At 37.0% G+C, this 288,358-nt stretch overlaps 1 protein-coding gene across 4 annotated transcripts; it reads right to left on the bottom strand.

Annotated features, from left to right (window-relative positions):
• Positions 1–92,957: 92,957 nt before the first annotated feature.
• LOC108713119 (dedicator of cytokinesis protein 4) lies at positions 92,958–247,943 on the bottom strand. 4 transcript variants are annotated; one of them, XM_041588552.1, is made up of 53 exons: positions 247,103–247,943; positions 201,393–201,476; positions 197,730–197,770; positions 195,462–195,517; positions 193,390–193,486; positions 191,458–191,606; positions 185,194–185,278; positions 183,874–184,025; positions 175,574–175,655; positions 174,224–174,284; positions 173,406–173,538; positions 173,057–173,145; positions 168,313–168,438; positions 164,684–164,808; positions 163,922–164,084; positions 163,080–163,186; positions 162,256–162,412; positions 161,771–161,868; positions 161,519–161,602; positions 160,186–160,286; positions 159,696–159,777; positions 159,360–159,530; positions 157,692–157,884; positions 156,463–156,590; positions 154,961–155,095; positions 153,864–153,962; positions 152,302–152,396; positions 149,266–149,341; positions 148,904–149,004; positions 147,565–147,623; positions 144,484–144,632; positions 141,659–141,744; positions 138,126–138,152; positions 136,620–136,715; positions 134,771–134,831; positions 133,224–133,317; positions 132,900–133,048; positions 132,182–132,268; positions 131,379–131,483; positions 129,277–129,418; positions 127,984–128,150; positions 127,138–127,224; positions 125,003–125,179; positions 123,650–123,733; positions 121,941–122,060; positions 121,549–121,670; positions 121,108–121,228; positions 118,682–118,763; positions 115,965–116,074; positions 114,495–114,567; positions 110,726–110,839; positions 99,417–99,478; positions 92,958–98,349 (listed from the first exon to the last, which is right to left on the bottom strand). In XM_041588552.1, exons 1-53 carry the CDS (start codon positions 247,137–247,139, stop codon positions 97,945–97,947), a joined length of 5,886 nt encoding a protein of 1,961 aa, XP_041444486.1. In that variant the 5' UTR covers positions 247,140–247,943; the 3' UTR covers positions 92,958–97,944. The 4 variants fall into 4 exon arrangements, with proteins under 4 accessions (XP_041444486.1, XP_018111381.1, XP_041444484.1 ...); XM_018255892.2 differs by lacking the exon at positions 138,126–138,152; XM_041588550.1 differs by lacking the exons at positions 201,393–201,476; positions 247,103–247,943 and adding an exon at positions 200,203–200,395.
• Between the last annotated feature and the right edge of the window lie 40,415 nt (positions 247,944–288,358).

Genomic DNA, 288,358 nt, shown 5'->3' with positions numbered 1-288,358 from the left:
TCCTTGAGTGGAGGGAAGAAGCAGTGCTGGTGAGCACCTGGGAAAGTGTATGATTCCTCTGAGTTGGAAAGAGCTCCATAGGACTGGAGAGGATGAGAGAAACCCTCCCAGGAGACAAGAGTGTCTCAAGTGTGTCCCAGAGAGGATTCTGATGAACATTTCAGGGGGTTCTGAACAACGTTTTGGGGCAGTTTAATCCTCCCTTTCTGACGAAGGGAGGGTTAAACCCCCCGAAATATTGATGCACAGGTGGTCACAATAAAAGGGGTAAGCTTCCCACCTGCAACAATATGGTTTTTGTGTGACTCTCTTAAACGCTACATCCTTCTGCTAACCCAACCATTGTGTATTTTATATCTATGTCATTCATCTTTTCTCTATGAGAACAAAGAGGAGAAATGGAGAGAAGAGATTAGTAGAATAAGGAAGCTGAGCAAGGAGTAGAGGAAAAATATTGTAATAAAATTACCTGCACGGCGGGTTCGGCCGCCGCTCCACTGACGGGGACACCCGCCGCATTTCTTCTAGGCGCCATCTTTGTTATTAGGGCGCGCGGCGCGCCTGCGCGCCTCTTAAAGGCGTAGGTGCGCTGACGTGTTTGCGCCAACACGTTTTTGCGCACGTTTTGCCGCGAATTTTGAATACTATTTAAGGCCCATTCAGTGTACTGTTCCTTGCCCGTGATAGAACTTGTTTCTTGTGGTTTCCTGAGCCTAGTGCATCTGATCTGAATCTTGTCTGTCTGATAACCTGTGTTTGACCCTGCCTGTATCCTGACTACTCTGAACTCTGTATCCTGACCTTGGCCTGCCTACGACATCTCTCCTGCTTAACCCCTTGATTGACAACCTGGTTTGACCCTTGCCTGCCTGACGATTCTGATATCCGCCTACCTCGACCCAGCCTGTCTGACTAATCCTTTTGTACCGTGACCTTCGGCCAAAAGACTTTGCTAACAGCTGTGCCCCTTCGCCAGCCAGAACATCTCACCTTGCACCCCTCGTTAGGTCCAGGTGGCACCCAAGTAAGCTGAGGGCTCCTCCCGAAGCCCAATGGTGGTCACACTACTGGTGAAGCCGAGCCGAGACCAGGGTGCTTGGCATTTGTTCTGGTATTGGGTGCCGGCCGTGACAAATATGCAGAGGGTGGGTCCATGGCATCCCAGACCAACACTGCCTAAATCATACAAAGGGGCATATTTATTATGTTGTGTAAATTGAAATTCGCAGAAAAAAAACGTGTAAAGTGAATGGCGAATTTATCAAGGTGTGTATAATTTTATGCCATGTGAACCCCAGATTTGAGGCCATTATTTTACATGGCCGAATGTGGCAAAAAAATTTGCTCATCACTAGTTGACAGTCTGCCTGACAGTCTGCCTGTTTTTTTTGATCAAAACTCACAAATTCTAAAATGTTGTTTTTAATCATGATTTTAATATTTATTTTTTACAGATTAAATTATACACAATTATACGAGCAGTGTGGAAGAGGAACAGATAAGTGCCAGTGGCAATAAGATACAATGTCTATACACAAATTGTTACACTGTATAAAATTAGTTAAATTGTATGCTATTTGTTTTAAATATATTGTGACCTGTATTAGTTAAAGAACACTAGAGGGTGCTTTATTGAGTGCCTTAAAAGGAAGTTGGATAAATGTATCAGTTAGTTTGATAAAGAGCCAGGATGTGGCTTGAAACGTAACTGTATCTTTTGGTCGTAGCCAAGTTACAATAAAGGCTTTTTATTCATAAAAACGGTGCTGTCCATTATCGAAACTTTGCTGTATCAGGTGGATTGTGGCCACTATCAGAACTTGCACCAGAAAACCTAAAGGAGAGTGTGCTGACTCAAACACTTTGCTGCATCACATAGACAAGGGAATTTTCTTTTGATGGACAGACTAGATTTCTTGTAGACAGTTGCGTAATGTCTACCACTTATAATTATATTAACCCTAACTGTATTAGGAGATTACTGTGCAATTGAAAGATACTCTATGTTCTGTCAGAAAGCCGAACTCAGCACATAAATCAAATGTAACATGTAATTAGATTAAATAGTTTGAAAGGTTTTTGTCTATATTCTTAATCTTTAGCTTAGGGTCTCTCTCTCTCTTTATTTATATATATATATATATATAAACGACGGTATATATTATATATATATATATAAACGACGGTTCTGAGGGAACCGAAACGCGTTGATGTGGGGTAGTTTGTAACACTCCAATAAAAGACTTTTCTTTATCACCATACCCGTGAGTGCTCCTATCTGTACACATGTGTTTCCCCCTGAGAAGCACCCGGGATGTGATCAACTGAGGGTGAGTGCCGGAGAATCGTTTGACTATATATATATATATATATATATATATATATATATATATATATATATATATATATATATATATATATATATATATATATATATATATATATATATATATAGTGGAGATCAATATTTTGGCCTTCGTCACCGTGCAAATACAGAGAATGTCATGGTAAACAAACAGTGAAAGGAATGATGGTAAGACAAATATGATGTTGTCATTATATAATTGGGTTCAGAATAATAAGTGTGTTAAAAAAGATTTATAAAGTGAAGAAAAGGACTATTCGGTTGTTCAAAAAAATAGCAGTGTCTGCATTCGTCTTTACAATCTCAAACATTCACTGTATAAACTGAAAAATGTTTCAAGATTTTGCTTTCCTTTGAATCAGTGAACTAATATTTAGTTGTATAAACACTGTTTCTGCGAACTGCTGCACATCTGTGTTGCATGGAGTCAAACAACTTCTGGCACCTGTTACATTCTACAATTATTCTGTATTTCTTGGTTTTGCCTCAGAAACAGCATTTTGGATTGGCCACTCCATAACGTCAATCTTGTTGGTCTGGAACAAAGATGTTGCTTGTTTACTGGTGTGTTTTGGGTCATTGTCTTGTTGAAACATCCATTTTAAGGGCATGTCCTCAGGTGGGCCCGAAAACGTTGCCTAATTGTATGATGTGCACTTTTGCAACTTAAACACAGTGTGCTGCTGGTTCCTTTTTACTCATTGGGTTAAGTCAACATGACCTCTTTAAGTATTTTGATGTACTGAAACTGATCCATGATCCCTGGTATACAATAAATAGGCCCAACACCATCCTATGAGAAACATCCCCATATCATGATGCTTGCATCACCATGCTTCATTGTCTTTATAGTGTACTGTGGCTTGACTTCAGTGTTTGGGAATCTTTTGATAAACTGTCTGCAGCCCCTAGACCCAAAAAGAACACTGTCTGCAGCCCCTAGACCCACAAAAGAAAAAGAACAATCTTGTTTTCATCAGTACACAAAATGCTGCATAATTTCTCTTTAGGCCAGTCAATGTGTTCTTAGTCAAATTGTAACCTCTTTGCAGGGGCGTCTTGCCGATAGCTTGGCTTCTAATTGTAACTGTACTCACATGTAACTTTAGACCTTCTTTGATCTTCCTGGAGCTGATCACTGGCTGCCATTTTGGCTATTCTTCTATCCATTCGAATGGTAGTTTTCCATTTTCATCCACATGTTTCAAGTTTTGGTTGCCATTTTAAAGTATTTGAGAACATTTTAGCTGAGTAGCCTATCATTTTCTGCACTTCTTTATATGGTTTCCCCTCTCCAATCAACTTTTTAATCAAAGTGTGCTGTTCTTCTGAACAATGTCTGGAATGAAACATTTTACTCATGTTTTCAGAGTGAAATGCACTATAATCAGCATGCACAACATTTGCTGCCTTCCTTCCTTCCTTAAATAAGGGCTGTAATTGATACTGGTTTTTCACAGAATGAATGACCACACTGCTATTATTTTAAATAAGCATCAATAAATGATTCAATCACACAGAATTAGCTGCATACATGTCATAACTGTTCAATCCGTTGGTTTTCTATTACTCTACTACATCTACTAGTAAACTATTTGCCGTGTAGAAATTTAATTTCTAGCAAAAACAGTGATGGATCAGTTTGGTGATGTTGGACTGCTATTATTCTGAACACAACTGTGTTTGCTCCAAATATTACCAACTTTCTTTATCACTGACCAAACAGAAGACACAGGTTGTTCTGGCAAATGATCCAGTATACTTTACCTTCAGAGGCCCCGTTAGATTAAATTGTATATAAAAAAAGGTATATGCAATCAATAGAAAGACTGGGGACCATAAACATCGCTTGAAGAAATTTACCTGGCCTCCCAGTCTCTAGTTATACAGTGGTGGATGTTGAAAAATAACATGGGTTGAAGTGAAACTTTTACACCAAGCAAATACTACCTCACTTGTATGTATGTATAATTATAAGATACAAGAACCCAAGGGGCTATTTTCTAAAACTAGATCAGTACTCATATAAGGCAAATTTCAACACATTTTCTTAAATCGTATTTATTTACAATACATTTTTAAATCAAACCCTAACCCTTAAACTAATGGCACACAAGGCACAACCTTGGTTTCTCTATTCCTGCCTTTTCTCTGCAAGCGGAGAGAAACTGATGGCCATCCAATCGTCTATGTGTTTCTTCACTGCCAGGCAAGGTGTCTGCCCATGACTAGCACTTGTCACTAGTCCCCTGTTTGCGATTGCCTTTTGAACCTTCTCTCAGACTGCTGTGCTCTGAGTGTTAGGGGTATATATATTCTGCAGTGGAAAAGAAATTCAACTAAAAAAGTTGTAAAAAGACGTGTAAAATATATGGCAAATTTATCAAGGTGTGTAATTTTACCCCCATGCAAATGCTAGATTTGATGCCGTTATTTTACATTGCTTCCGGCGTGAAAAATTTATGCTATTTTTACACAGTGAAGCCTGGCGATGTGTGTTGTATTATCCCACTGTTATTTACACAGCATAATAAACACCCCCCTTAAAGTTTCTGACACTGATCTAGTTAAGGAAATATCCCAGTTGTGGTTTTGTGCTTATATTACTGATGTTGCTTTATAAATGTCTATATAATGTAAATCTTAATGTATATATGTATGTTATATATGTATGTATAGTTGTATTTATATAGCTCTACTAGTATATGCAGGGCTGTAAATATAGGGCTCTTCCCCAAAAATTCAATATGCTTCTCACAAATTTTTTTGAAATGTCATGGCTGACATTCCTCTGAATATCCATATGTATAGACTATACTTTTTATATTCAACCAAACTCCCCAAACCCAAATAATTTTTCTCAAAAAAATTGATGCAAAAAAATGTAATTCCAATCATGCAACTTTTTCAAACTGACGCTCCAAAAACTGGACTTTGAGTGGGCGCCTGAAAAACTTGGATAATTCTGATTATCGAATGAAAACCAGTGCAAACAGCCCAGAACGATCGAGAAACCTGAAGGTAAAAAACATTTTGTTAAAGGGACTATCTGCCATTGAATACATGATTTCGACAAGTTATAGCTGGGGTATTTTAGGATTCAGATTTTTAGCAGCTGTATGATAACAATTAGTGGAAATATTGTGCTAGCCTTGTTTCTATTTGCAACTTTTAGGAAAGAAAGGCGTGTCATGTTCTATAGCCAGAACAACTTCATACTTACTACATGAACTCAAATAGTCTTAGCTGAAGCATTAGGATAGGTATATATCACTGCCACAGGACAATTCTCGAGCCCTAGCAGCCTTTATCTGGAGAAGGTAAACAGAACAAAGAAAATAATATTAAAACGATCCAAGAAAATATAAACTGAAAAGATTCTTAAATTGTTTCAGTAAAATTATCAAGCTAGTGCCAGCATCTGTCCACAAATGGTTATGCAGAAAAAAAAATCAATAGCGCATGGTCAGAAAATCATTAGGCGTCCTAATAAAGTTCATGATGAAACTTTATGCAAGCTATCGGAAAGGTCATGCATTGGTTGTATTACAACTGATGGCATATTCCTCAGAAACATGCAGACACCTTTAAAAATATATAATTTCTGCATCCATGGAGAAGCAACAATACATTTTCTTATTCCAAGTATAACAAAAGATTACATTTCATATGCTGTAATTGCAGAATTATTAAATAAGAAGAAGTAATGTTTCAATTATATAATGAGTAATCAGTAGTATTGTCATATGAGCAATTATAACCCATTAATTGAAATCTGCACTTTGGTCCAAAGGAAAGAAGTAGTCTTGCGCATGCCAAAGGATTACTTAGATGCCTAATTAGTAAAAACAGCTTTGTTATGTAGCATGCACTGACAACATGCAATGACAAATAAAGCAATTGTGTAAAGGTGGCCATACACGGGCCGATAAAAGCTGCCGACAGACCAAGTCGGCAGCTTATTGGCTCGTGTATGGGGCCCTCCAATATTGATTGGGCAGGGCTAAAAATCCTGTCAGATAACGGACCACATCTGTTCATTGATGCGGTCCTGCAATCCGACAGCCCGTACTCCTGCATTATGATCAGATCACTCCGATATCACCCACCTCGTGGGCATAATGGGGAGAGATCCACCTGTTTGGCAACATCGCCAAACGAGTGGATCTCTCTGTGTATGGCCAGCTTAAAAGGCTCTGCCCTATGAGCATCGTTGGATTAGCTCACTGGGGCATGTTGGAGGGCAGTACACTCGAAAGTGTTGTGTGAGGAAGGGAGGGAATTTTCGCCAGCGTTAGCCACATCGCACTTTAGTAAATTTCCCCCATGGGCTGATCCATATTTCTCGGTGTGTCTGTCAGCACACATATCAGCTTTTCACCTATGTGCCAATAGCCTTGTATTGTACAAAGTTATACGCACCTATAGATAGTGAACAACCTTATAAAATGAATGTGCATAGGCTAGCCAAGTATATACTGCCATGAGGCAACAAATAATGTCTATTCTAATTACTCTACTTATACTTTACTGCAGACATTAGTCTAAGGCTACCCTAAAAATGCAGGTCACTATGATAGAAAAAGTGTTACGGCTGAATATAAAATATTTCAGGGCCCAGTAATATTCTCACAGTTTCTACTTTCTTCTATTTCCCTCGCAGACCATCTAGATTAAAGCTTTTCAAATCATATGTACACATACGCACACTGACACACACACTATATTTTCTACTTCTACTAGTTAAAGGAAACATATAGCATAACAAAAAACATCTCCTAATCTTATAGGCAATCTCCAGGTCAAATACGAGAACGTTTTCTATAGGCTCCTGTAAAGGGCTCATTTGCTAACTCAAGTTCAATGCACAAAATGTAGGCAAATTGCCTTGTTTTTTAAACAGCCCACCAAGATTTCAAGTTTAAGGGCGAGGTCATATGGGCCGGTTTTATTTTGCATTTTTAAAAATGCTCGGTCAAGCATAAATACTCCAAAGAATGTGAATTATAATGTGCGTTTTTCAGCCTGTAGTTATCTTTTCCCAAAATGCATTTCAGTTTTTTCTCGTTCCCCACAATTCAGTTCGGAGGAGTTTTATTAAACTTTTGTGAAAAAAAGACATGCAGAAAAGTCAAGAAAAAGGTAGCCAGACTAATTGTCAATACTCAAAGTAATTACCAGCACCAGCAGACTACTCTGCAAATACGCAATTCTCTTATGAGAGTTTGTCCGCTATATTGAAAATAAGCGGAATATTTCAGCAAAGTGTATTTTGAAACCTGCGGATCCCATAGAGCTTATATGGCGATTTCTTGGCATTCCTGCTGAAAAACGCAAATACTGACGGCTCATGGTGGATGTTGAATCTCAAACGCCCAGTAAGAATTTCTATAGTGCGTATTCCATTGTTTTCGGTAGGGCATAATTTCGTGAGTTTGACCGTGCATTTTTTAAGATGCCATGTATAAACTCCCTGTGTGACCTCACCCTAATAATGAGCTGTAACAAAATAGGGTATGGGTAACTTGGTAATGGTTTAACAAAACAAATTCAAATGAATGTCTGATTTGGTAAATCCTGCAAGTTGGCACAAAATTCTTTTATAAACACTGTATTTATGAATTGCATCACTTCAGCACAGAGATGCATACTCCACAAATAGTATTAGTACATTATTTACTAGGTGCAAGTTTGTTGTGTGTAAAAAATGGGACCCTGAAACACATCCTCAAGGCAGGTGTTAATTCCAGAACAGTGGTGTTAGAGATAAGTTACAAGTAGTGTGTCTTTGAAAATAATGTTTTTGGTAAAGGCTCATGGGTGTGCCTTTATGTTTCTCCCACCCCCACCCCCCTCAAAAAGACAACAACAGAACTCCAAAGTTTATGAATAGGCAGAAATGTTTAAAATTTAATCCACAAACAATTTTCATTGTAAGACTATCTTGGCTCTCATCCCTCAACACAGAAGCAAAAATTGGCACAGCATATAGATATTCAGGTAATAAAGTCATGTACGCATACAACAAAACAATGAATGTTTTATTACATTTACCGCATATTACATTTATTGAAGCTTCATAAGCATGAACCATAGAGATTTGTAACCTCAAAGATTAAGACACTATCATTTCAAAACGTGACAAAATAGTGATCATTCCACATGATTAAGCTTTTGCATGAAATTAATCTTAGCTTGATGTAACTAGTAATTTATCATAATGATAACTCCGAGACTGAGCTGGCATCTTTTCAGGTTTTTAAAAGCAGCACTGGTTAACATCTACAACTGCTGGCCTATCTGCAATGTACACAAATATTTTGTAAAAAAAATAAGGTTTGTTAAATGTCATTTCTTGTTACTGAAGTTTCTAGTTTAGAAAAAAACCTTATCAAAGCATAAGTAGTGCTAAGAAAATGCTACAATAAAGATAAGCTTAAATGCACAAGATTTGGGTTTTTATTTTGGTGTGCCAGCAAATCGTTTCCTTTGAAAAGTTAGTTCTTGATAGGAAGTCAGAAATGAATTGGCTTAACCGTAAGGGCTCTTACTCACTGGCGTTCTGACCTGCGCTCCCCTGCGTTCCGTTTTTTGGCGTTCAGCCGCAGGGGAGCGCAGGAATAGATGCATGTCATTATTTCAAATGGGGCTGTACTCACTCAGGCGCGTGTAGGCGCCGAACACAGGAAAAATGCAGCATGTTGCGTCTCAACCTGCGTTCGGCGCCTACACGCGCCTGAGTGAGTACAGCCCCATTTGAAATAATGACATGTGTCTATTCCTGCGCTCCCCTGCGGCTGAACGCCAAAAAACGGAACGCAGGGGAGCGCAGGTCAGAACGCCAGTGAGTAAGAGCCCTTAAAGATTACAATCTACAATTTACACACCTATGAGTGTTCTAAGATATGGATGCTGGACGATAGTTCAGAAATTAATATTTAAACAAAGTACAGTGTGTGTGTGCTCTTACTTTTTATCGACAGTGTAAAGCATAACAAAAAAAAAGCTTTTTTAGAACTTGAAAGTTGAATACGTAAGAACAGTAATTAGAGGTGTTTTTTTAAATCTAGTAAATCTAATAACTGCATTAGCAAAACTGAGTGCAAACTTGCACTGCAATTTCTAAGGTTGTGTATAATATTTTCTTCCAAGAAAATGGTATGAAATACATGGCATATATATAAAGCTTCATTGTAATTCATAGGTATTAATAAGCCTCATGCAATTCAATTACATATTTAGTCCATTACATATCTGATTTTACACAGATTACACAAACATCTCATTGGTTGCCATCAGTAACTGCCCAGGCATCGGTGTCTGCAGAAGGGGGCGAGAGGGAGCAGTTGCCCCACACTGACCTCTCCAGCTAGTTCCAAGAAACTGTAAATTTAATTCCCAAAAAGTTTTTTTTATAATTCCCACCCCAAGGCATGCGGTAATCTTCGGCATTGTCAAGAATAGGTTCATCTTCAGTGGGATGCTACCCTATGTGATATGAGCTTACTTGTCCCCCCCCCTGTTAAATTTTCTGTGGACACCCATGTGCCGAGGTGCAAATTTTTCCAGTCTTTATAATTGAGCCACACTGTTACCTGCTACTTCTTAAACTACATCACACTTTCCAGGAATGTTGGATCTGTAGGATGGCAGCCAGGGCAACTTCTTGTAGGGTGAAATAGTGATTTGCAAAATGTCACAGTTCTAACCTAAACGTGACCAACAGATCCAATGCTTCTAAAAAGCATATCAGTGTGTCCAAAGGAGCAGGCAACACTGGAATTAGGGATAGTGGTTATGATGCAATTAAAAAAATAAACAAATAAAGCTATAATTCAAGAGAGCACTTGGTTATTGTGTTTGATCCTGTGCTTTCAGAAAGAGCTAGCACAACAGAACTGCTTTCAGATAAACTATTGTTTCTCCTACTCAATGTAACTGGAGGAGTCTGCTATTGAGTGCTTGTCTCATATCTACCAGGGAGCTGTTACCTTGTGTCAGGGAGCTGTTATTTGGTTACCTTCCCATTGTTGTGTTAATAGGCTGCAAGAGGGGAAAGGTGCGGGGGGGGGCAGATATCACTCCAAGTTGCAGTGCAAGAATGACTGAAGTCACATGGCTGACGGCACCTGGGAAACTAACGACATGCAGCTAAACTTTCCACTTCCCATAACTGTAAGGGCTACAGTCTTAAATAGCCTTCATCTGCAATTGCTGCTAGAATATGCACTGGGTCTAAGGCTAGTCAACTAGAACCAATGAAAAGTATTTATAAGGCTAGTATTTTTTTGTGCAACAGTGATAGAAAATAGGTCCAAATACGTGGTACAATACATAACCAACTAATTGAAGACAAAGGAAATCGCCTCAACATTCCAGTCCAATAGTGTAATCAGCTTAATCTCCTACAAAACACCTATTGCTCTTACAGGTTCCCCCTGCTTATCCTTTAGTTCGCATTAAAACCACTAGTCTGGTTAAGGTTCAGAGTCAAATAAGACATCAGATGAAATGCCTGGCTGGACATATGCAGAAGAATATAAAGCTAACTAAACAGATAAACTAAGAACATTTACACAGTATGTTAAATTAGCAATGTCTATGGCACAATATTTAGTTAAAATAATCATTAACCGTTATGATTCATGTATTATGCCTGGGAGTAATAAGAAGCTGTCTAACTCTATCTATACATTGTTCATAAAGAGAGTTTTCAAAATGCAGTCTCTAATTGCCTTGAAGAACAAAAGGTTCAATGTATCTTCAACTGAGCAAGCAATGCTGACATATTTCCTCAGACCAGTTTAAAGATATGACAGTTATCTCTGAATATCCAAGAAGGTTACAGAAATGAACAGTGACTGTAAAGGTTCCACCCAGTAGGTTTACTCTTCTGTAATAAATTGATTAAAATATTTTACAAATATTGTGACTGTGTACTTGTACATTAAAACTATTACTTTATCATGTCAGGAAGATTAAGAGGCATTTTAGTTTTATTAGACAATAAAAACAGGACATTTGTCACTACATATAATGATTTTTGCCAGATATCAGAGCCCAGATTTACAACTCTATGTTGTGATTAACAATGGAAGCTTTAAAAAGCACTCATATTCATCGAGCTATAAAAGGAGATAACAGCATCATATTCTAACAAAGACATACATATTCACTTGACAATCATCTGTCACCCTTCTCTTCTTATAAATCCATGCTAAATGAATTGCTGGCTGGTGGTTTATAAAGGAATATGGATATAAATAACGTATAATGCCAAATCAGAGAAGAAAATGAAAGTCCTAAAAGTGTAAAAATCTCTTTTTTGCATATGTAACAGTGTCTGCAAAATGTATTTATATTTCTTTTTAAAATAGTGGACTTATTTTGCAGTGCTTTTACAAAGATTATACATCACTCACGTCAGCCCCTGTAGAGCTCATAATCTAAAGTTCCTTTGTGTTCCTAATGTCACAAAGAATGCGTAGGAGGGGAGAGTTTAAAACATTAACCAGAACCATTTAACATGGAAAATTGATATAGTCAAATATATTTTATGCATACAGGGTACTTTACCCGTAAGGAAAGTCTAATATCTACACTAAAGCTGCTGTTTACCAGTTTTGTCTAAAATTTTAAATATTAATTAGAATATATTGTATATAATACAATAAGAAGATCATGGTTTGGAAATATTCAAGTCATGTGAACCCATCTAAAATCTTATTACCTAGACCAAAACAGCACAATATTTGCGGCTCAATTATGGAAATATTATTCAATATTGAACAAACTGTTTCTTTGAAAAAAAAAAAGCGGGGGGGGGGCTCCAGAAGACTCAATTGAATACAATCGTGAGTTTACAAGTTCAAAAAAACGTGAAAATCGTGAATTAAAAAAACAGCTTGAACTTTGCATAGGACAATTCCCATTGACTTCTACATGAACTCACAAGCTTTTAGATGTAAGTTTTACATTCAAACTTTTTTGTGCCTAATAAATACTAATCATTCAAGATTCTGAAAATATCATTTAAATTTATGAGTTTTTGTGCAAAAAAATTTTGAATTGTGTAAAAAATTCTAATTCGAAGGTTGATAAATCACCCCCTAAATAAACCGAATTAGGCTGTTTTGCCTTCAATAAGGATCTTAGTTGAAATGAATTACAATGTACTGTTTTATAATTACAGAGCAGGAAATCATTTTTACAAATTTGAATTATTTGATTAAAATTGAGTCTACATGGCCTTCATGTAATTTGGAGTTTCCTGTATAATGGGATAAGTGATCCCATAACTGTATTTGAACTTGACATCTTTATTATTTGTTTAATATTATTATTGGATTTAGTTATTTGTTAGATTACAGGTAAGCCTACACATTCTTTAATTTTCAGAGGTTAATTGTCTTATTGTAAACTTTGGGCTTTAAATTCCCCAACAATTTAAATAAAAAAAAACTGAAAAACCTTTTAGATATTCATAGTGAATATTAATAACTAAACATTCAAAATTGACATTAAGGGGGTTATTTATCAAAGGTTGAATTTTTAAGTTATGTGAATTTTTTTAACTCTAATAAATGTGCTCACAACTCGCATGGGAGGTTATTTATGGAAAAACTTGAACGTCTGACATTAGATCGAATAGAAACCACCTGAAAATTCAAATCGAATTCAAATCAAGTTTTCCTCTGAAAAAAACCTCAAATGTCAGGAAGGCAATTAACATCTTGAAATGGTTCAACCGACCAATGAGCCAATGAGTTCTACATGACCTCGGCAGGTTTTAGGTAGCGAATAGTCTTTTCCAGGGTTGGGGTGTGATAAATCTCACATTAAATTTGAATTTGTGCGTTTAGACCACATTTTTTTTTCAAAAATCAAATTCTAATTTACCATTCGAACCTTAGTAAATCTGTCCCTAAATCTAATATAAAATATTATTCTGCAAATGCAGTTTCACATGAGAGCATCATTACAAATTTGTATACAATATTTAAAGATTTGAAAGAAGCTCACAAAATACTGTATATTGAGAAAGTCAAAGAAATCACTTTTAAAAAAATTTTTTTTACATTTCAAGAGTTTCTTACAAGATTAAAATTTCTAAATACGCATTTCAACAATAGTGAACAGATTTTTAATAAGCAGCATTTTATTAGTCTATGTAATTAATAATTTACTTGTATTTTGTCTAAGATGTAAAGCCAAATGATGAGACAGCCAAATGTATTTAACCAATAGGCATTGTTATTGAATTTGGTTCTGTTTAGTTAGTCTGTTTTTGACACGGAAAAAAGGCTCTTCAAATGCAAAAAATGTTTCCTCCAGACTATACCCAAGACCAGTTTTCTGTCTGCAAGGTAGGATTTCTAACCACATTGGCAGCATTGCTTCAGATAGTTAGTACCTATAAAACTGAGTAAGAAGAAACACCAACCAGCGAGTACTTAAACCATGAATGATATGGAAATAAAGATCCTAGCTACAGTACAACAGCAGTATCATCTTCTATAACGAATACTTCATTTTTAGGTGTAATATATTTTATAGAACACTTGCTGAAAGCTAGTTTATATTAAGTAGTTCATGTAATCAAATCTATGAAACTAGGAGTGATATTAGGAGTGGAACACTAAAAGAAACAAATAATACTGTATAAAACATTGAAGAATAATACTTCTTTTCTAAAAAAAACACTGTATTCAACTTTTCATATAGTATTTATCATTCACTGTTAGCAATGAAGATTTTTGGACTCATTGATTGTCTTTCTTTTGACAGCCTACCATAATTGTATGAGCCGTTACAGACTTCACTTGTCCCACATTGGTTACTTTGGGACACTCATTCTGCTGTGCTAGCAGGTAGACAATTTTTCTCAGGCTCTGCAAAAGTAACAATTTAAAGCCACTAAAATCTCTAAATCTCATATTAGTCAACAACTATTGTTCTGGAAAAAATGTAAGTTCAGATGCAAGTGTTAGCACATTTACAAAAGGGGAACCACTGAAATGCAGTATAAAGTATTTTCTTCCTGTAATAAAGTTGGAAAAGCACATGTAGACAAAGTATAATTTATTTTGCCTTTTTTATTTGTTACAAATAGCACCCTTTTTTACTTATGGTAGATGGTAGATCATAAGGATTGCTAATTTTCATTCAGGATTTTTAAAAGTGTCTTAAATATTCAAGTCTTCCCTTAAGAGTCGCTGAAGTGAATATAGAAGTGAATCTAGAGGCTACACCTGGCTAACACTTGGGGGCAAATTCACTAACCTTCGGAAATTCGCTAGCAACTGTTTCGCTCATAGCCAGGCGAAAATTCACCAAGACAACGCTTATTCACTAAAATGCGAAGTTGTGTCCAGGGCGACGAACAATGGCGAAGTTTCGCTAGCGTTAATTCGGCAAGCAAATTGAAGTTGCATTAGCGTTGGCTAATTTGCATACAGCTGGAAGTTAAATTTCAATGGACGAATATGTTGCAGCAAATACATTACGCTACACAAGCCTGGGGAACATTAATAAAATAAAATAGAGTTATATTGCCCTACACATGAGCCCAGTGTATAGTTTATGTGCCATATGTAAGGAAATGTGGGGGGAATCCGGGTACAATCTTTTGCAGCCTATCACCCTGAAAAGTCATCAGCATTTTTTGGGACTTAGAAAAATGTAAAAATTTTTTGAGGAACTCTTATCTACATATTGCACTTCACCTGATCTGAGGTGGTGAAGGCAAGTCTGGCGCAAGAGATAACGTTCATTAAAATCCGCATCTTAGTGAATTTGCGTAGTTACCTCCACAAAAATTCACCTGGCATTAGAGTGCAACCTAGCACTACAGTCTATCTCCTTCGCTAGCGAATTTATGCCAGCGCCCTTTAGTAAATCGGCGAAGTCGCAAAATTACGTCACGCTGGCAAATTTTCACCAGTGTTAGTCACTTCGCCCTTTAGTAAATTTGCCCCATAGTGTTGACCCAAATTGCTGGGTCTGAGGGCTTTACATAAGAATCTCAGGTTAAGTAGACTAGTAGTATTCAGTCCTAATTTAACTGTGCAAGATAATCTTAGAATTACTTAAAATGCATAAAGGCAATTTGATTTACACATTGAGTATGTTAACTGGAATTTGTATTAGTTTTTCTCCTCTGTTGTAAATGTCAATATTGAAAACAACAAATTGTTAAATTAAACTGCCCTTTGTCGCATAAAAGCATTCATATTTCAAGTGCTTAGGTTCAGCTCTATCTGGGCAGTGCTTTGAGGACTTTGTTTTTCAAGAATGACCATGTTCATTAAAAAAAGGAACTTTACATTTGCAAAATAAGTATTGTGTGGCCAATGTTATAATTAGTGATGGGCGAATTTGGAGCGTTTCACTTCGCCGAAAAATTTCCCGTGAAATTCGCGAAACGGCGAAAAATTTGTGAAACATCGCCGTTTTTGATGCCGGCGTCCCTTCTTTTGATGCCGGTGAATTTTCGCTGCAGTTTCGCAAATTTATTCACCAGCAGCGAATCACAGGAATTTGCTGCGAATTCGGCCTGGCGAATAAATTCGCCCATCACTAGTTATAATATCCTCTTAATATAATTCAAGGTTTTATTTGAAACCCTATCTAGTTGCCTTATATCCTTATTGACCATACATGCGTGGTATGCCTCGGGCCTGCTGGGCAAAAAATTATTAAATGTTCATTCACTAATGCAGGAATGAAATAAAAGGTGCAAGCCCACAAATAGTAACCCATAGCAATTAATCGGCTGCTTGCTCTGAAAACTGTTATCAGCAAATTATACCTACACACGGTAGATGGATCTGGTAACTATAACTGTAGCAAACTTTGTGAAATGTATTATATTACCCCATAGAGCACAGAACAGCTGCAATACTATCAATTTAAGATGCAAAACTTTGCAGGTTGGTGACTGTAGTGATGACTGTGAATCACTATTGGGCAAGCCATTGCTCAAAAGGTAAGCAGCAATGTAATTTACCTTATTACCCAATTTGATGGAGCATCATAAAACATTGAATAGCTTGGTGTACAAGCCACAGATTACAGATAATATGCCTTTGATGAGTAAACGGTGCAGGTACAGAATGTCAGACTTATTAGAAAAAAGGATAGGTAGGTTGAGTTGAGTTGCACGAGCTGTTCACCTTATATAAAATAAATATAAGCCAAAGTTTTCTTGTCACACAAAGATGCCAAAGCAAGTGTTTGGGCATGGTGCCACCTTATGTTTTTCCTTCCTGAAGCACCCTTTATTGTAGTTAGATTTTTAGATTAATGCATAATATATAAAAGCCATAACTCTACAGCTTTAGCTTCCCGACCCGGAATACTCAGCGGAACAGCTATGATATTAATGGATTATTAGTGGATGCACAGAGTATTTTCACAACACAGCAAAATAATTGGAGAAATTGAAAATCATGGAAAACAAAACAAAAGAACATTTTCAACTGATTCCTAAAATTCTGTTCTCTTGGCAGCCACCTCTGCAGCTCTGCATATGAAACAGCTTAACAAAAGCAGACACGGTCAGTGTAACTTGCTCCAGTCATATTATTATCTCAACCTGTGCTGAAGTGGAAATCAAGAGGGACCTCAAACACTCACTATGGAAACTTGGGAAGCAGGTAATTCCTCTTGTAACTTGAAGTGGATTCAGAGCACGTCTCGAACCACATATAAGAATCAAGTGCAATAACAAATTCTAACATATGTTCGCCCCCAGAGCCAAACTAACCTTGACCAAATTGCAAATCACTGAATAATATCGATATATTATTTTACGATATATTATATGTGCATTAAAAATGGAAAGGGAAATTTGTCAAAGCAAAAACTGATTTGACATTCAGCGTAGAACCAAACTTGTATAAGCAACGAGAAAAAAAGATAATACCATTGGTCTTAGCTCTGGTTAGGCAGCTGTCAGTTCAGTATATTTGTACATTAAGGAGCCTATTTATCATGCTGTGTAAAACAGTGAAAATAAACATTAATGGTGATAGTGATGGGTGAATTTATTCGCCAGGCGCAAATTCGTGCCGAATTTCCGCATTTCGATGCCGGCAAATAAATACGCAAAATTGCCGTGACAATTCTAACGCCGGTGACAATTCGGCCGCCAGTGACAATTCTAGGTGCCCATTGACTTTATAGGGCATCAGAATTGTCACCTGCGTCATGAATATTTCGCTGGAAATTCGCTAATTTTTCGGCGAAGAGTAACGGGAGAAATTCTCCCATCACTACCAATCAGCAACGAGATTTCAACAGCAAGGAGTAGATCACCTTTAAGTTAACTTTTAGTATGCTATAGAATGGGCAATTCTAAGCAACTTTTTAACTGATCATTATTTATTTTTTTATAGTTTTTAAATAATTTGCCTTCTTCTACTAACTTTCTTCAGCTTTTAAATAGGGGGTCACTTAGCCTATCTAAAAACAGATGTTCTGTAAGGCTACACATTTATTGTTATTGCTACTTTCTATTATTCATCTTTCGAGTCAAGTCCTCTCCTATTCATATTCCAGTCTCTTATTCAAATCAATGCATGGTTGCTAGGATTTGGACCCTAGCAACCAGATTGCTGATACTGCAAACTGGAGAGCTGTTGAATAAAAAGCAATATCAAATCAAATCAAATCACATTTATTGTCATCTCTTCTGCATACAGAAGAAAGCATATATAATAAGACAGAATTGCCTAAGTCCTTTTTCCTGCCCCTAATCCATGTGATACATATTATACACATACTTCAGTGTACACTTGGAGCAACAAAAAGTAAGTGATATACAAAAGAAGAAAGAAAGCTTCCACTCCTTCTTGCGACATACAGTAACAGACTGTGTCTAAAATCTTCTGCCAACCACACTATAAGGTGCGATTAATTGTGCCTAATTATACTTCAATTTAAACCCGTGTTTTTTGGTTTTTTTCCCTTCCATATACCTCCGTAAACTATTACTATCAGTATATTGTTCTATAAAGTGCATATCTATTTTCTCCTTCTCACAACCAATTGATTAAAGTTCATATATTGTGCAAATATTGTGCATAACCTCTAATTGTGCAAAACAAGCACACCCATCCATAACCATTCCAAATATAACAATTGTTAATTGTCTCAGAATATCGCTCTCTGCACAATACTAACTATGCAACAGAGCTAACAATATTCAAAGAGGCTGTATCTATGATATCAAACCAGCTATTATTTTATAGATGCATAGTTGGCCACAGGGTTAAAGGAGTGATTTGTATGTCTCTGCCGGATTGCTTTATGTGACAGTTAAAATCTAATTTTTGGTATTTAAGCAGTCCTGTGGTTGTAGCATGAGACATGTAAATTGCTTCTGAAGGCTTTACACTGAATGTTTTGCATTATGAATGGCTTTTTGGCTCCATTTAGCCCATACTGGGTTAGAGATAAATGCACATCTTACATACCCTAAGTTCTTCTCTTGGTGCTCGGTGATATAGGAATCAGCCACCTCACATGCGGAGTATAGAGAAATCACTGGCACACAAGAAGTTGCGTTACAACTGCATTAATAAAATTGCAAGGCCTTGCCCTGCTAACCCACATCTTGTGTGCCGGTGAATTCCTTTATTCGTTTAGCCCATCTCACCCTTACCAGGTCAGTTTCTTTGCTACAAAACTAAGTGCAATGACTTTCATGGTTTGCTACGAGCGTGCTTTATTTTTCTTTCACCAAAAGCCAATTTCCTTTGGAAAAAAACTACTCACTGCTTCCTACAGTGAGGTTGAAGTTTTGAGCTTAAAAATATTTACACTGTTCTTAAGCACAGAAAAGTTCAAATGTGTCAGAGCAAATCTTTTAGGATCCAATGAATTCTAATGCTAAATTACTATTAAGAAGCCCTGAAGTTATACCCTATAGCCCTGATGTTTTAACCAACAACTACACAAACAAGTGACACTGGAGACATTTTCTAAAAAAACACTGCAGGCAACAATATTTACTATGCACAGTACTATGACCAGTGTTGAACATACTTATGTTATGTGCTCTATATGAGATATACATTGTATGTAAAGTTATTTTAATTATAAAATACATATAACATGCAGCTAACAAAATTTTCAATTTATTTTCAACATTATTTCAAATCTACCCTATTTAGTATATAGGACAATTTATATTCCTGAAATAATTGCGTCCCATCTTGCACCCTTATCTATAACAGGATTCCTTGTCAGTTGTTTTATAGTGCCATCATTCACCGCTGAGGAGTAAAGGGAATAGACAGTAGATATCAAGCCTAGTGAGAAAGGTTTCTTAAAGGAGATCTAAACCCCCAAAATGAATTAGTGTAATTTTATTCAGTGTGGTCCTCTGAGCACTTTTGCAATTTACATACATTTTCTATTTTAAGTGGTTTCTGAGATATTAGCATAGTCTTACATGTTTTTTTTATTGCTAGGCAGACATTAGCACAAATGCTTTTTGAATGCCCAGAGTGTCAGGGACTCCATCTATCTATGTACTGCCAGGATTCAGTTAACCCTTGGGTTGCTGACCAATAATTGGTCTTAAAGTCTACTGGTAGCAATCGAAAAATGCAAATATAATAGAACCCCCATTTTACATTTTTCAGGGGACCCGGAAAAAAACAGGAAAATATAAAACCAGAGAAATGTGTTAAAGTAACTTATTCTTCAAGTACTGAAAGGCTATAAGCACAGAAGTCTGTTTTACTTTGAGATACAATATTTACTGTGTTAATAATAAGGGTTTAACATTGCAGTGTTAATGTTACACTATGGGGGGCATGTGCAAGACTCTCTGTCAGTCACATACACAAGCTAAAGCAATAAGTGATTGGTGCAGGACTTTATAAGGGGCCGACTATTTGTAATTGACCATTTACAGGCAGAACCATGACAAAATACACATCTGGTTAGTATTTTAAACCTCTGTATTTCACAAATATATATAAATTTATGGTGGAAAAAAAGCAGTTTTTGGGTACATCAGTAAAATCCAGGAAAACATTACTTAAAATCAGGTAAATGCACCCATTAAAATGCATTATAAATTGGTGGGACCACAAATAAAAAATGTAAAATGCGGGAAAACTTTAAATCAGGAGACTTAAAATTGAGGTTTCACTGTATCTCAGAAACAACTAAAAATAGAAAATAAAGTGAAACAGCAAAAATGTTTAGAGAGGCACCCGAGTATATTTGCATCAGTTCCTTTTTGGGTTTTGTTCAACTTTAAAGGACAAGGAATTCTAGTTTTGCTGGGCCAATGTGCCAGGGAAGTTTGTATAGTGCCAATATGTTAGGGCTTTTTTTCAGTTCCCAAGCAACAGCCAAAATGTTGAAATTTATTAAATAAATTTAAAAAAAGAACTTGAAGAGACACAGATTGTATTGAGCATACAGGATGTTCTTTTGCAAATACTGGAAGTATAAAAAAACACAACAAAAAAACAAAATTCAAGTCAAAGGGCATCGACAAGATGCAAGATAAACATTTTAAGAAGTGGCGCAATGCACTTTACAGCCTGAACAGGAGACAGAAATGAAATGCCCTTAAAAGTATAACCCAATATTAAGGTCTTGTGCATCACTGACACTGACCATGTTTTGACATTGTCTTTCTACAGCTTTTCTATTCTGTTCTATTCTGTTCTATTGTGAAACAGTGCCATCTTTTGGTGCTGACCTTAGACCACATAATGCAATAGGGCATTTGCTACAAGCTAACAGCAAAAGCACAGTCTGGTTTAATTTGCTTCAGAACAAATATTAAATTAAGCTTTAAATTCACAGGGAATGCAGAACAATGCTTTTTGGAAAATTCCCTACAAACCAATAGAATGAATTCTAACCATGTGTACAGTATAGCTAAGGTATGAAAAATATCACAAGCAGTATAAAAAAAACTATTCTTTTTTCAGTTCAGACAGGAAAAGATACACGCATACCTCAACAAAATCAAGAGTAAATATAAAAAAAGGTTGGTTAAAAATACAATGTTAATGAAAAAGAATACAAAATGCAATATGTATGCAAGAAAACTTTAAAATGTATCCTTTTATCTTATCTTCAAAATAACACTGACAATTTAACATTTACAAATGTAAACTGCAAAAACAGCACTTTTTTGTAATGCATTACTGCTATGCCAAGGGTCTTATCAGGCTTCGTTTGCCATATTTAATTCTAACGTATACCTACAGTGGCAGAGCCAAATGAGGATTGGGATTTAATGCAGGCATGTCCAGGTAGTGCTGCAAGGATTTATGTGTATAAGATACCATATAGACGAGCTGTATTTTCAATAGATCCTCTTACTGTACATCGCCCAAAGTCCAACCAACTCTGCTTAACAGTGTTTTGCAGCTGGCAGAGTAGGATCAATCTATCCAACAGCACAGGAAGTTTTAAGAATATACATTTTATAGCCATTAAGTACATTGTAGTGATGTGCAGGTCAAAGAAAAAATTCAACACAAATTCAACTCTGGACCAACCTTCCTTTTTGCTTAGATTTACAGTTTGGTAGTTTGAAGAAAGACATATAAAATACAGGCATTTTGCAGGCATCTCTTATACAAAAAGGGTCATTTATGACCACAAGTGCAGTGTGCAAAGTGTGATTTCAAATGCAGGTCTTTTTTACCCATAATGCAACATTTTCATCTAGCATAATTGTGACCAAGGTGGGGAAGTACATCTGATACAACTGCATCTTAAGTGTTGCTTCGGGTACCCTTTCCTGAGTATCGAAAGCAATCATGCTGAAAATCTTTGGAGTCAGGATTGTGTAATTTTTCATCACCAGGATGTACTGTACACAGAATACCCAAAGCAACTGTTGACAAATTTAGGGGGAAAAACCACGACTTTTGCCTGGATTTATAATGCTGACAAAATTGTGAGAATTCCAAGTACAAAAATACTCCAGCTAAATCACTTAGAAGTAACTGGCAGATGTTCCTTTTACAACTTTTCTTTGATTCGTGGTTTTTGAGGTTTTTGGGTGATTTGATGCTGGCTCTGTGCAACAAAATAAAAAAGTAGTCGTTATTGTGTGACAAGTCGAAAAAGTTGCAGTTCTCTGGCTTTTCCCATGTACCGATCTCGTTAATAGGAACGTCGTAAAGTGAACAGTACCTTTGGATGCACAGGTGAACCTTTTTGGGGCCCTGGGCTTTCTGCTACGGAAGCCAACAAGGAAGTGCGGAGCCAAAAGGCGTAAATGAGGTACCGGTAGGGATCAAGAGAAGGCGTAGTCGGAGTCAGGCAAAGAGTTCAAGGCAGGCGGCAGAAGTTGTAGTCAGAAGATCAGGCAAAGGTCAAAACCAGAACGTCAAAATACAAAATAGCGCTTGAGCAGGAACAGGTAGGGCATTTTAAAAATGGAGATTGAGCTTCTTCTCAAAACGTGACCTCCTGACGCTCGGCTTTAGACACCAGCGATGTGACGCTGGCATCCACTAACTCTGGGTGACATTAGCGCTAGACACTTGCGTGCCCTCAAATGAGCAGAGACCCGCCGGAAGGTAAGACCAGGAAAGAATCTCCCGGCCCGTCTTACATCCCATTTTTGCTATTTAATTTTGAATCTTTTTGATAAATGACTAATATTCATGGATATAAGTTTATTTGCGTATTCAAAAACCTCTAAAAGCACTAAAATGTGAATAATAAATAGGCCTCCAGATGTACAGATGCACTATTGCTGTAAAATGGCTTTAATCTATCCTTTAAACCACTGCAGTGTTTCTGAGTTTGTGTAAAAGTAGCCAATGAGCAGTTACTCAGTGGGACTATGCTCTATGAAAAAGCTTGTTAACAATTATTTATAAAGTGCCAACATATTCCACAGAGCTGTTATTTGAAAGGATTTGCATATCACATTTAAAGGCACTGCATATTAATGGAGTTAATTTACAAAGAAAAATGCTAAATTGCACCAGTGTCATGACCCAGTGTAGTGTAGCACCAGTGTAGTCAACCAATCAGCAATTTTTTTGATTGGCCTACAACCATTAAAAAAAATTAAAGATCTAATAGGTTGCTATGGGAAACTGAACTGGTGCAATTTATCACCTCTGTTAATAAATTAGCCTCAAGAAAACAAATGTTTTAATGATGAGTTAAAATGCAAAGTGCAAAACACAGGAGGAAAATGTTCTGTTTAAGCACTTTGCATGTGAACCCCACTTCTTGCTCCCTAACACTAAATTATTTTGTAATAAAGTACAAAAAGCTGCTCCTCTGTTTAATGTAGAACTGCCACCCTTGGTAGTGCTGCATCCAGAGCTGATGTGTGGTGGGATGTGTGTGGGTATCCATGGAAACCCCTACCCCTCACTTGGACTTCAGATGTGCAAGCTATAAATCACCAGGGAAATGAGCTCCTGGAGAGTCTTGTACTAACTGCCTGTCTATGAAAAGAGATATTTTACAATCCAGTGTAAAATGCGGAGTTCAGTTTGTAGCACAAATCCAGTGACTCAGGTGCTCCATAGATGGGTCATAAAGGATGTGATGTTGTGTCCCTTATGGCCCCAGCACATAGGCCCATGGGATTTATAAATAATAAATATACCAAGCCACACTATACACAGGTTCAGCATTTTCACAGGCAGGCTATTGAAAAAGCCATTTTTTTGCAGCACAAAATACCTGCAATATTTTTTATACTGTGGATATTGTATTATATCACTTTTTGTTTTGTCTTATCACATTAAAGCAAAACAAACCCCCACCCTCAGTTTTTAACTATCCAGGACCACCCCTACAGAGGCCAGCTGCGCCCTCTGAACTGCATGGGTGCCTGTCCTAAATAGTCCTTGCCCCCCACCCCCAAAGAACTCTTGAACTGCAATGCTAAGTTGGATATCGGTCACAAGCCATCACCAGCCAGTAGCATGCGCAGTGGAAGTCAATTTAGTTATGGTTCTCTTGTTCATGCTTCTGGTCAGCAATATCTGCCAAGGCCAGAAACCAGATCCAATGCGTTCAATATGGTAGTCACCAACCTTGCAGGGCAGCTCTGCAGTTATAGCACCAATACACGGGGGGGGGGGGGGTGGGAAACTGCCACAATAACATGTAGGGACCTATAGGATATCCTATCCCTATAGAGTTAATCCCCTACTTTTGTATGTAGTTCTCTTTTCCCTTGTTATTGGGCCAAGCCCTTGTAACTGGTAAAGTGTAACACCCACACCTATTGGACAAAGAGTGTAATGACACTCGCCTGCCACACTGCTATATAGTGCTGTGCAGGGAGTGTCCTCTTCCTCTTTGGCTCCTGGTGCTGCTGCTAGGTGAATCTCCACTGAGCCTGGGATCACCATAGGCCCCAGTAAGCATTTACCCTAGAGGGACCTGACACCTCTGGTGCTAAGTTGGGGACCAGGTAACCCCGTGAACGAGGACCAGCTAAGATAGTAAGATACTGTTATAGTTCTCTCTAGGAGAGAAAGACAGAGAGGTGTAGCAGAAAGAGCAGCTGTCGCTCCAACGAGGATTGTAGTAGGAAGTAGCTTTCCACAAGGCCTGTTTGCCTTTAGAGCAGGGAACTCAGTTGATAGGCATCTAGGTGAGCAAAGGACTACCTGTACCCTACCTGATAGATCCCGATCCCCTCACTGGCAACGTCGGTTGAACTGGGAATTGATGTACAGTACACCTATCTGCAATATCTTTTGGGAGTCGCACCTGTTTGACTGTGAACCTTGTACTGTCCAAAGTGATTCCACCTGCTGTGTCCTCAGTATATTTGTAAGTAAACCTGTGGTCATTTGCCTCTGGCATAATAAATCTGTAGCCCCTGTTTTACCTTTTTAAAGAACCTCCTGGCGTCCATTATTCTATTTGCACTTATATGCCTGTGAGTTGTAGTTCAACTACAGTTTAAAGGGGAAGCTTCCATTTGGCGAAGGCTCTGCCCTGGGTGAAGATTCGCAATGTAACCCATGCTCACTACCTAGCTGGTCACCCTTAACTTCTAATTGGCAGATTAGGCCAAGAAAGCGTTACAAACAGGTAAAAAAAAGGACATGATTAAGGTTTCCAATCATCTAAATAACAATATAAAAACAAGTACTGTTTAATGTTCTTTTAAAAATCTAAAATGTTAGTCACTGTCAGTACTAATCAAGCTCCCATGAACCTTTGGCACCAACACGCCTGCAAAGCAAAAGTGACATTCTTAAACGCTAACTTAAAAAAACTCCCCTGAAACTTTCTCTCATTGCTTAAGTTACAGTCTCTAATTACTTTTGAAGTACTAGAATAAGATGTCGCTACATATTTAAAAATGTCCTCTTCTTTTTGACAGAACTTTTAATTTCAAACACAGCAAGAGGCAAGATAATGAGAGCACAACACTGCGAAGAGGTTTATTAGAAATCAAACTTTCAGGGATCACACAGAGCAAGTTTGAACTTAAAACTATTGAGTGCCCTGTGGTAAAATGCAGCCTATCAATAAAAGGCAACACACTGACTGTACTTCTCCATCCTTCACACCCTCGTTCTTTCAAGTGTTCAACATAAATCATGCCAATATACAATTGAGTATTTTGGATAATCTGCTAGGTTTGTGTCTTACAGCTAGAATAACATTAATCTGTTCTGCAAGGAAGAATTATCTAGACTTTTCTGCCAATTGACATTTCTTTCATCCTTATCTTTCCTTTCCTTTAAGGTAATACAATTTAAATTCTGACAAATGCAACCTTCATTTCCTCAGTTTTGCTGGTCTGGGCCATCTGAAATCTTCTTTTTACCTTATCTTTCAAAATAATGATTAAATGTCTGCTATTTGCTTGCTGTTCCCACCTATAATATTTACAGTCACCCTCTGTGCATTCATTATCTAAAAAGAACTGTGATACAGATACATTTCCGACAATTAAGGTATCAGGCAAAAAAACAAATGTGTTGTACTATGATACATTTTGATGCATATATTTTGGATGGCAAAAAAGGACGCTAGCTTCAACTACGTCATTACCTGCATCCATACTTGAAGCAACTGGACTAACTGTCTCCCCTTCCATTTGAATCACTAGCCATAGCGGGTTTACCTCAAAAGGGCCTAATATCCAAAATTTATAAACTGCTCACGGAACCTCAAGCAGACACCTTAATCAAACATACATATATGTCTGAATGGGACAGGACTCTGGCTCAACGACTTACAGACGAGGACTGGACCTCGATTTGGGCTAATACAAAGAGAATGGTAACATGCACTAGACAAAAAGAGAATGCTTACAAAATACTTACGTTCTGGTATCACACGCTAGACAAGCTACATACAATGTTCCCGGACAGGGTCGGACTGGGGGGCCCGGGGTCCACCGGGACTGCTGTCCAGGGGCCCCCCGCCCCCCTACTAAAACCCGTCGGCCCAGCCGTTCGGCGCGCATGTGCATCAACGGCGTTTGACGCGCATGCGCAACAACGCCACTCGGCGCTGCGCATCGCCGAAAAGAAAAAAAATTTTTTTCCAAAAAAAGGTTCTGGCCCGGCGGGGGCCCACGAGGGTCGGGGCCCACCGGGTTTTTTCCCGGTATCCCGCCGGGCCAGTCCGACACTGTTCCCGGATCATCCTAATACCTGTTGGAGAGACTGTGGAGAAGTGGGATCTTTATTCCATATTTTTTGGAGCTGCACAAAAATACAGAACTTTTGGGATGAAATAGCTCAATTACTAGCTACAGTAACGACTCGAATTAAAAATCTGCTTACATTTCTGTTGAGTAGACCATTCCCTGAGCTCTCCAAACAATCCCAATCCTTAGCCAATCAGTCTCCATAATCAATTTGCATCCATTAGTCGCTCTTTTACTGTAGAAAAGCGTAGTGTTTCCCTGGAAGCTCCGTCCCTGGCTTCCTCGTATAAGTCAAATTTTTATCAGAGTATGGGAATCACACGCTATAGGCAAAGTACCTGCATTAAATATTTATTATATTTCCACACACAACATGTTTCGGGCACCAAGGCCCTTTATCAAGTGTAACAAAATGTGTTAAAACCACAGCTTTATACTACCACACAAAAACACCGCCCACCAATTGAGTTGATTAACCCCTTAGATCCAAGGCCATTGTAGCGGAATTCACTCAAATCCTTTAAAAAGTTCTCTTAAGTGCATCAATCCATGTGTTAAACAGGTGTGTATAATCCAAAAATCATGGTGTAGATGAGTGCTTCCTTTAAAAAATTCACTGAATAAGAAACAGTTTAAAAGAGTACACATAGTTACAAATGTATCAATCATTATAACAAGTAGCAAAATCGTTAAAACCAACAATGTATCCTTATATAAACCAATAACAGGAACTGCTAAAAGCCTACCTGCAAAAAGTACAACAATAAAACATATTAACACCGAGTTCTTACCATTAACTGGTTGCTATGGGTAACCTTGCATAGCAACCTATCATTCTAAAGTGAGAATTCTTCAATATCTGTAAAAAAACGACAGACATAGGTTGTAAATATAATTACAGAAAGGGAATAAGGCTCCAATGATCATTCATTCCCTTCGGGAGCATTGTATCCAACTTTCTTATCCAATAAGCTTCCCTTTGTGACAGAATTTGACGCATGTCCCCACCCCTTTTGGGCATGTTGATTTTCTCCAGTATCATCCACTTTAGTTGGCTTAAGTTATGTCTCTCATTAAAAAAATGTCTCGAAACTGTAGTGTCCGTAGCAGTTCCCACTTTAAAGTTCCTGATGTTGTTTCTATGCTCCTTTATCCGTTCTTTTGCTGCTCTAGTCGTCTGTCCAATATATGCCAAACCACAGCCAATCCTTAGCCAATCAGGTCCTGACAGCTGCAAAACTAGCTATAGCTAGTAAATGGAAAACTATCAACCCTCCTACACTATCTGAAGTCATTGACAGGGTTAATAGTAACAAAGCATTTGAAGAACTGATAGTCTTTGTAGAAAACAAAATGAGTAGGTATCTAGCGGTTTGGTCTATTTGGGAGCTCAGGGACTTGTCCACTTAGGTACTGCATTGGTATATATGTTTTACGGTTGAACGCCAAATAAGTGCGAGCAGGCATACGTATCAACAGATTTTATTGGCACTAACAGCTGAATCTGGTACATGGTACATTTCTTTATTCTTTCTCTCTCTTTCTTCGTCTGCACCCTTTTTTTCTCTTCCCTCCTCTTTTTCTTCTTTATTTCCAAACGTGTCCATAATAACATGTGACTATGTAAGCGTTATTTGCTGATGGTCATGTATTTGCTTTAATTGTTTAAACTGCTTAATAAAATTATAAGTGACAAAAAAAAAAGGACGCTAGCTTATAAATGATGTAAGGGTTTAGTAAATTTTCACAAAAAGTAAGTAATTTATTTAAAAAAAAATGTTTTTGTGCAAAGTGAATAGTTGGCTAAACAAAATAATTTTTCAAACTTATTTTAAACCCAAGACATATTTGGCATAGTGTTAGGAAATGTATGACGGGTGATTAAATATCAGCAGCAGGAAATGTTTTTCGTGGTTTGCCAATTCAAGGGGGGCATTTTATGAAATTCACAAAATTCACCCCTTGTGCCATTGACCTTTTATAGGGAAGTTTATTTTCTATTACTTTTTGTGACAGACAGGGGTTACAGTAGCACTTTAAGCTTCTTTTGTACTTCGACTAAGGAATAGTCCCAATTTGATTTGAAAGTCGAAATTTATCATGTATTGTCTCTTTAAAAATTCGACTTTGACCATTCGCCATCTAAAATCTGCCGAATTGCTGTTTTAGCCTAAGGGGTACCTCCTAGAACCCATTGTCAGTTGGGGGACTCTGAACAATTTAAAAAAATTGGGTTTTTTTGGGAAAAACTTTGAATTGTACAATTCGAATTCAATCGAAAACTGACCTATTCGATCGAAAACTGACCTATTCGGACAAAAAAACCTTTGATTTCATTTTGGTTGGTCTTTTTGAATTTTAATTTCAACATTTTTCAATCGAAATTCGACCCTTGATAAATCTGCCCCAAATATGTGTTAATATCTTTGAAGGTTTGCAAGGTTCAGTCAATCATCTTAAAGACATACAAATTAAGTTGGAAAGGAAGGGCAAGGGCAGTAGCAGTAAAAATACAATGGGGCAAATTCACTAAGCCGCGAAGCGCCGTACGCTAGCATTAATTCGCTAGTGTTTGGCATTTTCGGTACTGCGCAAATTCACTAACGAACGCTGGCGTAGTTTCGCTAGTGTTACTTCGCAACCTTACGCCAGGCGAATTTTCGCTAGCGACGAAACTACGCAAATTCACTAACTTGCGCAGTGTACTGAACGCTACCTTTTACGCTAGACTTCCTTCGCCACCGCAGACCTATCGAAGCGCAATAGAGTAGATAGGGATTGTTTAAAAAAAAGTTAATTTTTTTTCTAAGTCCCAAAAAAACGCTGGCGTGTTTTCTACATGATGGCTGATAGGCTGAAAAAGATCGAAAAATTTTTGGGGCTCCCCTTCCTCCCCCCTACATTTCCTGACTCATGGCAACTTACCTAGACAGTGGGCACATGTGTAGGGCAAAATATAATTTTTATTTGCTGATTTGAAGGTTTTCTAGGCATTTGTAGTGCAGATACGTGTTCCTCCATTAAAATTTGAATTTCGCGCCGTATGCAAATTAGCCTTCGCTAGCGTAACTTTGCTTTATATAGCGAATCAACGCTAGCGCAACTTCGCAACCTTACGCTACCCCTGTGCGCAACTTCGGATTTTAGTGAATTCGCGGAGCCCTGGCGAAACTACGCCTGGCGAAGTGCGGCGAAGTGCGGGGAAGTTGCGCCTGGCACAACTTTGCATCTTAGTGAATTTGCCCCAATATGTTTGCTTCAGAAATGCAAATTCTGTTTTGTTAAATGAGCAATATACAGTCAGAGAAGCTGACTCTGAGTGTGTCAGATTGCTGCACTCCTGATAATCTAAGCTGTATCAGTAGTCTACGCTTGTTAACAAAAACTGAATCATAGGTAAATCCTTGGTGATCTTAAAACACAAATAAATCTACAGAACTGTCATGTTCCTCATCCTACTATATACTTCTGAAGAAAAATAAAGATATACAAATATAAAAGCTAGAAAATGTTTCCTTTCGAGTAGAACTGTCCTAAGTAGCCAATGTTTTTCATGGTCACAGCTGCTCATTTTCGTTCCTTATGAGAAAAGAGCTGAATTAAAACTATAGCTGATATAATATTTAGGAGCTTATTACCAAACTATTTACTTATTGATTCATAAAATATTTGAGATTCCAAATCTCATGCCAATTGCATTAGATCCGTTTAGAAAATGTTGTTCTGCATCAGTATAATTGTGACTGATCTCCCCAGAAAATACGGGGAGATCCATATTCAATAAAAAACTCAATCAGTATGAATCACATTAACAGGAAAATAATTAGTGCCTGAAGATTAAAAACATTTTTAGAAATACATTTAACAAAAATTGTCCTACAGGAAATTTCCCAGATAAAACTATGATAACATGAGTTGGATAAATAATCATCTAAAATAAATCTAAAAAATGGTAGTAAATGTAGGTCTTAAAGGGGTTGCTCACCTTCCAAACACTTTTTTCAGTTCAGTTGTTTTCAGATTGTTCAATGGAAATTAAGAGTTTTTTCCAATTGCTTTCCATTTTCTATTTTCTACCGGTTTTCCAGACATTTAAAGGAAATTATCCAAATCCTATTTTATCATGTTAGTCAAGCAAAATGAACTTTAATTACTCTGTATAAATTATTTGAATCTTGTTTCCATCAGTCTGGGAACTCATAATTATAGCAACCAGGAAGGAGCCATTTTGTGGATACTGTTATTAAGGCAAGCCTTGTATCATCTCAGAATCTTGTTTGTGCACCAGGGGACAGGGACCCAATGTCCATCCCCATGCCCTGGTTACACAATTAAATCGTTAAGAAAGCTGGGGGAATGTAGGGAGTGCAGTGACATCTAGGAAGTGCTGAATGGAAAGTGAAAGTAATTGCTTGCCCCGTCTCTATGCCTAGGCATAGAGGCGTGGTAGGCAATACTTGATTGACAGCTGATATTTTTAAATGAGTTTACAACAGCTATGAATGCTTTAATAAAAAAAAAGAAATTGTATTTCATATTTAATTTAAGAAGGACTTTTATTATACAGATTTTTATGTCTGGGTGACGGGTCCACTTTAAAGTGTAATGTTCCTGTCTTTATTGTTTCAATCTGGCAACTCAGTAATCCATGTGCGGAATCTAACCCGTTACAATTTTGCTACATTTAGTTGATACATTTCTCAGCACTAGTGATGGATGAATAAATTTGGCTGGCACGAATTTACGGCGAATTTCCGAGTTTCGCCACCAGAGAAAAAAATCACGATCTCCCCCAAAAACACGATTTGTTTGTGAAAACGTGCAAATTTCAATAATTTGTTGTGAAAACTTTAGAATTTCATGATTTTTTCATGAACTTCCCAATTTCACGATTTTTCCCGGAATTTTCGCCTTTTAACGAATTTAGCGGGAAATTCACGAATTTTCCGGTGAAGCGAAACGGGGGAAATTCGTCCATCACTACTCAGCACCATATGTGCAATATTAGCAACTATTGTATAAATTAGAACAGTTGCGGGATTCTGCTCAGAAGACCAAGATAAGAAATGTATAAACTATGTGCATTAATTTGGAACAGTTACAGAGTCGGTGACCCCTCCTCCCAAAATTGCTTTAGAAAGACATAAGAAGGTGAAAAATAAAACTTTAAACTTGAATTAGAAAAATGGCCACAAATAGAAAATGGAAAGTAACTGAAAAAAAGTTTTCTTTTCTGGTGTACTATCTGAAACCAACTGAACTGAATATTGTTGGAAAGTGAACAACCCATTTAAAGGCAGGTCAGATTTTTGATGTACATGTTTTCTTTAGCTCGCTCTACTTTTATTCATTTTTTCTAAATTGTGATGGCTTTGTGCAGTTTTAGTTAAGTCAGTCTTTAGTAATATGGCAAAGAGAAGAAAATGAACAAATCAGACGCACAATAGACCTTGTGCTCAATATACTGTACCTGCATTGATACACCATCCACTCTGTCAAGAAAAGTCACAGTGACTGGAACAGCCACAAAAAAGCAACTTATGAAGGCCAGAATATATCTTCTGGAGGATAAAAGCATTGGAGAGAGACCAATTTCATTTAGGAACACATAATAACAAAATTAATATTTTATATCAGGGTATTAAAGATTTGTTTGGTGATTAAAATACTTTGAATATATAAATGTAGAAAGGGTAGCAGTCGGTAGAATATGGTATTAGATCCCTTATCCAGAAACATATCCAGACAGCTCTGAATTATGGATAAACCAGTTTTTTTCTGTTTTTGCAGTTTAAGGATGGCTTGTTTCACCTGCATGGAGAGCTCTTTTGACCGCATGTTGTCTGTTCACAGCAAAATCTCCCCCCCCCTCAAATCAACTGCAGGGCTTTTATCTGCTTCATTGATAATGACATAACAAAGGAATTGCCCACCCCTGCCCATGAAATAGCCTTTGAGTCAATTGTCCAATTGCTTTTGAGCCCCTGGTCCAATTACTTTTGAGCACCTGAAATGAAGTGACGAAGTGTTTTTTTTAAAAAAAAAAAGGCTTTAGTTCCTCACATTTTTATGCAATCTTTTTGTTCAACCCACTGAATTAAAGCTGAAAGTCTGCAGTTCAGTTGTAATATAAACTGATGCTACAAGGCTGATTATTAAATTCTGATGCAAATTGCACTGGTTTCTGTACTGCCATGTAGTAATTATCTGTATCAATTACTAATCAACCTTATATTATGTATTGTTTATATATATATTCTATATGTACTGAATATTTTGAGTGGGTCCCTAAGCTCAGTAAGTGACAGCAGCACAGGAGCATGTGCAGTGAATCAGCAGAAAAGAAAATGGGGAGTTACCAGGGCACCTTTGGAGTTACAGATATTGTGGTTGCCTTGGACTGGTACAGAAGCCCAAAACATAATGTACAACATTTCTAGCTACTTCTTTAGTTAAACTAAATGAAAAAAAAAAATTAAATTTACATACATGAAATTTTGTGTATTTTTCTCTGCCAGGAACCTTTTTTTTTGTCTGTCCTCTATTTTTTTTTCCTAATGAATGCATGAAGAAATCATCAAAACCTATGGGAAGCTTTGAGAGAAAATCAGTTTTGCAAATAAAAGCAATTGCCTTAAATACATATACAGTATTTGTGTGTTGAAAAAATAGAAGAACTGGGGGATTTGTTTTGGCAAGAAATAGTGAAAGTTTTTTTTTTCAGATTTTAAGGATGTCTGACTTTATACTGTAAAACAAAATGTCAATTCACTGAAGAATGAATATCCATATTCTCTACATGCCTATGCTATCTGTATTATCTCATGTGATAGAATCAAATAACTATAGTTGTCTTTATTCATTGCACATCTTCCATTATTTCCCTTCAATCCAGGGACAGTGTCAGTGATACCTATTATACTTCATGCATAAAATGTTTTCTTTCTGTGCCTGTTGTTAACTCATAATCTTTAGGACAAAGCTTGTGCTTTTCAAACCTCATCATGTCTCATGTTTTGACACTTGCTTTACATGAAATGTTTCATTGTTGGAAGGTCTGTGGATTAAAGATTACTTTAAAGGGGAATTTATCACAAGATAAATGCTATATGCTTTTTATTTAATAAAGAAAGGTGTTCTGTTTGTTTTGATGATAATAGATAATATTCACTATTCACCTGCAGTTACTAACAAAATGCATAAAAAGTTGTATACCGACAGCTATGTTTGAATTATGTACAACTGCAGTTAAAGAAGGGCGATGAAGCAATGATTTGTGTATTATATAAACATTTATATTAAAAGGAAAATGTATATTTTCGGAAAAAAGTTAATTGTAACACATTTAAGTTGCATGTTGCATGTATATATTATTTGGAGATTGCCTTGATAAACTAATAAATTGTATGTGATGTGTTGCTTCTTTTAATTCCAAACATTTTGTGTATTTGATTTGCATTCCATATTGATGCGTTTAAACTTAGTTGTGGTTTATTTTCTGGTAATTAGGGACACACTTGTATGTTTTCAGTTTTCTGCTCAATTGCAATAGAATTTTTATAAGGATTCATAGTACAGTGTTTGTTTAATGGCCTAGCTTTGTGAACTTTTTATTACGATCCTCACTGTCTGATTCTAGCTGATGATCCAAATTGTTTTTAAGTTCACCTATGTCCTCCTGATTAGTGATGGGTGAATCTGACACTTTTCACTTTCACTTCATCAAAAAAATCTATGTGTGACAAATTTCTTTTGAAGCTCGACATTTTTTTTCACCCACTGGAGTCTATGGGTGTCTTTCTCACGGCAAAACCTGGTGAAAAATGTTGCTCATCACTACTCCTGACCCATATTACTCTTAGTTACTTTCAACTACAATCAAGTCTTCTGTGAACCCTGACTTTAACTAGCACTTTATAAATAGTTTCTCTATCACATCTGTCCCACTTCGAATAGAGGCTGCAATCTAAGATCACTAACACAATTTGTTTTAGGGTTTAAAAGAGAATTGTATAAGAGGAAAAACAGAAGTGTGCGTACCAAGGAAATCCTTAAAAATAATACATATGCAATAATTGTTGCCACTTTCCAATCTTTATGTTTTTATTTTATATACTTTATTATACTTTAGTAAAGGCTGTGATTGGCTATTTGGTGTCGCCTATGTGGACTGGCCTCCTACAGGAAGCTCTGTTCGGCAATACTCCTGGTTTTATGCAACAAAAACTTAGATAGATAGATAGATAGATAGATAGATAGATAGATAGATAGATAGATAGATAGATAGATGATAGATAGATGATAGATAGATAGATAGATAGATAGATAGATAGATAGATAGATAGATAGATAGATAGATGGACAGATGATAGACAGATGATAGATAGATAGATGGATAGATGGATAGATGATAGATAGATAGATAGATAGATAGATAGATAGATAGATAGATAGATAGATAGATAGATAGATAGATGATAGAAGATAAATAAAAACTTTATTAATCCCAAAGGAAATTATTATGCCAGAGATTACTTGTTTAACATATAAAACACACATATTATACATAATTACATTATGATACACTACACATCATAAATAACTAAAACTAACACAATTACCTGCTTGATAGAGAAAAATTAAAACAGCAATAGCTGCAGGTATAAAAGATTTCTTATAATGATCAGTAGTACATCTAGGTAAAATCAATTGATTACTAAACGAGCTACAACTTGCCTCTAAGCCTGGAATTCAAAACAAAGCACCTGCTTTTAAGGTCACTGAGAGCAACATCCAAGGGGTTGGTGAGCAAGTATGTTCAGTTGTAGCATGCAAGAAGGAAAGGTAAAGCTTTCATGTAATGTACACTCCCTGACAACTGTTTGCATTGTTGAAACCAAAGGACTGAGATAAATGCGTCTAAGCATTTTTTTATAGCACCAACAGTAGAAATAAACAGGGGGAGTTGCCTTGGAAATTGTACCTTTGCTCTATTGGCAGGGATATTGTTGAAGGTGGGTAGTCACCTATACCACATGATCTTCATGTCATTGATAAAGCTTAAGGTGGCCATACGTAACGTAACAATTACAATTGTTTTCTTTACAAATGTCAAGGGCTGAATTGTCAAATATGCAGGTAGAAATAATAGAATTCTACCAATTCAGCTTTAATGTTTGATCAATGTTTGGCCACCTTTATAGGTGCCCAATACAAATTTTCCATTCTGTCTGATCAACAAGGCGACTGATATCCAAGGCCTTTACCTTGTCTCCCACATACATGCACTGAATATCGTACTATGTTTCTTACAATAATATTGTTGCATGTATGGTCACCTTTAAGAAGCATCATGTACTGGGTGTAAGTCTGACTTCAGCAGTGCTCAGATTAGCTGGATCTTACATCAGCCAACTCTCATAAAAAAAGGGCTTGGTAGGTAGATATGCACCCCCATTTGCTGCACCCTAATAAGATAGTAGTAATTCAGTAAGTGTTGCTGAAAAAAAGACATCCATCAGGTTCAACCTTTTAAGTCTATATATATAACCTGCCTAACAGCTAGTTGGGTTCCAGAGGAAGGCAAAAGAAAAAACAGATGGCCAGCATTCAAGTGGAGGGTTTATATTTTAAAATATTCGAAAGAGATGGTTAAGGTTACTAGGTACTGTAAATGTTTTAAACAAAGAATAATCTTTTGTATATAATGAAGAACAAAATGTGAATGTCATTGTACTTAACTTACTAATTGCATGTTTGGGGTGTCACATGGTAAGACAGGAAACCAGTATTTGAGGTTGTGTAGAACAGATTTTCGTCAAAATACTCAAACTTTGTTTTATAAAATATAATACAAAATATAATACCACCAATACCACCAATATAATCTAAGTTTCTAAACAAAAATACATTGTAAGAGAATGATTTGGTAAGCTAATGTATATCATTTTACACTCAAAAACAAAACATCTTTGCTGGATGTTATCGCTATAGTCAAAATTGGATGGCACAGGTTGTTGAAGATGGATTGTGATGGCATTAAATCCATTTCACCCATACAATATAACAGCATGAAGTATAAATTGCTTTCCAACTTAATCTTGTACATCACAACCATCCTTTTCCATGTGAATAGTTTTGATTGCCTATTTCATAGCTAACACCTTAAACATTCTGACAAGGTGACTGCCTTTCTTTTACAAACTGTATCTTTGAATAGCTTTTTAGGAAACAGATAATGAATCTTCTTTGGAAAAAAATATTGAGCACAGGAAATGGTGACACCTCTGTAGTAATAAGTCTAATCACCTGAACTTGCTTTGTTTTTCTTGAAGAAGTTTCACCAGTCATCTGACTGGCTTTCTGAATTGAGAAAGCCAGTCCTGGTCCAGATGATTTGACTTATTACTACAGATATACCATGACCTGGATAATTGAGAATGTTCACCATCCTGCAAGCAAGTCTATGAAACAAACCTAAGATATGCCTCAGAAAAACTTAATGCCATCAAATGATCAACCAAACGAAAAGAAATAGACTTACCAGCAATGAGCTGACCAATGTCAAATCTAACAGAGGAATTAAATATGGCCCAGTACCTACTTAACAACAAAAATTGTCCTCCCAACATTGCTACACATGATGTGATCAGTATTACAAGAGAAGAGAACTCAGATATCCAAGCAAGATCACACGCTGATGTCAGTGTCAAGTGCTGATCCAGAAGCCCACTCTTCCACATAGTGGTCAAACAGTCAATGTAAAAAAATCCAGTAACACACCAATTAAAGTTGCAAAAGTGCAGAATGTGTTTATTTAGCCCATATACACATGTAAAAAAGGCAACCTTTCGGGGGCCCCTTGGGCCCTTTATCAAGCCTAGTGAATTACACCAAGAACACAAATATAGTCTAAGTGAAGGGATGTGTTGCAAAGCACACCCCTTCCTGAGTGATATTCACAAAAGTCTCAAGCGCAAGATCACTAGCGTATTTTCGCTAGGTACAAACAAATGCTAGCGCATCTTCGCTATGAAATAATCGCACTGCCGAAGTAATGCTAGTGAAAAGTCTCCAGCATTTGGCACCCAGGGCACAACTTTGCATATTAGTGAATTAACATAGTGGTAGCGAATTTGCGCCTTGCAAAGTGGTGCGTTGTGTGCAAAGCAGTCACTGCCAACAATTTGCCCTTTAGTGAATCTGCCCTGATTTGTAAGAATGTACTTTGATAAGTCAAACACTATTCTCCTTTATGGGGTATTACTGCTGATCTCTAAAACATCTCTGAATTGTTAAACCCAATTTAAAGGAACCTGTTAGTCATGCAAAATAAACTTAACTTACACTAAATAAATTTAAAAAGTTAAATAAAAATTCAAGTCTTGTTTCTTTTAGTCTTGGAATTTACACTCACATAAAGCAGAGAGGTGCCAATTTGTGGAGTTAGTTATAAAGATATGCATTTTCCAAATATAATGCTTTTACTCAGTCTGAAAACATACTGCCTATTTACTAACAGTTAAATTGCAATTTTTTTCAGAAACCTTGAAAAATATTTTTTTCCTATGTTCCTGTGATTTACAACAGACAATTAGGGGCACATTTACTAAGTGAATTTTCAAATTTAAAAACTTTGAATTTCGAACTAATTTTTGGGTACTTCGACCATCCAATAGGCCTAAATTTGACTTCGCCACCTTAAACCTGCCGGATTGCTATGTTAGCCTATGGGGACCTCCTAGAACCTATAGCCAACATTTGGCTAAGTTTTTAGAAGTTAAAGTAAAATTGTTCGATCGTTCGATTAAATCTTTCGAATTGTTAGATTCAAAGGATTTCATCGTACGATCAATCGGTTTTACTTCGACCGAATATGGCCAAATTCGATAAAAAAAAACTTTGACTTCGAATATCGAAGTAATGCAATTCGATGGTCGAATTTCGAAGTTTTTTGCACTTCGAAATTCGACCCTTGATAAATCTGCCCCTAAATGTATAGTAGCTACAGTATCTCTCTTATATTGCATAGAAATGTCTGAGTAAAAATAGTAAACATATTTCAATAGAAAACATATCCCATATGCCATCAAAGTGTAACATTCAATTAAAAACCTACCAAAGTGATTATAAGCATTTGTTATTTGTTATTTATAACACTATTATTCAACCTACACAATGTCAGTTTTTAGAAAATGTTTAGTATTATTGGAGCGGCGCCGTGCATTAGGAGAATTACCAACACTATAAATTCAGTACACAGACCTAAGACAGTAATGAAAAATATATAAACTGTCCTTTTTGGAAAGGACTGTGAAAGTCAAGTAGTACAACAACCAAATGTTCAATTTAGAGACGTTCAAGGTTTTTCAATATTTAATTAGATTTTGGAACAGCCTTTCTCCATTGTCACTATAACCTTCTTTCGCTGCAATCCACTTTTAGGAGATTATTTTTAGTAACAGATTTGCATTATCTGCTACTGACTAACAAATGTTTCTTAATATTCTAGTACCCTAAAAATCTGCTTGTGTGTAAACATTTGGAGGCACATTTATACCCTCGGCGGGGATGCCTTGTCCTTTTCCTCCAACATCTGGCTGATTATGAGCCGCATTTCCGGGTTCATGACTTCAGCTAGTTTCAGCTTTTTCCAGAGAGTGTCGAATGTGACGTCACCATCTGGCGCGAAATTCAAATATTTAAATAATTGTCTATGGGGAAATCATTGCCTAACGTAAAGGTCTTTTCCTAAAGTTCCAGGGTGCATTTCTGTTGTCCCTGGTTCTCCTCCTGTCTGCTGCCTGTCCTGATTATTGCTCGTTTTGACTACTCTTTTGGATTCTGATTTTATACTACATTTCTGGTGTTTGACCTGGCCTGTGACCCCGACTATTCCTATGTCTTCTGTATCTGTACCGTATTGACTGATTGTTACCGACTCGGTCTGGCTTTTGGCTGCATTCCTTGTTTCCCATTCTACAACACCATGCTTGGTTCCCTTGCTTGCTCAGAACTCTCTCCTCAGTTCTCCCACATTAAGACCTGGTGGCATCTGAGTAGCGGAGGGCTCCACCCGAGCCAATGTCGGCTGCTACAGGCAGAAGATGGGTCGAGACCGGAACCTTGGGGTTTGTTCTGGTTTTGGGATACACTGCGTTAGTTGTTACATGAACTGATAAAAATAAATTCCAAATTCATTTCACAGGACTTTTTTTGTAACCAAAATAGCTAAATCAGGCGCTAAATTTAAATTTACATTAAGGGAGTTATTTATCAAAATCCAAATTTTTCTGATTATTTTATTTCAAAAAGTTAGACCAAACTAGAATCCACGACCTTATTTATTATTTAAAAAGCACGATTTAATCAGATTAGGGAATAACTCGATACAATTTAGTGAAAATCCAAATTGTACAGGGTTTTTTGGATTTTTTTCCCGAATTGCTTATATTTTATGGCTAATTCCAGCGAAGACTAGAGAAACTTCCAAATAGGATAGGGAAGGTTGAATTATATACAACCTTGGCATGTCTGAGATGGCGGATTTTCTGATTCTGACTTTTTGCCTTGGGGTATTATAAATCTCGAAAAATTTGAGTTTTTTTCCACAAAAAAATTGGATGTTATAGTAAAAAAAAAAACTCATATTTTTTGAGTTTTTGCCATTCAGAATTGAATAAATAACCCCTAAATGCTATAAAAAAATTTCTGCTTCAGCTTATCCTTAATATGAGATTGTAAGATCTCTTTGAACTGCACATTTGAAAATCAAGTCAGTATCCCAGCAACCCTAGGTGAATGCACGTTCCCTTGCGAATGAATATTAGAAGGATGACAGCAAACTCGGCAAAATGTATTGCACTCATGAATATCATCAGTGTAAACATAATACAACTCAGCCCCTACCTTTAAATGCAGCTTTAAACACAGATTTCACTTTGGAAGTCCATAGTATTTCAGCATCATTCCAATGGTGTATAATAAATGGCCAGTGTTATGACCTTTGCTGCATTTATCATCAGGAAAGTTTGGCAATTTTAGATGATGTGTGGCTTATGCTGGAACTGTAAACCTTGCAACTTTCTGTGCTGCTGCCTCCATTAATCTTGTTTTGTAGCCCACTTGAAATGATAATATACTTTGGAATAACTTGTACAAAAAAGTGCCTGCACATAACAGGTCAGAGTACAAACAAGCTTCTATTATGTAGCACTGAGATAAAGGCACATGGAGGACAGAGTTATCTGGTCTGAAGAACACTCCATACAAAAGGTCTAGGGATTATAATGAGTCTCTGTGGATGATTGAGAATAGGACAGATCTCTCTCTTCCACCACATGTATGCTTACTCTGAATAGTGGTACTTGCTTACACAGCCTTCTGCTTATATATATATATATATATATATATATATATATATATATATATATATATATATATATATATATATATATATATATATAAATATATATATATATATATATATATATATATATATATATATATATATATATAGTCAAATACAAGAATCCAGCTTAAATATATTGCAATATATGGACAAACAATCCCTGTTTTGTTTAAAGGGTAAGGCATTTTTAGTAGCAGTATGCACAAAATGTCTCTGTCTTAAATATATTAATAATGGGTTGAGTGCAGAGGACTCTTGTATTTGTCTATATGTATTTTGTGGTCACAGCCTCATTGCACCCCTGCCTAATGGTTTTAAAAAATAGTGGTGAGCACAACTTTCCCTTGTTTGTTATAGTTATACAGGAGCAGTGACCAGCTCCATGTTGTAGTTCCCACCCTTCGCAGCTATAGTCAGGTGATCCCACTGGTGTCTAATAAAAGGGCAGCCAAGTTTGGGGGTTTACTTTGAAAGCAGCAAGTAAGTTGCAGGTAAAACCTAGTCCCTTTGTAAAATGTATAATGAAGCAATAGAATTCTTAATGAATCAGATAAAATTGAGCATAGGACTGGCCAGATATGGGATGACTTTGACGTAGTTGGCCAGCTTAACTATATTGCAATATATGGACAAACAATCCCTGTTTTGTTTAAAGGGTAAGGCATTTTTTAGTAGCAGTATGCACAAAATGTCTCTGTCTTAAATATATTGATAATGGGTTGAGTGCAGAGGACTATATGACTATATGTATTTTGTGGTCACAGCCTCATTGCACCCCCCGCCTAATGGTTTTAAAAAATAGTGGTGAGCACAACTTTCCCTTGTTATATATATATAAGAGAGAGAGAGAGATTACCTTTTTTTCATACATCCCTCAAGCAATATTATTGTCACTAAACGTTTTTAGTAAATCTCAAACAATTAATGAGAAAGAAACTATGTAGTTTGAATACGCTGGCACATATTGTAGAGATTATAAATTGCAGAGAAATAAATAACATAATCAAGAATTAAAAGTCACTATGCATCATGTATTTCTTAACCAATGTTAACCCATGAGCACCACCATCATCACCAGAGTAATTCCCAGTTACAGTTGACATTGTTAGCACTAGCAGACAATAGTAAGGTCCTGCTTGTTAGCGCTTGCAATCGAATATACAGTAATTATACATTTTGTACATACCATACAATGGGTTTACTTAAATGGAAACTACATCCAAACATAAAGGTGTCCCACTGAGCCCATAGTTCTCTATAGAAGTTGAGAAAAAATGTAATTGCACATGGAAACCAATTCACCATTGAAAATTCGACTAAACAAACACTAAATTACACATGCAAGAGCACTATGTTATACATCTAGCTCTTATCTCACATACAGACATTGTGTCATTATTTTATCTCATTATATTACACTGAAATGAGACATAGGGAGGAAAGACAGACTTGTTCAAGGCTGGGAAACTGTGCTTGATGCATTTTCACAGGGTGGTCCCATATCCCTTTTACTTCTTTCGTTACTAGTCACTAGTTCAAAAGCAGTTAAGGCATCATTATCAATTACAGGCATATATGTACTTTTCTTTTTAAATATGGGTTACCAGGGAAACACATTTTTGATTTAAAATTCCGGATAAATCTTTGGAAATCAATTTCGCACTCTACAAATTCTACTTGGTAAGTAGGTATAAAGCCTACCCTATTTCGGTTAATATCTAGCCCGAGCAGGCCCAGGAGGGCAGTACTGAGGTTTAAGGGATTCACGAATCTTATGGAACTTTATTTGATTTTATTGGATTTTAATAGCACAAGCACAGAAAATACTTGGAAAATTATTATTGTTGCACTACAACTCTGCACCTCATCCTCGTTGTTGCATAGGAAGAAAAACTGGAGAATGTAGTTTTCACTGAGGACATTTAGTACTTGGTTTTATTAACCGATTAGGCTGCAAATCCTCTCAGCAGTGATTGGTTGACCAATCGAAATGCAGTTAATGGTTTTATATGTTTGCTTCACTGTGGTGTTGTTCACACTTGATAAAGAGCTGATCATAAAAGATCAATTTTTCTCATTAGTTTAAAAAATTGGATTTTTTGGCTTAATTTACTAAGAAATCTGAATGAAAATTGTCAGTGCAGGAAAAATCGTGGAAAATTGTGAGACAATTCAAATCGTGCAACTTTTTAGAATTGTTTCCCAAATTTTTCAGATTTTTGAACGAAAACCAGCTTCAAACAGCCCAAAACCCTCAAAAATTACAAAGGCAAAAAACATCTTCCAATTGTCAAAGGGACCATCTGCCACTGACTTTTACACGACTTTTGACAGGTTTTAGCTGGAGTATTGAAAAAGATTTTTGCAGCTTTGGAGCATAATAAATCAAGAAAATTTTTAGTTTTTTTCCCTTAAAATTAAAAATCGGAGGCTTACTAAATAGGCCCCTAAGTGTTGCATACTATATTAGTATAAAAAATAACTTTCAGATATTTGGCAACTATAATTACAATATTTATACTACAGCTCTAAAATAAAATCCAATTTGGTTTGTAACTAATTTCAAATAATGGTTTATGCTGTGGGGCAGTCATTTTATAAGGCAACTCACTTTGTTCTATTCCCGAATACTGATTACTGTGGTAACAGGAGCATCTGTACATCACTGTTCAGAGGCAGTAAAAACGTCTGCAGCTTCACAAAATCTGAAAGGTTTTACTTTTATCCACAACTGAAAGTGTTTTGTTGAATGGACCAAAGACTTGTGCTGCATGGTTCATTTGAAAAACACTTATCTGACATCCAAAATTACAGGTGCATTTTTATATCACAGATAGCGAGAAGAGAGAATTTGTCAAAATACTAAATCTTTGGCTTGGATGGCTTCTAAAGTGTTTCCTGGAAGCTGTTACCATGGTTATTCTCATCCAGTTATTTGGACAGCTGCAGAAATATCACATTTATCTTTTTCCATTTGAAATATTTGTGAAGTCTTACATATAAATGGCACAGCCAGGGGAATAAAATATTCAGTTATGAGAACATGAATATACTATGCATGCACACTCTCAGCACCATATAAATACAACCACCAATACTGTATTTTGTATTTTATTGGTTTTGGAGACATTTCGTAAACAATGCACTTCATAGCAGCACAGATGCAGTGAACAAATACAGTACATGTTTAATAGGTAAACAATGAAATATTTTCTCACACAAATGGTTAGCATTCAAATAAAATAATGTTTTCAGCCAACAATAAATCATTAAAATGAAAAGAAATTAAAAAAAAATTAACAGTAAAGATGAGAAAACATTTTACAACGAAAATAATACAGTGTTTGTGCTGAAGGAACAACAATATTGAAAAGGTGAAGAGGAAATATCAGGTTAGCATGGTCCATGGGAGAGATGGGCTTTATATGCTTTGAATTCTGATTTATATGTGTGTCTTCGCTCATTTAAACTCCAAAAGGGCATTTCCTAAGGAACCTTGCAACACTGATTGGATAAACTTGGTGCCAGAAGCATACAACAGAGGTACATTAAAGGAGTTGTAAAAAAAAAATATATGTGAAAAATATAGACTTTTGGATAAAGAAAGTAAAATTAAATCAAACTTGCAATATACATTAATTCCAAATTGTATATGGTTGTTAATGTTTTTTAATTTTTTTTTTAAAGTAATCACTACTGATTAGTGCCATATCCTGCACTGCTGATTCTGACTACCTGCAACAGGCAGCTCTTCTTCACAGAATATGCAAGGAATTTTGGTATCGGAGCCTTGAATTGATGGTATAGGACTACAGCAACATTATTTAAATGGTATAGAACCAGCAGTGTATGCAATAAGGACAGACAGATATCGCTTTCAATAGCAATTACATTTACAAAGAAATTTAAAATAACTGAAAATTTTAATTAATGAACTGGCTACACTAATTTTTGATATATTAATTCACGAGATGTCTTCCTAATTATTATTTATATAATGCCATCATCTTCTACAGCACTTTACAGAGTACATAATACAAATACAAGACCTAATAGTTATACTATATATACAGACAATCATTTCACCAGAATAGGTGCACAGGTACAACTGTATATTGTTAGGAGACAATAGGGGAGGCTGTGGCTCTTGAGAGCTTACAACCTAAAAGAGAGGAAGACATATGGGTAACCAAAGTTCTTGTTGTCAAGGATAGTAATGGTAAGCGCATAGTGAAAGATGGAATTTTAGAAGTGTGTGTGAGAGAGTAAGGGGGTTAGGATCTCTGTCAAGTTTCTAAGGGCTTAGATTATAGGCTTGAATACAAACGTGTTTTTAAGTGATTGTTTAAATGTTTGCAGTTTCTTACAGTGTCTAATTGGACTAGATCAAGAGTTCCAGACAGGGCCAGAACTAGGGTTAGGCAGAAGAGGCACATGACTAGGGTGCAATGGTGTGGGTGCACTGGGCACGTACCTTGTCGACCTGCGCTCCCCTAGAGCGAACCTTGCAGGATCTCAAATGCCACCAGTTTTAACAGTTATTGGGGCCCTCAGGTCTTCCTACAGGCGACTGTCGGCATGCACATGCACGTGTATGTTAAGGGGCAGGGGTTTGTACACCAGTTGCCTAGGGCGCCTATGTAAGTTGGCCCGGCACTGGTTCCAGAGCATGGATTTGTAACAGAAAAATTCCAGGATGCAGAAGTGAAAAGAAGTAAGGAGAGAAGAAGTCATGGGCAAACCAAGGTTGTGTCTGGGGGTGTACTTGATAATCAGAAAGGTGATATATGGTGGTGTGCATTGTTGAGTGCTTTGTGAATACATAAGTGAATTCTGTGTATGAAAGGTAGCCAGTGTAGGAATTTGCAGGGAGTTACAGTAGGTTATAGGGATCTGATAAGGACATGGATGAAAATGTTGTCCATGCAAGAAATGTTCCTTAGGTGAACACAGCATGATTTAGTAGGTATTTTAATGTGGGGAATGAGAGTGAGCGCAAAGTCAAAGGTGACTACCAAGAAGCAAACTTATAGAACTGGGATAATACAGTTGTTTTTGACACTGACTGCTGTGTCAGACAGGGAAACAAAAGAATAAAGGGGAGGATAACAACTAAGCTTTGTTCATGTTGATTTTAGACAACAAAGGAACATAAATTGAGATTGCTGTTAGAAAGTTTGTGACATGAGCTACAAAGTAGAACTTTAGGAACTGAAGAGGTGTTTTTTGTTTTATATTTTTGTTAACTCACAATTGTTTACTTCTGTTGATATTCATGGCCTATCATTTTTCCAGTAGAGAATATGCCAAGATGATTAACAGCTAACTGTATTGTGATCAAGCACCATTCAAGAAAGGTGGTAAATAATTGGATCTAAATAACTCTGTAGAAGAACCGGATATGAGGAGGAAGTTAAATGTTGCTCTTTCAGAAGGGACATTTTGAAAAGATTCTCAAGGACAGTTGTTATGCTTCTGTTCTAGGCATAGACTGTGGAATAATGGTATGTACAAACCGAATTTTCAAAGTGCAAGACTGGAATAAATAACTTTTAATTAACTGAAATATAGACAGCTCCTATGTCTTATCATCACAAATATTTTGGTGCAAAATGTTATATAATTATATTTTAAAAATTAGATAAAATTAATTCAAAGGCTAAAATTAATCATAACCCCTATGTAGGATGATCTTGGCCAAGATTGTAACTTTTAAGAATAGTGTGCTAGTAATTTAAACATGAAGGGGAAGATTAATTAAGGGTCAAATGGTCAATTCGAATTTGAACTTTCACATTTTTTTTGGTGTCAAAATCCACACATTCAAATTTTAATCCCCCAATTCAAATGTAAGTTTAAATGTGAGATTTATCACTCCTCGACCATGGAAACAGTTCTAATTCAAATATTCGACACCTAAAACCTGCCAAATTAATTTACAAGTCAATGGCACAAGTCCATTGACCCATTTGAATATATTAATAGCCTCCCTCACATTCAAGTTTTTTTTTCGGAGCAAAATTCGATTCCAGTTTAGTTCATATTCGATTTGAATACAAAAAAATATTGTATCGTTCCCATTCGATCAAATTTTAGACGTTCTAATTTTTTAATAAATAAACTCCGATTGCAGTTGTGAGTACATTTGAATTCATTAGAGTAAAAATAAATTCACATAACTGCGAAATTCGACCTTTCATAAATCTACCCATAAGTAATTTTTTAACATTTTGTGATCTTTCCATTTAGACCTTGGAAAAAATATACTTCTATTCCAAACTGCACATTTACAAATAATATATGAATTTTCATAGCTGACGTGTCAGCGTGTGTGGAAAGAATGCAATCCCTAGATTCTATCTTTCTTAACAGCCCTTTAATAGTTAGGAGTTAGGCTATGAAAATGGCTACCAAGTGACTCTTATTTTTCTCAACACATGGGCCCTTGCAAGTACTCCAGTTTATCACTGCCAATGACTATTCCTATTCCAGTCTATTAAGGGGGGGTAAAATATTGAAACGGTATGCCAGAGTGCAGAAGGAAAAATATCCTTAGTTAATATGAATGAAATAATATCACATATTCATAATAAAATGTCATGTATTTTGCTACATAATTTATTTTTAAATCTGAAAAACTTGAACTTTTAAAATTAAAATATTCATCTTTTTCATATTCATCTTATTCTATATTCATATTATTTTATTCAAAATTTTGATAACCTATAAGACTCTTTCCTTGTTGGCCATTTTTGGCCTGAGACAACATTGCCTTAGTCTCCTTCATGTGTAATATAAATATAACATTTCAAATATATAGTGGCATATTCAGGAGTTCCACAGTCCCTAACATGACAGCTACAGTAGGTAAGATTTAAAGATTTAAAATTTGTTTGACCATAACCGTTTTTTGTTAAAACCCTTTGCATTTATTATTTCAGCTTGCTGATTCTGTTCTTTTTTTGTCGGTAATGTTTTGCTATGATAATAAGTTTATTTAAATTATTAGCTAATTAGCTTAGTTCATATAATCATTGCAAAGGCTTGGCAATATTTGCCATTACTTTATTTTTGGAGGTGGCCAGTTAGAAATTAGATGAATTTCATGCAGCTGTTATACTTGACAATATGGGGAAAATTCTTAAATGTAAAAGTAAACTGATCTTACCATCTGCTGTCATTTATGATGTATTTAAAGGCATTGTATGTTAATCTGTCCCTTTTCTAAAAATTAAAAGCTTATGTTTATGTCTAGACTGATTACAAACAGTCATTTCAATCACCACAGGAGGCATGCGATGACTCAAACTACTGGATATAGTTAATAAAAAATGTAGTGTGAAATGATCTATTGGACATGCCAAGCAGAAGAATTCCAAGATGATTTATACTATCAAGCCTGCAGTTCAAGGATAACAATGCATGCCGGTGCTAGTAGGGAGGACTATATAACAATGTAAAGTCAAGTTAATTATTTTTCCAAAACTTCACAATAAGATCAAATGACTTTATAAAACACTCAAAATCATTATAAAAGAGCCCTATACTATAATCTTTACAATAGCTTCTTACTATCTACTGATCCCCATAGTACTAAATTGTAACATGGCAAACTAGTATGTATATACATTAATCACAACAACAATCAGTACACAAAAGCATTAATGATGTTCCACTGACTAGAACATTTTAATTGTAATATTGTGTGCTGGTGTCATTTGTTTGACTAAATACATATCATAATTATTCATGTTCAGATTGTAATAAACAAACATCCTCTTCATTGGGGAACAGGCATGAAATAGCACAGTTATTTTTAATGATTTATGGAGTAAACACAAAATTATTCACAGGCTTCTAATATCGTAGAACACTAAAATTAGGACTTAGATTAAATTTTATAAAACAGAGCAATGGCTTTAAACACTACTAAAAGTTGCAGTACCTTGAGCAAAATGTGCCCTAGTCCAGTTAACTTGCAATCAATCATTTGTTTTTTTTAATAGACTAGTGCAGTTAAAAAGAGAAAAGTTGCAAATGAATGGCCCTGTGAAATATATTCTATGTGTGTACATGTTATTCTAGTTGAATACTGTTGTAAAAGGCTTTATAAAAGTATTTGGACTGGTTTGGGGTGTTTAAATTGTATGTCTGGAAACTAATAAAAGGACTTTAGAAGGATATTGCTTGAGCCCCTTCCCTGGAAGACTCAAGCTTCAAAAACGTATCACGACTACACGTTGTGCTTGTGTTTTTCATTATTGGATATTTATTATTCGTAGCTAAAATAGCAGTGACAGAAACATGCGCTAAGATATTTTTCAGCATACACATTCCCTAGTTTTAAGGACAAATTTAAGAGTATGCCTGAAGGTTTTACAAGATACAGCTGCTGACAAGGAATGCAAGAAACCAAAAACATTTATTCAGAGTGAATTTCAGAAGGCAGGAAGCAAGGAAAACACATATAGGGGCCTATAATAGCACACTTCAATAACAAAAAAACAGTGTAAAGAGGTATGTGTAATATAAATGGTGGATTTATATCAAGGTATGTGTTTCATTTTACTCTTCCGAACCCTGGATCTGACGCTATTATTTTACAACACTTCAAATTCAAGTACAGTACGTTGTTTGATGCTTGTTTGGTGGGAGACGAGTCGATATCAGTTAGCTGAATTGTCAGATATAAGTAGAATGCTATTATTCTACCTGTTGTTTCTACCTTATTTTGTATATCTGATGATTCAGCTCTCAGTTCATTTCTGTATTGAAAAAAAAACTATCTTTCTTGCGACCAAAGATCACAATTGTCATGTCCTATAATTGAGGAGTAATGGAAAGAAGTGACTGATTTTGTCTGTATCTGATATCAAATAAAGATAGATTCATTGAGTTCAAGTTTTTTCCATCAAGTATCCATTACACTCCTCAACATTAAAACAGAGGACTCATTCCTGAAACTAGATGTGCTAGATGTAGATATAACATGTTCTCATTTCCTTTTATAATACCTGGAACTGCCTACAATTGAATAAATACCAGGAAAGGTATCGAAGAACTTGGCCAGCAATAGGACCTTCCCTGGACTTTGCGCCAAAAAGTTTGTCGATTGGGCTTGATGTAAGAATTCCTGCAACCAAACCATCCAAACACCAATACACACATTACTGTTCTATGGTATAAAACTATTGTTAAAAATCAGGACCACTAACTGTCTTAAGGTTTGGTCAGTTTGGGAGTTCAGGGGCCTCTCAGCCTCTACCTAGATTGCGCATCTCAGCCATGCAATGCCACCACACTTATGGTATGTGGTGTTATGATGACTTTAATGGGGCCATTTGCTAACAACCAAATTGTGATTTTTTTTCCACACATCATGAAACATAAATGGTTTTGTGATGTTTCTAAAATGTTCAAAACATGCATCAAGTGAAAAAACAAGAAAGCCTTACATGCCAAACTTTGCTAAGTAAAAGTTATTGAGGTGCTATAGAAGTCAATGGGAGGAGCACTGATCTCATTGGGCCATTTTTAAACCATACTTGTTAGGTCACATGAGCCAATTAACAGACAGAGTTGTGTCTTTTGCTTCAACACTTCTTCCTGTTACAGTTAGAGTTGAAGTATTTCTGGTCAGGTGATCTCTGAGGCAGCACACAGACCATCATGAAATGGTGGCTCATGGCAAGAGATGTATAAGGGCAAGATTTACTTAAATATATAGACCAGTTTGGTAAGATTCTTTAATATGCCACATAGGGGCAGATTTATCAAAGCTCGAGGTGAATTTTTGAATGAAAAAAAATCGAATTTCAAGTTATTTTTGTGTACTTCGACTAGGGAATAGTCCAAATTTGATTTGAATTTATTTAAAAATTTGAATTCAACCATTCACCATCTAAAACCTGCCGAATTGCTGTTTTAGCCTATGGGGGACCGCCTAGAACCTATTTGGAGTCAATTGGTGGACTTTGAAAAATGAAAGTTTTTTTGGGGGAAAAACTTTGAATCTAATTCAATCAAATGCGCTATTAATTAGATTCATACGATTCGAATTCGCCCGAATACAGACCTATTTGATTGAAAACTGACATATTCAGTCCAAAAAAAACTTAAACTTTATTTTGGTTTGTCTTTTTGAATTCGAATTTCAAAGTTTTTCCAATTCAAAATTCGACCCTTGATAAATTTGCCCCTTAATATTATGTAAACTATCTGTTGCTTAAGTGTTCATTTTGGGGGTATAGTTTTCCTTTAACTTCTTTTTCTTTTTAAAACAATTGATTTAAAATAGTTTTAGAACAGGCCTATTAAAATCCATTTAATACCAGGTTCACCTAGAATCTTGCTCTGGAAAGAACCTGGAAATGGCATATTGGAAAACTTTATATTTTGCTGACTTTCTGATATGAACGGAATTGTGCCCTTTGTATCTTTTAAAATGTTTTAAATGTCATTGCGATTGGGAATAATCTTGACAGGATTACATGTGAATGGATTTTTAAACCTATATTTTAAGAGCTTCCATTATTTTCTGAAGTTTTAATCACATTATAGCTATTGTAAACTACTGGAGCCTATTACAACACACCCTTTATCTTTTGAATCCTATTTTGTTCATAATCTAGATTTTTATTGGCAATATACATCTCACAATAACGATTGCTATGACTGTCTGGTCCTTCTACTTTTATTTTAGAAAATGTTATGGAGACACTTTTATTTTATTCAGGGAATGAAAATGAACATTTAAATTAAAATAAAGAAATAACTGCTTAAAGGTTAAGGTAGAAAGTAAACTTTTTAAAAGTTGATGCTGAAGTTTGAATGACAATTACAAATGTAAAGGAGCACTAAAACTCCTGTAGCAGTGAAGGGGCAGTTAACCTTTAAGCTAAGTTTTATTATTAGAATGGGCAATCCTATGCACCTTTTCAATCAGTGTTCATCATCTCTTTTATAGTTTTTTTGATTATCTGCCTTTTTCTTCCTACTGTTACAGCGTTTAAATGGGAGTCACTGACCCCATGTAAAAACAAATGCTCTGTAAGGGTAGAACTCCATGGACGACTTGATCAATACAATACCGTCCGTTCCGACGCAATGAGACTAATCGCAGGTGTCATGTCGGATGTGCCGAATCTAAGGTAAGTAATAGGAATGTCGGATGTTGTTGCTGAGTGCATCCGACGCGACTATCGGATGCGAACGGCATGTTGTGTCTTCATTCGACAGTCGTGTTGTGTCTGATGCACACAGCAACAACATTCAACATTCCTATAACTTACCTTAGATTCGGCACATCCGACATGACGCCTGTGATTAGTCTCAGCACGTCGGAACAGACGGTAACGCATTGAAAGTCGCCCGTGGAATTCTACCCTAAAGTTCCAAATGTATTGTTATCGCTACTTGATATTACTCATCTTTCTATTCAGGTCCTCTCTTATTCATTTTCTAGTCTCTTATTTAAATCAAGGCATGTTTGCTAGGGTAATTTGGACCTTAGGAACTAAATTGTTGGAAGTGCCAACTTGACAGCTGCTGAATAAAAAGCCAAATAACTCAAAAACCACAAACAATAAAAAATGAGAACCAATAGCAAATTGTCTCAGAATATCACTCTCTACATCATATTAAAAGTTAACTCAAAGCTGAACAAGTCAAAGGTGAACAATTGGAGATCTGTGTTTCCAGAGAAGCATCCGAGAGTCCCCTTATTCTTTTGTTAATTCACAGCACATGATCTACCTGCTGTTTGATTTGACTTGGGGGCATATTTATTAATTCACCACACATCGGCAGGCATGGCTGTGTAAAAATGGTGTAAAAATTACATCATTTTTTTTTTACACGCTTTTTCTTTGAGCAACTTATGAAGGTCTGAAGCAGTGTAAAATGAAGCCAGAAATCTGGTGTTTGCATGGCATAATATATCACACATCTTGATAAGTTTGCCATTTGGTCTTCACAGATTTTTACACTGTTTTTCTGCTGAAAATTTGTTGTACACAGTGTAATATAATAGGCCACTTATTAATTTGTAGAGTCTTACTTTGCCACATTGCCATTCAAAGCAAGACTATGAGCATGACTATGACAGTATGAAGGAGGAGCTGCAAGATTTCAAGATATGTTGCTAGCTATGAGGACTGACTCATTGAGACTTTTCAGAATAAGTTTATTGCTAATCAAAAGCTACATTTACTTATATACAGACTAAAACACAATATTAACTGACTTAAAGCTCCAGCTTCAGGATCAAGAAAACAGGGGGAGGTATAATAATATTATCAACAAGGTAACAAAAAAAATCCAGAAGGAGGCGATACATACAGTAATCCATACAGTACCAAATATTCAGTGCATCCTGAATCTGGACCATTTGACTGAAATTGCAATACAGCTGGCCCATCTGGTACAGAAACCAGGCCCGGATTTGTGGAGAGGCCTGAGCCTAGAGCGGCAGGATTTTAGGGGATGGCTTGCTGCCCAACCACACCTACATTGGTTCAGAAACACTGGGGAATGCGCAGGAGAAACAGTTTTTAAATTTCCTGTGCACCAATCCCCATTACTCTGGTCCCGATAATGAAAATTTAAATGAATAAAAGTGAGGGGAGGGGGGTGATGAATGACAGCGGGTCTAGGGGTGCCCACTATGTAAATCCGGCTCTGACAGAAACACACTCTATGCTACTGTGTCTCCACACATTCAAGGAAGAAATATTTTCCAAAGTTTTACGTAAACGATCATATAAAGAGTGCACCATTAAACAGGACATTTCACAAACCATTCTGATGAAATGCAAACTGCTCAAGCCTCTCATTCATTCACCAGGAGTTAATATTATCCAATACAGATGCCCTTTCTCACTGACTGCATTCAAATGGAACCCAATCTATCCTTCAGGCCCCAACTGACACAGATTAGCACTGGCAACTCTCTCGAAATTAATAACCTAGCATATGACCATTTTCAATTTAGTAAATGAGACCTTATCCTGTTAATATGATAGATTGATCTAAACAAAGGGATAAACATATGTGGGATACAAAGGATAAGGTGTCATTTACTAAGGTGAAGCTATTTAATCATTTTGATCATCTTAACTCAGTTATTTGATGTTAATACCTGTTGCACATTGTATTTATCTTTGGATATTATTGTTATGCTCTTTTTCTTATAAGAATTACCATAAACCTTTTATTAGATTTAATTGCTAGGTCTTTAATCGCATTAATTGCAGGTCAATTTATATCACTTAATACTCTGAAATAACTGTTCCCCACCTCACAGTCAGTTGCTCTTAATATCCAGATAAGGGGCTTTTAACCCTTATAAGACTGAAGCGGCATGTTGTAACCTACAGTTGCAGTGGGGCATGGATTTATACTAATGAGTACTATTCTCATATGGACCAAGGAGCTGTTATCTTGTGTCAAGGAGCTGTTATCTGGTTACTTTCCCATTGTTCTGCTGATGGGCTGCTGGGGGGGGGAGAGAGAGGAGTGATATCACTCCAACTTGCAGTGCAGCAGTAAAGAGTTACTGAAGTTTATCAGTTTATCATAAGTCACATTACTGGGGGCACCTGGGAAACTGACAATATCTCTAGCCCATGTTAGATTTCAAAATTAAATATAAAATAATCTGTTTGCTTTTTTGAAAAACGTATTCAGTGCAGATTTCTGCTGGACCAGCACTATTAACTGATGCGTTTTGAGAGAAACATGTTTTCCCATGACAGTATCCCTTGCTTTATATGAATAATAGCCCCTTCAAAAAAGGAAAGGGGTGATGACATTAATACATATCTCCTGTTTCAACTTATAGATACCATGAAAGGATATACCTGCTCATTAAGGGTAAAATTGCAGATACGCCATTGACAACAGCTGATATCTATTGCCAAACAAATGCAACATGTTATGCTTTTATTATAATCAGCAAAGCTTTGATTGCATTTGCTGAAGGCCTGATTATACAGTACATTAAATCCTTAATATATTCTTCAAACAAGAGGAGTACTATTTCATACAGGGGTCTAAAGAATCTTAAAACAATTCCTATCAGAAATGAGATTGGTTGACTTATGGAGGTGTTTACACCCACATACACTTGACTATACACATTTCTATAAAACTCATCCCTGTTATTCTAGAATATATTCTATTTTTGTCTTGCAAAACTGGTTACATTTGTTTTCTCAAACAACTATAGGATTCGGTACACTTTTTGATCACACTCCTGTTATGGCTAGCTTTTCTATACCCAATGATCCAAATCAAAATATGTGTATATATATATATATATATATATATATATATATATATATATATATATATATATATATATATATATATATATATATATATATATATATATATATATATATATATATATGGAGAATAAATGACTTACTCCTTCACCAACCTATAACAAGAAATCATATCAAGAACTTGTTAAAAAGTGCCCAATAACAAAGTAAAAATATTTTTGTAAATTAAAGTAAAATATTTACTTCTAGTTAAGGTCTTTTGTGATATAAGATTTTCATCCTACTGGTTATGGCAATAGATGACATTAGACACTATATTAGTGCTTCTGATTTACACCCATATTTTAGCATTACATAATAACAGTATGTTATATTTAAATGTGTAAAAACCCTTTCAGTTTTTTTAGCGTTAATGGTACTTTAAATCATACACAAATGCCTAAGAGTTTGCTGCTTGTGTTTTTATGTATTTTTCAAAATTGCAAAATACCAACGACACATACAGTCTTTTAAACATTTTATTGAAAGTGAGATAATAAAATGAAAGCTTTTATACAATCCACAAACATTCTAATGTTACCACAGCAGCTTTTAGATAGAATTTCATTTCATCTTAATGCTTTGGCTCTTTATTCTACTTTTGAAAGTTTGTATTTCTATATTTATGAGTTTTATGGTTTGTTTATAGATTTATTACCACGGTTTAGTATATAAGTGTACTCAATGGAAAAATCATATGTAAATTTAAAGATTAGCAATATCTGTTATAATACATTTAGTGACTTTCTGACACCTTATAATGAAAAATGACTGTACTGTTACTGGAAGGCTTCCTTTCAACATTACCATCCTTTTTACTTGTAGATTTAGCCATACCATATGTAGCAAATTTTTATTCTTGTTTGCGCAAATTATTTTTCTCTTTGCAACTTTATTACATTTCCCCCTTTGTTGCATGGATATACAGGTGGAAAAAACTTATACAAGACATATAGGGGCAGATTCCCTAGGGTGAAGTGACTAATGCTAGAGAAAAATCGCCAGCGTGACTTGATTTTGGTACCCTAACGGGCGCAGGCATCACTTTGATAGCGAGGGAGATATAGAATATAGATATAAAAGTTTTCCTTTATTCTGAGTGATAGCTTGCAAAAGACCATGATTTTTTTTTTTTGGGTAACCCGGTTTTCCCCTACATTTCCTAACATATGGCACATAAAATATACACTGATCTCTATTTTATTTGATTAAGGTTCCCTGGGCTTGTGTAATGTAATGTATTTCCATGTAACTAATTTCCCACCATATGCAAATTAGGCAACGCTAGCGCATCTTCACTTTTCTTGTCAAAGTAACACTAGGGCAACTTCACCAGCGTTCGGTGTCCTGGATGCAACTTCGCATTTTAGGTAACTAGCTCTGTCCTAGTGAATTTACGCCTGACGAAGTGCAAAGTGGGTGAAACAGTCGCTATCGAATTGTGCTGCTCAGGGAATTTGGCCCATATTGTATAAAAGACAATATAGGACCAAAAAAGTAGAAAACAAAAAGAGACTGTCAAAGAATGCTGATCAGTTATGCAAAATAATTGTAAACTGTTTAAGAGGCTACACCTGATTAACAAGAGCAGTTGTGTACAGTAATAAAAAGACCAAGGAGAACCATTTTAGAATTAGACAATAATATTGCAGTATACATACTGAAGTGTCTATGTGCATTAGCTTATGTTGGGCAAAACTCTTGAGGATAACAAAGAAGAGTCGGCAGCATAAAGCATACATATAGTGCTTTAATTCAGGAAACAATGATTCATTGTACTGTGGTTGAGTAATCTATAGTCAACACTAACAGGGTTTTTTTTTTCTACAAACCACTTAGACCAAAGCTTCCGTGCACATTTGGATCAATAAATTTACTCAAAGAAATCTGGTGCGGGCAAAGACTCAATAAAATCATCAAAAAGTCCAAATTGTACGATTTTTTCTGATTTGATGCACGAAAACAATGTTTTTTTCTGATTATTGCCCGAAAACCACTAATTCTTTGGAAACCCAGGGCAGATCATGATATCTTCCAATTGTAAACAAAAATCTTTTTTTAAATTCTGGTCTCCAAAGTCTCTAAACTTACCTAATATCTCTCTCTTTGTCTTCCTTCTATATCTGAGCTCCTTCACAGAACCTTTCTAGAAACTTTCCAACAAATCCCTATAAAGTTGTCCACTTTTACACGCTTCTCACATAAATAGTTAAAAAGTTAAGTTTGGTTGAAAAAAAGCCAAAGTCAATCGAGTTCAGCTGCTCAAAATGAAATACTGCAAGCCAAATACATATTTAAACATAAAAGCTTCACCAATGAAGTCACTCTCCGAGTTACATAGGTGCCCCAGGTGCTCCTACTCCTGACCCTCAACCCAAGGGAGCGGACATTCCTTAACTAGATAAACAAAAAAGTTGGAGCAAGGCACTCTGATAGGTCATGCACCAGAAAATAAAAATATGAAAATTTTATTTACATAAGCATCTCTCGTCTAACTCTTTTCATGTCCTCAATCCTCCCTCAATGTTTTTAAAACAAAACTCAAAGACTACCTCTGTGAGCACCTGGATAACACCTGAACTGGCAATTCTATAACAGTGTAAAAAACTGTAACCCACAGCACCTTAATACCCCTCTGAATTGTGTCTGTATGTTACCCTCCCATTTAGACTGTAAGCCCTACGGGGTAGGGTCCTCTAGCCTTTTGTTTCCTTGACGCTGAGCACTTATCTGCATTGTAATTATATTTTATATTTTTGTGAATTGTATTTCTAATAATGCACTTTGTTACTTTTTATTCCAATGACCCCTTGTTTGTTACTACTAATTTATTGTTTTGTTGTACAATGCTTTGCCCTCAAGGAGCGCTTTACAAATAAAAATATACATACATACATACATACATACATGTCACTGGGACACTGAGAGGCCCATTTACTTAGTTCGAGTGAAGGAATAGAGGAAAAAAAGTTTGAATTTTGAATAATTGAATATGGCTACTTCGACGATCGAATGGGCTTCTTAGACCTTCGACTACGACCTTCAACTTCGAATCGAATGATTCAAACTAAATCATTCCACTATTCGACCATTCGATAGTCGAAGTACTGTCTCTTTAAAAAATTCTTCGACCCCCTAGTTCGCCACCTAAAACCTACCGAGGCCAATGTTAGTCTATGGCTTCCTAACAATTTCCTGATCGAAGGAATATCCTTCGATCGATGGATTAAAATCCTTCAAAATGTTAGATTCAAAGGATTTAATTGTTCGATCGAATGATTATTCCTTCAATCGAATGATTATTCCTTCGATCGTTCGATCGTAGGAATAGTGCAAAATCCTTTGACTTCGATATTCGAAGTCGAAGGATTTTACTTTGACGGTCGAATATCGAGGGTTAATTAACCCTCGTTATTCGACCCTAGGTAAATGTGCCCCTGAATCATAGGGGTATATTTATCAAAGAGTGAAGTTAATAGTGAAGTTCCGCCACTAGAGTGAAATTCCACCACTCTCCATTCATTTCTATGCGATTTTTATAGGCGTATTTATAAAAGGGTGAACATTCACTTTCCCCCATTGATAAATACGCCTTTCAAAATCCCATAGAAATGAATTGAGAGCTGTGGAATTTCACTCTTTAATAAATTTACCCCATAGGCTCCAAATGAAACCCAGCTCACATACCTACACACTCACACCAACACCTCTAAACAGTCACAAACTATAAATACCAATATCTATACAAATGTTAGATTTATTTATCACAATAGCCTATTATATTATGCTTGTCCATGAAATCATCCAAGTCCCTTTGGGTAAGTCCACTAAGCATTTATTCAGAATAACTAATTTAATGATTCATAGTTTTTATTTCAAGTTTGTAATTGTCATTCGCTTGTATTCCATTATTAGCTATCATTTTTGTTGATGTTGACACTAAGGGGCATATTTATCAAGGGTCGAATGTCGAACTGAAAAAACGTTGAAATTCAAAAAGACCAACTGAAATGAATTCAAAGTTTCTTTTTGGTCAAATATGGGAGTTTTTGATCGAATCGGTCCGTATTCGGGCGAATTCGAATTGTACGAATCGAAGGAATAGTGCATTAGATCGAATTTGATTTGAAGTTTTTCACAAAAAAAACCTTCAATTTTTCAAAGTCCACCAATTGACTCCAAGTAGGTTCTAGGAGGTCCCACATAGGCTAAAACAGCAATTTAGCAGGTTTTAGACAGCGAATGGTTGAAGTTGAATTTTTAATGAGACAGTACATGATACATTTCGATATTCACATTTTTTAATTTCTTTTCAAATTCGAATTTGGACTATCTCCTAGTCGAAGTACACAAATAATAGCTCAAAATTCGCATTTTGTTCATTCAAAAATTCACCTCGACCTTTGATAAATCTGCCCCTAAGAGATACAAATTTAAAGGTCCAAAGATCAATAATTTAGCTTAAAGGCAAATATTCTGAAAGGTGCCTTTATGATATATGTGCAGTTTATATTGGGAAATTAATCAATTTAATACATTGGCAACAATATTTAGCATACTGTAGAATTTAAACCAAATTAGGGTTTTCTGCATCAGAGAGAATGGAGTGATGTAATTTACATGCTGTGTGCATTTCTATATAATTTTTTAGTTCTTTTTATATGCCTCCTCTCCTTTTAATGCTACTTTCCTTGAAGGGAACAGCTAATTAGCGTTCCATAGAATGAGGCTACTTACATGATGAATAGCAGTGCACCTGCTTGAGGCTGAAAGAAGCACTCTTACTCTGCCAGGGCTTATAATGCAGAAGATATTTAGTGCCTTTTCTTAGATCATCTTGCACTATTAGTTTTCTCTCAGACAAGGCAAGAGACAATTCTATAACCTTTTATGGAGATGTAAATGGACTTATTTCTTTATAACTGCATTGTTATTTATAACTAGCACTTTAGAGCATAATTTGCAGTACTTTAAGGGATTTCTATAAGTATCCTTAAAAAACCTAATTCTTGTTATCATAAGCCAGTTGTATTTTTTCTACCACATCCACACTGTGCACACTAAGGGGCAGTTTTATCAAAGGTCGAAGTGAAAATTCTAATTGAAAAAATTTGAATTTCGAGCTTATTTTTGTGTACTTTGACTACGGAATACCGTATATACTCGAGTATAAGCCGAGTTTTTCAGCCCCCAAAATATGCTGAAAAACTCTACCTCGGCTTATACTCGGGTCAAGCGCAAAAACGGTCCCCGGCGTCTAAGAATAGTCGCATGCGCCTAAGAATAGTCGCCGGCATCCAAGAATAGTCACCAGCGTCCAAGAATAGTCTCCAAGAATATTCGCCAGGGTCCAAGAATGGTCGCCGGCACCTCCAATGGGAGCAGAAACCCTCAATTTTTTGATTGAAACTTACCAGAAGCTGCTGCATTTCTCACCCTAGGCTTATACTCGAGTCAATAAGCTTTCCCAGTTTTTGGAGGTAAAATTAGGTACCTCGGCTTATACTCGGGACGGCTTATACTCGAGTATATACGGTAGTCCAAATTTGATTTGAATTTGAAAAAAAAATGTAAAACTCTAAATTTATTATGTTCTGTCTCTTTAAAAATTCAACTTTGACAATTCGCCATCTAAAACCTGCCGAATTGCTGTTCTAGCCTATGGGGGACCTCATAGAACCTATTTGGAGTCAATTGGCTTCAAAAACTCAATTGTACGATTCAAATTCTCTATGAATTTGATTTGTACGATTCAAATTCAATCGAAAACGGAAATATTCGGCCAAAAAAACCTTCTATTTCATTTCGGTTGGTCTTTTTGAATTCGAATTTCAAAGTTTTTCAAATTCGAAATTCGACCCTGGATAAATCTGCCCCTAAATGGCTATTAAACATATTACAGCTTTTTTCAAATTGCCTCTTAATCCTTGTGTGTTTTGGATCAGTGAATAATCACATTATACAGGTATGGGACTTGTTATCCAGAATTCTCGGGACCTGGGGTTTTCCAGATACGGAGCTTTCTGTAACTTGGATTTTGTTGCTTTTAATCTACTAGAAAATCAATGAAACATTAAATAAACACTAGTTTTGCTTTCAGTAAGGTTTAATTATATCTTAGTTGGGATCAAGTAAAATGTATTGCTTTGTTATTACAGAAAAAAAGGAATTCTTTTTTTTTACATTTTGCTTTGGATAAAATGGAGTCTATGGGAGATGACCTTTCTGTAATTCGGAACATTCTGGATAACGGGTTTCAGATAACAGATCCCATACCTGTATTATTATGTTGCAGTCTGTTAGTGTATATATATATATATATATATATATATATATATATATATATATATATATATATATATATATATATATATATATATATATATATATACACATACAGGCCTGGACTGGGAGTCAACATAGGACCTGCCATTCCAAGTACACAGAGGCCCAAACAGCCCCTGACCAGCCCACTATATGGTAACTTTCTATGGAACCATACAGCAGCCCCTCTGGCATTTGCCAGAACCCACAGATTGCCAGTCCGTGCCTGTATATATACACACATCTACATTCATTTTAAAATATGTCTTAAACCTCTATTTCAACATAAAGTAATGACATCTAATTTTATTCCTGGCATATGTGTCTGAAAAGTCAGACGTTCACAGGCTTAACACTCTGGGCATTCTGGATCTTATGTCTGACTCTGACTTTGACAACTGGAATAACAAAAGGAGCATATAAATCAAATTTCAAAGTTATGTGATTATTTTTACTCTATTTATGAAAAAACTTGAATCTAATATTCGATCGAATAGAAATGACCCGAAAATTTGAATAGAATTTGAATCAAATTCAAATCGAATTTTCCTACAAAAAAAGCTCAAATGTGAAGAAGGCAATTAACATCTTCAAGTGGTTCAATGGACTTCTACATGAACTTGGCAGTTTTTAGGTGGCTAATTGTCGAATTAGAACTGTTTCCATGTCTCACATTTAAATTCCTATTTCAGTTGATTTAAATTCAAATTTATGAGTTTTTACCTAAAAAAAAATTAGAATTAGAATTTATCATTGAACTTTAGTAAATCTGCCCCAGCTGGCTTATACCAAACTCAAAGTCATAATCAGTCCATTTAGTTCCATTACTCAGTTTCACCCAAACTATTCTAGAAAATAAAAGTGTTCTAACCAGGTTTCTATACATACAAGTTTGAATGTTTATTATATGCATTTTTAAATTATTTACAATAAAGTTTTAAGAAAGATTAGATTATTTTTTTAACTGAACCAAAATGTCAAGTCGGATATTGGGCAAAATTTGTAATTTCTAGCCTGAAAGCGATTTGATTCTTCCTAGTCATGCATACACTGCCAAATAAACATACAAATCTGCCTGGTTACCTGCTTTTAACCACACAGCGTAGAAATTGCATACCTATAAAACTGCAAAAGCATTTCCTAAGACAAATACACATCACAGAAAGCACATATTTATAAATAAAGTGTAAATCATCTACTATCGAAACCATCTACGCTTTAATCTCAGATGCCGACATCAGGGACTCACCCCTTGTAGCCTACACCTGGGTTCCACAGTAAAAAGTCACAGAGCCAACAAGATTTTACAAAAAGTCCAAAAACATCTACTAAATGAATGGGTCAAACAGATCAACTTTACCATTGATGCCCTTAAGCAGAATGTTGAACATCTGAAACTGAGACTGGCAAAAGAAATGCCTGATGGAACTCTGGAAAGGGTGGTTGTTTTTGTGAACATGCACAGATTGCCCAACACATTAAGGGGCACATTTACTAAAGGGTCGATTATCGAGGGTTAATAAACCCTCAAATTCGACCCTTGAGGTAAAATCCTACGAATTCGAATATCGAATTTGTAGGATTTACCGCAAATCCTACGATCGAACGATCGAAGGAAAAATCGTTGAAAACGATTCGAAGGATTTTAATCCATCGATCGAAAGATTTTCCCTCGATCAAAAAAGCTTTAGAAAAGTAATGGGAAAGGTCCCCATAGGCTAACATTGTACCTCGGTAGGTTTAAACTACCGAAGTATGTAGTCTAAGTTTTTTTAAAGAGACAGTACTTCGACTATCGAATGGTCGAATAGTCGAACGATTTTTAGTTTGAATCATTCAAATCGAAGTCATAGTTGAAGGTCATAATAGCCTATTCAATGGTTGAAGTACCCCAAAAAAATTCGAAATTTTTTAGAGTAAGGAGCGACAAATAAGCAAATTCACCACGTTACTGTCACAAAGTAGCTGTTGGAAAAGGACTGAAGAACTAACCTGGAGGCAGAAAGTTGAGACACCAAAGACACGTAGGTTAGGAACCTATCAGACAGGGTACTAACTCAGTCAGAAAAGGACTTACTAGCCAAGGGGTTAAACTATGCAGTGACACCACACGACATCCCAGTAGTTGAACTCATCACAGCCACAGAATCTGCTATCAATAATAATCACATGAAAAAGGAAGAAGCGGAACAAATCCAGCTAAAAGTGTCAGTTGCCTTGTCAAGTGCCAGAACACCTCCCTCTAACCTTACTACACAAGAGAGGAGAGCGCACAGTTCTCTGAGTAAGGACCCAAACATCACTATCCTGACAGCAGATAAAGGGCGATGCACAGTTGTGCTCAACACAACTGACGATGATTGCAAGATAACCACACTACTCAGTGATAGCAATACATATGAACCCTTAAGGAAAGACCCAACCAGCGATTACAAGAAAAAGGTGATAGGTTGCCTACAACAACTTGAAAAGGAAAAAGCCATTGATCGAGTTTTATACCACCGACTGTACCCCAGAGAAGCCACACCATGCTTATACGGACTCCCCAAGATACACAAAGAAGGAGCCCAACAAAGACCCATTGTCAGCAGCATAAATTTAGTGACATACAGCATTGCAAAATTCTTGGCTGACATCTTACCCCCCATTGGTAGGCAATACAGTGCATCATATACGGAATGCCAAAGAGTTTGTAACCAAGATTCACAGCGTTACACTAGAGGCAGAAGAAACAATGGTATCATAGGATGTCACTTCATTGTTCACATGTATACCTACGACAGAGGCAATTGAGACTGTAAGAAATCGACTGCAACAAGATAACACCCTCAGCCGCAGAACGAAGCTCAGTCCCAGCCAACTATGTTTGTTGCTAGATTTGTGCCTTAAAACCACGTACAAAAACATTTTTTATAGACAGAAACATGGCTGTGCAATGGGTTCTCCAGTCCCTCCCATTGTAGCTAACTTGTACATGGAGGAAGTGGAAAGGAGGGCCTTACTTACTTTCCAGGGAACTACACCGAGTCACTGGTTCAGGTATGTGGATGACACTTGGGCTAAAATAAGATCCACTTGGGCCTTTACAGAACACATTAACTTGGTGGACAATAACATCAAGTTCACAAGGGAAGATGTTCATGAGAACCTTTTTGGACTGTTTGATATGCATCCAAGAGGGGGGTAACTTTAAAACAGAAGTATACATGAAACCCACTCATACGGATCAATATCTGTTGTTTGACTCCCACCATCCGCTGGAACACAAACTGGGGGTCATTAAAACTCTGCACCACAGGCCGGAATGTGTGGCAACTGATACAGAGTCCAAAGACAAAGAGCAAAAACATCTCAGAGGAGCTTTGAAAGCGTGTGGCTACCCAGACTGGGCCTTTGTCAAAACAGCAGCAACCAAGCCCAATAGGAACACCAATAGATATAACCACCCTGAGACACATAGTAGGCGAAACATAGTCATCCCATATGTAGCTGGAGTGTCAGAGAAACTCAGGAGGATTTTCAACAAACACCACGTCCCTGTGTTTTTCAAACCTAGCAACACACTGAAACAAAAACTAGTACACCCAAAGGACCCAACACCAAAAGAAAAACAAAGCAATGTGCTATACACAGTCCAGTGTAATGAGGAGTACACAGATCTATAGATTGGTCAGATAAAACAACTGCTCACCAAGCAAATGGCTCAGCATAGGAGGGTGAACTCTACAGGGCAAGACTCAGCTGTCGTTCTACACCTAAAAGACAAGGGACACTCCTTTAAAGATAACAAGGTCCAAATCTTGGATAAAGAAGACTGCTGGTTTGAACGAGGCATGAAAGAGGTGATTCATGTCAAGGTGGAGAAACCATCCCTGATCAGAGGCGGGGGCCTTCAACACCACCTGTCTGCTACATACAATGCTGTTCTAACATCTGTATCCCGGCAGTTTCAGAACACTTGACACATCCATTCATGCAACTCTCACAAGTAACACCTCTTTCTAGGAGTTGCATGACACATTGGATAATCCTATCACAGTAACTACACAGAATCAACACCTCTGTGAATTTCAGATGTCACCTCTTTCAAGAGTTACAATGGGCCATTGTGATTGGATTAGTGGAAGAGTTTATATGCCGAGGACTTCCCACACCAGTCAGTTGAACTGAAGAAGCTGCTCGGATGAGTAGTGCAACGTCTTCAATGATTACTCAGCAAGTCCAGTTGTTTTTAGATTTACCTATACTAGATATTCCCAACCATTTGTAAATTTCTCTCTGAAGTATGGAGGCCTTATATCTAGCATGGGAACATGCTGTTATCCAGAGGAGAATAGGAGGGATACTTCACCTTTAATATTATCACGAGTTAGAGTATAACTCTATGTCAAAGTGATTGTGTCATATTGTACGTATCAACTCGAATATAGTGTTTCTTTACAAAGACGGCTTGAATGTGTTTGCAGCCCACCCTAATGGAATACAATGGTGGTCAAAGACTGTAGAATTTGTGGTCAAGAGTGACCCTGTGTGGTGTTTTAAATGTACATCATGTATGCCTTGCCTCTGTATGTCTCCAAGTGTTAACTGTGTTCTTCCCCAGATGGGTCAAAGCATTAAAATGAGACACCTTTCGTACATGTGATTTTGCAATTTAGGATGGATAGCCAAATATTGTCTATTATTACAGCTTGCAGAGATTAAAAGATTTAACAAAGCAGTTGCCAAGCATTATCTTTGGTTGGGTCACAGGTTGCAGACCTTCAAGTAAATTGGAATTGACCATGTCAAGTTTGGGGAAAGATCAAAGTTGTTGCTCCAGAGAGAAATTTACTGGGACAAAAGGTTGAAAACTTTGTCCCCAATGGGTCTCAAAGAGAATTGTGTTATGAAGTGTTATCTTGATGTTTGCTAATGGTTTTACAACATCATCCCGAAATCACTTTGTTGTTAAACTGTATATAAATGTACCATGCTTATTTCCCTTACTACCAAATTAGGGGAAAAAAACTACAACTAGCAAATAAAATGGATGGTTTTTATAGGTTGATTTTGGCAACTGGGTTGAGGAACTCGGAGGTTACGTAGAAGATGAAATATGCATCACTTTTATCTATCTCTGTTATGTTTTCTATGATTGTGAATTTTTTTCGAGGTTTTACCAAATTGCCAAAATGTTCACCAAAGCATTTTTTAAGACATATATGCGCTCTTCCATGTTTTGAATGTATATATATTCATTTCAACTTCTCCCTATTCTATGTCTATACACAAAAATATAAAATGACTGGTCACATTTAGTAAATAAGTGCATTTTGTGACTTGATGAAATTTAGAGACGGGCAGCTTCTTTTAAGAAGAGATTAGGTGACTTTATATATGAACTAACAGGAGATCTTTTCAAGGAGAACTTGATTTATCTGTAAAGCATATTCAAGGTCACTATGGTTTTTCAATAGCATATTTAATATCAAGAACATGCAAATGACATAAGACCGTCCTTGAGAATGAAATGAAGGTGATTTAAGCAGCCGTTAAATGGATGGCTCTGGAAGCATGAATACTGTGATTGTGGAGCTCCAGTTTGAACAGCATGCAGCCATTTAACTAGGAAGGTGCCTGATTGCAGATTTAGGATCACGATATAGCTGATATTTTACGTCTTTTTATTTCCTTGTCTTTTCCTACTGAACCTGTTCCCAGCCAGGCCATGCTTAAAGCCAGAATGCTTAGTTGACACCCCAAATACTGCAAAAACTACAATATCGCAAAGTAACTTAAGATAAAGATTTTCTGTATCCCTGCCAAATTTATGAATAAATGGGACTTTGAACCAAAAGACCCCTGGGGGGGGGGGTTTATTGATGTTCAAATTCAATTTTTTTGCACAAAAACTGACAAATTCTACTTATACTTGTAAAAACTTGAATTTTTGGTATTTATTAAGCACAAAAAACTCGAATGTAAAACTTTGGCTTTGAAACATTTATGAGTTAATGTAGATGTCAATGGCAGTTGTCCTAGGCAAATTCATGCCATTTTTTTTAATTCAAGATTTTAGAGGTTTTTTTTTAATTGTCAACTCTAAGGTTTTTGAGTTTGTAAACTCACAAATTTGAGTTTTTTGAGCTTATAGCTCACAAATTAAAGGTTTTCCACAATTATAATCAATCAAGGTTTTTACATTTGGATTTTTTAATAAATAAGCAACCATTCAAGTTTTTTTAAAATTGTGAAGTGTTATTCTAAGTAGCAAAAAAACTCTAAAACTTCACAAATTAGATTTTTGATAAATAAGTTCATTAGAATCAATAGAAGAGGAAGTTGTGGCTCCCTTTTATCTCTTCATCTGCCAATGCACAATGACAGCCAGTTAATGCTGCATTGACAGATGAGAAAATTAAGAAGAGCCACAGCTTCTGCGGTTCCGGTAATTTATGCACTTTCCATGTTTGGCCCATAAATCACAGGCTGTTTTTTAAAAAACTTTAAAAATCTAGAAGTTTAAAGGTCTTTATCATCAGAATGTTTTGTACTCTGTAACAATAGGAATGTCTCCTGCTGAAGTCTAGTCTTATGTAAAAGCTGAAGGAAAACATATTAGGGCTAATTTACAAAAAAAAAGGCATTGGGATATTTTGCTAAAATACAATTTAAATGCCATACACATAGCGACTGCACCTACTTACTCTTATCTTTACAAGCAATGTGCATTGGCTTCACTTGTCTTTAGGACAATTGCACATGGGACATTTTGTCACCAGTGGTAAATCTGTGATGTCAAAGTCAGCAAAACATCCTTTGTTTTCTTTTCACTGCCAGTGATCACTTGTGGCAAAACATATGCATCTTTCTGCTTTCCAATATAGACCAAAGTGCGACACTTTGGCGATTCACATTACTGAGAATTTAGGACATTTTGTAGTTTGCCTTCGATTTATTGCTTTATATTTCTTTATAAAGCAGAGCTGCCATGTGTTCTGCATCTTTTCCATTTTCACTCCAGGAGGTAGTGAATTGCATGGACTTGAGCAAAGATGTAAAGGCCTGAGGGATGGTGTGACCCTTGGAGGACTTGGGGTATGGGACTCCAAGCATTGTGGAGCTCGACCCTGGAGCTGCCTGTGGATGGATTCCAGTAACAAGGGCTTTGCTTGGGATGCTGTGGATATCTTGCCCAGCATGAGTTCCCCTGTGTGAGAACAGGTTTTGCTTAATAGCTTGCTACATGGGAGCTACTCTGCCTCTATCCTAAGGAGAGGTATTGGGGCAAGTAACGCTACCTGGGGAAAGTATAAGAACTCTTGGGGTAAGGGACCATGACTGACTTCATCCACCCGAGTAAAGTGTGGGACTGAGTACTAGTAAAGATTGTGCCAGGGCTGGACTTACCACATGGGTTCCCTAGGGCAAGGTTGTTACTGATATTATTGTTATTGCACTTTTGTCTTTATTCAATTTATAAAAAGTTATATCTGTTTGCTTCATCTTGGGTGTTTTATTATTTGTTCCTAGAGGATTTACCCTGAGGTGTAAATACTCAATCTCCACTTGGTGGAGGCACTGCATTATATTCCCAGTATCTTTCATATAGCAAAGAGCATTCAGGGCCCTGGATTGCAAACATTTAATTGTTATATGAGAGATTGTGATTTGATTCTACAAGAAGTGTGGTAAGAAAAGGGTTACAATTATTACTAAAAACCCATAGTCAAACTTTGTGAAAATACTTTACTCCCAATTGTCATCAATAATCAAATACCTTTCTGACCTTGGTTGGCCCTCTGAAGCTGTTGGTGTCCCTGTATATTCTTAGTGTGCCACTCCAGTGGGTAACTAGGAATGAATGAGTGCATAGTCCTAGAATTTCATTAGTGGGAGGCCATAAATAGAAGCATAGACAGTTATTGTCAGAGTTCCTCTGCACCTCTGGGCTAGAAATCCAACTCTTAGCATAAGGTATTTGTAGTCTAATTATGTACTAGGCTTTAACTGTATGCCACAAGGGTGATTTCTGTATAAGACTCAAAGGAGAGGCGTATATTGTAAAAATTCTTTTGAAACTGCATAATATTGTGGGAAGGAATAATCAGTTAAAATGCTGAGCACGGTGTTTATATATTTATGCCTAACTGTGTATTGCAGAGTGAAAATGAACATTTGCAGAGTTTTAATTCATCACAGTAGAAGCACTTCTATAAATAAAAAAAAAAAATACATTTCAGTGTCTTGACTGTTTCCTTTTAGGATATGCATTTTGTTGGCACCTTTTTCAATTAAGGGTAGAATACATAAGTATTTGGATGTTCATAAATCAATATATTTTTTAGAGGATGATTAATTTTCTTAGTTAAATTGAACCACATTATAGTGTTTTAATTTGCCAATTGCCCATTAACAAAATTTAAAAGTACTGATTGCTAAGTATGGCATTTCCCATATAGACTACATTGGCACTGTAACTACATTCAACAGATCTTTCATTGGCATAATCTGCACTGAAACCCATCTGCCATTCATTAATGAACTTCATATGTCATGCAGAGCAAATCCATCCAAATTTCACAAGTTGGGGTGGCAGTTTAAATTGAATGGTTTATAAAGACTGCTAATATAATCAAGGGCCAATCCAGAAACGAATTAAACCAAATGGGTCATGAGTTGATTCCTTCCACTCAGCCTTGTTTTGCATTGTGAAATGTTTTAATTTTTCAACGTTTGAAATGAATAGGCTTAACATGATATATTTAACTATCTATTAATATAAAGGTATGGGACCTGTTATGCAGAGTGCTCAGAACCCAGGGGTTTGCCAGATAAGGGACCTTTCTATAATTTTGCTAACTTTAAGGGGCAGATTTAGCAAAGGTCGAGGTGAATTTTCAAATGAAAAAAATTAGAATTTCAAGATATTTTTTGTGTACTTCGACTAAGGAATAGTCCAAATTCGATTCTAATTTGAAAAAAAATTGTACTGTCTTTTTAAAAATTTGACTTAGACCATTACACTGAACTGAGCGATCTTTGACTCCGGAGTGCACTGTAACACCCAGTTTCTCTTTATGGAAGACTTGTGAGTGTTGTTCACTTGTTTGGCTGTTGTGAAGGGGTTTCTCTTCACCATGGAAATGATTCTGTGATATTCCACCACTGTTCTCTTCCGTGGACGTCCAGGTCTTTTTGCAGTGCTGAGTTCACCAGTGCTTTCTTTCTTTTCTCAGGATGTACAAAACTGTAGATATTGCCACTCCTAATATTAGCAATAGTAGCTAATAGTAGCAATTTCTCAGATGGGATTTTTTCTGTTTTTTTAGCTTAAAGGGCATGTAAAGGCAAAAAAAATAATAAAATCCCATTTTTACTTTCTTTAATGAAAAAGAAACCTGTCTACAATATACTTTAATTAAAAAATGTGTACCAATTTTATAAGAAACCTGACTGTATGCAGTGAAATTCTCCCTTCATTTACTGCTTTGGATAGGAATTGTCAGATGGTCCCTAACTGCTGAGCAGGGAAACAATCATACTTATGAACAGTAGGGGGAGCCCCGTCTTAATTCCCAGCCATGCAGAACTCAAGCTGTTTTGTTTGTTTACCCGTAGAGCAGCCTGCGACTGTGTAGAGATTTGTATTGGATTTTATTTTTGCCTTTACATTTTACCTTTACTGTTTCCAACTCCAGCTGCAGAGACGAAGATCATGGAGCCAGATTTAAACATATAAACTGGGATTCTATTTGGAGGATTATTTTGCTGTAGCCACTGGTTCTGCAGAGTTGGAGAAAGTTTGTATTAAACAATACAAAAACTTTAAAATCTACATTAGATTAAATGATAACACAGGACCCAGTGCAGTCTGCCTATTCTGATTATTAATCAGTCTTGCTGTATTGGCTTCTGGCAGATATTATTTGACTTGTGCTGTTTTGATAATTTATGGTGATCCCTAAGCAGCCCAGACCACACTGAGCATGTGCGTAGTCTTGGTCTTGCAAAGATGTTTAACAAAGTTATAAGATGGTCACCTCCAACTTTGAAAGCATAAATCATTTGTTTGATTAGGCTTGTGGTGCAGTAAGTTCATGTTTATGTTTATTATAGAAAAAACAGCATTTCTAGCCTTATTCTATTTTAGACTTTACTTCCCCTTAAAGGATGGCTTGTGTCACCCGCATGGAGAGCTCCTTTGACCGCATGTTGTCTGTTCACAGCAAAATCTTCCACATACATGCAACCCCCCCCCCCTCAAATCAACTCCAGGGCTTTTATCTGCTTCATTGATAATGACATAAATGAATTGCCCACACCTGCCCATTAAATAGCCTTTGAGTCAATTGTCCAATTGCTTTTGAACCCCTGAAATGAAATTATTGTGTTAAAAAAAGGCTTTAGTTCCTCACATTTTTATGCAATCTTTTTGTTCAAGCCACTGAAATAAAGCTGAAAGTCTGCGGTTCAACTGCATCTGAGTTGTTTGATTTAAAATCCATTGTGGTAATGTACAGAACCAAAATTATTAAAAAGTTGTCTCTGTCCAAATATTTATGGACCTAACTGTATATCTTAGTTGGGATCAGGTACAAGGTACTGTTTTATTATTACAGAGAATAAGGAAATGTGTTTTCAAATGTTGGATTACTTGTTGTCTGGGAGGCAACCTTCCCATAATTCAGATCTTTCTGGTTTATGGGTTTCCAGTTAATGGATTCTGATGGATCCAGTTAATGGATCCTATTGCACCTGTCCAGTTTTGACCCGGACAGCCCGTTGTTTTTGAAGGGTTTCCCAGGTCAAAACTGCCTGGCTGGTTTTCCAGATTAGGAAAACCGTCAGAATTCCCTATAATTGACTCGGCAATCGGTCAATCGCTGATCATCACATCAAAGCCCCACCCCTGACATCATGACCCGCCCCCCTGTGCATCACAGCTCCACCCCGTTACATCGAGTCCCCCACCCCGAGTAAAGGCAACCCTACCTGTACCTAAAAATAGCCATATATTATACCAGATTTCCTGTACCAGCTGTATGACGCTATTATCATCTCAATGCAGCAGACAATGGGGTGCAGTTTTGTAAATAGATACATACATAAATATGCTGAATGGCATTTGTCTAAGGTTTGTGTCGTTGAAGAGCATGTAAGTCTTGTGTTCTAGAGGGATGCATGGCCCTACTCTTTCCAGCTAAGCTTTTCACCACAGAAGAGTATACAGAATGATGAAAGCCAATGCACACCCGGTTACTTTCTTCCTGATGCTGTTTATTTTGGAATTTAGCCAACACACATACTGTATAATATATGCTTCATGTGGAAGTATTTTAGAGAAAAAGTGAAGCAAAACATTTTAAATTGGCTATAATATAGAACTTCAGAGATGTTTTATTAATTTCTTTAGCTTTTTAAGCTTCATTAATGCATGACTTTAACACAGATAATGTTCAGCATAGTAATATCCTACTAGTAAACACCTAACTAACAGCCTATAAATTATTCAGTTCAAATCACTTGTGGCTCAGGGCTTGATTTTTTTAACATTCGCTGTTCAAAAGAAATTCTGCATTCATCACATCTGGAGGCTCCATTGAATACAGGGTATGTGTATCTGTAAACAAACATGGGTTCTGATACAAGATGCTGTGTTTGTACCTTCTGGTGACTATTGCAGTGGTCCTTTTTTAAAATTGTATTACAGGTATGGAATCTATTCTCTGGAAACCTGTTATTACTAATTCCTGAATTACACACAGCAGTCTCCCATAGACTGAATATTAATCAAAAAATCCAATTTTTACAAATTATGTTTCTATTATGTAATAATAAAAAAAACAGTAGCCTGTACTTTATCCCAACTAAGATATGATTAATCGTTACCAGTAGTGATGGGCGAATCTGTCAGGAAAAATTTGCGAATCAGTGAAAAAATTTGCAAAACGGTGAAAACGTGCAAAACACATTGAAATGTAAAATTGTAATACTGGTATGGAATCTATTATCTGGAAACCTGTTATTATGAATTCCTGAATTATGCGCAGCTGTCTCTCATAAACTCAATATTAATCAAAAAATACTAATAAGGAATTCGTAAAGCAGTGAAAAAACTTGCAAAAAATTTGCCAAACAAATTGAAGTCAATGGGTGTTAATTTTGCATTAAAGTCAATCATTTTGATCCTAGTCAATTTCTATTTGCGCGTCAATTTTGACACCCCGTTTTATTTTTTCGTCGTAGCTGATTTTTCGCCGGTGAATTTGCGGGCGGCGAAACGCGGAAATTCGTCACTAATCCATGCCTGCCAAATTTGTTTGCCCATCAATAGTTACCAGAGACAGAACAATCCTATTGGCTTTTTTTAATGTTCAAATTATTTTTTAATACACTTAGGGGCACATTTACAAAGCTCGAGTGAAGGATTCGAATTAAAAAAACTTCGTATTTCGAAGTGTTTTTTTGGCTACTTCGACCATCGAATGGGCTACTTCGACCTTTGACTACGACTTCGACTACGAATCGAACGATTCGAACTAAAAATCGTTCGACTATTCGACCATTCGATAATCGAAGTACTGTCTCTTTAAGAAAATCTTTCGACCCCCTAGTTCGGCAGCTAAAAGCTACCGAACTCAATGTTAGCCTATGGGGAAGGTCCCCATAGGCTTGCCTGCATTTTTTTGATCGAAGGATATTCCTTCGATCGTTGGATTAAAATCCTTCGAATCGTTCGATTCGAAGGATTTAATCGTTCGATCGAACGAATAATCCTTCGATCGCAGGATTTGCGCTAAATCGTTCGACTTCGATATTCGAAGTCGAACGATTTTAGTTCCTGGTCGAATTTCGAGGGTTAATTAACCCTCGATATTCGACCCTTAGTAAATCTGCCCCTAAAGGTATGGAGTTGCAAATTACAGAAAGGTCCATTATCTGGAAAACCCCAGATCTTGAGCATTCTATATAACATGTCCCATGCCTGCAATTGTTTTAAATCTGCTAAAAAATTCTAATTTAAAATAGTAATTTGTCTCAAAAGTAGGGTCCTGGTTTTAAAATTTAAAAATGTATTTGTCATTGTTTTTCTTGAGTACATTTGGACAAAGGTAGGTTCAAACCATTTTTGAATAACAACGTTTTGGTATTTTTCTATGCATAGCAAAAGGTAAGTAGTGAATTGACATTAAAAAGTCATGATAAGTGAATATACAAATAGAAGACACAACTTAACTAACGTGATGAGCACACAAGCTGAGGTCAGTTCAAATACTTACCTCTAAAATTAATTTGCTTTGGTGCCCGTGGATTACACTAATTACTCTAAACCCCAAGCATATATAATTAATTAAATGGGAAAAAAAACCACTAAACCAGCAATACAAAACTTTGCCATCTAAAAGCTGCCATGGCCATGTAGAAGTCAATGGGGATCTGCCCGTATGCAACTGTAACAATTTTCTTATTCAAGCTTTTCTGGGGTTTTTTTGTTTGTTTGTTTTTAGTTTGAGGGTTTTGAGGTTTTTTTGTATTAGTATTTGGATTAGTTCAGCATTTGTATTTGTTCTTGCTTTTTATATTAGCCTGCTTTAATAAATGATTTAGCATTCATGGTTTTAGAGAAAATGAGTTAAATCATGGTTTCTAAAACCTCAAAAACCACTAAAATGAGATTGTTGGAAAATGGTCCTTAAAGTGTTAGAATAAAAGACCTTTACAAATACAGGTATAGGATCCCTTATCCGGAAACACGATATCCAGAAAGCTCCGAATTACGGAATGGCTGTCTCCCATAGACTCCATTTTATACAAATAATCCAAATTTTGAAAAATGATTTCCTTTTTCTCTGTAATAATAAAACAGTAGCTTGTACTTGATCCCAACTAATATATAATTCATCCTTATTGGAAGCAAACCCAGCCTATTGGGTTTGTTTAATGTTTAAATTAATTTTGAGTAGACATAAGGCATGAAGACCCAAATTACGTAAAGATCCATTATCTGGAAAACCCCAGGTTCCGAGCATTCTGGATAACAGGTCCCATACCTGTACTGTAGTTATCCAACCCAACAAAAGTGCATCCTGCAACAATCCCATAGGGCTGTTCTATTTTACTGTGTGCAGATCCCATTGTGCTGAGGATGATCTACTCTAGTTAACTAGTAACTGACTTGGAAGCATGCTGCCTGAGAAATGTATTTCTTACACTTTAAGGAATTAATAGCTTACAGTAAAATCAGCACAAATTTAGGTTATTATTAAAAACGAATTGTAAAAGATCATTTAACTGAATGTTTTAGAAAACAACTTGTAAAAGTAATTTCAGAAGACAAATGTATTTGAAAATTGCCTGCTGTTTTCAATTTGTTCTCTATGTGGTTCCTCATTAGAGTTATTTTGAATAACTGAGAGATTGTGACGCAAAGCTTCATGTTTATGTTCTTTGGAAGCATTAAAGTGTGTTTTTATTCTTTATCTTTCTGTTGAAACTCATGTGGCACTTTTATTTTTAATGTGATCAATAAACGTTTCTACAATTAATTTAGAATTTGCAGGGAATGTTTCATGCAGGTTTACATATAAGTATGTGTAATAAATGGCAAAGTACTGCTGTAATTACAGTATGTGCAATAGTGTCAGCGCAACACTGTCTGTAAGTTTTCAGCCAGAAAATGTTGTGCTGAAGAGATGGAGACCAGAAATTGTGGATGGAGCTCAGTCTCCATGCAATATGCTTCTAATTCCTTTTTTGGCAATGTGTGCAAAAACATCTGTTGTATACATTTATGTGTACATAAACTTGTGTGTGCATTTTTAAAAACGTTGTGCTCAGATCAGAATAAATACAGCATTTTGTGTTTTTGTGTGTACTTTGAATTTTCATGGTTTTTCACTTTTATAAAATGTAACCATTCTAGTTTAACAAAAATCCCAATATTGTCAATTTGCATAAATTGTGGTGGTTTTCACAAATTGCAAGACTCTATGCTATTACAGTGTTTGGAGCTAAAAATAAGCTCCCTAGCACCAGTTCCCTCTCTAACAATACACAGCTTTTTGACCTCACCCAGTCCAGACACACCATTATAGAGCACTGACAATAATATAGGTGTCAAATTTAAATTAGGTTCCTACTCACCATTGGTTACCCCCTGCAGATAATTATAAAAGTTAATGATTTCAGAATATTTTGCAGTGGGATGAGTAGAGTCTTGGAAATTGTACTCATTGGGGCTAAAATTTGCTCCTGGGTAGTAACACATTACAACCTGTCAAATGCTTTTATTGTTTAGCTAAAAGGAGACAATAATATAATTTACTGCCTACGTGTAAATTGTCCCAGTGTGTCTATTGACACAGGAGAACCCTGCAGCTACCACCATTTTTAAGAGTACACTGCCAGGCTGTGTCAATATACACAGTGCACTTGTGTCTAAAGAACTGGGCAGAGGAATCAGTTGACACAGAGCACCAGAAGTGATGAAATCTGAACACCAAAGTTTTTAGCACAACTTCATCTGTTTTGCCTTATAAATGGGCTTTAATGCTTTGGCTGCAGTTGTGCCTCAGAACCTCTATTATGCTGGAATTATGGGGAAATCTCTGCATTGTGTAAAAACATGGTGAAATTGCACCTTCCACGTGGGCACAATTTGCTCCAAATAGCTTGTAAATTAGCCATTTTGTGCCTGAACCAAACAGACATAAGTGGAAAACCTGATTGAAGAGGTCAGACCCAATACAAAAACACTGTGGAGTTTTCCATGGAGTCCTCCTAGGATGGGAGAATGTGTATTAGTAATGCTGGCGATGCCCAAAAAGTAGATTAAAGTCAAGTGTGTGTTGATAAAATAATTACATTTAGCTATTTTCACATCACTTCAGTAATATTGCACCTACCTGTATCATCCTACACCAATTATAACCTCTGCCAAGGACATCACAAATGTGCAGATTTCCTGACAGATTTTAAAGTCATTTTTATCTTCTCTTTAACTTTTTTCCTTTAAGTAGAGACAGCTTTGCACATAGGTTGCATTAAATGACAACTGAATTTTGCTCTTGCGCTTCAGGGCTTTTCCTGGGGGAACCTAGTCTATATATATATATATATATATATATATATATATATATATATATATATATATATATATATATATATATTGCTTTTTTTAGGACAAACTGAGCCTAATTTCACTTTTTAAACAAAATATATGACTCCAAATACATACCACTGAAAATTAAAACTCAATTATAAAGAGAAATTAAAACAGATTTGGAAAGCTCCTTATGTCTTGAGCATGTTAATACAGAATATATAGTTTTAGGGAGATTGATTGTTTTGTTACTCATGGCAGTATGGTATTGAATTTTCAATACTCACAATGCTGTAGACTGTGAAGTGCGTAAAAGGCCACCTTAAAGCAACTGGACTGGCTAAGTAATCTTAAAAACCTTTGACTATTCATCTGAGCAGCTCCTTCAGCTCAACTGTGTGGAAGAGAATTCTCCTGTGTTTAACCCCTTAAGGGCAATACAGTCACCAACATCCAATCACAGTGGTTCCAGTGAACTTATTCAACAAGGTATTGGCTAAAACTCACTCAGAAGTGTGAACGTGGAATATAATCACAATGGTACCATGAATCTGGATTGATAACACTTTCACACCTCCTCACTGGATTCATCTCTGGTCTCAAATCCTTATATAACAAAGTAAAAAGCATATACCCGTTTGCAGTTAAAACAAATGTCAGTTTTTTCATTGGTTCAGTATTTCATGTGGTTCAGCTAGAGACCATTTCACATCATATACAATGTTTCAGGGAGGTGTGTAACACAATCCCTTCCTTAGATGTAAATGACCCAAAACTATATACCAGGCAACATTGCCCCCTAGTGTATTTTCTAATAAAATCCAGGAATAAAAATCCAAATGTAAGTCCATACATCACATTACACCATAATCCAAGGTGATTCCTTGCTGGTGCAGGTAAATCCTAAATCTTGCAAAAACAATAATCAAAATAATATGAACGAAAACATTTCCTTACGACTAACGATCTAGCTCTCTAAAACAAACTGGGATATTCTCTTTCTTTTCTTTATCTGTAAGAATATAAACCTGGGGAAGAGCCTTGTATCTACTGAAATAAGAGCCTCTGCTACCCACAAAGGACTCTGGGAAACCACAGTATGGCACATTTCTGTGTTTATCATGTCAGAACTGATGAAGTGACATACTAGTCACAAAACGCATTAAGCAAGCTTTTATCTCCCTGGCCGTGCTCTATATTTTAAATGGATTAATAAAGTTATACTTGTTTTATCAAGTTTGGTTTCACCATGGATTTTGGTAGCATAATCCCTATTACTGTGAATTGACGTTGCATGTCAGAATTGATATAAAAGTTATTAAATATTACTCACCCATCACAAGCCTTTAATGTTTGAAGCAAAGGGCTATTTCCCGTCTCTCCATGAATGTTTTTTATCTCTTGAAGTGCCCCTGTGGGCTGGCCTATGTTGGGCAAACTTGTAGGCAAATACGGTTGCGTCTTAATCAACCGAGGAGCAAAATTAAAAATGCAACAAGATGTAACACTAGTGTCAGTAGACATTTCTCTGAGTTCAGACATAATGTGAACCAATTAAGGTGGCAGATTCAGGAACAAGTATCTGTATCCGAAGGGGCTAATACACGTAAGTTACCAAAAAGTGTTGTTTTGCATAATGGAATTAAACACAGCTAATAAAGGGTTAAACAAAGATGTAAACTTTAAATGCTTTCTGTGAGCTTGTATTGCATTACTTGTTATTTGTTGTATTCTTTCAGATAAAGAAAAGAAAGATAGAATATCCCTGTTTGTTTTAGAGAGTTAGAGAGTTAAAGTGTAAGACTTAAGGTAATGTTTTGGTTTATAATATTTTGATTATTGTGTTTGCAAGCTTTAAGATTTACCTGCACCAACAAGGAAACACTTTGGCATGGTGTGATGTGATGGATGGACTTATAAATGTGATACATTGTGTGTTATAAATGCGAAAAGACACCAGCAGGGGTCACTATGCTACAATGTAGAAATAATTGTGCACAGGTTCTGCTTAAGTGGCTTGATAAAAGACCAATGTCGGTCTGAAACGTTGTGTTTTTCTGGGTCGGTGCCCATGTCTAAATAAAGGCGTTTTAAAGAAAACTTTTCTGTGAATGGTTCTGTCCATGACGAAAAGTAAAACTTAAATTTGGACTTTTATCCACATACTTTATTAGAAAGGACACTAGGAGGCAATGTTGCCTGTTATATATATAAGTGTGGGATCATTTACACCTGAGGAAGAGATTGGGTTACACACCTCCCCGTTGTATATGGTGTGAAATGGGGTCTACATGGAATAAACACAAACATCTTTTTGTTTCTTTCTTTGTTCTGTGTTTCACGTGCCAGTTATAACCATGTGTGCCCCATTTTTGCTTCTCATGCTAATATATAAGACTTTGAATAGTTGGTGTCCACAGTAACATAACTAACCTTGGCCGGGTCCGGGTCCTGAAAGTACAACCAGGCCCCCCATACCCCCTCCAAACACATAATTTTTAAACAGCTGCTCGCTTGCATGACAAAAATACCTTTAGTTGTCTATTCCGGCAGGCCCAGAGGGGGTTTGGGCCCAGTTTCAATCACACCATCTGCACCCCTGGCAGTTATGCCACTGAGTGTCCACCTACTGCTTGTTATTTTTCTACCACAATCATAAAATAAACATAAAATTATATTGCTTTGTTTATAAAATGAATTAAATTATTTATTCAATGAAATACATAGCAGGCATTGCCCGGATTATTTATTGCATAAATAAAAGATGAGCACAAACACTCCCTGGGATGTTCTGTACATCTGGAGGATTTCATTCCTGCTTGTGCAGTTTTAGTGAATGTTGTTTAAAAGTGCAGCTATACTGTGACCGTATGCTCGGAAAATGTGGCTGTGTAGTCTGGAAAACTTCCGTGCTGTGTAGATTTAGGGTCCAAATTGTGATCTACAGAAGTGAAGCTGGTGGAGAACGAAGTAACAAAGTGAGCTAAGTAACAAAGTGACTGCTGGGCTGCTACTGCAGCTAAAAGGGCTGCGCTCACACCTCAGGGTTTCATCATCCTTGTGTGTCATGCGAGATTCTACTCCTCATATGGTTGGCTGGTGTTACCTGAAGAATTGAGTCTTGGCTTAGCATTAATGAAATAGAAACAGGAGGATTTAAGTGTTCAGTGTGTGCTACAGTGTGCTTCTGAACTGTGAAAGATATAGTGTCTCTGTCTATTCACTTCTTAAAAATATTTCCTGCTTTTACAGTATATGGATAATGTCATCACAATATGACCACATTTTTTGACAATACCATTTTTTGTTACACAAGCCATAATAATGTTCTCTTGTGTTTTGTTATAAACAAAGACCTTAGTTAAAAATAGAAAAAATAAATATGCACACACTTGTGGCTACATTGATTAATTAAAAAAAACGGAATATGTGATTGTGTGTAGAGTTAACAGCATAATCAGCTCATTTACTTGGAAGAAGTCAGTTTAGTTATTGATGCAAATCCACTGAAGGGAAGGCTGCAATTACCACCAGGTCTCAAGCAAATGCCAATTTCAAGGTTCCCTTGCGTACTTTACCGAGTAGCATCAATACATGCTCCATTCTGAGTCCATTTTAGCTCTATGTAAATGATCTCTTGAGGATGTTCACCTTCCAAACACTTTTTTTTTCAGTTTAGTTGGTTTCAGATTGTTCACAAATAGAAAAAAAAGTAGAAAAAAAAAGTAATTGCTTTATTTCTGGTGAAAACAACTGAACAAAAAAGCGTTTGAAGGTGAACAACCTCTTTATCAGCAAACTAATCCTAACTAATCCGAATTAGAATAATGTTTAGATGCAGAAGATTGACTTGAACAGAACAATTACTTTATAATTTCAGAATTTCCTATCTGATAAACTTGGAGCAGTCAGTCATTTTGTGTTGGTGTTACAGATAGCTTGCAGTGTGATAACGAGTCATTAATCGGCCTAAAATAATAACTTTCTAATTATGTGTGGCTCTGAAAGCAGAACCATTTCTCTATCTGCCACCAACTAAAGCACGAATGCAGATTCTATTCTTTCAGGTCACGCCATTTTCTCTCTGTCACTGATTTCAGGAGAGGCTCCAGATTTCCCCGTTTTCTAGCCAAGTTTCACATAATTATTTTTAGGCTCTTTGCCTTTCCATGTGTTTTTAATGGCAGATGATCAAAATACACTGGACCATGCAGTATATACAGGAGTTGTACGGATTTATTCATCTCTGACCAACATGTTCACTTGGTTGTGTTGAAAACAAAAGCAGGAATGTTTTATGCTCAGTTGGCATTACATTAGTGACACTACAAACTTTCCTTTCATTAAAGGGTTATATGATACACCCTCCTCAGAACATGTTTTTTTTGCTCTACAATTTTTTTTAACATTGAATGTGGCTCACGGGTAAAAATGGTTGGGGATCCCTGCCCCAGAGGCTGAAAATGCTTATTAGAACTACATTCCCACAACACTGCAAGAAATAATATTAACCAGCCCCTGTTGCTTGCTTGGGATTATAGCTGGATACAGAACTATAACTCACAACAATGCCAGGAATTGTATTAGCAAGCCCCAGCTGCTTGTTTGCAAGTGTGAATGGATGCAGAAATATAACTCCCAACAGTGTCAGAGTGGCAGGGAGTGAGCAGCATTACTGAATAACACAGGGAGTAAAGGAATGGTTGGACAGGCTGCTTCATATACAGGGGACGAGGTGCACTTCTAAGGAGTGAAACAGGAGTGTAGGCAGGAGGCTAGCAGATTATACACAAAGGGGTGACCTATAGTAGATACCTGGTATTAAACAGAGGTACAAACTAGAACAGCACTGGGTTGTAGCCAATAAACTAGACAACACAGTACCCAAGAATCAACACCAATTAAAATTGGACAGACAAAGGTCAAACAGTAACTGATAGCTAGAACTCACTGACTAATTGAAATAAACCTTCCACTTCAACACACAAAACAGTTTGCTCAGGCAGCAAGTCATCAGAGACAAAGTCTCTAAAAAGCCTCCCCCAGCAGTTGATTGGTGGAAGGCGTCAGGTAGGTTTAACCCCCTCCTTGCCAGAATGCCCCTGACACTGCCCCCACGATAAACATTGTGAATTATATGGATGACATGGACAGATAAGAGATACGGGCAATTTATTACAATGTCTTAAATTAATTATTTATTTGTATCGACTTATGTATGTAAATTATTTCCAATGACCAGGCTTGATACGTGCTTGTAAACAATAGATGGTGCTGTTTTAATGGTCTTTAAAAATAAATCCAGTGACTGTGTCAGTTTGTTTGAAAAAGAGTCAGAGTAGAGCACTGAACATCAGTGTGATTTTGGTCTAAGCTGTGGTACAATAAAGGCTTTTTAATATCTGACAAGCTGCTGTTCTTTACTGAATTAAACCTGACAGTGCAAGAGTCAACCTAATAACTATTTGCACAACAGTTCAGCTCTACCCATTCTAAAGCTTAAATTAGCCTAATGTTGATTAGGGCACTATTGTTAAAACTAGAATATGACTCCATGTATTTCCTCACCTGCTACAGCTTTGTATCCAGGTTTGTCATTTTAGCTAGAGCCTCTTAATTGTTTAGTCTAGCACTTTAAAAGCAATACTGCATCCTCTAGGCTACAGTTTGGGACATTAGAGTATCACCGCACTTAGAATAAGTGAGATAAAAACATTTGTTCTATACAGTAAAGCAAATTTTGAGGTCCCATGCCAATAAAAATGTTTTGCACACAGAGAATGTTGCAGGCAGCACAATGCTCTGCGCACAGGGGCTCATTTGTGAACATTGTGCAAATTTGCACCCTTGTAGTAACCCATGACAACCAATCAAAGGTTTACTTTAATTGTTCTATCTGCTGTTCGCTGAAAAAAGCTAATCACTTATTTGTTTCCATTGGCTACTGGCTAGGTAATATTTGCCCAATGTTGATAAATGAGGCCCATATTTTTAAAACAGCACAAAAAAAAGCTAATTGTTTGCTCATGTTGTATAAGAACTGCACACGAAAGATATTTTGAGAACAAGTAAAAAAAAAAAAAAAAGAAATAGGTACATTGGTTCTATATGTTACTGAGCAGTAGGGAAGAGTAAGTGGTTAGTCCTTGCATAGCAACATTTGCGTAATGAATTTGGTAGTTGGTAGTCGGCCATGTTGGTAGTCGGCCATTTTAATTAAAGTATTATTCAGTAGAAGTCACAGTCATGTGACTTTAATGCTCTGGACAACTGAACGTGACCATTGTTTTGTGCAGGGATGATGCACTTACTTGATTTCTCTCAAATGGGAAAACGCAAATGAAGGTTTCGATTCAGTTCAGTATTTGGGCTTGTCTTGTCTGGGGGACTTGGTGTTTGGCTGAATACAAACATGAAGGATTCCGTGCATCTGTACAGTTATTATTGTAATGCTCAGACCCATCATCTCTGGCCTGAGAGAATAAATTGAGATGTCTGTTAGAACCAGAAGAAACCTTTTTTTCAAATAGGAAAAATTACATTTTGCACATTTGTCATTGGATAAATGACTTTTCCCAGCACAGAGCAGCGTTTATATTTTATCCTCCCTAAGGGGTGTCAGCCGGCAGCTGTTTGCCCTTGGCTCTGGCCTTGCTTTGCTCCAGGAGTAGTGCATATTACCCTGCTGCACTTATAAGAATACTGTTCATCTCTCTAGGACTAATTGGAAACATCTTTAGCCGCTCTCGCACACACCTTTTCTGTTTGATATCTGACAAACTACAGTACTTTCTGTAAGTTCTATAGAAAACCGATTCTATTCTGCAAATGTAATGCCATGTTTATAACAAAGTGCCCTATAAATAATCTCCAGATAATACACAACTGAATGTACACAAGAGAGAAAGAAGCACACAAGCAAATAAACGGTGAACTATATACCATATCCACAAAATACACGAAAACCAGAACACTAACTGCAGTTTAAGTGCTGTTTAGAGAGGATCATAAGGAGATAAATCGCTGCCTCAGATACTCAGCAACAAAAGGAAACAATGTAAGTTCTAAAGCAAGGAAAATTCATTGTGGAAGAATGTTCAACAGTCATCAGCCATGTTCCCAACTGGGTTGATGTGATATTTACTTAAAGGTGGCGATACACGGGCAGATAAAGCTGCCAATATCTGTCCTTTAGACCAATTCGGCAATTTATCTGTCCTTGTATGAGGGCTTCCGATGGGTCTTCCTGATCAATATCTGGCCACGATATCGATCGGGAAGGTTTAATTTTTCCACTGGCCGACCCGTTGGAGCCCATTCCTCCTTTTTGTAATCCAATCATTCAGCCCTAGGACCGAATGTTTGGATTACCCAGATATAACACTGCCGTTGGTGGGCATATTGGGAAAAGATCCACTTGTCGCGATGTCGCCAGACGAGCGGATTTCTTCATGTATGGCCAGTTTAAGGAACATGGCAGCAACCTAACAGCTCTGTATGTCATATATCATTATTTCTAATATCATAGAAAGACACTCTCTTTAATGTTACCTTTGTTGTGATCTGAACTGTAAGATTTTAATACTATGAAGTTGTGGCATGACTTGTTGTATAAAGAATAATATTCCCCCAGTGAAACTGTAGACAGACATAAGAAATCATTCCCTGTAAGAAGTTTTTCTTTTATAGGAATATTATTTTAGGAATTGAATGAATTAATCAATATTGCTTTGCTTGAAAGAAGAAAAAAACATAGAAAATTGATATCCCAGAAAAGGTGCTGCTTAGCTAATACAGGAGTTAGGACTGTTTACATTAGACAAAAGAACCTTAACAAGAATCTGATCCCAATTTATAAACCTATAAAGTCTGATGCCTCATGTAACAGTACATATTTACATAAGGAATACAAGGATTCAAGGAAATCCCTTTAGATCAAAAGAAAAGCGGTTTCATCTCAAGGTGCAAAAAATTATTTTTATAGTAAGAATTTATTTTCTGAAGTGGTTTGCTGGCAGACACATTATATAAATGGATTGCAAATGAGAAAATTCCAGGCTACTGACATTATTGGAGTCATTTAAGAAGGAGGCAAGTGCAAAATCAAGCCCCAAGTGTATAAAATACACATCTGAGGAGATGCTAAAATTACTACTCCACTCCCCCCACCCCCATTAATACAGCATTGCCTGCTTTTTAGGGCAGGACTTTGCACCTCAAGCAAATGATGCTACAGGGCTGCGAGCTGGGCAGGGTGCAAATATGCAAAAACCTGTGCCTGCCCTGCTGTCAGTAAATGAGCCCTTGGTGATCCAATGTTTGTTGGAACCATGAAGGATTTTTCCCCCCAATGAAGCAAATTATGATAATTCAGATAATTTATTTTTCATATTCCTCTGGACAAGTTTGGGAGGATTTATTTGAGCAACAGTTGACATTTGATGGTCCTGTATATGTTTTTAGCCTCTTGACTACTATGCAGATATGTAATATAGGTATTGCACTTTCAGTACATACAGTTGTGTTCAGAATAATAGCAGTTCGAAATCACCACCCTGATCAGAAATTATATTTCTACATGGCAAATAATTTGCTAGTAGGTTTTTTAGAAACATAGAAAACCAACAGATCCAAAAGTCATGTCGTGTATAATTGAATCATTAATTGAGGCTTGTTCCAAATAATAGCAGGATGGAGTTCATTAAGTTCGGTCATTCATTCTGTGAAAAAACTGGTGTCAATCGCAGCCCTTATTTAAGGAAGGAAGGCAGCTACTGTTGTGCATGTTGGTTATTGTTCATTTTTTCTCTGAAAATCTGAGTAAAATGGATCATTTCAGACATTGATCAGAAGAACAGTGTACTTTGATTTAAATTAAATTAGGTGGAAAGAGGTGGAAGAAGGGTCGGACTGGGCTGTTGGGACACCGGGAAAAAACCTGGTGGGCCCCAGCTCTGGTGGACCCTGCTGGCCCAGACCCGCACCCTGCAAAAAATTTCTTCGGGTCACTGCAAAAAAACCAGTACGCACACAGACATAACGTTGAAAAAAATCCCAGATATAAGAATAGCCAAAATGGCAAAGACAATGATCAGCTCGAGGAAGATCAAAGAAGGTCTAAAATTACTGTTACAATTAGAAGACACCTATGTATAGCCAAGCAATCAACAAGAAGCCCCCAATAGTCCCATTGTTTAAAAAATTACATGTGCTGAAGAGGTTACAATTTTCCAAAAAACACATTGACTGGCCTAAAGAGAAATGGTGTAACATTTTGCAGATTGATGAAAGCAAGATTGTTCTTTTTGGGTCTAAGGGGCGCAGACAGTTTGTCAGACAACCCCCAAACACTTAATTCAAGCCACAGTACACTGTGAAGTCAATAAAGCATGCTGGCACAAGCATCATGATATAGAGATGTTTCTCATACTATGGTGTTAGGTCTATTTATCGCATACCAGGGATCATGGATCAGTTTCAATACATCAAAATTCTTGAAGAGGTCATGTTGCCTTATGCTGAAGAGGAAATGCCCTTGAAATGGGTGTTTCAACAAGACAACAACCTCAAACACACCAGTAAATAAGCAACATCTTGGTTCCAGACTGACAACATTGATGTTATGGGGTGGCCAGCCCAGTCCCTGGACCTTAATCCAATAGAAAACTTGTGGGGTGACATCAAAAATGCTGTTTCTGAGGCAAAGCCAAGAAATGCAGAAGAATTGTGTAATGTAACAGGTGCCAGAAGTTGATGGACTCCATGCAACACAGATGTGCAGCACTTCTCAGAAACACTGATTATACAACTAAATATTAGTTCAGTGATTCAAAGGAAAACAAAATCTTGAAACATTTTTCAGTTTATACAGTGAATGTTTGAGTTTGTAAAGAAGAATGCAGACACTGCTATTTTTTTGGAACAGCCTAATATTCTCTTTTCTTCACTTTCTGTAAAAGAATAACAAACATTTTTCTTCATGTTTTGATTTGGAATAGAATGTGCAGTGTTCCCAATGTATTTGTGTGTATGGAAATAAGAGCTACTATAAGGATTTTGAGCTTTTTTCACTTTTTTAAACACACTGCTATTATTCTGAACACAACTGTCTTCTCCATAAAAGATTTACCACGTGCAAAGCCTAGTTCATAGTGAACTTCTTGCCTATGTTTGTTCATAACCTTGCAGGTTGTCATACTAGATTTAATGTGTAATTTACACCACCTGCCCTGATCTGTACAGAGTTGAAAACCCCATGCTTTGGCTTTGCTGACAAGCACTGAAAGACACCATTACTTACTTCAAGGTTATTAAGAACACAAACCCAGATGTGAAGTTCAAGAAATACCACTTATAGTTTCTCAAAATCTAGTTTCAGGCTTTCCAGGTCAGTTCAATGTGAATTCTATTCATCCATTTCTCTTGGAATGCCATATAACTGGTCATCTTTCAGACAGTATCTCAAATACAGCATTACAGCATGTGCTAAGAAAGCCAAAATAAAATCATTATTTATGTAATATAGTGGTATTTGATACAGATATGTGGTTTTTTTTTTGTTTCACCTCTGATTCGAATATGCCAGTAGTCAATTAATGGCGGAAAAATAATTTTGTAAACATAGCCCTAAGCCTAATATTAGTGCTCAAGGTTGATGAGTATGGGAAATGCATGACATTTGGAAAATCTATAGCATAAAATTAAAGAATGTTACTATCTCAGTAGATAACAGAAAACACTCACTGATTTGAAGCAGATTTCTATCTCTAATTGAAATTGTATTGTATTGTTTAGAAAGAATCTGCTGTGTTAGAGCCTTCTAAGTCTATTTTTATAGAATTGTGTTTAATTTTCCTATTTTTATCTTCTGCTTCTTCTGCTCATTATGCATTTGCTTTTAACTTTCCCCAGTTGGGGTCGCCCATATTCTCCTCATTAACTTTTCTCTTCTGCGCTTGAAGCCACTTTTGTAAACATGGCTGCAATATTACAGACACGGAGAGCCTGGGGTCAAAGCTGAACATGACTTAGATGTGACTGGAATTATTAAAGGAAATGCTATCACTATAAGCACCACACTGATCAGCTCACTTGTGGCATTTACCAGAATTATTTCAAAATGCTGTCTAAGGGTATTTATAAGAAACTTAAAACTCATAAAGCTCCTTATAAACATCTTATATGTACATCGATAAGATATTTCACTATGACATTCAAAACCAGATTGTATATCCCGCAAACAGTTTAATCTCTATCGCAGCAGAAAATACTGGTTTCAGTGTATTATTAAAAGAAAAATACCTAGTACATCAGATGAGTAGTTATCAGATAATCCCTGGCATAATTTTTCACAGTAGGGAAAATGGCTGTTGGGAACAAAGAAGTAAGAAACCAGCTCTGCATTTACTCATAGCAAATCAGCAGAAAAGTGTCTGATGGTGGGGTTCCTAGTCTTCTTTTGTCAGCACGATCCAAAGCCACATCACCTTCTTGACTGAGGGCAAGTGACAGCTCACAGGACCTTTATCCCTATGGGTAGTCTGTTTCACAGCCTTATTATCAGAGAATGTTTTATCTTATTTTGATGCAGCAAGGACATTGCCTATAGCCTGTGCGATAAATCAAATAATAGAACAAAAACAGGGTTGGAAAAGGCACAGAACAATATTCTCAGCAAGTAGCAAAAAAAAAGTAAAATATTATATTTAGAATACACTTATAATACAAAACGAGGGGTTATCCTTCTCTGTAAATTAGGGATGCATTTAATCTATATTTTTTGAATTTGGTTGAATATAGGTATAGCATGTATTATCCAGAATGCTTGGGACCTAGAGTTTCCAGATAAAGGGGTGTTTCTGCAATTTGGATCACCATACCGTCAGTCTGCTAAAAAACATTTAAACATTAAATAAACCCAATTGGATAGATTTGCCATTTTATCACCAATATAAACCAATATGTCATCAGTATGGATTAACTCAGCTTAGTTACCATTAAGTACAGTTGTTGTTTTGCTTATTACACAAAAAAGGAAATCCTTTTTAGAAATCAGAATTATTTGCTTAAAATGGACTCTATATGGGAGAAGGCTTGCTAGTCATCCTCAATTCAGAAGTCATCTCATGGGAAAAAACATTCTGAATTCTGAATTGAGAAAGTCAGTTGGATGGCAACACATCTTCAAGAGGAAAAATATACAGCAAGTCCAGTTGATTTGATTTATTACTAGAGATATAACATGACCTGGATGAATGAGAACCTTCCCAGACATATGGTGAGATGGCCTTTTGATTGGGAACCAGTTCTTTCCTAATGTAAGCATCTAGTCTGGGTAAAACCAAGCAACTCTATTCACAGAGGTGTTGCCTAACATTTTGGAAAACTTAAGATCATTTCTTACATTACCCCCAAAGAATGTGTGAGGAATTAACCCTTTTTATAAAATATATCTGATTAAAAACATGTTCAGGTGAGCCCAGGCCTTCTCCTTCACTATGGGATTTGAGTTTTGTGTTTTACAGGTTTAAAACACAAACCCCCTGATTATATTTAGAATGCTAATCATGTTTGTATAAGAAACATTACACTGAAGAGTGTAATGTTTCTTTTACAAGGAAGAGTGGGTAAAAAACCTAAAGCAACAATACAGTCATGTTATTTTGAAACAGCTCGAATACTCTCTAGGCCAGTAATCCCCAACCAGTAGCTCGTGAGCAACATGTTGCTCTCCAACCCCTTGGATGTTGCTCCCAGTGGCCTCAGAGCAGGAGCTTATTTTTGAGTTCCAGGCTTGGAGGCAAGTTTTGGTTGTATAAAACCAGGTGCACTGCCAAACAAGCATCAGTGTAGGTTGACAATCCACATAGAGGCTACTAAATGGCCAATCACAGCCCTTATTTGGCATCCCAAGAACATTTTTCATGCTTGTGTTGCTCCCCAACGCCTTTTACTTCTGAATGTTGCTCATGGGTTTAAAAGGTTGGGGATCCCTGCTCTAGGCAAAGGGAGCAAACGCCAATGTATTTGATATGTCTGTCAATCAAAATCTGACTCTGACTCTTGCATGTAGAGTGACAGAGGGCTTAGAGGGTGATACTGAAGAGTAAATTGAGTTTTAAGTAATAAGACAACATTTTTAACTGATTATATTTAGAAAGTTATTTTACTCATGAGATGACCTACAGCCACTGCTCATTACATTAATTAAGTCAGCAGTTATTGGCACACAAATGAGGCCAAAGTGAAGTCATTTCAACGAGTGTCTGGTCTTCCTGTGTGTGAGCAGCTTTACTTCCAGTGAAAAGAAAAGTTAGATCTACTAAACTGGCAACTTAATATATTAAATGACGGTGTATAATTTAAATTCTACATTAAAACCTCAAACAAAATTACATTGATAAGGGGGACATGGAGGTGCTGCACTTGCTTCCTGATGGCAGCCCTTAACCCATGTACTAAAGGGAAGGTTGGCTGGAGAGCAGAGAAGAAGATTTGATAACATATACCTCTGTTGCAATAAAATAATCATGTTATGAAGAGGTGGCAGGTTCTGAAGATTAGTCTGGGGTATTTTGAATGCTCTAAATTTTCCCAGGGAAAAATGGTAGTAGGAACAGGGTTGTATTTATAATATAGGCACTCAAGAGCATGTACTTAGAGTGGCAGCTTTATGGGGGGCAAAGCTGTAATGAGAGAAATTTTATCAATAGTGGCTCAGGGTTATACTTCGATAGAAATGTCTTGTATAAGACAGCTTTGTAGAAAAGAACTGTTGAACCCAATATTTTACATAAGACAGCTTTGTAACCCAACATCTTACTGTATGTAAGACAGCTTTGTGAGGCAAGAACTATTGAACTCAAATATTCAATGAGCTAATATGTTTTTATGACTTCTGGAAATTACCATGGGAACTTCCTTTATTATAGCCAGGGGCAGAATATGTACTTGAATACTACTAACTGATAAGATCTCTGCTTCGGATGTACTTGGGAGTCTGGCCAGATACTGATGAGTGCATGGGAAGCAAGATCTGTTCTTGACCAAGAGCATTTATTATGATATGAGCTTGTTGTTTATTAGAGCATATAAAACTGGGGGTCTCCATTGAGTTAGCAGAGAACTCTCCTATGGAGTAAACACCCGTACTGCCCAGGGCCATTGTTTAAGGCTTCTCTGCAGAGTGAATCGGGATCCTCCAGTCTTGGCCACAGAAGAAGGTGCTCGCTTCATTTGCTCAAACAGTGGAGAACAGGTAGAGGATCCGTTAGGAGGGAAGATCTGTGTCTCCAAAGATGCCTCAGTAGCTCTCCATTTTCTTTTCTGCTGATTTACTGCACATGCTCTGTGCTGCTGTTAGTTACTGAGCTTAGGGACCCACTCACAATATACAGTACACATAGAATATAAATGTCACAATATGAGGATAATTATTAATTAATACAGATAATTGCTAAATGGCAGCACAATTAATAACCAGCCTTGTAGCATCAGCTTCTATTACAGGTCAACATAATTTTTTTTATAATTTGTGATGACCCCTAAGCTTAGCTTCTCAACAGCTGCTCAGAACCCACTAAGCATGTGACACTTTCCAAGATGGTGACAATTATGAAGTCCTGGATCATTGCTGCTATTGAGAAGCTGAAACTTTAGGCTGGTGAAAGTTCAGTATTTAAAATATGGCATTTCTATATTATGGTTTAGTTCTCCTTTAAAAGAGCAAAGGAAAGGGCCTTGTTTATAAAATGCAGAAAACAGATGGAGAAACAAGCTAAAAAAAACAGGACCGACACCACAAATAGTAATGAATGAACTTTATTTCAGTTTGTTGCATTGCGGCAGCAACTAATATGAACATGTTGTCTGAATGTTATCATAGTAGTTCAGCTGCAGAAAATGAGTCAAGTAATAAACGCATACACTACATAAAACCGTTCTACTGGCTGCTGGGCGCCAATAAGAGAACAGGCTGCCAAAGCTAAGAATAATAGGAAAATCATAACTGTTAGAAAACACACAATTTAATGCCTTGATCAGCCACTGTACAAGTCATCTAAGCTAGACTGTAACATTAGTGGATTAAAATTTTGTAATGCTAAATCTGAAACAGGAGGCAGTGCTACAGAACAGCAGTACATGTAAATGCATTCATACACAGCCATATAGTTTTGTTGCTTACTACAGCTGAGAAAAGTATGTTACAAATACAATATGTTATACAGTATCCCAAAGCCACAAACAGTTCATTAAAATTGAAACTACAAAATTGCCAGATACAAAGCTAAAGTTATTCTTCTTCTTAAATCTGAATATTATTTTTATTTACCAAACATAAATATTTCTTTACCATATATTCTCTTCTGACATTCAAAATTGTAAAGTCAATATGGCTGAATTATTGTTTAAAAAGCACATATGTACAAATCATTTTCAATACATAAATTATTTGGCATAATTATCACAATCTTACTGCATATGCTTTTTTTTTTTTTAGAGAATGGAATATTTTATTAAAATTAACCAGTTATGTACAAAAATACTCAAACATTTACTGTAGAAAACGGCAATAACCACTTAGCAGCAAACACCTGCTTACAGTTCTCTTGGGCAAAAATATAAAAAGTGGTTATTCTTTGTCAATCAAACGGTCTGTAAAAGCAGAATATGCAATTTACAAAAAGTAAATTCCCGGCAAAAAAGGGACAATTTCTATTTCATTAATTCCTTCAAACAACAGGGAGGTATAAATAATACAATTAAGTGAGGTGGGTTTTTATATCTATGTGTGTAGGAGCTGCACTATATACAAGATGCATGTCGGTACGGCTGAGCATGGACTTTTATGATAAATAGGATGCACATTTTCCCAGGAGAATAAGATTCTAGCCAGAGTTAAAAAAAAGTAAAGGCACTACATTACATTTATGGACATTACTGCAGTGGCAAAATGAAAACCGGTGCAGAAGCTTTAGTGATTCTATTATTGGTATTGTACATTTTGTGTACATCAATATTTAAGGTGGTTGTATTGCACTTTAATGATAACATATATATACTGTAGATTGTGGAACTCTACAAAATTACTTTAGTTAGCGTAGAGTTTTCTGGGAGATGCTTTGTTCAAAATTGTATTTCTGCTCCACTAATCAGGCTTCGGCACTATTCTGTTCCACAATGAAGTGATGGATAGGGGAACTTGAAATCCTTCGTTATTCATGTCAAACAGCACACAGATTCTCTGGCAGCCAGAGAGACATGAAGTCCCAGAATTCATCAGTTCAATATGGAACAAGGTGAGAGAGGGGTTACAAGATGATGCCATCCTAAAGCTGGCTATACAAGTATTAATAATATTGGAGTGTATGGGCAGGTTAAAAAATGATTGCAAATTTGCTGATGCGCCATGTTGGCTGCTCATTGTACATTGGTGGATGAGGATATGAAGAGGAGCCACATCTCCTTGACACTTCCTACGGTTCTGTTATAGTATATTGTGTTGCTGACCTCAGTCTGAAGAATCAGCTTGTCTGTATAAAAGAAATTATAACGTTATATATTTTTGGCAGATAAATTAGATATAAACATAACTCAACTCAAGCTCTTGTAGTAAATGGATGCATATTTTCCCTTTTTAATGCAGAAATAAATCATATTTAGAAAACATATTTAGAGGCAATATATATATATATATATATATATATATATATATATATATATATATATATTTTTTTTTATTTTTTTTTAAGAGGCAATACAAGCCCTTCATTTTTACTTCCAAAGAGGTCTCATAAAAACTGTACTGCAAATGGAAAATAAGTCTTTCTTCTAAAAAAAAATAGTAACATTGGCATCAAGAATCATTTGTACCAGCCAGGCCAGTAAAATACTAGCCAGATGGCAACCCTAAACACAACTCCTGTGTGTTTTATTAAATGGTCAGTATTTGTGTTCCTTATTATATGATGCTTGCCCGATTTATGGTACATACAGTAGCAAACTGATCCAAGGAAGCGGCTGTTTTTTATTTCAGAAGTGAGCATGTTCCTTTCTTTGTGTTAGTAGTCTGTCAGATCTGATAGCTCACATATACCGTCACACAGAAATCTGATCATTTGCCGTATGCAGGAATAGCTGTGTGGAATGGAACGACTAGGAAATTTCACCTCTGTACAAACAAAGCTGTTGCTTTTTCATTTGCTGTGTGTTGGAAGGGCCTCTGAGCAATGTGATCTGTATACATAGAGACAAGATGATTTGCAACGACACGTTTAGCACTTTGCTAAAAGCAAATATGGACTCTGACTGAAGCCAACTACATTGTAGCCGTGTTTTTTTCCCCATTAGCACTAAAGGCTGCACTAAATACAGATGCATAGAATTACATGCTCATAAATAAACTACAACATATAATTTGGGGCTCTTACAAATGCCAAGGCTGAGTATTTGTTTAGGTATCACAAAAGAAGATGCTCATTTTGCCTTTAGTTGTAATCATGAAAGCAGACCTACATATACTGAATATCATGTGAGATATGCTGTACATGACCATCAGAGCTGTTCTCCATGGAAACTGTGTATAGTTAGTGACTGCTTCTGATCTCTTCCTACGCACTAACCATGTACAATATTTGACATCCACAATCAATGTGACATACTGAGCACCATATTTCATTCATCAAATGGTTGTGAAAAGAAAATACACTTTTCTTTTTCCTTTAAGACAGGTCTGTTTGGCCACAGCACAGAAATTGCCCATTCTTCACAGTATATCATTGTCCTCAAATCATCAAGACTATGGGAATGTTCAGGTGCTTCAGTCAAGATTTTTTTAAATAGGTACATAAAATGCTGTATATCAATACATAAATTGCTTGGCGGGTTGCATAACACGTGTACAAAGGATTCGGCTAGGAGTTCAACATCCTTGGATACCATAAAATTGGTAACTATGCAATTACAACGTTGATGGGGCTGCAATAATTAGTAAACACAAGGCACTTTCAACAACGGATCAGCTTTAGAGCTCCTTATGTGGCTTTCAAATAGTGGTGGTGTATTTTTATTGTATCTGTGTGATTTCAGTATTCACAATAATTCAAAATGATCATTGTAGCTTTTCATTTTAAAACAATATCCGATCATATATTAATTGCATTTCCTGTACACAATAGACAGATGCAGATAGGTACATCAAGAGATATTCCTCAGCAAATAACGGCTGCAAAACACAACTAAAATGATATGAGTCGGAACACCTTTCTTTTGCATCCATTAACTAGTATGGTATCCTAACTCTCGTTTAGGGTTATTTTGTTCTGTTTCTAGTTAAAAAGTCGCTTTCACTTTGTTTTCAAAATTGGCAAAACTAAATCAGCCCCATGATCACAACATCACTTCTTTTAAGGATACAAATTCAGTACAAAATCTTTGTAAATCACCAAAGCAATAAAACATCAATCTTCAAATGTGGGTGATTTTCTGATACTTCTGAAATGTTCACGTAGGGAGTGCAACTCCTTGTCAGTACTTTTCCCAAGCTCTCACTTTCTAACCCTCTTCTGATCTACCAAAGTTTATTGCATGCAACTGCGAAGAGAAAAGTTACTGATAAACACCATTAAAATGTGTCTGCAAATATTAAATACTCAAAACATGTCTGCTAAAATGATCATGGTCCAGCAGACATTTATTTACAATATATTATATATTTAAAAATGCCTCCTCTGTATAGGAAAATAAAGGGGCAATACATTATTTTAGTGGAATTGCATATGATTATTACATGTGCAACATTTGGAATTATTGGTTTAAATTAGTTAGAGCTTCTCACATGCAATTCATGATTCAAAAAAAATAAATAAAACTTATCAAGAACTTTAAAATTAAAACATATAATCTGATTTTGTAAATTAAACATTTTACACATATAAAAAAGTAAAACAACACAAAAATCAATAGAACAGAGATAGACGAGCTTCTTGCTTACACTGGAGTGCTCAAGGCTGCCTATCTGTGCTACAGAATATTGGATTGGCAGTCCAGAAACCATAACCATACATGATAGCTGATTTTATGTGCTTCTGTTTCTCTTTAAAGGACCAGAAACACCATGAATGCATTTTTTTATTTACATCTGTTATATCTGTTTATCCAGCACCTGCTCATAAAGGTTAAATCTGTTTGTCCAGCGCCTGCAAATAAATGTTATATTAGTTTGTCCAGCAATTAAAATGCAAATAAAATATTTATTGGCATCAACAATCTTATTTCATCCTATGAGTGTAAAATGTCATGTGACCCATCTAAATACTAAAAAAAAACATTGTATGCCAAACAGGTTATTTGAATAAAACAGCTCATTTATATAAACTATACTACAGCATCTAAAGCAACAACTTTTTTCCAGTACAGGGTAACAGTATATCTGGGTTTTCATTTGGAGGGGTTGAACTTGATGGACTTTGTCTTTTATTGCCCGATTTAACTATGTAACTATCCAACAACACAAAACCCTTTGACTGCTTGGTGTTTCTGGCCCTTTAAGTCTTTAAAAGTGCCTCATGTCAAGTTAATCCTGAATAATATCTAAAACAATGTGCAAAACAATACGAATAAAAAGTTCACTTCAGTAATTAGGGAACAATATTGTAAACAATTAAAGTGCCCACACTTTCATTAAGTGTATATACCCCTTCTGCAGTGTTTAATCATAACCCCTAAGGGTTCATTTGTTACTTGCTATAATTATATTGTTTGTTTCAGACACAAACATAAAACACACATTCTTTACAGCTGGGAGACTTTCCGTGGGAAAGGTCTAGGCCGTGGTAGTGGCTCAGTCCTTTTGCCATTTTCCAGACTGGTGGGCCGCACTGGGCCAGGTTTGGGTGGCAAAGCTGGAGGGTCAATAGGGGCAGGAATAGAGAGGCATTGAGGTATAGGTACAGGGCGTCGTAAAGTCCGTTCATAAACACTATATGGGGGTGGCGTTTTGTTTTCCTTCCTCGTTGGCTCCTCGGAGATACAGTAACTGCTTTGATCGAATATCTGGCTCTCAAAACCAGACATTTCTGAAACACTGCAACGACTTAGTGAAGAAATTCCACTGCTGCAGCTTCCCGACAAGACAGGAGAGTTAGACATTGATGGATGGCAATCTACAGGAGATGGTGTGAAAGACTGCACTGAGCCCTGTACAAAAAATACATCACATGAGTTAAGTAACTGACAGACACTCCCAAAACAACTATTAGATGAGAAAACAAAACTCTGCATCATGAATGAGGTCACATCAGGTAAAATTGACTATATGTATAATATAACACTTGGGCAGTTATGACTAAATAACCATGACTAGGTTTGATGCTTACTGTATGTGCAAAACTATTGGATTCCACTTGGTTATCCAGGAACAGAAAAACCACAGAGGCCTATCCCTGCCATTTGGAATACTTACCCATTATAAATGCAATTTCACATTTAGTCAATTATTTTAAGGAAATGGAAATTTGCTGATATTTGCTATTAAGTAGACATTTCTCTGTCTTATCTATCATTCCATGCACAGGGGTTAAACATAGTGAACACTAAATACATCTGGCAGTTAGTGGATAAACAAGAAGGATGGAAGCAGCACATACACTTATCCTGTTTAGCCACCAACAAGCTAGATGTCTTAAGTGACAGCATTTACTACTCCGGAGAAAGCACTTTTTTATTTTTAGCATGGTGACACATATATACATTGGGATTTCAAGATAAGGAAAGCATCTAACAGTAAAAAGGCTAAAGGCAATGTATTTCTATTTAGCTCCATTTACTGAGGCACAGAATTACAGTTTCCATGGCATAGCAGATAATATATTTATGGTATGTTTGCCATCTCTCACAGCCTTCACAATTCTGTTTTTATATGTGACAACGATCAGAAAGCAGACTTATTAATTACCCTCAAAATAAATGCAGAGCAGGTTTTCATGCTATTTATTTTTCTGCAAATAAAAAAAAATGCCAGATTTTGCAACCAAGATCACTGTGCTCATTTGTAATGAAGTTCTGCCCTCTTCTGGCTCTACAATGTCTGACGTTTGGGCAAGGTTTACTATTCAGGAGTAGATACCGAGCACAGTTGGGATTATTAAACTCAAACTTAACTCTTACTTAACACACACAGTGAACACCTTCATTTTGATTTTTATTCAGTGTCTACATTTTCAGAGAGAATTATGGGCATATTATAAACTGAAAACTGGATTTACCTTCATTTGAGATCTTCCCATGGGAGAAGGAGAGACTGCTGCTATATTCCTGGCAGGAGAAGCTGAGTAAGAGAAGAAATACATTATGCTATAAAATCTTTGAATGTAACAAATAAGCAAATACAGGGAGGGGGCACCAGAGCAGTGAAAGAAATACCTTGGTTTGAGTACTTAAAATCCTTGTGCTTTCATTCACCAAAAATAATAATTGGTTGGTGTATTCTATACAGGGCCTATGGTACACGCTCCATTTCCACTGAACAAATGCTAGTTTTTTTTTGTTTATCTTGTAAATGTGTTCAATAATCATGGGTGCGAGTTTCTTGCAATGCTATTTTTTTAAAAAGACTCTAATGTTCACCTTATTGTGTGGATTAGGTGTATTAGGACAACTAGGAAGGCATTTTAATAACTTGTTTTTTTCAAAAAAAAAAAAATTGGTATGCAATGTACAAATGGAATGTCATCTCTTTTTGTAACTGATTGAACTGCTGGTGATTCCCTCTGCGTAAGTGAACATCTGTTATCTGCTTAAAATCAGAAAAATGGTTACTTTATAATGTAAATGGATGCATTGTGGTAAACCAATAAAAATGTTTTGAAAAGAAGAGTACTTTTCTTGCTGGGACTCATAAAATAAGAACAGTGCATTGTGAGCAATACATACCACACTAAACATGTTTGTGCAGTATTAAACACTGTTATGTCATGTCGATCAAGCTATCATCTCAAAAACATGTGGGCAGGAAATAATGTATCAGTCCTAATATTGAATTCAATGGCGTTATCCTTTGCCAGCTTATAGCCAGGAGCAAGAGAAAGCGCATCTGTTTCTCAATTTAAGCCTTGTTCTGTAATGTGGCTTACATTTAGGGGGTTATTTACTAAACACAGATTTTTTTTCTGGTCATAGTTTTAAAGGGAAAAAACACCATTTTTTGTAGGAAAAAAAACTTGAATTTTCATTAAACCCAGAGGCTGTTTTAAGTCTGAATAAAAAAGTACTCCATCTCAAACCTGCTGAGGTAATGTAGAAGTCAATGGTAGATGTCCTGTTTACAATTGGAAGATATCAAGATCTGCTCTGGAATCCGAAATAATCCGAAATAATCATAAAAAAATCTGAATTTTCAGGCATCAAATCTGAAAAAATTTGATTTTTTCACAATTTTATTGAGATTTTTTTCAAGTAAATGTATTGAGAAATACGGTAAAAATGTGCATGTGAGTTTGGTCAAAATGGTTTTAAGCAAATAGTTAGACATTATCGATTTTAGTAAATAACTCCCTAAGTATTTATGTATGTATGTTATGATGTGATCAAATCTTTTCACTGCAAAGTGCAGTGCCTCTGTCAGTCCCAATACCGCCCCCTCCTCTTCTGCTCTGCGCTTAAAACTTTAGCATCAGAGCAGGTCAATGGGGGCCACATAGTTAATGCAGTGCAATGGCTCTAGCAGAGATGAATTTCTGGTATACAGTTACAGGAGGCGGCTTTTTGCCACACCAGTAACTAGCCGCTTGCTGCCACTTGAGGCAAGGTTCTCAGTCCTGACGAAGGGAATATATCTGAGCATAACAATACAAAAGTTAAGACAAAATGTAAATATTTTCTCATTTGTGCAATTATCGATGTATTGCTTACAAACAGAAATGGTTGCCAGCCCACAGTTGCTGTTTTTATAAAAAACTGTGACACAAAAATAAGGTGTTAGTACCACTCTGTATAAATGTTTGGACAGATTTTACTGTGAAAAGAAGACATGTTACAATGTGAAGCGATGAAGCAAGGCACAGACAGACTTAGCAGATTTCATAGAGATGGTATAAATAAACGGAAGCCTAACACTTCAATATACAGGAAACACTAATAAACTCTTCTCCTTCTCACACACATCTATCACACATGTGTTACCTCTCACAAAGAATCCAGTGCCAGCTATACCATGGAAGGGACACTAGCAGAATGCCAATAGCCATTGAGGAGGCCTCCATGCCACTTCCCCGGTGTATACAGATCTACACTACATAAACGTCTCACTCACTGCACTACAAGGTTTAGTCTCTAAGTGGCACACAGTAATTTGGGGTCCTTCCCCTAAACACCAACTCCCCATCAAAGTCACAGACTGCACTTGCTGACTAAATACAGCCTCCCACCTGGTCTGGCTCTGAAGTATTTCCTTCATCTTTATGTTACTAGACCAAAGAGAAAAGTTCCTGGCTCTTGTACAGACTCCCAATAGTTCAGTCTTTCCCAGTCTAGAAGATGCTTAGGGGAAATTCCTAATTCCTAATCCTGCTGGTTAAACTAAATATTGCCTTAACTATTTACATTGTATTATATTTATATTTCACCTCCTTAAAATTAACTAATCAATATGTTTTGACAGGCCTGCTGCAGTCATAATAGTATTATGTGTGACTGTTTCTATTATTTTCAATATATTCACTTGGACTAAATGGATTAGGACTAAAGTATCCAATGTAGAGCGAGTGTCGAACTCTCACTCTGTATCACTCTCATATACATATAGATACAGTACATATACACATTGCTAAGAAATGGTCATTTTAATATTTAATATAAATGGAAACAATGATACAATAATAATATAAATAGAACACTTTGATTGTACTTGATCCATCTACACCCTTGTGTAAATGGCAACATATTACACTATAAAACTGTAGTTTATGTATATGATTCTGGGTATACTGTAGATATGTTAGCTATAATTCATCCTATAATCAATAAAAGGTTTAATGAATAAAACCCTTAATCATATATGCTATTTCTCATATATTTGTAAACTATATACCAGAAGATGGCACCTGAAGGCAGCCATTCAGATTGACTGGCCCATGGGGTGAACATGGGGTGTATGAGAGGCAACAAGTGAAAACCTTTCTATTGTCCTGATCATTTGTGTAGACTGCACAAACAATTTGAACAATGGGAAGTGAAGAGGATCTGCAGTCCCTCTTAACTTCCCAATTGTAATGGAAAAAGAAGAACTTACCTGGGACGTCCAAGATGGCGACCTCCTGCCCCACCATGCGGCTCTTCCTGGTTGCAGTGTGATGACGTCAGACACGCGTCGCCCTAGGATTGGTCGCCGGCGACGGAATGGACGCCAGCGTCAGAACGTGCGTCAACGTCTGGACGCCAACGTGAGGACGCCGGCGTCGGCGTCATGACGTCAGTGCGTCAAAGTTTTGGCGCCAAACATTGGACTATTTAAAGCTAATTGCCCATCTTTTCATTGCCCAATTATAGGTCTATCTTGTATAGTTCCTGGGTGTGATTTACTGCTTTTTGGATATTCCGTGTACCGATTCATTGCCTGTCTTACGATTCTGTTTCCTTGCTGCCTGTACCGACCATTTGCCTGCTTTTGACCATTCTTCTGATAAACCCTCTTGTACTGCGAACTTGGTGTTGTTTCCTCTTTGGTCCACATTACGCCGGAGCCTTCGGGCCCTGACAGTATAATTGGGCCATGGACCCTTCGGAGGAGCCTCAAGTTCCTACTGATGTCGGCCGATCTGTTCGTGGATTGGCTTCTCGTATGCAGACCTACGAAGCCCAACAATCCCTCTTCGGCCAGGCACTAGAAGCTATCCTGGAGAAGTTGTCTGCCTTGTCTCCAGCAGTTCCAGTTCCTCTGCCAGTTCCTGCTACTCCGCTCCAGGTTTCCGAGCCTCGCATCCCTGCACCTGCTCTTTACAGCGGTGATCCGGAATCATGCCGTGGTTTCATCAACCAGTGTGAGATCCAATTCACCCTGCTTCCAGGTCAGTTTGTATCGGAGCGAGCGAAGGTGGGCTATATTATCACCCGCCTGCAAGGGAAAGCGCTGGAGTGGGCTTCTCCTCTCTGGGAGAAGGAGGATCCGGTTATTAACGATGCCAAGGCCTTCATCCACGACCTTCGCACAGTATTCGATGCTCCTGGTCGGGCTACCTCTGCCTCGGCTCATTTATTTCAGCTGCAGCAAGGGACTCGTTCTGTTCCGGAATACGCCATTGAATTCCGCACTCTTGTGGCTGAAACGTCTTGGAATAACGATGGTTATCATGCAGCCTTCTACAACGGCCTGGCAATGCGAATCAAGAATGATCTTGTATCACGGGAGATCCTGCCTCGCTGGGAAGATCTTGTTGCATTGGCCGTGAAAGTAGACACCAGACAAAGGGAGTTCCATGTCGAACTTGACAGAGAACGCACTAGGAAGTTTTCCAGGTTCCAACCCACCCTGGCTCCACGCTTCCAAAGACCCTTACTCCCCAGCTCGGCTTCTAATCTTCTTCCTCCGCCTCCTGCGGCATCTGCTACTTCTTCCTTACCTCCCGAGGAACCAATGCAGATTGGACGGGCACGGCTTTCCGAACAAGAGAAACTCCGGAGAAGAACCGCTGGGTTATGTCTCTACTGTGGGGGAAAAGCTCACTTCGCCCACGAGTGCCCAGTGAAGCCGGGAAACTCCAGAACCTAGGTAAGTTTGGGGAGACTTACCTGGGTGGAATTTTTCATTCTCCCCACTCCTCTGCTCAACGTTTCCTCCTTCCCATACAAATCCAGTTCGGCTCCAAGAAGATCCGTTCCCAAGCCTTCCTCGATTCTGGCGCTGCAGGCAACTTCATGGATCGAGCCTTTGCCGGTAAACATGCTATCCCGCTCCGATCCTTGGCAGTCCCTCTTCGAGTCCTGGCAATCGATGATCGTCCTCTTTCCTCTGCCATCATCTCACAGTCTACTCAGTTTTCCAGGTTCCAACCCACCCTGGCTCCACGCTTCCAAAGACCCTTACTCCCCAGCTCGGCTTCTAATCTTCTTCCTCCGCCTCCTGCGGCATCTGCTACTTCTTCCTTACCTCCCGAGGAACCAATGCAGATTGGACGGGCACGGCTTTCCGAACAAGAGAAACTCCGGAGAAGAACCGCTGGGTTATGTCTCTACTGTGGGGGAAAAGCTCACTTCGCCCACGAGTGCCCAGTGAAGCCGGGAAACTCCAGAACCTAGGTAAGTTTGGGGAGACTTACCTGGGTGGAATTTTTCATTCTCCCCACTCCTCTGCTCAACGTTTCCTCCTTCCCATACAAATCCAGTTCGGCTCCAAGAAGATCCGTTCCCAAGCCTTCCTCGATTCTGGCGCTGCAGGCAACTTCATGGATCGAGCCTTTGCCGGTAAACATGCTATCCCGCTCCGATCCTTGGCAGTCCCTCTTCGAGTCCTGGCAATCGATGATCGTCCTCTTTCCTCTGCCATCATCTCACAGTCTACTCAGGAACTCTCTTTCAAGGTGGGCACTATGCATTTGGAAAGACTGTCTTTTCTTCTTATTGATTGCCCTTCCACTCCTGTTGACCTGGGACTACCGTGGTTGCACGTCCATAATCCAGTCATCGACTGGTCCACCACACAAGTATCCCGTTGGAGCTCATTTTGTCTTCATAACTGTTTGCCTGCTGTTCCTGTTGTTAAAGTTTCTTCAGTATCTTCAAATTCTTCTCTTCCTACGGTGTATCAAGCCTTCTCCGATGTCTTTGACAAGAAATCCGCTGAGATTCTTCCTCCTCATCGCCCCTACGATTGTCCTATTGAACTCTTACCCGGCTCAATTCCCCCCCGTGGCCGCACCTATCCACTTTCTCCTTCCGAAACTTCTGCTATGAAGTCATACTGTATATTCAGGAAAATCTTCAAAGAGGTTTCATTCGTCCTTCTACCTCCCCTGCTGGAGCAGGGTTCTTCTTTGTTGAAAAGAAAGACGGTAGTTTGCGGCCTTGCATTGACTACAGGGGGTTAAATAAGATCACCATAAAGAACAGATATCCTCTTCCTCTCATCTCCGAACTTTTTGATCAACTTAAGGGTGCTAATTTCTTTACTAAGCTGGATTTACGTGGGGCCTACAATCTCATTCGGATCCGTGAGGGTGATGAATGGAAGACCGCTTTTAATACTCGCGATGGACATTACGAGTACCTTGTCATGCCTTTTGGTCTTTGCAATGCTCCTGCGGTCTTCCAAGAATTAGTCAATGACATTTTTCGTGATCTTTTGGGACAGAGTGTGGTCGTGTATTTAGACGACATTCTTATTTTTTCCAAGAATCTTCCGGACCATCATTCCCAAGTACGTGAGGTCCTTTCCAGGTTGAGGAAAAACAATCTCTTCGCCAAATTGGAGAAATGTATCTTCGAGGCTACTTCCATTTCCTTTCTTGGCTACATCATTTCTCCACAAGGCTTCAAAATGGATCCCGCCAAGGTCTCCGCGATCCTGAATTGGCCCCTTCCTACCAGCGTCAAGGCAGTTCAGAGATTCATTGGCTTCGCTAATTATTATAGACAGTTTATCAAAGACTTTTCTTCCAAAATCTTTCCCATTCTTGCCTTGATTCGTTAGGGGAGTAAACCTCAACACTGGCCCCCTCTAGCTCTCGAAGCCTTCAAAACCCTCAAAGAAGCCTTTTCGTCTGCTCCTATTCTTCAGCACCCTGAACCTCTATTACCCTTCTTCATGGAAGTTGATGCCTCTGATGTTGGAGCTGGAGCAGTCCTGTCTCAAAGATCTTCGTCTGATGGTAAACTGCATCCTTGTGCTTTTTTCTCTAAAAAATTTTCTTCCCCAGAACAAAATTACGATGTTGGGAATCGCGAGCTACTTGCCGTTAAGCTGGCCCTGGAAGAGTGGAGACATTTACTTGAAGGTTCTTCAGTTCCTGTGACCATCTTTACCGATCACAAAAATCTTGAATTTATACAATCCCTCAAGCGCCTCAATCCCCGGCAAGCCAGGTGGGCACTTTTCTTTTCTCGTTTTAATTTTATTATCACCTTTCGTCCTGGCTCCAGAAACAGGAAGGCTGATGCTTTGTCCAGAAGTTTTGTTCCTGAAGATTCCTGCCCTGAAGATCCTGAACCCATCGTGCCTTCTACCAAGATTATTGCCGCCCTGTTCCCTTCCTGTGCCTCCCAGTTAATTTCTGCTCAGTCTTCGGCTCCGGTAGAGACTCCTCTTGGTGTTGCTTTTGTTCCTCCGGAATTCCGTCATGCCATTTTATCCCAATCCCACAGTTCCAAACAGGCTGGTCATCCCGGGATTAAGAAGACAATCGAGCTCCTGTCTCGTTTGCTTTGGTGGCCGACCTTAAGGAAAGACGTCAAAGACTTTGTCTCTTCTTGTTCCATTTGTGCTGTTTCCAAATCCGGACATTCCCCCCCAAGGGGTTACTCTTGCCACTTCCCATTCCATCTCGACCTTGGACTCACCTGGCAATGGACTTTATTGTTGATCTCCCTGTTTCTTCTGGCCATACTGTAATCTGGGTGGTAATCGATAGATTCAGCAAGATGGCTCACTTCACACCACTTCGGAAATTGCCCTCCGCCCCTGAACTCTCTGAACTTTTTATCAAACACATTTTTCGTCTTCATGGTTTTCCTGCCGAGATTGTGTCCGACCGGGGCTCCCAGTTTGTTTCCAAGTTCTGGAGATCTCTTTGTTAGGCTCTTAACATCACCCTTCAATTTTCTTCCGCTTACCATCCACAGTCTAATGGAGCCGCAGAACGGGTCAATCAGGCTTTGGAACAATTTCTGCGTTGTCATGTGTCGCTGTGCCAGGATGATTGGTCGGATCTTCTTCCCTGGGCTGAGTTTGCTCACAACAATGCCCTGCATTCTTCTTCCCAGAGATCTCCTTTTTTCTGTGTGTATGGTTTGAATCCCGTGGCTTTTTCCCAGGATCTTCTCCTTACCAACGTTCCAGCGGCCAATGACCAAGCTGCCCATATGTTGGCTATTTGGCATGCTACTGCGGCAAACCTGGAGAAGAGTTTCCTGGTACAGAAGAGGTTTGCCGATAAAAGAAGGATTTCATCCCCTCCATATGTTCCTGGTGATAAAGTTTTTCTTTCCACACGCAACATTCGTCTCAAGATTCCTACACCCAAGCTTGGTCCTAAATTCATCGGCCCCTTCCCGATCATCGAAATAATCAACCCTGTGGCTGTTCGTCTTCAACTTCCTCCAGAGATGAAAATACCCAATGTTTTTCATGTTTCCCTGCTTAAACCTGCTGTGTCTTGCCCTTCCTCTTCTTCTTCTTCCTCTCTAGCTCCCGTCTTGGTTGACGATCATAAGGAATTTGAGGTCAAGAGAATCCTGGACTCTCGTATTTCTAGGGGCATTCTTCAATACCTCATCGAATGGAAGGGGTTCGGTCCAGAAGAGTGTTCCTGGGTAAAAAGTTCGGACGTTCATGCTCCCGTCTTGGTCCGTAAGTTCCACAAACTTTTTCCTTCTTCCCCTAGCCTCGGTGGTCCTGAGGCCCCCCCTAAGGAGGGGGGTACTGTAATGGAAAAAGAAGAACTTACCCGGGACGTCCAAGATGGCGACCTCCTGCCCCACCATGCGGCTCTTCCTGGTCGCAGTGTGATGACGTCAGACACGCGTCGCCCTAGGATTGGTCGCCGGCGACAGAATGGACGCCAGCGTCAGAACGTGCGTCAACGTCTGGACGCCAACGTGAGGACGCCGGCGTCGGCGTCATGACGTCAGTGCGTCAAAGTTTTGGCGCCAAACATTGGACTATTTAAAGCTAATTGCCCATCTTTTCATTGCCCAATTATAGGTCTATCTTGTATAGTTCCTGGGTGTGATATTCCGTGTACCGATTCATTGCCTGTCTTACGATTCTGTTTCCTTGCTGCCTGTACCGACCATTTGCCTGCTTTTGACCATTCTTCTGATAAACCCTCTTGTACTGCGAACTTGGTGTTGTTTCCTCTTTGGTCCACATTACGCCGGAGCCTTCGGGCCCTGACACCAATCTCCTGATGAACCCTGCAGTTCTGATGTGGTGCATCAGCAGATGAAATTGTCAAACCCCACTGATCCCTGGACAGATCAGTATCAGTATTGATAGACCATTGTACACACTCAGATAATCATACAAAACTTTGTTTCATGGGCAGCTTTACTGTTCTCAAAGTATATTACCTGTCTTTATCTTTAGTGGTAGTGTGCTCTACATGGGCACTTTATAAATGCATAATATAATATGGTGTGTCTAACTGCAATTCATTACTTGTGTTAAACCTATCTCAGTGGAGAATACTGCAAAAAAAAAGAAAAAAGAAAAGGTAAAACTGCATTATCAAATAAAAGAACTACACGCACTGCAGAGTTCCAATGGCTTACGATTAAAAGTACTTTACTATCAAAGTGCTAGGTATAAACATGTTGTGTTAGTTTAAAGTCCTTGAATTATATTGTTATCTTGTACCTAGTGCCAATAAAACCATTGTGTCTATTTATATGAATAAGAAGCAAAGTACAGCATGCAGAGGTACTCGGGAACACAAAACATTACATTTGCCAGGGATTAAGAACATGTTTATATCTGCTTGCAAACACAAAGTTGCACATTATTGAGGGTTTCACAATTATATTAGCATACCCTATCCACATGAAATTTATTTTTAATCACAGGTAAAGCCTGAATACAAGTACATTCCACTAACCAATACAAAATTTAGCATTTTACTTTTCATAACATTTTGCCACAATATGACTACATTTAATAATTGTTGGTATCTAGTCAGCGGCCACAAAAAAAAAAAACAACGACGAATATCATTTTAAAGGTATTCTGTCACAGGAAAACATGTTTTTTTTACAAAATGCATTAATTGATAGTGCTCCTCCAGCAGAATCCTGCATTGAAATACATTTTTTAAGAGCAAAGAGATATTCTTGTAATTAATTTTAAATCATGGAGCTAGACATGTTGTTTCACAGGTGCCCTCAGTTATGTGACTTTTGCTCTGATAAACTTCAGTTTCTGTTTACTGCTGCACAGTTGGACTGATATCACCCCCCCCCCCAGCAACCCATCAGCAGAACAATGGACGTAAAAAGATAATGGCTACTTGATGCCTGCATTGCTAAAAATGCTCCCATGCCACACCTAGTGGTAGATATGAGAACAGCAATCAATAGTAAAAATCCAGGTCTGGCTAACTCAAGCAAAGACTCCTCCAGTTACATTGAGTAGGAGAAACAATAGCTTATCTGAAAGCAGTTTCATTGTGAAGTGACGGCTCTTTCTGAAAACAGTATCAGGCACAATGACCCAAGATGGCTGCCTACACACCAATAGTACAGCTAAATCTTTTATTGGTACAGGAATAAAGCTATATATAGTTTAAATGGTATTACTTGCAATGTACACAGTGTACATCAGTAATAAACAATATACCATAAAAATCATGGCACAATACCATAAATAGCACTCAGACCTTGCCTAAACAAATAGGGGAACATGCCTCTGATGTTAGCTGTCATGCTGTTTAAAGTTAGAAAATGTTCTCTTTAACATTTTATTTAAATGATCTTGCCCCATTACAGTGTTGCTTATGGACCCCCATAATTAGGATCATCCATAAATCAGATGCATTGTACCTACAGTATGAACATTATTGTACTACATCACTCTCCAATGAAGTTTTGCATGATAATGTCATAAATAGTAATCATAGTTCTTCCTAGCCTCATTTATTTATGGAACGTAAATAAATTAAATCCAGGAATGTGGTTATAATTAAACCAAATGACATAATGTTTTTGCAGCATTTAGATTCTGACAAGTCCTTACTGCCTGGCCAAACCAAATCCAAAACCCTTAGTGTCATGTGACATGTGAAGTACTGAACAACTAAAGCTGACCTTTTTCAGCTTTTTATCTTGTATTTGACTATTCTACTATATCCAAGCTGTATGGCTTTGTTTCATTCGTAAATGGTACAAAACAGACATGCTTACCTAATTACCTTTTGGTTTTACTAAGCACAAGTAGTCACACACACATGAAGAAAAGATTAAGCAGATCAGGCATATTTTATACTGTATATCTGTCCATAATATTTTTAAATCCCTTTCTTTCCCCCTTGTTTGATAAGCAAAAGCAGTGGTGTGCCCAGTTTGTATTGATTTGTTTTGTTGGAAGCTTCCAATCTGCATTACAAGTGCATGTGTGACTATTGCTACATGTAATTTATGTAAAATGGAAATAGGATTCATGCACCATGACGAATGAAGTAGAAATTTCTAATGTGCCATTGCCAGTTTGTTTATAGAAGCCACCATTCAGGCAAACAAACAGTTTATACTGGGAATTCCTAGCCTGTGGCTTTCCAGCTCTTGAGGTGTAGTTTTCCAACAGCTGCATAGGGTCAGATTGTGGACATTTGCACACAATTTAGGACTTGGCATTTTTTAAAGAGATAGAACATACCAGATTGTGTAGGCCTGGGTGGCACAGGAGGCATAATAAACCTTCCATTTTCTGACATGTTCTTGGCTTCTTTTCCACTGTCCAAGCTCCAGCTGCTAGGAGTTGTGTTCACAGCTATAATGAAAAATAAAGTAGATGTGACAAAGGCAACCTTCACTATCTTTGTTGATTTTCATAACAAGATTGTTTTTGTTGAATGTCTAAATTCAGAAGATGAAAGCTCAGGTTCCATATGTATTGGATAGATAGGCCAGCCATATAATATGCACAGATACCCAGACAGAAGGAGAAGTAGATCCTGCACCATGTGTGAGGGAAAAAGTATCGTATGCCCAGAAAATGGGTGTGCTGGCTACACAGAATATTTAACAACAACAACAAACAATATCAATTAGGTGTCCTATATACCCAGTCCTGGACTCCCACACTTAAAGTGTATCTAACCACATATTGATTATGGTCAAAGTATAATGATAAAATGACAAAAATTTAGATAATCTCTCTACTACATCAAGGTGTAAGTGGTGGAGAAGGGTTCACCAGTAGCAATGGTGTGTTTCAAGGCCTTGACAAAGCCCTAGGTGCTGTAGGCGAAAGCGTGTCAATGCTTTTATTTTTTTATTTGATGCTAGGTGAATGAGACTTCCGGGGCCAGCAAAAGGTTTAAGTAGGCTGGACACACATTGTCGTGGCTATACTGAGATGTCAACTACCCATTCCCTTTTAGGCCAAAGTCTGGTGGCTTATGACCAGGCATAGATAGGGCCCTCGCAAGTTGCAGCATGGTTTGCCTGACTACTGCTAATGACCCATAGCTTTACTATAACCCTGCTGGTATCCTGCCTATTGTGAAGAAACAAGAGGATGGCACACGGAACGAGTTAAACCGGGGTCCTACCCCTGGTGTGTTTATTGCGTCAAACAACGTTTCGGAGGGCCCTCCAAAACGTTGTTTGATGCAATAAACACACCAGGGGTAGGACCCCGGTTTAATTCGCTCCGTGTGCCAGCCTCTTGTTTCTTCATATTGGACCATTGGGAGTGCCGTCTCCCTTAGGCTTTGGGCACGAGCGGTATTCGTTTGAAGGGCCCGAGTGTGCACGTGATTTCCCTGCAATCCTGCCTATTGTGACCTGAAAATGTCTGTCCAGTCGATGACTTTGATGTGGTTAATGGCATAGGGCTGTATAATTACTTTTTAGCCATGCTTATTTAGCCTGGCAGTGATGCAGATGAGAGATCTGAAACATACCACTGCAATTCCCAAACCTGCTCCACCACTTACTTCCTGATAAAGTAGCAAGAATAAAGCAGTTTTTATCTTTACACTTTTTTCAGCTCTTGACCCCATAATCAATGTTTAAAATTACATAATATAAAAGTTCAGTTTTAGTAGGTATCAAATTCTACTAAATACTGAATTACCACACAGAGGGTGGTGTGGTAAGGTAAACTTAATTCTGTATTAAGGAACTTTGTTTAATTGTGGGAGCCCAGGAGTGAGTATATAGGACACCTAATTGATTAGTGTTGTCAGCCATATAATACAAACCTATTTGTAAATCTGATCCACTAAAGTTTATTAGATTTGTATATCAACAGTTCCCCATTTCTACTGTCATAAACATACTATTAGTATTATTCAGTATTTTAAGTGATGTGTACTGAAATGTGGTGGTAGAAATAATTACAGACTAATTGCCTCTTACTCTGTAAGGTTTGTTTTCTGCAAGGGAAGAAGCATGGTAACAGATGATGATCTGCTGAAACACTTCCAGAAAACACAAGCCCTGCACTTGCTTCCTGAATGTGGCACATTTTTAATACATCACAGTGGGGCCACCATCAGGGGGAGAGGGGGTACTGTTGTGCCATGCCAGTGAAATCTGCTTCGTAACTGGGCCTGGCCATATCGCATAGTTAAGCAAATTGCGTAAGTTACTAATAAACTTACATAAACATTTAAGCGATTTTTTATGGAACTTCTGCAAAAACTGCCCTGCCTTGCCTGGGAACTTAACATTGCTTAATATGCAAGTTACATAAACTTCTGTGTAAGACAATGCAGAGAAGTTTGACTGGGGCAGGTGGGGCAAATTCCACTGACCACCAACGAATTAAGAAACGTAAGGCAAATTACACTGACCACCAATAAAAATAGACTGCCTTATTGGCACATTAATTCATTATTTTACTATTTATATGAACTACTACTGACTAATTATTGGGCCTGCTATGCAGTTTACATAATATATGCAAAAACGTACATTACTTTCAAAAACATATATATAGCATGGGTATAAATTAATGACAGCACAGAGCAGACAAAAGAAAGAAAGAAGAGGTTTATAGCAAAATATCGTCTTTCATTCAGATTGATAACTATAAAGCTGAAGTCCTTGCATAATAGTAGTCCTCTGAGAGAAGCTTTTTAATTACTATTACAAGATTTCTCATTTGTCTTAGATAGATTATGGGATGGCACATCACATTCATAATTGGTCCAGAGTGTTCTGTTCATCGGCAGTCTTTAAAGATTTTGATGTCGGTTTTAAGTTTCCTTCAAATTGACGTTCGGTATTAAATGCATCAAACTGTTCAATTAAACCAGATTTCCCTGTAAAAAGTTTTTACCCATTCATTTTACATATGAATAATAATTCTGAAATATGACATAATATCCCTAGACATATTTTAAATTTTTTACTAAGCACAGTGGAGTGCGCTGATTCATTACAGTATGAAGAGCCAGCTCCTGCTTATGTATCTGCTGCTGTGCTTTAAAGAGATACTGACACCAGAAAATGAACCTTTTTTCCATCTATCATAACATTGTGTTTGCATGCTATTTATAATTTTGCCATAAAAGTATTTACCCAATGCATTAACTTTACATATCTGGTCCCCCATGTTTCTCTATGAGGGGGCAGCCATATTTGTGCAGCGGGAGTCTGTTGGCATTAGAAACTCTAACTGACAGGTTGAAAAGGGGCAGTCAGGTTTAGGAACTTCAGGTAACAATTAACTACAAATGCAGACCTACCTGTCAGTAAAAAAAGATCAACATGACCTATAGGGAACGTTTAATGTAGATTAATATTTTAAAAGTAGTTTTTTTTAGTGTCAGTTACACTTTAATATGTGTATGTTCCTCCCTATGTAGTTTACACCTTATACCTTGATTACTGCTTCGATAGATGTATGTTCAGTTAAGCATTTTCTTAAAGGCAATGGCACACAGGGTGCTTTCTTTAAGCAGAGTATATTATTTGGCTTATGGTCCCTTCACCTCTGTCACCCTTAAGTCCTTCTTGGTTCATTATACCAGCCACACCTGTTACCACATTTTACAATTTTGGCTACAAAGTGACCAATCAGACTTCCTCATCCTATGATTGGTTGAAAGAAAACAACCCACTTTGGCAGACAGTATCATGGGGAGCATTCAATAAAGAATACTTTTTAGCCAGTATCTACCATAGGCAGAATGTCTGCAATTCAAATGAATGACATAGCTTTTCATGTGTTGCTAAACTTAATGTTTAGTCTGTTGTTTTTCTAACATTAAACCTGTCAATTTTGCTGTATATTTAAAATGTTATTGTTACTATAAAATTGCCATTTCTCTAAGCAAAAAAAAAGCCCAACTGCCCAACTGTTTGGATTTAGTTTAGTGTTATGAACCTCAGAATGCAAATCTTGCGAACATCTTAAATTATCTTGTGAACTAAATCCTAGAATACTCCTCAGCACAGTGAAATATACATACCTTTATCAGGGGCAGATAGATTTGGGTCACTACGAGGCAAAGTTGTTTCTCCGATGTGGTTAAACAAAACTCTCTAAAAATATAGAGATTAGTTGGGGTTAAACTGTAAGTGGTAGTATACCGTCGTTTTAGTCAAAGGAAGGACTTATATGCAACTTTTAACACTATTATCACCTTAATATACAGTAAGAAAGTTCAGAATTGAAGGCACACTTTAAAAACATAATGTAGGCTGAGTAGATTATCTATGAATCATATTTAAAAATTGGGTCTGTACTATTTGGTTCTCAGCCACAGTTAATACTGTACATACTTCCATTAAAAAGAGAATGTTAATGTAATGCATATCTTCTCTTCCACAGAAGGTGAATTTCTATTTGAGACTAGCAATTTATTTCCAGAACAGATCATGAAAAAAGCAGCACAACGATTTCTGCCTTAAAGTGCATTAATTAACGAGGTTATGTTCCATTATTATTTCTTCTATCTCTAACTAAACCATTAGCAGAACTTGATTTTGAGGGTATTTACAAGCATCAGTCAATGTAAATGCTACTTTAGGAAATATGAAAGCCTCAAAAGAATATTTTTCAGCAAAATTAGTACTGCAACTGACAAGAGAATAACTGTTTTCCTGGCTAAATTGTGTATTGAATAGTCAACATCAGTCATGTCAAAGAACCCAATGCAATTTCTGCTGGCAATACAACATAACTCTTATTTATAAGGCAATGTTAAATTCCAGCTATAATAACAGCAAACAAATAAAACTGTAAAACTGATATGCATTAACCCTCTCCTTACGGAAGCCTTACAATATCCTAACATTAGAAAAGGGCTATATTTTTCTGGGTAGGACATGACCAGCAATTCAAGAATGTTTTCCAGATTCAAATCATACCATTATGAATGGTATAAGACACACACGTGAGAGTGATCTGAGGGTTGTTATACCAATAACAATAAATGCATATTGCAGTTTTTCTGCCTTTGGTCGTATCCTTTCCTATTATACAATATTAAGAGTGATCTGAGAATTTTGCCCATCTAATGGACTATGGCACGTGTGTCATTCTGCCCACTTTGTTGTGTGGGAGAAATATGGTGGTGAAATGTGGCCTTTACTCCTTCATCTAAGCAGCAACTCAGTATGCTATTGACACAGCCAAGAAATATTAACACCTCAAATACACACCCAACTTGCACTCATTTGATGAGTGAAATCGAAGGTTGCTTTTAAAAAAATGTATATTCTATTCTTTAGAACAAAACCGAGAGATTATCTTTCTATCTGTTTGCAGCAAATTACCCTTTCAGACCACTTGGAAGCAAATGGATAGTTTTTGGGAGGTCAGTTAATCAAAAATACAGTATTTGTATATACACTTATCCCAGCATACATTCACAATAATAATATTCTCTCTCTTTAAAATCACACATTATCAGTTGTGGAGACAGTGTCCTGACTACCTGTGGGGGTTCAGCAGGGATGGGAAATATGGCACTGCATGGTCTCTCTCTGGGGGACAGGCAGGAAGTTTCTCGGGAATGCTTGTGTTTGTCGGATAACAGCGGGGAAGCTAAGAACAGAAGACATGAATCAATTACACATAAATGTATCTGCTTAGGCAGCTTGCTTGATGGACATATTTCAACTTAAAGGGCACCAATCATAACTAAAATCATTTCCTAAGTAAATAGAAAGTAAATGTGAAAGTTCAAGAAATTTGATTTTTAAAACAGTTAGAATTGTTTGTATAATGTAAATGATCAGCTCACTATACCTTCTGCAAGATCTCCCCTATCTCCACTGCAGTTCTAGCTGAGGCAGGCATCTTGGATTTCACTGGCTCCTCCTACCTATATCTTCCCAGCAAACTGCAGCTCTGAAATCTCACACATGCTCAGTTGAAATTCCTTGTTGCTTATCAACCCTTCTAAGCTATTTTCAAATCAGCCAAACCTCTGTGTTAGCTGCTGTGCAGTAGTGCTGCCACCTTCTGGAAGTTAGTGTGTGCCCTTCATTTGCATAATGACATCACCAGCAGGGGACAAGATAGGGAAATCTCCTAATACTTCTAGTGGAGGAGTTTACTAAAACAAGGCATTCTGGGTAGAATACTCAAAGCAGTGTTACAATCTGAGCATGCTCCTGAAATTTGCATGTTATAGTCTCTGTTATAGTCTCAGTATGGCCTCCCTCAGTGAATGAACCCATTTGACAAAGTAAGGGATTTTTTAAAACCTGCAGTTTTTTTCAAAAAACTATATATGTAGTTTGATTAAACGTGTTTATGTTGTACTGGTCAGATTGTTAATATGTGTTTGATTTTGGCTGTGATAGGTGCCCTTTAAGCTTCATATGCACAGCAAAGAATCACATTTTAGTGAAGGGTGCAATATGTCTAAGTTTGTTTCAAATTTGTATTTCCAATCATACATAATGGTGAATGTGATAAATATTTACAGTGTATATGTAAATGCATCATATGAGAACAAGTTTTTCTAAACTTATAAGTTGAAGGGAATAGCTTTAACACTTTGGCTATTACCAAAGACCTTTATTTAGAAATGCCCTTTGTCTACTATGAGAAATGTAGTATGAAGGGATAAAAACATTCTGGATTTTAGGCAAAATAAATAAATATGTTCGTTTCATTATTATATGCATTTACTTTTTTTTGTGCTAATGCAATGTAATTTTTCTTACCCATAATAACCTGCCCTGACTGGTACAAAGCAAATCTATTAAAAAAGGTCCCCATTGGTCGTCTAGTGACTTTACCCTGTAAAGTTATTCTAGAAAGTGGGGGGAAATGTCTACTTGTACATATTGCAGTTTGCAATAATTTTATATCCTCTAAAGGTTATCAGGATTTATTAGTCACTGTCCATTTTTCCCACCTTGTATCATAATTCTTGGTTCCTTTGTACGTAAATCTATATGTTCAATGCATACACCCATTTATTCTACAGAATATGTTAGCTCTTTATAAATAAATGTTTAAATAATAACTATGTATTATTATTTATTGAGCTTAATATGAACTTATTAAAACAGTCCGGAAAATATGTAATGAAATGATGTATCAAATTTGTTTTTCTTTTTAATTATTTTTAAATGTGCAAATTCATCATAACTGGTAGGGCTGCTTTGTGCAGTTAAATTTAGTTCTTTTCTACAGTGTTTTTGAATTTAGTGGTAGTGCAGAAAAGAATTAGAATTAGATTTTTAAGTATTGTGTTAACTTAAATGCAATCTAACAGATATGCCATCTAGTGGCTGCATAAAGATTCGGAATCATTTTTCTTTTCTATCTTTTCCAGGTGAGAGACTGACAGCTTTGCTGTACCATTATGATCATAAACAAACCAGAACTAAAAAAAAACCAAAATTAGTACTAACTAACTGAACCCATTAAAAAACTTGCACCAAAGCAACCAACACCTTGCAATATCCCATAAAAGACATATAAGGGCAGATTTACTAAGCTCGAGTGAATAGTTCGAATCCAAAAATATTCAAATTTCAAAGTAATTTTTTGGGTACTTTGACCATTAAATTGGTCAAATTCGATCGAATACAATCGAATCGAATGATTCAAACGATTCAAAGTAAAAATCGTTTGATCATTCGATAATCGAAGTACTGTATCTTTAGAAAATCCTTCGACTCAATACTTCGCCAAATAAAAGCTTACGAATTGAATGTTAGCCTATGGGGACATTGTAGATAGGTTTTGGGCACTTTTTATGATCGAATAAAAATCATTCGATCGATCACTTAAAATCGTTCGAATCATTCGATTCGAACGATTTTATTGTTGGATCGGACGATTTTTATTCGATCGCTCGATGGAACCTTTAGCGCTAAAATCCTTTGAATTCGATATTGAATATGAAGGATTTTACTTTGAGGGTTGAATTCGAGGGTTTTTTAACCCTTGAAATTCGACCCTTGATAAATCTGCCCCATAACATGCAATCATATTTTTTTAAATTATGTATAATAAAGTATGTGGAAAAAGTAAGGATGCACAAAGTGTTATAATTAACATTTTCATATCTATCTAGCTTTTTGTTGATCTACTGTATTTTGAACATTGTTGCAACTGGGCTTTATTAATCATTTTTACTGAAATATTCAGAAGCTAAGTATCTAGAATTTTGTAAGAAAAAAACATTACCTCTGGCACTTGATGGGGCTGAACTTGTCACATTAGGTGAAGCGGAATGTGTGGAACTCAGACTTGAAGTAGATGGACTTGGCTAGAATTCAGATCAAATATTTAAAGTCATGGATAAAATATGCGCCTAATAAACATATTAGAACACTTGAAACTAATTGAATCCAGACATTCCCCATAAATGCTTAGTGGCAGTCAGCATACTAAAAAGAATACTGGATGCAAGTACAGTTATCCATAACAACCAATCAGAAATTAGCTTTGTTGAAAGCAAATACCATGTTTCTAGTAGTTACTGGAAAGGGATAAACAAAACCAATTGCAGTTACAATAAACAGTCTTACTGAGAAGTGCTATCTTTCACAATTTGATAAAAATATGGACAAGTGAGGATCTATTACAATTCAATTCATTTTTTCAGCTTTGTTAGTTTAAAAGCTTCATCTGTTTTGCCTTTTCCTTTCAATTTATATTGTTGTTCATTACAGGACAACATTTTTAATATTTTTTTTTTTTACCTGTGTTTCTGGTGAGCTTTGGCCTCTCTATTTATAAAAACATGTTGTGCAATTTTTACTTTAAAGTCCAAATACCACACCCCTATTATTCTGGTTAACTCTTTTTCAAATTATAATAATGCAATTTCTCATTTTTGTAGTGATATTTCAAATTTGCGAGGGCAGATTGTTCAACTTGCATGTAATCAAGCTCTTCTTTAGCAATCTTTCAAATAACTATTGAGAAACTAAAAATGTAATCTAAGCTTAATTGTATGGAATTTTCTAAATAAAATTTGTTAAAGGGGACCCGACACCCAAAAAAAAATATTTCAAATCCTATTTTATGATGTTTGTCAAGCAAAGTGAACTTTAATTACACTGTATAAATTATTTGAATCTTGTTTCGAACAGTCTGGAAACTCATTATTATAGCAAGCAGACAGGAGCCATTTTGTGGACACTGTTATTAAGGCAAGCCTAGCATCATCTCAGAATCTCGTTTGTGCACCAGAATGGGGGACCTGATATCCATCCCCATGCACTTGCTTCACAATTAAATGGTTAAGAGAACTGGGGGAATGTGTGGAGAGCAGAAACATCTAGGAAGTGCTGAATGGAAAGTGAAAGTAATTGCCTGCACTGCCTCTATGCCTAAGGTATAAAGGAGGGGCAGCTGAGATTTTTAAAAGAGTTTACAACAGTTATGAATGCTTTAATAAAAAAGAATTTGGATTTCATGTTTAATTTAAAAAGGACTTTTATTATTTTATATTATTATTAACCAATTGGTTAGAATTAGAAAGTTGATCATTACTATTTCATTAAGCTTCTATTAAATGTTTATTTAAATGTTCAATTTCCCTGTTAATAAATTGTTACTGCTATTTACTGCTATTGTAGCCATCTTGATTTGCCTCTGCACGGGGAAGCAAGACCAGCACTTACAGGACACCCTGGCTTTGAGAACAAATAGAAGAGCATATGGAGTGTTAAAACTATTAAAAGATCAATCATTGAGCATAAGATGAACAACTCATGTATAAAGTTGTTTATTTGTATCAAATTGTAGCAATAAAAAATGCTCACCATGAACTGGTTAACTATAGTTATTTGTATAATATTTAGATTTTTTTTCTACACTTTTAAACCAATGGACACAAATATTTACATTTTCTTGATATGTAATGCTAGTACAGTCATTTTCTGTTCTGCTGAGCCAGAGTTCAGTATATGTTTTATCCACATTCTTTAATTAGTTTGTGCACCCATCAGTAGCCAAACAGAACATTAGTAGGAAAATGGGATGAACACTCATTTGACATAGAAGACTAAACAAGCAATTTGAAATCATCAGGAAAAAGGTAATAATTGCAGGAAAGAGTACTTTCAGTGCATGTCCTCAAAGGTAAATACCTTGTTTAGAATGTTTAGAAAGGTTACCATTCTCTTTAAATCATTTCTGCAACTAAAGGAAATATATACCATATTATGGGAAAACTTTATTTATTTTTTTATGATTTATCACTAGTGATGGGCAAATGTGAGCTGTTTTGCTTGAAAATTTGAAAATGCATTTAAGTCTATGGGCGACAAAGAAAACTTCAACCCGCACATGCCCACGGGTGTGGGGGTATCGGGCTGGCCGCAAATCACTTATGAGCTGCAAAAAAAAGTCAGTGGAGCAGACTGAAATACACCCCTATCACATATCAGTTTATATAATAACCTTTATGTATCCAAACAAGAGTCACTGGCCAAATAAGTAATATTGTCATACAGACAGATGGTCATTCCATTCAGTCTCTAATGACCAGATTAGGTGATCTGGTTGATCTGTAGGTATAATTAAGTACTAAGAAAGTAATCATATTAGCATAAATATTTTTTTGTTTCATCATGAGACAGTCAGTTGAAGCAATACCATACCTGCATGTGAAACACTTCATCTGAACTTTCTGACTGCCCTGTAAGATTACTAACTTCTGCCGACGTTTGGGAAGATAGTGAAGAGGAGGAGTATCTGTTAACAGCTGGATAGCTTAATGGACTGGGGAAAAAAAACAATTTAAAATGAAATACACAAAAAATTTCAGATGAAAAAGGCATTATATATATCCCACTACTCTGTCAAATATTGCTGCTTACATGGACAACTGTACTATAAGTAGAATCATTGAAAATATTCCTCCACTTAATTAGTTTAATTTCTTTTAAGCAAATTTATGTTGCATCATTTGAGGATAATTAAACCAACTAGACCAAATAAAAAAGTCAAAAGAAAACAGCTCAATCTAAATAAATGAAACTAATTAAAATGCTCTATATGGTAGAACTTTGTGTAGTGATACACAGTGGAGAGAACTTTACCTCCGTCTAGGTACCACTCTTGCAACATCTGGACCCATGATAGCAGGTGCTGAATTTCTAGGGATATGAGGGCTTCCATTGAGAAAATTAACAGGACTTGGTGGCACGCATGTGGAAAAATCCTGAAAATTTGATAAAGTAAATGTTAAGAACCCTTAGCAATATTTAAGGTAGCAAATTTTACTTTATATGGAAAGAAAAAACGAATTTGTCAATTAAAGAGTACTCATCCCGGCAGAGGAATTAGCGCTATATATACACATGCTGTAACCATGTGAAATATGATAAAAGCTAATAACCAAAAGATGTCATTTTTGCAAGGTTGCATTTTTATTGTTTCTGTCTTACTTCTGTATTCACCCTCCCACATATTTTAACTGAACTTAAAATACCTGTATTCCCAAACTTGACTTCATTACAAAGAACTGATCCACCATCTTCTTATGTAGAGGTCTCATATCCTGAGGCACAAATTTTTCATGCACTGCTAAGCCAAACTCCAATATCTGGGCCTTAAAATAAAAATAGGTCAAGTTCAAAACATATTTCTTGCTACTATAATGCACGCATTTCAAGTTATTAATGTAGCCATCTGCTGTATAAAGCACAAAAAAACCCAAGGATTTATGATAAAATATATTATTATTTGCAAAACTCCTGATTACAATAACATATTCAACGGCTTAATACAAGGAAATAAACGAACTTGCTTTGCAGGCAAGGAAACGTTTATTTACAAAGGAACGGTATAATATCTATAAGGAGGCAATTTACTGTTAAACTTTAGGAAAAGTAAAATATTTTGGACCATAGAAAAGAGCCAAGTATTTTGTTTATATGCCTGCAAATAATTGGTAAATCTATAGTGTTACGGGGTTACACTAGAGATTTACATTAGTTCCTATGAAGTAACTAATAAATTAATTTTAGTCTCAACCCTATCTGCATACAGGTATGGGGAAGTAATTATCTGGAAACCCTTTGTCCAGACAGTTCCAAATTACAGGAAGGTAAGCTCTTATAGACTCTATTTTAATCAAATAATAAAAAATGTTAAAACACATTTTCTTTATCTAGGTAATAAATAAACAGCAAATTGTACTTGATTCCAACTTAGATATAACTAATCTTTATCGGAGGCAAAACAATTCTATTGGGTTAATTTAATTTTAAGTGATTATTTTAGTAGGCATGATATGGTGATCGAAATTACAAAAATACCCCTTATATGGTAACCCCCAAGACCCAAGTCCCAAAACCAGAAAAAAAAGCAGAAAGTTGAATTCCAGGATTACAGATAAATGTTTTTTTTTTTTAAATGGGAGGGGTTTACTTTTTTTTATCTGCACTGCCCCTTTACACCACATTTGTAACACCATATTTAACTGCATGCCTTTACATTTCCTAATATATAATACCCTTTTTTGTATTCATTATAAGGTGAATGGTTCTTATGTGAACACACAACAGTATATTAACCAGAAAAAAACTGTTGCCGTGGGAACCCTTTTTAGTTTGCATTGTAATACATTTTCTTTTCATCTATCTGGTACCAGAGATCTACAGTGCAGTGCATTATATTTATTTGGAAACAAACACAGTGCTAAGGCATACTAGTCTGCACTTAAACAAGCTTACGCTTACTTTTCCACTATATTTATAATAGACTAGTAGAATTATACGTTCTAACACATAGTGAATACACTGAAACTCTTTTAAAATGATCTGTATATAGTTATGTACAGTATGTGGATACATTGATAAAACTCCATATAGAAAAATCTGTTGCAGTGTCCATGCACTGTTCAATAGTAAGTTGTATATTTATTAAGATCTGACACTCTTTGGGACTTATGAGTTTAACAATGACCAACTGTCTGTTTGCGGTAATTTTACAGCAGCGTAAGCCTGGAGTAAAATTCTCCCTTAATGGAGTTAAAATATAGATCATTGATTGTAAACTTAAATGACTTAAGAATCCATGCTTAACCAAATCCTTAAATCATGGCATTCTAGTAAATCCTTAGACTAAACTTCATGTTTGCTGCATCCGTAGTAAACTTCACATTATAAAGATTTAAGAATAAGATTTCTATCATACCTGCTCAAGCATGAGCTCTCTTAGGCGTGTGATTTTATCTCCATCCTCCGGATGGTTGAAAATATACTCTTTTACAAAGAATGCCTGAGAAGGAAATAATATAGGGTTATTTAAATGGGTTAATCTCAGATTTTAGTCCAGTCAGTGAAAAAATTTGTTTAAGGGCTGTTTTAATGTAACCTAAAAGCATAAGTCATTGTGTATTGATAATTACATCTAGCAGTACTCACAAATACTTTTAAAGGGAACTCCACAAAAACATCACTTAGCTTTTTGAAAAGTAAACATAATTTCAAGCAACTTTGCAATATACATCAATTAAGAGATATGCAGACTTTTCATGATTTTAATGGCTTCTGACGGTTCCCTAAACCGAGCCCCCTGTCCTCCTGCTGATCTGTCTGACTACTTTGCTGAGCTGGCTGACTACTGTTACTTTGTATCAGCAGCCAGATATGATTAGACTGCATCCTCCAAACCCCACAATTCCTTGCACATGTTATTTTAACAAGGAACAGAACATCACAGTGCAATGCATTGTAGGTTATGTAGTTCCTGCACGCTGTCTGTAAACTGTGGAGAAGTTGTTACATTTGTAACATCAGTGTTTTAGTCCCCCCTTCCCTGCCAGGATTTCAAATGATGCAGAAAGAAAAGAACTGTTAAACAGCTGAAGAAACAGGTAACGGTGATGGGTATATTAGGGGTTTCTGTGTTATTTGGGCCTATGTATCAAATTTTGGTTTGGAAGCCGTAGTTCCCCTTTAAGTTTAGAAATTGACCACTGAAACGGTGTTCTTTTTTTCATGGTTATATATCAATAAATACCGGATGACTGTGGGTGTGAAATCAAATAAGTGCTAGCATCTAACGGATACACTGAGCATGATTTATATGCTTTGGGGTGCTGGTCTCAGGGGTATAATTAAGTCAAGAGGCAGGGACCTTCTTCATTGTGATTTTCTACACATTTGGCACTTTGGCTTTGTAACTTTGTTTGTTTATTACAGTGTGTGTTCCCAAGAGAAATAATTCAAAAAGCATTCTAAATCTATATTGTATCTGTACTTTATGTTTAAGTTGTTCATTTATCTGCTTTAAGAGTAATTTTAGACCAATGGCCCATGTGAAGGACTACTTAAACTAATTTCTAACTTTTGTCTAGCCTAAAGTCTTCAGAAAATTCACAAATACAGCAGGATATTGAAGAATTTGTGTTTTCAGATTTCATCACTATTCTTTAGTCATTAGAATGCAATTCACAAAAAAGGCCTTATGATTTACTCTTCTCAAGCAGTAGCCTTAGCTTAAGTCATTATTCTGGAAAACAGCCTTCCATTGACTGAAACTGACCTCCTGATACCTGGAAACACCCCCATTAACTGCAGCATCTATAACTCCATTCAGACACATTGTAAGTGGGTTGATGTTCTGCATCTGTCGTGACTGACACTGACTAATCAGCATCCTCAGCTGCTGGTTCTTATTTTCTAGGACCTCAATAGCATTTTCAAGTGGACTCATTTCAACCTGAAAAAAGAGGAAGTTACAGTCATTTCATACCATGATGTTCGGCAAGTCCTCAAGGAGCATTCTATAAATCACATTATACCGTATAGTTTCCAGTTGCACTACAAGTTAAAACAGCTCATTCATTGCAGCTTAAACGCTATGGGGCCTATTTACTTAGCTCGAGTGAAGGAACAGAATAAAAAAAACCTCGAATTTCGAATGATTTTTTTGGCTACTTCGACCTTCGACTACGACTTCGAATCGAACGATTCAAACTAAAAATCGTTTGACTATTCGACCATTCGATAGTCGAAGTACTGTCTCTTTAAAAAAAACTTCGACCCCCTACTTCGCCACCTAAAACCTACCGAAGTGCAATGTTAGCCTATGGGGAAGGTACCCACAGGCTTTCTAATGAAGAAGAAAAACCGTTTGATCGATGGATTAAAATCCTTCTAATCAAACGATTCGAAGGATTTAATCTTTCGATCGAACCATTTTTCGTTCGATCTTTCGATCAAACTATTTGCGCTAAATCCTTCGACTTCGTGCTAGTGCAATAACGCTCACTGCACTAGCCATGATGCTCGGCCCCCCCTCGACCCGCTCCGGGCCTGCTGTCCAGGGCCCCCCTCCGCGCCCCTACTGTGACGCGCAAACAACATCGCTCAGCGTACATGCGTAGACGGCACTGTGCGGCACCTAAAAAAAAAACATTTTTTTTTGGAAAAACCGAATGTCAGGAGAGGCGGTCTGGCCTGACGGGGGCCCATGAGGGTCGAGGCCCACCGGGCTTTTTCCCCGTGTCCCGACGGGCCAGTCCGACATTGGCTCCAACGCTAGAAGTTAGAAGCGTGGAGCGGGAGGGGGGGAGAGGCATCAGGGCTGGGCTGGGATGCACCGGGGTGTAAGTAAACCTTTATTTAGTGATCCCCAAAAATATGAATGCAACATAAATAACAGCTGTATAATAAATTAAATCAGTGCAGTCCAACTTCTGTGGATGGTCATAAAGGAAGCCAGTTTTGACCATTCCCACTTTTATGATTAATATATATATATATAATCATATGCCTATGATTAAGTGTTTGTGACACGAAACGTGTTAGGCTGTGGACACAATATAACTCTCTTCACTTTAATATTTGCCTGGAAGATTGCCTTCATTGAATACCTGCTCCAAAAGGTTTTCGGGTTTGTCCGCTCCACGTGCTGAGGGCCCCCTTTTTTGCATGTTACTATCACCAAAGTTCACTACTCATTCTTATGGTTACATAGTCTAATGAATGGACAGCTCATTTGCCACTTCACATTGGGTGATATTCTAGACTTCACTATGCCAGCCAGAGTAACTTACAACATTAATTGTCCAAAATCTTAATGCCAAACAGATATTTTTTTACCATGGTCATTATCTGCACCGTGTGGATTTTGTACACTTTTGTGCTGGTGCACGAACATTGTAATGAACAAATGGATAATATGGCCATCCATGTTTAAATAGTGATTATTTTGTAAGGATGTACTGTGTAAATAATAAAATGTACATCTGGGCTGAGGTGATAAATATAATGGGTGCAGATATACAACAAATATTCAATTTCACCTTCTGTTTGATTGTTGATTTCTTTTTTATTTTAAACACCCCCTACAAGCAATGTGAATTGAATAAACTTTGCACCAGGGTCTGGCATCTAATGCCTATATATGCATACAAGTACATGGGCTATTTGGTTATTGTTTTCCATTATGTTACCATAATATCATCTGAAGCATGCATTTAAACAATATATAAATAAAACATAGCATTCCAAACATGATGTATAAGCTCTAGATGTTATGCCTTCTGCTATCTTTCCTCTCAGAGAGCATGAAGAGAAATAAATGGCTAGAAACTAGAAACCTAGCACTCACATGCAGATTTACAGTACCTTAACATCAGGAATTGTAAAATGTGTAATTAACTCTGCCCCTACCACTTCACGTTTTTCAACTTCAAACCAGCGAGAAATTCCAGGCAAACTTTGTACCAAGGTCAACGTAGTTCTTTCTACCCAAAGACTCTGAGGGGGAAGAAAGGTCATTTTTCATGTGTATGTAACATATATATATATATATATATATATATATATATATATATATAAAATATATACAATGATATATTATCTGCATTATTCATTGTGGGGAAACATTTGCTATTCTTTGTATTTACATGAGAACAACCAATTGCAATTAAGTGCTACATATGTCAGATCTTTGTCACGATTTTGGATTAATTGTGTCACAGTGCTGAAGTGCTTTCCCATTAATAGTTCACATAAGTAAGCCAAATTGAATAACCTGGCTTGGAGGCAATTATCTTTCACAGGAACAGACTGTGACCTTCCAAGTATAATTAAGTGCACAAAATATGCAATTTTTACTCCATAGCACACAGATGATTGTGCATTTATTCCAAACAGCAGTCTATACTTAGAAGTGAAAAATATCCAAGGGAGAAATGTCATGTCAGGAAATCTATATCCATATTGTCATCTGGTGATAAATGTGCAACAGTAATTGAAAACCTTCAGCCAGCACTGACACAATTCATTAGACTAAAGCAATTTCTGCTACTACAAACTGGATGTGTTTATAAAAATAAGGCATGTGAGAAATTTGTTGGGAATGAAGTGTGGTCTTTTTCACCACATGCCCATCGGCAGTGAAACAGAAATATATTGCAAATACTGAGTTACACTGTACATTCCTAAAGAGTCAGCATGATGTAATACAAAGTGTTCTTTCTTTCATATCTCACTGTTTTTAAGTCTGTTCTGTACCTTGAATTCATTTTCTTTGTCCTTGGTCCCTTTGTGAAAAGGTCTGTCATATCGAAATCTCCATATGTGATTCACTTTGTAGAAACTTTTGATATTATCCGGGATACCGTCTCTCTGCAGAACTTCTTGGGTTTCTGGTATTGGTGTTACAGCATAAATCTGCAAATCTGCATAAGAAGTTAAGGGCAATCTGTCTCATTTACATGTCACGGTATTCTCTCCATAATATCTATACTCGGTGGCAGTAACATACACTAAAGGGGGAATGTAATAAAATCTCAAAGAGCAAAGCAATTTGCACAAATATGAATTAAAATTTGCATTTCACAGTGTAATACTCTTTCTTAAACTGTTACTGCATTGCAAATTTTAATTGTGCATTGCAAATTGTATTTGCGCATTGCCCATTATTAAGAAGTGTTTGAAGGTGTCGCAATCTTTTGGAGCAAACATAACTTTTTCAGTAAGAAGTTGTATTACATTCACTGCGCATTGGCACAAAACTCGCAAATAATCTTACCCTGTCAGAAGAGGATGCTAAACAGTTTCCAGTTTCGGAAAAGCTATATTAAATTCGCGCAACAGAAACATGGTTTGCACAAAGGCATAACTTTTCGCATTGCGAATATTTTTCCGGTATCGACTTCCCCCATAAGAGAAGATACATAGCCTCATATATAAAGTGTAGTGCTCTTGTAAACCATCACAACTATCAAAAACTTCTAGGTATTATTGGGAACCACTAAAATGCATTTTAATACTCACAAATGATGACCTTCAGTGCTGTAAGGCATTTTTATATACCATCTGCATGAAACATGTGGCAAACTAATATAAATGTTAACAGATGTCAAAGACAGTCAAAAAACAAATGAAATAATTGCTTTAAAATTTGTTGTTAGGTTCTAGTACATTATAAATAACTATTGCAGTGCGGTTGCTATTTACTCTTTTGTGTTCTTACTCAATAAGCCGTCAGGAGGCCGATAGCAATAAAATAAAGTTGCATACTGTCTTGTTGATAGCATATGAAAGAGTTCATTGTTTGCTTACATGCACCAGGCACAGTCAGTAAATAGTCAGTAATCATTGTTGTCCTTAACCTGAAAGAAATCAATGAAACTGAGCAGTATGCTTTCTGTGCCATGTCAAAGAAATAATATAGAGTGGCAGCAGTGAGAAAATTAACCATCAGCTTTTGGGGAAACGTGTGATTACTCATTGTATGAACTCTAAAGATTGAGTAGAAGAGAGCAAAAGTGACATTGAAAGTTCTAAATGATACAAGGATACACTGAGCTTCTGCCTGAAATATGGTTTCATCAGGCTGGTTGGCATGTTGCATTGCAATGGCATGGGGAAATTCAGTTAGCATTCGCTGCTGGAAAGCCTCAAGCCTTTCATAGTCGTGTCCTCTGCAAACAAACTCCTTATTCTAAAGATATAAAGAAATTCTTAGAAACATTCTAGACTTAAAAACCATGTGGCATACTGCAAAATTACAGTGGCATTAATTTCTATACTTTACTTCAGGTGAGGTTCTTGATGAGAGGTATTTGCGCAAGATCCATGTAAGTTCTACACCACACAGGTTCATTAAAGCACAAGTGACAGAGTAACAGACGAATGAATATTATTGTTATAAAGAGTAATGCCACATAAGGGATAATTTTCAATATAGAAGACCAAAAAAGGCTATAGCCTGTCTATAGCCCTAGAAAAGAGGTCCCCAACATTCAAAAGTGAAAAGAGTTGGGGAGCAAAACAAGCATGAAAAAAGTTCCTGGGGCTGCCAAATAAAGCCTGTAATTGTTTATTTGGTAGCTCCTATGTGGACAGACAGGTCACAGTAGGCTTTATTTGACAGTACATCTAACTTTTATGCAACCAAAATGTGCTTCCAAGCAAGGAATTCAAAAATAAGCACCTGCTTTTAGGCCACTGGGAGCAACAGCCAAGGGGTTGGTAAGCAACGTGTTGTCGTGAGCCATTATTTGGAGATCACTCCCTCAGAATATAGAGCACTGTTCAAGAGGCCCCTGGCAGGTAGTGCACATCATTCAGAATTATTATTATTCAGAGGCAGTGGGCAGACCTACTCCCCATGGTACTGCAGTCTGTACCACTTCCCAGATTTATTAAATCTGCTGTGATATGCAAACTGCAGCCACACCAGTGGAAGAAGTGCTCTTTGAATGCGCGCTAAAGGGCTCTTATATTTCTTTCACTGCTTTACCCAAAGTTGTATTCCTATCATAACAGCTATATATTACTTATCAATAAGTGATTAAACTTTTTTTTTGTAGCCTTCAAACATTTTACAAAATGATCTGAACAGTTACTTGTACCGTAATTAAAAATCAGATGTTATTATTTTTCAGATTAACCCAAATAGCCTCTTACCACCAAGGTCTTAGAAGTTGCACAACATTGACTTACAACACTTTTGTCACAAGACAACCATAGCCACTACACTAGTTCTCATTAAATTGTTCAGTATATAGAACAAAAAGGTACAGTTATAGACAATATGATATGGAAACACATGAGAATGTTGAAAAGCTATAAAGAAAGGAAGATAATTGTGGGGAAAATGAGGCATACAATGAAACATATGGATAGCAGGGCAGGATTAGGATGAAATAAACACAAACAAAACAATACAATAAATACACAACCCTCTTAATGTCTGGTAAAACATACCGAAGCAAAACTCTTATTACAATACATCTCTAGAATTATTTACTATTATTATTATCCGAAAAGTTCTGAATTATGAGAAGGCCATCTCACATAGACCCCATTTTATGCAATAATTCAAATTTTTAAAAATGATTTCCTACTTTACTATAATAACACAACAGTACTATGTGCTTGAACCAAACTTAGATATAATTGTCCTTATTGGAGGCAAAACTATCTTATTGGGTTTATTTAATATTTTAATGATCACTTAGCAGACTTAAGGCATAGAGATCCAAATTATGGAAAGATCCCTTATCAGGTTAACCCCAGGTCCCAGAAATTTTGGATTACAGGTCCCATACATGTACTATTGTAAACCAGAAGCAAAACAACTACTGTGTAACTAGATGTGCTTAAAGGCCTATAGAGAACAACTTGCTTTTCAATGGCATGGACTATATTTCCATGAGTGCGCCTACTAGTACAGTTCCATTTAATTTAATATTACATTTAATATTTAATTTTGCATATTTTTATATGCTAATAAACAGCATATTGTCGTGAAAAGAAAAACAGCTGAGTTAAGAAATTCCACACAAATTAATATTGCAGTATGAAATCCAGATGTTATCACTTTGCTTTTTAAAGCTTGCCACATTTTTGTTCTTAATTTAATGTTAATACTGACTTGTTTTCGCAATATTACTTACTCGCAAGAAAAATGGAAATTTTTTGCCATAAAAACCAACCCTGAAAAACTCAGGCTCCAAGCGCTGCTGATCCATAATTTTATCATATAGAGAAGCTTCCATCATCTATAAATAAATTAAATGTGTTAACATTGTGCATTATTGTTAACATATGAGTTCATTACACTAAGATAGAAATAATTGTTTAAAAGCTTCCAAGTGCAATATAAACCTTTCTGTAAACTGATGGCACAGGAGGTGCCATCAGACCTATCTATACATTCACATATCTTAACTATTTTTACCAATAACTATACTAATTGTAGAATTCACTTTCACAATAGCCTTTCAAATTATGCTTGTCCAAGAAATCATCCAATCATCTTGAAAGCATTAATGAAATCAGCCATCACAACATAACCAAGCAGGGCATTCCACAACCTCACTGCCCTTAAAGTGAAGAACAACCTACGGTACACTGTTTCAAATGAAAGTTCTGTATCTCAGCAACCATTTCAATGCTTGTGGCAATTAATCTAACTTTACTAGACCAGTAATATCTATTTTCAGATTATTAAGTAGCAAGTAATCTAATGCAGTTTTTTTCTATGACACATTTTAGAACAGTTTGCATTATTATAGAAGTAGAATTAGTTATGATTCACCTTCATGGCACAAATTTTCAAATGTCATAAATAAGAATTTTAGGAGCACTATTTTACTAAGCAATTTTATAGAAAAAATGTAGTTATGTGCATATCATAGGAACAGCAAGGTTTTGTTCAACAGTTCACGTAGCAACTATAAAACGACACTAAAATTACCCTAATTTTGCTGAGATTTTTATAGTCATAGTAGCTTTCATATTGCTCAGCCAGCTTCCTGCAGAGTATTATTCCATTCTCCCAACACTGCAAAAGAACACAAACAATCAGAGTAAGCAGAACCTGCTATGATTATAGATATTTACAATTAAAGCTGCATGAAGTTTATACATTAAATAGCAATGAATCATGGAAAATGTCACAACTAAAAAAAAACTACATGGTGATTAGTAGGTCATTATCCCAAATGCCAAGCTTTTGTGAAATGTAACCTCATGTCTAAGTACAATAGGAGCATATCCTATAATAGAACACTTTGGAAAGGATATGCAGCATGACTGTTTTCATATGACATATGCCTAATCTATTTTATGTATAGAAGTGCTTTAATGTTTATCAAGGGAGCAATAATGTCAAGTAAAGAGACTGTGACAGAGGTATTTTGCAAGGTCTACAACTAGATCACCACTGTCCAACTGTTTCCATATAGTGGGCTAATTAATTGGACCAGATTATATCAAAATTATGTCTCCATACACAGCTTCCTTTGGAGTCCATAAGCAGGCAGGGGCCCTAAAAACAACTTTAGGTTCACATTATGCCACATTTGAATAACCCTGGGCTAGATAGCTGGCTTCAATATATGCAAATGTAGTGGCTTTGCAAATGTAAATCTCCTGATACAGTGGAACTTGGAACACAACTAGCAATTGCTTACTTTTCCCCTGTCAAAGTTCTGTATAATAGTCATGTGTAGGTATTCCTTGCGTTGCCACTCTGTCTGCATTGGGTAGCTGATAAATTCTCTTAGTGGGCGATCTGACCATTCCAATAATTCATCATATAACAAAAGAGTGTATGCACCCTCTAGACAAAGAACAGAATAAATTAAACAAATAAGAACAGAATAAATCGAACAATTATTTGTTTAATTGTTATTACAGATGCAATACATTGTTTGCAATTAAAGGGGAAATAAAATGATTTCAATTTACTATGCACAAAACATACAATAACTGCACATACAAGGAAGTGTCTTCACCTGTGAAATTTTGTGCTTTCATGTGGAGATCATATAATTTGTGTATATAGCGTATATACATCTCTTCTTTATTCAGTTCTGTCTTGTAAAAATTCTAGAAAAATTGGAGGCATATTATGTCAATATCTTGCATCATCATAGCATAAAATGGACATAAAATTACCCTCATATGCTACATTTTTAATACAAGTTTATTTCAATGACATTTATACAGTGATTATAAAAAGCTTCATAATTACAAGTAGGCCATCTCCCACAGAGTCAGTTTTTTAAAAATTATTTTATTTTTTTCTGTAAAAAAAACAGTACCTTCTACTTGATGTTAACTATGATGCATAAATCCATGATGGTGGCAAAATAATATTAGGCCTATTTAATGTTCAAATTCTTTTTAGTAGATGAAGTAGGGCGATCCAGATTACATAAAAACATCTTATCTGAAACATCCCAGGCCACATGCATTCTGATGAAATACATTACATGCAGAAAGTCACAGAGGTTGCCCTATGAAAGCAGTCAAAGAGTATAGTACTGTGTGCAGTTGAGATTCTCCATCCAATAGCTAATCCCAATCATCTGGGCAAAGGTGTTATAGAGGTACAAAGCCTCTATATTATATTATTATTTTTGTTATGTTATTGTAACCCCAACTCATCTCTTCATTAGATCCACTTCCTTATTGTTGTGAAAGTAAGGTACTTGTAGGAATCTAGTGTAAGCCTTCTAATAACAAGGAGATAGGAGAATACTTATTAAAAAGGATGCAACTTTACATAATCCTATATTAGCAGTCCATCTCCTGCCTAAATAGCAAGCACATCAAACAGGACAGTATTACTAAGTCTGCATTTCTGAAAGCCTTTGATTTGTAATGAGCAGATCACTATTACACTTTACATACTCAGTCTCCTTTTTTCCCGCTCTAGCTGTGTAATCCCAATAGTGTATAACTAGTTAACCACTTTACTGAGGTGCCATAATTCTCAAATGCAATAGAAGAAGCAATAATAATTTGATTGGGACGCACAAAGTGAATTGTTGTGAAGTACAAGCAGTATGTTTTTTCAGGGATGTGAAATCTGCATTTAGTTCTGTAGAACTGTGTTTCTGTTACGCAAGGACCCATGGGATTCATTATATACTCTGCTTGATTGCCGAAAAACAAACCACGCAGAGATGTCAAGTCCTGCTGCTGCTGCCACCGAGGCAGTAGCAACCACATCTCATTATTTTAGACAAGTTCACGTCTTAACCTTTTCATCGGGTATGGCTTGTAACAGCATACTGTTAGCATGTTAAAGATCTTCAGGCTTGAAGTATTCTGCTTACTATTAATTGTCTGAAATATAAGGACAAATGGATCTGTCTGAGCTTTTTCTGGGATGCTGGGAACCTGACATTGCAGATCATTATACAGCTATGCCATATTTTTCTATTTTAGCTCAGCTAATAGTGTATTGTATAACACAAAATAATGCAAAATGATATGTAAACCAACTCTAGGCAGAAGTATATGCAAGCAGAAGTTAAAAAGTAGAATAACTTACGAGCAAGCTGACAGTGCAGCCAATCTTTTTTCCATCAACCTCCCCCATTTTCATACAGTCTCTGAAAAGAAAATGTTAATGTTATGGGTTACATTTTATAGAAAGTCCAGCCACAATTTAGTGAGTATATTTAGGGAGGCATCTGAAACATACCAAAAGCATATGTCATACCTATAATAAGGTGCGCATTAGCCAGGCCTCGACTGGATACTTTATTCTTTTTTTTTTTTTTTTTATTTAAAATTTGTATTCATTTTCTTTGACAAAAAATTTTCAAGAAAGAAGGACACTTAATTGACTGCCCAGGCACAAAGAGGGGAAAATAGAACGACAGGCTGAAATAATTACCGTATATCATAAAACTATTTTTGCATGTTCAGCTCCCCAAAGTTAATAATACAAGAAATAATTTGTCCTTCCTTACCATAAGAAGCAAGGTACAAAATGATCAAGAACATTCGATCCATTGGTCTTTTAACTATAATTATGAGATGAATTCATATGTAAGATAACAACCTACTAAGCTCTTTCAAAACTAACTGTATGCTTAAAAAAACCTATACAATTACCATGGGTCACAAATCGAAGTACATGTATCAGCCATAACCAAACTCATTGGACCCATTTACAAGGATAGTTTTCCATGTGGTCTACATGAGACAATTTAAAACATCAGGAACAGTAAGATGTGTTTCCTAAATTAAACTGCAAAAACCTCTTGGTATCTGGCAAAACCTATCCTTCTATAGTAAGACAATTATTAACATTAACATTAATTTTATGCCCTTTAATTTGGCCAATTTTTTTATAAAAATTAAAGCAACACAGTAATTTCTATTAACACTGTCAACAGCTTCTTTTAATATTCATCTACAGACCAAAGATCCTGAAGCCTAATGCCTTAGCTAAGCCTTGTACTCTAACCGAAATCCAAACGGCTTCATACATAAAACTAGGTAGATTTTTTTAATCTAATGAACCAGATTTTTTATATTAATTTAATATCCTTCATCCCCAAGGCTCTAAAAAAAGGAACATTTTCTATAAATGACTTCAAAGAACAGATAGAGAATCACAGCATGCCTGATTTGGGAGTAGAAAGCCAATACTGTTAGGCAGAATACAGAATACCATGCTTGGTAAGAGCATGGAAAGACTACGATACAGTGGCGTGTATAGTAGTAGTGTGCAGCTTTGCCAACTGTGCAATATAGACAATAAATTACCTGTTAATGCATACTTGTAATTAACCAAAGCACAAAAGAACTGAAAAGATGAGATTAATGAAATACATTTCCAGGAGATGGGTTGGGAAGTTAAAAGTCTTATTTTATTGTCCATCAAATTCTAAACGTTTCTGCTTATTTGACAATATGCTGCAATATCTTAATTATAGCAAGTTAATGTATATAACTATGTAAAACTACCATGATAATTTATAAAGCCCGTCTTTGTAGTAGTATAAAATTGCATAGAAAGGAATATTAGAATTCATGTGATAGAATACAAAGGGACAGTGACTATAATATTGCTCTAGAAAAGACTGATATATGAAACATATCCCAGGATTCCATTAAGAGCTATCATTTTTATGATGCATTTCTGGAAGGCACAATACAAATCATAAATAGGTGACAGGAGATCTTTCTGTCCAGCTGTCTGCTATCCATCACTAGCACTGAGGCTGACAAGTTCAATCAGTGTTTTTCTGCACAGTAGTGAAACCTAGTGCATTAAATTATTTTCTGGACCAAACAAAGATTACATTGAAAAGGTAACTGTAAAAAGTTATCTTACTTTCCAGATCATTGCAAAATGTATCCTTGCCTCAGAATACAATCAGTCTTACCTGTAGTCCAGAAGTCTTTCCATAAGTCTTGTTACAGTGGCAATCAATGACACGCCACTTTCTCTCCATGTTTCCCGCTCAATTTTTTTTAATAGGCTAAAAAGAAATAAAAGAAAGTTATGTTAGCATTACCTTAAAAGACATTATGTCTTTCTTTAACTACAAACAGAACCTTAACTACATTAAAGAAGTGTAATTTGCTGTTTATAAGTGCATGTCTTTTATTTGTTTTCCATTAAATAAACTTAACTTAAAAATATTACCGTTTTTATTTTGCAAACTTGATTTATACTCAAATTCATGTTTGATGGTGATTTTGCTATTTCTGCCTATGGACTGGTTAAGACAAGTAGCATGCCCCCCTTTATCTGTATACATGAAAATGTCTTCTTTTTTTCTGTGCACACAATAAATGATTACCCTGACTGTGTTTTTGAGAAAAAATACACGGAAATGTAAATGACTTAATAAGTAACCACGAATGATTTTGTTGACATTCCCAGCTGTACTCAGGGGAAAAGGGTATTTAATCACCATGCATAGAAGGTTTTGCATTCATCCTGGTCATTTTATATATTATCCAACAGTGATAAATCTAAGGGCAGTGGTACAGGGAATATTTGATGCTTGCTTCCTTCCAGTTTTGTCTGGAGACATCTTCACCGATTTAGTGATCAGTTGGGCATACCACCTGCGATTTAAATTACTGGCAATAAAGAGGTATTTGAGAGATTTGTCGCCCGCAGCCATGTCTAAAAAATCGATGGTGACAAATCTTCCTTTGTGTCACTGCCCTTAAACAACTGGACTTGATACGCAATCTTGAAAGTGTTTCACTATTCATCACTTCACTCTGAGTGGCTTTGTTCAGTTCAGTTAGTGAAACTTTTTCAATATTACTAATTTTTATTAGTTTACTACTGCTAGATATATCAACACTATATTACAACATTAAAACCTCTTCTTTCTAGAATGCACTCCCCAAGGGCAACATGCACATTTGCTTTAATCAGAAATATATTTATCTAATTTATTATTGATTAACATTTTTTACCGAACAGTAACAATGGTTACAACTTGGTAAAAAAATGCCAATGTTATCAAAATATCAGGTTTTACTGAACGGTTAACCCCCACCATTAACTTGTATTCAATTAATCTTAATTTAATGACAGCTAACTTTTAGGTGTTGACATGTCTGTGTTGTGTTATACCTCAGCACACAAAGTTTTTCCCTGAAATCAGCTCCTTACCATCCTGGGGTCAGTAACACAAATTTTGGCCTGAAATGCACTTGGAATCCATCAGAATTAGTTATCTGGCTTATCTTGACCTATGTCTAACTACCTACTACTTATTTCATGATATTAAAATCAGCAAAATCATTTAATTCAAATCACACATTTCTTTAGAAAAATATTTTTATAAACACAAAATAATGTCTAGAGTACTTATTCTTATTTCAGAGTGGAAATGTCAGGAATATTAAATTCAATTATACCTTACCTAGGATATGGACCAAAGAGTGGAATTCTAATCCAGGAAGCATTGATAAAAAATAATTGTCAGATTACCCACAAAACGGAAATATCTTATTTCTTTTAGGAAGTGAAATTCTAATGCAAATTCTCATTGAAGAAAAATAACACCACAAAAGAATTGAATAGTGAATGCAAAAATGATTGCTTTGCTTGGTCTAGTTTTTCACATGCAAGAAATTCAGCAATTGTAAGATATTACATTAAAGAGTATTTAAGCATAGAGCTTTTTTCTAGAGAGTGTTATGAGAACTACTGTATGTTTTTGAACATCAATGCTTCTGTTGCATCTATCACATGATGTCTAGGATATTCAGAATTATCAGCAACACGTATTGAAGTAACACACGATAGTTTATATAGAAATTCCCAGTGCTGTAATTTCTCAGTTGTTCCATCGGTGACATCAATAAAGTAATGTAATCGAGTATGGGAATCACAGGCCAAGGCAATATAACTAATATTTGTATTTTTATTATGCATTCACACAACACTAAACTCCACTCTACTACTTTGCAAAAATCATAAGAAAAACACTTCTCTAAAATTAGGGATTGCACTATGTTGTACTAAAACTATCTTAAAATCTTAAAATGGATTTTAGACTTAAATAGAACATACAGTCTCTACCATATTGGTTGTAGCTGTTAGATATAGAAGAATTTAAGAGCTCGCAAATACTACCAGTTTAACATTCATGGTTTCTTTATCTTCACACTTATTAGAAAATAACTGGTGTCATAATAATGATGATGATGATTAGCAATAAAAAGAATAAGAATAAAACAACTCAATTTGATTGAATTTTAATTGAAAGTCAAAAAATCAACAAATAACTGAAGGCAATCAAAATTCCAGCAAAGATTAAATGGAATTTTGTAGAGTTCCTGATTTAATCTTTAATGCTCTCCTGTATACATAAAATGATTATAAACATTAATAATGATTGTATGATGAATAAGTCAAATTAAATCAAAAGGGATTATTAAAACTAAACTATGGCCAAGTTAATACATTCGGGTAACTGTAGAACTACATTCAAAACTGGCAAAAGAGTGCAAAGAACAGTGGATGGTTATAATTTTAAAGTTTGGCTATGGTATTTAGAGCTGTACCACAAGGTTCAACAATGGGGACATTTGACAATCACATACATTTAAAGGGATACTGTTATGAGAAAACATGTTTTTTTCTCCTGCTCCAGCAGAATTCCGCACTGAAATCTGTTTCTCAAAAGAGCAGATTTTTTTATATTTAACTTTGAATTCTGACATGGGGCTAGATATAGTCGATTTCGCAGCTGCCCCCAGTCACGTGACTTGTGCTCTGATAAACTTCAGTCTATCACCCCCCCCACCCCGCAGCCTAACAATGGAACAATGGGAAGGTAACCAGACAACAGCTCCCTGATACAAGATAACAGCTCCCTGGTAGATCTAATTACAGAACTCAGTAGTAAAAACCCAAGTCCCACTGAGACACATTCAGTTACATTGAGTTGGAGAAACAACAGCCTGCCAGAAAGCATTTCCATCCTAAAGTGTTGGCTGTTTCTGAAAGCACATGACCAGACAAAATGGCCTGAGTTGGCTGCCTACAAGCCAATATTTTAAATTAAAAGAAATACACTTTCTGGTTCAGAAATAACAAATTAAAAAACAAACAAATACAAAAGGTATTGTAGAAGTGATACCTATATTGGCTAACAATAAAAATACATTGCAAGCTATCTGTGCACCAAGGCCCCTACTTCAGATAAAATAGTGTATGAATCGAACATACATATTACATAGAAAAACTAACTGATTTGGGAGGTAAAGATAGCTCTGTTCATAAATGTAAACAATCTAAAAATTCACTGCATAAGGCTAAGGCCACACTAGGCGATAGCGCGGCGATTTGACTCGCGGCGACTTTTCGCCGCGACTTTTAAGCCGCAATCGCTGGGGAAACTTTTGCGCTGGCGTCTATGGGGAATCGCGACAAATCGCCAGCGTAAAAACACATGCGGCGATCTTTTCTCTACTGTCGCTCGAAATTGCCTCGCTAGGCGATTTCGAGCGACAATAGAAAAAAGATCGCCGCGTGTGTTTTTACGCTGGCGATTCCCCATAGACGCCAGCGCAAAAGTTTCCCCAGCGATTGCGGCTTAAAAGTCGCGGCGAAAAGTCGCCGCGAGTCAAATCGCCGCGCTATCGCCTAGTGTGGCCTTAGCCTAAAAGTAAATATAATTCTTTATTCCTCTGATGGGCCTCCTTCAGCCATTGTGGCTCATGCAAAAGCAGGCCTGGATTTGTGGACAGACCACAAAGATCTGGGCCTCAAGAGGTAAATTGCTAGGGTCGGCATGCCGCCCACTGGCTGCATCATAACTGATGATCAGGGAAACTGCAGCAGTGAAGAAGATAAGAAAGGTTCAAGTGCAGGGGGTGTGCTGGGTGTGTGAATTTGAGGGGGGGTGGGGCAGAGAGTATGAGTGACCTAGAGCAGTTTTATTTTTAAATCTGGCACTGCATATACAGAAACTGAATCATTCAGGATACTGTATGTGGAAGAAAAATGATTGAGGGTTGTCAACATTTGTTCCAAATATAATGTAACAGCCCCACAAACTCATTATTTCACAAGGTATTTTATCTCATCCAGCAGTAGGACACAATTAAGACATGTTGCCTGATAAGAACTAAAATGATCAATGCATGTACACACCATTTTTTTCCATTAAAAAAAGATGTGCAAGTGATGACATTTTTGCATAAGAAAATCTGGGCTCATTCAGTAAAATCAATATAATACTGGAAAGAAATTTGTTCAGCCAATACACATATTTGCTATGAATTCCAAATCCTCACACTAAAATACCATTACTAATAAAGAAAAACAGTAGTAAAAACATATATATAGGTAAGGGACCTGTTATCCAGCATGCTTGGGTTTTCCGGATAAGGGGTCTTTCCATGATTTGGATCTCCATAACTCAAGTCAACTAAAGTATAATTTAAATATTAATTAAACCCAATAGGACTGTTTTGCCTCCAATAAAGATTATTTATTGCGAGTACAAGGTACTAGTTTATTATTACAGAGAAAAGTTTATGCAAGATGGATATCCCATAATTCTGAGCTTTCTGGATAACAGGTTTTTGGATAATGGTTCCCACACGTGCACCAAGTCTAATTCATGTATGCTTTTTTCAAACAAATACAGAAAGCAGCTACTAAAGCATCTGCCAGTAACCGATTTTCCTCTGAGCTGAAAAACAGCCCCCGCCAACAGATCGCCCACTCAAGTATCTTCAATTCTTTCAAGAATATATTACTACTAAAACACTAGAAAGACAGAGGTCACTTTAAATAGACAGTACTGAAAATCAAATTAACATAAACAATTAACACGGTGAGGTGTTGGATTCCTAATTTGAAACAAAAAACAGATCGTGTTTTCTTCCCATAAGGCATATGCAAATTCCAACAAGTGAATAAGGTTGTTTCATTACTTACATGCTGTTGAAGAGCTCTCGGTATGTTTCGTCACCTTTTCCTTCAGACATTAGGCTATCCAATTTGTCAATTAGCTTTGCTTCAACCTCAAAGAGATGCAAAAAAGACGGAATGTTTTATTCTGCAGGAATTTCTTCAGGGCTTAATGGTGCATGTGCCTATCATTAGAAGTCAGGGTTTTCCTTCCTTTTTTTGTACCCCATGTTAAGTAACTACTATTTCCTAAAAATGTTTTCAAATCTAGTTGCCACACAGCAATGTGACTTTAAGCTACAGGCTGAGTAGCATAATCTGCTACTCTGTACTGCTGCTATGGTAGCTTGCTATATATGGATGCACACAAAAAACTAAGCACAGCCCAGCTAAATTGCCTTCATTTTTCCCCGCAGGGCTTCGCCTCATGTAAAAATAGTATATTCTTGTATACTCTCAGTATATTTTCTTTATATTCTCAGTATTACATATTGCTTTGTATTTAGGATCTTGTAAGTCTATCTCACATGCATTTTACTAATGATATATATGTAGAATGTAGGAATGTAATAAACAAAACAAATATTGCTTAGTACAACACAATCAAGCTTGGCTGTGAAATCATTTGACAGATATGTCAGTGTTAATCAGAGAGCAGGAGAGGTCAGTGCATTTGCCCTTCTACTAAACATTAATCTGCATCTCGTGGGCACAATTCTTTTTGTTTGCAATGTGGTAATAAAACATATTTATTGTTCTAATCCTTTTAATTAGAGGTTGTCTATTTATCAGTAGCTTGTGCTTTATGTGAATATGATTATGTAAAAAGAGAAGGAAACAGACTAACAATTTCTCTTTATTACAGTGCCACACTCTCTCCTATCATTTGATAGCAGGACGAAGTAATGTTGAAGGCAAGACAAAAATGAACATTAAATTTAGCATATCTAGTGCAACAAAGCTTTCACCCAAGGAGAGCAGAGGTGGATGTGTGCAGGTGCACTGAGCTTCCATGTGTATATGTAGGCGCATGCCCTTGCCAGGAAACGTGATATCCACAAAGTGACTCCACATATTTTTGTGCTTAAAAATATGGCAGACAAAGGGCCATTGCCAAACCACAAATTACATTATTATATTGGCAATACCAATACAGTAAAGGATTCTCCTTTCTCTCATACCTACAGGCACTAGCTATGTCATACACAATAAGATGGGGCCTCTATATAATAGAAAATGGTTAGTATAATAGCTCCCTATTGAAGTTTCTCAGATTTTTCACTAGTTAACTGGTTACACTTTACTTTCCTGATGATGTCTTAACTTGTGGCAGTGTTTAGTGCATGTAATTACATGGTAATAGGTTGCTTTGCAACCATTTTGGTGCCATTTTCAGACAAGGGTTCATATTCTAGAGCAGAAACCCTAACCAGTGGCTCGTGAGCAACATGTTGCTCACCCAGCCCTTAGATGTTGCTCCCAGTGGCCTCAAAGCAGGTGCTTATTTTTGAATTCCAGGCTTGGAGGCAAGTTTTGGCTGCATAAAATGTGCACTGCGAAACAGAGCCTCAGTGTAGGTTGACAATCCACATAGGGGCTACTGAATGGCCAATCACAGCCCTTATTTGGCACCCCAGGAACATTTTTCATGCTAGTGTTGCTCCCCAACTCCTTTTACTTCTGAATGTTGCTCACGGGTTTAAAAGGTTGGGGATCCCTGTTCTAGAGTCTCACTAAAAGCTAAAAGTTTGTTACTTGTTCACATGCTCCTGATGAAGGTCCCTGTAGGACCAAAACATTGAGTATTCTGTGCGTATTGTCTGTTTGAATACATCTTTTTTGCTATTTTTCAGATTGTGAGAATGCAGCAGCTTTGTTTGGTTTTATATATTCTTGTTGCTGGGCACCCAGGTATGGTGTGCACCAAGTTGACTATATATATAATATATATATTCTATTGTTAATAGTTTTTTATAAATATTCTAAAGCATAACATTAGTCTCAATATGATTTTTCATTACAAAGAGATAGAAAATTTAAGAACACATAGTATGGATGTATAAAATGTAGCTTTAATGCATGTCTCCTGCTGCATTCCTTTTATATTTAAAGAATAATTATGGTGTCCATCATACATAAATATGTATGCAGTATTTTTGCCTTTGGTGGTAATAAAAATGCTGGCAATTTAGCAATCAGGCCAATTTCTAAATCACAAGGCAGAAGTCAGTTAATTCTGGTAATTTCGGCATCCTTGATTTCTTTTTGTGTGCTGTTGTTTCTGTATCACCCAGGCAAACAGTGTCAATCCAAGGGTTAATAACAATGGTGCACAGACACATGGAAATCAAAATCTTTTATTTTGCGTGCATTAAACAATGCTTCAAATTGATGTTCCTATGGAGCAGCATGATGGTGGGTGTAAAGAAATGGTTTGAGTCAGCAGGGGGAAAATTGAGTGGGAGCTGCAAAAGTACTTGGAACATTTAACAAGCTTCTGAGCTGGAAAATACAAAACCTATTCTAGTGTCAAAATGTTTGGCCAAAGCAAATATAGTATACCAAGTTCAATAAAGCATTTCACAGTAACAACTGTTTTTTTTTAATTGACATCATTTAATCAGTAGTGTCATTTACAGGGTTATCAGCTTAGGGACATTAAGCAATCAAACACTAAGAAGCTGTGGGAGCAAGAGGCAAACATCAAGAAGAATTATTTAAACTTATATTAGTTCATAATGTTAGCAGAGTTGCAAATGAAGAAAACAGTTGTTATTCAAAAGAACTGACTTAGGGAAATTTGATGGTTAACAGGCATGTCTCACCCTGCATAAAAAAAACTTTTCAATTACCTGCTTAAAGTTGCCACTGCGTCTCTGTTCCCAGTCCATCATGTCATGAAATATCGGTATCATTACATTCCGCAGATCTGGCTGAGGTATAAGGGTGACCTCCAAAAAGGGGCCTATCAAAGCTGGGATAAAATGTAACTTGTGCTCGCCTGTAAGATAATAATCCCGGAGTTTCATTAAAGGCAGAATTTATAATTGATAAAATAGATGAAAACATCCCACAGATATTGCTGAGAAATGTACATAAAGCAAAGTGTCACAGATTCAAACTCTGAACCTGGATTGCTGAGCTGCCAGACTGAACCACCAGAGAGAGGAACATTAAACTTCAATTTAAACATGGTCAGAAATAAAATATAGAAAACAATGGAAAAAAGTCTTTATTTCTGGTGACCAATCTGAAAACAGCTGAACTAAAAACAGTGTTTGGAATAGTAACACCACCGTTAAGGCAGTAAAAGTGATATGGGTTGATTCCTATTTTCTTGCTAAATACTAGAACTGTTCTCATTGGCTTCAGAAAGGACATATAGAGAAATACAGCACCAGCAGATAAAGAACCATTAATATATGGATATTCAGCTGAATATAACTTTAATTCGTTTTGACTGCCTGTGGTCACAGAACTCAGGCCACTTCTTATGCAATAAAACTGGGTTATGTATATGACAGGACTGCCATGAAATACCACTGGATTATAGCTGTTCTCTGGTCAGAAAATTTCATCTGTTTATAACCTCAATGGAAGGTGCAATGAGTGTCATGGGCAAGCCCTCTTCATATTTACCCATGGCATCAGGCCCGGACTGGCAATCTGTGGGTTCTGGCAAGTGCCAGAGGGGCTGCTGTATGGCTCCATAGAAAGTTACCATATAGTGGGCTGGTAGGGGTCTGTTTGGGCTGGTAAGAGGCTGTTTGGGCCTCTGTGTACTTGGAATGACAGAGCCTATTTTGACTCCCAGTCCAGGCCTGCATGGCATCACTGGTTGTGCCCTCGTGTATTATTGTCATTTGAACATCTAGGTAAGTTATGCAACAGCATGAAAACTGGCCCATAATTAGAAAAGAAGTTGCCAAGAGTGAAGAAAAAACTCTGGAGTTCTTTTTATGCATGTATGTATACAGCGCTATTATACATGCATTGCTGTGTATTTGCACAGAATGAACAGCACTGTCGATGAAAGAGGATATAACAAATCCATATTTGACCATAATGATTATTCATGATAAAAACTAATACCATGTGTGATTCCGATTATGATAGAATGAGTTACGTCTGCAGACCAGAACTATTTCTGCAATATTTTCCATCTTGATCAAATATGTGACGTAATAAAAACCACCAAGTTTATTAGTGCCAGATTTTTTAATGCCAGGCCTGATCTATTAATAGTAATAATATATTAAATACAAAAAGAGCAGGAGCCATAATATAAATTAATATAGCAGGTTGAGAACAGCCACATCTGACCATAGCCTAAGAGAGGCAAAATCACTTGTAAAAAGGAGTTTTAGTGTGCTGAGATTTTAAGGTAGCATTGTATTTAAGGTCACCCCAGCCTAACGAATGCATCTAATGTTGTATTCATTGGGGAGGTGCAGGATATTGCACTCCATTCTGCTCCTTTGGATGTGGTTTGCACCTGTGTTTAGTAATGTTCACCTTGCCCCACACCTTGTAAATTACCCCCATAGTCAGTATACAGTAATGCCTAAATAAGTACCCAGGTATTACAAAGCACATTGTGATAGATAAATACATATGCCAGGCAAATATATATCTCTTAAAAAAATATAGCAGAATGCATACTGTAACCACCAAAGAGGTAAGTTCCACCACAGTGATAATCCTAGACCTAATGCCAATACCTTCCTCCATATTGCTCAGTCAATTCAGTATGTGGAAAAAAGTGCAATATTTTAGATTAACTTTGACTATTAGCAAATGGCATCAATATTTAACCTTGGGAAAATGCCCAAAAATATTATGAAATCTGCCCTGTAGTATAAAAGTTCACATATAACTGAGGCAATTATAAAAAAAAAGTTACTTATTACATCATGGGCTGCCACCTTCTTTTTTCAAATGCAAAGAAAGAAAAGGGTAGTACAACTAAATGTCAATTGACGTGCTTGTCAGATGTTGGGTTTACTGGACTATGCTCGTAACTGGCTGCTATAAAACTAGTCAGCTAATAGATGGTGTGAGAGTTGAAAGGGGCTGCTTTGTATCCTATTTAGCATCAGCTACCAACATGACTAGGGAGTGAATATAGAGTGAGAACTCTTCATCAGATGCGCAAAGTTACAATCTGACAAATTACCCTATCAACCATGCAGTGTTTTTTTATATTGTATTCATGTACAGGAATAGGATCCCTTATCCGGAAACCCGATATCCAGAAAGCTCCAAATTACGGAATGGCTGTCTCCCATAGACTCCATTTTATCCAAATAATCCAAAATTTTAAAAATGATTTCCTTTTTCTCTGTAATAATAAAACAGTAGCTTGTACTTGATCCCAACTAAGATATACTTAATCTTTATTGGAAGCAAAACCAGCCTATTGGGTTTATTTAATGTTTAAATTAATTTCTAGTAGATTTCAGGCATGAAGACCCAAATTAGGAAAAGATCTGGTATCCAGAAAACCCCAGGTCCCGAGCATTCTGCATAACAGGTCCCATACCCTGTATTGATATTGTATGTATATTGATTTTTCTAAGCAAAGTTTTAGATCTCCGTCTGAAAATCTATTCAGTACTCCTTCACAGAGGAACATTATTTTGGTGCTGCCTTACCATTCTGGCTTGGAAGCTCTAAATGGGCAAGTAAGAAATTTACAAAGCAAATTTAATTATAACTGCAAGATCACATTAAAAAAAACACACAATTAGAAGAGTGGTAGTGATTTCCTTAATCAGCTTGTAATCAAAGTAGCCCAGTAACTTACATTTACTTATATGCTTCCACATTTTTTTTATTTGATGTCATATCTTTAGATTTATGGATTTGAATGTCTTTCACAATGCAAAAAGTTGTCACCTCAGTTCTTATTAAATGTTAGCATGCTCTCTTACCTAAATTCTGCCACATGCTGAAAATCTCACATCCCATTGTTACACGCATGTCACCATATCTTGATTAAAAACAAAAAGGCAAAATTAATGCAACAATGCATCAGCAAACAGCTACATAATTACAAATGTGTAAACACAATCAACTGAAATGTGACATAAATAATAGTTATAACTCAAATGTACATATATATATATATATATATATATATATATATATATATATATATATATAAAATATATATATAATATATATATATATATATATATATATATATATATATATGTAGTAAGGCTGTGGCACACACTTACTGGAGCAAAACCCAGGTGCTAGTCAGATAGAAGCCATATAACCATACAGAAAGCTGACGCACACTGGGATTCATCAAAAATAAGTTTTCATTTTTGATGAATCCCAGTGTGCGTCAGCTTTCTGTATGGTTATATATATATATATATATATATATATATATATATATATATATATATATATATATATATATATATATATATATATATATATATATATATATAAAATAGTATAAGTATATTTCAAGCTGTTGCATATTAACATTTTATTAGAAACAACCCTATAGTGATTTCGTCAATATCTAGGGAATCCTGAGCCGTGTTATTCTGCTTATTATCACATTCTTCAGTGAGGGAATGTGTTTAATGAATCGACACATTTTATCAAAGCATTTCCTGCTGTTTGTCAATAGGTCAAAATTTATGCAGTTGCTTTAAGCAGTTGCACTCCACTCTGTTCAGTAGCTGAGCGTTAACAGCTCACCACATCATTAAGACCTAAAATGAAACAGTTGTGTTAAATTAATTCAAGGCAAATCAATGTGGGGCTTAATTATACATTTAGTGAATAAAGTATGCATATCTTAGATTACTAAGCACCTGCCAGTGAGTGTAAGACACCATTGGCATGAAAAAAGAACAGGGGCAACGCTTTCCAAAAATCACTTTTAAGATCCAAGAGATTGACCAGGTAAATTCTAATAAAAGATGTTGAAAGTGGAATGTTTTAGTACTATTCATTAGCACTTCATCTATGCATGACAATCCAACCTCTTATTTGAAAGTATAACTGGTTTTTACATGTCCTTTCAACATCAAATTGTTCACATGGTGCATCATGGCTAAACACATCACAGCATAAATTTCAGTAGAAAAACATTCTCTCTTTAAATGGAGTGACATGGCACACAGTGAACCATCTAGCCTAGTCTAGATAATATTTGTGTGAACTATAAATTAACCTGTAACTTCCAATAATTTTTCATGACACATAAATATTAAACATTGTAATAAAACATGACAGATGACTTACTTTTCTAGGACTTTTTTCATTTTGGAAGGCGTAAATATTTCCAATTGCAAACAAGACTGGTTGATAAAAATCACTGCAAGGTAAAAGTAAGAATCCCAAATCTGTGAGGAAAAATAGGGGTAGATAATCAAGTTAAAAGAACCATAAAACACAATTGTCTTCTCCTGCATTTTCTGGCACTTGAGATTCAAACATTTACCGGCAATAATTCACACTGACACCAATGCTAAGGTATTTTCTGACATTTAAGCACAGACAGGGCCTATTGAGTATATATGTAAAATATATTTTCTACCACATTTCAACTTATTCTTGAGAGTGAATTAGATAACAAGTTTCCTTTCACTAAAGGTCTCACTTACCTTATAATCAAAGCAGTCATTTAAAAAGTTCTTCCGAAGTGCATCTGACAGATACAGAACAGTTGTAATGATGACACTGACAAAATAAAAACATTTTTAGATGTTGCAAATTAAAGAATCAGTAAAATACTGAGCTGATTAAATTATTGTGCTAAATGTAAGTATATTATGGAAGTATATTCCAGGGATGTGGAGCACAGTATGTGGGCCAAACCACACTATGGGGCACATTTACTTAGGGTCGAATATCGAGGGTTAATTAACCCTCGATATTCGACCGTCGAAGCTAAATCCTTCGACTTTGAATATCGAAGTCGAAGGATTTAGCGCTATTCGTTAGATCAAACTATCGAAGGAATAATTGTTCGATCGAGCGATTAAATTATTCGAATCGAACGATTCAAGGATTTTAATCCATCGATCGAACAATTTTCCTTCAATCAGAAATTGGCTAGAAAGCCTATGGGAACCTTGCCCATAAGCTAATATGGATGTTCGGTGGTTTTAGGTGGAGAAGTAGGGGGTCGAAGTTTTTTTTAAAGAGACAGTACTTCGACTATCGAATGGTTGAATAGTCGAACAATTTTTAGTTTGAATCGTTCGATTCGAAGACGAAGTCGTAGTTGAAGGTCGAAGTAGCCAATTCGATGGTCGAAGTAGCCAAAAAAACCTTTGAAATTCGATGTATTTTTATTCTATTCCTTCACTCGAGCTAAGTAAATGTGCCCCTATGTGTGTGCACAAGGATTGCCCCACATATATCAAATATCATCCACAAATGCAGTTGTATATGTTTTTGGTCTATCGTCACCAATGCAGTCAGACCCAAGGCACATAACAACATTTTGGATTCAGTCGGGCCGGTATCATTAAATAAAGCTGCAAATTTATTTCAGTGAGATGAAAACCTACCTCTATCCATTTCTCTACTATTCTAATTCTAAGCAATTTCCAAGATACATGAATTAAGAAATGTATTTTCTAAATTTTATAGCCTTTGAAAGCAGTATCTGTCTGTGCCTTTTCTCATTTTCTGCACTGTAGTTTCTGACTCTTGAAACAAAAACTGAAATGAGCTGATTAACAGATCTGTGAAGAAGCATGCAAGGCATAGAGGTAATCAATGTCTTGACTGGAGGAGAAGTGGCTTCAGCTATATTGTCTCAGAAACAGATGTGCAGAAATGGACAGACAGACACTGATTATCACAAATCACTTTACAAATGACTTTAAATTACTGAACTGAACATTATTAGAGTATAGAACAATAATTTTTTTAATGAGGCAAACAAAAATTCTGTGGAGTTCCCCTTTTATCAACTTCAGAGAGATACTAAAACAAACTACAAATCATACGAAAGGAACATTAACTCATTAAAAATTGGTATGGATGCTGTGTTTTAGCATACACTTCACAAGCATATTTAAGTTCATTCACAGTAAACATAGCTGCATCTGGAGTAATTAATGCAGGAAATAACTAAAATGCAACAGGACATACACTCTCCTTCCCAGTAAATTGTCCATTTAACTTTTATTGGTATATAATGTAATTTAATCAGAACACCAGCGTGCTTTATTTATCGATGTCTTTCATATTTAATCAAATCAGTTGACTCTCTAGGGCCTTTTTCCTGCCACTCAATACAGTGCATGTCCTGTAACTGGCACAGGGTGAGTACAAGCAGCTGTGGGAACTGGAAGGGAGCTAGCAGGATTCTGTAGGTAGCTGAATAGCAGAGGATATGGGCTTTTTTCATTGATGTCATGACTGAAAGATCTAATAAATTGTTTGCCATTCAAGGATAAGGACCTGCTTCCTTCCCTGTGTTATGCTTTAAAATGCGCATTCTACTCCTCAAAATCCCAAATCACAATATTAACCTTTACACTGCTGGGTAATTTGTCACAATAATGTGACAAATTACCCAGTAAAAATATTAATTGCCGTTAATGATACAATAATATATTGTTTAATAATGATGCATGTTAATTCTTATAAAACCTGTTTGTTGTTAAATGATTGTTGTATAAACTATCAATAAAGAACTCTAATGACATCATCCTTAAATTGTACTTTTCATTAACATAAATAAACACCATTGCAAACGTAAGCAACCATGATTTTTATTGTTTCCAACCTATTGGACCTATTTCAGAAAATTTGCATCGTACAAAATGTATTTAACAAAATTTTGCAATTGCAAAGCAGTTTTTTTGACAAAATATTTAATGACCCCAGAGCAGGTATGAATGCTAACCTTTGCTAAGCAATAATGAGCCATGTAATATTCACCAGTGAATGATTTTACAATGTGAGCAGTGCTAAACATTCGCAGAAACAACATTTTAATTTCTTGCAATTACTTGCAATTTTAATTTCTACTATCTATTACAGACATACTTTCGAGGTGGGAGTAGATGTCCGGGCTTATAAAAAAAATATATAGTATATAGTATAGATATCATATTACCAAATATTAGAAGGAACACTAAAACTATTTTGTGAACTGTGGATCTCAGCAAATTCAAGTTACTGATTTCTGACCAATTCCTTTTATACGCTTTCCTCTATGAAGTCTGTTACCTCTCCTTTTTGTTTAAGTTACAGTTTTAGTTAGCTAACAGTAAAAGCTCAGTTTTATTCAATTTACAGTTATACATGCTACATTTTTGTGTACATTGGGTGCACATGCTCAGTACAGAGCATGTGACTTTAACAAAAAGGATGTCTTTTTCACTCTACTGCAAAAGTGTCTGCCTGGAGAATATTGAGGAAAGTCATTCTGTTTAGGAAATCTTTTCTTCAATTCTTTCAAATAGTTTGGGAACTAAGTTGAATGTCATTAATCCATTTCCTTACATAATTATACCTTTTGCTCTGTGCACAATTCTATAAATCAGTTTGGGGTAGTTACATATCTTTGGCATTGGAAATAAGAGGTGGTAGTGCAGCATTCTCTTTACATGTTCTTATAAGTTAATGTAAATAATTTTCTGTTTGAATGATGGAATTTGAAATATTTCATATCTTACTTGTTAGCCACAAAGCGCATCACTGTCCAATCTTTAGGAAACATCTCAGGCCTTATTAGTATTCGAAAGACAGTAAAAATCTGCAGTAAAAAGTCCTGAAAAAATCAAAAAATAATAATGAATACCTTATTAGTTAGAGGGCATGAATTGCGAGGGTAAACCAAAATTCATTGCATGTATCCCAAATCAAGCTAAACGAAATTTAGATAAGCTCAACATGAATTCTTGTGCAAAATTAAAGTAATAAAAGGTAAAAAGTTTGTTACAGATCTAGTCAGCTACTTGCAACTAATAGGTAGCATTTTCTGGTCATCTGTTTAAAAACAAACACCTCATTGGTTGCTATTACCGGGTTTAAAATACACCGAATAGTAGTATGGATAATTCCCCTGATGAAGTATAGTTTTATACGAAACGCGTTGGGCTGTTCGAATCACTAATAAAATATCATACATTAATGTGAAATAAGCAAACGAGTCACCCTCTTTATTCCCTTCGTAGCCAGCCTGCACCACTTGCATGAAACGATTTTAAAAGTTTTGCAGAGTTCGGGGAACGCTCAGGTCCATCACAGGTAGACTCTAAACACTGCATGGCTTTCACCGACAACGGGAGAAAGACTGCACGAGCAGAGAAACCCTGGAATCAGCACTTGAAGTGCTTCTTCTAAAAGAAAAAACAGATCGTCTATCCATGTAGTGGTTGAGTAAGTGTGTGTGTCCATGCAGTGTTTGAGAGTTTGAGTGTGGGTGCATGTGTGTGTTTGAGTGTGTGTTTGAGTGTGTGATGTATTCTTGCAACATTGATAGAGTTGATCTCATTAGAATTTACACAGAGGACCAATGCAGCAATGCAGACGCACTCAGCAAGTTGAAAGGGTGGTCTAGGTGCACCAGCCCCATGGTAATCCATCAGCAACAAAAAGTGATCATTCTGGCACTCTAGCAGTCCACAAGGGCCACAAAAATTATGAGTTTATGATTAAGTGTGCTAAGGACATGAAACGCATAGGGTGATGTTGACTATTCTAATTTAGTTCTAAATAAAGATTTTTACTTTTTTTGTGGCCCTTGTGGAGTCCTTAAAGGGATTCTGTCATGACTTTTATATTGTAGTTGTTATTTTTAAATTAAACTTTTTTATACTGCAAACAATGCCTACTTTTTGTTGCTGACTCTTTAGAATTTAGCCAATATTAGACAAAACAAAACAGCAGAGATGTAGATCAGGCAGTATAATCTCATTTCTAAAATAATCAGTTCTTTAGTCACCAAAGTGCTACATTACCTGATTAAATGTTTTATGACCCTTAAAACATTAAAGCCAGATTGAAACCATCACACCAAAGCTTATTTTCCAGGATGGATGTTACATTTTAAAAATAAGTAACAGAAACCAAACTATAGTGAATCAGTTTTATGAGAACATTAATTTATATTTCACAACATTAAATGGAGTAGTTGGGCACAAAGTACAGTACAGTATCTCTGTAACTTATTCTTGTCCAATATTATTTAAAAACAGCCTAGGGGTACAAAACAACCTTTATTGTAAGCACCTACCCGTAGTTCATCCTTTGAGCTAAAACTCTCTAGAAGTTGCTGGTAGTGTCTATCAGTCATTTGTCGCAACAGAGACAATAGAGAGGCCACAAATTCACCCTGAAAAAGGAAAAAAACACAATAGATATATTAAGGCTGATCAGTGTAAAATACTCTATGAACTAATCCAAACTTTGGTTTGGAAGAGAAGTTGGCCTTGGAGCACATGATGAGTTTTTGATGTGAGACCCTGATTTCATTACCCGTGGCAACTCCTTGTGGGCCTGTCACCTAATCACCTGCTGCCCCAACACATTTAGGGGCCTATTTATCAACAGTGTAATTTTCATGATTTAAGTGGTTTTTGAAACCATGACTAAACTCACAAAATCTAAAACCATGAATGTCATAAGATTTATTAAAAGATCCAATTAAAAAAGTACTTTTAAATGGAATACTAAAAAACAAGTATTTGGTTGCTACTGACAAATGAACTTATGCAATTTTGCAACCATGTTCATAATTTAGCTCTTCTGACCAGTTTATAAATTGGATATACAATCTCTTAGCATACTAGACGGCCAGCGCGCATGCGCCTACTAAACCCGGAAGTGCGCGCTGCGCGCTCACTAGGCAGAACCCGGCGCATGAGAAGAGGAGCGGCGTGGCAGGCGTCCCCGCCGATGGTGCGGCGGGCGTTCCCGCCGCACCATTAGACCACCAGGGTTAGTAATATTCCTTACAATAATATAAAATTGATGATGTCATACAATGAAATCTGTGGAGCCCACCAAATCCACATCCGTCCATGGAAGACTACTGCATGGGGTACTAAAATAATTAAGAGGTTATAACAGACTGATCGCTTGTGCAGCATTAATGTGATACCTGCACCGAAAATGTGGCATTTTAATAGAACCTGTATTACCCCACTGAGCTGCAAAGTAATGCGACAGACAACAGACACTGAAAGCAGCTGTGCAAATGAAAAACAACTAAAAAGAAAAACAACTAAACATAAATTCCTAAGAGTAGAATAATCAATCTGTGTGCACACTGACATTAAAAGAGAACAGAAAATGACAATGCAATTTGTTGGTAACATATGAGGTACTTACTGTAACATCTTGAAACTGTAAACGCATTGCAGAGCCTGATGACTGAGGTCTGCTTGTAATTTCTAATATTGTTCTCAAAAGGATATCCAGCAGGCTGTTCACAATAACATCTATCTCCTTCATGGCTGTTTTCTCCTATAAAAAATATGCTTAAAAGTAATATGGAGAATTCTAATAAACCCAACAAAGGAAACAGCCAAGCAATTTAAATGCCATTAGTTTCAAAATATTCCAGTGATTAATAAAGCTGAGCAATGTATTTATTGGTGAGCAAGAAAGGTGAACACTTAAATAATAATAAAAAAAACTATTTAGCAATTTCACATTTGCAACTATTTTTGTAAATGTGATTACATTTGAAAGCAGTAGCTGTCTCAATAGAAGTCACAGCACCATCAGTAGAAGTTTCAGGCCCAAACACGGCTCTTTCTCAAGTTACGGGTACTGTAACTTGAGAAAGGGCCGTGTTTTGGCCTGAAATGTTGTTTGATGGAGATCCAAGGCATGTAATCAATAAAGGTTTTTTAAGTATACTTCTACTGATGTTGCTGTGACTTCTATTGGAACTGTCTTATCGGGTTGAAGTGAACAACTCTACACGTGCACCTGCAGTATCTGCTGTCTCTTTCTATAGTTTGCACTTCCGGTCATGACAAAATTAGAACAATGTAGAAGCAGTAAGCTTTCCTCCAACCAAGACTCCAATTCTCAGAATTCCTTGCATGTTTTTTGCTTTGTGAATTAGAATCACAGAAGCATGCCAGGCCATTGTGGGAATTAGCGTCTTGGCTTCTGATACATTAGGTTTCATTTGTGAACACTAAGAAGATGTACACCTGCAGAGTAACTCATACCAACTAATCAAGAATCCACTTTGCTAATATATCTTCAGGACCATCAATGAAAGCAGAAATGTAATTGGTTGCCAAATGTGGGCAAATGTGGTCATTTTTAGTATATAAGACCCACTGTTCTAATAAGACATGTAATAAGAATAAGTATTGGCCAGGATTGTTAAAAACAGACAAAACTTGCTTTCTGTTTTTCTTATTTTTTATTTATTTATAATGTTAATTTTACAGTTTTTCTAAGAATAAAATCAGACATTTGTTTACAACTCATTTGGATGCTTAGAGCCTTATAAAAAGCAAAGCCAGTGCAGTGTGACCATTAATACAGATGCTGCATGCAGAATATGGGAAAACCTTTAGAGCAGAGGTTTTCATAATCCATTTAAATCCATGTTTGCAGTCCAGCATTTGGTCAGGCCATACAGTTATATACCATTCTTTTTCCCATGTATAATGTTCTCAACAAGAAGCTTTTTTTAACTTTTCTTTCTGAAGTTAAGAAATTGCCTTTAATTTCTGATTTCAAGTTGTGTATGATACTGTAATATATGCAGTATGTAGGTAACATAAAAGGTGAAAGGAAGGAGGTAACCCATATTATAAAGACAGAGGAAGCAATAAACATGTAATAATGATTTTGCATTTACTTACTGAGTTGCTTTTTTTGCTAAGATGAAACATGTTGCTAAGGATACGAGCGCACATTCCAAGATCTTTCTGCTCCTGTAAGTGCATGTGGAGGTGGTGCATCACTACAGGCAGTAAAATGAAACGGGACTCTGGAAAGATAATTATTTTCTGGGTCACTTCCAGGAATTTAACATTACAGATAATTTATATACACCATGTAATGCAAATATGCAGCAATGAAAAACAATCCACATCTTCAACTTGCCCATTTTGTAAGTTAGGAAATATGGAATTTATATTTATCTGTTTTCAGATATCCATACAAGAAATTGCAGCGCTTGGAAACCTGTGCAAGCTGGAGTAAGCTGCATGTGTCAAGGTGTATAGCATCACCAAGGATTTTGTTATCCGGACACCTGCATCTTCAACATCTCATCCCCCAAACCAAGATGTTCAAATTGTAAAAGTTTTTTTTTTTACTTTGTTTCTATAACAGCTTGTATGCTTCTGAAAAGGCTTTCAGATTATTCTCATTGTTGGTGGGAATTGCTTCCATTCATTCACAACACCATTAGTGAGATTGGGCAATGATGATGGGATCAAGTCTGGATTAATTTGTTGTTCAACATATTCCACAATTGTTCATTTGTGTTAATTCTGCAGGTCATTCAGGTTCTTCCACTTCCATCAAATGAAACTTACACTGTAAACTCCTATCTACATTATGTATTCAGACAGGTAGTGATCTACAGGCATCTGCCAGACACCCACACCTTTCTGTCTGACAGATGTTATTAATCACTCCAGATAATGCAATCCAATAGAAAGGAACTTTAGACCAATTGAGCTGATGCTTCATATAGTATGGTGACATTAAGTTTCCTTGCCCCAATCACAAATGACTCTTGAGCTAAAATTGCTTTCAGACACAGTTTGGGTTAGCAGCAAATATGAATACTTATGATTAAAATATGAATATTTTTGCTTAAAATGTTTCAGGATACACAAGTATGTATAATTATGGTTTAATGCATTTACCTAGATGCAGGGTGAGAGTTTGTTGAATAATGACAGAAACATACCGAGAGATAGACATATACATTCATGGACAGCCTAGTCATAGATAGTAGAAGGTACATGTACTCATAAATAAACAATATTTTCAGAATTCACATCAAACATAGCATTTTACATAGATAAAGTAAGTCTTGTTTTCCTGCCATGTTTCCCTAAACGGTTTGCTTGTTTACCAGGATTGCTGTAGAGCTCGCTTTCAACTGTCTTTGCGATGCACTGAAGTTTCACATCTTGAAGGGAGTCATCTGCATGCAACATTGTTGGCAGACTGCCCAGCGTATCACGCACCAAGTTTGCTACTTCTCGAACATCAAAGAGCTTCAGCAGCTCAGAGTACACAGTTGGAAAGGAATTCAGAAACACAGCCTGGAGCACAAGGGGAATACAAGAAAACAGATAGGATGACAAATTAAAAACTTTGAAAGATTAGAATCTTTTATTAATTGTACTTACATATGCCTTGCAAAGGAATGCTGCGTTGTATTTTTATGCTCATCAAATCACAAACAAATGGTAATCACTGTAACATGTGACTTGAGCATTTTTAGATACAGTATGTGGTGTAAAATACTGAAGGTTTGCGCGAGACTTGCAAGTAGTGCTGGGTTTGTGGGCATCCAAGTGTCAGCCAAGTGTTAAAGTGTTAGTATTATTTAAATAAAGCAGTAATTCTGTCAACTGCCTGTCAGCAACATAAATGGCCAAGAAATTCATTATGCTGTAACTTGCCCATTTAGACTTCTTTTGCAGGGACCTGGAAACTACAAAACGGACTGCTCCAAAAGGTGACCTGGACTGATAAAATCTGCCGACTAGATCCTTCCTGACTGAATTGCCAGCTTATTGAGCTGTTTATGGGGAGCTCCAAGCAGCAACTAATATCTACCTGATAATAGTCAGGTTTAAAAATCCAGTTGGGGTGAGGTTCAACTTGGAATATACACATAGCCCTTGCCCTGATCTGCATTTGTCATTGTTGTGATCCCATCTTTATCCACTCTAACTTGAGTGGAAGCAGTGTTTAGTATGGCATATTCATGGCATAATGAGCTACAGTTTGGTGTATCCTTAAGTTCTAAGATCTTGAGAAATCTATACCAAGATAGACTTAAGGTACTGTAGTTTATTAAGAGGGGCAGGAAGTCTGAAACTTTTGCAGCAATCAACATGAACATTTTCTCCAGTGTAAGATTCACTGCATTCTTTATGTAGTGATATATTACTGCATCTATTCATCAACATTTTTACTATTATTTCATTCTTCAATACTGTATAAAGATTGAGCCACTGGGGGTAGAGCGGGGGATGCAATGTTCCAAGGTCATCCTGCCCGGCAGTGGCAACATGCCAGCCACATTATCGGTAGGGGCAATAAGAAGTTGTGGGGTGGGGAGATTGGTTGTAAACACCCCTGGGTGTCTGGATGCCTGGTCCCACTTCTTGCTGGAGTTTGCATATAAAATATTTACACTCATTCTAAATAGAAATTTATAGCGTCTCTCACTCTCTGCTGATCAATAGCTAAGGACCCCACTCATGGTCACTTGCTGTTGTAAATCATATGTACTTGAATACATCAGAAATTGTTGTTTACTGCTCCATGTTCAATAGCCATATTTTATCATTTGAAGTGCATAGGCCAAATAGCATTAACATTACTCTGTACTGTTGGAAAACATCAATGTTGAAATTAAACAAGGTACCACTTTTCCATTTGCCCTAAATACTGTTAAGGTGACCAGCTACATTTACTATAAGTAGCTATGTAGATCCTTGACTGATGCAACATTCTAGATCTAATATTCAAGTGTGCGGTGCTCCAAAAAAACATTACCTCATACCTGTGACTGTGATAATGCACTTGCTCCTTTGCTGTCCTGGGACAGAAAAAAACGGATTGACATAAGTAGCTCTTGAATACAACACCGAAATTCATCCTCATTCTGTCCTCCAGTGGTAAGGGAAAACAACTTCCGTGACTGAACTATGTATTTAAAAATATACTCTTGGGCCTACAAATAAAACACAAGAAAGAGAACAGTAACTATAGCAATCCTTCTAATGCTGCAAAAAAAGATATTAATATTCCATATACAGTTGCTATTAGTACATATATGATGCAAAATTATCCTGGATAAATGCTTTTATTTTTCCATATAGCATTTCAATAAAGTTACCTTGAGAACATCCTGGATATGCTCATGTCGTTCAGCCTCAATAATTCTATCAACATACCACTTCAGAACTTTTATAAGGTCTCTGGAATATGAAGAGATATAAATAAGTGGAGTATTCTATCTTCTCTTTGTACTTTTCATTGACAACTTACAGCAGTAAACAAGGTGTAAATTTCACATGCAGTCAACCAGAATTCTAACACAATAGTGGGCTCTAGTACATGTGATTTACCAATCTGAATCCAGACTGTTACATTGTGTGCAGTTTGATGACTCATTTGGTTTGCATCAATGTGGGAAATTATTCAGTTCACACACACACCGACTATAAAAATCTTGCATGCAATTTGGAGGCAACAAAATGTACACAGACATTATTTTTGGAGAAAAGGTTTTGGAGGATTATCAGTAGAATGTATGCCTGTGTACAAAAATGTTCCTGCTAAATGACAACATTTATAATTTAGAAAACAAAAGCATCACAGCATACCTGTAAGCTAGAGCTCCAGAAAAATGTGCTTCAATGTATGTATCCATTACTGGCTTAAAATGTTGGAATTTGTTGTCCTGCAGCAAATTAATTATATGTACCTAAAAAAACAAAACAAAAACAGTTTATGTGGGTTTATTTTATGCTGTTCTGCGGCATTACCATCAGTTGTTGGAATACATTTCGCAGGAATGTTTTCTTTCCCCAAGTTGCAGACCAAGAACATGGGGAAGGTTGAACACCATGTTGTAAACTTTTACCAACATTTTCAAAAATCACACTAAAGATACCCTTGGTAATTGGTTGTAATTTTGTATCCTTAGGAGTGCAGCAGAGGTCTGACATAAATCAGTATAGTAAGATTAATAATGTTAGAAAAAGAACCCTGCTTAATCCAATTAACTTGAACAAGTCACAAGATAGGTTATTGTTACACCTTTATCGACCCACAATAAATTACAATTCAATAAATATCTGTATATCAAAACCTCTAAAAACCACCGGTGGTTGTCAATATAATTAAACCAATCACTTAGAAGAAATATTTAATTTATTATTTTTAAAGTGCAGTAAGTTTACAATAAATTGATTCAATTACATTAAGTGAAAACGTCAATGAAAAATCACACAATTACTACTAATGAATTACAATGTCCCCTAAATGGGTTCTATCCTCATTAAATTGATGTGAAAAAAGATTTCTCAAATCAGTTAATAAAGGTCAATTAATTTAATTACAACACTGAGAAGGACTTTAAACCATTATTAAAAATGAGTGAGGAATTAATAGAACCTTAGTGATATATGTGATATAAGTGCAGAGCTAAATAAATAGTAATAAATATCTTAGCATGAGTTAATTAGGCTAATGTAATTGATATAGTGTGACCACTAATTAATATGATAAAAGTATTAAATCAGTCTGCTCAAATTCATTAAAATGAAATGATAGAAGGTGGAGTTGTCCCAATCTCTACTGCCTAATATTTTCTATCCCTGGGACACCACAAAGGTGAAGTAGGCAGAGTAACCAGGACTGTGGTCTCAAATTTTAAACTAAGCCGTAAGCTGTAGAAGGCTAGTGTAACCTTAAAAAACACAAATCCACTGCCTCTTGTGGTTAGCAGAGAAAAGAACAAGAAATAGGTATGAGCCGAGCAGCAGGCTGATGATTCACCACCCCCCTATAATTCGATTTCGGATCAGTTTAAAACTGAAATGACTGCCATCTAATAGATTTCAATTAATAAAAGCAGAATAATGCCGACGTGTGTTTCGCAAATAGAAGCTTTGTCAAGGTTTTACCAACACAAAATAAGGAAAGGACACTTACCAAACTATCGAACACCTTAGATCCATATTTATGAGAATTTTCATTCAAAATGCCAAACAATGTATCCAGTGTGTCTTGAAGAAACTATTAAAGAGCGTGCACAATCGTGAGATTTTTGAAGAAAAAAACTTAAAGATAATTAAATTCAGCAAACATTCTTTGCCAACCAATACTCCTCAGCAAACCACCTATGGCAGTTCTGTATATATTTTATTCCTGGGCTTACTACAAATCCCCCAAATCACAGCTTACCTTTACAATTTCTGAGCCATCAATCTCTTTTAACTTGGATAGGCAATGAGGGATATTTTCTGGGTGCATTCGCCACTTTAAAAGATCAAGCATGTCACCTAGAAAAGAGTTACTACAATCTTCAATTTAGGTAGAAAGGACTACAAAATGCTGGTCAGAAAAGAAAAATAATTTTAAGTAAGTGGTATTTACTAGTTGAATACAATGTGGCCAATAGCTGAAGGGTGTTTACTCCACTAACATATTTACAATTCTGAAGAGAGGTAGATCTCCTGCCTTCCACATCAGGTGTGGAAGGCAGTGGATCAGATTTTTACACCAGAAGAGAAAATGGCCTAAAAATAATAAAAACAAACATTTCCAATCCACAACTGCTCTTGCTTACTAGACCCAGGTCAAATGTTGTGCCTCTCATGTAATAGCAGAATTGTTTTACAAAACATCCAAGTAACAATTTTGTTGAAGTCAGGTATTCAGTTCCATACCATTTTGAGTTAGTTTACTGGAGCAAAGGAATGAGGTTATCCAGAATGATTCTTTTGTGTATTTAACAGCCTGATTATTGTTTCCAGGTTGATTTCCTTTCAAAAAGGGAAGTTTGAGGTAGCGGCAAGGATCCTGGAAAACTGCGTTCTCTTCACACTGTAAGTATAAATATTGTTATGGTCAAATTTAGGACACATTATTTATTACCAGTTATATATAAAATAAATAAAAAATATAAATATAGCATAATTAACATTCACAGAACTCTTTACAGAGATAATACATCATTCACTTCACACCCTGGCCTGGTGGAGTTTATGTAATATAAGGTTCAAGGTTTGATACATATCTAATCACCTATTGCAATTAATCAGGTGAAAGAACATAATGGTCACCAGTTCAAAAGCAACTGCTATGGGATTCTGCACCTGGGTAAACAAAGAGCCATATGGAGTTAGGTTGGGTTCCCTATCACATTTATACATAATATGGTCTATTTCATCAGAAGCCAATTAAACTGCTTGTATGTTTTTGGTGTTTGGGGGGGGGGGGTAACTAGAGTACCTAGCAGAAACCCACACAGACACTGGGAGAACACGTGTATATATAAAAAAAAAAAATTATGAAACATCTTATGTAATCCAACAGGTTAATTTAGAAGTTAAAATTACATAGTTTATATGAGATTTACATCATATTTTGAATATGGATTGTGAATAATAATGGAGTCTGAAGAGGGGAAAAATAAAACCACATATGAACATCCAGTGTGCTAACATTAACATTCAAGGTTGTTGTTTGTTAGGGATACATTAGCAGTCACCTTATGAACTATGAGTTCATGGGTTCCATCTGGGAAGGTTCGACCATCTTCTTGCATCAAAGGTACAAAAGAAAAGCCAAACAACTTTTTTTCACCCTTCTCTTTAGCTAAAATACAGAAATGTAGAATTTATACGACCATAACATCAGTCCAAGATGTGGGCAATACACGTCATACAATATTACAAAGTGCCACCTTACAAATGAGTCAACACTGAATCACACCACTCATCATGTTGACAAATGCAGTGATAGAGGCCAAGTAGGGTATATCTGAAGAAACTTACACAATGTTTGTTTACAAGCAATGGGCATGTCAGCTTTATCATTTACCTCTTTTGTATGTTTTTCCTTATGTACTAATAGATAAATCCTTAAAATGAACATGGAGTAAAAATTAAACATAACAATAACATTTCCAGATAATTTTATTTTGGTTTCCATCTTAAATCTGTGAAATAGCAATTCATATACAGGTATGGGACCTGTTATCCAAAATGCTTGGGACCTGGCAAATGATGGATCTTTCTATAATTTGGATCTTCATACCTAAAATCTACTAGAAAATCATTTAAAAATTAAATAAACCAAATTGGCTTCCAATAAGGATTACTTCTATCTTAGTTTGGATCAAGTACAAGGTTTGTTTTATTATTACAGCGAAAAGCAAAAACTGAGTCTATGGGAGATTGCCTTTCCATAATTAGGACCTTTCTTGATAATGGGTTTATGGATAATGGATCCCATACCTAAATCCCACACCTAAATATGTTATAAACCTTTTAAATAGACACAAAACAAATTCACTTCCAAAAAACAAATATATAAAAATAAACCTCTTACTAGAACAATGGCGAAAATCAAATCGGATATGTGCTCCTCTAAATTTATCCACAGGTATAGGAAGCTTTATTAGTTCTGCCCACCTGGGACTGTTATTGTGATACAACACAAAGGAGTGAAACTCGTTAGCTGGTGGTTCCCCGGAACCAAAAGATATATAATCCTGAAATGAATTAAACATAACAATAAACTTTCTTCTTCCAAACAACATATATACTGTTGAAATCCTGTAATATGAAGTTGGCAACAAAATAAAATTTGACAGTTGCCTGTATTTTTTTTCTTAGCCGTATTACATTACATTTACATACAATGGCAACCTCAATACACTGTAAAGAATTAGTTTTCTAGAAGTTTTTTTCAGCAAATATTAAAATCTGCAGAAACATCTTAGCATTGTATGATTCAGGAGGTTCAAGTGTAAGCAAAAGGAATTACCAAAGACAGTGTAAGATAAACATGAATTTAAGAAATTTAGTGTAAGCAACAAAAACACAATGTGTCATCACCATTAAGATCCGTGGCACATAGGGCAATTTCCAATGCTTTGATGCGTGTTATATTGAGGCACTGACAGACAGTTTCAAACCACTTTGGAATATAAAGATATATTTACCCAGTTTTCTGGAATAAAACTACTGTTGGTGCCATGTTTTACCTTTTAATCTAAAGTATAGTGATTTGTGGTACAAAGCTTTCAAAAAGAGGTAGTGTACGGCTCTAAGGTTTTTTTACTTTGGTACTGGAAAAAAGTTAGGTCACCTTTAATAGTTGCCCTTCAATGTTCAAAATAACCATTGAAACTTGTACATTTCTTGCCACAGTTTTGCCTCCTTTTTCAAACTCTCCTTTTTCTATGGTGATATACAGGTCATTTCGCATTTCACCTAGAAGAAAAACAAAAAAATCAATACAAAATCAATCAATATAAATGTTTAAATTATCATTAGTCCAAATATGTAAGTATTGATATATGTGTTGGGTTTTTTTTTGCACACAAAGCTATATAACAAAAAAATTATTATGTCAACACCTTAATTGTGTTCAAAATCTGCTTGACATTAGAAACCTTGTCTGTATGTAGCACATTCAGATGTGTATGTATACAATGTGAATTGTTCACCAAACTTGCAGCTTATACCAGCAGAATGGAACTTCAAGCGTATGTTTTTGGGGTTTTTTCTGAAATTATATCATCTTCGACAAGCCTCTTCAAAATATTTTTCTTATTTTAGTAAGTTTAGAGAATCAGAGAATGACTAATACAAATCTAATGAAAATAATACCTCCTGAATCTTGAAGTTTTAATTCTTGCATCATTTCCCTGATCTTGGCTTAAACTGCCTTATATTAATAATATCATCCCTCTGAAGATGTGATCTCTGCAACAGAACAAGGTGAGTGCTGCCACATATTTTTTCAATAAAAATATTTTTTTTTCTTGGAAATGTTGTTTATTTAAATTAGTTGGCAAATTCAATGCTGCTATTTTAAATGAAAAAAAATAATTTTTTTCATGTTAATGTTAGGTATATAATTTAAACAGGTACAAAACTTCAGGCTCAAATAAGAAATATATTATTTTAATAAAAAGAAATCATACAACACAACAATATTGCAGAAGGCCCATCCTAAATGTAACTGTTAATATGATAGAGACATTGATATTCTTTTTAACTTGATTTTTATTGGTTTTAGGCAGAAAAAAAAACAAAAAACTTTTTTTGTGTGTCTAGAACCAGTAAGAAAAACATTTCATGGTCCAGTATACAAAAACTTCTGAATTAATTGGAATCCGCAATTGGAATTGGAATCCTCAATCTCTTAAAAAAAAAAAAACTAAGATTCTACCTTTTGGAGCACTAGAACATTAGCCTAGTCCTGTGCCTACTGCAGGCTCTTTGTCATGCCATGTCCACTGTAAGCTTGACGGGCAGGGACCACCATCCCACTGTGTCTCTTACCATATAGCACTCTGTCTTGATATATAAATTGTACTTTTTTGCATTGTACATTGCTGCGGCTCCTTAACAGCACTTTATAAATAAAGTTATATAATCAAATATTCCATGTAAAACAACAACATTTTATTTTGGGGTTGGTTTGCCCTTGAAACAATAAAACTAATAAAAAAATGTTTGCCTGAGTCATTTCTAGGAATGATTAGTAACTGATGATGACTATAGTAGAGAACCCTAACCTTGAAAGGATATCTAGGCAAGCTCATAAAACCAAGGATAGCTAGGATATAAAATAACAGTCAAATTGACGGGAAATACAATTCTACAGACATATCATCGAATCTACAAAGCTGATATGAAAGTAAAAGTGCCAGCACTGTACATTCTATATGTTTGGGCTTCCCGTGGATCTGTTCAATGTTGCCTGTTAAAAAATTGACTGCCATACACAGAAAGGTGGAATGATCTAAATAAATACTAAATTATAAATTTTCACTCAATATTCTCTGTAAACATATAATTTTTTCTGAGCTATGGCTTCAAAACTTGCATTAACAACATTTACTAGCTACACTCCTGCAACCAAATGCAATTCTCTATCATGCTACATTTTTATGGTTATTTTTATGTTTTATCTCTTCTCTTTGCTTGAGGCCCTATTATAGTCATCTTCTATTCTGGCTTCAAACCCACTACCTGGACACTAGTGAAAGCAAACCATAGTTGCCAAATATTTATTGAAACTAAATTAGGTTAAATAATACAAAAAAAACAAATAGAAAATCAGAACAAATTGCAAAGTATAATTTGACATGTCTAGCCCCATGTCAAATTTCAAAATTCAATATAAAATATCTGTTTGCTCTTTTGAGAAATGGATTTCAGAATTCTGCTGGAGCAGCACTATTAACTGATTCATTTTGAAAAAAAATTTTTTTCCCATGAGAGTATCCCTTTAAGAAGCTTGTCGCTAGCATCCATCATGCTTTGGGAGTATTTATTGCTATTATATGCAAGTTATACTGCATAGCTATGAATTAATGATGGGAGAACCTATTCACTAGTGCAATTTCAATTGAATAGCATTTAAAGCTGAAAGCAAACTAATTAGCAAAACTTGCTTCTCTATTGCTGCAAAGTGATGTCTTATCTAATGCACATTACAATCCCATTAATGTGCAAAAATAGAGTGTTTATACTTAAAAGCTTTGATTGCTTTTTGTTAGTACTGTAGTTCATAAATAGAAAAGTCAGTTTTAACTTAAAGTGGAACTATCACGAATATTATCAGCTTTTTTTCATGGAAATAAGAAACATTATGAATAAGCAGTTAAAAATAATGTTTATGTTAAATATTATGTTTATGTTAAATCCGTTCTCCAGAATGCTTTGAATTACGTAAAGGCAGTCTCCCACAGACTCCATTTTATCCAAATAATCCACATTTGTAAAAATCATTTCCTTTTTCTCTGTAACAATAAAACATAACCTTGTACTTGATGCAAATTAAGCTATAATGAATCCTTATTGGAAGCAAACCAAAATTATTGTGTCCATTTAATGTTTCATTTTCTAGTAGGTTTAAAGCACGAAGATACCAATTACGGAACGATTACACTTGGGTCAGCTGATGAGCCCCTGTGTATGCAAAGTCAGTCACTGGCGAACAGGTTTTTTAAGTTCATAATTATTGTCTAGTTGCTGTGGCCATTGACTGCTCAGAATAATTATACAGAACCATGCCCAGCCTATTCAGTATATAGAATTACTAAATGTGGTCACCCTTGGGTAACAAACCCACCTTTTATGCTAAGCAAGGAATAGAATCCAGACATTTTTTATCATATCTGTAAAAAAAACATGACAAGCCAATAAGATATACTATGGCCATCAAGGATATAAATATGAATGATGGTTTAGATTTCTCTCTATTTGCCATTAAATAGAAATATACCCGCTTGTTAAGTACATTCAGCTGGGCTCATGTTGAATAAAATGCATTGAGACTGTCCAAATGGTAAAAAAATAAATGCACATTTATTTGATTTTTTTTTATACAGATAATAAGGCTCAAAAGATTTACTTAACAAATTTCCTAACAAATATTTCATTTCGTTTCAATTTTTCATTTCGTTGAAAATATCCCTTTATCAAGCCAAACAAATATCACCATATTTTTAACTGAATTATTTTCTGTTCCCAGATAACAATTGCATTTTAAGCCTTTAAAATTACCATAAACTACTCACTTAATACTGAAAGTTTAACTTTATGAGTAAATCATTAAAAAAGTGTTTACAGTATTTCCTTAAGATATTTTGTACTGAGAAAATATTTTATAAGGACATAAGGCAACCCTCTCTGGGGAACTGCTTCCTTTTTGCAAGGCAGTCACAGCATTTGAAATTCATATTTTTTTTTTAAACTTACCAGGCATAATAACATCTGAGAAGCCAAGCTTTCTTGTTAAGGAGACCCCACGGGTAAACCATGAGGAATAATCTCTTCTAATTTGTTCAATGTCTCCATGCAACAGCTGTAGGGAAACTGCCAGACCTGGAATCAAAGATTGAAAAGAGGCTCAGAAGTTAAACATTCAGCAGGCATTTTAAGGCTATTTACCTCGTTGATACTAACTCAGCAACTTCAAAGTGGCTCATCAAATAGTAGGAGTTACTAAAAGGCTGCCAGCCATCTTCATGGCAAAACACAACTGCCTTTTTTCTGACTTCAGTTGGCCTGGCAACTATGAAAATATATGTACTTTCTCAGTTACAGACATGCAGTAAAATAGCAAAGGAACTGTGGATATATTACATAAATGCAAAGTATCAAAGACATTACACTGAGTTAGACAAGGGTAGAAATGCTGCTCATTATGTTCTGAACCAGCCCAGGTGACCACAGCCCTTAAGCAGGGAAGACCTGTGCCTTAGATAAAAACATACCCCTAGTAGCTTCCTATGTTCCTTTCTGCAGATTTACTACACATGTTTGTTCTGCTGTCATTTAAAAAACATAGGAACCAGGTCCGGACTGAGAATTAAAATGGGCCCTGGCATTTCAGGTACACAGAGGCCCAATCAGCCCACACAGAGGCCCAAACAGCCCCACCAGCCCACTAAATACTGAGTTTCTATGGGACCTTATAGCAGCCCCTCTGGCATTTGCCAAAACCCACAGATTGCCAATCCGGGCCTGACAATAAACTGTATATATAATATAAATGTCACAATACAAGGCTGATAAGTAATTCAGATTTTCATTACATGGCAGCACAGAAACCAGAGAAACTAGCACCAAAATGTTATAATCCGCCCCTGTACCATTAGTTCCATATTTGTTTTTAGGCTTTAGTTCTCCTTTTAAAAACCCAGTAAAGGGTCCATTATTTCTCAGTCTTGTTTTAATGCTAATTTATTAACAAATATATAAATCCCATAATCATCTATCATATCTACTAACTAAATAAATTAGGAGGAATTGGACCAAGTAGAAACACAAAATTAAGCTTGAAATTTTAATTTATTCATGTATTTACTAAATTTTAGACTTTACATGGCTATGATCAGCTTGGATTAATACAAAAGCAGCAGCTTTAATCACAATGACTGTAGATAAAAATTTAAAATAGGATTCAAACCATCTGTAAAGAGGTTACTTGTGGTCAAAAAGCCCTGATAGCTTTCTGCTTCTTTCTCAGCTCACATCTGAACAACTTTATACCCAGTGAAAGTTTCCTCCAAGTTAATTTATGGTATTATAATTTTCACATAAACTGCATGTGGTCTTGGACAAGTATATGTATCATCATTGGCTTAAGGGCCTAAAGTTTTTAGGTCCAGAAGGAGAAACAACCGAATAAAAGGCAGCTAAAACATACCAATTAATCCTGGTGAGCATGTCCTTTAGTGTGAGGCAAAGCTTGCTAACTTCACATACTGTAAATACATATATTTTATGCAGCAGGCTTGAATAGAAGCCTATATGGCACAGTTTATAGCATGTGCATATGCTCAAAATTGAGACATTCTTCTTTTTTTGAGGGCACAGCATGTACAGGCAGCAGGAGATGTGGATCTGAAATTCCATGAATCACCAGGTGTTATCTGACAGTATTCTACTTGAACACACTTATCTCAAGACTGCAGTCCATTAACTAATATAGTGCTAAGTTTAACATTAGTTAACAAGTTATATTATGTTTACAGAAAACCAAGCTAAGCTTAAAAAGAAGCTTACTAAAGTAAAGCACTGCATATCTTGTCGGCGCTATATAGATAAATGATGATGATGATGTAATCCCCCCCACACACACACACACACACATTCAATTGGGCTTATCTAGGCACTTCCAGATAAAACAATACTTTATTTTTACACAGACATAGCTGATTCCCCAGATTGAAATGAAACCACAAAAGCCAGTCAGTATGTTTGCCAGTCTCACCCACCCCTCCCCCAACCACCCACACACTATATGAAGCAGTGAGACTTTAAGGGGGTTATTTACTAAAACTCAAAAAGTTCTCATTATTTTATTAAAACAAATTTGACCAAAGTCCCAGCCACAATTTTACCTTATTTATCAATTACATAACTCAAAACATTTGGTGCAGGAAAAGACACGTGAAAAAATTCAAATCGTACAACATTTTCGGATTTGACACCCGAAATCCCAGGATTTTTGGATTAGAAACATCTGCCATTGACTTCTACATGATTTTGACAGGTTTGAGATGGAAGTATTTTCAGGTCTTGACTTTTAGCAGTATTGGGGGATAATAAATCCAAAAAGTTGATTTTTTTTTTTTTTTAGAAAACAAATATGTTTTCCCCTTTAAAACCTCGACCAGAAAAATAAAAATTTTGGTAAATGTCACCCTAAGTCCAAGAAGTCCTCACTTTTCAATGGAACAAATCGAGGGAGGGGGTTGCATTACATTTTTAGCATAAGGCCATTGGCACATGGTAGGCTCTGCTGCTTTCAGCGGATCCCCACCATGTTCCATTGCAAATGATCTGAATTAGATTTGCCTGCATGTGCTCACACCAGGACCAGGCCATGGGCAAATTGCACCCAAGGCAGGACCAGCCACTCACTAACCCAAGCAGCTCTAAGCCAGCACTGACACACACAGCCTATCTAAGGCTGAAACTGTTTAAATACCTTCACTCTTGACCCTTCCTGCTTCTCCACCCTCCCCAATCAATTTTACCGTACTACAAACAAGGGGCAGCTCACAGGGGCAGCAGTGACAAGCAAGTCAGGGGAGAAGCAATACTGAGCAGTGACATCGGGGGACAAGAACTTAGGGTAGACAGGCAGAAAAGGTAATGCCTAGCATCCCTCTATTTTTCACCTCAGGCACATGGCATTTTAACCTACTCCTAGTTCCATCCCTGGCTCACACGCAGCACAGCAGGAGCAAAGGTCAGCCCAAATATGTGAAAGGAGGCATCTTTGTGCTGACCTCTGTTCCACTGTGTGTGACTATGTGGAAGCCGTTCAGATGAATGGAGCAGGGGCACGGAGCAGTTGCTCGTAGCCTAAGGAATCTTGGAAAACAACTTGTTGGAGTTATCATCATGTCTTTCAAATGTTGAAAAGTTATGTTTATGAAAAACAAGAATTCAGACAGTGTTTATGGACCTTTTATACATAAGCCTAACTAAATGAGCTCATGATGCAGAGTTGCAGAGCAAAAAAAATTAAGACTACTTGCAGATCTCACTTTACAGAATACTTCAGTCATTATACTAAAAATACATTTTTAAGGCTAACTATCCCTACTATGCCAGTCTTCTGCTTTTAATGTGTGATGCAGCCTAGCATGTGTAACTATATAAGAGATAATGCATGTCTACTTAATTAGAATCTTATTTTAATTAAAAAAAAAATCTCACACACTTCAAGTCGTCCTGAAATGTTTCTTGCCTATAACTGGGAAACAGCTTGGATATACAGGTATTATTTGTAAGGTTATTTAGTTTTACTTCTACCAACAGGTGGCCAAAGGGATACCAAGGATAGCCAGAGCAGGTCTTAATTCTGGCCCCCAGACTTTGTTCATTACAGGCAGTCATAAATAAACTCTACTGAAGTTTGTCTGACCAAATAACCCGTCACTATTTAATACATTCTTCAAAGCATGAATTTGTCATACTCCTCCACTAATTTCGCCAATTTTCCAACCTGTCACATTTTAAAGCAATACTGAAACGTTCCTTTGACATTATGGGGGTTATTTATCAAAGTCCGAATTTATCTCAATATTTTCTGTTACAAACTCCGATCAAATCCGCTCGACAGGTCTGAGATGCTGGATTTTCAGATTCAGAATTTTCCATCCTCAGGGTTTAATAAATTCCGAAAAATTTGCGATTCGCCATATTTTATAAATATTTTTTGTTTTAAGTATTTATAAATTTTTCGGGATTTTTGCATTCATAGTTCAGTAAATAACCCCCTTAATGTTACTGTTTTTTTTCACTACAAAAGTGAATGGGAATGTTTATTTTAGTTTGAACAGAATAATCGTCAATTCCTTGAACATGTTGTTCACATAATAAATAACTCAAATAAATCACTTAGTTAGTATATATATATATATATATATATATATATATATATATATATATATATATATATATATATATACACAAAATCACAGATTGTTATAATTGCCTTCTCTTCTAAGAAAAAACACTTTCATGCTATCGCACAATAATGACACAACTACAACCAGTTTGCATAAATTAGCAATTATGGGTCTCCAATGTTAAGGGGTTGTTCACCTTCCAAATACTTTTTTCAATTCAGTTGTTTTTAAATTGTTCCCAAGAAATAAAGACTTTTTTCAATTACTTTCAACTAAATGTGTCCATTTAGAACATTTTACAGGGGCGGCAACACTCCCTCCCAGAGCTGCTTCAGAAGGTGAAAAATTACACTTTACACTTCAATATTAGAAAAAACTGTGACACATAGAAAATAGAAAGTCATTGGAAAAGTCGTTATCTCTGGTGATCTATCTGAAAATAGCTGGTTGTTTGAAGGTGAACCACCCCTTTAAGATATCATTTTTGGGGGCTCCCATTAAAAATAACAGAATACTAGATTTCGAATATAATGGGTTCAGCCCAAAAACCAACAACTTATGAATGCACTTACCTGTATTGGAGCCTGTCAAATTATATCGAGCATTCAATTTTTTAATAATATTTTCATGTATTTGATACCAGTCACTTTCAGTGTTGCACCTGTAAAAACATAAGGGGATGAAAGGGGACAATAAAAAACCACAAGGAGATTACAGGGCATATTCTCTTAGAATATTGTGCTGTACCAATTTACCACCAATATATCATTATTGAAGTGATAAAATATATAATTTTTGTAGTAGTATTTCCCCTTCTAAAACCAACTCTGTGATGATCTGTTTTTATAATATTTCTGAATTACTTTTTGAGAAATGTGGCATAAAATATTCTGTACAAATAAAAAGGAAAACTTTTCTTACATATACACTTTTAGTATAAGATCATCCTTCGACTCTCCTGTTAGAAGATCGGCAATGCTGAGAGCAGCACACCCAAAAGGTCGTCGATACTGTATGTTTGAAGAGTTCTTCTTTTCACCTGCTCCCATTCGACCTACCCATGCAAAATAGAAATAAATAGTAAACTGGAGACAAGTATAATAATGCAAGAACTATTGCAGAAAATAGCCATCTAGACCTGTATAGAATAATAACAACTATAACAATAATAATAATGATAGGAATTGTTTTTTAATGCAAACATAAGAGGGAAATGCTACTACTGAGCTACTAGTGTTCTGCAAATCTTTATTGATTATATGAATTATTATCGCTACATATATTATCGCTACATATATTATCCCTTTTAGTAGCATGGTCTGCCACGCATTGCCAACAAATGCACTACACAGATCAAATGACCAGTGATGCAAAATATATTGTGCCATCACTATGTTCTAAGTATGATGAATCTTAAATGATTACAGATGTATCATTATGATTGCTACAAATTATGTGTAAATATTAGTTCAGCGGCTTCTGTCTTATTTAACCAGAGCCATACATAGAATGATATTTACTAGGAAATTAAAAAGTCTAACAGACAAATTTAGATTTTAGAAGTGTTTAACTATCTGTTTTAGGCATTATCCTATAGTATTACCTATTCTACAAAACAAGCCCTAAGCAGATACATTTGTTTATTTATTAATTATATTTCCATACAGCCAGCAAAACTATAATTACAATTGATGAACAAAATATAATGAAACATGACATATTAATGCTTTAATCCAAACCTATTCTGATTATGTGTACAGTGATGAAAATGTCTTTTCGAAGGTCACTTGAGCTTAGGTCCTAAAAAAAATGTAAAAAGAGAATTATTATGCAATATAGTTTATGTCGACAAAAGTATGCATTTCTAATCATAGAAATTCACGGAATATTATAATTTTACAGAAGCATAGGTACTGTACTATCATTAGTATTTATATTACTAAAGCATTTTATCATAGGACTGTACAATACTGTTGAAGAAATTATGAATATATACACCCCACTGAAAACAACCATAACAAGCATTAGGTTAAACTAAACAAGAAAAGGAAATATTATGGACAGATATTTCTATCAAATTGTTAAAGGGGGTATTTATTAAAATTCTCTCAAATAATCTGTTATTGACATCTACATAATTTCTGCAGGTTTTAGTTGGAGAATTTTTAGATTCGGATATTTAGCAGCTTCAGAGCATAATTCATCTCCAAAAATTTAAGGGTTTTATTCTGAAAAAGTTCTAGTTTTCCCCTTGAAAAAAAGAGCAAAATTTTGAGATTTAATTAATAGACCCCTAAGTCTCCACAATGCTGGCACTGAGCTCTAATGGTCAAAGCAGTGAAACACTTTCACAAATGCACACATAAGTGGATTCTCTATTTTATGCTGGAAGTGGCAGAGTTGATAATAAACACCTTGTAATAAAATATGTGGCGACAAGCTATCTTTCAGTGTTACTGGTCCTTAAACCTTGGAAATTTGTAGTAGGCAACACTCAAAAATCTTTCATTTGATAAAGACCCGAGACTGACTCGAAACGATTGCCCTGAAAATAAAGGCTTTTTACCAAAGATTTGGAGTGCTTCCTACTATGAATTTCTGCAAATATTTCCAATTGTGGAATGACATTGGGAGAGGTGCACCGAGTATGTAACGGGTAGTTTTAATTGTTGAGTTAAACAATGGTACTTCCATGTCTGATATTTTTATTACAAACATATTGCTTCTTAAATTAAAAGAAAGAGTCATACCGCTTTATGACAATTTTAGCAATGGGTACATTTGCTTTCACTGACATAACCCACTACCTGCATCAACACAAATTTGTTGTTGATAGGATAGTTGATATTAAACTGTATCATATTATGAAAGATAAGCCTAGCAGAAATATGGTATACTTTCCTTGCCTGTGATTTCTTTATGTACATTATATAATGTACTTTCTTTAACTGCAGTTGACAATAGAGAAGTTTTGATTTAGCTTTAAAGCACATTATATGCTATATACATTTGTCAATGGTACTAAACAGTATAATGCAATAATTATGCTGAAACAAATATGACATAAATACCATAAATATATCACTTACAATAAAAAGAGAACTGTATCGCTCAGACTTCTCAGGAAATTTTGGCAATCCATTTTTATTCAGTCTCACAAAGAACCTTTCGCTGAAAGCAAAGAATATTAGTTTAATATTCAAGTAAGCCTATCCATCAGCATATTTTATTGTCTACGGTGCATTTCAGATTTCATTGTAAAGCTCACAAATGTGTGTTCTTTCATATCTTAGAGTGGAACTGTCAAGGTTTAGATAAATGCTTTCAGCAGTATGCTCCAAACTTGACACCCTATCAGCATTATCACAAAAATTGTTTCATTTGCCAGTTTGGGTCCACTCCAAGACCACATTTGAATGCAGAATAAGCAGAATGAAAAATGAGTAAAGACTAAATAGGCTATAGAATAGTAAGAAACAGTGTAAAAGTTATATACACTGCAAACATGTTTAAGTATTGAAATGCAAAGAAACCATTCTCCACACTTTTGAATGTTTTGTAGCTCTCTAAATATAAACATTCCAAAAACTTTGGATGTCTAAGGTCAATATCTAGTTTATTTACAGCTTATATGTTTTGTATGAATGGTAATTACTCTGAGAGTCATGCAGATATAATACAGGTTACACTACCCTTACCCTTTATTTATTTATTTTTGTTTTCTGTTTGTGTTTGTTTAATTGTGTGTATATTATTTTGGCTAATGTAATAAGTATGCAATGTTTTGAACCATTATATGCCATATAATGATTGTATTGTTGAAAACTAATAAAAATTGTCAGGATAAATATAAACATTCATTTTAGTTTTAGTTCAGTATAAAAAATATATAGCTATATCTTAGGTGTAAACTACAGTAATGTTCCTTTCTTTGAATTATTACTTGCAACATTCGTAAATATTTGTTTAAAAGGTTCTAATACCATTTCAGAGGTTGCAGATAGGCTCATAAATCTTTGGACAGAGATAATTTTGGTTCTGTACATTACCACAATGAATTTAAAATGAAACAACTCAGATGCAGTTGAACTGCAGACTGTAAAAGTATGGAGAAGGGGTGGAACAGCTCATGATCCAAAGCATACCACATCATCTGTAAAACATGACAGAGGCAGTGTGATGGCTTAAAATGATAAAAAAAAGACCTGAAAACAAAGACAATTTAATTTTCAGTGCCAGGAAGAGTTCTTAAACATTAGGGGCAATACATAGGTTCCCTCAAAAAGTTCATCAAAGGAAAACTTTACCACCACAATGATCATATTATTATTATTATTATTACAGATCATATTAGTTTATATCGTATTAAGTGGCATATTAAAAAATCTTACCAAACTGGTATATATTTTTTTAGGTTTTTTAAGTAAATATTGCCCTTTTACATCTCTTTCCTTAAACCATCATTTTGTGATGGTCTATGTGCTGCCTCAGAGATCACCTGACCAGAAATAGTACAACATTAACTATAACAAGAAGAAATGTGGAAGCAAAAGACAGAACTCTGTCTGTTAAGTGGCTCATGTGACCTAACAAGTATAGTTTGTTTGGTATGTTTGTATGCACAGTGAATCATACAATCCCAGGGGGTGGCCCTCATTTTTCAAAATGGCAATTTTCTATTTATGATTACCCAATGGCACATTATTATAAAAATGGTTAACTAACACAAAGCAGGGTTTTACACATGAGCTATTTTATGCAATATATTTTTATAGAGACCTACGTTGTTCGGGGGTATAGTTCTCCTTTAAGTTAAATATAATTTCAAGTTTCAAGAAGGAGTTTTTAAGTAAATCAGAAAAAAAATTGCCATTTCAAGCAATGGAAGGATTTTAGTCCTGCTAAGAACAAACTTCTAAAATGTGCTAAAATGCATGTTTAAAGGGATAATGTCATGGGGAAATGTATTTTTCTTTTTTTTTTTAAACGCATCAGTTAATAGTGCTGCTCCAGCAGAACTCTGCACTGGAATCCATTTCTCAAAAGAGCAAACAGATTTGTTTTATATTTAATTTTGAAATCTGACATGGGGCTAAACATATTGTCAGTTTCCCTGCTGCCCCCAGTCATGTAACTTATAAAACTGCAGTCACTCTTTACTGCTGTACTGCAAATTGGCGTTATATCACCCCTCCCACCCCACCCTACCACAGCAGCCTAACAATAAAACAAAGGGAAGGTAACCAGATAGCAGCTCCCTAACACAAGATAACAGCTCCCTGGTAGATCTAAGAACAACACTCAATAATAAAATCCAGGTCCCACTGTGACACATTCAGTTACATTGAATAAGAGAAACAATAGCCTGTCAGAAAGCAGTTCAATCCTAAAGTGCTGGCTCTTTATGAAAGCACATGACCAGGCAAAAAGACCTGAGATGGCTGCCTACACACCAATATTACAACTAAAAAAAAAACACTTGCTGATTCAAGAATTACATTTTACATGGTAGAGTGAATTATCTGCAGTGTAAACAGTCTAATTTAGAAATAAAAACTACATCATAAATCCCTTAAAGGGACAGTAACACCAAAATATGAAAGTGTTTTAAAGTAATGAAAATATCATGTAGTGTTGCCCTGCACTGGTAAAACTGGTGTGTTTGCTTCAGAAACACTACTATACAGTGGTGTGAAAAACTATTTGCCCCCTTCCTGATTTCTTATTCTTTTGCATGTTTGTCACACAAAATGTTTCTGATCATCAAACACATTTAACTATTAGTCAAAGATAACACAAGTAAACACAAAATGCAGTTTTTAAATGAGGGTTTTTATTATTTAGGGAGAAAAGAAATCCAAACCTGTGTGAAAAAGTAATTGCCCCCTGAACCTAATAACTGGTTGGGCCACCCTTAGCAGCAACAACTGCAATCAAGCGTTTGCGATAACTTGCAACGAGTCTTTTACAGCGCTCTGGAGGAATTTTGGCCCACTCATCTTTGCAGAATTGTTGTAATTCAGCTTTATTTGAGGGTTTTCTAGCATGAACCGCCTTTTTAAGGTCATGCCACAACATCTCAATAGGATTCAGGTCAGGACTTTGACTAGGCCACTCCAAAGTCTTCATTTTGTTTTTCTTCAGCCATTCAGATGTGGATTTGCTGGTGTGTTTTGGGTCATTGTCCTGCTGCAGCACCCAAGATCGCTTCAGCTTGAGTTGACGAACAGATGGCCGGACATTCTCCTTCAGGATTTTTTGGTAGACAGTAGAATTCATGGTTCCATCTATCACAGCAAGTCTTCCAGGTCCTGAAGCAGCAAAACAACCCCAGACCATCACACTACCACCACCATATTTTACTGTTGGTATGATGTTCTTTTTCTGAAATGCTGTGTTACTTTTACGCCAGATGTAACGGGACGCGCACCTTCCAAAAAGTTCAACTTTTGTCTCGTCGGTCAACAAGGTATTTTCCCAAAAGTCTTGGCAATCATTGAGATGTTTTTTAGCAAAATTGAGACGAGCCTTAATGTTCTTTTTGCTTAAAAGTGGTTTGCGCCTTGGAAATCTGCCATGCAGGCCGTTTTTGCCCAGTCTCTTTCTTATGGTGGAGTCGTGAACACTGACCTTAATTGAGGCAAGTGAGGCCTGCAGTTCTTTAGATGTTGTCCTGGGGTCTTTTGTGGCCTCTCGGATGAGTTGTCTCTGTGCTCTTGGGGTAATTTTGGTCGGCCGGCCACTCTTGGGAAGGTTCACCACTGTTCCATGTTTTTGCCATTTGTGGATAATGGCTCTCACTGTGGTTCGCTGGAGTCCCAAAGCTTTAGAAATGGCTTTATAACCTTTGAAATTGAACTCAGGTGTGATAAACCACAGTTAAGTTATTTTTCTCCCTTAATAACGTAAACCTTCATTTAAAAACTGCATTTTGTGTTCAATTATGTTATCTTTGACTAATAGTTAACGGTTTTTGATGAGCAGAAACATTTAAGTGTGACAAACATGCAAAAGAATAAGAAATCAGGAAGGGGGCAAATAGTTTTTCACACCACTGTAGTTCATATAAACAAGCTGCTGAGTAGCAATGGCGGAAATTGAAAAAAGGCTATATGGCAGAGGTTAAATAGTGGATAACAGATAAAATTATTTTCTACAGAGCTTATCTGCTATCTGCTGTGTAACTTGAGCCTTTTCTCCTTTGAATGGCTGCTCCCATTGCTACACAACAGCTTATTTACATAAACAATAGTAGTATTTCTGAAGCAAACACACTAGTTTTACCAGTGCAGGGCAACACTGCATTATTTTTTAATACTTTAAAATAATTTAATTTTTTTAAGTTACTGGTCCTTTAAACACTATTCACATATGTACGAGTGCCCGAACATACACCTTGCTCTGAGTACAATGCAACAGTTCAGCCTGCTCTGATGAATTGTGTACAGTTGTGAACAACAACCCCTGTCTTCAGGATCAGTTACTTCTAGGGTTCCATTATCATAGTGAATGTACTTGAGCATACTCAATCACTCACCAACACCATTACTGATTCAGTGCTAGAGAGAGAAACCATTCATAGACAGATTGAGTAAACAATAATAAAAAGTATACACAGGGTTCAGGTGAGCATTCCAGTAATTGTATTAGAATAGATTGCTATAGAGTGGCACAATAAATATTTGTAGGTTACAGCACTGAAATAAACATTATGGAGTCCAAACAAAATTGAATATATAAAACACAAAATTCCCAACAATTATGACTGCAATATTTTAAAAGACACTTGCTACTGCTCAGTTGTTCTGTGGTGGTATAGATCCTCTGCATGAACCAATATCAGTCACTCTCTGCGTTATGTGAGAGGGCCCTTCTCTAATAAATGTGCCATTAGATAACTCAACAAACCTTTTGTTACAAACATTACTCTATCAAGACTTTATTTGTTAGTTCAATTTGATATATGCTAATTCAGCTGTTTGAACCTGTTGGGGGAATTCGTTTTAGAACTGTGTATTGCTTTTCATACTGAATGGAAGGGACCAAAGAGTATATTATTGTAAGTATTTTACTCTCTTTTTTAGTGTATAGTAGGTAGAGTATATTAAAGAAAAGAATACAAAGCTAAATTATTATATTTGCTGTAAATGCACTGACCCATGCTCAGTAACTCAAAGACTCCTAGAGGCCTATTTGCTAATTGTCTAAGTTGACAAAAAAATGCAAGCACAAAAAAACCCCAAATCTTGTGCAAAGTTTTTCTCTTGAATACTAGCTTATTTATCAAAAAACAGAGATACAATATTCGAGCATGTCACACACCAATCAGAATCACAGAATATTCTTGAGTATATTTGTGATCACGTTTTTAAGCCACATGTTTTCTCAAATTGTTAAGGAAACAGAAGCCACTCCCCTCCCCTTGTTTCTATTATTGCCTTCAGCAGTGCCGAGTCAGACTGGCCAGATGCTCTAGGCCACCTGGTTGGTCATGTTGCTTTCCACCCTCTGACTGTGCGCACGCAAGAGCTTATAGGTTGTGACATGCATGACCGTGTGAACGAACAGACGCACAAAGTCTCTGTGACTATAAGCAGCAGTAGTGCGAGGAGTAGTCCCCCCCCCTCAGCTTTGCTTCCTAGGCACGTGCCTCTTCTGCCTAACCCTAGTTGCAGCTCTAACCTTCAGTATATGCCCTGGGGTGTTACAAGCAGCAAAGACAACACTTCTAAAGCCAATATCGCAACTAGAATACATGATCAGTATATTCACTGCCATTTCATCCTAGCAAGGACAGCAATGCACTAAAGGGTTCATATTTGTAAGGAAGAGGGGCACCAGCTTAGCATGTCATTTGGACAGCCAGCCATTAGATGAAAACAATCTCTTATTAGTAATCATCATAGTATTGTAATATTATCTCAGTATTTCTTAGTAATCTTCCTCCTTCTGCTATATATCAGTATAAGGAGTGTTATAAGTAGCACACATTGTACTGCATGGAAAGGGCCCTGAGCTAGCTCTCAATCAGTGCAGGGTAGTAGTGGATATAGCAAACAGCTATCAGCAAGGGGTCAAACATAAATGGTGTTTAGGGTCTTAACTGACTTCACTAAGCTCAGATGGTAAACAACCTATTTGCTTAGTAAAAGTGGCAAACTCCAAATGCCCCTTGCCATCTCTGAATGTGTCTGAACATATCTATGTTCAGTTACTTTCCTGTCATTTAAAACCTTGATGGTTGCACTTCTGGAAACAGAGGAACATGATTAGTGATGGGCGAATTTGCGCCGTTTCGCCGAAAAATTTTCGCCGTTTCGCGAATTTATTCGCTGGGGGCGAATCGCGCAAATTCGCCACGAATTCGCACCTGGCGAATAAATTCGCCCATCACTAAACATGATCTGTAATGTTCATTTTTTTATTGTGTGAATTCATGTTTAAGTGGAGAAGTATAATTGAAGTCACTGATTAGAAGCACTGATCACAGCTTCACAGCGGTATATATTTTTTTCTTCACTGAAAGAACAGTTTAAAATATAATAATTCTTCCTCCACACACTGACAGCACCAGTAAGCAAAGAGGAACAGAACTAAGACCCAATTAAAACAGCAGTCAGTCCTAATTTCCTTTTATGTGTATTTTTAAATCGGTAGGTAGCAGAGAACTGGCTTTTAAATAGTTTTCCTCTTCAATTAAAAACTTGAGATGTTTCTATTTTAAACTTCTTTGGTACACCTATATATTAATGTGAAATGTAGACTGTGAAAATTTATCATCAGACAAGTAAGACAAATACTGCATTTGAAGCAAACTACTGCTGCCAGGATCAACCAATACAATTGTACCATTCCATTACTGAACACATATATGGATTGTCTTTGTCTGACATTACAGTCTCTTAATGTTATAATATCTATGCAATATTTACCTTTATTTATGCATTCTGTGGCACAATGAATACGGTTACAAAGAATAACACAATTAAAAAAAAATAATTTCTGCTTGTAAACAGATGTTTATTTTGTAATACTATTATTGCCTTTACTTAACAGAAAACCAGAGGTCATATATATTAACAAAATTGGTTCTCACCACTCCTCTGTACTTATATGTTGTTATAGTAAAACTGACCCAAGTAGACTTCAACTTAGCAGATCAAAATTCCTGCAAAGCATTATAATCCTTACTATTGAATATCCAAGGATAGAAGTAATGAAAAAAGTATTAGGCAAAGGTAAGAAGGAACTGAAACAGAATATACAGTATATATCCTGTTTACTGCTGAGAATGTTGATTAAGCTGCTTATTTAAATGCTACCTAATGGATCAGTATATTGGTCAATATATAAAAGTATGGGCAGCATGCCTTCACATTTCTTGGTGTGCACTGTAAAGTGTACAGATATGTTTAACATCACCAAGGCCACATGCATTAGTTTTGAGTCAGAAATCATTTTCCAATCTTGGAAGTCATATCAGTAAAACTATTTGTTTAAAGTGGTAAGCTTCCATTTCTGCACATCATAACATACTGATGAAAGATATACCACCTACAATGTAGAACTGAATAGTATCATGTGAAATGCATCCTATGATTAAAAACATCAATTTGGAAAGCATTTGTAAATAAAAAATGCTTACAATCTGCAAGCAACTATTGTCTCAAACTTAATAGGAAAGATAACATATTTGTGAGCTTTTTGACTCTCTGTGCTGGGTAATCTTTCACTTCTAAGTGTCAAAAGATCAAAGCTTTGATATTTATCCTTTTAAATGTATTATGAAAAATGTTCACATCTAGTGCTGTCCAAACTTAATTAAAAGGCTCAACTAAAACACAAATGTCAAGAAATATTAATGTGGGAATTCTAAAGTCAGTCTCTGGTAGTTTTCCGTATTCCTCAAATAGTTCAGAATTCATGTAAGAAGAGTTATAAATAGAAACACAATAGGGGATATCAACAGACATTCTTGTTTATAGTAAATCAGGGCAGAAAACATGAGAAAGCTCTTAATATAACTTTTGCAAAAATAAGAGAAATGAGTTGTAGGGATGTAGAGATGTGAATGATTTACATACCATCTGTTATACCTCCTAGTTTGTGTGACCATTGCAAAAACTAGTGAACAGCATTAGTAGAAAGTTGGTAAAGCGCCTTGTTCTTGCCACCTGCCTACAGCAGGTGATAAACAAAGGGTTTAGCGGATTTTAAATTCAGCTCAAGGTGCATAGTGGATCCTGAACATATTATTGTCCCAAATGCTTCGTTCTTGGGCCCTAAGGGGTTCAATATTGCTCTCCTTAGTGATGTAACACTTTCACTTTGGGCAATGATAATTTAGTTACCTTGAGTGAACCCCTCTATCTTTTAACATATAGGTTACCTGATTGGCCTGCTTTCTTTGCTGTCATACAATGAGAAAATTACTTCGAGCTCTTCTCCCAAGTTAGAACACATTAAACTCTTCATCTGTACAAAGAGGTGATGACTGCTTGCTGGTACTGGAGTGTCTTTTTTCCGATGTCTATGTTCCATCTAGTCAAAACATAACATAATGCTTGCTGAATAATCCTTACATTTACATTCACAGAGCTCTTATTAAATATGTATATACAGTATAAGAAGCACCTCAGGATAACATGGCAACAATATCAACTTTTATGGCACAGGCAGATGGTATTTGATTCTTTGTCTGATTTTGCCACCCAAGTGGTAGACCGAATCTTTGTGCCTGGCTATGCCACATTTCGCTCTTAAGGGGGAATGGAATTAAAAATCGCAGGTGTTATTTAAAATGGTGTGTTTATGAATGTTTACCGCTGCTAACAATGTAAAATCTTTCGCTGGCGAATATTACCTCGATAAGAAAAAGTTAGTGTTAAAAACTGCTCTAAAGTTTCACCAAATATGTTTCCTGAAAATACTCTTTGTGATTGCGAATTTTAATTACATACACTGCGAATGTTTGCAAAAGCAGTTTGGTTGCAAACGTTGCAAGGCAGTCATTGTGGTCTGTATCAATCGAAAAGGACACAAACATGGTCGCTAACATTTGCAATGGTTGTTGCAAACCTTTTTTGCACTAACTACACACATTACATTCCCCCACTTTCTTAGTAAATATCCTTTAGTCTAACTTTTATTCAGTAATAACATATATCACATTCTACCCAGTTTTCATGCAGGACAACAGGATATTTATATGTCTTTGTTAAGAAAAAACTGGCAATAAAATATAAGGGAATATCTCAAATTGCTTTGCACTGGGGATACTGTGGCTTTTTTTGATAAATTTGGAAAATTCTTGCTAAAAATACAGGGGTTAATTGCTCATGTGTACCATTTGCATCCCAATGTCTTTTTTCTACAGTAGGAAAAAATTCTATATAGAATAACTGCAACAGATTAAAAAGCATTGCTCATGTTAATTCTTCAAAGTAGTCTTACCAATTTTATTACTTGAAGTATTCACATAACACATGCATATTTTAACTTAAAGCTTTTGGGTCAATGAAAAGAGCAACAATTAATTGGTATGTACTTGTGATCCTGGATGGAAACACTAAATGAATAAACTATTAGGAAGAGGAGACTAAGTGGAATGTTCTAAACCTCTTTAATTGAAAAGTTGCTATGGAAACATCTCTTCTGAAATACATAGGACAAAAAAAAGTAAGCAAGCCAAAATCTGCTGAGAACGTACCAATCTGTATAGTTCTGTTATGCTGATTTCCTCTGGATCGACCATTGCAAACTCCTTCCTTGGAACCAAATCTAGTCCTAATTGTCTGCGAAAGCAAAACAGATATTAAGTCACAAGAGTTGCAGAAAAATAGTAAGGGTGCTGTGTAACACTCCACTTTCATCACTGTAGTTCCACTGTAACTGGTAGGCCTCCGTTTATTTGATTATTTACTTGTAAATCTGAGACCTTATCGGTGGTGCGAAAGAGGACAGGTACACAAATTTAAACTTTATTGATATGCATGCATATAAAATAGAATTTCCCTTGGTAAACATGTCAGTCATGTATAGTACTACTACAGCAATCACTAATGGCTTAGATCTTGCACTGGTTTAACCAAATACTTACTGATGTTTTTAGCCACATGTGCTCTTTATGCACATAATTCACCTATCATACCAGAAACATGGAGGCTGATTGATCAGTAAACAGTAATAATGACAACAGCAGTTTTATTTTTTCAGAGCTTAGCATATCTTCCAACTGTCCCATTTTCTGTGGGGCAGTCCAGATTTTGACAGCTCAGCTTGAAGTGCCCGACTTTTATTAATAAGTCCCGAGTGACACCGGAAAAAGATACAATGTTTCTGAAACTTAATTAAATAAGAGACTTTTTGGCAGAACACCTGCACTTAGATACACGTCTAACTATTTAAAGAGGTACTGATACCAGAAAATAACCTTTTTCATATCTAGCATAACATTGTCTTTGAATGCTATTGTATTTGTAATTTTTCCATAAAAGTATTTGCCTGATGTTTTACATTAACTTTCCTACCCCATGTTCTTCTATGAGGGGGCTACCATACAGCAAGGGTCTGTTAGCATTAGAAACTCTAATTGACAGGTTAAGAAGAGACAGTCAGGTAGGCAAAACAATCAGGTTTAGGAAGTTCAAGTAACAATTACTTACATAAGCAGAACTATCAACGAAAAACGATCAACGTGACCTATAGGTAGTTTTTAATGTAGATTCATATTTTTAAAATAATTTTTTTAGTATCAGTATCACTTTAAGATAAGCCAAAAAAACTGTTATAACACATAAAACATGGCCCTAAGACTCCCAAAAATGTGTTAAAAACATTCATAACCTGCCAGATTTTTTTAAATGGACATGGTAATTAGGGGTGTGGTCAAAAAAATGTCACTGCACTACCCATGTCAGATCTTTGTCCCTCTTCATTTTTCAAATGTTGGGAGGCATGGCTTAAAAATTCTGTGGTGCTGTGCTCTAACACGCTATAGTGCAGAATGATTTTTGACTCAAAGCAGATGAACACATTCTAATGCACTCAAACATTGATCAAAGCAGTACATGTGTAAATCTGCTAAACATTTAGTAAAACTGGTAATAACGATGCATTCTCCTGTTCGATATTTAGCAAATATGCCACTTGTTTTTTTGCTTTTCGTTTTTTTTTCTTTTTTTCACTTTTGTTAGTTAATATTGCAGCAGAAATAAAATATTTAATAGAATATAAAAAACAAAAACATGGCAAATAAGGAGAATAAATATTTACTGTCCCACAGCACTAGGCCACACCTACTTTTTAATGGGAATCCTCATTTATGAGGTTGACTTATTCAACAAAAAATTTATAGAAATACCATATCCTTCAGTGGAAAATGCAAGTATACTCTTGGCTATATTACATAGTATTTCCCTTTTGACAGAAACAACCTCATACCTCCCAACTATCCTGTTTTTCATGGGACAGTCCCGATTTTGGCAGCTCAACCCGCAGTCCCGGATTGTTACTGAAATGTCCCAAACAAGTTTTTGGCAGGTCCACTTAGATTGTCCACTTAGTTTTGTAACTATTTAAGATAAACAGGTCTCTTGGAGAAACGGTGGCTCACAACTTAAAGGGCAATTTGCCTTCATTAGCGAAACTGTTATTACACATAAATCCTGACCATAAAACCCCCAGAAATGTGTTCAAACTTTCCAAGATGGGCATGGCCAAAAATTTTTGCTGCTCTGTGCCTGCAGACATTTTATGATCACCTTAAAGGAGAGGAAAAGGTTAAAATTAATAAGTAAATGCCTATAGAAATGTACAAGTAAACCTCAAAGTAATGCTACTCTGCCAAATGAGTCCTCTGTCAAAAGAAATACCACATTTCTTTCCTTCTATTGAGTACACATGGGCTTATGTATCAGACTTCCTTCTTTTTAACTGGGGCGGGGCAGGGCTTGAGCATGCTCAGTTTGCTCCTCTCCCTCCTCCCCTCGCTGCTGTAAATTGAGCCCAAATCTGTGAGTGAGCAGGGAGAGACGTTAGGCAGGAAGTGATGTCACACCAAGCTAATATAGCTGCTGCTATCCTAAACAAACAGAGACAGTGTCTAGAGCTGATTACTCAGGCATGGCAAAACATTCTACAAAATAAATATAGTGTTCTATCTTGCCCTATTGTGGCTAATCTATTGGCAATAATCTGCCTCAGTAGCTTTCCTTCTTCTTTAAGAAACCCAGGACTGCAGGCTGAGCTGTCAAAATTGGTATGAATTCAGATGGAACCTCCTCAATGTGATACAGACTGTGGAAACTGAAACATTATAGTCTATCTCTGTGTGAACTACAAATCCTATGATGCTTTGTGAATTAGCATTAAAGCATTATTTCCAAGGTTTGTTAACCATCAAATTTCTGCTCTCAGTTTAAAAGATTTTGATACTGATATTGTTGTTTTAGTGCATTAGTGTCTGTCCAATCAGGCAAGGACTACATTTTGCATGTTCACTTACATGATTACGAAGAAAAGTTCAACAAAAGAGGTTATAATTAAAAACAACTTAAAAATAAGACTTCTAAAAAATATGTATCATACTGTGTAAAATGATTAATGCTGAAAAAAAGTGCAAAATGCTGTGTAAAATAAATGGCAAATTTGTTAAGGTGAGTTTGATTTTACACTGCCTGAACACCACATTTGATATCATTAAATTTTTACCACTTCAGGTACGAATTCCATGTAATCCGTTAAAATCAATGTGAAAAATTCGAGTGTCTGCTTACTTTTATGCTAGATATTTAAACTGGTACGTAGTTGCTGAAAATCAATACACAACTTGATTAAGATGCCATTTTTTCCATGGGGATGCCTGGTGATATGTGGTGTATTTGGTCGCAGTTTTGTTACACAGTATGATAAATAGACCCATAAATCAGGAAAGTGTTTGTTGTTTAGTTCTCCTTTAATTTACACACACCAAAGAAACCCAAGATGAAAAATGAAGCACATTAATCAAAGAGCTTATAGTAATCTCCCTAAGTGCATGTAACTATCTTGGGGTGAAGATCCTAAAAAATGGTAGCAGGAATAACAATCTGTTAATTTATCAAAAACAAAATAAAAGCAGCACAATTAAGGCACATACATTTTGACATGTCCCATTAGAACTGATATAAGAATTAAATGTATTCAGTTTTGTAACATTCATATTAATAATACATACTGCTCCTAGGGGTAGAAGTACAAAACCAAGCTTTCACACAGCACGAATCTTGGAAAGTAAATCTATACTGTTGGCATATAAAAATAACGGCTGGCATTTTCCATCTGTTCATCTGTTATTATCTCTATGGAGTAGTTTCTAATGTTAGCATGACAAAAGATTTCCCTGTGTACCATAAACCAACTGATGGGCATACAGTATAACTGTAGTATATTTCAGGAAAAGCATTAGTAAATAGAGTTTTACAGAAGATTCTTCTGCACCACACAATAGAACAGAGATGTAGGATTTCGCCAAAAATTCTAGATGCTGTGGTACTATGGACCTAGGATTTTATAGGAAGAGGGCTTTTTGTACAGAGATCTTGTCTAATGGCTGAAAATATTCAAACATTCAAAACAGATTTAAACATTCATCAACATAGATTTACATAAAGCTAGTTATCATCAAGTACATGGTATTATGTTATTAATACTGTACAGGGAAATTAATTACTATTAATAGGAAACTACAGAATGTACCTGAGATAAGAGAATACTCTTCTTCCAAAAATCACCATCAACATATAATATGCTTTTCAGTGAACCTAGTCTACACTTTCAAAGTGACAGCACACTTAACAAAACTAGAAAGTCATTGTAGCATTAAATAGAAAAAAAACTTGTTTTGATGAATCAACAGCAGTGATATTTCAATCATTCCATGTTTTTAAATTTGACATTTTCAAGGTTTAATTGCCACTTTCCCATTCTTTCAAATAATCTCCTTACATCTAGCTAAATGTCCTTGCTCCTAGCTGCCCCTTTTTACTGTCCATTTCTCAGTATAAGTTTTCTGATTTCATTTCCCACATCTTTTACTAATCCCCCAATTATTATTAATATGACTCACCATTATGAATATGATGGATCTCTGTGCTTTCTACTTGACTGACCACTGAATAATATTTGTATCCATATTTAGAGCACTTCCCGTCACGTTTCAGACCACTGAAATTTATAAGCTTACACTGCAATCTAGATGTGCTAAAACTGGATTTTACAATTATCATTAATAAGTAAAACTGTCCAGTATTCATGGGTCTTCAATGCTATTTATACAAAGCCTTAATAATACTGCAAATGCAATGTTAAGTAATTAACACTATTAAAATGTTACTTGGGTTAAAGTACAACAATCCAACGACTAAACTACAAATATAAATATATTTTTTTTTCCCTGTTATACAGCAACCAGTTATCCAGTAAGCTCCTAATTATGGAAAGGTCATCTTCCATATACATTTTTACTCAGATATTTCTAAGCTACTGTATAAGTATCATCTAGAAACCCCCAGTTCCCAAGCATATTGGATAATAGATTCCATACTTTTAATGCACTCAACATATATACTACTGGGGACAGAGCATCTTAAATAAGCAAGCTTCTAAAATTCAAATCTGAAGTACTGTATACTGTTGTAGATTATGTGATATTCATTGGTGTTTTAGTTGTGTGTTTACAAGTTTCAACCCACAGCAATACAAGTTACTTAAATTACTGCCACTACTAACGGGAAGTCAAAGTCAGTACAAACCTGTAGGCATTTTCTAAAACCTATGAATTTTATAAATATAAAACGGATATTTCAGTAAATAAACATGGAATGTGGTAGGATACAAATGAAAATTACTAATGGCCCAGGTCCAGATTTGTGGAAATGCCCAAAATATTAGGGGCAGCAACCTGTCCATAACTGCTGCACACACTGGGGGCTCATGGGGGGGGTGTTGTTTGACAGCTGCGTGCAAAGTCCCAGAGCCAGCAAAGTAGAATATGTATGCACACTCGATGGTGGGGGGATGCAGTCGGCCCTATAAGGCCCATAAACAATGTGTAAACCCAGCTCTTATGCAATGTTATCTATGTTCTGTACTTAGCACTTGATTGAGAATCCATCAACAGATCTAAACTTGATTTTAAAATAGGACCTGGCATTTCAAGTACACAGAGACCCAAACAGCCCACCACCCCCCCAATAAGTAGAAGCTATCTGTCGCATATTACAACAGCCCTTCTGGCATTTGCCAGAATCCACAGGTTGCCAGTCCAAGGTAAACAGTGGAGCACAGGGCTCACAGGGACTGCTGAAAGCAAGCGCTAAGTTCAGGGTTCTCTGGTGCCCTGTAGTCCTTGAGTCCACTGAATAGCTAGTAAAACACCTTGGATATTTTAATTTTTCAGTGAAAGATGTATATGGGATATGGTGGAATGCATTTTAAGAGATAGGCATTTTACTGCATTTAGGAGAAGATAGCACTTTGCTGTCCATCTGTCACCTCTCCAGTAGGCAAAGCTGCTGAGCACAGAATACAGAGAGGGGTCCAATGCTTTTTTTCTCCATACTGGACCCAAGAAGTCAACTGCATAGGAGCAAGGTGCAAAGGGCAAAAAACATGCACCTAAAATACATATAGGCTCCCTGTCATATTTTTCACTGGCATTTTGTGGCCAGAAAATGCACACATGACAAGTAAATCACAATGAAGCCAGTCTCAGTACACATGGTGCAGAGCCGGCTGTGTGTGATGGAAGATTTAAAGGAAGAGGAGAAAAACTGCACCAGCTTCTGCAAGATACAAAACATTGTTTTTGGCTTGTTTATTATTTTATTTGCCTTAGTTAATCTTATGTTTATTTTTCTTGGTCTTGGCTCTATCTTTAAGTATTTTATGCCAATAAAAGCTAAACCATTATCTATTAATATCTATTACTCACTCATTTCCCCAGTCCAGACGAGCTGTGATGTGGCGCTTCACGTCCTTCATTCGATCATGAGTCAGATGTCCCAAAAGTACTTGTCTGCGCAGATCTAATATCTCATTCATAATGTGCCCCAGACGATGAAATAGATCACCTTCATTTTTCTACCATAAAGAAGCATATATCGGTGAGTAACACCTAGTTTATTTACTAAAATCCGAATTTTTCAACTGAGTTTTAAAGGGGAAAACATTATTTTTTTTGTGAGAAAATTTTTTCTAAATGTATTATACCGAGGCTGCTAAACGTCCGAATCCAAAAATACGCCATCTCAAACCTGCCTAGATCATGTAGAAGTCAATGGCAGAAGTCCCTTTTACAAATGGAAAATATCATGATCAGTTCTGGGTTTCGTACAATAATCCCAAAAATGTGTGGGTTTTCGGGGATAATCCGAAAAAATCGGAGTTTTCGGGGTCAAATCTGAATAATTGTCAGTTTCTAAATTTTTTTGAAATTTTATCGAGTCTTTTCTTGCACCGAATTTTTTATAATTATTTTATTGATAATTAAGGTAAAATTGTGGCTGGGAGTTTGGTCGAAGTTGATTAAATAAAATAATGAGAAGAAAATAGGGTTTTGGTAAATAATCCCCCTAGATTGTAAACTCTAACAGAGACATTCTTCTGACCTGATTTCTTGGTTACGCATTGTCCCATCATTTCTGAATGTGTTGTAATGTATGCTCCTAAATAATTTGCACAGCACTGTACAGAATGTTTGCAAATTATACCTTAATATTTACACTTGCTGGGGGAATACTTGAGCTACCATCAGGTCCAAGATGGTGGCTGCTTTAGGTTTCCCCAGCATCAATAGGCACTGTTGTGTACCATTCATGAAAAGAAGGATGGATGCATTGGTAACCATGTGCCTGAACATGCTTGGATGCAAGTACCTTAGTGAATTAAACCAATATGCATTACCCACTGTACTTAGTTTAGAGCATCCTCATTCCCATGGGTGATCATAAATCACTCTTATACTATTTGGGCTTCTTTACATATAAAACTTTATGGGTTGCATTTTAAGTAGCCTCATTTCTGTCATTCTCTACATCCGATGTAGTTCAGAAAAATAACATTTTACAGAAGATATACAATTAAAACATATAATATTTACTTCTTAAAAACCCAAAAAGATTTTTAAATGCCCTTCATTGTAAATTTCCTTAACACCACACATTAGGCTGATGGGTTTCAGACTTTAGTTTCAGAACCCTTTTGCAGCTCAACATTTAGCCCCACTTAGTGAATACTGATGCAATACTTTGCACAGTGGAGTTTCTATTGAGGGTCTCCAGTGGTTGGCAGCCTCCACCTCCCCTACTGCCATAGAATCACATGCAGACAGCTCCTAAACCGGTGGCCTTGCTAGAAATCCGGTCATGAGAATAAGTGCCATACACTTAATTGCCTTGTGCCATACATTTAATTTCCTTGTGTCATTCATTTTGCAATCTTAGTGGTGCATTCATTTTAAAGGGAAATGCATGTGTTAAATTATTTAATCTGCCCTGTGATTCTGGGGCTTTGTATCAATTTCATGTCACCCTGTTTGCTTTCCCCTCAGAGTTTTTTTACTGATTTAATTATATTACTGAACCATTAAAATAATTATCTAGGACAAAAGTAAAGATTGCAGCCTCTACATGGATTTAGGCCCACTATCCATTTATCCCTGCTAACACATAAGGCACAAGTAATATATATAATTGACATGGGTCATTCATGTGAACAAGCGCTGCATGCAAAGTGCAGTTTCAGGTAGTGTCCCTTTAGCCAAGCAGTACAGTATCTCAATCCTATGATCAATGAATGACCTACCAGCAAGTTACTGGAGAAAACAGAATGTAGTAGAATGGATTTTTCATTTAATGAAACTTACCACATAAAGCTGCTTCCACATTGTGCCCCAATCTCTCAGTGTTGAGGTCATCTCTGTAATAACAGCATCTTCAGTAGGAATGACCATTTCAAACTGCCTGTGAAAATAATACAATAGTGATTTTACAGTAAATGCATGGCCTTCTGTAGAAAGGTCACAGACCTTTACTGTAGCAAATGGAAACGGCTTAAATCAGACCAAATATGAAAATGCATGTAATAGCTAAGGAAACCATTATATTAAGCTGCTTACACGCCATATACAGTATATTTTGTTTAAAAACATACAGTTGTTTACCTGATTTATCTGCTCATACCAATTCTCTCACCCATGTGGAGCTTTCCCAATTGGTTCCAGACAATCACAAGTCCAATTCCTGTTCCCTGGCAATGGAACTCTTCACAACATCATAAATACGGATTCCTTGGACACGTTATATTCGGATGAATAAAAACGTCTTTATTTATTAATAAATATAATTTGCATGTCAGCTCCAACTCAGCTCATGAATTCATTACTACTAGTTAGTAGTAATTAGTAGTAATTCATTAGTAGTAATGAATTCATGAGCTGAGTCGGAGCGGACATGAAAATTATATTTATTAATAAATAAAGAAGTTTTTATTCATCAGAATATAATGTGTCCAAGGAATCCGTATTTATGATGTTATCTGCTCATATACTGCATTTATTTATGAGCATGTCCATTGTGACGTTTACAAATATGTATTCATAATAATGTTCCATTGATCAAAGTAAATGTTTTATACCTTACAGTCCATTTAATTTAAAGTGATTCTGACATTAAAATATTTTCTTTTTAAAATATTAATCTACATTAAAAGTTACATTTAGGTCACGCTGATCATTTGGTGATAGTAATGCTTTTGTAAGTAATTATAACTTAAAGTTCATAAACCTAACTGGTTTGCCAACCTGAGTCTGACAGTTAAGAGTTTCTAATGCTAACTGACTACTGCTGCACAAATATGTCAGCCCCCTCATAGAGGATCATGGGGGTAATAAAGGTAATATTGAATCATCAGGCAAATACTTTTATGGCAAAATTATAAATAGCATTCAAAGACAATGTTATGATAGATATAAAAAAGGTTATTTTCTGGTGTCAGTATCTCTTTAAGCATTTAATTATTCAAAAGTAGTTAGCTAGTTCTCTAGCAGAGCTTAAAAGTACCCTAGAGAAGGATCATTTTCACTCATCAAAACAAACATTGAAAACGAATTACCTATTGTTTTCCCCCCTGCAGATTACATACATATTACATTTCTAACTGGTAGAGCAGATCAACTCGGTATATAGTGTGATCATCAACCTAGCACAGTTCTTAGTGATGTTATCTGTTATAATTGGTGTAATTCTGTCACATTTGTGATGTAATTTCTGTCACATGACTCACTTAAACTTGTGCATTACAAAAATAATGTCAAATATGAGGATATTAGAAGTCACCTCAGAGTTCCTTGACTTTTACAAAAGCACTTGCCTTCAGCCTTTCCCTTTTATATGGTCATGGAGCTCCTCGGTCACTTCTAATATCCTTATATTTTAAATAGGGGGTCATTTATTCACTATATAAAACATGTTCATAAACATATTATATGTTATAAAGAATGAAAGAAATGGTAAAAAGAGAGAGAAAAAAGTAAAAGGGAAAAAAATGAATGTGCTGGAGGGTTCTAGACAGTTGATGCATAATGTAATGAATATGTCCACAGGTAGTAAATACCAGTCTGTAGCAAAATTTGCTGGGCCTGAAAGAAAAAACCCACATTAGTGGTTTCTTTTCAGACTTTCCCTGAGCTTTACAACACAAAAACTGTATGGTGCATTAATAGAACTACAAGCACAGGACTATTAGTGGGTGAATATGATTCATAATGATTCTGAGACAAAGACAAACACCTGACAAGAAGCAAACTTTCACATTAAAACCCTTACAAAAAACATTTTAGAATGTATAATTATTTCATAGTTACTGTCAAGGAACTATTTAATTTATTAAAAAGAAAACTCCAACACATTCTCAAGTTTTTTTTAAAAAAGTACTTACCCTTTGTTTTTTATATATGCATTTTTTAGGTGAACATAACGTGATGGAAAAATTCCCTATAATAAAAAAAAAATACAGGTAAAATAGCCAAAATCACATTCTTACAGTTATGAAGAGAAATAAATAGATGTGTTATGAATTAGGAGTCTTTCTTAGTAGTACATGGAAAATGATGTGTACAGGTATGGAATCCGTTATCTGGAAACCCATTATCAAGAAAATTCCAAATTATGGAAAGGTCGTCTCCCCTTTTTCACTGTAATAATAAAACAGTCGCTTTTACTTGATCCCAACTAAGATATAATTAATCCTTATTGGATGCAAAACCAGCCTATTTGGTTTATTTAATGTTTACATGATTTTCTAGTAGAAGTAAGGTATGAAGATCAAATTATGGAAAGATCCGTTATCTAGAAAACCCCAGGTTCCGAGAATTCTGGATAATAGGCCCCATACCTGTACTGTGCAATGCATTGCATTAGACCAGAACAAAGCTGTTTTCTCTGCCCTTTAGGTTTAGTTATATGAACAGAAGAAGAAATATACCTAATATGATTTGCCCACAGGAAATCAAGGTGCATTTGGTTATATTTATACACAACCAGTCAAAACCTTTTCAACACCCTGTTAGCATTTTGAGTTGGATTTCAAGCAATGTAAATAATGAAGAATTAAAGTAACATGTTATTCTGTGTGGGGTGTTGTTCGCACTTCGAGTGAAATAACTACTAATCTTAGACCCCTCAATGGTGCTTTTCTTCATTAAAAATGTGCAACAGCTTGGGGTATCATTGCACTAAGCACTACTCCACAATCTTCCTGAAGTGGAGAGATTTCTGCATATGCAACTGGTTTGGGACAGTGCAGAGGATCATGGGACTTAAAAGGTAAGTGCTTAAACTATAATAAAGTTCTTACCATTGAGTTTAGAATAGGTAATTTGAGTAGCTAGATAGGTAATTTAACTGAGACGACTTATAAACTTTAAAAAAAATTACAATTTTTTGCAAGGACCAACATTTTAGCTTAACCACCATCCTCTCAATATAATGACACATTTAGGGACAGATTTATGAAAGTGTGAATTTAGAACTCGTTGCAATATAACTCACTCACTTTCTATTCATTCCTATGGTTTTTTTAAAAGCATTTTTATCAAACGGTGAACTCCATTGACAGATGCGATTCCAAAAATCCCATAGGAATGAATAGAAAGTGCGTGAGTTTTTCTGTGGTGAGCTCTAATCTCACATTTTGATAAATATGCCCCTTATTCCATCAAGGAAATGAATAAAGTTTTATAAGGGTAAACAGTTTCCACGAAAAGAAAATGGCTAAATCTAGCAGATGCTACATGAGGTTGGAGAGCCTAAAATAAAAGTTAACATAAGGAAGCACTTCTTTAAACAAAGGGTAATATAAACATGGGACAGGTTTCCTGTTAAAGTGCCAGCCACTAATTCAGTAAAGAAACTCAGATAGGCATGAAGTACAAATAGAAATCACTATCAACACCAAGTCTATATGGTATTAAATAAATATTATGGTGTGCCTAAAATATTTGTTGAAGCATTTACTGTATGGCTGATCCATCCCAAAGTGCCACAAATATATTTTCAAGCAAATACATGTTTAAATGGGTGCTAAACTTTAAAATTGTATTTCTTCTATTATTTACTTTTAAAGTATAAGTTTGCTGAGCTGTTTCCCATGGTGGTGAAATTCTGATATAGTGGTGTTTTTGTTTTACATGGCTGTGGAAAGTGGCATAGAAACCAATACAATATTTTTTACCCTTTTTACATATCAAGGGCTAAACCAAATTCAGGGTTCTAGATATTGTATGATTACAATCCCCAACATACCCCATACAGTTTTAGAAAAATCAGTTGTACAGCATCTACAGTATCTAGAAACAACTTATTCATGCTTCAGAAACAAATTGCTTAGGTGGGAATCCTTTAAATGGCCCCACAGACTATCTAAGATTCTTTCAATTCCATTTAGACCTATTTATTATGCTGTGTAAAAAGTGGAGTGATATATGTTTGAGATGTTGCTCATAGCAATTTTTCCCTCCACTTTTTACACATCATGATTAATAGCCCCCCTAGTGTATGTGTGTGTTGTCAATGTTTTTCTTTTTTTTTACTTCTGCTACAGTATATACATCCTATGGGGTGGAGGAGTTCAATAAGATTAAATTGAAGCTGCATTAATTTATTTTTCCTTTAAAAAATACAAATACATGTAAGAAAAACTCAGTACCTTGATATTTAGGTTCTTTACTGCAAATCCTCTATACCAGCCTGTAAAAAAAAATTAAAAAAAAATGTAAATTATACACATGCTCTTTCTGTAATTATAAAAAAATGTCTTTGCACAGCTATCCCCAAATGTTACAAAAGGCCTTAAGTCTGCCCAGTAGCAATAACCCATAGCAAACAATAAGATGTTTGCTTTTAAACCAATGACCAGTAAATTCTTCCTGCTGATTGGTTGCTATGGTTTACAGCAACTATACCCCCCGAACAATGTAGTTCTCTATAAAATACAGTATATTGCATAAAACAGCTCATATGTAAAATCCTGCTTTATGTAAATAAACCATATTTATAATAATATACTTGTCTTAGTAGTATGTGGCATTGGGTAATCATAAATATAAAATTGCTATTTTAAAAAATAAGGGCCACCCCCTGGGATCCTAGGATTCACGGTGCACACAAACAAACTATACATGTTAGGTCACAAGAGACGATTAACAGACAGAGTTACGTCTTTTGCTTCCACACTTCTTCCTGTTACAGTTAGAGCTGCAGTATTTCTGGTCAGGTGATTTCTTAGGCAGCACAGAGACCAGCATGAAATGGTGGTTCAAGGCAAGAGATGTAAAAGGGCAATATTTACTTAAATATATATTCGAGTTTGGTAAAACATGCTCTTGTCACCCCCATTCGGAAAAAACCCTCTCTTGAGCCCTCCAATCTTGACAACCTCCGGCCTATCTCTCTGCTACCTTTCATCTCTAAACTACTTGAGTGCCTAGTCTACAACCGACTAATCTCATTCCTCTCTGACAATAACCTGCCGGACCTCCTACAATCTGGTTTTAAGCCACAACACTCCACTGAAACTGCCCTGACTCGACTAACTAATGACCTTTTAACCGCTAAAGCCAACAATCATTTCTCACTACTAATACTGCTTGATCTCTCAGCCACATTTGACACTGTAGATCACCCTCTCCACCTCCAGTCCCTCCATTCGCTTGGCCTTTGTGACACAGCCCTGTCCTGGTTCTCTTCTTACATCACCAATCATTCCTTCATTGTCTCCTACGATGGAGTAGCATCTTCTCCCCTGCCTCGTTCTGTTGGGGTTCCTCAAGGCTCTGTCCTGGGACCCTTATTATTCTCCCTCTATACTTCCTCCCTCTGCAAATTAATCAACTCGTATGGTTTCCACTACCAACTCTATGCTGATGATACTCAGATCTCTCATCTCCTGATCTCAGAACTCCTTAACTCGTGTCTCCTCCTGCCTGTCTGCTTTCTCTACCTGGATGTCGCAACACTACCTTAAATTAAACCTCTCTAAAACTAAAATGGTTCTCTTTCCTCCAACTAACACCAGTAACATCCCGGAAGTATCCATCATAGCTAACAATTACATTATCACCCAGGCCCGGTGCCTTGGGGTTATCCTAGATTCTGCCGTCATTCACTCCTCATATCCAGTCACTTATTAAATCATGTCACCTAAGAAACATATCCAAAATACGATCATTTAACACCCAAGATGCTGCCAAAATTCTTATCCACTCTCTCTTCATATCACGTCTAGACTACTGTAACTCTCTTTTAATTGGCCTTCCCCTCCAGAGACGGTTACCTCTCCAGTCCATAATGAACACTGCTGCGAGGCTCATACACCTCAGCAACCGCTCCTCCTCTGCCACGCCATTCTGTCAATCCCTGCACTGGCTTTCACTACCTCTCAGAATTAAATTCAAATGACCCTGACATTCAAAGCACTTCATAACTCTGCCCCTCTCTACATCTCAGAACTCATCTCTATATACTCACCCAACCGCTTACTACACTCCTCTACTAACCTGCTACTCAACTCTTCTCTCATTACCTCCTCACATGCTCGCATTCAAGACTTTGCAAGGGCTGCACCCCTCCTCTGTCTGTCTGACTTTCTGCCAACCTTTCTGCTTTCATGAAATCTCTTAAAACGCACTTCTTTCGAGACCCCTACCCTCACTCTACTTAACTACCAAATGCAACACCACATACAGTACCACATTTCTCACCCACTTAATTCAATCTTGCCCACTCCCACACCTTGTGTATTACTCCCTTCCCTTTAGAGTGTTATCTCTTTCTGCATAGGGCCTTCCTCACATTTTGTACCGGTATTGATTGTAATGTATGTAACTCCATATGTTCTATGTATAATTCATGTGATTTAGTTGTATAATCACATTTACGTTACAGTGCTACACAAAATGTTGGCGCTATATACATACATGTTAATAATAATAATAATAATATATCTACACTATGAATTTCTGGTTTAGAAATATGAAAATTCACTCTTAAACAGGATCTTCACCATCCCACACTTTTTCCATTTCAGTTGTTTTAAATAGACCGTTCCCAGAATGTAACAATTCCACTAATGCTACTGAGAAACGTATCAACTAAATGTAACAATTGTTCAGAATCCACACCTGGATTACTGAGAATGAAAGACCAGAGACAGAAACATTGAACTTTAAACTTCAATTTTGGAAAATGGCCTAAAACAAAACATTGAAAACAATTTAAAAAAAAGTCTCCATTTCTGGTGTGCAATCTGAGAACAACTGAAAACCATTGAACTGAGTGATTGAAAGATGAACAACCCATTTAAAGCAATTTACTATTGCCCCTGCAAAAGTCTTACTTAGGGCTAGTCCACACGGGGAGATAGCCCTGCGTTTGCGGTCGCGGCGACAAAGCGCCGCGCCAGTCGCCGCGACCGGCGCAGGCGACAGTTTTGTATGGGCGCCTATGTAAAAACGCCTGTGCTAACCACACGAGGCGATGCGCTTTTCAACAGTCGCCTGAAAAAGCCTGGCGAGGCATTTTCAGGAGAGCCGAAACGTTGATGGAATAAACAGTTTTACATTTCTTGAAGAAAATCCTGGTGTGCTTCAGCTTTTTTGTCGTATATATATATATATATATATATATATATATATATATATACATATAACACTAATAAGAGACGTTCTTCATTAAGAGAGCAAATCTTACAACTTTTTTCTATACCATCTAAGAACAGAGCAATTAAAAGACACAAGTTATTATTAACATGTATTTATATAGCGCCAACATATTGCGTAGCACTGAAATTGTAACAAAGAAATCACTGCAGATAAATGGAAATCTCTATATAGAAACAACATAAAAGTCTTGTTTCAGTTTTGCTGCTCTCCTCTTTCCCATATGTTTAGGTATAGATTAGAACTCTTGAATTTAGTCAGGGTTCTTTTATGTTGATTTTTTGTCAACAGGTCATGGTGGTTTCAAGTAGAAAGGGAACTATTCTTCTGAGATTCCGGGAAAATGATCATTGTTAAGTTTTTTTCTAAGCAAAAAAAAAAAACCCTATATAATTTTATTGTTATTTTTATATATCTTATAAATAAATGAAATAGTTTTCATTACTTCCAATGTAAGGGACAGTCTTTTAGTCATGGTGGCCGAGATACCCCAGAGTGTAACTATGAATATTTATAAAGCTGTATTTGAAGTTATTTTTCATCTGTGGCATAAATATAAAATGTTGAAATGATCAATGATCTAAATCCCCACTGCATATGTGACATGGAAATAAAAAGTAATAATAATAAGTACATAAGGAAAAAAATTATACCTTCACATTTTTCAAGGATTTGAACAGTGTCACCAATCTCTAACGTCAAGCCATGTGGAACGGTTGCTCGAAAGCTGGCCACCACTGCAAAACAAGATCAAATAATTAAATTTTTTGCATGATAAGTAAAACATGTTTTTACCATAGAAAATGAAGACAAGACCTTTTCAAATTTGTATATATTTTAAAGCACTTAAGAGAAGTGGTGTTATCCTAAAGTGTTGCCAGCAGTTTAAATTGTTTTTCAGTGATTTTTACTTTCCGGCAAATCCTTTCTGATTTAAAGAATTTAAAGGATTTCTACCAAAGCAGATCAATTTGAGACTACATCAGAAATGAGTTAAAAGCTCTCAGATATACTACTGCAGATGTTACAGAAAAGCTCAAAGTCATTGGCTGCTTGGCAAATTGTCATTTTTAGAAATGCTTCTACTTTACCAACAATGCACATTTAAGTTTCAGCATCTTATTGTTCCACATTGCACGGACATTCATTCTTGGCTACTAATATAATCTGAAGCAAATTTTTCTTTCTCAAGGTTCAGTCTGACATCTTTCTTGTTACTGGTAGCTTTATCGCCACAGAACACTCCTTTTCTGCAGATAGGCACAGAAAATTGTCCAAATTATAGAATTAATTACTAGTACAAACCAAAATTCACCTTTACTTCCTCAGTTATGAAATGAGTGTGCAAAGTATATATGTAAAATTGATAGACCTGTACTTCTCTTAGGCAGGAACAGTATGCAGCATTGTTGTAATCATGAAAGGGACCAGTTTGCAGTAGACATATCTCCTTTGACAACCACAATCTTGTGCATCATTCAGAAGCAAATTTGTGGGACACGATTTGAGCCCTTGGAATTAATTATCACAGAAAACATCTATGTTTTTATTTTACATTTTTCTCAATTCTAATATTCAAATAAATGTTTGTATCTGTTTAATAATAAGCAGAATCTTTTGTGGAGTATTTGGTTGGATCCAAAATTGTTACAACCAACCCACAGTTGATCAAATTATTAGTGCAAACTGAAGTTTCTGGATCCAGCTGCATGCCCTGCACCATTAATTTTAAATGGCTAACTTATAGTGGATGTAGCAAAGCTGGATAGGTCAGCTCTGTGCTATTTATGCACCTTAGCTACATGCATTTTTAGAGGTGCCTTAGAGAAAGGGGTGGGTAAGCCATTATAACTCCTAATAGGAATCTAAACCTTGCTAATGCATCTCAGAGTCAATTTTAAAGACACTGATAAGATGAACTCCTCTAAACCTTACCATATTGGAGCCATGAATCATGGAGCCTTCTTGAGTTAATCTCTAATGATTGCTCCTACCTCAGCAGATTGTGGCTTTGGAAAAAAACAAATCCTCCGCCTAGCCCTCAAGCTCAAAAACACACAGTACAAACTGTAAGAAGATAGGACAAGGGCACACTGATCCTCAATAATTGTGGGTTCAGCAATACAGATTGTTATAACAGCTTTATAATAAAATAGTTATAATTATCGGAAAGAAAGCAGGATTTTTGACTTTTGTTTAGTTCAGAAATCCTGCTGTATCTGAAAACATCTTCATTTTTGCCCATTTCAAATCCTTTTATTGAGAGTATTGAGAGTAATTAATTCCTGAGGCTTGTCCAAGTTCCGGGGTCTATAATTATATTGCCCTAAGGGTACAGCAATGTAGGTGGAGAGAAATATGATGAATGTTACACAAGCAAATCATTCACAAATGCATTCATCACAAGTGATGTACAGTAACATAACTAGAAGTTACTGGGCCCCACAGCAAATTAATTTGGGCCCCCAACATATCCAGATGTTGTCCTGTTTTACCAATATATGTTGAAATTTCTCATGAACTAGGGCCTCATGGGGCCTTCTACACCTCCTGGACCCCCCTCCAGCCACAGGGTCTGCTTCCTCTTTAGTTATGCCACTGGATGTATAAGTGAAGAGTAATGTAATAATGCATTATTATTCAGCTCTGTACTCAAAGAATGCATACAAATAAATACAAAGATCCAATAGCTGATAAAGTTGGTGTGAATTATGAGAAATTCACAGTTCTGACGGTATCTTAATAACTGCTTGGTCTATCCTGATATTGGCATGGTAATGGAAACTATATGTTTCAGGATTCCAGCACCTCCTGCACAACCATATGTTGCTGTATGAACCCTGGATATTGTACAAGGTTGCCTAAGGCATCATACTGTTCTGGAGGCCTTAACAAATTATACAAATTAAACCAGAAAAGCACTTGGGAAGCAGATGTTACAGCCGCATCTCAATAAAATCCCCACAGAGGTACCAATAATATATTATAATAATTAGAGTGCGGATTATATTTCTTGTGCCAAAAAGGGCAGAAAACTTTCTATGTTTAATCACATTGAAAATAATGAGATACAATACACAAAAGCAATTCACACCAACTGAATTTCATTAAATTTCAATTATGAATTGTATTACATGTGCCGTGCTCAGTACATGTCAATAAGTATAACAGTTGTAGGTTAACAATTTCTACAAGGCAGAGGCAGGATTTCCCAATAAACTGATGCCCACTTCTTCTTATCAGAATGACTAATGTATAGATATAATACATAATAGAGCAGCATAATAAAATATAATTTCATTTAAAGTCACATGGGTGTATATATATATATATATATATATATATATATATAGATATATATATATGTATATATATATATATGTATATATAGATATATATATATAGATATATATATATATAGATATATATATATGTATATATATATATATGTATATATAGATATATATATATAGATATATATATATAGATATATATATATAGATATATATATATAGATATATATATATAGATATATATATATAGATATATATATATAGATATATATATATAGATATATATATATATATATATATATATATATATATATATATATATATATATATATATATATTGAAACTATGCATGTAACAGGTAACAGGAAAATATACCCTGCAAGGTCTATCCAAAGATGGCAATACACAGGCAGATTAACATACCTCCTAAATGTCCCTTTTTTGGAGGGACAGTCCCTCTTTTGACAGCTCAACCTGCAGTCCCTCATTTGTACTAGAAAGTCCCTATTTTCTCTGCACTGAACAGCCAGAAAAAGAAACAAAGTTTCTAACTTAATTGGCTTTTAGCAGAGAGCACAGAACAGCTAACAGGTGCAAATAAGATACTTTGTAACAATTTTGAGACACAAAAAAACAGTTTAGATAAGGAGAACTATTTTCAAACTTTCCTAACCTGCCAAATTTTGTAAAATTAACATGGTAATTAGGGAGTGTGGCCACAGAAAGGGCGTGATCAACAAATGTCGCTGCGCTACGTGCGAAAAAAATTTTTGTCCCTCTTTTTACTTCCAAAATGTTGGGAGGTATGGATTAAAGCTGCTGATTTGGTTCCTTCAGACAGATTTTGCAGCGTATCTGCCCAAGTATGAGGTTCTCTTGCAGTCCTCCATGACAGATGCCTGGCCAAAAATCGACCAGATGCCGATCACACAGGTTTGTTTTTTCTGTCGGATTGAGGACCACATTCGCTCATTAATGCAGTCCTCGCTCTGACTTTTCATATGTCGTTTTATTGTGATAGTTTTGGCCAAAAGAGCAAATCTTTCCCCCGATATTTCTAGGATATTTTTTTAAATGCATTATATTTAGAGATTGTAACAACTTGATGCAATGATTCTTCTTACCAAATATTAATTTCACCATAGTTCCCCTTTAAGGTGGCCACACATGGCAAAATTCCATCATTTGGCAAGGTTGCCAAAAGAGCGATATCTTCGGGGGAAAGAATCTTGGGAGGAAAGATTCGCTCTTTTGGCAACTTTGCCAAAAGAGGGAATCTTACCATGTATGGCCACCTTAAAGGGGAACTATGGTGAAATTAATAATTGGCAAGAAGAATCTTTGCATCAAGTTATTACAATCTCTAAATATAATGAATTCTAAAAAATGTACAATTTTTAAAATATTGAAGTTATCATAGTGAATCCAAAGCATTTTAATGAGATTAACATTAATTTTATGCCCTTTAATTTGGCCAATTTTTTTATAAAAATTAAAGCAACACAGTAATTTCTATTAACACTGTCAACAGCTTCTTTTAATATTCATCTACAGACCAAAGATCCTGAAGCCTAATGCCTTAGCTAAGCCTTATGCTCTAACCGAAATCCAAACGGCTTCATACATAAAACTACCGTATATGGCAGTTCAGAAACCAACACAATTAGCATTAGAGTTTAATAGCATCATCTTATATGACATTTTCTGCTTGAAGTTTAGTGACGAGACCTAAGCTTAGCTTCTCAACAGCTACTAAAAGCACTCTGAGCATGTGCGTATTGCAGACAATTCAAACAAAATCCAAGATGAGAAATTCCTATGACAGCTTTGAAAAACTGAATCATTACTACTATTGAAATGCTGAACCTTTAGGCTGGTTCAATAAGTTCACTATACAAAATATGCTAATAATTACTGATAATTGTCTCTAAGGGGAAGTTTTATTAAGGTTCAATTTTTTTATTTTTTTTGGGGTCAAAACTCCAACTCGAATTTGAATGTGAGATTTATCACACCTCGACCCTGGAAACAGTGCTTCTTTAAATATTCGGCACCTAAAACCTGTCGAGTTCATGCACAAGTCAATGGCAGAGGTCCAGTGAACCATTTGAAGATGTTAATTGCCTTTCTGACATTCAAGCTTTCTTTTCAGAGGAAAACGCGATTCAAATTCGATTCAAATTTTCGGGTCGTTTGTATTCACAAATAACCTACCATTCGAGAGTACATTTGAATTTATTAGAGTTAAAAAAAAATTCAAATTTTGAAATTCGACCTACGATAAATCTGCCCCTGAGTATTTTTTAGCAGAGGCATTTTTAAATGTTGTCTATGGCAGGGTATTTTCTGTCATTTTGTAGCTGTGACAAATAGCTTCTACTAAGTAGCCCCATGTATCTTCACCCTTAGAGATGCTGCAGAACATATCCATATCCTTTTGCAAGTACACTAGGGGTCTGAAGCATGCACTGTGCATGTGCTGTGCCAAGATCTTAATAGGGAAGGCAATATAATCTCCAGATGTTGAGATGGGAATAAATGGGTCTCAAAAGGACTGCTGTGTGTGGGAGCCACTAGAGCAGTGATTTTACACTGAAACAAACACATTAGCCAAATAAAAATAATTCAAAATAATAAATAATGTACATATTGCCTGTGCTCCCTCTATTAACATTACCCGACAAGTTAATTATCCCTTTAATCTGGGCTAACGCAGTAGCTATAAACACTCTCCAGCCTGAAACAATGATGTTTTTTTAGAAATGCTGCCAAGCAAAAAACTCTGTGACCAGTTAAATAATAAATGTGCCTCGCTGTGAGAAACTGCTTGGATCCGTTTTTCATTTTAGTATAACCAGACCAATTACAAATACTAGTGTACACAAGGGCAGATAGTAATAGGTTTAACTGTATCTCAGCACAGTTTTTTTAGCATACGCTGCTGGCTGTTGAACATCCAATTTGGACATCAGTAGATTAAATAACACACAAATGTATTAATAATAGTGCACCTTTTGTAATGAAAATAATTGCTGTGTTTAAACCTTTACTTCTAAATCATTATTAACTTCAAAATGTATCTGTAAAAAGCATTACCCTCTAAATGCAAGTCACATGTTTAAATACAAAAACCTTGCGATGGAGTCATTCATAAGATGGTTTCCTCTGTCCATTAAACCGATCTAAATATTAAGTGGTACCAAAGCTAATATTTAATTTCCTATAGATAAGGAAGGAAGTACTACTTTTAATTTAATCAAGTTAATGAAAGATAGAATTGAGAGGACATTTTTTATGTCACAATATAGAAAGAGGCTACTAAAGCCTGAAATAGTATTAAAATGCTAAGGTGAAAAGGAAGGGAAAACAGTGCTAACTGTCTCAGCTCAAATGCACCTTGGTATCAATAGATGGCAGGACCATATTAATAAACAAAAGTACAATAGTTTATATCAACAAGCTGCTGTGTAGTTACAGGGCAAGCATTCAGCACAGGTTAAACAGCAAATAACAGATAGGGGCAGATTTCTCAAGGGTCGAAGTGAATTTGAAGGAATTTTCTAAGTAAATATAAAAATTCAAATTCGAAGTCATTTTTTGGATACTTCGACCATTTAATAGGATACTACAAATTCGAATTTACTTCGATTCGAAGTAAAAATCGTTCGACTATTCGACCATTCGATAATCGAAGTACTGTCTCTTTAAAAAACCGTAGACTTCAATACTTCGCCAAATTAAACCTGCCGAAGTGCTATGTTAGCCTATGTGGACCTTCTAGACCATTCTTCTAAGTCTTCACACATCGAAGTAAAATCGTTCGATCGTACGCTAAAATTGTTCGAATGGTTTGATTCGAACGATATAATCGCTCGATCGATTTTACTTCGATCGTTCGATGGCTAAAGTCGGTGAAAAATACTTTGACTTCGATATTCGAACTATTTCAATTCGAGGGTTGAATTTCTAAGTATTTATCACTTCGAAATCTGCCCCATAAACTCTGTAGTATACAATGGAACTCTTCTGAGTTAATCTGTTATTTATTGTGTATACTGGACAAGAAGCACTTTAGGCTTCAGAGATGAAAGTTAAAATAAAAGTTTTTTTACTTTTTTTATTATATTTTTTTGCTTGGCCTTTTGTGCCTAATTTTTTCCCTATTTCATATACAGTTGTCAGCTACATGAAACTGGAGGCTTTGGGCTGGAGTACCTGGAGTCCTGAACCACTGTGTCAAATTAGTGAGTTTTTTACTTTGGATGGTGCAATGTGGTATCCATGCATTATTTATCCTGTGGCAAATTACTATCAATTCTCTCTTGCTCCTCATGCACATTAATAATAACACACTGCACTGACACAAGACTAATGTATGCTATTTTACATCCACACAAACTTGCACTGAGGTTTATTTCTGTAACAATTGCACCTTTATCAGAGAATTAAGTCCATAGGCATAAAATGCATATTGGCTTAAATTGTAAACATTCGTCTGAGAATGTGTTCACGTGTATTTGGAAGGGTCAGTCATGTTTCACATTTCCTCATGGTTGCATAAAACTAGGTTGTGACCTACCAGTAGATCTTACCACCTAGAACTTAGGTGGTAGACACTTATGCACTAATTTAGTAGCTCGACAGTCCCCAAAGTCTGGGCACCCCTGATTTCCTTGACTATGACTGCGAAATAAATAGGGTAAATAAATCACGGGCAATTCTGGGGCTGCTGCGGCTCCTAAAGTAATAAGAGGCCTGAGGGTTTTATGCAAAGATATGACAATTTACTTAAAAAGACAAAATGGTCATTTACAAAATGTAATGTGCAAAATGCAAATAAAGGCTGCAATTATTGGCACTTTGCATACAGCATTAGGTATTTGCCATATTGGAGTGCAGAGACCTGAGACAGGCCCCCAGACCCCTGTATTAGGCAGCGCTCTTTCCAAAAGGGGAAGGCAGGGTAGTCTTTTCCAGGTCTTAGGCTGATTTCATTTAGACATAATAGTGCTAGAATGCTAACTGCTAGTTGATCCAGCTCTACTGAGTTTTCAGTAAAACTGAAAACTCAGTAATAGTTGTCATTTCTTAAAAGGCAGTAATTTTCTGCAAACCTTTTACTTCCTGAGGAGATACCAAAAAGCACAGACCACAAATGTGTTGCCTTGCTGAAGGTGACCTTTTACAAATGAAAGGAAAAGACACAATTTATCAGCAATTGATTTACTAAAAGAGAAAAAAGAAAATAACATGTTTTCAAAATTCAGAATTGTTACCGATTTCCTCCTTATCTGAAGGGCACAAGTAAATGCCCCTAAAATGCCCAGTAACCTTTTACTCCCAGAAATACATAATTCAGTCATAAAAAAGCAATGCAGGTTTGGTCTAATGAATTATTAGTTCTCAATAAAGGGATAAAACATAATCACCCATATGTAATATAAGGCACTAAGTTTGACCAGGAGCAGTAACCCATAGCAACCAATAAGATGTTTGCATTTAAACAGGTGACCAGTAAATGCTATCTGCTGATTGGTTGCTATGGGTTACTGCCCCAAGGCAAACTTAGTGCCTTTTATTACATAACCCCCAATGTATTTTAAAAGCAAAGCAAATTAGTGCTAGGGTTTCTGGTACTAGTGCTTCGATTTCCTGGGGGCTAATATTTCACAAGTGCTAGGAAAAGTGGAAATTAAGGGCAGCTTCATGGAAATAACCAATATGTCTTCCTTCTATGGGTAATGGTGCTCTTATCTGTGCACCCATCTGCATTACCTGTATACAATTTCTGGTAAACCTTCTTAATTTCTGGTAATATTATTTTAGCTTTTATCTGTCCCAATGACTGTTTCTGTTAGACCCCTTCCTATTTATTATTTGTGATAGCAATTTCCAAATCAAATCATTGTCTACTCCAAAGGAGATACTTTTACAACCCTAAATCTTGGGTTGGATGCAGTATAACTCTGTCCTTTCATGCACAGCTACGGTAGCTGGCTTTGATCGCTGATTGATTGATTCATCAGCTGCATGGGAGGTGCCATATATGGTACAAGTGTTAGTATTTTACAAGTGCTATGAAAAATGGCAACTGCACAAAGCAACTAATAGGCACAAGGCACTGGACTACCTGTAATCAACATTGAACAAGCAAGAACACCAAACAATTGTCGACATCTGCCAAATTCTAACTTTCATTCTTAAATCATAACTATCATCCCTCACCTTACCCCTCCACACATCAAGTGTTTCAAGCATTGTGGTCTATAGCTCCAGTTTACACTTCCTCTTCTTATAAACTAAGCGACTACAAATCCCACTCCTCCCTTTGTGCAGGAGAATAGGCTTATTTAACTCTCTTCCATGATCTGAGCTCCATCATTTCTGGGATATGAAAATAAAGCCTGAAAATAATTAGAATAATCTAGGTATCTGCAGAATAGGTCATCTAAGAATAAAGCAATTATAATTTTATATATAGTCAAAACTGTGTAACACAGCCTAACTTTCAAGAAACAGATTAGGGCTGTTTTTAATATCCTGTGATATTTAAAAAAAACAAGATGTTGCTGAAAATGAATAACTCCATTTTGTTTGTAACAAACATTTTGTAAATATTTCCTGATAGAACTTAGCTATATCAGCAAATATTAGAGGGAACACCCTCACAGTTTCAGACTGGCCCACCTGGATACAAAGAAAATCACCGGTAAGCCCAGGTGTCAATGGGCCCTCCTGCTCACCCAACCATTTGCCTTGCTTATACGATGGCCATTCCCCTTTTCTATATGAGAAAAAAATACAATAGCTAAAGCAATTAAGAGAATAAAGAAAGTTAGTTCAGTGAGAAGACAGGAAAATCATTTGGAGAGTAGGCCTGTGGTCTAAGGATTTCTGGTCAGCCTTGACAGACAATTTTTTTGTCTTGGATTCTTTTGGCACATTGCATTGTCCTAAAACAGGGAACTGCAGAGTATATTCGCATAACACAGTGTTTTACAGACAAGAGTGGTTCCCATTCATCAAAATGGGATGCAGGCTTCAAAAGTGAATTATGTTTTGACTGCCATTGTCCTCCTAAAAGTGATTGTGTATCATTAAAGGGGAACTATCTACAAAAATGAAAATGTTATATAAGCTTTAGCATACTGAAATAAGAAACTTTCTAAATACAATCAATTAAAAATGTTGTACTGTTTCTGAAATAATCAAGTTTATCATCACTATTCCTCTCTCAGCATCTGTTTCTCTTCATTCTCTCTTCATTCAGGAGTTGGGTGTCAGGTGAATGATCTTAACACTATCTTATAGGGGGGCTCCTTTTGCCTAGAAGATGTAATTAGAGCTCACTCTATTAAAATCTTTTCTCTCTACATGCAGGATTTGTGCAAAAAGTAGTTATTTTGTTAGATATTGTTTGTACTGGAATCATCGTTATTTGAGTGAGCTCTAATACATCTGCTAGGAAAGGAAGCCCCCCTATAAGATATATTGGATCTAACGGTCAATGAAAACCCAACTCCTGCATGAAGACAGAATGAAGAGAAACAGATGCTGAGAGATGAATAGTGAAGATAAACTTGATTATTTCAGAAACTATGCAGAATATTTCATTGATTGTATTTAGAAAGTTTCTTATTTCAGTATGATTATATTAAAGCTTATATGAAATTTTCGTTTTCACAATAGTTAACCTTTATAAAATCCCTACATAAAGGAATAATTGCAGTGTCTTCCAACAATTGTATTTAGATAGTCTCACATGCATCATATCTTACACACATAAATGCAAACTTCTTATACACAATGCTGCCAATGTAGAATGATTTGTGCAGTTATCTCAGCAGCACTTATGGTCATAACACATGTATTCTTTCATGTGTGTGATGGCTTAGTGCCTATGTAGTATTCATATTATAACCATTTTTATTTACCTTTAGTGGGATACAGGGCATCACAGGCCTATAGTAGTGATGTAGTTATGGTTTCATATGTTTTAAATGGTTGCAACGCCATTTTTTAAACATAGCTATTATATTATTTGTTTAAATAATGTTTTATATTACTGAGCTGTATTATTATTTATTTATTATCTTACAAGTTTTACTACCTACCAAACTTTTAGGAACTATTGCATTATAAGAGTTTCAAGACTCTTTAGTCACCAGCCCTAAAGAGAAAGGCTGGCAAGTGAAGTTTATTTGGAAATCTGTTTCAGTTATTCTGGTGGAATCAGCCTGCCTACATTTCCTGTTATTTGAGATTCACTCCCTGGGAGGTGTGAAAAGGATCTTTAAATGCTATATTGTTGGTAAAGGTAGATGATGACATGCTTCTTATTTATAAACATAAACGTTCATCCTAATTGTATATTTATATGTGCTGATTAATTGCAACATTTTTTAAAAATGATTCTTCATTCATTGTTTGCAACCATAATAGTTACACCTATATGTTAGAAGCTGAGAAAATTAAGTTAGGCCTGGATCATAAATGGGGACACCAGAAGAACATTTAGTAGGACAGTCATGCAAGAAAGGAAATTATTTCAAAGAAGTATCCAGAGCAATGTTCGATGCCACTGATCAGACAGTATAATATTATGCACACTTTATATACAAGCACAATTATAACAGCAATGTCTCCATGCATGTTGCATTCTTGGCACAGGCTAGGATATTAGCACCTACCAAATTCATTCAATATTCAATTACTATTAATACCTACGTAAGTTGACTAAGGCAAACAACATGGGGAGATGGAATATATTTCACATTCACAATAAACTATGCCCTCACAATGCCTATTGAAAGGGAAGCTTATTCCTACAAAGAAGAAAAATTGGCTTATTTCTGGTCGAAACTGCAGCTGTGGACACACACATTGTAACAAACAGGGTCAGACTGGGCCTGTGGGATGCCGGGAAAAAACTCGGTGGGCCCCAACTCTCGTGGGCCCTGCTGGCCCAGAGCCACTCCCTGCCCTTGCTACCCCTATCTCCTCTGGCCACGGGCGCTACAAAAAACAGGTACACGCATGCGTGCATGCTCTCCATAGCGGGAGCTCGTGCTGAAGTTGGCTGTGGTTGGGGGCTGCCCCAATCTTCCCCGGTAGCTTCAGAAACAGATACGCTACGGGCATGCTGAAGGTGGCTGCGGCTAGGGGCCGGCGAAGGACTCGCGGCAGGCTCAGGGCTGGGGGGGGCCTGAGACAGCAGCCCCGGTGGGCCCTGGGCCCCCCAGTCCGACCCTGGTAACAAACTGCATGCAAGTGTATCTATTGATGCAGGGGACCCCTGAAGATGCCACTACCTTCAAAATTACCATTAAAGTCCAGTGTCCCCACTGCAGACTGCATCAAACCTGTGCCTAAAGAATCACGTGCAGACATTTTGACACAGACTGCTGAAAATTCCGCTATCCCATATTCAATCTTTTTTGATCAATTGCATCTAATTGAATCAGGCACAATTGTGTCAGACGCAACTTCCTCTCATGCAAGCGATTATGTTGAATTTATGGGGGGGGGGAACATGGTGAATTGTGTGTCGGAAATTGATCTTTGCACATTGCCCTTGAGTTTGGTTTCTGACACTTAAGTAAATGAGAATATTGGGCTCATTTACAACACTTTTTTTTTCATACAGTCCATTATGTAAATGTAAAAATGTATTCTTTCTACCTGTTACTATGGAAGAAGAAAAAAAAGATGTGAAAAAAACACCACATAGTGATACTGTAATTCCATGGCAACAAACGGCTACTACATTTCACAGAACAGAAAGCTGTTACAATGTAAATCGCAGACTTAACACTTAAAGTGCTACTGTTTTTACCTTAAATACAACGTGGTTGCTTTCTTTAATATTAAGGAATACATATTTTGGTACAAATGTAAAAATTAACTATACATGTATGAATATTTTAAAATGCATTTCTTGAAAGTTTGGTGTCTGTCCCTATAAAGGCAGTTTATTTGAGGACTTTTCATTCGTATCAATTGCCACAGGTCACTTAAAGGTAATGTTCGCCTTCCAAACAGTTGTTTTTAGATTGCTCCCCAGAAATAAAGACTGTTTTCAATTACTTTCCATTATCTATTTTTTTACTGTTTTTCCAAAATCTAAGTTTAATGTCCCTGTCTCTGGTGTTTCAGTCTGGCAGCTCAGTAATTCAGGTGCAGACTCTGAACTGTTACAATTTTGCAACATTTAGTTGATACATTACTCAGCAGCATCTCTGTGGTATTAGCAACTAATGTATCAATTCTAACAGCTGCCTGTAATGAAATCCAGAGAGTCTGCACAGCAGGCACAAAGATAAGAAATGTATCAACTAAAAGTATCCCTTTAGAACAGTTTACAAGGTCGGCGACCCCCCCCTCCCAGAGCTGCTTCAGAAGGTGAAAAATTACAGTTTACACTTCAATATTAGAAAAACTGTGACACATAGAAAATGGAAAGTCATTGGAAAAAGTCGTTATTTCTGGTGATCTATCTGAAAACAACTAGTTGTTTGAAGGTGAACCACCCCTTTAAGAATCAACAGAAGGTGTTCTCCTTTTACAATGCTGTGGGCTGATTCACAGGCATAGGTTGCACACTATGCCTGTGAATACTATAGAAACTGATTTATTATCATAAGATCATTCAGGTTCTTTTGGCTGGTCAATAAAACCTTTGAGCATTTTCCAGAACAAAAAGTGAAACTCAGTTACTGTCCCCAGAAACTGATAACAGCTGACAACTATGAGTTTGCCACTAAAATTTAGAATTAATCAACCTGAGAAAATATATATGCCTCCATTTTTATCATAATATATCTACTTTTGTGTGTCAGTTGGGCTGCAGGGAATATGTTCACTTACTTGCAGTTATCAGTTTACAGATATCCAGGCAACAGATCACCCTACAAAAGTTTTGGTAGTAGTGACAATGCACATTAAAATGGACCTGTCACTCAGACATAAAAATCTGTATAAGAAAACTGATGTATGGTGGGTCGGTGTGAGTGTGTGCGTATGTATGGATGTATGGATGCTGAATTTCGTTTAGAGGGGTTGAACTTGATGGACTTTTATTAAACACTCCTCATTGCTGTTGGACTCTTACAAAAATAATAGAAACAGGGATAATCATATCACTTTTTCTACAAATTATTAAGAAATATTAGAACATTAAAATCTGTCAGACTGTCACCAAAGAATACTAAAAGTTTTAGAGGTGACCCTTTACTTGATGATTCTCAGCACAAATACATACTGAAACATACTGGTATGTACTGGGGGTGAGTCTTTGTTGGATTTTGAAGGGAACTGAATACCCCATTTTCTTTGCAGGGATCACTTTCAATATGTTTAATTTTTAGGAGTAAATAGTAAATGAATATGTCAACTGTCAGATGTAATTTTTAGTAAAAAATAAGTATTACTAAAATAAATATAACCTGAGTGGAATATCATTTAAATCTATATATAACCTGGCCATAGAACATTCATACGATTTTTGGATCGTGTGCGAGTATCCTGAAATTTTTTGTGCTATTGCAATCAGTTGTTTAATCAATTGGACAGGTTAAAATATTTACATGCAAATCTCTACATGTATTGCCTATTGGACAATGTCAATGGGTGACTGTCACTACTATTATGACTTTTGTAAGATTACTGTGTCAGTTAATGGCCAGAACATCATCTGATTGGTTATTCCTTCTTATTTTAATGTAAATGGTTAATGGTAGATCAGTAGACTAAAACAAATGAGTGTTCTACTCACAAAGAATAAAATCTGCACGTCTATGGGAAGCTTTAGCTTCTCTGAAACACACCCCTTTTTCCATCAGGTGTTTATATTGTTTGTTGGTTTGCATGCAAGTAGTAGCATTAGTTATTTGTCATTGTGCATTGCAAAATGCAAAGCTCATGCCAAAGTTATAAAACAGAAGCAGATCATTTCATTTGCCAAAGGAGTTTAGTGTAATAACAGGTAAAAGGAATCCAACATCAATTAAAAGGTAGGAACTGGAACAATCAACCACATTAACGAAAAGCATAATCTCAACATTTCCAGCTTTTCACAGTCTGGCCTCAATGCCATAAAATGGTTGGTAGGTTGAGTTGTAAATTATGAATTTAATAAGGTTATGTGTATGTGTGTTTTGTAGATAAGATCTCACAACAATGTTAATGCTCCAACGCTTATGGAACACAGAGTGGATCCACTCCCATTTGCTTCTTAATGTAGCTTTGCTGACAGGTACAGTGTCAATAGGGTGCTGCTACACTGAGTAAATGTTAGTGCAAAAATAAGTACTTTCACATTATCACACACCATGCTTGTCAGTTGCACTACATGAAAAAGCAAATCATCTTTTCTCCACTTGCATAAAAACATGTTTGTCAAACAATGACAAACCATTTGCAATGTAAATTGAGCATTGTATGTTACTATTGGATAATAGTAAATATTTGATTAGTTTTGACAGCCATCTTCAAATATACTGCGTTTATATGCCAAACGTGCCAGCAATTAAGGGTTTTGTTTTTTTAAAATTTTTATTTGTTCGAATATATTAGCTAAAACACTTGAAATGTGTATTTTCACTGCTTTCAAAAGTGTGTGTGTGTTTACAATTTTTCTATAGTAATGTCTCTGTGGCATTTTTTGGAATTTCTTTCATTTTTGGAACTTCTTACTGCTGTACTGCTTCCTGCAGCAGCAAAATGCAACTCATTTTCTATCCTAAGCTCATACTAATGATAACCCAACACTGCTCAGGTACATTACTTTGTCCTCACGTATTAGGCCAAATTGCATACTTCCCAACTCTCCCGTTTTTCGGGAGAGTCCTGATTTTGACAGCTCCCGAATTTGTTACTCAAATATCCTGACTTTGATCTCCTGCACTGAAGAGAGAGAGTAAAGAACCCAGAATAGATACTTGCATACTTTGGTAACAGTTTAAGATAAGCAAGTCTCTTGGGAGAACTTAGACTCACAGCTTAAAGGACAATTCACTTTCATAACGTGGCAAATTTTGTAAAATGGACATGGTAATTAGTGTGTGGCCACAAAAATGGGCGTGGAGCGTGGAAAATCTTTTTGTCTTTCTATTTACAAAATATTGGGAGGTATGTATTTGAGCTTCTGCACTGAACAAAATATGTTCACCTAAATGTTTAATTTTATCATTTGAATAATTGCTTTTACACTTTGTGCAAATCTTTAATTACCTTGATATGTTGAGCATATGGTATTGCATGCACTATTTTCTATTTGACCTGGCACTGCCTTTTAAATTCATGTAACAAATTTGATTTTTGGAAGGCGCACACCCAATTTATATTCAATTGTGAGGTGCTTGTCCCATGAAGACCACCCAAATAAAGTCTCCTAAGGATCGGTATAAAGATAAATATAAGGACTGCACTCAAATTAAAAAAAAGGCAAAAATGTATTACATTTACAAAAATTCTAATTACATAATCGGCTATGGCCCAGTATTGGCTGAATATTTAACTGGAATTTTTGTAAATGTAATAGATTTTTGCCTTTTTAAATTTGAGTGTGCAGTCCTTATATTTATCTTTTTTAATTCATGTACACATGTGCACAGAGTGCAAATCAGCAGAATTAGGTGTCATTTTTAGAATATCAAACTTAAAAAGAGGTTTAAAGGAAATCTGATGACTTTGAAGTGAAAGCTTATATCTTAGTTGCAGAAAGATTTTTTTTTAGGAAAGTTGTTTGGACTTTTACACTGGTTGGATAGGCAGTTAAAAGACTACAGGTCAATTAATCTAAATCATTAAGCTGAAGGTAAACAAAATGGAAAGGATTTTCACTGGACGACTGTATCCTCTACTGTTGCTCCCAAAGCAAGAAGGGGAACAGAACGGCTGCATTTTCAAACTGGAAGGAGAAGCAGGTGGTGAAGTAGCTTTCTTGGCAAAGATTTTGAACAGAAGCTTCATGGCTAGGATTCAAGTCTAACTTAGGCTCATTTTGGTTTCCAGTTTCACCTCATATTGCTGTCCTGTTCTGATCTGAGGTTCCAAGATTTTTATTTAGAAAACCCAAGTCTGACATTCTCTCAGCCTACCACTGTCTTGTTATCAATGTTCCTTACTTATGTGCATGCACACAAATTTTGAGGCCAGAGCACACAAGAAATTGTGGTGCGCACAAAAATTTTGAATTTAATCTGACCTGCGCACACAGTTTTAAAAAATGCTCATACAACTTTAAAATGTGCCACATAGGCCTAGAAGAAATTAGAGGGAACATTGCATACTGGATATTATCTTCTATACATATATAGTTTTGCTTTGAATTCCAAATTTTTTCATAAAATAACATTATATATATATATATATATATATATATATATATATATATATATATATATATATATATATATTTGTGTGATATTTAGAAAGGTGTGTATTTTAATGTACATCAGAAACGGGGGACAGGACTATTTGATGGAATATTAGACAGACGTTCTAATTTTTCTTAATGAACTTCCCATTCGAGTTGTGAGTGTATTCAAATTTATTAGAGTAAAAAAAAAAATTCACATAAATTCGAAATTCAACCTTTTTGATAAATCTGTCCATGATTCTTGCATTTCCACCCCATGCGAGCACTAACAGGCTAGTGGTATGCATTTCAGTGAACACTGATGTTGGGACAAAATGAAGAAGATCTGCATATTCCCCTGGGGAAGATATGCTGCTGATTAAAACACCTAGGGGGTGAGATGCTACAGGCTGACCGGCTGGGTTTGATTAGCCTCAGCTGGCTAATCGGTAGTCCTGAAATCCCAGGCTGGTCAGTCTCTGAACATCTCTGACTGGGAGAGACACACAGAGAGGGTCTGGGACCCTGACATTAAAGATCCTATGTGCCTGTGCACATACGGTCACGGAAGGTTCTGTATTTCTACTGCTTTTTTAATGTTATTGAACTTATACTGCTGCTGAAAGCTTTTTTTTGTTGTTTGGAGAGAAAACCTGTCTTTAATTTGTACCGGTTTGCTGCTGGCTGAAATGAAACATTTTTTCTTCAAGAGACTTTTGCTATACTGACGCTTACTCTGTGGGAACCTGTCATAAGGTTATTTACTAAAACTCAACTTTTTTTCACTTTATTGAAAAAAAATTCTACCAAACTCCCAAACTCGAATCCCCTTAATATACCAATAAAACTTCTCAAAAAAAAATCAGTGTGACTGAGATATTTTTTTTCGAATTATCAATCCAAAAAACGAAAACCAGCGCAAACAGCCTGACACTATCGAGAATCCTGAAGGTAAAAAACATGTTCCAATTTTTAAAGGGACCTCTGTTATTGACTTCTACATGATTTCAACTGGTTTTAGCTGGAGAATTTTTGTAATCAAATTTCTAGCAGCTTCAGAGCATAATAAATCTTGCAAATTTTAGTTTTTCCCCATTAAAAACTTGACCAGAAAAACGTTTTAATGTTTAATGTTTAATAAATAGCCCCCCCCCCCCCCCCGTGTAACAAGGTCCTTAACTTATTCAAGGGAACCTAGAATAAGTTCCTATATCTAGAATGTTTCTACGGTTGTCTGAAGTACAGGATATCTATTCTAAACACAATAATGTATTAACTTTATAATTATGTTAAACCAATGTGGCACTCTCTTTGCATATGAGTAAATACATGTATATACAATCAAATAATCTTCTCTAGTTAGAATACATCTGACATTTTCAGAAATCCCAAAGAGAATGTCTGTTAATAGGCAATCATGACTGCGGAGGTTGCAGAATATGAGTAAATTAAATTCCCACTACAGATCAAAAATATGACATAAGAAAGCGCATTTACCAATGAAATGTAATATGCTAAATTCAGAGGTCAATTGCCACATTTTTTTATTCTTCCTCTTTTTGTTTTAACCACAATTATAGCAATTTTCCCCCCAAAATCTACTGTGTAATTGTGGGTGCACACAAAGGGGCCTATTTGCTAACATTCACATTTTTTTTCACAAATCTCTAAAAATTTGTGGTTTTCCTATATTTCTTAAAACCTCTAAAATGTTGAGATTTATTAAATGTAAAACCCACTAAAAGCTGTAATACAAAAGTTCACCAGGTAAAGTTGTTGAGGTGCTATCAGTGGGAGTTGTGCTGATCCTATCAGACTTTTTTTGGACTTTTTTCAATTAATTTGGGCTTTTACAGATTTTCTCATTTTTTTTCAATAGGAATTGCTAGAAAAACTCACATTGACAATGGGACTCCTCAATTGACCCTTCAACCATCCCATTGAACCCCTTAGTTACACATAGGGATTGGCGAATTTGACCCGTTTCGTCAAAAATTCACTGTCGCCGACAGGCATTAAAGTCTATGGGCGTCAAAAAAAAATTGTCGCGTGCCAAAATTTTTTTGACGTGCGTCTTTTTATTTTGACGCACAACGCCAAACAAGTCTATGGGCGTCATTTTTTCGGTGAAACAAGGCAAAAACATTCGCCCATCCCTAGTTACACACAGTAATTAAACACAAGGAGACAGAAATGGTGAAAATGGCCACAGCATTTATTAACATTTTATCAAATAAATAGGAACTTGCCAGCCTCACCCCAAGGCAATATTCAAAGCCAGAATTCCATAAGGGATTACTACTATGCTCTGGCGCTCCTCACTTGAGATCAGCACTATGTCATTATATCCACCACTGAGTATTAGGCTGCCTCTACCTACAGAGAGGATGGCCCCAAACTCTGCTATGAGCAGGAGCTGCATCTCCCACCATGAGAGAAGTTCAGCAGCCCTGCTGTCGGTCCAGAATCTGCAGTGTGTTGATGATGGTAAATCCAAGCAGGCTGTCACTTAGCACAAGCAGTAGTAACGTCTGTATCAATCAACCCACTGTGCAGTCACAGGAGAGAACCTCCTTTCTTTCTCTTAGAAAATTTACCTGTGCAGTACTCTGGCAAGGTCCTACCACCACAACAAGCACAACTGGAAACCTTCAGTTGGGTTCGTCCGCACCATAACTTTAAAACTATTGGTTATTAGTTAATAAATCATAGAAAAAGAATGAAAACTATTATTTATTATTCATGCTGCTTTACACGACATGTTTCGGTAAAGTGGTGCCCTTTCTCAAGTGTAAAAATACAGGTACAAAGTGAACCATTTATACACACCCCTCCCACCCATGTGATCTTCGACATCCAATCCTGGATGGTATACATAAGATAAAAAGGTAAAAGCTTAAAAGTTTCAATGTCCTTTAGTGATCGCTTTTGGATTAATGTCAAATCCTGTTCAAAAAGTGCTTTTCAGTGCAATTTTGCCAGTAATATGATACATTAGTATCTAGTGTGCAAGATTAAATAAATACAAAGTGTCCAATGTGCACATACCATTCAATAAATACATAATAAGATACATTCAGCAGGAAATCAACACCTGTTAAAAATACAAATACAAAGTATCAGAACCTGGTATTGCTTTCCTTTTTTAATTAATTCTACCAACACTTTACCTTTAAAATCTTTAAAATCTTATAGAAAATCACTTGAGTTTTTAACAAGTTACTTAGAACTATAAATTCTTACCCTATTACTGCCGTTAATGTTGTATTTTTGTTTCCTTTATATTTTCTAGTTTCAAGGTCTGCAAAGTAAAAGATTCAATTAAGTAAGTTTACAGATACGGTTTCAAATTTCAAGAATCATTTAAACCATCTGGATGAAGTGTACCTAATTTTTAATCCATCTCCCTTCAATCTGCAACAGTCTGTTGATCCTATTGTCTCCTGCCTATCTCCAGCAGCTTCCTCAAGGACCCACCAGCGTAGTTGCATAGGATTGTGTTTGCAAATAAAAAATGTTTGGCGATAGAGGTGTCTGTCTGTGTATTTTCTTTAAAGTTTTTAATGTTCCTTTTGTGCTCTTGAATTCTTGTTTTTACTTCCCTAGAGGTTTGACCTACATAACCTAAGCCACAAGGGCATTTAAGCAGATAGACCACATGAGTAGATTTACACGTGGCATATACATTTAGGTTAATCTCATGTCCTTTACTGGGGTGATTGATTTTAGAGCCTTTTATTATGGACGAACAACAGTTACAACTCAAACAGGGATAGGTCCCTTTCTTTTTCTTGCCATGAAATAAAGATTTCTTTTGGCATGTATCTGATGGGCAGAGTATATCTTTAAGAGTACAACCCCATTAATCGCCAATATTTTTTAATGATTTTCTCCATTTTATTACTGTTAGAATTAAATGTGGAGACAAAGGTTAATTTCTGATCAGTGTATCCTTTCTTTTTATGACATAGTAATTGATTACGAGGGATGGTATCAACTTCTTTCATGGCATTATTTATAATTTCTGAGTCATATCCTCTTTCTTTAAAGCATTTAGTTAAAACTATTTTTGCTTCATCATATTTCTCTATACGTGAAGTTATTCGTTTTGCTCGAATAAATTGCCCTTTAGGAATTGCTTTTTTAACTTTTGGACTATGGAAGCTATGGAAGCTACTTCCACGCTTTGGAGCCTGCGCTCTAACTGACTTCTGCCCAATCAAATCTAAGCTCTATGAAAAATAAAGGCTAGCATTGTGCCAGGAATTAAGTGATCATCTTAAGTATAGTAAACCTACCTCTCTACCTGGCTCACAAAGGGAAGCTGCAATAGCAGGCCATTATGATATAATATTGTAGCTTTCAGCAAATTAGTTCAGTCACCTTCACTTGTGTATCGTGCTCACTCTCCAGTCAGGCCACACCAGAAGACCCACAGACAATTTCAGCAAACATAAGTATGGATGGAGCACATAAGACGCAGTCTCTGCCGCAAATAATTATTTATTGAATCACAACATGATAAAGGATCCTTGTGATCCGAAACATGTTGTGATTCAATAAATAATTATTTGCGGCAGAGGCTGTGTCTTATGTGCTCCATCCATACTTATAAACCTTTATTCAAGCACTCCTGAGGAAGTGGCGAGAGCCATGAAACGCGTTGAGTGAACAGCCCATTGTTTAGTGTGGGGCATGCTTTTTCCTACTACCATTTTAAAATGCTTGAATAAAGGTTTATATTTTTAATTTTTCTACTTCCTGGATTCCTTGGTGCTGCACCTACAAACTCACTTTTTCTCTGGAAGCAACCGTTGGGATCTTCGGTTTTGTGACATGCACAGGTGAATCCTAGTACCTGGTAAGTGCTCCCACTATTTTTTGCAAGTTTGTACCATCCATACTTATGTTTGCTGAAATTATATAATATTGGGGGCTCTTATTCTATATACTTGCCCAGATACAGTGAACTGCCTGTAACCCCCAATAGCTATGCTAGCCGAGTGGCATGAAAATGCAAGCAACTTTGTGCTAAGTGTACGGTAATATTACTATTATTTTTGTTTTTTGCAGGCGCTATGGATTTACTGAAACTTAAATATTAAAGTGAAATGAACCCCTTTCCCAGAGAGAATGCTTGCCAATAATCAAACACCATGCCCCTTCCTGGACTACCTGGTATGCCGGCCACCTCACAGCTAGGGGTCAAGTGGGCAAGTGTAACCAGGCAGCCACTTGTCACTACTCCTGCCCATCAAGAGCATGTCTAGCTACCCATTGGCTACTCAGCCCAATAAACTCTGGCCATCGCCCCCCAAGGCAAGCATCCTGACATTGTTGCAAGCCACAGGCACTGCAAGAACTATTGTATGTTGGCGTTGTCTGATATATATATATATATATTTATATATATACACACACACATACATACACACACATACATACTGCATATGCACACACCCTTAAATACTGTAATCCACATCTGGTCCAAGCTACAATAAGCAGTCACTATTTTATGCTTCCCCCTCGGTATCTGGAAACCTACTAGACATTCTAACAGAGAATTATTATATGTAGGTTCCATCTGCAGTAGCAGCGGATTGTCCTCTGAGCATGAGCTGAATCAGTAACTCAATAGAGCACAGTAAAATAGAGGTCTGAATCTGATAGTAGGCTGCCGAATCAACTATATCTATAGATATACCATACAATGTGCTAATTTCCGAAAGCAGCGCGCAGAATATTATTGTAGTCAGACTTTGTCCTATTCCTGACTAGGCCCCATGGGATTTCTATATAATACAGAGGGTATCCTTTTGGGCCCAGGGTGACTTCCATGCTGCCTGAGTGACTACAGTGTGATTGACTGCTGTAAAACAGCAAATATACAGTAAGAGACTAACACCCCCCAAAGCTAGCAGTATAGGGAGGAGTGAATGTGTATATACTGCAGCTAATAATCTTATGTAAAAGAGAGAGCTCTGTCACACGTTCCATGATAAACTCACAGGGGGAACTGTCTTAACACAGTAGAACTACTTCTGCCCTATGTACAGCCTGAATGACAGTGTGCAGCCTCTATTGGGTATGATGACAGGGCAGCTGGAATGTTGTCCACATAAATATCAAATAAACTCAATAAAGCCCAGTAAAATTATAGGTGAGACCCTGAAGACAGGCTGCTGAATCAAGTAACTATAGCTCTAGAAATACTGTGCAATATGCAGAATTGATAAAGCAAAGGCCAAGCAAATAAATATATTCAGGTTTGCTCTACTCCCAAATGAGCCCCACTGCCCTCTCTCTATAGTCCAACTACAGCTCTCTGTATACTCTAATGAGTTGCAGTAGCAGCAGCTAAGTGTCACAGGCTGGATTTATATATAATAGAGAGGATGCCTTTAGGACCCAGGCTTTGTTTCCTGCTGCCTCAGTAACTATAGTGAGATTAACTGCTGTAAAACAGCAAACAAACAGCAAGAAACAAACAGTTTGCCAAATAGTTCTACCCCCAAAGCCAGCAGTTTACTGAGGACTTAATGTGTATATACTGCAGTTAATAACATTATGTTACAGAGAGAGCTCTGCCTCATGTTTCTACTTGATCAGAAGATAAGGAAGTGAACAGCTTCTTCCCCAGACATCACATCTGTCTCTTTCTCCACCCCAGCCCAGCTTTCCCCTGCCTTAAAGGACCAGTAACATAAAAAAAATGTTTGTTAGTGCACAATGAAAAATAAACACCAAGACAAATGAAACTTTTAAATAGTAAAGCCTTTATTAAGAAATAACTTACAGAAAGTCCACTTAGTGTCCTCTTCAGAAAAGGCGAAAAGGCGACCATCCATCCTACAGCGATCAATTTCTCCTACCTGGCTATTCACTGAGAAGCATCGCCTTCATCCTCCTCCCGGTCTCCCGACGCATACTTGTTCCTGCTATTATTGTGGGGAAGTGAGTTCGGCCAGAGGGGCCTCCAGTTGGTGGGAAGTTGGAGCCGGCTGGATCGATGTGCAAAGTCCAGGGGCCGGTGCAGCTCTCCATCCAGGATCTCTGCAGGGCTCCCTGCACTCCCCTCTGGGGGGATATGGTACGGACAACAGTGCAGCCGGCAGGGCAGCGACACCGACAGTGAACACAGTCCCTCCACCAGCACTACCGCCACCTCCAGTTCTCAGACTGGCCCCGGCGGGACCCAACCTCTCGGCTTCATGGCAGTTGGGGCAGTGAGGTGGCTGAGCTGAGGAGCGCAGAGACCCCCCCAAGGGCCCGGTAGGTGCCAACATGGAGCCCGCAGATAAAGGGATGGCTTATCTTTTAACAAGAGGCAGGGGCAGTGCTAAAAAATGAATTTTTAAACATTTTTTTTTATGTTACTAGTCCTTTAACTCATTCTTTCTCACCCACTCACAGCTACATCTGATTCTGCCAATCTTTAAAAATAAACCAGTGTAATCTGTCTGCGGTCATCCGGATCCCTTGTCATGCAGCCCCTGCGTTTATAGCTCCAGGGCTTTCCTTTTTAGAAGTTTTAGAGATAATCGTATTTTTTCTGATCATTCCCAGTTTTTTTCATTCATGCGTTTTAAATTTGGATCTTTAAATAAATTCCGTGGAATTCATGCTTTTAGAGAAAGTGAATTTAGTAGTGGTTTCAAAGACCTAAAAAAACATTAAAATGAGAATGTTGTTAAATAGAAAGTTGCATCCATTGTAACTTTCTCCAATGCACTGATATAGATGCCGATTAGTTCTGCATGTGTGTTTGAATGATATCACTTCTGGTGTGTAGTGTTAGGGTAAGGACACACTGGATGATTTGTCGCCAACGTTTTAAAAAAGTAAATCACGGCGACAAGACGATCGTCTTTTTTGAACAGACGATTCACAGCGACTATTGGCACAGAGCGATTTGTATCCCATTACTCTGTGCGGTACGTGCTCCACCCAAACCGGAAACGGTTTGTGCTTCCCGCTGTAACCTGGCGTCTTTACGTTCTTGCGTCATTGCGTTCGCATTGTAATTTGAATACAATTGCTGCTACTTATCTGTATGTGTGTGCGTGTCTAGGAGATTTCAGTGCTTTTCTAAGTACATGCTATTTCTGATAAATCGCTCGGAAAAGGGTCTCAGTGCGTTTTGGAGCTACAGGCGATTCACAAACGCGCTGTGGGCACAGGAGCTGGCGTCTTTCATTTGTTTTAGTTCAGAGACAAAACGAGCGATATGTCGCCGCGATTTGCTTTTTAAAAACGTTGGCGACAAATCGTCCAGTGTGTCCTTACCCTTAAGGTTTCAGCATGAGATTAACAACTCAATAATGGAACCCTGAAATGACAAGCAGGTCCAGTCTGTGCTGCAGGACCAAGGTTTACTTGGTTCAGTACATGCACTTGCACACAAAATTATTAGACCAGACTGGAGGCGCACACAGCGCACTCAATAGAAGTTGCAAAGAAACATAGATAGACGCAGGTACCTTTCTGAAATAGTGACAATGCATAATCATAATGTAATGTTATGAAGCCAGTGTACAATTAGCAATTTGCACTTGGTTTGTAAGTGAGCCATAAGCCATTGATTTATGTTGATATCTGAACATAATTTATTACAAATTTATTATTATTATTATTATTATTATTAAAAAATCTGCAAGCTTATTTCCAAACCTGTAGGAGTACTGTCGCGGTCACATATTTATCAGTTATGATTCCGCAAGTTGGTGGCGGGATACCTAAAAGTCTCTGCTCTACCACCCCTTATCAGTACAGTGCTAACACAGCCTTAGTGAAAGTTTCAAAATGGAGTGTAACGGTCTGTTACTTAAATTACCCCTCTAGTCATTAACAGTTCTTTAGGTACCCTCATACCAAGAAAAAACTAGTTTTTAGTTATGCATGAAAGAAGTAATTTCTCTTGTTATATTTTATACCCAAATATAAAAATAAGGGCAGTTGTCAGGGGAGTAGTGAATTCTGTGACAGTAGATATCATGCCAACTTACTGTTTGCTGAAATATAGAGCACCCAGTCACACTCTCTGTACTGGGCCCCAGAATACTACACCAAGATAAATACAAAAAGCTTAAAGCAACTTCTTTTCTCTGAATACAATAAGTCACACAATAATATTATGATGTCTTCTTAAAGAATAAATACAAAAGAAAACCTACTTATAACAGTTATATTTTTAAATTGCCTTAGTTTGCGACAAAATAAAATAAGAAGTGACCTTCAACAAAGAACAGCGCAGGATAAACTTGCAACTGAAAATAAATGAATGGTGTATGACATTATGCCTGCTCAAAAGTTGCAGCCTTTTTCTTATTATAGAGTAGGGAACCCCTATTAGATACTTGTATTGTCTAATCATGAGAAACAGAGGTTAGAGGGAACAAAATTAAGCGTTACAATTTTGCATCAAACTGACCAGCAGAGACTAATGTCAATGCAATGAGGCTACCTTCATACAACCTTTATTCTGATCAAACCACATTCAAAAATCAACAGCAAGTTTGTGATGCCTAATTTGCAAATGCTCAAGACTGGAGTCTATATTTGAGAATTTCTCTGTCCATTCATGCTGGTACCGAACAAGTTCCATTATTTGGCTCAAACAGTTATCACCAAGAACATTTTCCATTTTTTCAAAAATTTCAAGTTCAAACAATTTCCACAAAAGATTATTAGCAATTTGATCTGGCCTTAGTCTATCGACCTTTCTCTTTTAATAGACTGGCCCCAACAGGATTGCTTATTCTGTCAAGCTCAGGCTAGATAAGAATGGGTTTGGAGGCCCTAAGGCTGTTAAAACATGTTAGGAGCAGGCCAGATTCTACACATTCTGCAGCATAGACAATTTTTACCCAAAAACCAAAACCAATGGTCAAAATTAAAGGAACATTGGATGGTTACAGCAGGTCACAGGAGCTGAAACTGTAAAAAAAAAGCAGTAACCTGGGTTGTGGCCAGACAGGGAGGACTGGAAAAATACTATAGAAAGAACCAATTATGAACTAGACTCCTAACACACTTGGGAGTAGATTTAGAGCTCAAAACAGAAAGACTCACAGAAGTGTATTTGTTAATGGGTGAAAGCCATTAACTATTTGGTAAATATGCTTTTAACAATCCATTAGAAACCTGGCCCTTGGTATTGACATTCATTATGGTAAAAAAAAGTTTGTCTGAATTCCAAAATCAGGGGTGTTTAAGCAAAAAAGATTAAGATGATTGTCTATTTTATCTTTTTTAGTCAAGCCCCTTCTACTTTTGGCCCCGCCCCAGGCGCCTTACAGGGGCTGATGCTGCCCCCCCTCCCACTCCGCGCTTCTAACTTGTAGCGAGTAACAATTCTGCTCTTAAAGTTACCAGAGGCAGCTTTTTTCCACCCCTGGTAACTGGCCGCTCCGTGGTGTCTGAGGCAAGATTCTTACCTTGCCTCATGGCCAGAGTGGCCCTGCCCGCCCCTTACATAATTAGCCTGGTCTGGTCAGGAATTAGTTATAATCCGACTGTTGATCTGGAAGCAGTGGCATAAATACAGAGAAAACAGACCCTGCTACCACAAAGGGGGCTGTCTCCTCTATAGGTGACCAAAATACTCTCATTTAGGTACAGGTAAAGCCAGCTAAATAAAATAAAGTAGTTACCCGATTCAAAGGAAATAATTCAAAGAAGAATGACAGTCTGCTGACAATGCCAGGCCTGCTGGAAAGGCCTCCCTTTCAATAAAAATCATAAAAACCCAAAGCATACTTATAAAACAGCAACTTTTTCTGGATAAAATATAGCAAATAGAGAGATGTAGACACCACTTTACACCAGCTCAGGTTTTTTTAACTGTGATCTTGCCACAGCTGCATTTCAGCTGACCCTATCATGGCTTCACCTACACAAGCTCTAGGGCAGGTTTATCAAAAATCCAGTTGTCCTTTTGTCTATTCGAGAGAAAAATAGAGGCAGTATCTGAAAACTTAAATAGTCAGTATTTATTAAAGAAAAAAGATCCCAAAAACATACCAGAAATAAAGTAAAAAAAATAAATAATACTGTGAGTTTCTATAGAAATCAATTGGAATTTCCTCAAACAACTTTTTTTTTTCAGTTTATTAAAACATTCAATATTTTTAGCCTGAATATAAATGGATGGAATAATGTGATTCTCAAGTCAATTGGTGTTTTTTTATTATGGAGTGGTTAGGGAGGGAGGCCTCTACAGGGGGACTTGGGTTGTTGTTTCGTTGAAGTCACTTGAAGAGGACAGGCAGAAACCCAAACCAGAAAGCACTTTTAGTTTATAGTATGTGAAATACTGAAAAATCTCTCATACATTCCTTCCCTCTTCCTCTTTATTTTTGTTTCAATGATAATATGTCAAGCACCTCTTTGTATACCCTATATGAGGAAGATCTCTCAAGTCGGTCTTCCGGTCTTTCACTGAATGCCAAATTTTCTTTTTGCACTGAAAATACTTAAGTTGTTTGTTAAAATCTTTCCATCATCAATTTTTGTATGTAATTTAGAATCCTTTGGAGAAACAGACCATAACAGAGAGTATTTTTTAATCAAATCAACCAAGCATATGATCTACTGTATATAGTATATGAAAAGATGCATTGCCATTAACTTTATTTAAATTTAAAAACAAGAACCTACTTTGAGGCTACAGTATAAGGGCAGTAAATAAAATAGAGCAGAAATATCTGCATAAAATGTTATCTAGATCCAGTACTAGGCAAGGTCAAAACAAGAAAGAAGTATTCTTGATTAATGAAATGAAAAAAGCAATGTCGCTGTCAAGCTTTTGCAGCATTTTCTGACAGGCCCATATAATTTTCATGGGTCAGAGGCTCAGCTGGAGAGACATAAGCAGCCTTTGTTTATCACCTGTATTACTTCTTAAAAACAAAAAGAGAAATTAGTTAGGTCAATGATCACAGCTCGATTACTGGCACCTAACCAAAGCCAGACTGGAAACCTAATCAGAGTACAGCAAGGTTATTGTTTCTGTTACAGTAAAATGTCTAAAGCCAAATTTGTGAAACAAATTCATGGCTTTCTCTTTCTTTTTTTTTTCCTTCTCCTTTTTTTGTCAATTTGGCACTACTATGCATAAACTAGAGGAAAGTCTCAAGTTTTTAGCTACATAAAGTTTTATTTAGACCTTGCACCATGTTAGTTACTTCTCTTTCTGGACAGTTAATATTTTATTAGTATGTCTGTCTTAGAAATTATATTAATGATATGTAAAGTGAGGGAGTATATACTCCCTCTTTCAGCAAATACATCTGCCTATACAGTCTAAAGTTGACCATATGCCTAAAAATGTAAAGATTAGCAAGGTTTCCAAAAAGCACCTCTTTCACTGATATACAAACATTGAGCTGGGTAATGCAATCCTTTTCTTCTCGTCATCGACAAGCAATAACCATTCAGTCTTTTATCGGATTTATGATTTCTTTGCTCTGCATGCTTCATTTTGCATTCTGTTTGTTAAAGTGAGCTCCTAGATCCTTATCCATTCTTCACTTTTTTTATAAATTGTTTACATTTGACAGGAGTATTAACTCCCAGAAATATTAAAAACATACATCTAATTAAGGCATTCATTTGATGTAAGAATGATTATTGCAATAATTTAAAAACAATAAAGTTCTTACTAAAACAGGGGTACTGATCGCTGTAACATACATATATAGATATATATAGGGAATAATGACTCCTCTGACATAAAATATAAGAATACTATCATGATAACAATTATAAATATAGAACTCTAGTCATTATTATTAGTGCAGAAATCTGCTGCTGTGCTTTAAATAAATAATAATCAATTAAATTAATTCCTGCACCAGTGGTGCTTACTGTAATGGAATCTACCTCGGCTTCTCAAGATGGCGTCCAAGATGGCGACCGCCTACCTCACCACATGGCTCTTGCTGGACACAGGTCTATGACCTCACCTCCCTCCCATTCCGGGATTGGTTGTCGGCGACGGAACGGACGCCGGCGTCAGAATCGGGCGCCGGCGTCAAGGTGGGGACGCTGGCGTCTGCGTCTGACGCAAGCGCGTCAAAAATTGGCGCCAACCCTGGGACTATTTAAACTCACTTCCCCTTCCACTCCTTGCCCAACTATAGGTTCCTGTTACTGTGTTCCTGGGTGTTATTTACTATATTGATTACTTGTGTACCGATTCCTGCCTGTCTTACGATTCCGCTTGTCTTCTGCCTGGTCTGACCTTTTTGCCTGTATTTTGACGATTCTTTGGATAAACCCTCTTGTACCTCGAACCTGGTCTGGTCTCCTCTTTGGTCTACACTATTACTGTGCCTTCGGGCCCGTTACAGTATAGTTGGGCCATGGACCCTTTGGAGGAGACTCCAGCTCCACCTGATGTCGGTGGCGCCATCCGCGGTTTGGCTTCCCGCATGCAGTCATACGAAGCCCAGCAGTCGCACTTCGGTCAGGCTCTAGAAGCTATCCTGGACAAGCTGTCGGCATTATCACCTGTGGCCCCGGTCCCTGTGGCCGTTCCTGCAAGCCCACTCCAACCCTCGGAGCCTCGCATTCCTGCGCCTCCCCTCTACAGCGGCGACCCTGATGCATGCAGAGGTTTCATCAACCAGTGCGAGATCCAGTTCGCCCTGCTGCCAGGTCAGTTTGCATCCGAACAGGCTAAAGTGGGGTACATCATTGCTCGCCTGCAGGGGAAGGCTTTGGAGTGGGCATCACCTTTGTGGGAGAAGAGGGACCCTTTGATTGACGACGCCAGGGCCTTCATCCGTGAATTACGGGTCGTTTTCGATGCCCCTGGTCGAGCTATGTCATCCTCGGCTCGCTTGTTCCAGATCCAGCAAGGCACTCGCTCTGTTCCTGAGTACGCAATCGAGTTCCGCACACTAGTGGCGGAGACCACCTGGAACAATGATGGATACCATGCCGCCTTCTACAACGGCCTAGCCATGCGTATCAAAAACGACCTGGTCTCCCGGGAAATTCCTTCTCGGTGGGAGGATCTGGTGGCGCTGGCCGTAAAGGTTGACACCCGACAGGGAATTTCAAGTCGAGCTCAACAGAGAGCGTTCGAAGAAGTATCCCCGGTTCCAATCCACACTGGCTCCCCGCTTCCAGAGACCCCTACTCTTCAACCCGGCTACTGCTTCTCCCTCTCCTACTCCTGCGGCTTCTGCTTCCTCTGCTCCATCTTCTGAGGAACCCATGCAGATAGGACGGGCTCGTCTCTCTGAACAGGAGAAGCTACGGAGAAGGGCTGCTGGTCTATGCCTGTATTGTGGGGGTAAATCGCACTTCGCCCATGAGTGTCCGGTGAAGCCGGGAAACGCCAGCACCTAGGTAGGTTTAGGGAGACCTATCTGGGTGGTGTTTGTTATCCTCCCCAACCTTCTATTCAACGCTTTCTTCTTCCGGCACAGATCCAATTCGGTTCCCAGAAAATCCCAGTGCAAGCGTTCCTGGACTCTGGTGCTGCTGGAAATTTTATGGACAGAGGATTTGCTGTTCGTCATGCGGTCCCCCTACAACCCTTGGCTTCTCCTCTGCGAGTATTGGCTATTGATGACCGCCCTCTGTCTTCGGCCATTATCTCTCAAACCACCGCTGAACTTTCTCTAAGAGTGGGCACCATGCATCTGGAGAGATTGGCCTTTCTACTCATTGACTGCCCTTCAACTCCACTCGTTCTGGGGCTCCCCTGGCTGTGCACTCATAACCCAGTCATTGACTGGTCATCCATGCAAATCTCCCGCTGGAGTCCCTATTGCCTTCAGAACTGTTTGCCTGCCGTACCTCTTATCAAAGTGTCTTCTGTGTCTTCCAATTTTTCCCTTCCATCCGCCTATCAAGATTTTACCGATGTCTTCAATAAGGGCTCTGCAGAGACTCTTCCTCCTCACCGACCCTATGACTGTCCGATCGAACTTCTTCCTGGTTCCATGCCTCCCCGGGGTCGCACCTATCCTCTCTCCCCCTCTGAGACGGCCGCCATGAAGACCTACATTCAGGAGAATCTCCAAAGAGGCTTCATTCGCCCTTCTTCTTCTCCTGCTGGTGCCGGATTTTTCTTTGTTGAAAAAAAAGACGGAGGTCTGAGACCATGCATCGATTATAGGGGGTTAAACAAGATCACCATTAAAAACCGTTACCCTCTCCCCCTAATCTCCGAACTCTTCGATCAACTAAGAGGGGCCAAGATCTTCACCAAGCTGGATCTTCGGGGTGCCTATAACCTCATTAGAATTCGTAAGGGGGATGAATGGAAGACCGCCTTCAATACCCGAGACGGGCATTACGAATACCTAGTCATGCCCTTTGGACTCTGTAACGCCCCAGCGGTCTTCCAGGAGTTTGTTAATGATATATTCAGAGACTTGTTGGGACAAAGCGTTGTCGTCTATCTGGATGACATTCTTATCTTTTCCAAAGATCTCCACGAGCATCGCTCCCAAGTGAAGGAAGTTCTTCTTCGCCTAAGAAAAAATAGTCTCTTCGCCAAATTTGAAAAGTGCTCCTTTGAAGTATCCTCCATCCCTTTTCTCGGGTACATCATCTCCCAGCAGGGTTTCAAGATGGATCCAGCCAAGGTCTCGGCAATTCTTGATTGGCCCCTCCCCACAAGTGTTAAGGCTATCCAGAGGTTTATTGGCTTTGCCAATTACTACAGACAATTTATTAAAGGTTTTTCTTCCAAGATCTCTCCCATCCTGGCCCTTATCCGCAAGGGGGGTAAACCACAGCACTGGCCTCCTCCAGCCTTGGACGCCTTTGAATCCTTGAAAACTGCCTTTTCTTCTGCACCTATTCTCAGACACCCCGAGCTTCTTCTTCCTTTTTTCCTCGAAGTCGACGCCTCAGATGTGGGAGCTGTCTTATCACAGAGATCATCCTCGGATGGGAAGTTACACCCCTGTGCATTCTTCTCTAAGAAATTTTCTTCCCCCGAGCAGAACTACGATGTGGGGAATCGTGAGTTATTGGCAGTGAAGCTCGCCCTGGAGGAGTGGAGACATTTATTGGAAGGATCCTCCATCCCCGTGACCATCTTTACAGACCATAAAAACCTTGAATTTATCCAATCCCTCAAACGCCTGAATCCCCGACAAGCCAGATGGTCATTGTTCTTTTCCCGTTTTAACTTCATTATCACTTTTCGTCCTGGCTCTAGAAATAGAAAAGCTGATGCCTTGTCAAGAAGTTTTGTTCCTGAAGTTCCCTGTTCCGAAGATCCTGAACCCATTGTACCTCCCTCCAAGATCGTCGCTGCTCTATTTCCCTCCTTGGCCTCACAGATCCTTTCCGCTCAAATTTCGGCTCCTGACAATATTCCTCCTGGGGTTGCATTTGTTCCTCCTGATTGTCGTCAGTCTCTTCTTTCTCAGGCTCACAGTTCTAAACAGGCCGGCCATCCCGGAGTGGAAAAGACTACCGAACTCCTTTCTCGCCTGGTGTGGTGGCCATCCATGAGAAAGGACGTCAAAAACTTCATTTCTTCTTGTACCATCTGTGCCACTTCCAAATCTGGACATTCTCCCCCCAAAGGACTTCTTCTTCCTTTACCCATTCCATCTCGTCCCTGGACTCATCTTGCCATGGATTTTATTGTGGATCTGCCTGTTTCCTCCGGTCACACTGTCATATGGGTTGTCGTTGACAGGTTCAGCAAGATGGCTCATTTCATTCCCCTCCATAAACTCCCCTCTGCTCCTGAACTTTCCAAGCTGTTCATCCAACACATTTTTCGTCTCCATGGCTTTCCTGCCGAGATCGTCTCTGACCGAGGCTCACAATTCGTCTCTAGATTCTGGAGATCCCTGTGCAAAGCTCTCAACATTTCCTTGCAATTTTCTTCTGCTTATCACCCACAGTCGAATGGAGCCGTTGAAAGAGTGAACCAGGCATTAGAACAGTTTCTTCGCTGCCATGTCTCCCTGTGCCAGGACGATTGGTCGGATCTCCTTCCCTGGGCTGAGTTTGCCCATAACAACGCCTTCCATTCTTCCTCACATCAATCCCCTTTTTTCTGTGTATACGGTCAGAATCCATTGGCATTCCCTCAGGATCTTCTCCTCACCAATGTCCCTGCCGCCAAAGATCAGGCTGCCCACATGATGGCTATTTGGGCTGCTGTTTCTTCTAATCTGCTGAAGAGCTCCCAGGTCCAGAAGAGGTCTGCCGACAAGAAGAGGATTTCCGCTCCACCCTATGCTCCTGGTGACAAAGTTTGGCTTTCCACCCGTAACATCCGCCTGAAGATTCCGACCCCCAAGCTTGGTCCCAGATTCATCGGTCCCTTTCCTGTCATTGAAGTCATCAATCCGGTGGCGGTTCGTCTTCAACTCCCTCCTGAGATGCGGATCCCAAATGCTTTCCATGTTTCTCTTCTCAAACCTGCTGTATCTTCTTCCTCTTCTTCTTCTCCCCCAGCTCCAGTCCTGCTTGATGGTCACCAGGAATTCGAGGTGAAGAAGATTTTGGACTCTCGTCTTTCCAGGGGCACTCTTCAATATCTCATCGAATGGAAGGGGTTCGGTCCCGAGGAGTGCTCCTGGGTCAGGAGCTCAGATGTCCATGCGCCCATCTTGGTTCGTAGATTCCATAAATTATTCCCTCTCTCCCCTAGTCTCGGTGGTCCTGAGGCCCCCCCTAAGGAGGGGGGGTACTGTAATGGAATCTACCTCGGCTTCTCAAGATGGCGTCCAAGATGGCGACCGCCTACCTCACCACATGGCTCTTGCTGGACACAGGTCTATGACCTCACCTCCCTCCCATTCCGGGATTGGTTGTCGGCGACGGAACGGACGCCGGCGTCAGAATCGGGCGCCGGCGTCAAGGCGTCAGCGTGGGGACGCTGGCGTCTGCGTCTGACGCAAGCGCGTCAAAAATTGGCGCCAACCCTGGGACTATTTAAACTCACTTCCCCTTCCACTCCTTGCCCAACTATAGGTTCCTGTTACTGTGTTCCTGGGTGTTATTTACTATATTGATTACTTGTGTACCGATTCCTGCCTGTCTTACGATTCCGCTTGTCTTCTGCCTGGTCTGACCTTTTTGCCTGTATTTTGACGATTCTTTGGATAAACCCTCTTGTACCTCGAACCTGGTCTGGTCTCCTCTTTGGTCTACACTATTACTGTGCCTTCGGGCCCGTTACACTTACAATCTAAGATCTTTATTACATTCACACAAACAATATAGTAAATTTTATAAGAAAAAAATTAACCAGTATTTTTTGGAGCATGGGAGGAAACTGGAATACCCAGATAAACCCACTAAAACATGGAGAGAACATACAGTACAAACACCTTGCAGATAGTTCTCAGTCTGCAAAATTTATTTTAAAAAGGTATTTTCTTGTCTGGAGTAGTGTGTAGGGATGGGCAAATTTGACCCGTTTCGTTTTGCCAAAAATTTGCCGCTGCCGAAATGTCGCTGACGCCCATTAAAGTCTATGGGCTTCAAAAAAAAAAACAGATCATTCTTCAAAGGTGATTGCTATATCCCTAGACAATAAAAGCTTACATCTGATTTTCTTTCTGGTATATATACTGAATTATACTCAAAGCATATGCATGTTATTTTCCATGCCACAAGCTAATTATGCAATTAATTACACAGAATCAATTAGACAAAATCATAAATTGTACAGGTATGCTTTAAAATCTGATGCATATGTACATGTACCCCTATACTTGGTTAGACGCCATTATTCAGTCTCTGTCTTCTGGCTTCTTGGCAGCAGGGTCTGATTATTTTTCAATGGTAACGCCAAAGGTAATTTGACCAATAATTTAAGTGTTTAACCCTTTAAATGCCACAGAATGAAGAATTGGATAAAAGTACCCAAGTGCTACAAAACATAGTTCAAGCAGGGGAGCGGAGGAGCATCTTTTAAAGCCACTCGCTCCTTCCCCACTCACTTAGAAGTAATACTCAAACTGTGATTCTGACTGCTTGTTACACTAGGCTAAAAACAAAATAACTTGATTTTAGTGGTTTTATTTAATTTTAGTGATTTCATTGCATTCTGCATTGTTTTTTGTTACTGTTTTTTTGCCAATGGAAATTTTGCCTGCAGTATATCTACTTGGGGGTCTCTGTAAATCTATGCATATTGGGCATCAAACTGATCAGTAGACCCCAGGCATGCTTATTTAGGATGCTTTATGTTGGAACGTTATGAAATGTGGAGCATATAATTGAGCAAAATTCAAGCTTTGTGACAATTTTCAGAAATTTCATAAAAAACACTAGATTCAGCATGCCTTTGCAGTTTTATAGTTTGCAGTAGAACAATGTATTGAACCATTTTGGTTTCATCATGGAATATATAGTTTTCTATGGTCTCCATACTGTCTTATGACACATAATACACATGCCGAGTGCTTATATTGCAGCAGCAATGTCTGCCGTGAAAATTCATATGCGCTGTTTTCATTTGGGGTTCTCTGTACGTCACATAGTTTGGTATATCTATGCACATTGGTCATCAAAGTCTTCATTAAACCTCTGGCGTTCATATTTAGGATGTTTATCAAGCTTGATAAAGGGCCATTGTTTGGCTTGAAACGTTGTAACTGTCCTGATCATTAAGCCTAAGAAAAGCAAAATAAAGGCTACCCGTTTCCTCCCGCACCACCCTTCCTTTAAAATTGGCCCAAAGACCTGAGCACAGGTATCCGACTAGCGGAATACATCGAGCCCATAGCGATGTAACGTAGCACCCCAAGCCACCCTTCCGCCCATTCACCAGTCTCTGCAAATTCACCGTCCCTGCCTAACAGTTTTAAAAAATTATTAGAAGCGCGTGACGCGCGTTTCGCTCGCAACCTGCGAGCTTTGTCAAAGGCTATCCACTAGTCGCATACCTATGCTCAGGTCTTTGGGCCAACTTTAAAGGAAGGGTGGTGCGGGAGGAAATGGGTGGCGCACTCGATACCGGAAGGTTCGCTCCCCCATTGATCACGCCGCCACTCTCCTACAGTTACGATACAGGGAATGGTTGCGAAGGATGGTCTGGGAGGGTGTAGAAGACTGGGCTTGATAATCCCTCCTCGCTGCAACCTTACTTGAGCTGACGTTAATGTCAACCATACCCACGTGTATATTTACCCAAGTACAGTTATCTTGTAAAATATTGTGTGTTGCCATACTCTGGCTCAATTCTAAACAAGGTTACACTTTGACCCGCAATACCATTCGGTCCATTCTGTCCGCTAACATACCGTGGGTCACCAGCACTTCACTGCAGTTGAGATAGACGTGCGGAAACAGTTATCACTGTGAATAGAAACCCATACAACTATCTCAATTTTTGAAAACCGTTTATTAGCTGCTGACTTCGTGTCTATTCAGCTTCCGCACCTAACCTTGCTTTTAATATATGTAATATACACATTTTTCATTTCATATCAATTTTAGATGGTTACTAGTAAAAGTTACGTTTTATTTTTTACCATTGGGACCGCAAATTAAAAGAGTGGGAAGGTGCAATACTATGGGTCATACTTTTTTCCTTTTCTGTTTAATTAGAGATTTAGAAAGCAGGTTCTCCTGAAAAAAAACTATGTATACTTTTCGTGGTAAACTAACACCCCCCCCACCCACCCCCAGGAAATGCCCCTAAATTAAGAGAGCACAAAATGTTCAAAACATGGCTGGCACCAAGTCCAGGTGATATGGGAAATTCTGTTATTACTTAAAGGGGTGGTTTGCCTATAAGTTAACTTTTAGTAGGTTATAGAATGTCTTGTCCTAGTGTCTTTGTAATTGGTCTTCGTTATTTATTCTTTATGGTTTTTGAATTATATGCCTCTTTCAGATTTAAAATGGGGGTCAATGATCCTGGCAGCCAAAAAAACCAATGGTCTGCGGGGCTACGTTTTTATTGAAGAAAATTAGATTTTGCTCATGTCGTGGGAGAACATCTGTGATTTTGTGCAGAGTGGGCCTAGAATTTTTTTTCCAAGCAGGCCCAGACCCCTGTGATTACACCCCTGTGTAAGATCCATGGCACAGCATGTGTTCTAGAAGAAAATTTCCAGTAAAGAAAACAAAGACAAAGTCCAAATCCATATTTTTTATCATACAGTGTCATATCTGTATTTTTTTTTTTCAGACATCAGAAAAAAAGTTAACATACCATTAGTCGTAATGGTTCAGTTTGCAGTGTTAGCGCAATGGTACACTTGGCATTTTGTTATCCATGGGAAATTGCAGTTCCCTTGGGCTATGAAAATAGTCAAAAAACCAAGTATAAAATACTTGAATTGCATAATCTTTTGCAGATGCTGAAGGCAGCATTTTCATGTCATTATAGTGTTTTACACTTGGCGATTCGCGTGCAATGTTACCATAATATATTTAAGGTGTTTTGACACTCACAGCACTTTGCGTGTGCAAAGAGCACTTATCTTCATAGTGTTGCATAGTGTCAAATGTGTTGCACCCAGATAATAACTAATACCAAGCTGCTCGATTTTCTTCCTGCTTGGTAACAAAATACCCAGACAATGGAGCACAGAGACAAGTGCCAAAACAAACTATTAAACGCCCTGTACAGCTGGAATGTTTGCTAAATTATATAATTTGGCAGAAGAAATTAAACTTGAATCCTGAGATTGTAACAGTGTGCTTTGTAACTTCGAGTCACAAAAATCTCTCCTATCGATCATTTATAGATAATGAAACTTGCACCCTGAGATTGTAACAGTGTAATGAAGTGCTTTGTAGCTTCTTTAAGTAACTTTGTAGCACAAAAAGCTCTTTTATAGATCAATTAAAAGCTTGAAGATTTTGTGTGTTGTGCTTTGAAAGTATTGCTAACTTGATTCATTTTGGTTTATTATGGCTTTATTTTTGTTCAGATTTTCCTAATTTTAATTTTCATATTTTTCCTATTCACATAGCAAGCATAAAAGGACAAAATTACTGAAATGATTTGTCACACCATGGTTTCAGCCATAGGAACAAGTGCAAGCTGAAACAGAAGCTTGTAAGCCCTGCACTACTGCATATTTAGCATTTCCATTTTTGAAACAAACTCATGTACCCTACAACAATCTGGGCCCCACTTTTCCTGCACTTGCTGCACCAATGATAGTAGCATCTCTGATAGTTATAGTTCCTGCCTATAGTATGCCTCTCAACACTCCCCTTTTAGCAAGGACATCTACATTTACACATCCCAAAATCAAGTATCCAGCATCTGATAAAGGGCTCTTACACACAGGTGTTTGCTTTTTCATTTCTTTACAGTCAAGCATATGTGCTCTACCTCAGGGGAATGTATGAGCTAACACAGTCCTGTATTTCCTATCAGATTGTACTTGGATTAGAATCCTGCTGGAAAAGGCCAGACCCTACTTACCTTTACCTTTCAACTTCTCTTTTCATATCTTAGCACTTGCACTTTTTACTTGACGGTGTTATGAGTACACTTGGTAAATATTTCACTTGCACCTAAGAAGGTCGAGGTGGGGTTAATAGCACTGATAAATGTGTGAATGTAAGCGCAAGGAGGTGTGACTCCAGAAAAGAACGCTACACTATTATTGTCTTGTTTTTTCTCCCTTTTCTCTTTTTTTCTCTTTTTTGAGGAACGACCAGTGACACATTTTGGATTTTAATGTTATTAATCCCCCGGCCACCAACGTATTATTTTAATACTCTACAAGACCCTGGCCACCAATGTTTATTTAAAATATTCTATAGGGCCCCTGGGAATTAATGTTTTTTTTTAAATTTAACTTGTAAGGGGGGACTGGCCAAAAATGTTTTTCTTTTTACCTTGTGGGGGGAAATCTGGCCACCAATGTTTTTTTAACATGTGGGGGGAAGGCTGGCCACCAGTGCTGTTTTTTTTAACTTGTAGGGGGAACCCATGACCACCAATTTTCTTTTAACTTGCAGGGGGCAGCCTGGCCCCCAGTGAAGTTTTTTTATATAGGAGGCCCTTGCCCACTGATTGCTTTTATTTTTTAACTTGTAGGGGGGGACCCTGGCCACCAATGGGTTTTTAGCTCCCATGGTTTTTGGATTTTTTACTGTGGTTTGTGGATGTGGGGGTCTAGGACGGGGCCTGTGGTTTAGGGCCTGTGAAATGTAACACTTATCCTGATTTGACATTTGTATCCTGCTCAGGAACACCATCATTTTATTCACTCTTTTCAGGATGCTTGGCTTTTTCACATTCTCTGGTGTAAATCTCCTGTACATCAAAGAGACTGCACAGTCAGTGACAGTAAGCTTTATAAGATAATATAATAGGTGTAAAGTTTGCTAAAGGCCTCATTGCCTATAGCAACCAATCAGGAAATATAATTTACCGATCACAAGTTTAAAAACAAACATCATATTAGTTACTAAGGGTTATGGCACCTGAACAAACTGGCACCTGGCAGATTCATTATGTACAAAATGTGCCACACATCACTAGGCTGCTCCTTGTAAAACAGTGTAATTGTTTTAAATGAGCGACTTTTGCTAGAACGAACTTACAAAGGTCTAAAGGTGGCCATAGCTGTTAAGATTTTTAAAACATGTTTTCGTTATAGTAAGACCAAGCTAATATTGAAACAACTGTTTAAATGTACTGTGGAAACTGTGGGTAGCTGCCTGCTTGGCCCAGCAAACAGTTGGACAATGGATAAATTTATAAATCTAGTAATTGGGTAATGATACCAATAGGCGCAGGGATTCTGCTGCAAAGTGCCTTTATTCAACAACACAACATGTTTCGAGCTTAACAGCTCTTTATCAAGTGTGATACCGACACCCCAGTATCATGCCATTTTAATCAGAAAAGACATAATGTCACAACTGAAATCGTTGGTTTAAGAAGTGATCCAGGTACTGCAGACAGGGGGTGATGTTAAGAAAATACTTCTGCAAAAAGAAGCACTGTGGATAAAGAAGCTATGCGATTTGGATCCATTAGGTCTAAATGACCAATGGAGTGTAGCCTGTTTTTTGTAGAATGGGTGACAAATACTGTTTCTTTCTTTAACAGATAGTGCTGCCTTTGAATATGAATTTGAATTGAAAAATTCTGTATGGTAAGATACCTTAAGTAATATACAATGTTACAACTAAGGATGGCAGCATTATTAATACTTTGTAGCAAGTTCTTGGCTAAAACACATGATTTGTAATACATATACCGTATGCTTCGACTAACATTCTCTCTGGCACAACCATACAGGGTAGTGCTGAGGTTCAAGTAGTTAACAATTTTATTACCTTTTTAACAGCTTAAAATGTTTGGAACATTTGGTTACAGGGGAATAATTATTTTACATTTTCATTACAGAAGTTTTAAATGCTACTTATTTGTATGATTGTTTCATATGCTTATAAATGTTTATGAACAAAGAAAGTTGCTGTTTTTAAAAGCCTACATGGAAATCTATATTTGTCATTATACTTTGTAGCATCTGAACAATAAAATTACTTTATATATAATGAATTTCTATGTTTTCATATTGGAGGAATATGGGTGAGGTGAAGATTTGCTTTAACACATATTCTAAATAAAAAAATCCATGTCGACCAGCAATGTACAGGTATGGCATCCGTTATCCGGAAACTTGTTATTCAGAAAGCTCCAAATTATGGAATGGCTGCCTCCCATAGACTCAACTTTATCCAAATAATCCAAAATTTTAAAAGTGATTTTTTCTTTGTAAGAATAAAACTGTACCTTGTACTTGTTTAAATTAAGATATAATTAAGCCATATTGAAAGCAGAATCAGCCTATTTGGTTTATTTAATGTTCATATGATTTTCTAGTAGAGTTAAGGCATGAAGATCCAAACAATGCAAAGATATGTTATCCGGAAAACCCCAGGTCCCGAGTATTCTGTATAACAGGTCTCATACCTGTACAAAGTTGTTTTGATTTTTGTTTCATTTTTTGATGAGATTAATTTGTCCATTTTCATAATACCTATACAGTATTGTTATCCATTCTTTGATGGATGGTGGCAAAAGTGCCTTCTAGTATCTCTGTATTATTGATCTGGTGGCCTGACAAAAAAAAGCTAATTATACCCTTATTTTTTTTCCTTAATATCCCAGGTAGCATTGAAAGTATTTATATGGTTGGGTCTTTTGGGGATCCCTTCCTGTGGTTTATTGTATAGTACTTTACCCCAAATACTTTGCATAATTTCTCAGGATTAGCAAATATGCAATGGTGAAACCTGGGATACAGGAAACATCTGATACCCTGAAGAAAAGTCTGTTCACAGGCTTTTGAGATTAGTTTCCTGGGATTTCACAGTTTAACTTGTTTTATGTGTTAGTAATATAACATTCAACCATTGAATTTCCTAATTTGTTTTGCCTAATTCTTTTTTCAAGTTTTTCAGACTCAATGATATCTGTCTGGGTACCTATGGTGCCAGTGGATGCACAAAAACAGTGGAATTTTGTCAGGGTTTATTTTCTACCAGTGATTTAGCTGTTGATATTAAAATAGGTCTATATGCCTTTTGTTTCTGTCTAAACGTTTAACTTTTCAAGTAGTTATATACCTAATTCTCAGATAGGCAATACATGCAGAGATCTCATCGGTTACTAAAATAGATCTTTTAACCTGTCTGATTGACTAAACGACCGATTGCCATGATACGAAAAATGTTGGGACACTGGCTTTTTTTAATATGACTCTATCTTTGCATCTATGGCCAGCTTTAATTTTGGAAACTGCAAAAGACAGCATTTTTCCACAATTAAGCTGGATCACCACATATAATGTTTTAAATTGAGTGATCACATGGTTTTTCCATGAGATTTGTTGTCCACAGTAGCGCAGATGTATCTATACATCTCCTGGTGTGGTATCAACCTAAACTGTATGTCCTGATGTTCATTAATATTTTGCCAATATGAAAACAGTTTATACAAAATAGCAAAGCATTTTGTTACCAGTCTGTTAAACTTTTTAACTAACAAAGGCATATACACTGTTCCTACTACAAAGTGCACTGCTACATGTAAAATGAAAAACATAAGACATCTATGGATAGAATACACATGAGAATACACTTCACTGAGGAAGTGCCATTTGGGTCCCGAAATGTTTGATTGGGTGTGCAGTGTCTGAAGCACCTTACAATAAAAATTGGGATTATCCTGTTAGAAGCACAAGGTACTGGTGTTCTATTTTGTTGTAGAGACACCTTTGTTACCATTATTAATACTGCACATCTTTTTGATTAATTTGCCCTGATATGTAAAATACAAAGAAGAAAAACACAAACATAAAGAGTACTGCAATCCTTCCTCAATCTTTCTCAATGCTTCATAACCAGGCTCATAAAAACACCACTTCTCCAAGCAGGCACTGATTTATAAATATATTCTAGAGTTTTCAGACGCTGACTAACTGATGACCAATCACAAGAGCTCAACACACAAAACAGCACCAGAGACAAAGACAGCTCCCTGTTACCATGACCTCAAACTATGCAAGAAGAATGCTGCAGCCTGAAATAAACTACTTGCTTTTCACATGCCATTCCAAAAAAACAACCCTGTGCTTTTTAAATCTTAGCTCAGCTTAACTACATCAGAATATTAAAAAAAATCAATATCAAAGACTTCTGTCCTTCTAGACAGATAGAAGCAAAATCAGTGTTAATGACATGGAGTACTGCATAAAAAGGAACCCCCATGGGTGCAGATTAACTCCTCCAAATTGACAATAAAACATAGCAGAGCTATAATCTGCAAACAGAGGTGACTGCGCATTGTCGGATAATGATATATGTCAGAGCTCTCATTACACAAAAAAGGTTACAGTAACTCTGCTCATTTATTTCCTCTATTTTATAATGATTAAGCAAAAGGTTTCAGTTGAAACCACGTAAATAACATGAAAGAAAAACAATTCTCTGAAGCACACACAATACTTATCTGTGGTATACACACTAAAAAAAAACAATCTGGCACTCTCTCTTTTTAACTTCAACTTCCAGCATCCTCCAAAAGGCAGTAATGGTGAGTATAATTTATCACGTCTTAGCACAATGACAAACCCAGCATGTGGCGGCATGGCAGGATAATATTGCATACAGCTGTTGTGCGGATTTAAGTTAATATTTAGGATTCCTGCCTCTGTTTAAAAGGACAGAGAATAACCAATCTGAATACAAGGCTATAGCTTTTCACATTAAAAAAAAATATTTGATTTGTAAATGAAGAGATATCAGCAAAAATGATTTCACAAATGCAGGCTGAAAAACAAAACACCAAAGAATGATGGCTTTACAAGGCACATTTAAAACAGGCACAATATTACGGTTATGTTCTCTATCCCACACATGCCAGAAAACTGTCTGTGTTGTAGAAAAGTACATCCAAAAATGATAGCAGATGGTTATTCTAAAGGTAATAAACAGTAAATATTAAAAAGTACTGGTGACATACATTTCCATTGATATTAACCACTTTGGTGCCAGACAAATTAATAAACCATAGACTGGATAGTTGATATACAGCCATAGTTGCCTTGTCTAAAGCAAGCAGTAATATATTCGGATAATATGTACCACAAACTACAAAGGAATCAGGATGTCTCGGATGGTTTGAGAGAGGTCTATTTGCTGACAGAGTTAGGAGGGGCTTAGCAAATGACATCCCATAGAGCAGACCTCACATCATGACAACAATCACAACACTTCTCTCAGCACAAACAAACAAAAGCAGTAACAAAAGCCATGCCAGGCAAAATACAAAGAAGCTATGAAACCAATGGGATTTTTTTATTATAACAAACGTCCCATTTCTAGAACTGGCAAGGCAGGGCATATTTCTTGTCTAGAATAATCTACATTAAATATGTCATAGACAGATTCAGTGTAATGGCTAAAAGCTTTCGTTCCAACGCATGTTTGATTTTATTACTGCTGGAGAGGTTTAGAAAAACAAATTCTTCAATGTGTGCTTCTCAGAATAAAAAAAGTCACTTCAGCAGCACGTATAAATATCAGTTTAATCAAACCCATAGACAAGCAACCTACATGGAAAACTGGTTTGAGGGCCCTGAACAGAAGAACAATCAGTAGGTTTAGCAACAAAGTATCCCAGCTACAAACATCTGACGACACACCAGAACCAATTCATCGATCCAAGGGTAATAATGAAATTGTTGTTTTTGTTTTATTAGGTTGGTTAGTAAATATTAGATAAAGCCAGATAAACATACCTGCTATGGCTTCTTTGTTACCATTTGATGGGCTGTAGCCAACACACACACACACACACATTTTTGTTATGCATTCAAAGAAGTTCCACAGAGCACATCCCAGGAATAGAAATAGATTTATAATCAAAGAGGTTTTTGATGTCAGTTTCTCTATGGACAAAAGCAACAGAGAGGAATCTGTTGAAGCAGAAGGTCGGGAGATGTGACCTATAAGGATAAGGTGCACACATTGCTTTATGGCAAAACTGTGTGTGTGTTTACTTCTGTGCAGTACACACTTCTCTGCTCTATACCGTACTACTGGCCTCCATGCACAGCCTACACACATCTGAATACACTCGCTGTTGCCTTCTATGTGCAAGTCGTGTAAATATGAACAACACAACGACAGACGTGCCCCATGCACGACAGGCAGCGATGAGCGATGTGTCCCTCCGCAATACAAGGGGGAAAAGGGCTGAAAGTTCCACCATTTCACTCACCTACGCCGAATTTCTCGTGCTCTGTAGGGATCCACATGTTGGCGGTGAGCAGGGCTGTGTATGCGCCTCAGAAGCTGCACAACTTGCCTTCTCCGCCAGTGCTAATGACAGAGCCTCCTTCTGTCCGGCCCGACTGTTTCCTCCTCAGTCAGGGGGTCGCAGCAGCAGCAGCAGAAGTCTCCTTCCTTTGTGTAAAACTGGCCGTTGCTTTGCGCCGCTCCCCTCGGGCTGTTGTGTAGGTACAGTTAGTGCTTGTGTGTGTGTAAGTACAGTAAATGCCTGTGCGTACGTAAAGTGCGTGCTGAGCTCTGCGCTTGACTGCTTACTGTGCAGCTGCACCAGCTGTTTGCCCTTGCTTTCCAGTGCCCGCCGCTAGCCTGTGTATTTGCGGCAGTAGTGGTCTGCCAGGGGGCTACCCTGTGTGGGGGGCATGGTCTCTGTGTGCCGTGCGACAGCTTAGCATATCCCCATGAACTAGTGGCAGCATTCTTCTCTATCGGGATGTCTTCATCACTAGCGCTAGCATCTCTCGCTCTGACGCCTTCAAGAAATGCCAATGATAAGGTCACGTGATGGGGACGACGCTACTCATACACACTCACACACTATCAGCGTCCTTGGTGTTTATTTATCGATACATTAGAAACGACACGTTTAACGTCAATAAGAAACAGCTCGTGTCCCTTGCCCCATATGCTGGAGAGTACTAGCACGCGTCATTCAGCCCGGGCATGGGTTTCTGTAGGCGAACTCATTGTTGTTAAGAACAAGGCTAAAACGGCACGGCCTTTTGGGAAATGTAGTCCGAACACAACAAGCCGTGAATTCAGCGGAGCCGGCACGAAAATAAAAAAAAAATTCTGAAACGCCCAATCAAGTAGCCACGGGAAGCAGAGGCTCCGCCTCCTATAAACATTATGCGTAGTGATTAGTTGTGACGTAAGGCGCTCTGCTGCTACAAGAATAACTATTCGCCTTGCGCCTTTGGAACTCAAATATTTCATTCGTGATGCAATAATATGTTCAGCGAAATGAAGCGAAGTGACTACAGAGGAAGCAGACCCCACATGAGACCCTAATTCAGGAAACCCCAACCTTTAGAACTCATGAGAAACATTCAGAAGTAAAATGATTTGGGGAGCAACACCAGCATGAAAATAAATGTTCCTGGGTTGCCAAATAAGGGCTGTTATTGGCCATTTGATAGCTAAGGTTGCCACCCAGCCGGTATTTTACCGGCCTTGCCGGTAAAACACCTGCCAAGGCCGGGGCCGGTATTACAAATTTACCGGCAATGTAGCTGCCGGTAAATTTGTAATACCCTTAAAAAGACCCCTCAGCCTGCCCCCAATCCCCTGTAAATGTATCTTTTTTCCTCAGTTTTAGGTCCTGGCCGCGCTGTGGCCCCGCCCATTTTACACACAACCCACCCCTTTGACGTCACACCCGCCCCTTTTTGTAGCCGTCCCCCTCACCAGCGGGTAAAAAATCTAGCAAAAGTTGGCAACCCTATTGATAGCCCTTATGTGGATTCTCAATCCTACATTGAGGCAGTGGCGGAACTACCAGGGGTGCGAGCGGGCCAGGATCGTCATCGTGAGACCACGATTTCTCATAGACTATACTTATAGTTGTAAGTTTTGATCGGCAGGGACTTATGCAAATTATGTAAATAATAAAAACTGTCTCTTATTGCTTACGCTTGTACAAATGTAGTGTACTCTGTATATCGTTTCTACCTGAATATTTTCCTAGATGTATGGGCAAATGTATGAGCACCACTGCATTAAAATGCACCAAAATGTTGTCAATAGTCCTATATGTGTTAACAGTTTGACTCTCAGAATAATTTGTGAAATATAAGGATTGCCACATTGGCAAATCTACTGTTCAGTCTGATGTGGGGGGCCAAATTGATCAATAAAATAACCAATTCCAAATACGTGGTGGAATAAATCAAATAATCTGTATGATAGAGTCCTGTACGGGTCAGGTACCCTCTTAATACCCGCAAAGTGGTCAGGTTTTGGGTATGGGTCAGGTACGGTTATAAAAAATGGATTCCTCGATCACTGATCTGCCAGACATGAACATTAAACTTAAATGTAGTTTAAATATTGTGAAAACTGTAAAAATTAAAAGATGGAAAGCAATTGAAGAAAGTCTTTGTTTATTGCGAACAATTTGAAAATAACAACTGAAAAAAAGTGTTTGGAAGGTGAACAACCCCTTTACTGGCTTCTGCTTCATCATTAAAAGTAACCAAAACCCACCAGAGTTAATATGATGTAGCAAGAGGGATACCACCTTCTATTGCAGTTATAATTATAACAATCTTCAAAGCCATTGAAACTTTGTAACCAACATACAGTACGTTGGAAAGTTGCCTAGACCTACAATTTCCTTTTAAGCAACATTGTTTTTGGATTGACATTTCCTTCACCTGGCTTTCCTAGACACATAACAATTGTGCCATGGCAAGCACAACAAGGCGATAGACTGCCCTCCCTCATAGGTTTCCCCGGCCTTTTTGGATTCAGACTCCGGCAATGCTGAGAATTGCCTACTGCTACCAGTTATGGAGCCACCATAGTGGAAGAAGCTTTTCCTTTTCGCTCCACCTCCTTCTCTAAGAAATCGTGACAGCATGGCTGCAGCATGCACTGATAATTGCAGTGATCTAGGGAGAGAAGGTACTGTTACTTATGTGAATGCCAGTGTTTTTCCCCAGAGTGTGTTAACGCTAGACCTGCTTTATGTGTGAAAATGCAGAGCTCTAGTTTTAAGTCCAACGCTTCAAGACCGACTGCTGACACGTAAACATGCCATAGGGATGCAGTCTGAAATTACTGCCCCACTCATTGGTCTCTATCGATGTATGTTGTCAACTTCCAGAAACATGGTATTAGCTAAGTATGTTTTTACAGTCAAATAATGCTATAAAATTCAGCAGTGGCAAGCAAAAATGTGTATATACCTAGAGTACATATCTCTCCTGTTGTTACATTTTTACTCCAGCCAGTTAATATGCAGTGCTTTTATATATCCCATTCCTTACGCCTTCACTTTTTCTAAAACTCTCATATTTATACTCAGATTTACTCTCATACTCTCAGATTTGATATTCAGAAGTGGTAAAGCTGCAACAATCAATGTCACATTTGACAACACAGGCATGGTTTGTGATGATAGTGGGTATTTGCTTCAACAAGTACAAAAAGGGCCCTGTGTACAATTTGCATGATAACCCTTCCAAAATGGTCTATTTGGTAACATGCTTTTGATATAGTGTAATAATGGGCAAGCTACTCTCTATCTAGAACTAGAGTTGTTCATCTTTAATTTTGCTTTCAAGACAATTTGCAATATAGTATGTCTTCATTTTCTATGAAAAAGATTTAAAGTTTAAAGACTCAGTGTACATTTTTGCTGTGACATCCTCAATGCACCCCTGCCTAATGTTTAAAATTGAGAAATGAGTACGACTTTGACTTGTTTTTTATGTGCTGTGAATCAACACCAATAAAGATGGGGATCTACTACAGACATATTCGAACTACTAGATCATTAATGTTAAATGGCTATGGTCACCTTAGGCTGGTATAAAATCTCAAAACATCACATGCAGCGTATCGTCCCTACTTCTTTGAAAAAATATTTCTAGTTAACGGGAAAAAAAACACCAAGGCAGTTTTAACTTTAAATTTGTGAAGTCTTTATTACCGATTCTCTGCTTGCGCTCCTCTTCAGAAATGGCGACGATCCATCATGCGGTGCTCAATTTCTCCTCCCTGCCTTCTATAGGAGATAGGGAGGAGAAATCAAATGCGGCACAATGGATCTTCGCCTCGTTGCCGTTTCTGAAGAGGAGAGCAAGCAGAGAATCAGTGAGTAATTTCTTAATAAAGACTTTGCAAATTTAAAGTTAAAACTGCCTTGGTGGGGTTTTTTTTTGGCTGAGTAGAAACTAATTTTTTTTTTTAAAAAAAATGTTACCGGTTCTTTAAGCCATTTTGTAGGGCAGGGGGTGACTTGGTGTCAGTATTACTTATGGGAGTATTGTCTTTGTTGTGCATATTTCTTGTTTCTCATGCTTTTATAGATTGATTTTCTAACCTTCGAAACACTTTTTTCCATTTGTTGTTTTCTGATGGTACCCAAGCAATTATGTATTTTTTCAGTTGCTTTCTATTTTCTGTTTTACTAATATTGAAGTTCAAAGTTCCATTATCACCTTCTCATGTCTCCACGGAGCCACTCTGAGGGAAGTTGTTGATGCTGTTAGCTGTTTTAATTTGATACATTATGTAATACATTTCTTACAACTGTTATAACTGATACAATTGTTACTAACATTCTGCTGAGAAATGTATCAAATAGTACCAGTTCAGAGTCTGTGCCTAGATTATTGAGCTCCTAGCCGGAAACACCAGAGAAAGGAACAGTATAGGAGAAGGAAAGTATTTTTTGCTTGGGGTTGCCAGAAGTTAGGCACCCCCAAGTTATTGTATTTTCTTACATAACACCCTGGGCCAGTTCTCCTATCAGCAGAAAACTGGGGGTCATCCAGTGAGTACCACAAAGCTTGCACTTGTGCAATCCTTCAATAATTACTGAACTGTTTACCCAACCCAAAGTTAGTGATCTGGATCTGTGGTGTCCTGACACAGTTTAATTGCTCAGAATGTCAGGCCCTGTGGCATCACTGGGCTGGAGTTTGCCTGGGGAATAAATTGCAAGAAAAGAAGCATAATTATTTTCATCATTCTCTCTTATTAGAGAGAAATGGTATAGAATGTGGTTTTCTTCCTATTGTCATTTAGTAGCAGGCACTTTGAGAGTGTTTGACTATTTACTTAGTACATATTACATGCTAATAACAGCTACTTTTGACTGGATTAGTTACCCAGGTCAGAGTTTAACTTGAGCTCTGAATCTAACCAACATTCTGGAATTTAGATTATCTGAAGAGTGGGCAGATTTTACGGTAGAGACAATTAACTACTGTCAGTTTTTATAATTTTCCAAGTTTTCACTTGCATACAATAAGGTATTCCCACACTTATTGTCTGGGACTGTTGTAATGTTTTACAGAAAGCTTATGAGATTTACCTTCTGCTGCTATCATACTACTATAATACTATACTAAATATTGCATTGTTTTTTTAGCAAATAAAATAATTGCTAATGTTCTAATCAAAACATACACTACAAAGTTATTGGCAGTGCTATTATTATATCTAGGGATGCGCAGAAACCAGGATTCAGTATGGGATTTGGCCAGATCCAAGGGGTATATTTATCAAAGAGTGAAGTTAATAGTGAAGTTCCGCCCCTAGAGTGAAATTCTGCCACTCTCCATTCATTTCTATGGGATTTCTATAGGCCTATTTATCAAAGGGTGAACTTTCACCCATTGATAAATACGCCTTTCAAAATCCCATAGAAATGAATTGAGAGCTGTGGAATTTCACTCTAGTGGCGGAACTTCACTCTTTATAAATTTACCCCCAAGTGTTTTTCAGCAAGATTAAGAAAATTGCAAAATTTGATAACATGCATACTCAGATTCTTCCCCTCCCTTTCTTATGCTGATTTGCATGTGCAAATTAGGGCTTGCATTTTGGTTTAGGTTTAGAACAAATCCTTTGGGGAACATTTGCCCGAATTCCAAAAATGTAAACTTGGTGCATCCCTGAAAATTTCCCTTGGAATGCAGGAAATAGTGCTGGTGCAGAGATTAACATCTTAAATGTCTATGGTTGTGGGTTTGTTATTTGCTCTTTATGCATACATAGTATGACCCAAACTGCTAAATGGGTAGTTTACATTTAAATGTTACTATATTATAGACCAGTTTATTCTGAGACTGTTTGCAATTGGATTTATTTCATTTTTTTCATTATTAACATATTTGTTCAGCAGCTCTCTAGTTTGGAGTGACACCATTTATATGGTTGTCAGGGTTCTGTTTACTGTAGCAACCAAGCAGTAGTTTGAATGGTAGACTAGAAGATGAATGGTGAGGATCTGAAAATAAGGATAAGTAGCCTCAATGAGCAATAGTTGTTTGGCTGTTGGGATCTGTGAACCACAGCAATCACTGAACATTTAAATTGTAAGCTGGCAATAGGCAGAGTAAAAAGGCTAATATACTTTAAAAAAACTATCACTAATGAAAACTCACTGAAAAGTTGCAAAGAATAGAACACTCTATAACATAATAATATTAGAGTTCATTTTTTAGTTTTTGTTTGCTTTTCTTGCTATGAAGATCACTATGACAAGGGTTCCATGGAAGTATGGCAATGGTATTTGCATTTTGAAATGCGCATCCACATTAAATTTATTATAGTACTGCTTTATCATCAGAAAACAGAGTACTTGGAGGTTATTGGATTACAGGAAAAATGTTTCATGTATAAAATGACTCTGCTGTTTGTGACAGGTATTCAACCTTCTTGTAATGAGCCCTTGTTAGTGGCAGTTGAAAACTGTACATCTGTCTTAACAGGAACACTGAATGGGATAAACAGAAGAAGAACAGAAATGACATAACTGAAATTTTAAACTAAAAACTATACACCCACATGGATTTTCTGCTGAGCCCTCTTTGGGCTTTGCAAGACTTTTAAGCTACATCCTGTTATTTTAGGCTATGGTGTGAGGAAGGCATGCTTTTTTCAGTTGCAAAGAAAGTACTAATGGGATATACAGAAAACAACTTGCAAAAAAAATGGAAAGGCGGCACTCCAGTTAAAAAGAAAAGGGTGGTTTATTGCAACAGGTCACAGACCAACATCACCTGAAGCATTTCGGGAGCAACTCCCTTAATCATAGGCTTATACAGAAAAGAAGTATGATACTTTTCCTGTGTCCTTTCAAGCCGCAGTCCATGATAGAGAATGTACTCCCTTTGTCTGCTATGTGCGAGCCATTATATGCTAAACTAACACAGTTCAATGCAACAAGTGGTCAGTCTACAGTGAAATCTATTATTATTATGTATTTTTAGAGCGCCAACATATAGTCACAAACTCTTCAATAGTATATTGGTTATGAAGAAATGGCATGTTTCTTAATGATACCAAACATGACCATCAAGGAGAAATGATTCCTGGGCACTGTATTATAAGATCTCCCACCTATACATCACAGAATGCTCATATACTGCTGATATTTGGTAATACAAATATATTACAGGAACTGACCTGGAAACCATACTAGTTTATGACAGATTTTAAATTACAACTACCTGTGTACGCCCACCTCGAGCATAGTTGATGAAAATGAAAGTCCCAGGAGCTGGATAAGATGGGTGGGAGATATATTCCATATATCCATATATATATATCCATAATATATTCCATATATTCCTCCAATCCAGCCATACACCATACACTTTCCCACAAAGCCCCACCCCTTTTCCATGGTGTCCCTGTTGGAGATAGTGGAAGAATATCCCATTATTGTTCAAATTATTTCTTAATTTCCTATGAGTTTTTTAACATTTGCATATACAGTTTATCAGTTCCAAAAGAGTTTCAATGCTGCAGCCCTTTTTACACTATTTAATATGTTTGTTGGCCTGATTATTATAAAATTACATTTTACAAAGAGGTCTGTGGAGATAGGCATAATGGGGCTGGTTAATCCAGTCTGCTGTATACTATAGATAAAGGTATACAATTATTTATCTTCATATGGAGAACTGCACCTTAAGGCTACTAAAACCATTTATACATAAAAAGTAAAAGATTGCTTTACCATGAACATGAATTAATGCCTGCAAGTATTAGATACTGTCCTATTATTACGGAGAAATATCAAATCAGTACAAAATATAATAATAATTGCATGTTTCTGGATAATGGGTTTCTGGAAAATAGATCTTATACCTGATCTATGAATATATGCTGTAAACTGTAATAGTTTATTGGATAGCTTAAACTTTCCAGAATCATGTGCTTTCAATATATTTCTTCAGCTGCAGTAAACAGAATCATTTCTGTCCTTGCACATTTTGCTTGCACCCACTTCTTCATATCAGCTGGGTCATTTTGGGACATCCCTTCTACCTCCTCATTAGGAGTTATGGAGTTATGTTGCTATTTTATATAAAGGGGCCCAGCAGTATCACAACTAGTGCCTGAAATATCAATGACTTTTTCTAGGTCAAAACCTAAGCCAGGAGCTATGTGACTTCAGAAATTTGATGATTTGTTGAGCAGAATGACAGATTCCTCTTCTGCAATGTATTGTCTTTTGTTATTATTATTATTTGAGTAGCTTTAGTTTTGTACTTTTTTTTAGAAAGCCCTCTTATTTACTGTTGTGTGTGTTTATAGAGAGAGAGAAAACTCCAGCATATATATATATCCACAAATATCAGAAACTGGCACACCTGTGTAAAAAAAAATGTCACCTCTGTTTTACATCATATTAGGCTGCCCCCCTCCCCCATGCGCTTACCTTTTTGCACCTGAGGGGGTCCACGAGGGCGGCAGAGAATACAGTACGCTAGCACAGAGTGCCTAACTGTTCTCTCTGTGCTAGAAGAGCCAAATTTCAGGTTTGAAAACTGGAAATTCAGCTCTTAAAGTACCAGGAGTGGCATTTCTTCCGCCCCTGGTTCCTATTGGGGCGCTGCCACCTGAGGCGAGAGCCTCAACTGGCTAAGCCCCCCCTAAGTTTTTTTTTACATGGGTGTGCCAGTTCCTTATATTAATGGATATACATCAAATATAACTGTACACCCCGATTACATAGAAGAAGTTTACCTTGGAGTGCAGATACTCAGTGGACTGTTTTCACCCTTAATCAGCCACGACCAGGTACTCCTCTCAAGATTTCTGACAGAGGAGTCAAACGTATAATCAGAAGAGTTGCCCAAGAGTCAAGGATCACTCGTGGAGAGCTTCAGAAAAACCTTGAATTAGCAGGTACAGTTGTTTCAAAGAAAACAATAAGTAGTGCACTCAACTGACATGGACTCTATCATCATCATCATCATTTATTTATATAGTGCTGTCATGCACAAAAGACTTTAGATTCCATGTCAGTTGAGTGCATTTCAGCAAGACAATGACCCCAAGCGCAAAGCCAAGGAAAACTCTCAATTGGTTTTAAAGAAAGAAAATAAAGCTGCTAGAATGGCAATCACCTGACTTGAATCCAATTGCAAATCTATGGGAAGAACTGAAGATTTGCAGACAGTTTGTGTAGCAGAGTGGCCCAAAATCACACCTAAACAATGCATGCTAGTAGTTTCTCCATACATGAGGCATCTTGAAGTTGTTATTATCAACAAAGGTTTTTCTACAAAGTATTAAATACATTTCAGTAAGCTTGTTCAACACTTAGTAGCTCGAGTGAAGGATTAGAAGGAAAAATACTTAGAATTTCAAAGTATTTTTTTGGCTACTTCGACCATCAAATTGGCTACTTCGTCCTTCGACTACGACTTCGAATCAAACGATTCAAACTAAAAATCGTTCGACTATTCAACCATTTGATAGTCGAAGTACTGTTTCTTTAAAAAAAACTTCGACCACCTACTTCGCCACCTAAAACCTACCGAGCACCAATGTTAGCCTATGGGGAAGGTCCCCATAGGCTTTCTAGGCAATTTGTGATCGAAGGAAAATCGTTCGATCGGTGGATTAAAATCCTTCAAATCGTTTCATTCGAAGGATTTAATCGATTTTCCTTCGATCGTTCAAATTGAGGTAAATCCTTCGACTTCGATATTTGAAGTCGAAGGATTTAACTTCGATGGTCGAATATCGAGGGTTAATTAACCCTCGATATTCCACCCATAGTAAATGTGCCCCTATATCCCTGTGTTATTCCATGTTGCTATACATAATTTAAGGATTTATTTGTTTTGAGTTCTTTGTATGTGTGGATTATGTGGGTTGTTACCGACATCTGGTGTAAATTGCATGTCAATAGCCACATTAGAAATATATTTACTGAGAAAAACGTTGACTTGTTCAATACTAATTTTCCCTGCTGTAGAATATAAACGTTACAGTATAAGGCTGATTAGTAATTAATATAGATAATAACTACATGGCAGTACAGAAACCAGTGCAATTAGCATAACAATTGAATAATCAGCCTTATACATTAGCATCAGCTTATATGACAGGTCAACCGAATTTCCTGCTTGATAATTTACGATGAACCCTATGATTTGCTTCTCAACAGCTGCTCAGAGCTCACTGAGCATGTGAGTGTTGAATGATTTGAAGTCCTGGATCATTGCTGCTATTGTGAATCTGAAACTTTAGGCTTTTGCTTTAAGTTCAGTATATAAAATATGGTATTTTAGCCATATTACTTTTTAGAGTTTAGTTCTCTTTTAAAGGAGAACCAAACCCTTCTGACAATGCAGAACCCCTCCACAGAACTCCCTCCCCCCTACAGATCTGTACTTGCCAAAGAAAGTTTCCCTTTCTACAAGTGGTCTGGGGCTTTTATAACCCTTCAATGGGTTAAATTAAATATAAATATTTGTTTCTCAAATTCAATAGTTTTGCAGTATAATATGGTCGAAGAACACAGTGCAAACATTATCCCCAATTTACTTCCTTTTTGAAAAACTTTTTTTAGCATAGTAAACAATCAACCTTTTTCAGTGGTAAATGGTACAATACATGATGTTTACTGTAATATTAATTTTGTCGCTGATTAACTTCATAATAGTATACTCTAACTTGTTTAATGTTGCATTATATTTTTATGGATTTTTTCCTCATCTTGCTGTCAGGTTAAAGGGAATGTCAATACAAAAAATATTTTTTTTTTGCCTAATAAAAGAAAACCTAATTCTAAGCAACTTTGATATATACATTCATTACAAATTTTCTATGATTTTTAGGTTATTTGTATATGAAAGCACTACTTGTTTGTCCCTTTCTATTCTCTGCCCTGGTGGCTTACCATATATTGTTGAAACAATGTAAAACAAGGCAGCTAAATAGCAGACCTGTCTTTGCTGGGGAACTAACATTTTTGCAACATTGTTTAAAAATAACAACTAGGAGTTAAGCTAAACTGCAATATCAAATGTGTTTACAAATATCTTTTAAAGCACTGAAAATGTTTAATAAATGTATGTTAGAGTTTGCTTAGAATTCTGTTTTGTTTTATTAGACAAAATTTTATTTTGGGGTTACTTGCCCTTTAAGGCAGTACAATATAGTATAGTATTTTGGAGCACATATGGCACCTGCAAATGGGGCCATAAATAGTCTGCTGAAACAGTACAGAGTAATACTGTATGTGTAGGAAGAGTGAGAGTTGCTCACATTTGCGATTGTAAACAAGAAGCATGGGTAGCTGTTTTTAAAATATATTTTATATATTTTTCTAGTTGTAAAATATATGTTCAGTTGTGTATCTTGTGTATCAAGTGGGTAATTCACACACTATAGATGCAATTTGCCAGCAGGGCCAAATTGAAGTAGTGGTGGGAAAAAGCAGTAACATTACATGTACCATGAAATTATGCTGCAGAGATGATGCATGCAAGGTCTGTTGCTTCCTATAATCATCATCTATTTGTGCAGCCTGAGATGCATTTTCCCTTTGTTAGGTTATTTATTTAGCTTTTTGAGGAAAGAAATAGAAAGGACAGACAGGACTATGATATGAATATAGGTTTACGGCTTCTGAATCTTGTGATTTTTGATAAACTTAGTTTAAAGGCAGACCTCTTTTGTCTTGGTTTAATAAAACAATATTTATTATTTTAGTAATGCCTTTCTAAAAATGAACTGAGTTTGTAACTGAAATTCTTAACAACTAGAGTCCTAGAAAAAATACTGCCCTTTGCCACTTAATGGGTTTCTAACTAACACAGGTCAGTTGTCCTAACTAACCAGGAGTACACCAGACTCCCACACAGAGAACATGAAGGAAAATAAAGTTCCAACCTTATGGTGAATCCAAGCTTCTCAGTGAGCTCACACATAAAAAATCTGAATATAAAAACTCAATTGAATGCACTTGTGAAAAAAACAAAACAAAACAAAAATTTTAAATTGAAGAATTCGAAAATCTCAAATTAAAAAAATTGCTTGAATTTTGCCAAGGACAAATCTCATTGACTTCTTCATGAACGTGCAAGCTTTTAGATGCCACTTAGAAAAACTTATACCTGGGTGCAAAACAGAAAGATTTATATAGTAATAGAATGCTGATGCACACCAGGATTTTTCTTTAAAATTTGCTTACTTTAAAGTAAGCAAATTTTAAAGAAAAATCCTGGTGTGCATCAGCATTCTATACATATATATATATATATATATATATATATACATATATATATATATATATATATATATATATATATATATGACGAAAGCTGACTTAGGGAACTCCTACCCCTTTAAGGATAGTCCTGCAGTTAAGAAGGTGTTTAGAAGCATAGAAGCACAAAAAGCTGAATGGTTTCTTTGGAAGAGGTCATGCCAAATAAAGAGAAAAACAGGATTGGTCTCTCTCTCCAAGGAAAATACTCTTTTTTTCCCCACTTAGTTAGAACTAATACAAGGACACTGCCTTGACGCACAAGCTTATGCATACTTTGTACAAACCAAACCATGTAACTAAAAGTCTCTTTTCACTAAATGTAGACATTTTCCCTTGTGTGTGAAATTAGGTTCTAGTTTTCTCTTACGACTATATAATAGAGTGATGGGGTATATGTCTTTAGTGTGTATAAAAATATAAAATGTTTGTGTATCTGTATATGGATATATAATATGCGTATATTCCAGTTTTAAACTGGAAGATCAGTCTATAAGAACATTTTGAATTATGTGAAAAAGTAGCACTTGTATATATCTAGAACTGTTTTTTGCTGTAAAAGTTGGATATATCTGGTTAGATGGATGCTGTTACAGTATTCTGTGCCATAGTTTATATCCGCATAATTGTGACCTTTCCTGACAAATTCTTGATTGCTGGGAAATGGTTCACCGGCTACAACAGGTACCTGCCATGCCAGAAATAAAGCGTGGCTCTGTAAGGTCACAGCTCATCTAGCAGTGCTTTGTGAAATATAGCAAATTCAGCACGGGGATGAATATGCACATTCTCATAAGCCTACTAATACATGAATAAGAAAAGTTCACGTGAGATTAAAGGAACAGTAACACCAAAAAATGTAAGTGTTTTAAAGTAATGAAAATATCATGTACTGTTGCCCTACACTGGTAAAACTGATCTGTTTGCTTCAGAAACACTACTATAGTTCATATAAACAAGCTGCTGTGGAGCAATGGCGGAAATTGAAAAACGGCTATATGGCACAGGTTAACGAATGGATAACAGATAACACAATTAGACAGACAGAGCTTATCTGCTATCTGCTGTGTAACATGAGCTTTTTCTCCTTTGAATGGCTGCCCCCATTGCTACACAGCAGCTTCTTTATATAAACAATAGTAGTGTTTCTTAAGCAGCAGTTTTACCAGTGCAGGCAACACAGCATTATATTTTGATTACTTTAAAACACTTTTATATTTTGACATTACTGTTCCTTTAACTGATGACTGATGAAGAATTTTCTGTATGATAAACAAAGTGATGTTTAAGTTACATTACAATGCTTTTGGGCTATATTAACAATGAAGGATTTGCAGAAGCAGCATATGTATGTTTCTTGTCTGCAGTGCTACATCTGGAGAAGATAGGATAAATTGTAACACCAGTTAGATGTTCGTTTTGCTTCGAGACTAGCAATCCACAAAGACTGTGTTGGTAAAGGATGTCACTGGGTCACTGGGTTTCCACATCCATTTGAATTTGAATTATAGCCTAGATTATAACCAAAATAATAGTATGGCATGCATATTTTTTTTGCTAAGATGTTTTGAATTTTAAATAGATGGAGGAGAATGGCACTGCTGCCACACTAACATTTTATATTTATATAGTAAAAGGTAACCGCTGACATTGTCATTCCCCACAGTGTGTTAAAAATCCTACTAGCTATTTAAGATTGTTTACATTTATAAAAGCATGATATCTGGACACAATGGGGTTAAGGTAATGGCATAGGTGCTACATTGGAAGTGTAGCTGTAGCCCAGCAGCATCAAGGTTGTACTGTTCAATAAACATTTACCCAGCTTTCCAGACTGATAGAGATCACCCTCCTAAAGGTACAGTAACCCCTAAATAATGAAAGTGTTTTAAATGAATGACAAAATAATGTATTTTTGTCCTGCACTGGTAAAACTGTTGTATTTGCTGTAGAAACACAACTGTAGTTTATATAATTAAGTTATTGTGTAGAGATGGGGGCAGCCATTCAAGCACAGGATACACAGTAGATAACCGATACATTCTGATGAATTCCATTGTATACTGCAGAGCTTATCTGTTATCTGTACCTTTTTTCCTTTTTCCAGCTTGAATGTCTGCCCTCATGGATACACAGCAGCTTGTTTATATAAACTATTATAGTCTTTCTGAAGAAAACATACCATTTTTATCAGTTCAGCGCAACATATTATATTTTCATTACTTTAAAACATTATTTTTTTGTGTTACCATTCCTTTAAAGACTAAATTATTGTTAATAGTGGGAAAATAACTGTAAAAGAGCCATTTGTGATTTGTGGTGGAAGCTGATGACTGGCAAGGTTAAAGGAACAGTTCAGTGTAAAAATAAAAACTGGGTAAATAGATAGGCTGTGCAAAATAAAAAAATGTTTCTAATATAGTTAGTTAGCCAAACATTTATCTATCTACTGTATAAAGGCTGGAGTGACTGGATGTCTAACATAATAGAACAGAACTTCCTGCTTTGCAGTTCTCTAACTCTAAATTAGTCAGCAACTTGAATGGGGGCCACGTGGGACATAACTGTTCATTGAGTTTGCAAATGATTCTTAGCATGCAGCTCGGATTCAAAAGCAAACAATTATGATCCATATGCCCCGGCAAGTCACTGATTGGTTACTGACTAGTAATCAATCAGACGGCTGCAAACCAGAATGTTGGGCTCTGGCTATTATGTTAGACATCAGGTCATTCTAGCCTTTATAGATGACATTTTTGGCTATCTATATTGAAATTGTTGTTTTTATTTTGCACAGCCTACATATATACCCAGTTTTCATTCATATTCTATATTACTATATTTTACTGTGAATTTTTAGTGCACATTCCACACTTTTAAGGCATGATTTAAGGTGGTGTAGGGGAAAATGCAATAAATGTCGTAAAGAGAGAAAATATATAAAATGATTCACTCTTTTATGAACATCCACTCAAATGTGTGACGTTCCGAAGTACGCTAATGCTTTCCATAGCAACACTAGAAACTGCAGTGTGCATTACTCCCACACATGTTTACATATAGCTTATCAATACACAGCCATACTATGTCTTACTGTATGTTGGAAGCATTTCTTAGTACCTTTAAAAATAATTCCAAATGGTTCACTTGTTTTAAATTAATTCTTTAGGTACTTTTTTTTCTTAACATTCAGGTATATAAAATGTTTCGCAGCAATACATGAATAAAATACAATCCCTTTTCAACCATATCTTGTTATTTTAGAACCTATCCATGCATCTAGGATAACTACTAATAAACTACCAATATAGGATCTGTTGTTTCAAAACAAAGCATGTGCAAGTATTGCCAATTAAAACCGTTTAATAAAAATAGTTGCACTTCAAAATTTCTTTAAAAACCACGCATCTCATACACCATGACCACAGTCCCAAACATGTGTTCTCAATTTTTACACTTAATTTTGAACTGTTCCTTTAAAGGGGATGTCCCAAATAATTAAATCTAATTTTGTTTGCACAGTGAAAGAAAACAATTTTAAGACACATCTAATGTATATGTATTAAAAACCTTCATTTAAAGTTAATTATAAAAGTCATTGTGATTGAAAGCAGTTTCTGTGGTGTTTATACAAATGGCCTGTAGATGTCACTGTGCCCAGACTTATATTATGCATACTTCCTGACAGATTAAAAGTGAAAGTTACTGTTGTATAATGCCTGCATGAGCCTGCTAATAAAGCACTGTTATACTCTCCTCATCCTCGGCTACCCAAAACATAACAATTGGCGACAGGATGGATCTTCTACCTCTGCAGCAGCCAGCACCTTTTCTTCCAAACCCTGGTGAGCCTACCATACCTTTTACTGCTTGGATCCATATGTTTAAAAATTACATTATTGCCGCTGACCAAGGGGAGATTTCTGCTGCTAGAAAGCGTGCTTTACTTATTCACTGCCTGGGAGCAGAGGGACAGCGTACATTCTATACATTTCCATTACCTGATGATACTTATGAAACTGCTCTTACTGCTATAAAGAACTTTTTCGTGCCAAGAGTAAAAGTGATTGCTGAAAGATATAAATTCCACCAACGTGGACAACGTAATGGCGAATCCACAGAACAATTTGTAGCAGCTTTGAGAGAGCTGGTTGTTACCTGTGAGTTTGGGAATCTAACAGATGAAATGCTAAGAGACCAAATAGTGGAAAAAACAAACTGAACTCGCATTAGAGAGAGACTGCTCCTAGAGCAGGATTTAACCCTTGCAAAGGCTATTACAGTTGCTAGCCAAATTGAAACAGCAATGGCAGAGGCTAAAACTCGCAGTCAGGGAACTGCTGGGAAAGTACAGATTTTGAATTCAACACTGTGGCTTAAGAATGCACAGTTACAGGCAAAATACAGTGCTAAGGAAAGGGATTCACCTACACTGCAAAACCATACAGCAAATACAAATAGAAAATACTGCTATCGCTGTGGTTCAACACAACACACTGCAAATCATGTTACATGTCCTGCAAAAGCTAAACGGTGCCGCAAATGCACAAAAGTAGGACATTTTGCCAAGATCTGCTGTAGTTCTGCTAAAGATGTTCATGAAGTCACTACTACAAATGTTACAGTATTAAGTGTGGATAAAGCTGGTACGTTTATTCCAGACAAGTTTATATGCACGGTCAGTATCAGTGCTGCTTCTGCTGACAAGGGACACTCCATTAACCTGATGTTTGATACAGATTCAGCTGTTTCTATACTACCAAAGGATATTGTCTTGAAATACTTTGCAAAAAATCCACTTGTTGCACCTGCCCTGAAACTTGTCAGTTACTTAAAGGATCCAATCCCTGTGCTTGGTCGCTTGCCAGTGACTGTACAATTTGAATCAAATACTGCAAAATGTGACTTTTACATTGTGAATAAGGGTACTGCTATACTTGAAAGGGATTTCTTTGCTGCATTAAACCTACAATTAGTTGATGGTCTCATTACTACAGCACCAGTGCCTGCCACACAGCCAGTGTCTAAAATGTCACCACAAAGCAACACTTCACTGGGCTGTGCAAAGAACTTTGTACACAAAGTTACGTTGAGACCAGATGTAAAACCAGTACCATTCCCTGATTCAGCATGGCAAAAACTTGGTATTGATATTGTCGGTCCTTTTACAGATGCTCCTATAGACTGCAGATTTGCTATAACCTTGATAGACTATTACAGTAAATGGCCTGAAATTGCATTTGTTTCTCATATAACATCAGCTACAGTAATAACATTTCTGTCTACAGTCTTCAGCAGAGAAGGTAATCCAAAGGATTTAATATCAGACAACGGACCATAGTTTCTCTCATCTGAGTTTGAATCCTTTCTGAGAGAGAGAAAATCTTCAGTGTATTACCCACAAGCAAATGGAGAAATCGAGCGATTCAACAGAAGTCTGAAAGAAGCACTACAGACAGCAAATCTTACTGGGAAATCTTGGAAAGTATTTACAACGGAGTTCCTACATAACCCAATCATCTCCAGCTGAATTACTACATGGCAGACAGATGCGCACAAGTTACATGTTGTAGACATCAAACTTCCACTAAATATCGTGCCTACAAAATAATCTACTGCTGACATTGTGAAACGTCAACAAGCCAAATGCATGTCTTATACTGACCATCTTTAGTCAGAATTAAGAAACCAGAAATACTGAAACAAGGACAATCTAAATTTACTACACCACTTGAAGTGAGACGCCAGCGAGGACCATACACATATGAACTGTCTGATGGATGCATATGGAATGCAAGTCCTCTTGCTCCTGTTAAATATGACTTTGGAGATGGCTTATTACATTTGCCCAAATGCTTTCCTACTATAGGGGGAATATGTGGTGTTTATACAAATGGCTTGTAGATGTCACTGTGCCCAGACTTATACTGTGCATACTTCCTGACAGCTTAAAAGTGAAAGTTACTGTTGTATAATGCCTGCATTAACCTGCTAATAAAGCACTGTTATACTTTACTCATCCTTGGCTACCCAAAACATAACAGTTTCTATAGCCTTCAAGAGAGGCTGAAACTGCTTTAACGGGTGTCATCGCAAGGGCAATGATACGCCTATCGCCCGCAGGTCTGGACTGAGAATTTAAATAGGCCCTAGCATTTCAGGTACACAGAGGCCCAATCACCCCACATAGAGGCCCAAACAGCTCCCACCAGCCCACTAAATACTGACTTTCTATGGGACCTTATAGCAGCCCCTCTGGTATTTGCCAGAACCCGCAGATTGCCAGTCCGGGCCTTCCTTTTGGAAATCACACTCTACATTAACTCTTGACAGTGTAAAAATGCTGTTTTCTTCTTTTTCATGCAATAAACATGTACTGGCAAAGATACAGTGCTTCAAATATTAGTCCATGCATACAGATGCAGCCACTTTGGTTTGTCTGTTTGACACAGAATAACTAAACACAGATATCCCATTTATCTCATTTAACACAGAAAACTGTGACACAACATCCCATCTAATTAAAGCATTCACCATTGTGAACAATGGTGCTTTGGTATGCTAATGAAAAGGTTAAAAGCATTAAATGAGTTAAGATAACTTTAGATAACACAGTTTCTTCAATTAACTCTGAGTCATGACGCATTTAACTCACAAATCCAAGTGGCTTCATCTGTAAGTATTCTTAGGTATTTTTTCACCTGTGGGTACACCATTTCTTTTCTCAACAAAATGCCCCATGTACTGTTGCCCTTACACATAACTTCACAATCAATGAAGATGGTAATTTTTTATCACCTTTAACATTTGCTATTATATAAAAATTGGTAGTAAAATCTCCACACATTTTAAATTACAAGGCTTTATGTGTATTGGTGCCAAGGATGTGATCAATCATATGAAACCGTCATTTTAGAGTTACATGCCCATCCCACCAGCTCTGTGTGCTGCTTTGGACCCCTGGGTGTGGTGGATACCAAGCCACTGTAGGCTTTGTAAGCTCTTGCAAACTAGACCTGCTAACCCTCACAACTTATCCTTTTTCAATTCTTGTGTGTGTTTTTTTGTTAATGTATTCTTAGTCTCCTGTCTGTTAAAAAAAGATGATAATGACATATAATTACAGAGCTGGAGGTGCAGCTGGACATATTTCATGGACTGTAATTTAATGAAATTACCCTTTATCTGAAAAAGTCCTATTCAGATGTGGCAGCTTTGAATACAGGCATGCAGTTTCCAGCATGCACCATAATATAGCATTTTTTGAATAACAAAATATCTTTGGGTCATGTTGATTAAACATTAGAAAATCCCACTTGGTCCTGTGCAGAATAGTTTAGGTGGTACTATGGTGAAATCTTCCTTTGACAGATCTTGCACAAGGTGCTGTTGTTTCATTGCTAAGGACAGAGACGTGTCACTTTGGTTTCATGAAGTAGGCAGAAGTTTCCTCACAAGGTCACTTTGGGCCACTTTGGAAAGTCAAAGTGACAAGTATGTTTTCCCACTGGAAATGTATATTGCTGCTGGTGGGAAAGCATTTTCAGGAGATTAGTCACCGACAGTAGAGCAAATTTATAGCCGACGACTAATCTCGTCTGCTGTATGTCTACCATAACCCTTAAACAAATGTTATAGTATAGTGTTGACAGCAGAATTCTAACATCTTTTTAGATAAGTCTTAATATTTTTATTTTGTAGCTTTTTCAAAATGATTTCCATCGTTTTTTTGTCCTGCAGCTCTGAGGCTTGAAATGTAATCTGCTATGCAGTTGCTGGGAGTTAATTAGGCTAGCAAATAGGGATTGTTTTGAAACAAAATGGTAAAAATGTAAATAATGTAGTGGATAGTATAATAGAGGCTCTGAAATAAAAATTAAGCAATATAAAATAAGAAAAACGATAAATTGAAGCATCTTTGTTTAACTTAGTTTCTATCTCCTGGCTGATTAAACCAGGATAGAAATGTATATCAAGTGATCAGCACAACAGATGGTTCATGTTTGAAAGCAGTGTACATTCTCCAGTGGTCACTTCCCACTGGCACTCAACAACTGGATTGAATTGAACATTTTAGGCAATGTCTTGTTAAGAAAAAACACATTAGCCAACTTTGTAAAACATCATTGTGCATATGCTTCTGCTCTAAAAAGTCCCAATGTGAACCCACTTGCTCAGGGAAGACTTATGACTCAGTCTTGAGTAAGATACAAGGGTTTTTATCATTTATATCTTTCATATCTTATATATATTTACATCTAATAATTCTCATCTGAGGAAGCAGGTTTCTATATGCACAAAAGACTGAACTGTTACTGTATTACATTTACACTGAATTCTGAGCACTTTTTTTTTTACATAAAGGTAATCATCATGGTTCTGCTGAAGTTACTCATAGGAAGCTGGTGTATCTCAGAATTTCTTGATAATGTTTGTTGAGCTAATATGAACCATCACAGTATTGCACAACTATTGCTTGGAAAATGTGTGTTTATTCTGCAAATTGCAAGTGCAAATTTATACCTTTAATTTAATTGTTAAATTTACTACACTGCAGCGTACATGCTGGCAAGCAGGGCTCTATCTGCCAAGGATGTCCCATGTACGTTCTTGCGCAGATGAGCAGTTTTCTCTGCATTAGTGGCTTCAGCCACCTCCATAGAGAATCAGCAGCATTGACAGCCCCCTGGGCAACGAGGCTGGGGGGCTATCATATCGGTCCTTCAAAAGGGCCGACCTCAAAGCAGCAGGTGCTTGCAAGTCTGCTGCACTGCCCAACTTCCTCCTTCTCCTGCATCGCCCATGCACTTCCTGCTGCATGAGACTCTGCAGGCACGCTCCTCCAGGACCCCTCCAGCAACCAGATCGTCCCTCCTGCTCCAGGAACAGTTAGTTTATTTCCACACTTACACGCGCTTACACACACACACACACACACACACACATTTGTACACTTTTACACATTTTAGCAACAATTCCTTTTTTTTTCCCTTTTTTTAATTTTATACATTTATATACACACTTACACACTGTCACACAACTTTTAGAAGTGTACACACAAAAAACTCACAAAGAGGTTTTTTTTTTAATTTTAGCATTTTGTATTTTGTTAACCCCTAAAAACTGTTCATTTTGGCAGCATGACTATTTGATCATCTATTTTGGCCACTAAAGTTTTTTTAGTTTTTTTCTAATTATTTTATTATTTCATTGCGATTTTATCATACCTCCCAACTGTCGCATTTTTCATCACATTTAAAGTTACAAGAGGCGCCTTGTAACTGGCCGCTCACTGCTGCCTGAGGCAAGGTTATCGCCTTGCCTCATGGCAGGAGCGGCCCTGAATTTAGTGTATAACTTGCATTTATATTATTTCTGCATAACCTTGCATTTATCAAAAATTGAACCTCATTATACAGTTTTCTGCCCATTTTTACAATCTAGTCAAATCCCTCTGCAAAGTGGTAGCATCTTGCATGGAACCTATAGTTCTGCACAATTTAATATCATCAGCAAAATAGAAACAGTACTTTCAATGCCCACCTCCAGGTAATTAAAACAAGTACAAACCCCTGTGGTACTCCACTAACAACACTGGTCCAATTTACCACCACTCTTTGTAATCTATCGTTTAGTCAGTTCTCTGTCCAAGTACAAATACTATGTTCCAGGCCAACATTCCTTAATTTAACCAGTAACCTTTTGTGTAGCACTGTATCAAATGCTTTAGCAAAGTCTAAGTAGATCACATCCACTGCCAGCCCAGATTCGAGGTCCCTGCTCACCTTCTCATAAAAAAATTAAATTAGTCTGGCAAGATCTATTATACATAAATTAATGCTGGCACAAACTCATAGTATTATTATTTGCAATGAAGTCAAGTATCAAATAGCTTTCCTTCTGCTGACATCAGACTAACTGACCTATAGTTTTGAGGCTGAGAATGGGATTGTTAAGTAGTGGCAACACTTTAGCAATTTGCTAGTCTCTCAGCACCATGCCAGACCTCATTGAATCCTGAAAAAATTAATTAAAGAGGTTTGGCAATCACAGAGCTAAGCTGGTACCCTGGCATAAATACCATCCAGTCTAGAACCTTTGTTTATCTTTACATGTGTCTAGTGTCTTTTGAATTTCCTTTTGCGTGAACCATGCATCATTAGTTGTATTACTAGAATGGGGACTATTAAGAAGGAAACCTTCATTAGCTAGTTAATATGCAGAAAAGTAGAGAATAGCTAGTATAATATGCAGAAAAGGAGATTGTATACAATGTTTTGGTCCCAAACCAGGACGGTGGTCAGGAATAGCTCATGAAGGTACTTGTTTAGGACTGAAACCTTGAAAAATTTTTTCTTTTTTGCATATTATACACACCATGAGTGTGCTAGTTTGTACTAACTACTCTTGTTATTCATGCTAGTTAAACAAAATAAACTTATATAAATTTATTTTTTTCCCTTCAGTCTTAGAATTCACAGTCACAGCACACAGGCAGGGGCCAATTTGTGGACCCTGTTATTAAGGCAAGCTTTCTTAATGACTCCAATATTTTATTGGCTCATAGCAGATCAGATTCATTTCTGATTCATTTGTTTCTTTAGTTTGTAACTCAACTTTATACAAGCTCTCGCGTATGGGATCTGTGTTAAGTGCAGCAAAATATTTCCTAGGTTTCATCCCCAGATGGATTTTGCTTGACTTGAAACACCATAATTCCAGGAGCAATATTGATGTTACCCTGTGAAGGCATTTAATCCACTACAATAAACACTTTCTTAAATATGTTGTTTGCTTGCAAACATGCAGCCTTGTTTTTTTAAAGTCCACAGTTTTGGTTCATATATTTTGTAGAAAAAAAATTCTGAAAACTACAGCTGTATACTCATGAAAGAAAGTGTGCAAATGTACATTTATCAATATGTAATCTGAACTGCACATGAAAAAGCTTGCTCTATGGGAAAATATAAATGGTAAGTACCTTTTATCCTGCTATGCTAAATAAAGTTTAGTTAACAAAATAATGTATAGACCACTTCATTGAGGTGTGTAAATGCTTTTCATTGACTCTTGAATGGTGATGGGCGAATCTGGGGCGTTTCGATTTGCTGAAAAATTCTTCTCTTTGTTGCGGACGTTGAAACACGGAGATTCGCAATGAATCCATGTCTGCTGAATTTACTCGCCCATCACTACGCTTGAAGCTTGGAGGCAGCGTGTAGTGAAGCTGTAAGAAAGTGTTATGCACAATAATTGGCCACCAGTGGTTCTTTATGCTTAACCAGAGAACATAGTTTATTTAACAACTTCTTCCACATAGGAGTTCACAGAAATCAACAAGAACATAGAGTAACAGAGGATAGCATATACTCACAAGCACCAATGTTCAGCTTAGTCCCTGCAGGCAAGGGAACATACACAGCAGCAAATGAAAATACACCCAGCTTTCAGCCTTTTCCCTTAGTGGAACCCAAGGGAATCTTTACATCCCTAAGTATGTACACTTAGTCCCTACTTCTGGGCAATTAGTACCTGGGATCTTAATCCCTCTGACTCTCCTCGTCGGAGCTTTAGGCTGCTCAACTAAATAACCTGTCTATCACTCCTAGAGTGATCTATTACAGAGTGTAGCTTATGCTTTACTAGGCCTAATGTACCTAGGTTCCGCTACCCATTCCCTTCCTGCCTGCTTGGGCAGGAAGGGCTAAAGCAATGGACCTCGAGTACATGGTTACCCAGACCTTTATACTATAGCACAGTGCCATCTACTGTACACTGTGAGAACACCAAGGACCACAGCTTAAACGGCAATTTCATCTTTATTAGGAAAACTGTTATAACAAATAAAATTTGGTCCTAAAACTCACAGAAATGTGCTAAAACTTTCATAGCCTGCCAAATTTTGTAAAATGGACATGGTTATAAGGAGTTGTTACCATAAAATGGACTTGGTAAAAAAATGTGTCCCTCCTACCACCTATGATGATGTGTGTGTGGAAGGCGGCAGGAATGTTGCTGTCAGGTGGGAGCCATACTGCCTAGCTTAATTCTCTTCCCTGAATTTGCTAGATAACTTTGCAAGAAACCTTTTTCTCTAAATTCTAATACTTCGTGACGAGTGCAGAAATATTGTATTTAGCAACTGTTTGTTCAGGAGATAAAACATCTTTTAATTCAAGTAAAGACAACCAAGAGGCACTAGTAACTATATTGCGTGTTTATGTGTGGGTTTTTACAAAAAAAGTTCCTTTATCTCCACCTGACATACTACTACACTGTATCAATAAACTTATAGATCAGGTCTTGAAAATAAATTGATGTTAAATGACACCAGTGGAGCTCTCAGTGCTGCATTTCAAGCAAGAATTGGGCTGTAGGCCCCATATTTAGCAGTGTAAAGATTAACTATTGTGGGGGAATGACTCTTTAGGTAGTAGCAGCAGCAACTCCTTTCACACAGACAGTAGACAGTACACAGGTTTCCAGCTGATCTCACGTGTGCATTTATTTAACACAGCAGCTTAAACACCAACATAACAGTTCATACCCTTTGGGAAGGCAGTAAACAAAAATAATCCAGCTGTACTGATAAATGAAAATGTCCTTTTCCCAAAGGTCCCACAGTCTCCCACTGGGGCAATATAAGTCCAGCAAAAAAAATTAACTGTTAACTCACAGTCCTTTGGAGATTCCTTGTGCTTTTCTCCTGGAAGCAGCCGCTCCCCAAGCCAGTCCTTGCTACCAGATAACTTGTCTCTTTCTGTAAACTTGTGCCCAGCAATAAAAGTCCTTTTGCTTTAAACACAGGTAACATGCAGTTACTATGCAAACTTTTAACACAGCCCTCCAGTAGCTCTCCTTTCTCTCTCTCTCTCCAGGGCAGAGAGCAGCCTTAATTGAGCCCCCACCTTTTTCCTCCAGGTGAGGCTTATCATCTCACTGCTACTCAGAGCCTCATTTTCACATCCCTCTGCACTGCTTCATATAGGATTCTGGGAGGGATATACTTTCCATCTATGATTTTCCCAACCATGCTACACTATGTAAAATACCATTCTTTTTGTTCAGGGCTGAATTTACATAGTTGGAACCCCTAGGCCCGCTGTCGTCCGTTGCCCCCATCCTCTACCTTTTATTAACTCAAATTTTCATTATGGGGCCTGAGCAATGTAGAATGGCGTATGGGAAATTTAAAAAACTATTGTATGTCCTGCGCATCCCCAGTGTTTCTGAACCTAGACGGCATATACATATAAAATCATGGAAACAAATTGTGAGTAACCATAGCACACCTCCTTAAAAATCATATGGTGGCTCTAGATAATTCCTTTATTGGTGATCATTTCTTTCCTATGTTCATTTCTCTCTCTCCTTGTGAACCTCTCAGCTCACTTCCGATCCTATAAGGTACCATTCTTCTTTTCTGTTTTTATTCTGAAACCCATCTTTCACACTAAGCCTTAATGCAATTTTCTACATGTGAACTCTTGTATGCCCCCATTGCTTCTGGCTGTGAGTACTAATGAAAAGTAAAATGTACAATCTGCCAGCAGAAATAGGATTTTAAGCAAGACTTGATCTACAGTTCTTTAGATATTTCAGAAACAGATCTTCAGATTGTCCTTGAAAGGATTTGATATTTTAGAAGGAATCCCCACGGGAATTCATTGCCCTAGAACGTCTTGCTACCGAAACCCGGCAATGCAAATTGGGTTTCCTGTATTTATGTGTGTCATGATAGATGTTCACAAAAAATGACAGAAATGCATAGGAGGCATTTGTAAAACAATTTTCACATCATAATTTTAAAACCACTTAAACCTATATATATAGTTTGCTCTTTAATATAATATATATGCTATTTTAAAAAACATTCTATTTGTAAAATGATAGACTACATTGCGTTTATGATCACACCTCCCAACATAGTCTTTTGAAAAATCACTCTTTCACTGTCCCACCATTCCTCAAATCCTCCCAAACACATACTTTTAGGTAAGTCCTTACCCTAAGGGGCAGATTTATCAAGGGTTGAATTTAGAGTTCTCGGTAGTTTTTATAAAACTCGCATAAACTCCCATGGACTCGAAATTTCGACCAAGATTCTACCAACTGCAAATTATTAAAAAAATGTAATTTCTCAAACTCGGGTGAATGGGACCGACCCACAAACTCTAATCAAATTCAATTCGAATTTTTTCTCCAAAAAAACCCTTGATTTTCAGGAAGGCTGCAAACAACTCCAAATTGATCCCTGGATCTCACCTATAGGCTAAAACAGCAATTCAGCAGGTTTAAGGTGGTGAATAGTCAAATTCGAATTCTTAAAGGACCAGTACATGATAAAGTTTGAAAATCGAATTCAAATTTATTTAAAAACTTGAATCAAATTTTAATAATTCCCTAGTTGAATTTGACAGTTTTGGCCATAAAAAAACATGAAAATTCAAAATTAGAAATTCAAATATTCTAATTTTCATTTTGACCTTTGAAAAATCTGCCCCAAGATCTCTAGTGTAAATGCAGCAGTATTCATCCATGAACAGATTGCTAATATGACAAGCATCATGTGGAACATGAACCTGTGAGCATAATGGTCCCACAACATTTGCCTTGAGCATTGCTCTACCACCATTCTCCCCCCCCACACACACACAGTATCTAAACCAAAAAAAAATATAATAGTGTGTGAAATGTAATACTCAATATCCTCTTTTGAAGCCGGATTTTGTCGATCTTCCCTTGTGATCCACAAATATCAAAACAGAAAAGTAGCTCTTTCCAGCGCTAAAGCTGAGGGGATTTGAGCAAAAACAAAAATAGAATGTGTTAAAACTAAAAGTGAAAACTAGTGGTTCAACACTTCGCCAAAGTTTTATGTAACATCTCCAAATGTCTTCACAAAAAATATGTAGGTAAAATAGTAAGAAATGCAGAGAAATGTCCTAAAAAAGTCATTCTTCCTTTTAGATAGATTTTACATATACCAAAATTTGGGGGCAGATTTATCAAAGGTTGAGATGAATTTTCGAATGAAAGAAATTCGAATTTCAAGCTATTTTTCGTGTACTTCGACTAGGGAATAGTCCAAATATGATTTGAATTTGGAAAAAATTGTGAAAATTCGAATATTGAAATTTATCATGTACTGTCTCTTTAAAAATTCAACTTCGACCATTTGTCATCTAAAACACCTGCCGAATTGCTGTTTTAGCCTATTGGGGACCTCCTAGAACCCATTTGTAGTCAATAGGTGGACTTTGAAAAATTGAACTGACCTATTCGACCAAAAATTCAAATTTCGATAATTCTTCTTCGAAGGCCCTTGATAAATATGCCCCTTATTGTGGATACTCACAAACATATTATATGAGGCAGCGCAGCAAACAACCAGTAATCACAATGTCCAATGTCTGCCTCACTTGTAAAATACTCTGAAATGGAGCAGGATCAATAATAGTGTAAAACAGTTTTTCAATAAAATGCTTAAATATTATTAAATATTGCACTTACATACAAACTTTTAGTCCCTACCCTCATAGTGTCCATTTGGCAGTATTCATTCATGAACTGATTGCTAATATGACAAGCATCATGTGGAACATGAACCCGTGAGAACACATCATTAATATCTATCACTCCTGCAGGTTTATTTGTAGCATCGATGTACTGTAATAACTTAAATGTTATGTCTTTTTTTTAAGTGCTCAATTTAGCAACAAAAAATACATATATTGAAACCTCTCTAATCCTGATGAATTCTAAACCTAAGAAATTCTAAGACGCCAACCTGCTCTGAACTAATATAGTATATATAGAATAGTGAGAAGAATGGTGACAGGGCTTCATTCTGTGATGTCTCAACTTTGTAGTAATCTAAATTTCCGGAAACGTTTAGAAAATAGTTTTATTAATTTTCACCTCCATCTCCACCTAGTGGCAAAATGCTTATTATCAGTGGAAAAATAAATCATTATGATAAAATACGCATCACTGTTGGTGCAAAGGGTTAAACAATTAACTGTTGTTGGTAAGTATTCCATTTTTTTTTAATTTCCGGAAGGGTTTTTGATTGTATTACTTGTTTGGTCAGCTTTTTTTATCTTCACTAATGTATTCTTTAAAAAAAAGGATGAGGTGTTGCATTCAAGTCATTGCTGCATTACAAGGTCCATGTTTATGTGTCTCAAATGCAGACAGTGCCACGGATGCTTTATCATTTATTCATGTTGTCCAGATTGCACAGCTTCTATAGATTTGTCATGGCTAATAAAAATACTAAAAATTGTTTATTGTGATTACATTATCAAAATACAGACTTTATAGTATATTATATGAATATAGTAACCATATCTATATCCTTATTTTTATCATTATCCTTCTTTTTATTTTAGTAGTTCCTTGTTAATTATATTCATTGCTGGAGCTCAAAGGTTACTTTGTGCCAGTGGACAAAAAAATGTGATAACAGAACTAGAAATGGTTAAAGGAGAACTTAAGCTTAACTAAAAAAAGTAGCGTAGAAATGCTGTACCTTATGTTTTGTGCTTTTGTACCAGCCCAAAGCAGCCACAGCCCTTTAGTAGTAAATATCTGTGTCTCCAAAGATGCCCCAGTAGCTCCCCATCTTCTTTTCTGCTGATTCACTGCACATGCTCTGTGCTGCTGTCACTTACTGAGTTTAGGGACCCACTCACAATATACAGTACACATAGAATAAACATGTCACAATATAAGGCTGATTAGTAATTAATACAGATAATTACTACATGGCAGCACAGAAACCAGTGCAATTAGCATCAGGATTTAATCAACACTGTAGCATCAGCTTATATTACAGGCCAACCTCATTTTCTGCTATATTCATTTTAGGGTTAGATCTCCTTTAATTTGCTGGATATATGATGTTTCTCTCACTGATTGTGATGTCATTAATATAACTAAGTTGTGCTTCTGTTACACAGTCATGATTGTGGCAGCGTTAAACTACTAATGTCATCAAACCCCCCCCCCCCCAAATGGCTTAATATTCCTTTAAGGGAAGCAATACCATATATCAGGTCTCTATAAAAAATATATATTTACACCACCACAAATAGCCACCACGAATGTAAATAGGAACCTGCAGGTTTTGGAATGACTTGAGGCCCCTGTGATGTAACAAGTTTTAGAATACCCGGTACCAGATTTCCACTTAGTTTTAGAGTTTTAAAGATTTTCTTATCTTTAAGCTGTCAATACACTTACAAACACATATTGGTCTGTTTGTCACCCTTGCTTACAATAGTGTCAGCAGTATCAGTCCCTTTGGCTTTTAGTGATTCTTTACACAAGAAAAGACCTGGAAAATAAAAAAATAAAAAAATAAAAACCTAGAAAAGCATAGGTTAAGGACATGCGTAGAATTTTCCCAGTGTGTTTCAGTGGGTTATATATTTGGGGGCAGATTTATCAAGGGTCGAATTTCAAAGTAATGGGAGTTTTATTGAACTCTCATAACTTTGAAATTCAAATAAAAAAGACCAACCGAAATTTATAAAAAAAAAAAAATCATTTTTTTTTTCAGGTGAAGAGGCAGTTTTCATTCAAATCGTATGAAGCAAAGTTTTATCGTATTCGATCGAATTTGATTCAAGGTTCTAGGAGCTCAGCAAATCTAGTCAGTGGCTGACTCAGGATATGATCCATAAAGTTTTAATAAAAATTAATGTAAACAAGGCTCCAGGGCCTGATGGCATACGCCCCTGGGTTCTAAGAGAGCTTAGTTCAGTTTTAGACCAGCCCCTATTTCTGATTTTCTCAGATTCACTTTCATCTGGTATGGTGCCTATGGATTGGAGAAAAGCTGATGTTATTCCAATATTTAAAAAGGGATTATGATCTCAGCCTGGCAATTATAGGCCAGTAAGCTTGACATCTGTGGTGGGCAAATTATTTGAAGGCTTGTTAAGGGATCACATTCAAAATTTTGTCCTAGTGAATGGCATAGGTCATGTCAGTCAAATTTGATTGCTTTTTATGATGAGGTAAGTAAGATGCTGGACAGTGGGGGGCAGTAGATGTGATTTGGATTTTGCCAAAGCGTTTGATACTGTGCCCCACAAATGACTGCTTTCTAAACTAAGGGTCTGTTGGGCTTAATGAAGTCGTTTGCACATGGATAGGAAACTGGCTACAGGATCGGGTACAGAGGGTGGTTGTTAATGGTACATTCTCTATTTGGAGTAAGGTTCTTAGTGGGGTCCCCCAGGGCTCGGTATTAGGTCCAATTTTATTTAACTTGTTCATTAATGACTTAGGGGAGGGTGTTGTAAGTAATGTATCAGAGTTTGCAGATGACACAAAACTATCCAGCCCAATTAATTCCATCCAGGATGTGGCATCCTTGCAACACGATCTTGACAAACTGGCAATCTGGGCAGCTAAGTGGCAAATGAGATTCAATGTTGATAAATGTAAAGTCATGCACCTGGGATGTAAAAATATCCAAGCCACTTATACCCTTAATGGGACTGCACTAGGCAAATCCATTATGGAAAAGGACCTTGGAGTCCTTGTAGATGATAAACTTGGCTGTAGCAAGCAATGCCATTCAGCTGTCAGGATCTACCAACAGTGTGTGGTTGGCAGGTAGGAGCCAAAATGCATGGTAACATGGCGACACCATGTTTGGTGTTAGAATAACCAGGAAATGGAAGTGTGCTCAGAATGAAGTTTAATGGTAAACTATAAACAATTGGTACTGGTGAAACGGAAGACAAATAATAAGAAGTAAAAATGAGAACTATAACAAACCAAAGGTTGGGGCAGGCTGATGCAAGTCCGTGTACACAGGCAAGAGTTCATAGACGGGCGGCAGGCGATACAAGTCCTAGGAACAGGCAAGAGATCAGTGGCAGGCGGCAAACAATGCAAGTCCGTGAAACTGGCGAAGGGTCAAACCAGGAGATCAGATCAAGGATGTAGCAGGTACAAGGAATAAACAGGTCAGAGGAACAAGCAGGACAAGTCAGGAATCAGGGACTGGGTAATTTCAGGAACACTGGCACAAGGTGACTAGAACACAGAAATAAATCAATGATCCAGCAATGGCTGGCAGAAAGGTAATGGCTTATATAGAGCCTTGATGATAAGATCACCGACACCTGGCTTCAATGAGATTAGGGGTGGAGACATGGAATAGCAGTAATCTACACTGACAGTTCGAGGTGTGAGCTCCAACTGCCTCCAGTGGCTCAGCATGAGAATGCACTGTCCAGTCAACCTGCAGACCAGGGATTCAATCCCCAATAGTCCTGACATTACCCCCCCTTCAAGTATCACCCTCCGGGTGATACTAAACTCAAATGAAAATTTTTTAACAGGGAGAAAACCGCCAAGATCAGGAGTCAGGGTAGAGAAGCTGCCAGGGACAGGAACCAACACTGAAGTACTACCTGGAGCCACATCTGGAACCGGAGGACCACCAGGATCAGGAGTGCCACTAAACTCAAGAGCCCATGCAGGCAAGTCACCAGGGTTGAGGGCCAGAACTGAAGAGTTGCCAAGGACAGAGGTTGAAGAGCTGCCAGTGTCAGAAACCAGATCGGAGGAGTCTAGAGTCAAAACGGAAACATTGCTATAGTTTTGAGTCAATACAGGAACCTCGGCTGAGTCAGAAGCCAAATCGGTGGAGTCGCCAGGGTCAGAAACCGGATCAGAGGAGTTGCCAGGGTCAGGAGCCACATCGGAGGAGTCGCCAGGGTCAGGAGTCAGATCAGAGGAGTCGCCGGGGTCAGGAGCCAGATTAGAGGAGTCGCCAGGGTCGGAAGTCAGATCAGAGGAGTCGCCAGGGTCAGGAGCCACATCGGAGGAGTCGCCAGAGTCAGGAGTCAGATCAGAGGAGTCGCCGGGGTCAGGAGCCAGATTAGAGGAGTCACCAGGGTCAGAAGCCAGATTAGAGGAGTCGCCAGGGTCAGAAGCCAGATCAGAGGAGTCGCCAGGGTCAGGAGCCAGATTAGAGGAGTCAGCCAAGGCACCCATTACAGGTGGCGGACCAGCAGAGGCACCCATTACAGGTGGCGGACCAGCAGAGGCACCCATTACAGGTGGCGGACCAGCAGAGGCACCCATTACAGGTGGCGGACCAGCAGAGGCACCCATTACAGGTGGCGGACCAGCAGAGGCACGGCACCCATTACAGGTGGCGGACCAGCAGAGGCACCCATTACAGGTGGCGGACCAGCAGAGGCACCCATTACAGGTGGCGGACCAGCAGAGGCACCCATTACAGGTGGCGGACCAGCAGAGGCACCCATTACAGGTGGCGGACCAGCAGAGGTACCCATTACAGGTGGCGGACCAGCAGAGGCACCCATTACAGGTGGCGGACCAGCAGAGGCACCCATTACAGGTGATGGCTTGCCCAGGACAACAGAAAGACCATCATGAACAGCAACAAGACTGGTAGACTCTGGAGCACCAGAACTATCAGATCTCGTAGTAGGTACGACAGGTCTAGAAATGGATTTGTCCTTGGGCCCAGAGGCCACAGTACACAGGTCCTCACAGACTGAAGCCGGCAAGGCTGCTGGCTCGGAGGCTGGAAGCAGCAAGGCTGCTGGCTCAGAGGCTGGAAGCGGCAAGGCTGCTGGCTCAGAGGCTGGAAGCGGCAAGGCTGCTGGCTCAGAGGCTGGAAGCGGCAAGGCTGCTGGCTCAGAGGCTGGAAGCGGCAAGGCTGCTGGCTCAGAGGCTGGAAGCGGCAAGGCTGCTGGCTCAGAGGCTGGAAGCGGCAAGGCTGCTGGCTCAGAGGCTGGAAGCGGCAAGGCTGCTGGCTCAGAGGCTGGAAGCGGCAAGGCTGCTGGCTCAGAGGCTGGAAGCGGCAAGGCTGCTGGCTCAGAGGCTGGAAGCGGCAAGGCTGCTGGCTCGGAGGCTGGAAGCGGCAAGGCTGCTGGCTCGGAGGCTGGAAGCGGCAAGGCTGCTGGCTCGGAGGCTGGAAGCGGCAAGGCTGCTGGCTCGGAGGCTGGAAGCGGCAAGGCTGCTGGCTCGGAGGCTGGAAGCGGCAAGGCTGCTGGCTCGGAGGCTGGAAGCGGCAAGGCTGCTGGCTCGGAGGCTGGAAGCGGCAAGGCTGCTGGCTCGGAGGCTGGAAGCGGCAAGGCTGCTGGCTCGGAGGCTAGAAGCGGCAAGGCTGCTGGCTCGGAGGCTGGAAGCGGCAAGGCTGCTGGCTCGGAGGCTGGAAGCTGAAGTACTGGCACAGGAGCTGTAAACGGAACCACTGGCTCAGGAGCTGCAGACGGGACCACCGGCACATGAGCAAGGACTGGCTGGGAAGCCGGCACAGGAGCAAGGACTGGCTGGGAAGCCGGCACAGGAGCAGGTGACTGAAGAGCCGGCACAGGAGCAGGTGACTGAAGAGCCGGCACACAAGCTGGAACAGGCTGGACGAGAGCAGGTAGAGGCCCAATTCGTGGGAAAGCTGGGGAAGGACCAAGCCGCCGGAGGACCGGAACCAGAAAAATCTGTTGAATATCAGCTGGCCCTGGAGCAGGAACTGAAGGTTGAACAGTGGGCCTAGGGGCAGGAGGCACAGGTATTGATGGTAACTGGGTGATTGATTGGCCCTTGAACTTAGTAGTAAATGCAGTTTGTATTTCATCCCCATCTGAGTCCAGATCTTCCCATTCTTCATCAGAAATATTTTCTAAATTGCCTCCATCAGAGAAAACATCAGAACAAGAGGATTGCAAAGTAATTTCAGATGTAGAAAAAGTTGGAAATGAGGAAGTTGAGGGGGCAATTGTAGTAGATTTGAAAATATCAGGCGATACTGGCCAGAGATCCCCTGTAGAATGTGCCTTTAACAAAGTGAGAAACAGAATGGGATCCTGCAGAAAAAAAGCCTCTTCATCTATGCAAGACTCAGCCCACTCTAAGACTTTACCTCCCAAAAGGAATAATATAATTAGCCTACTTTTCATGCACTCAGGTGCTTGCTTGAAAAAAGAGACAGTCGCAAACCTTTTACATACAAGAAGAAATTCATCAAACGTGTCCTTTTCCCCTTCATACTTTTTCACTGAGGCAAGCCACTTGGCAGAGAGTTGTAGTTCAGCAGTATCTGAAACAGCACAGCAGTTACCATCAGGCTCCTTGTAATTAGGCTGGATCATTCTGTCAGGATCTACCAACAGTGTGTGGTTGGCAGGTAGGAGCCAAAATGCATGGTAACATGGCGACACCATGTTTGGTGTTAGAATAACCAGGAAATGGAAGTGTGCTCAGAATGAAGTTTAATGGTAAACTATAAACAATTGGTACTGGTGAAACGGAAGACAAATAATAAGAAGTAAAAATGAGAACTATAACAAACCAAAGGTTGGGGCAGGCTGATGCAAGTCCGTGTACACAGGCAAGAGTTCATAGACGGGCGGCAGGCGATACAAGTCCTAGGAACAGGCAAGAGATCAGTGGCAGGCGGCAAACAATGCAAGTCCGTGAAACTGGCGAAGGGTCAAACCAGGAGATCAGATCAAGGATGTAGCAGGTACAAGGAATAAACAGGTCAGAGGAACAAGCAGGACAAGTCAGGAATCAGGGACTGGGTAATTTCAGGAACACTGGCACAAGGTGACTAGAACACAGAAATAAATCAATGATCCAGCAATGGCTGGCAGAAAGGTAATGGCTTATATAGAGCCTTGATGATAAGATCACCGACACCTGGCTTCAATGAGATTAGGGGTGGAGACATGGAATAGCAGTAATCTACACTGACAGTTCGAGGTGTGAGCTCCAACTGCCTCCAGTGGCTCAGCATGAGAATGCACTGTCCAGTCAACCTGCAGACCAGGGATTCAATCCCCAATAGTCCTGACATCAGCAGCATCCAATGCAAATAAGGTCTTGAGCTGTATTAAAAGGGGCATAGAGTCACGGGAGGAGAGGGTCATTCTTCCACTGTATAGAGCACTTGTAAGGCCCCATCTAGAATATGCCGTACAGTTTTGGTCTCCATCACTCAAACAGGACATTATTGTATTAGAGAGGGTACAGAGAAGGGCAACTAAGCTGGTAAAAGGTATGGAAAATCTTAGCTATGAGGAAAGACTGGCCAAATTGGGGATGTTCACGCTGGAGAAGAGGCGCTTAAGGGGTGATATGATGACTATGTATAAATATATAAGGGGATCATATAATAATCTCTCTAATGCTTTATTTACCAGTAGGTCTTTCCAGCTGACACGAGGTCACCCATTCCGATTAGAAGAAAAGAGGTTTCGCCTAAATATTCGGAACGGGTTTTTTACAGTGAGAGCTGTGAAGATGTGGAATTCTCTCCCTGAATCAGTTGTACAGTTTGATACATTAGATAGCTTTAAGAAGGGGTTGGATGGCTTTTTAGCAAGTGAGGGAATACAGGGTTATGGGAGATAGCTCATAGTACAAGTTGATCCAGGGACTAGTCCGATTGCCATTTTGAAGTCAGGAAGGAATTTTTTCCCCCTCTGAGGCAAATTTTTTGCCTTCCTCTAGATCAACCGGCAGTTAGGCAGATATAAAAAAATAAAAAAAGGTTGAACTTGATGGACTTGTGTCTTTTTTCAACCTTTCTTACTATGTTACTATGTCCCCCATAGGCTAAAACAGCAATTCGGCAGGTTTTAGATGGCAAGTGGTCGAAGTAGAATTTTTAAAGAGACAGTACATAAATTTCGATATTCAAATTTTCACATTTTTTTTAAATTCAAATCGAATTTGGACTATTCCCTAGTCAAAGTAAACAAAAAATAGCTTGAAATTCAATTTTTTTAATTCCAATTTTCAATCTGACCCTTGGTGTATGAAGCATTTCTACCTGGAGCCGATAAAACTATTAAACAAATTGTAACATCTTGTAAGCCCGCTGCATATCATTTATTTTTAATCATATAAACCAGGAGCATTCCTTCAACATGGGCTTGCCAGATAATATTGTATATTGCAATGAATTTCTGGATGCATTACAAAAGAAAATGGACAGGTATAATCAGCTTTGCCTTATTTAATATTTTGATTAAAGAAAAAGTTCTATAAATTAGCTTTAAGTAGATCTGTCAGTTGTAAGCAACTTTTCATTTGGTCTTCAATATTTATTTCATAAAGTTTTAATATATTACCTTTCCTGGTGTCCATATGATTTGGTTGCTCTGCAATTCCTACTTCTCTGAAGCCATGTTCCTATATCTTGCACTGGTCAGATGTAAACAGACTGTCTGAAAGTTGCATTGTATTACTTATTAGGCTATATCTATGCTAGTGGTTCTAGATGACTTCAGAGACATAAAGATATACTTTGCACCAGTTAGAAGTCTAAGCACTAAGGATTAAGTCAGTAATTAGAATATGTTGTCCATATCTTCTAGCCTTCCTGTTGTTTTTAGCATTGTATAGAGCTCCTATCTAGAGTATACAGGGCAAGGCACTCTATAATTGAAACTGCAAACCAGAATGCTTAATGACTAAAGAGGGTACAGAAAAAACAATTGATCTATCGAGCAAGCTATTGAAAGCAATGTTTGGCCATAAATATCAGTTTAGCGGACTCCTTAAACCAAATGTGCCAAAAACATTTGCTTTGTGCTGTATACTGTTAACTGATTAAATGTTTCACTCTTCATTTTCACTTAAGTTTGCAGTGCTTGTACTGTGAAATGTATATGGCATACATTTTGACAATGCATCAATCTATGTAGAATAGAAGAAATTGTTTTTATTTTAATACCTTTTGGGTCAAAAACATCTGTACTAGCTTGAAAGCTATGCTCAGCCCTCCGCCTTTGCAAGCTTCCTGTTCAGAGGTTTCCAGTACCAGGCTTTAGGCTTCAGGCCTTCTCCTCCCTGCACTGTTTATTTCTCTCCCTTTCTGCTCTATTCATTTAACCCCCTCCCTGAAGTGTTCCTTTCCCTCCCTGTCTGCCCTGTTCATTTAACCCCCTCCCTGCACTGTTCATTTTTCTCCCTCTCTGCCCTGTTTATTTACCCCCCTCCCTGAAGTGTTAGTTTCTCTCTCTCTCTCCCTCCCTGCCCTGTTCATTCAACCCCCTCTCTGCCCTGTACGTTGTCCTTCCTCCTCCCCCCTTTCTTCACTGCGTGTTCCTCTCCCTTGCCCTGCTATGACTAAATAAAACATAATCTGCTACTAAAAGTATTTTGTTCTTTTAAGGGGGCAATGTGTATCAGGATTCAGTGTACATACCAAAGTCATTTTCTACACAGTATTATGTTGTATACAAAAAGCAATCAACATCTTTTGGGTTTTACTTTGTAACTCCCCACATCTGTTATTATATGTTATACAATTCCAGAACATCAGCTGCATTTATTCCTTTGCAACTCCCTACACCTCCCTGCACCTGATCATAACTTGTTCCATAACAGCTGCATTTTTACCTTGCAACTCCCTGTGCCTGATCATACATTTTTGCAGAACAGCTGCATTTATTCCCTTGCAACTCCCTGCACCTGATCATAAATTGTTCCGGAAAAGCTGTATTTATTCCCTTGCAACTCCCTGCACCTAAGCATAAATTGTTCCAGAACAGCTGCATTTTACCTTGCAATTCCCTGCACCTGATCATAAATTGTTTCAGAACAGCTGCATTTATTCCCTTGCAACTCCCTGCACCTGACCATAACTGTTCCACAACAGCTGTATTTCCCCTTGCAACTACCTGTACCTGATCATAAATTATTCCAGACAGCTGAATTTTTACATTGCAACTCCCTGCACCTGATCATAAATTGTTCCAAAAAAGCTGCATGTATTCTCTTGCTACGCCCTGTGCCTGACCATAAACTGTTCCACAACAGCTGCATTTTTCCCTTGCAACTCCCAGAACCTGGTCATAAATTGTCCCAGAACAGCTGCATTTATTCTATTGCAACTCTCTGCAATTAAATATAAATTATTCCAGAATGTTGCATTTATTTCCTTGCAACTCCTTGCACCTGATCATATATCAATATGCAGAAAAACAAACCTACAGCTGCTGTTCTGGAATATCATAGCAGTAAATACTAGTTTACACAGTTTGTATAACTTTTATAATGTAATAGAGGCAGAGAGTTGCACAGTGTACAACAATGTATTATGGACTATAGATTATGTCCAGTTAGGCATGTACATTTGTGACTGATGCCTATTTGCTGTGGAACACAGGAACATACTGTTGTACTCTAAATAAAAGAAAATATTACTATTAAAATACTATTACAGTTTGTATTAACCTTCACATCTATTGCTTTATGTTGAGCATTTAATGGATATATTTATAAGTGAATGAACAGGCAGCAACATAAGACAGTTATGTACAGGCTGGGAACACACAGGACAGAGGGTGGGAGGGGAGGGTTTGCTGCTACAGCAGAGTTCAGCCTGTCAGTCAGTGCTATGACCACTTCCTGTGAGAGAATGAACAGACACTCCAACTCTTCATTTCAGCCTAGCTTCTGACCTGTAAAGATCTCTCTGCAGCTCTGATAATGACAGTTTTAGGAGGTAAAATGCTTTCAAAACATTTTCGTTCTGCATTATTTCATGTTTTGAGGAAGGATGAGTAATATATCTGAATATGAAGGTTATATAAAATGTCTCCTTTAAGTATAAAGTTTCTAACTAATGCTTATGTAACGTCCCCTGATCCAATATCCAGGGGTTGGCAATGTTTTGTTGAATTTGCTACACCAACCCAAAAATACAGACCTGACTGTTAACGGAGCACAAGAAGCTGGGTTGCTGTTCAGTATTCCCTGTGGAAATTCAACACTGTGGTGCTTTAAACAAAGTACAGGTGTTGTATCCCTTATCTGGAAACATGTTACTAGAACATTCCAAATACAGGATGCCCATCTTTCATAGATTGTCTTTAAGCATATCATTTAAAAAATCCTTTTCCTCTGTAATAATAAAATAGTTCATTGTCATTTTGATTGAAATGTAACTGTTATCTGTCACTGAAGTTTTATAACCCACTATTTTTCCACCTACAGTCTATCATCCTTTTAAACATTGTCTAACAATATTTTATGATGCGTATGCAACTTTGTTCATATAAAAGACTGACACCTTATAACATGATATTTTACTATTCTGTGGTGGAGGTTTCCTTACCTGTTCTTATTCGTTTTCCACCTACAATCTACCATCCTTCATATTTATAATGTTTTATGATGCTTATGATTGTCTCATTTCATAGTGTTACTGCCCTTGTATTAAAACTCCTTCAGATTTATCTTGGCTGCTATCCACCCTTCCAACGCCTGCTGGTTTCCATCTGTTTAACACTTCTTTTGGTTCTTACATTGAATGATGCTACTTCAGTGTAGCTGCTGTTTAAATAATTCTTTAGACCCAAATGTTCTGTGGACAATTTTCATCCTTTGACTTTAGTACTGGCTTGTTCAATAAGTTATCTTCAGTTTTCAAAGACAGAGTACTACACATCATGCAGTGAATTGGACTGGATTAATTCAAGGTATGACCTTATGCTGGGTATGCTACTTGCCAGTGGTGTCCCAATGCATATGGAGTCAATGGGTGACATGCCATCCCTAAAAACTTAGGCCTTGGCCTTTATGGCCTTCCCGGCCTTCCCTCAAATCATATCCTGTGTATCACTTTGTTAGACTGATCATCATTAATAACACACCACACTTTGAGTGCTAGCTTCTTATGAGAGAGCAGCCTAACTGAGATGTAGATATAAAAGTAAATTGATTCTGTTCTAGTTTATATCGGGATTACATGTGTAGTGCCACAGCATTTGTTCTATTATTGTGCATTTCATCAAATTATAAAAAATAAATAATTGGCATGTTTTAACGTAGCCTAAGTCAAGTTTATCTTGATTGCCAGATGAAACATATTGTGATTGTTTTTCAGTTGCAAAAAATGTAATTGTTGTGTAACTGTGTCCCATTAGTAGATACTACTTCCCCACATATGACAACCATTCTCTCCTGTGCACCCTGTCTGACAGTGAAGGAGATATAGCTAATGAGGAACAGCATGCCAATGTCCCTGTTATTGATGAGGATCTCTCCAGTTTTGAAGCTTTAAAACAAACCAGTGTATTAAATCATCTATTATGTGATAAAACCCTTAAAAGCTAAATATACTAATAGAATTCTCTAAAGTCTTATTTTCTTGTCTTTGTGAAAATATTTTATTTTACTGAACATTTATCTTCCTAATGGTCAGTTCTGCTGCACAGTGATCCATAACAGAAATATGCATGTTTCTACATGCTCTATTAATTCTAAATGTATTTATGTAATGTCTCAAACTGCAAATAGTGCTCAGGAAATAATACATGGCTGTACTGCCATAGCAGTAGGCTTTCTCTTTGAATTTATTTCAAATTCTAAGTGCTGTTTTGTATATGTTAATTTTAGCCACACTGTTATCATCCAACTCTAAGGGACAGATTTATCAAAGGTCAAAGTGAATTTTCGAATTAAAAAACGTAGAATTTCAAATTTTTGGGTACTTCGACCATCGAATCGGCCAAATTCGACTTTGATTCGAATTAAAAATACTTTGAATATTCGACCATTCAAAAATCGAAGTACTGCCTCTTTAAACCACCTTAAACCTGCCTAATTGCTATGTTAGCCTATGGGGACCTCCTAGAACCTATATCCAGTATTTGGTGTTTTGAGATGTCGAAGGATTTTTTTGTTAAATCGTACGATCATACGATTCGAAGTACGATCGTACGATCTTAAAAATCCTTCAACTTCGAATGTTGAACTACCCTATTCAATGTTCGAATTTCGAAGTTTTTTTCACTTCGAAATTCGATCCTTGATAAATCTGCCCCTAGGTGATAATTTACTAACAGCTCAAGTAGAGTAATACTTGAAAGCTTTGGTTCTATGGGCAGGGGCGGAATTGCCGGGGGACCAGGGGGTGCGAGCGGG

Source organism: Xenopus laevis, chromosome 3S (assembly GCF_017654675.1).
Source record: "Xenopus laevis strain J_2021 chromosome 3S, Xenopus_laevis_v10.1, whole genome shotgun sequence".
Taxonomy (NCBI): domain Eukaryota; kingdom Metazoa; phylum Chordata; class Amphibia; order Anura; family Pipidae; genus Xenopus; species Xenopus laevis.
The sequence above is the reverse complement of the archived record's forward strand: the minus strand, read 5'-3'. Positions and strand labels throughout refer to the sequence as shown.

What these genes read in the sequence shown, in the direction of transcription:
- LOC108713119 (XM_041588550.1), bottom strand. Translation starts at nt 200,380, where the DNA reads ATGGGTTGTTCATCTTTCAATCACTCAGTTCAATGGTTTTCAGTTGTT. An exon ending in CTCAGATGTTATTATGCCTG is followed by an intron (nt 164,809 to 168,312) that starts GTAAGTTTAAAA and finishes TTTTTCTTCTAG; the next exon opens with GTGAAATGCGAAATGACCTG. An exon ending in GTGTTTCCAGGTATCAGGAG is followed by an intron (nt 123,734 to 125,002) that starts GTCAGTTTCAGT and finishes TTTCCTTCTCAG; the next exon opens with GCATTCTTTGTAAAAGAGTA.